The following is a 288,358-nucleotide window of genomic DNA, read 5'->3' as shown; positions in this document are numbered from 1 at the left end:
GTCGGCGACAGAATCGATGTGCACGACAAGCAGTCTTCCTCAAACGATTTTACGGAAACCGTCTGGTAAAAATATTTCGTTTTTGTGTTACTTATAGCTTTGTATTTCAACTTCATGATGACGTGCCCATCAATTCTTTGATGGTTAAAGTTACTGTGATATTTATATTTACGTAAGACACTGCCCACTATTCGAAAACGTTTGTTTGCGTTTGTTGCAAATTACATAATATTTAGTTGCGTACAAAATATAGCTAACATGTTGAATTTTTCTTTAGACTTGGCTGGAGGTCTCTATGTGTCACCAGTTTTGACAAAACTGATCTGATGTAGCACGCTCATTTGCGATCGCGTACTCCAGCAATAAAGCCAGGTGAAATATCCACAACATTCCTTATATTTCATAAATGGTTTGTGATATCGAAATGAGATTAAGGCAAATGATAGCACGCAAATAGGAGAGTATTTTGCCTTATGACTACTATGCGAAACTTTATCAGCTACCATGTTGTTCTACTAACTACAGATTTTATCAATGATGGAAACTGCCGACAGGCTCAAATATTGGGGTGTACGGAAATTTTCATCTACAGTTTTCGAAAACTATGTACTAAAAAAATGGGGCCGTTCAGCTCAATTTATTAATTAAAATTAAACTGAATATCATGAAATAAAAAATTAGAACCCTTATATATTCTAACCAAATATGAAAAAGATTAAAAAATTTTAGAAATTGCACAATTTTTTTGGGGGGGTCATCAGTCTTCTGACTGGTTGGATGCGGCCCACCAGGAATTCCTCTCCTGTGCCAACCTCTTTATCTCGGAGTAGCACTTGCAACCTCCGTCCTCAATTATTTGCTGGATGTATTCCAAACTCCGTCTTCCACTATAGTTTTTGCCCTCCACAGCCCCCTCATTTACCATGGAAGTCATTCCCCGATATCTTAACAGTTGTCCTATCATCCTGTCCCTTCTCCTTATCAGTGTTTTCCACATATACTTTTCCTCTCTGATTCCGCACAGAACCTCCTCATTTCTTACCTAATCAGTCCACCTAACTTTTGACATTCGTCTGTAGAACCACATCTCAAATGCTTCGATTCTCTTCTGTTCCGGTTTTCCCACAGTCCATGTTCCACTACCATATAATGCTGTACTCCAGACGTACATTCCCAGAAATTTTTTTCTCAAATTAGTGCCTATATTTGATATGAGTAAACCCCTCTTGGCCAGGAATGCCATTTTTGCCATTGATAGTCTGCGTTTGATGTCCTCTTTACTCCATCCATCATTGATTATGTTGCTTCCTAGGTAGCAGAATTCCGTGACGTCATCTACTTCGTGACCATCAATCCTGATGTTAAGTCTCAGTGTTCTCATTTCTGCTACTTCTCGTTACTTTAGTATTTCTTCGATTCTTAGATTGTTTATTCCAGTCAGCGGACCATGTAATTCTTCTTCACTTTCACTCAGGATACCAATGTCATCAGAGAACCGAATCATTGATATCCTGACATCCTGAATTTTAATGCCAGACCTAAACCTTTCTTTTATTTCCACCATTGCTTCTGCGATGTACAGACTGAACAGATTGAACTGATCTACATCCAACACATTGTCAACTTTCTTTTCAACTCTCCGGTATGTTATTCTTGTCAGCATTTAGGATGCATGAGCTGTTAAGCTGATTGTGCCATAGTTCTCGCACTTGTCATCTCTTGCAGTCTTCGGAATTGTGTGGATGATATTTTTCTGAAAGTCAGATGGTGTGTTGCCAGACTCATACATTCTACACACCAATGCGAATAGTCTTTTTGTTGCCACATGGCCCAATGATTTTAGAAATTCTAATGGAATGTTATCTATCCCTTCTGCCTTATTTGATCTTAAGTCCTCCAAAGCTCTTATACATTCCGATTCTATTACTGGATCCCCTATCTCTTCTAAATCGACTTCTGTTTCTTCTTCTATCACATCAGACAAATCTTCCCCCTCATAGAGGCTTTCAATGTACTCTTTCCACCTACCCGCTCTCCCCTCTGCATTTGACCGTGGAATTCCCGTTGTGTTCTTAATGTTGCCACTCTTGCTTTTAATGCCACCATAGGTTGTTTTGACTTTCCTGAATACTGTGTTTGTCCTTTTGGCAATAATTTCTTTTTCGATTTCTTCACATTTTTCATGCAGCCATTTAGTTTTAGCTACCCTGCACTTCCTATTTAGTCATTCCTCAGTGACCTGTATTTCTGTATTCCTGAGTTCACAGGAACATTTTTGTACTTCCTCTGAAGTATTTCTTCTGTTATCCACGGTTTCTTTGCAGTTACCTTCTATGTTCCTATGTTTTTGTTTCCAACTTCTGTGATGACCCTTTTTAGATATGTCAATTCCTCTTCAACTGTACTGCCTACTGAGCTATTCTCTGCTGCTGTGTCTATAGTCTTAGAGAACGTGAAGCTTTTCTAGTCATTCTTTAGTGCTTCCATATCCCATTTTTTTGCCTATTGATTCTTTCTGACTTAGTCTTCAACTTCAGACTACTCTTCATCACGTCTGTATTGTGATCTGAGTCTATACTGCTCCTGGGTATGCCTTACAATCCAGCATCCAATTTCAGAATCTCTGTCTGACCATGACGTAATCTAGCTGAAATCTTCCTGTATCATCTGGCTTTTTCCAAGCAACCTCCCCCCTCTTGTGATTCTTCAACAGAGTATTCGGTATTACTAGCTGAATTTTATTACAGTACTCAATTAGTCTTTCTCCTCTTTCATTCCTTGTCTCAAGCCCATATTCTCCTGTAACCTTCTCTCTTATTTCTTCTCAAATAACTGGATTCCAGTCCCCCATTACTATTAAATTTTCATCTCCCTTTGCGTACTGTATTACCCATTCAATATCCTCATACACTTTCTCTATCTCTTCATCTTCAGCTTGCGGCATCATCATTTATACCTGAACTGTCGTTGTCGATGCTGGTGTGCTGTTGATTCTAATATGAACAATCCTATCACTGAACTTTTCACCATAACACACTCCCTGGCCTACCTTCCTATTCATAATGAATCCTACTCCTGTTGTACCATTTTTACCTGCTGTTGATATTACCCTATACTCATCTTTCGATTGTCTGCCCCCAGTAGCTGAATGGTCAGTGTGACGGATAGTCAATCCTCTGGGCCCAGGTTCGATTCCCGGCTGGGTCGGGGAATTTTCTTCTCCCAGGTACTGGAAGTTGTGTTATCCCCATCATCATCCTATCATCCTCATCGACTGCAGGTCGCCGAAGTGGCGTCAAATTGAAAGACCGGCACCCGGCGAATGGTCTGCCCGATGGGGGCCCTAGCCATATGATTAAATAAAATAAAATCTTTTCATACACTTCACTGACCCCCTAATATAGCTAGACTGAGCCTTTACATTTCCCTTTTCAGATTCCCTAGGTCCCATACCACGTTTAAGCTTTTGACATTGCACACCCCGACTCGTAGAACGTTATCCATTATCCTTATGTTGATTGCTCTATCTTTTTCTCTGTGTCACCTTCCCTGTGGCAGTTCCCTCCTGAATATCCGAATGGGAGACTATTCCAGAATCTTTTGCCAATGACACTTTTTCAATTGCAGGCCACATGTCCAGTGAATACATGTTGTGTTTCTTTAATACAATGGTTTCTATTGCCATCTGCATCCTCATGCTATTGATCATTTCTGATTCTTCTACCTTTAGGGGAAGTTTTTCACCCATAGGACAAGAGAGTACTCTGAACCTCTGTCCATTCCTCTGCCTCTTTGACTAGGAAGTTGGCATAACGATGGTGACTTCTTATGCTTACAATCTGCAGCCACAAATGCTGATTATTAATCAAATTTTAAGCTGTGGCGGATTTCAAACACAGGACAAAAGACGTTTTCATTACTAATCAAAGGCGCTAGTGCAAGACAACCACTGCACATACAAAAAATTTATATTTCCTTTTTTAATTTTTTAAACATCTAATAACTTTTTAATTTTCATATTATAAATTTAAGAAGTTTTTAATTTTTCATTATACAAATCTAATAAATTTATTCTTATTCATTTTTAAAATCTAGTACGTATTTTATGTTTCATTTTAAAAAATCTAATGCATTTTTTGTTATGAAAAATCTAATACATTTTTTAGCTTTTATGTTAAAAAAATTAATAAACTTTTTCATTTTCAACTTCAAAAATGTAGTACAATTTCTTCCTTGTAAATTGCAACAAAAGGAACCTTAGAAATTAGCTCCCCCAAATCTAGAGAAACACAGGGTAGCCACAAAGTTTGAGGTGCAATATCATGGTCTTCACAGCTCCCCTCTTTGGCGGTTTGAGTCCTCCCTCGGCTATGGGTGGGTGTGTTGTCCTTAGTGTAAGTTAGTTTAAGTTAGATTAAGTAGTGTGTAAGCTTAGGGACCCATGACCTCAGTGTTTTGATCCCATAAGACCTTACCACAAATTTCCATATTTTCCAAATCTAGTACTCAGTTCATTTCTCGATTTTTAAAAATCTAATGAATTCAAACAAATAAAAATAATACTAAAGTATGGGATAAATTTAACAAAATTATTTTTATCTAAAGATATGTAATCCAAAAGAAGAAGTTAAATATCATTTTTGTAATTATTATTTTAAGCCTTGTTTAATTACAGAACATTTGAAAAGTATAGAAAAAATGATGCTATTGATTATATTAAAGAATATTGTGATGATAATACTTATGAATTTGAATTCTGTAGTTATAATAAAATTTTTTAGAAATATGGGATGAAACAGAAAGATCGAACTGTCTCTTCTTGATAATTTTAAAAAATTGTAAGTCATCAGATAAATTTAATATTGATCATATTTTTTTATTTCTGATTAAATAAAAAGTTAGTTTGATAATTGCAGGATTACTGTTTCATCCTATATTATTTTTAAAGATTTTTCATCAAATAACTAGCAGACATAAATATTTTAAAAATTCTCAATTAATATTCTGTTTTCAACATTTTTATCTGTAAAAAATTAAATAAGCTCAAGTACCATTAGGAATTTCATCTTTAAAAGTAGCACACAATTTAATAGTTTTCTTGATTTGCTACAATATTTTTGTTTTCATCCATATTTGTAACATAAATAGAATAATTTGTAAATAAATTATAATGATTTATATCAATGTCTCTGTTTAATTGTGTCACTTTTTTACTGTCATGAAATGAAACACAAGCTTTTAAAAGATTATTGGGAGGATTTCTTGGAAAACATTTCATTTCTTCGTTTTTCTATATATGTTTGTAATTTTACATTTCTAAATGATGAAGAATAATCAATTGATCATTTTTCCTGTTTGTTTGACCAAACAACAAAAATAAAATAAGACATATGGTCATATTTAATCAGAATTTTTATTACTGAATGCAACTATTCCTATAGCTTGCAATTCAAGGAAAGGTACTGTTATTTTAGGATTTTTAATCTTTCTTGTTCCAATTTCAGTTCATATACAGGGTCATATTTAACAATATATACTCGACTTTTAATAGTTCCAATAATAGTTTTTCCTTCATTTGCTAATGTATCTTTTATTTCTGTTCCACCTCTGTATTTATCAGACAAACTAAGAATAGCATCTCCAGCACTAGAATTTATAGTAAAAATAACAGTTATATATTCTTCCCATATAATTCCTTTATAATCTTAAAAAACTGCCAAACATTTCTAGTGGATAAAGTACTTCATGTTCTTAACTTCTATTTTAACGTTATTAAATACATGACCTTCCATGGAAAGTTCATTAGAAAGAGATGAAGAAATAATATGACGTTCTGTTCTTGCTAAAATACTATTTCCTATTTAATAGCTACAAAATTAAGTAAAATATCAACATAAATAGCAGTTAACTTTTTGTTATATTTTCCATTATATGTATGGCAATGTTATCTATCACTTTGAACTACTTTAAAATTTGTATACAATTGAGCATGATTTGGATGCACCCATCCATCTCTAATATTTACATTAATTTCTTTATTTCGAATATGACCATTTAAATTATCTTCACTTTTTTCATTAACAGGAAAAGAATGAAACTGACTGTGTTCAATTTTGATCATTTACAAAGATTAAAACACCTTACTGAATACAATTAAAGATACTGAATACAATTTAAAATATTGTAAATAGTTAATAATAGCAACTTACTGAATATAATTAAAAATTTATAATCCCCAACCACTATCATCAAGGTCCAATCCTAATACTCGTTTTCTGTACATTAGTCCTCTAACTGACATTGCATATGTGATTTATATTGCCATTAATTGCAGTTCTTTATATGCTTCAAGTCTTTCTTCTAGAACTTTTGTATCTCTGTATGCAAAATAATTTTTTACAAAATTTATATATTGAATTAATTCCTTTATCCCATCTTGCTAATCTGTCTTTTAATTTTATTCCTGGGTCAGAATCAGTATATGCATAAATCTGCATTTCATAAGGTAACTTACTAATTTAATTATTAACCAATATTCTCTATGAAACTTCCTGGCAGATTAAAACTGTGTGCCCGACCGAGACTCGAACTCGGGACCTTTGCCTTTCGCGGGCAAGTGCTCTACCAACTGAGCTACCGAAGCACGACTCACGCCCGGTACTCACAGCTTTATTTCTGCCAATACCTTGTCTCCTACCTTCCAAACTTTACAGAAGCTCTCGGTTGGGCACACAGTTTTAATCTGCCAGGAAGTTTCATATCAGCGCACACTCTGCTGCAGAGTGAAAATCTCATTCTGGAAATATTCTCTATATTTCTCTGATATCCTAAGTGTGTGAGTTCAATCACACAAAATCTAAATACAGTATTCATGTTGGGATTATTAATAATAAAATTACTAAATTTATTTGTTAATATTTCTGTTATTCCAACTTTTTATTATAATAATTGTTAGTTCCAGATAGTTATTCTTTATCAATAATTGTTGATTTATTAGTTTTCTGCTTCATAATTCTCATGAATTATGTAATATATATGCATAATTAGATAAGTCAACAATATCAAACTTTTTATTCATATCATGCATAGTTAATTGTTGTTTTCTTAAACAATTCATGAAACAATCTGTTCATTGATATGTAAAATTACCCCCTGTTACTTTATCATCATTATATTTTACTGGCAATATACCAAAAAATTTGAATGTGCCAAAGGTTTTAATGAAAAAACTGTCTTTTCATAATTGCTGTTACACTACAGCATTCTTTCATTTACAATTTTTTTTTCAATATGTGATGCTTGTTCATGAGTCTTTAAGTTTTTCTTTCTTCAGTCTTGTCTCCATATTTATTCAAATAAACCATGTATTTCAGATTTGCTTACAGGATAATCTCTATCATATTGTTTGATTGTTGGAATACCACTATATTCTTCGAAATACTATTGTTGATGATGATGATAAGGAAAAATTTGTTTTTCAACTTCTTTATTTTCTTCAACTGCTTTTAAAACTCTATGACCTATATCTACAGTTGTATCAATAGAAGGTTAATCTTTTTATTTATATTTTTCATATTTGGTTCTATGTTATTTATTCCATTTTAAAATTCTTCTTTTAATTTTTCCTTTATTATTCTAACTCATTTACCTTCCTTAACAACCACTGTGTCATATTTTGCAAACAATTATTAAGAATAAGAGACATAAATGATTTTTTTTTCAATTTTGTGTTTAACATCTTATGTATATGGTTATCATTTATTTTTTCGTTTTTAAACAAGTTTTTAATTTTATTTCACTAATTTCATTTGTTAGATTTTCATTTCATAACAATTGTAAAAATCCAAATTTATCAACATTCCAACATTTACTACACATTCCTTAAATTCATCAAATTTTAAATTACCACTGACAAATTCATAATATATATGATTTAAATTATCATTATATTCTCGAAAGGTATATAAGAAATTAATTTATCTCTTACTAATTGTTTTGGTAGTTTTGAAAATGTTTGAGCTAAATTAAAAAAGTCTCCCTCTAGTGAAATGTTTTTTTTACTGCATCTTGATTTTTGAGAACAAAAACTATAACTTACCTACCAAATTACCTTCAGATTCATCTAATGCTATAATTTCTTCTCTTTATTTTCAATAAAGTACCAGTTTTTGCATTATGTTTATTTTCAATTTTCTACACATTTTATAAATTCAAAGTATTTTCGCTGATATGAAAATTAAAATCAATATATAAATTATCTATTTCCATACCATTTAACCATATTTGAGCAAAAATATACTTGTCAATTGTTGATGTATTTCTATATCCACTTGGTTACATTATTGCAGATCAAATAGAATTTGGTACAAGTTGACCATACCAATTCTCAAAAAAGATTAATTGTACAACTTTTTTGACTTTAAATATTTGTCACAAAATTATAAATTATATTATGATGGAGAAACAATATAAATTCCTGCTATCAATATAATTCAAAAAATTCAGAGAAATTTCAGTAAAATCTGGAACTGATGTTAAATTATATATGGACATAAATAATAGTACTGGCGAATATTTGTTCTTTAATAATCGAACTGATAGAATGTTTATAAAATATAATAATTCATCTCATCAAGAAACAGGTAATATTGCTTCCATTTCTCCAGAACTAATGTTTGGTGCTTCAATAATTTTTAAGCTATTATTTTACATCATTTGTTCTTATGCATAATTACTTTCAAATTTTTCAAATAATAAAAACTGATACAAGCAACAAATTGATTTATTATAAACATACCACTGTAACAATTATTTTAAATATAATTTTTTTGACAAAGTCAGTTATTTATTTTTAATATAGTATTTTACACACTTTAAAAATAATATAACTTTATACCATTATAAGTAAATTAATATTTACATTTTTTAAAGAAAATCGTTTTATAATTTTCAAACAGTATTTTTTTATATCTGTATAATTTGTTAACTACATAAATGAACGATATTACACTTTATTATATTTTGCAGCTAAATTGTAAAATTTCGCATAATCTCCTTAAAATTAAAAGTAAGTAATGACCATTTAAATATCATGAAAAATTTAAAACAATATACAAAAAAAAGAAAGATAAGAATTGCTGTAAATTTAATAATAACGTTATATACCCCAATTGAGAAAAACATATTGAAAATCCTAGAAAACAGAAAAAATAGGTTTAGAATTAACAAAAGAAGAGGGTGGCTTTATATCATTGTTACTGGCTGCAATGCCATATTTAGCAGCTGCTGACTGACTTGCAGATACAGTAGCAAGCACAACAATATTTAAAAACAAATGGACCACAATTTAAAAATGAAAGAGTCATAATTTACCAATGGAAATTAGACAAATTGAAGTAATAACTAAAAAAATAATATTTAGGCTTCAAAAAATTTTTCTTCAAAAAATGTTGTTAAAAATAAAGATTAAAAATTGTGTAGTTGTTTTTGTTTATTCTTTAATAAATGAAAAAATCTGATTATGTTAAAGTAAGTTTACATATTTCGAATATTGCCGATACTCACTGCCTTTGTTATGATAAAACTTCTAATACTAAATATGGTTTTTGGTTCATTTGGCGGTAATATACCAAGAGACTTAATTAATTATTTCAGAAAAAACATTAAATCCTAATATATAAAGACTACAAATTTTTCATTAATTCATTGATAGACATTTATGTTTGTTCATGTTAAAATTTATATCAGATAATCATAAATTTCACGAAATTTTAAATCTAATAAAAGACTTTTTGCAAAAAGTGAAAATAATAAAACAAGACTCAGAAAAAAATTTAAACAAAAATTAATATATAAGTAAAGAATTAGATAAATCATACAATTAAGTTGTAATAAAAGATCAATTTACTGGAATTAGAAAAAAAATTTAGGCAAAAATTAATAAATGTGAATTAGAAATATAGAAAAGGTAATACAGTTAAAAATAGTAAGTCTAATGAACAAGCAATAGAAATAGCCTCAGTAATTAACAAAAAAATTTTTAAAGGTAAATTAGCTGAAAAAGAATCAACATACAGAAATTAATAAATAACAATGAGACTGAAAAATGTAACAGATAAAAAAACTGAAAAATTTCAGAATGAATTACATAAAATTTTCCATCATTTTATAACTAATTGAATTTAGAAATAGAACATTAGTACACTGTCCAATCCAATTAGAAAAAAGTGGAAGAAATTGAAGGGACTTATCACAAATGGGTATATAGAATTATTATTAACAATTCAATAATATTACTGTTAAAAAGAAATTTGGTAAATACTACTCAGAAAGAAGTAGAAAAACGTATGTAGACTATTTTTCAGAGACTTTTTAAACTCCATACATAACTCAGTTAAGTAGTCTTATAGATAAATAATTTATTGAATTTATTTTTATGAATGGAAATGAACAAAAAAATTCATATAAATTCGATGAATATAATTTTATTCTTAAGAACATTGTTGTTGTTTATAAAAGTATATAAAAGTGCTAATCTAGACTTTCTTAATGATCCAACAAAATCATTTTCAAATCTCATTAAGCGCTTTTATAGTATGGTATTTAATCAATGAAAACTAGGCCGAAATCTAACTTTCTATCTGTAACACAAAAACATTAAGTGAAAACAGTTCCAGCAGATGTTAAAGTAACATTATATGTTGGTCCGATATTAGATTAAAATCGAAGATGATAGATCCAAACAATAATTATTTAATTTTTTATTATATAACAATAGTTTCACTTCTTAAGAAATTCAAAGATGCTAATAATGTTAATTTGATTAAAAATTATGGAAAAATAGTTAAATTTTTATACACATTACCAGCTATGTATATTAAATAATACACGTGGCGAAAAAATTTGTCCAGAATTCAATAGCTAATTTTAAAAGTTTTCCAAATGAATTATAAATTCATTAATAGATTTCATTTTGAGTTTTTAGGAAGGAAATATTAAACTGAAATATAAAGTACTGAAAAAATCCATTTTTAAAAAACATACATTTTTTAACAAATTTGATGAGTTTTTTCTGTTTATTAATTTTTTGTGAAATCTAAAAATTATTTAGTCATAAATGGAAGAATAATTAAATGATTTCATGAAAGAGCATTAAAACAAGTTGAATGTGCTTAAGCTTCATAGGTATTGCAAAAGAAATAATTTAACAGAATAATATAAATTAAGGAAAGGTAAATAAAGTGATTTTAATTAAACATTGTTGGAGAATAATCTAAGAAAATATTGCATGTTACCTTACTCTAAAATTAAAATGATAAGAATTTTCATAAAAGTGTTACAATTCCATAAAAAATTATAACTGTGTAATCTTAGAACTGTAAAATATAGGAAATCAGTGAAATGTTATTAACTTGAAAAACTCCTTCAAATATTACAAACTACAACTATTGAAAGTAATAGAAACTCAACTGATGCCCATGATTTTGTAATTTTGTATATGGTTGTTAAAAATTTGAAATCATGTGCAGCTTTGAAAATAAATTTTAATTTGTTTCTAAGCACACAATGCAGACGGATACCAAATTTACAGATATGCACAACAAAATTAAATTGTAGGATTAGAAGAGGAAAGCGTATATCTAAAAAAAATTGGAAATTGTGAAGATGATCTATTGACATACATGGTTAACTTTTAAGGTTGGCATTCTGGTTTGGCATTAAATAATATTATTTGAATACTGTGTGCAATTAACATTCCTTTAAGAGTCTTTCTCTTGCATAGAATTACTATAAAAATACAAATATAGCATGTTCATACCAATTAAAGAAATGGTGATCAAAAATGTTTTGTGTGGTCTATAACTCCAGCATTAAATTGACAAGATATACAGGAGAGTAAAATTCAACATAGAACAAGTAATTATAAAGAAATTATTAAAGAGCTTGTAGCAAATTAGTTATTATTTCGTTTCCTGTTCAAACTGATGGTATTCTGAAAATTGAGACTAAAATCAATGAATCTATTAATGAGTACTCTTTTGATGAAAAACATTAAGTATGGCTATCAAAATTAAGGAATTCTTTGAAATAAAAAATTAATTTTTTATATTTTACAAACAAAACAATCCACACTACTGTTGATTAAAAGTGGTATCTGAATTTAAGTCAAATTAATATAAATGGCCGCAAAATGTTTATTTTTTACGTTTATTAAAGTTTAACAATAAAGAATAATTAAATGACCACCAAAATAAATCTTTATTAATAAAACAGTAAAAGTAGAGATATCAGGAAAATAACATATGTAATTAAAATTAAAAAAATTCCCAAAAAGTTACTTTAGTTATTTGTGCATATTGTTAAAGCTGATTCTTAAATTAGATAATTCAAACATTTTTTTGGTATGAAAAAACCATGAATATGAACTGAGTGCTATTTGTTTTTGTATTACATATATAACTGAACATGAAAAAAAAACCATTTGCTATGGAGAACCAATAAACCATAACAAATTTATGGCATATTTGAAAAAAGAAGCTGAACATACTGGTAAAATTTATTCTGAACTGAAGAAATGAAACAATAACTTCTGAAGAAGAGTCAGTACATAACAAACATAAAATTCGTCATCACGATTATCTGGTTGGAAAATATTTAAATCCATTATGTAGAGTTTTGTAGTTTACTGTTAAAACCTCCAAATTACTTATCAATTTATTTACTTAGTTTATCATGATATGATTCTCATTTACATTTACTACCAGATATTGAAGAAGAAAAAGAAAATGTGGGATTGAGATTAACTGATACATTTAGATTGATGGTTTCAAGCCTTGATAAACTTACTTCAAATGTAAGAAAGAACAAAATAAAATAATTAAAAATTTTTGCAGAAGAATTAATGAATTTATTAACTAATGTGGCGCTTTACACATGATTAAATGGACACTTTTAATTTTTTAAGAACCATAGTGTCCAGCAAAAAACGAAATATACAATAAAACGAATGACTATGAAATATGAAATGCAGAGTAATGTATTTATAATTGGTTTGGGAAAATGTTAATTTTGAAAAAATGTGGTGAATATCATTATCAATATATATATAAATTATTTTATAATCAGCTGCTATTTTTGAAAATTTTAGGATATGGTTTATATGATTTATATTCATCTTGGTATTTTACAGCTTCTAGTTTATCTGCTAATATGATCTTAAAAACGACTGTTCAACCAATTGAATTATTACATGATGATAACATTATTTTAGTGGTTTAAAATGGAAGAAGAGGTGGTACATCCCAATGATGTAAAGATGTGTTAAAGCAAATAATAAATACATGAAAAAGTTTGGTATAAATACAATAACAAATTTTTTAATTTATTTAGATGCAAATCGTTTATATGGTTATCCTACAAGCCAACATTTGCAATAAGGTGAATGTGAAAGTGATGAACCTAACAATTGCAATTCTATAAATATAGGTGAAATTTCATACACTTCAAGAATTGGTTCCATTTTTGAAGTAGATTTAGAACACCCAAAAAATTTGTGTGATTTCCATAAAATTTCCCATTAGCTCCCAAAAGTGAATCTATTCCAGGAACTAAGGAAAAATCATTAACTACTTTAGATAATAAATATAATTACATTCTTCATTATAAGAATCTTAGATTATAATTTGATACGTGGTACTGGAATTAAGGAAAACTTGGAAGGGAAGACCACCCAATATATCTTTCTTTTCACACCTCCTGTTTATTTAGCAATATATATACTATGTTTACAAATAATCGAAGCAATTTTCTTTAACAAAAAGAACAGATTTGCAAAATTCTGTTGACATTAAAGTTGAATGAGTTTTTTATCTTTGCAAAAGAAATCTGAACTGTTGTATTGCAAAACAGCAAACAGTGTGACAATGATTACAATATGGCCGCATCTGTAGTCCACTCATTATAGGGTGAAACAGCAGAGTTCACTATCGAGCTGGACACAGTCTGTCTTATTAAATGCCCTTCTGCAACACATGGAAAATATATAAGCACCATTGATGAGAAGAGTGATTCAGTTACATAGCTTGACTTAACTATTAATTTGAAAGCTGTATGTCAAAATGTTTCGAGTTAAGATGGGCACCTGTGCTTAAAGGTTAAACAGATTAGCAAGCAATAAGGCAAAGATAAGGCTTACTTCAAAGCAACCAATCACTTCATTTCAGTTGGCAACCAAGGTATGAATAGACCCCAACCCTTCCCTTACGACAATTCACTAAGGACCTGGTGATACTTGTGTGTTCATATATTCAAGGTTAAATCGATGTCAGTTTGAAACTTCCCTTTGAAAAATTTTACATGACTGTGCTTAACCTGACACACAATATTTTTAGCGCAACGCAATCTGACTTTCAAAATTCCCTACAAAAGAATGGCCCTGACTAACATTAAACTATACCTTTCACAAATCACTTACCTCACAAAAATCTTCGCTGCTCAAGCTACTGCAATACAGCGAGCGCCACTACTGCCAGCTAAATAAAAGATTCAAACTAAGGAAGGCACTAACTACTGATAGGGATAGTTAGCAAATGAAAGATATTAATAGAGAACAAACAATGTATTTACCTTGATATCATCATATATAAATAAAGCAGTTAATGACAAATTTCAAAACTCCGCCATCTCTCTCCCCACATCCACCACTGCTGGCGGCTCACCTCCAACTGAGCAACGCTATGCGCTGTTCACATCCAGCTGCCGCTGCCCAACACTACAATGGCAGACAACAATGCAAACTAGCCACAGACTGCACACAGCACAGCCAGTGATTTTCATATTGAGCGCTACGTAATGTTGCCAATAAGAAAACATAAACAGCCTACTTACATAGAGAAAACATAAACAGCCTACTTACATAGAGAAAACATAAACAGCCTACTTATATGAAACATCCCCTTTGAACAATTTATACAGGACTGTGCTTAAACTGACACACAATATTTTGTTAGCGCAACGCAATCTGACTTTCAAAATTCCCTACAAAAGGATGGCCCTGACTAACATTAAACTATACCTTTCACAAATCACTTACCTCACAAAAATCTTCGCTGCTCAAGCTACTGCAATAAAGCAAGCGCCACTACTGCCAGCTAAATAAAAGATTCAAACTAAGGAAGGCACTAACTACTGATAGGGATAGTTAGCAAATGAAAGATATTAATAGAGAACAAACAATGTATTTACCTTGATATCATCATATATAAATATAGCAGTTCATGACAAATTACAAAACTCCGCCATCTCTCTCCCCACATCCACCACTGCTGGCGGCTCACCTCCAACTGCGCAACGCTACGCGCTGTTCACAGCCAGCTGCCTTAACACTACAATGGCGAGTATTACAACAATGCAAAGCAGCCACAGACTGCACACAGCACAGCCAGTGATTTTCATACAGAGGTGGCGTTACCATAAAAAAAACCTAAACAGCCTACTTACATAGAGAAAACATAAACAGCCTACTTACATACAGAAAACATAAACAGCCTACTTACATAGAGAAAACATAAACAGCCTACTTACATAGAGAAAACATAAACAGCCTACTTACATAGCCCCCATGCTCCCCACAAAAAATTTTTACAAATGGTGTTGGGCACTGGCCAATACAGATTTGACAAAAATTTTTCATAATTACAATAACAAAGATATCAAATGCACACACTTATTGATACAACGTTGGTCAAAAGCTAAAATTTTGTCACAGTCCATAAAGACAGTCCTGATCATTCATTACGGTAAAAATATAGTGTTTTTCTCAAAGTCTGAGCAGTAGAAGAAAATGCACACGGAAGTAGTGGATTTCCATGCAGTCTTGAAGAAGTAGTGTTGTCCTTCCAACGGAAAGACAGTGCTGACTCTCGATATGCAGACAAGTATTGGGTCACAACAGAGCAAACCCACAGCAGAGTCATTCGAAGTTTGGAAGAATATTGGTAGGTAGGTCATCACAGAGCAGACCCACTGTAGTCCTGGTAGAGATTACTGTATTAGTGGGCCAACAGAGGCGCAGACCCACTGCAGTTCTTGCAGAAATAATGGTACTGGTGAGTCAGCAAAGGTGTAGACCCACTGTAGTCCTAGTAGAAATAATGGTATTGGTGGGCCATCAAAGATGCAGACCCACTGTAGTCCTTGTAGAGACAATGGTATTGGTGGGCCATCAAAGATGCAGACCCACTGTAGTCCTTGTAGAAATAATGGTATTGGTGGGCCATCAAAGATGCAGACCCACTGTAGTCCTTGTAGAGATGGCCAGCAGCCATCTGTTGCGATTGTGCAGGTGCACATTCACCATCGAAGAGTACTCACAAAGTTTTTGGAATTGTCCTTAGAACCAGCAATGCTGTTATCCAGTCCCTTGCTGAATTATTAACACACGTGCAAACACTAACAGTCCCAACTTCTCACATATTGTCCATATACTATGACCAACAGAAACGTGTGCAGTGAAATGTAACTTACAAGTTAATGAACTGGTGTCAATTACAATTTTATAAATTTACAACATGATAATACAATTACAAAGGTACAAAATACATCATTAAAGAACATAATAATACAGATAACATTTGTAGTACAGGCTTTACAAAAGAATAGAAATAGACATATACATCAGTGTTACAGGAATTATGACATAAGTGCATAGATAAAAGATCAGAATAACTTTCGAAACATCAACTTCACACATGAGCATTAACACAAAACAGAGTAAATAATGTCTAAACATCTTTACAAAGTAAATAACACATTATTAATGCCAATTGTATTTGAGGATAACAGTATTCCTCATCATAGTGAATGTAACTTAGTATTAGAAGAGAAAAAAATTCTATGAAACAGTACACAGAGACAGGAAGAAAACAAATACACAAGGGTACACAAACATATAGTGGGATAACACCAATAGGAAAGGACAGGGTTCGTTTTCAGTGTAACATGTGGTACTGCAGTCCAACCCAAAACTTCATATATCTTTCCTCTTATTTCATCCTTTGTTTCCACCAAAAAAATCCTATCCAAGCATGCTTTCTGTATTTATATGTTCACACATTTCTTACCTCATTATTTATTTTCCATTATCTTACCTCATCATTTATTTCCAAGAAAATCCTACCTAAACCTGTTGTCCCTAAACCCTACTTTTTTGGTTCATATCCTCTTTCAAAATACCTTTTTTTTGGCCAAACCATTTTCTTATAGCTTCTAAATGCATTTCTTCCAATTCATCGCAACTCATTCTCTTAGAGGCTACCCCCTCTTAAGCTAACTTAAATCTACTGAGCTCAGATGCTAAACTAAGGAACGAGGCAATGCAGCAGCACATAAAACAATTAATATAAACAGCAATAAAAAAAATGGAAAATCGCAAAGCAAGCTACAGTAAATCTAAATTACCAAGCAATTCAACATTACAACTAATATGAGCCAATGCACAGCAACAAAAAAATAAATCTGGCTTAGCAGAGTAACACAAATTAAAGTTCAGTAGCACTATGCCTGGCAAACAGCAGCTGAAAATGAAATACCTAAACATGACAAAGCTCAAGCAGAAAAAATATTACACTAAAAATAACAATGCAGATAAGGGAAATGTATAATCACATCTTAATGTCTAAGTAATTAAAGTGGTGCACCACAACAACTGATTGTAAAAAGAAATATTACCATGTACTTGAAAAGAAAATTATGTGTTAGTGTTACTATTTCCTTCTTATTGTTCTTTCCTTTCCAAGTGCTCCTTTTTTAAAGAATGTGGATCATAAAATGATTATTTAATAGATCTGTTGACAGAAAGTGTTCACATTAGCAAATGCATTTTATTTTATAAAAGCAATGCTGCAACACAGCTGGAAACCAGATATCAAGTGAAATAAGCAACTACGAAAAGCAAAGCATAAAAATATCATTCAATAGTCATGTGGCATTTCGTAAGTTAGTAGAAAAATCTCTCAACTAGAGAGACAGTAGTCATAATCAGGTGTATAGACATAAAAATATTTCTCGTCATTTCATTAGGCATCCAGTGTAATCATATGTTTTCAAGTTCGACCGTGTCGTTTTTACGATGCTTTCTACAAAGGAATGTCAGAAGCGAGGTTAATGGCGCCTTTTTTTAATTTTTTTTTCTACCTGTGCCGCTGAAAAGGGCTCGCAATAATGGCTTTTCCTCCAGGCAACTGGCACACCTGGCCGCTCGCAACGCATTACGTCACAGTCACCTACCTTTCTTACCGACATATTTACGACAGCAGTTTCCGCTACAGTGACAGTCTCATATAAACATTTCACAGGTCGAAAATTTGCGTAACAAATATGTAGAAAAAAAATCCTGTAAATATAACAGTGTCCAAAATATTTTCGCCAGCATTGTGATACATTGACGCATATACACACATTTCATAACACTTAAAGTACGATTCTTGGTTTCCAACATCCTTTTTCACAAGTCAAAGTCCCACTACTCATTACTCCTTACCTTCTTACACATATATATATTCGTCGACACGTCAATCTTGCGACGACACTTCAATATTTCATCATAATTGCATCAGCTTATTGGTCATAAACATACCTCAACAGCATAATACACATCGTCGTCGTAAAAATATCATAACACCTCAGTCAAATCTCAAAATCGTCGTAACTTCCTCCAATAATTAAAACAATTCTCTGCTCATGTCAAAAATGTCATCTGCCTCAAACGTACTTTAAAAATCATGATCTCATACCAAATACATCATATAAAGCTCTCATAGTATCACAATGATTCCGAAAAAATATGAACAGTTTACAAAGTACAGACAAAATACAATTTCATAAGTGTGAAGTTACCCAACTGTGTATTGCGTAAACATCTGTCACTGATGTAATAAAAAAAAAGTTTATCTCTCAGTTACATGATCAGATAGCTGTGTAATTTGTGTTGGAGAAATATGGTACCGATGTGTAAAGTTGTATAAGCAAATACCATATTAGCTAGGGTTCCTTGTGGTTGCCACACACATGGTACACAAAGTAAGCGTGTACCCCCCTGAGGATCAATGTAATTATACCCCCAGGTGTTACAGATTATTGCAATGGAATTAAATGTATCACGGAAAACTTTCTTTGTAATTCAAAAATCCTTAAAAATAAATGTTTTAAGTACAAAGTTAATCACTCAAATACGTGTACTGTAGCGCTAAATGTGCGTCTTGTTGCAAAATAATCTGTGTGGAAGTGTCGTAGTTATCGCCCTCCGAAAGATAAGTTCTGCAGAAGTCAATGTACTTACCTCATAATACACAAAAGTGAAATGCTTTGCGTATAAATGTCTTAGTTATTACGCTTATTGCCGTGATGAAGAAAGTACTGTACTGTAATGTATTGTTGTGCTACGGAAAAGGCAATCTCATTGTTGCTGTACCACAAAAGTTACTACTAAAACATGTTTTACTTTCCAGAAGAATTCAGAAAAACTGTGCAGATATAAAACAGAAACACTGCAAAAGCAACATTGTAAATTGTCACTCATTAGTAGCGTCGTGATAAAATCGTGTAGCTGTCACATAAACTAACCACTGTGCCATCTGGTATCTCACTGAAAGTACTTTAAGCCCAGAATGTATTTTCAAGTAAACCAAAATGTTGCATTAAAATCTCATTAGCAGTACTGGTAAATGTTCTAAGTATGTGAGCCTTATAGTCGTTACGTAATCGTGCAACTAACAAGCAAGAATGTACACACACAATAACACTGTGACGTCTGTTCACTATAACAATGCATTTGTAATTTCTGTTTAAATAAGTTCTCTTGGTTCTTGACTGGATATTTAACTTCAAACATTGTCGCATGTTGACAGTTTCTTAAGTCTGACAAAACATACTAGTAATGTAAAGTGAAAAGTTTTATGGCAAAGACAAAGTTAAAAAGCAGATTATCTTTCAATAAATGGTTTTACATGTGAAATGTGGTACAATCTTTTACTCTTCCTAGTACGCAGAGTTTCAGCTTCAACGGAATCATCGTTTGGTATATGTCAGTAAAGAATACTGGAATTTTTCTCAAGGTTAGCGTCTGTGTTATTTTTCTCTGAGCCAGCCGGCGCACGCGGCTGCCTGCTGTGCGAGTCATTGTCTGTCCCTTTGTTGGCGTGCGTCGTTATTGGGATTAGGAGACCTAGCTTTTACAAATTCACGTTGTCGAAAGTGCCCTGCTCTGTTTGAATCCCGCCAGTTCTGATGAAATTCAGGTCTGTCGTTATGATTATCTCGTCTGTCGTCATGTCGGTAGATTCCATAGTTTCTTTCTTGTCGATCACGTGGTGGAAAATTTCTCCCTGAATCGTAACTGCGCGCTGAACTGTTGCGTCTGAAGTTATTCTGTCTCCCTTGATAGTATTTATTTTGGTTCCCATATTGTCTGTTTCTGTTATTGTCTCTGTGATAGTCATTACCACGGAGAGGTGATCTTTCCCTGTAGTTATTACTACTCTGCCAACGGTTGTCATACGGGTGGTGTCTATTTTGGTCACGATTTGCGTTGTAAGAATATGCTTGTCGTGTCCATTTATTGCTTCTGTCGTCTCGGAATTGTGACGGAAGTGACCTGTAGTGATTGTTTTCCTGTTTTCGCATCCCGCGACTGTCTGTGTCAATTTCCAGTTCTTGTAACAGTCCCTGAAAAGCCTCAATGTCTTCTTTACAACGTCCTGCTAAAATAATATGTCGTAAATGTTCAGGCAATTTGAGTAAGCAAATGCGGATGAGTTCTGAGGGGCTGTATGGGTTTGAAAGATACTGATTCTTATGCAACATGTCTTCAAAATATTTCCCATATTGTCTGTTTCTGTTATTGTCTCTGTGATAGTCATTACCACGGAGAGGTGATCTTTCCCTGTAGTTATTACTACTCTGCCAACGGTTGTCATACGGGTGGTGTCTATTTTGGTCACGATTTGCGTTGTAAGAATATGCTTGTCGTGTCCATTTATTGCTTCTGTCGTCTCGGAATTGTGACGGAAGTGACCTGTAGTGATTGTTTTCCTGTTTTCGCATCCCGCGACTGTCTGTGTCAATTTCCAGTTCTTGTAACAGTCCCTGAAAAGCCTCAATGTCTTCTTTACAACGTCCTGCTAAAATAATATGTCGTAAATGTTCAGGCAATTTGAGTAAGCAAATGCGGATGAGTTCTGAGGGGCTGTATGGGTTTGAAAGATACTGATTCTTATGCAACATGTCTTCAAAATATTTGACAAGACTGGAAAATTCAGATTGTTCGAAATGTTTCATCATTATGATGCCATGTTTTACACGGTCTTGTGTGGCTTGAGACCAATATGCTGAGAGGAAGGCATGGTAAAACTCTCCTTCACTGTGGCAATCGTGAATTACCGATCGCATTCTTACAGCTGGTTCATTCTCCAAGTAGCCACACATAAATTCTAATCTGTGTTCTAACGACCAGTTGGGAGGAAAACAATGAGAGAATTGATGGAGTCATGCTTGTGGATGAATGTCGTTGCCAGAATTCTTAAATGTTTTGAATTTACGTGTAGTAATGAACAGCTTATAGTCAAAATCGTCATGTCGGCGAGTCGCATGTCGGTCATTGTTACTTCGTTTCGGCGGTTCCATCTCAAAATCCAATGCGCCTTGCCAATTTCTTTCATAATTTCCGAAGTGTCCTGTGTTATTATTTTGTGGTTGTTCCGTATTTCTATGTCCCTCTTCCCGTATTGGAGCGCGAGTGTCCTCTGAAATACGTAATTCTTGTATTACCTGCGTCAACTGATCTTGTACTTCCCGGATTTCTCTTTTGTACTGTGCATTGATTTGATTTTGATTTTGTTTGAATTTTCTTATTTGTTCATATTCTTCTGTGTCAGTGAAGGCTACGGGTCTTGTGTCATTCAGATCATCATCTACCTTTGTAGATAAGTTAGTGACCTGATCCGAAAGTTCGGCTACTTTCTCCGATAGTGTACTTATTTCCTCCATGTGTCTTTCTGAACCAATTTTCAGGGTATCTACTGTGTCCTTTAAGTTCTCCTGAGTTCTTGCAAGTTGCGTAACCGAATCGGTAGATGCAACTGAGTCAATTTTAGCTTGCAAGGTCTCATGATTTTCATGAACAATAGTTTGCAGTTCTTTTATGGCTGCTTCGTGATTCTGTAATACATTTTCATGACGCGAAAAAATAGGTTGGAAATGCTCACAAATTTGTGTTTCTACGTCATTACAGACCTTTTGACATTTCGATTCGATGTTATGTAACTCAGTGGTTAAATCTTCACGTGTTTGTTCAAGTGTAGTGTCTAACTTTTGAAGATTTTGTTCCATTGGGTCTAACTTTTTGAGATTTTGTTCCACTGTGTCTAACTTTTTGAGATTTTGTTCCACTGTATCTAACTTTTTGAGATTTTGTTCCACTGTATCTAACTTTTTAAGATTTTGTCCCATTTGTCTCTGATTTTGTTCCATTTGTTGCATTAATTGCAATAATAATGCATTAGTGTCTGGAATCTGTTTCTCTAAGCTTTTCGGCAGTGCATTTGCACCGGCAACATTCACATCTTGACAAGCAGAAAATGCGTCTTGACTTATTTGAGAAAACGGTGATAACCCAAAACCTGAATCTACAGTATTTGCCAAATTGTGTCCTGTCATTTCGGATTCCTGAGGCGAGCTGTTGCCAACCGATCGATCGATAATGCTTCCCTGTTCACTACCTGTTTCACTGTCTACACCATTGTTTGCAGCCCGCTCCATTTCCCTATGCACAATTACCAAATTACTACTTTGAACATCAGTTAATTCATTACTCGGTGGCGCTAACACACTGCTTTCATTTTCACTGTCATTTCTCAGTTTACTTTGGAGCCTAGTATTACGTTTTTCACACGCCATTATTGTCACAGTATTTCATACGACAACACAGAAAAGCACAATTTGAAGAGCAAAAATAAGAGAACACATTAACATAACACTGAAAATAATATCTAGTTAATTGCAGCTGCGAAATACTTGGTGCAAATCTACATGCATGCCACAACTGTTTTACTGTACAACAATGAAAGACTGCAATTACAAAGGAGATTTTCTCTACAATTACGCACTAGCAATAAACAAAATCTACACTAATTACACAAACTACAAAAAATCAGAAGATTCCAGTGAGGTATCCTAGGCTAAGGGTCGACATATGAAACGTCCCCTTTTTGATCAATTATACAGGACTGTGCTTAAACTGACACACAATATTTTGTTAGCGCAACGCAATCTGACTTTCAAAATTCCCTACAAAAGGATGGCACTGACTAACATTAAACTATACCTTTCACAAATCACTTACCTCACAAAAATCTTCGCTGCTCAAGCTACTGCAATACAGCGAGCGCCACTACTGCCAGCTAAATAAAAGATTCAAACTAAGGAAGGCACTAACTACTGATAGGGATAGTTAGCAAATGAAAGATATTAATAGAGAACAAACAATGTATTTACCTTGATATCATCATATATAAATAAAGCAGTTAATGACAAATTTCAAAACTCCGCCATCTCTCTCCCCACATCCACCACTGCTGGCGGCTCACCTCCAACTGAGCAACGCTATGCGCTGTTCACATCCAGCTGCCGCTGCCCAACACTACAATGGCAGACAACAATGCAAACTAGCCACAGACTGCACACAGCACAGCCAGTGATTTTCATATTGAGCGCTACGTAATGTTGCCAATAAGAAAACATAAACAGCCTACTTACATAGAGAAAACATAAACAGCCTACTTACATAGAGAAAACATAAACAGCCTACTTACAAGTTATTAAGACCACTCTAAAGGAATGTTTTAAAACATGACTTCTTATTACAAGAGAACTTCACGAAACCACAAAATCCAGCTACAATACACCAATAATGACCCGGGTTTTCAAACACAGAAACAAACAGCTTAGTAGAACAGGTTGTTCAGATTATGGCTGCAAAATGCAATTACAATCAGTTAACAGCTAAATCTAACCACGAGGTCCCTCTTTTGTTTAATGGCAACCTGTGCCTTACTACAGTTGTTCCGGCTGTATTTACGCCAAAGAGCTGATTAATTACAACCTTAATGATTGGGTACAAACTAGAAAGGAAAGACAATATTCAAATGACAACTAGTGTCTGTGTACTACACTACTGCCTATATTTACGACCAAAGAGCTGACCAAGTAAAACTCTGAAGTCAGGTACAAACCAGAAAATAATGATGGCAGGAAGACAATGAAACAAATCATTATGGGGATTAGAGAATGTTATACCCTTCTATCAGCGAGCGGTTTGATTGATCCATGATGCATCACAGCAGTTACTGAGTGGTCCCAATGAAAGCCCTGTACAAGGGGACAGCCAGGCCATGAGCAGTCATCTGACGCAAATGTTACTTACACACTGACGGACTGTCGTCCTGCTGCTTGTAACTGACGCTGATTCCAGTGATGTACTCCAGTATCTTCACTCTACACAGGCCCTCCTTGCACAGTTCATAGCTTCGGCCAATCGGACCTTGTGGCCAGCTCTTGTCATGACACTACCGCCCATCTTCAAACTTGGTGCCTCTCTCTCAGGCCAGCGAACTGCATACATAAATATCAGTGAGCAAAGACTTAAGGACACAACATACAGCAAATTCTTCCTCATAGGTTTTGGCTATGTGGCCACAAGAGGGATTGTCGAAAATACATCTGAACCAGTAGTGCACAGTCTACTAATTCAGTGCAACCATAGCTCATATTAATCAATTAGAATAAAATAGAAAAATTCAAATCTTTTAAAAATTAGACAATTTGATTGATTAAAAATCATATAGATTTAAATTCAGACATGAATACAAAATTAAAAATTCAATTTCAAAAAGATTTCTAGAAACTGGTGAATTATTCGGAATGAAATGGAAAATATAAGAATAGGTGTTGACGTAAAGTTACTCTCAGATCCAGAAAAATGCGATAAATTAGTAGCTAAATCAAATTTTAAAAATAGAACAGTATGTAAATTAAATTAATAGCTCTCGACATGTAAACAAACAAAATTTTTCTTTAATAACCCTATTTGTGTTAATATGATTACACTCAACTTATCGAAAGAATTAATGTATAATTTTCACTAATCCAACATACATAGAAAATATCTTAGTTAACAATAACCTGATAGTTACACAAACAATATAAATACTGAAGAATTTTATGGAGGTATGAAGAAAATGATGCATAAATTTAATACTAGTGATTATACAGAAAATAATGTTTATAATATGCCCTAATAAAATATTCAGAAAAATGAAAGATCGATGTAATAGAAAATAATGGAAGAATTTTGTGGTTTAAGAGCGAAAATCTATGTTTTTAAAAACATTGTTCAGGAAGGAAAAATCAAAATGGGTACAGAAATGTATTACTGAAACTAAAATAAGTTTACAGGATTACTAGGATTGTTTATTTAACTATAAAACTAGGAATTTAATACTAATTGAGAAACATTTAATTTAATCAATAGAAGTTAATAAAAAGTTATTGAGTCCATATGACAACAAAAGATTTTTTTAGGAGATAAAATACCTTCTTAATTAATACTAAATTAATTACAATATTATATATATAATTATATGATATAATAAATTATAATTATAATAATTATCATTTTATTTATTTATATATATCATATTATAATAATTATAATTACTGATAAGAATCATATTACTTAAAACATTCATAAAATATTATAATTTAAAAAAATGAAGAACATTAATCATCTATCAGACAGTTATTCTCTAAAATGAAATAATTACTGGTACAAACCATACAAATAGAATAACGATAGAAAAAGGAGAGAATTCGTTCAATTTATGAAACTAAAAAATAAATTTGTTACAAAAATTGGTGGTAGTGGGTTACAACAAAGTAATTTTCTAGAAGAAATTATTTATGAGTTACATAAACCAGTTAGGAAAAATTCTTAAAGAATAATATTTTTGTATAGATATTTATGGCAAGTGTATCTAGTAGAAATGTATTCTGTAAAATTAAAAGGAATTTCAAAAATAAATTATGGATGTAAATATTTATTAATTATAATTGATTTTCTTCTGTGTTTTCTTGGGCTATTCCTTTCAAATATGAAACTCGAAAAATATTTCAGAAAATTTTGAAAATATTTTAAAAGTATCCAAGATATTTACTAATAGATGGTAGAAAATAATTTTGTAACAAAGATTTTCAAGAAATTGTGGAAAAATACAAAATTAATCTTTATTCAACTTATACAGAAATGAAAGCATCTGTTGTTAAATGATTTAGTAGAAGAATAAAATAAAAATGTGGGAAAAATTTGCTCTACAAGGTCATTATGATGTAAAATGGGTGATAAATCAAGAATAAGTAAACTAAAAGAAATATTTGAAAAAGTTATGTTGCTAAGTGGTAAAAAAATTTCTAAATTAACAAAGGTATATATTCTTATCCAATCACATATAAATTAAGAGTTTTTAATGGAGAAGAACTAAATATTATGAACAAGAGCTTCAAAAAATAATTATCCAGATGTATATATTGTTGAGAATGTGTTAAGGAAGAGAAGGAGATAAGGCTTACATTAAATAGTTATGATTTAAAAAACCGATGTTATAATATAAAATATAAATATTATTTTTTCATCAGTAATTATTAGAGCTTTTTATGTTTTGTTTTTCTAATAACCTTTTTCTGTATACATGGAAGTCTTCGAGCAGTTTTTTGGACTGTGTCCAATCCAAATTGATAGTTTCAAAAATCAATGTATGAAACATATTTACAGAACATTGTGTAAACCTTGAATAATGAATATCATGGAAAATATATATTTAAAATCAAGTTCTTTGTACCTGTGGAGACTATATTTCTAAACATTTTTACAAAGAACAGTTAAGACGAATTCCAAGTAATGAAAATTGAAATATCTTATTATCAATTAGAAATGATGAAAACATAAAAAGTGATGAAGGATACAGAAATTCAATAAAACGTATATTTTGTCAAGACCTTACATATTTAAACTGTTCTTACAAAAATGGAAACAAAAGAGAATTATTGAAATAAATGTAAACAATATCCTCTAGGATATATCAAAAATAAGAAGTTTAATACTGTAAAATATGGGTCTTTAACGTTTTTGAAGGGTTAGAAAATTATAATATAAATTATATTTTATAAGAAACTTCAAAAGTGCTATTTGATAAATCTACAAAAATCCTAATAATCACTTACTCAATATATATTGACAATTATGATCATTTTGTTGAAGTTTAAAGGAAGATTATGATGGTTGTGTACAAAGGTTTCGAATTAAAACATGTAACTCATTTATTTTTAATGGAATACATTGATATATTAAATATCAATTTTTTAAAATAAAAAATAAAAAAAATTATTAGATTTTTTAATATGAAAATTTAATGTTGTTGTTTTTGTGGTCTTCAATCCTGAGACTGGTTTGATGCATGCTACTCTATCCTGTGCAAGTTTCTTCATCTCCCAGTACCTACTGCAGCCTACATCCTTCTGAATCTGCTTAGTGTATTCATCTCTTGGTCTCCCTCTACGATTTTTACCCTCCACGCTGCCCTCCAGTACCAAATTGGTGATCCCTTGATGCCTCAGAACATGTCCTACCAACCGATCCCATCTTCTAGTCAAGTTGTGCCACAAACTTCTCTTCTCCCCATTTCTATTCAATACCTCCTCATTAGTTATGTGATCTACCCATCTAATCTTCAGCATTCTTCTGTAGCACCACATTTCGAAAGCTTCTATTCTCTTCTTGTCCAAACTATTTATTGTCCATGTTTCACTTCCATACAGGGCTATACTCCATACAAATACTTTCAGAAACGACTTCGTGACACTTAAATCAATACTCGATGTTAACAAATTTCTCTTCTTCAGAAACGCTTCCGTTGCCATTGCCAGTCTACATTTTATATCCTCTCTACTTCGACTGTCATCAGTTATTTTGCTCCCCAAAAGCAAAACTCCTTTACTACTTTAAGTGTCTCATTTCCTAATCTAATTCCCTCAGCATCATCCGATTTAATTCGACTACATTCCATTATCCTTGTTTTGCTTTTGCTGATGTTCATCTTATAACCTCCTTTCAAGATACTGTCCATTCTGTTCAACTGCTCTTCCAAGTCCTTTGCTGTCTCTGACAGAATTACAATGTCATCGGCAAACCTCAAAGTTTTTATTTCTTCTCCATGGATTTTAATACCTACTCCGAACTTTTCTTTTGTTTCTTTTACTGCTTGCTCAACATACATATTGAATAGCGTCGGGGAGAGGCTACAACCTTGTCTCACTCCCTTCCTAACCACTGCTTCCCTTTCATGTCCCTCGACTCTTATAACTGCCACCTGGTTTCTGTACAAATTGTAAATAGCCTTTCGCTCCCTGTATCTTACCCCTGCCACCTTCAGAATTTGAAAGAGAGTATTCCAATCAACATTGTCAAAAGCTTTCTCTAAGTCTACAAATGCTAGAAACGTAGGTTTGCCTTTCCTTAATCTTTCTTCTAACAAGGGAACCTCCCCATCGCATCCCTCTCAGATTTAGTTATAAGTTGACACAGGGATAGGCCTTGAAAAACTGAACACAGATCAATTGAGAAAACAGGAAGAAGTTGTGTGGAACTATGAAAAAAATAAGCAAAATCTAAAAACTGTGTAGTCCATGCGCAATGTAGGCAACATCAAGGAGACTGTGGGCTTATGAGCGCCATGGTCCGGTGGTTAGCGTGAGCAGCTGCGGAACGAGAGTTCCTTGGTTCTAGTCTTCCCTCCAGTAAAAAGTTTAATTTTTTATTTTCAGACAATTATCAAAGTTCAGACACACACACATAATCAACTTCGGTCTCCCAAATTCCAGGACATGTTCAGATTTGCTTGGACATAAGCAGGATTTGACGGTCTACACACGGAAACATTTGAAAACGTAAAAAACATATGTTTTGACAGAGCACAGGGAAAAATGTGCGACTGTGAAACTCTTGCATTCATTTGTTGCAGTTTATGTGACAAACTCTTATGTTTTCATCACTTTTTTGGCACATCCACAAGAAAACCTAAATTGGGTAAGGTAGAAGGATTTTTTAACCCATTCGCCAGGTGTGCAAGTTAGGTGGGTCGACAACATATTCCTGTCATGTCACGCACATGCCGTCACCAGTGTCGTATAGAATATATCAGACGTGTTTTCCTGTGTTGACCTATGACCTTGCAATCAATTATTTTCGGTTCCTATTGGAGAGGCACGTACTTTCGTCTACTAATCGCTCGGTTTTGCGGTGCGGTCGTAAAACACAGACACTAAACTTATTACAGTGAACAGAGACGTCAATGAATGAATGGACAGATCGTAACTTTGCTAAAATAAAGAAAGTAAAATTTTCACTCGAGGGAAGATTTGAACCAAGAACCTCTCGTTCCGCAACTGCTCACTCTAACCACGGGACCACGGCGCTCCTCAGCTCTCATTGTCCTTGATGTTGCCTATCTTGCGCATGGACTACTCAGTTTGTGTATTTTGCTTATTTTTTCATAGTTCCACACAACTTCTTCCTGATTTCTCGATTTATCGGTGTTCAGTTTTTCAAGGCCTATCCACTGTGTCAATTTATAACCAAATCTGAGGGGGGTGCGATGGGGAGGTTCCCTTGTAAGATAAGTCATAGGGTCAATATTGCCTCACGTGTTCCAACATTTCTACGGAATCCAAACTGATCTTCCCCAAGGCCAGCTTCTACCAGTTTTTCCATTCGTCTGTAAAGAATTCGCGTTACAATTTTGCAGCTGTGACTTATGAAACTGATAGTTCTGTAATTTTCACATCTGTCGGCACCTACTTTCTTTGGGATTGGAATTACTACATTCTTCTTGAAGTCTGAGGGTATTTCGCCTATCTCATACATCTTACTCACCAGATGCTAGAGTTTTGTTAGGCCTGGCTCTCCCTCGGCTGTCAGTAATTCTAATGGAATGTTGTCTACTCCCGGGGCCTTGTTTCGACTTAGGTCTTTCAGTGCTCTGTCAAACTCTTCACACAGTATCATATCTCCCATTTCATCTTCACCTGCCTCCTCTTTCATTTCCATAATATTGTTCTCAAGAACATTGCCCCTGTATAGACCCTCTATATACTCCTTCCACCTTTCTGCTTTACCTTCTTTGCTTAGAAGTGGGTTTCATCTGAGCTCTTGATATTCATGCAAGTGGTTCTCTTTTCTCCAAAGGTCTCTTTAACTTTCCTGTAGGCAGTATCTATCTTACTCCTAGTGAGATAAGCCTCTACATCCTTACATTTGTCCTCTAACCATCCCTGCTTAGCCATTTTGCAATTCCTGTAGATCTCATTTTTGAGGCATTTGTATTCCTTTTTGCCTGTTTCACTTATTGCATTTTTGTATTTTCTCCTTTCATCAAGTAAATTCATTATCTCTTCTGTTACCCAAGAATTTCTACTAGCCCTCATCTTTTTACCTACTTGATCCTCTGCGGCCTTCACTATTTTATTCCTCAAAGCTGCCCATTCTTCTTCTACTGTATTTCTTTCCCCCATTCCTGTCAATTGTTCCCTTATGCTCTCCCTGAAACTCTGTACAACCTCTGGTTCTTTCAGTTTATCCAGGTCCCATCTCCTTAAATTCCCACCTTTTTGCAATTTCTTCAGTTTTAATCTACAGTTCATAACCAATAGATTGTGGTCAGAGTCCACATCTGCCCCTGGGAATGTCTTACAATTTAAAATCTGGTTCCTAAATCTCTGTCTTATCATTATATAATCTATCTGAAACCTTTTAGAATCTCCAGGCTTCTTCCATGTATACAACCTTCTTTCATGATTCTTGAACCAAGTATTAGCTATGATTAAGTTATGCTCTGTGCAAAATTCTACCAGGCGGCTTCCTCTTTCATTTCTTAGCCCCAATCCATATTCACCTACTACGTTTCCTTCTCTTCCTTTTCCTACTGTCGAATTCCAGTCACCCCTTCACTACCTGAATAATTTCTTTTATCTCATCATACATTTTCTCAATTTCGTCACCATTTGCAGAGCTAGTTGGCATATAAACTTGAACTACTGTAGTAGGCATGGGCTTGGTGTCTATCTTGGCCACAATAATGCGTTCACTATGCTGTTTGTAGTAGCTTACCCACACTCCTATTTTTTTATTCATTATTAAATCTACTCCTGCATTACCCCTATTTGATTTTGTATTTATAGCCCTGTATTCGCCTGACCAAAAGTCTTGTTCCTTCTGCCACCAAACTTCACTAATTCCCACTATATCTAACATTAACTTATCCATTTCCCTTTTTAAATTTTCTAACCTACCTGCCCGATTAAGGGGTCTGACATTCCACGCTCCGATCCGTAGAACGCCAGTTTTCTTTCTTGATATCGACGTCCTCTTGAGTAGTCCCCGCCCAGAAATCCGAATGGGGGACTATTTTACATCCGGAATATTTTACCCAAGAGGACGCCATCATCATTTAATCATACAGTAAAGCTGCATGCCCTCGGGAAAAATTACGGCTCTTGTTTCCCCTTGCTTTCAGCTGTTCTCAGTACCAAAACAGCAAGGCCGTTTTGGTTAGTGTTACAGGGCCACATCAGTCAATCGTCCAGACTGTTGCCCCTGCAACTACTGAAAAGGCTGCTGCCCCTCTTCAGGAACCACACGTTTGTCTGGCCTCTCAACAGATACCCCTCTGTTGTGGTTGCACCTACGGTATGGCTATCTGTATCGTTGAGGCACGTAAGCCTCCCCACCAACGGCAAGGTCCATGGTTCATGGGGGGGGGGGGGAATTTAATAAATTTAAAAAAATTGAGAACAAAGAATTTTAGTAGATTTTTAAAGGAAAAATGTATTACATTTTAAAAGCAAAAAATTAGTATATATTTTTAAAAAAGTTAAATAAAAAGTTTTATTAGATTTTTAGGAATAAAAATTATTAGATTGACAGAAATAAAAAAATCCGCAATTTCTGGCCATTCTGGTAAAATGAGAAATGCTGTTGGCTTTGGAAGAATGTAAGTGAAAACATTACACATTTATTTTCATATCAAGGATTTATTTTTTCATAAGCTATTGTCCTCAGTTTTCGTAACTCAATTAACCACTAGCAACAAGAGAAATGTAGGTTTATTCAACATTCACCTCTCATGACACTTCTCTGAAAGTTGAAAATGGTTAAGAAGTCAAGCAAAAACAAATCTCTGCCTCTGATAAATTTTCAGTGGATTTGTTTTTAGACACTAACGAAAAGAGAGGTGACAGTAATTCTTTTTGAATGATCGATGTGCAAGTGTGGTCATGGAGGGTTTCCGTTACTATTTGCAACAAATGTGAGCATAGGCATCAGTTTAGTATGGCACGTCCCCTCCAACACTCAGTATTTCCCCTACAGCACCTGGCTGCAACCCCCTCCACTACTGCTCTCTCCATACATACTCCGCTGACTGTGCACCTGCTGGCCATGTTATTCTGAATGCTCTATACACCTACATGTCTCCATGGTGGCATCTTTCAACAAAATAATGCATGACTGCATGTTGCATGTGCTGTTCTGCATCTTTTCAACACTGATTTACAGATTTTGTTTCAAACCTTCTGGGACTGTTGGTTGTCGAATTCTGATATGATTGATTCCTTCAAATGTCCCGCATCACTAGTCTTCACAGAATGAATTTCATATTTTACCATGTCCTGGACTGAAAAATCCATGGGTGTGATATCTGGGGATCGTGGATGCCATTGAGTAGTACTCCATCTGCCAGTCCATTCAGCAAAGTTTTCGTTTAGAAAGTTTCACACTGAAACTCCATAATGTAGGAATGCTCCATCTTGTTGTCGTGTCAACTTTTCCCTAGCCAGCTGTAAATGTTTAAAAAGTGGACAGTTCTAATTCGTTGCTGTTCACCTTGAAACTCACTTTGTCGCTCCAATGATAGCTTTTGTAAAATTTGGGATCATATTCATGGCGGATTGTGTGCAACTTGCAGAATTTCATACGATTTCTGGATCATCTTCGTTTGGGTCTCGAAGTAAACGTCTATATGGACTCAATTTCTACTTTTTCCAAATCCAATGTAACCTTGTTCTTGCCGTTCCATACTCCTGGATACTTCTCCTTGAGATTTAGTCGGTGGTTACAAGAAACATTGTACCAAATCTTTAACAATCTCTCCTGTATTAGATTTTAGCCCACCTGAGGTAGGAAGCTCCACTATCAGCCTGTTCTCTTCAAATCGTAAAATGCATTTGCGAATACCTTGTCGAGATGGAGGTCAGATATTTGGAAATGTTCCATAAACAAATCACAAACACCACTGCAATTATGGTCATGTTTCCACCGTGTTTGCAAAACAAATACAAGGTCTTCTGTAGTTAACTTTCTATCCACTGTTTCTAAGATAAAAACAAACAGCAAACCTCGAACTGCCAGAGTCAACTGACTTATGTGTACTACGCACTATAGTCTGATTAAAATTAATTGATAGTTGACACACATTGGAGCTGCCTTAATCCAATCCGAGTGCACAACATTCCACCTGAACTGTTCGCCATTGCCGAACTGCTACAATAAATGGTCAGTTCAGTTCTAATTCATTGTATGGTTTATATTCTTGATGTGTTTGTTTCATCTGGTATGATAACCACACCAAAAACAACACATGCAAAACGATGCTAACGAAATACACTTGTTTTGTACACAGTGGTAGCCAAACTGTACTAGATCTTTTAGAACAAGACACGATTCGGCTTCAAATATTCAATTATTACCACCACAGAGATCGACCTACAGCAGATAAGCTTTATACATCATTGCATGATGCCAAACTTTGCGAAAGCTACAAATAGTCATAGCAATTGGTTGTGGAGAGGAATAAAAGTAACACCAGAGGAGAAAGTGATGTTTCAGCATGTTGATCATAGTAGATTCTTGACATCTAGAGGATCATGCGTACGAATCTCATCAGGTGATAAACTTTTTTTATTTCTAACTCATTATCAAATTGACTGATTATTACGAACTTGTCCGCTCCGGTAGCTGAGTGGTCAGTCCGCCGCCGGCAGTGCTGCGAGGCGGTCACGCGCCAGAGCGCTGCGGGCGAGGCGGGCACGGTGTGTTTGTGTTTACTTCGGCCGCTGTAAGTGCCGTTTTCCTTGTAGACCACCATGGCGCACAACTATCGGAAGAAGACATTACGTTTCAACTTTTGTTCCGACTTCGCCCGACCCAAGGCCCTGGAGGTAGAACGATTTATACGCGATGAAGTTAAAATACCACCAACGGATCTAATTGGTATCCACTTGTCCATAGTTAGCAGTACCGTCTACGTCAAAATGATCAACGATGCGGCGTGCGACAAGGTGCTTCAAGAGGCAAAACGTGGACTGCGCTTCTGTCATGGACGGGACGGCAACGTCGGACCCGTTACCGTCGATCACGCAGGTCTCGGCACACGGACGATAAGGATCTTCGAACTGCCGTTAGAACTACCTGCAGACGTCGTCATCGAGGCGCTCCGTCCCTATGGCAACGTTCTGGAACATGTTGCCGAACGATGGGTCCAATTTCAGACCTATCCAGTTTTAACCGGTGTTAGACAGGTCCGCATCGAGTTGCAGAAACACGTGCCTTCCTATCTACGTATCGGAGGCTGCCGTGCCATTATAATGTACGACGGCCAACCTCGGACCTGTTCCGGTTGCGGGAAAGAAGGTCACCTACGGTCTGAATGCATTCAACGACGTGTCGCGCAGCTCCCGTTGTCGGAAGCGTCCGTCACACCCACGATGACCGCCCTACCGGTCACTTACGCAGCGGCTCTTGCCACGTCTACAGTTTCGTCCAGTCCGTCGCCCGGTCCTTCCGATCGGCACGTCCCACCGTCCCAGTCACCAACGGACGGTACAGACGTCCCACCTGACAACCTTGCCGCCGAACAGGCTCCCGCACCGGACGCTGAGGAGACCAGTACATCTTCACAACACCTGTTTGACAATTTCATTGTACCCACCGACGCCTTCGAACCAGGTCGACGCTCCTCCTTGCCGTCGTCCGACACTGAGGAACACGCGCGCAAACAACGCTCGCCACGTAGGCGCAAACGCCGTCGCCGTTCACCCACGGGCTCTCAGAGCGTTGCCACCCGCGACGACGAAGACGACACCCAAGCAGCCGACATTTCCACGCAGAGGTCGGCGGACAACTTTCACGATGAACAAGACGTTTCACGGGACGGGACCACTATGGAGGTCGCCACGCACAATGTAACGATCGGTGCGCCGGTTGAGACGCCTGTCTCCCCGCCGACAACTCCAGATCTCTCTCACCACGACGCAATTCCCATGGACATTGGACAGACCCACGGCACAGGAGCATGGGCCGACGACATTGTGGAAGGTACGCCCCCTCCTCCGGATGAGTTGCCTCCGCCGGAAGAGGCTGCCTGTTAACATCAAAAGCGAGGCATTGCAGCTGATGGGACGGGACTTCCTGTCGGTGCCCTCCTCTTACTTCCCTTGGTGATGGTAGATGCGCGTCCACCACCACTGAAACAAACATACCGGTTTGCCACACTGAACATCAACATGATCGGCACTGCACCCAAGCTGCAACTCCTATGTGACATGCTTCGGGCCTCTGACGTCGACGTCGCCCTTCTTCAGGAAGTACGCGTTGCCACACTACCACCAGTCTACGGCTACGACTCATACACGTCCACATGTGATCAATCAGGGCGTGGAGTGGCTTTCTACATACGCGAAGGAATCCCACTCACGGGCACGACAATCCTTCCCTGTGGAAGAGGCATGGCTGTTACCATCTTCGATACGCGCGTCATCAATATCTACGCTCCGTCTGGCTCCACGAACCGTCGGCAGCGGTCCACTTTCTTCGGACATGACGTGGCGCCCCTGTTTTCTGGACGCTATGATCGCCTTATCATGGGAGGCGATTTCAACTGTGTCCTCCATCCGCAGGACCAAGTACCTGGTTATTCGCCATGCCCGGCGCTGCTCACCTTAATCGAAGATTTTCATCTAGTGGACGTTTGGGAGAAAATTCATGGCAATACCCCCGGTTTTACCCATTATACAGCACATTCTGCGAGCAGACTGGACCGGTTTTTTGTCTCTGCTCACCTCGGCAATGAAGTCGCCCAAGCTGAACGATGGCCCCTTGCATTTTCGGACCATTGCGCCATCATTTGCTCCCTGGCTCTGCCACCTCAGTCAGTGTGGCGCAGCAGAGGTTACTGGAAGCTTAACACCTCCCTCCTTAATGATCCACACTGCCGACAATGTATTGCCACTACATGGGCGTCTTGCGAAAGACGCCTTCCGCAGTACACATCCACGTTCCATTGGTGGCTCAAATGTGCCAAACCTGCGATCAGAAAGGCCTTCATACAATGTGGCAAGGAAGCAGCAGCATGGCATCGAGACACCACAAATTTTCACTACGCCGTCCTCCGTGAGCTCGATGCGCTCCCTCCATCACCTGACACCCACAGGGAACGACAACGTACTAAAGCTCGTCTCCTCTCTCTTCAACGTGCACGACTGCATGGTGTCGTGGTGCGTTCCCGACGACAAGACCTCCTCCACGACGAAACCCCATCCACAATCCATGCCGCATCCGACCATAGTCGTCGACGTCGGCTTTTCGTCCCCAACATCACGACCTCCGATGGTGTTCACCACACAACACAGGCGGCAGTCGTGTCCTTCTTTGCTGAACATTATCGCCAATTTTATGATGATGAACCGATGGCGACGCCCATTCCTGATGATCTCCGTCCTTCCCCTGATCGGACCCTCACCGTAGCGGAGTCAACGTCCATGATGTCTGCAATCACCGCAGAAGAGGTGGTAGATGCGATCAACAAAGGGGCCAAGAACAAATCACCCGGACCAGATGGTCTCCCAGTGGAGTTTTAGTGGGCGTTCACCACGTTAATGCTTTCTCGCTGGACGGAAATGATTCAGGAACTCTTTACTCCGTCCTTCCCAATTCCACCTGAATTCGTCACTGGCATTCTTCTACCTGTGCCTAAACCGAAGGGAGGGTCTCATGTCTCTGCATATCGCCCCCTTACACTACTGAATGCAGACTATAAAATCTATGCACGCCTCTTAGCAGCGCGCATAGGCACCGTCTTACCTACGGTCCTTTCACCTGAGCAGACTGCACATGGTTGTGGGGCCACCTTACAAACAGCCCTAGGAGAATGCCGTGACCTCATTGCACTGGCGTCGGTTTGTCGCCTTCGTGCAGCACTGGTATCCGTCGATTTCACGAGTGCCTTTGATCGCGTTCGACACCCATTCCTCCTCATGGTGGCGACACGTATGGGGTTCCCATTGCTTTTTGTCGATGCCATTCGCCGGTTACTACTTCCCGCGGTCTCGATGGTACAAGTCAATGGGAGGCTTGTAGGACCGATTCCTATACGCCGCTCTGTGCGTCAAGGATGCCCTATGTCTACTTTACTATATGCCATTGCACTTGAGCCCCTCATCACTGGACTTACCTCTAGACTGCAGGGCCTCACTTTGCGTGACCACACCTTTCACTGTAGGGCTTATGCGGACGATCTCCTCTTTCTCACCTGCTCCTCCACGGAACTCAATGACGCCATCCAATGGATCCACCAGTATGGACGTCTTTCTGGTAGCATTCTTAATGTCCGTAAATCGACTATGATGCACATTGGGCGCGGCCTCCCGGCTATGGTGCCGACCCCACTCCCAGTCAGTGCCACCCTTCGTTACTTGGGTATCGAATTTACGAGCTCCACACACCGCACAGTGGCCCTGGCTTACCGGCGGCTTTTGCAGTCGATTCGGCACCATGTCCGCGGTCAAGTGCACCGTAACTTAAACCAACTCCAACGTGTGTCCTATGTCAACATCTATGTCGCCCCTAAACTGGTACACGTCGCCCAGATCCTCCCAATGCCGTTACTCCTTGGCCGCCGCATCCAATCAGTCTTTGGATATTTCGTGTCAGCAGGGACACTTTTCAAAGTCCGCTACAACACTCTAACACTGCCTCCTGCAAAAGGTGGCCTCGGACTCATCAACGTGCGGGCACGCTCTTCTGCACTCTTTGTCCACACTCTGTTGCGGCACTGGCAGGGGCCGATCCCGTCTTTAACACGCAGTCTCTTAGATATCCTCCAACCAGCTTCTCTCGATCCACCGATCAATGTGGCACCTATTTCTCCATTATTGTACTACGTCGCCAATTGCTTCATAGAACTCAGCTACGTTCGGGCCGATCTTCCAGTCACCCGTCCTCCCCGTACAAAAGATTATTATCGTTTGTTTATGCTGTCCAACCCTTGCGACCCCATGGTGCTACAGCATCCTGACATTAACTGGCGCACGGTTTGGGGGTGTGTGCATGCACCCTTTTTACCGTCGTCTGTGTCTGCACTCTGGTATGTTTTAGTCTATGGGAAATTCCCGACTAATAGTCGACTTTATCGCATAGGACTGGCCACCTCCCCACTCTGCCATGACTGTCAGCTCGAAGACACCGACGAGCACCGTCTTACGTGCCCCCTGAAACAAAACGTATGGCTCCTCATCCAACGAATCGTGAGCTTTTACCTCCGTGCCCCGCCAACGACGGTAACCCCGGATTTCCTGTTGTTGCCCCAGACATTTCACTACCCTCTTGCTAAGCACCATACCCTAATCTGGTTTCGAGGACAGGCTTTAGAATATCTCTTTCGGAGTGGTCCGCATACAGTCCTTGACTTCTGGTACAAAGTTGTGACCGCGCATAGCACCCTCACCCGAAAACCATCTTACCGACAAACTTTTGCCGGTTATCTCCGCAGCGTCTTCCTTGACCCCCCTCAAAGTTGGGGTGTACCATGCCTACCTGTCACATGATGCAACACCCTTATCCACGTTCTCATGCATCGACCAAAAACAAACACAATTTTTTTTTAAAAAAAAAGGAAGGAGACAGAATATGTTATATTTTGTTGTATTTAATGTTTTTCTTTTTTAATATTTTTTTTGTTTAACTGTCATTTGTATATTTTTTTTGAAGAACTCTTGCATAGTGAATATGTATGTACTTTAAGTTTGTTCAATACAAATTTTTAAACAAAAAAAAAAAAAAAGGAAAACAGGATATGTTCTATTTTGTTGTATTTCATGTTATTCTAATAATTTGTTTACCTAACACTCATTTGTATATGTTTAACTGGTACCGTGAAGAACTTTTGCTTTGTATATATATGTACTCTCCGTTTGTTCAATAATAAAGATTGAAAAAAAAAGTGGTCAGCGTGACGGAATGTCAATCCTAAAAAAAAAAAAAAAAAAAAAGTGGTCAGCGCGACAAAAAAAAAGTCGGACAGAGCGTCTGCCACCTAAGCAAGGAGAAAAAAAGAAAGTGGTCAGCGCGACAGACTGTCAATCCAAAGGGCCCGGGTTCGATTCCCGGCTGGGTCGGAGATTTTCTCCGGTTAGGGACTGGATGTTGTGTTGTCCTGATCATCATCATTTCATCCCCATCGACTCGCAAGTCGCCGAAGTGGCGTCAAATTGAAAGAATTGCACCAGGCGAACCGTCTACCCAACGGGAGGCCCTCGTCACACAACATTTCATTTCATTACGATCCTCAATTAATTGGTTGAAATGTAATTTCTTAAGTTAATCTTTTCTCACATAGTTTTCGTCAGCGTATTGACTTTTTCATTTGCTCTTATGTGTTTCTTTCTATCATACTTTTTCGTTTCGAATCTGCCAGCGTTGCCTAGAACCTAGAAACGAGTACCAAGCTCATCGGATAGTCTCGTGTCAACGCATGTAGCCGGTGTGAGGATAGTTTCAGGTAACTGATGAAAGTGAAAAGTTATAGTTTGTTTTTATTGCTGAAACCTAAATTTTTCTGCCGTTTTCTCGCATACATTCTACATCATGAGAGTAAATTTCAGGGCTACAAAACTTGTCGTCTGTCGCAGTTCAGTAACTGATCACTTAAAATCGGATGTGGACAGAGCATCTCCCATTTCCATCAGACCAGATGGGACCAGCTTCCAACATTGCTCTATTTCGTAAGAACAGCACTTCAGTACTGTCTTGTGGAGCGACCTGCAATGAATACCTGTCGCCTTAATTTGAGCAGTAGCAGATGTGGCAAACTGTAGCCCCCAGCGACAGACATCGAATGTCAAGTAATTTTAGTCGGACTCCAGTAGAAACTCGCTAAAGTACTGCTATACCAGTGTTTATAAGCATACACGGACCGCTGCTACATTCAGGTCTAGGCACTTTATGACTCATTGTCTGCGACATGGATCAGTAGACAGTTTGTAACCTCCTTCCTAATCGGCCTACTGGATTGCGATGTAATTGAGCGTGATCGTGCATGTCTTATGAAATTTTACAGTGAGTAAGTCTATCGTTACCGAAGGAAAATAATGCCGGTTGCTAGGAGGAAAGCGTACAACACAACCTTCTGAAGGAAGAATCTATTCCAAACCTAGTCTAAATACAGTAGATAATTCGAAATGGGTGGAAATTTAGTATTGTAAGTAGGCTGTTTAGGTTTTTATATTGGTAAAGCCACGTAGCGCTCTGTATGAAAATCACTGGCTGTGCTGTGTGCAGGCTGTGGCTGGTTTGCATTGTTGTTTGCTATTGCAGTGTTGGGCAGTTGGATGTGAACAGCACGTAGCGTTGCGCAGTTGGAGGTGAGCCGCCAGCAGTGCTGGATGTGGGGAGTGAGATGGCGGAGTTTTGAGAGCGGATGATCTGGACGTGTGTCCATCAGAGAGAGTAAATTTGTAAGACTGGATATCATGAACTGATATGACTTTTGAACGCTATTAAGGTAAATACATTGTTTATTCTCTATCAAAATCTTTCATTTGCTAACTGTGCCTATCAGTAGTTAGTGCCTTCAGTAGTTAGAATCCTTTATTTAGCTGGCAGTAGTGGCGCTCGCTGTATTGCAGTAGTTCGAGTAACGAAGATTTTTGTGAGGTAAGTGATTCATGAAAGGTATAGGTTATTGTTAGTCAGGGCCATTCTTTTGTAGGGATTTTTGAAAGTCAGATTGTGTTGCGCTAAAAATATTGTGTGTCAGTTTAGTGTTGATCAGAATAAGTAAAGAGAGAAACGTCTGAGTACGTTCAGTTCTGCTCAGCTGTTTGAAAATCAAATAACGTAAGAAGTTTATCATCACAGTAATTGATTAATTTTTCTAAGGGGTCGTTTCAGTGTAATCACTCATGAACCATATGGGAGGAGGGGTGGAGGGCGGAAGGGTACCACGTAATATTTAATACAAAGTGAATACTGATTAGCAAAAAATTAAAAATTAAACGGTTACTAGCATACTGGGGAAATGAATATCCAAAATCCTAAGAAAGATAACGAAAAAGAAAATCAAGCAAATAATCACTGGCGTGGCAACAGAAGTTTGTCACACTTCTCCACAACCAACTGTTCACGAGAAAATAAATGAATCAGAAAGCACCAAGTTTGCAGTTACTTAATTTGAAATACTAAATTTTGAAAGTGAAATGAAATGAGGTTGCTGGTTAAATAAATGACTGTGACTGAAACTTTGTTTCGTAAAAAACGACTTTCAGTAACCACAGCATAACTTAATGCAAAATTCGTAAATTTAATTATTATTGAAAGATTGAATTGAATTTGCTTTAAGCAAATGAGGAACTGTTTGGCCTCTAACATAACAATATGGTACGCACCAAGCCAGCAGGAGTCACTCGCTAAGCTAATTACAGAACAAATGAAATGACGCAGTCTTAATTTGTGCTGTATCTTTAGTTTTTAGTTTTTCGAGTGAAATTTTACGTTACTTTAAGTGGGTGAAGCTAATACTCAAAATTGCAAATTAGTTAAGCCCATTAACATTACATGACAACGTCACAAATAATGAAGTTCCCAGGCTATACGGTGTTGCACCAATAGTGGACAAAATGAGAGAAAGCCGCCTACGTTGGTACGGGCATTCCTTAGAGCAGACGAGACAACAGTGGCAAAGGCTAGTTTCCACCTAAATGTAAATGGGAAATGCCCAGCAGGATGGCTTGACACCCTGCATGAAGACCTCAAGATCTCACGCCTTTACTCTGATCAGCCACAAGATCACAAGTGGCGACAACGAGCCAAAACAGCGGACCCCGCCATCACGAGGAACAAACACTAAGGAAGAAGAAGAAGTTAAGCCCTTGTTATGCAGTACAAGAATGAACAATTACTGAGGCAGCAAAATTTAGACTGAAACTGGTCATTAGCAAATAAACAAAACTGGCGGTAACTACTAAATCAATTTTCATATTTTTATGACACTCAGTGACTGCATGGAACGGAAAGGGAACCTGCTTGGTAATAATGTCTCAGGACAATGAGAGCATAGGTGCCCTACAGTTTTAAATATTGCAGGTTATTATTGATGCAAATTATTAAAGTTAGTGAAAGAAATGTCACTGTATAGTGCCTGTACAAAATTAGTTAACAGTCGTTCGGACGACCGAGAATGTAGTTGACGACAATGCTGAACTGCTGCTGTTGCTGCTGTTTGCGAACCACGAGTCGTTTTCAGAGCCACAGACAATGAGACGGGCAACAGTTAGAACTGCAGTATCTTCCGCCTGTCCACTCTGACTGTGCTCTTAATACTCGCGGGTTAACGAAGTAGGTGCGCCTACACTGGCACGATCTTAGCACACCGCTTCTGCGGGAGCGCCCAACAAACTTCCGCACCCTTTCATGACTCAAGTTGCTTTCCGTCCTCTCTGTTCGCAGCGCGACAGAGACTATCCATTTGCAAAGATAAACAACGGCACAGCTGCTGCCATTTCGTCGTTGCTGTCGATACATTAAAATAAAGATCCTTTGGCTATTATCGAGCAATTTACAATATTTACGTTATAAATACAATCAATTATATACATTCACAAATAAATACGCTATTACATCGATTACATATTAAATATAGCTTCCGTAACAAAGCCTCTAGATTCAGAATTAAGAGTACAGTAGAAGTTATCAACGGATATTAAACGGCGAAAAACGTTTGATGGTAAAGGAGGTATTTTATCTGTATTTTCAGTGTTGCAAGTTGACCTTTGCTAGGTGCGCTAGTTCAGTAACCTTTAGTATGAAATAACTTTCTACCTCGATCAAAAATGTGCATGCACTTGTTTCATAAATCAGTAACTGCGTCCATCTTATTATATTATGGCACCAACTAAACCGGGCCCTGAGCACAGTGACGTAAATGAGTGGATAAGTACAGCTGATGCTGTCTGCACGACGGAATCAGCATTAACGGACGACTGAGTCTTGGACGTTGTAACTCGAACAACCGATGAGAACGAGAGAAAATTGATGACTACGAAGAAAATGAACCTACGGCTCGAGTATCACATATAGATACTAAAAATGCATTTGATATAGCCCTTAAATAACTCGAACAAAGCTCTATGACTACCCCAATAGATATTTTATGAATTAGAAAACGGGGGAAAGTCGTGGCAAAATCAAGGTTGTCCTCTGATAAGCAAATGAACGTTATAGACTATTTCCATCCTACTTAAGACAGGTGATTTCTCATGTTTCTAACAGTTAAGAGCAAATCAGTTGCGTGTCAGCGCAGTACTGTAATAAGGTACCATCAGATAGTAAACTTTCACTTACACTGACAGTCCTTGCCGTATTATACAGATGTATTTAACAGTATAACCAGTACCGTACAGTACACGTTCTCAGTGTGTCGACATTTTTTCTTTTCGTTTTGTTAGTATTGTAACATGGAACATTATCTTAGATAGTGTTTCTAGTTGAACGTTAAAGTTGTATCGCATTGTGTTGTGATGTTACGGGCCAATGAAAGTTCCTCCGATAATCCGACCTTTTTTGTGTTCCGACCATGCCCTCAGCCCCCTCGGGAACGGGTTAGTCACGTTCTGCTGTAAAGTCAAGTTCACCACTGACTACCACTAAGACGAAACAATGTCTCAGGACTGCTAGTGACAACTGATTTACGATACCAACCTGTAGAGGGTGTTGGCTGTACGTCTGGTCAAGTCGTGCTCCAGAGGTCTCGCCCACTCAAAACCTCCCATTAGGGACGTGCGTAGACACCGGTGTCACGTTTACTCCCAAATTACCTGCGGCTTTGATCATGCATACTCTCTACTGTATAGCATATGCACAATGCGTAAACTTGGCATTAGAGTGCTGCAACGTTCAGTGTTTGACCGGTCACGGCTCGCCTGTTGACGGGGGGACCGAGCCGCTCATGTCCGGCCCCATACAACTCGGATCGGTCACGTACTCACGTACTCGCCCCATGCCTGACGTCCGGATTCCGGACACGCAGATAACCGAGCATGACCGGTCACCGCTGACGTCTCACCTCGCTTCACCCCGGTTCGCTGCACTGTACTTTACTGTACAAATCCAACGCCTCTCTCTCTCTCTCTCTCTCTCTCTCTTTTAATACAAAAGTAACATTTCCAAGAACGGGTACGTGACACAGCTAAATTCATAAAGCACCTGGAAAGTAAAATGATATTTCAATACAATCGCGGATAAAAGACGAGTCTCATTTCCAAACAAAAAATGTATTTTTCCTTTCATTTATAGGAAACATTAAATAAGTGCTTTCCCTGTAATCTAGAAAACAACCATCTTCATAAAGAAAGCATACAAAGAACATTAAACATTTACAGACGTAACTTGTCATACGTTCAATCGTTTGCAACATAAACAAAATTATAGTTATTGTTGATCAGCAGGAAATCACTAACGCGTTCCGGATTTAATTGGCTGCGGCGATTTGCTAGTAACATGCCGGCTTTACTAAAGCACCTTTCACTAGGTGCGCGTGTCGCTGGGATACATAAAATACGTCTTGCAACTGCAGCCAAACCTGGCAGATCTGTTTCATGTCTGCTCCACCACTTTAAGATGTCATCATCTCCGGGGTGCATTAAAATGTACAGATCTACTTCATCTGCTGCAGATGATCTGTTGTTCCTCCATTCCTTGAAACGAGCTCTCTTTCTGGGTGGTGATGACACAGTACTTGAAGGATCTATGATAATAAACAAAAGAGACAAGTAATACAGAACTGATACGGAAATCATCGAAACATTCCCGTAAGAGACCGATGACCTCGCTGTTTGGTCTCTCCCCCCAAACAACCCGACCCCCGTTCCCATAAAAACGAGATGTTTTACGTTAATGAAATATTATACGAGTCACAACATTCCCGTTTCTCTATAACACACATTCCACTAACTATGCAAAAACGATTATGTTAATGATTGAATGTTGTACCTGCGTACGTAGCACACATTTGTCGCACATTGTTAAGAATTTCCTGCTTTTCACTTATTTCAAGCATATTAAGATAACGGAAGGACGGCCAAAGAAACGATCTTTGTGAGGTTTCTTGCAACTGTGTTTCTTTAAATGAGTGGTTCCCGACTGGAAAAACAAAAAAGTGGAGCAGTTTATGCACGATACGTACCCAGTAGACGCAATGTTTTCATCTACAACAAACAGAAATGTACTCCATAGCCGGCCGCAGTGGCCGTGCGGTTAAAGGCGCTGCAGTCTGGAACCGCAAGACCGCTACGGTCGCAGGTTCGAATCCTGTCTCGGGCATGGATGTTTGTGATGTCCTTAGGTTAGTTAGGTTTAACTAGTTCTAAGTTCTAGGGGACTAATGACCTCAGCAGTTGAGTCCCATAGTGCTCAGAGCCATTTGTACTCCATACTTGGCTTCTTAGACCTTCCCGTTTCTTTAATGTGTAAACATTGGTTTCAATCTTACTTCTTACTACACTGGCTTCCTCGCGCTGCATGATTACAGAGAGAGACACACCACAAATAAGAAGCCCGTACTGGCTGCAGTGTCAGACGGATAATAACACGTGTAATGTGTTTGAAGTTATGTGCCACGTATTCGGTCACGGCTTCTATGCTCGGTCACAAGAACTAGTGCGGGTAGCCTATCCAGTTAGGGTGTGCTCGCCCCACCTCGTATTTTGTGCTCGCTTACTCGGTCATGCAGGACTCTACTTGGCATTACTCCCTACACTTGCTGCTGTTGCATTTTTAGGGCGCAGCTTTGTAGCTTTGCGAAGGACGAAGCACGACGGGGCGAAGGGATCCGAGGCGCTATCTTTTGAGAACGCCTAATGTCGTGGCGGCGGCTATACAGGGTGTTACAAAAAGGTACGGCCAAACTTTCAGGAAACATTCCTCACACACAAATAATGAAAAGATGTTATGTGGACATGTGTCCGGAAACGCTTAATTTCAGTGTTAGAGCTCATTTTAGTTTCGTCAGTATGTACTGTACTTCCTCGATTCACAATCAACATGTGTGGGCTGACGAGATTCCGCACGCAATTGTGCAATCACGCCATCAACACAGATTTTTTGTGAACGTTTGGGCAGGCATTGTTGGTGATGTCTTGATTGGCTCCCATGTTCTTCCACCTACGCTCAATGGAGCACGATGGAGCTCCTGCACATTTCAGTCGAAGCGTTCGTATGCTTCTCAACAACAGATTCGGTGACCGATGGATTGGTAGAGGCGGACCAATTCCATGGCCTCCACGCTCTCCTGACCTCAACCCTCTTGACTTTCATTTATGGGGGCATTTGAAAGCTCTTGTCTGCGCAACCCCGGTACCAAATGTAGAGACTCTTCGTGCTCGTATTGTGGATGGCTGTGATACAATACGCCATTCTCCAGGGCTGCATCAGCGCATCTGGGATTCCATGCGACGCAGGGTGGATGCATGTATCCTCGCTAACGGAGGACATTTTGAACATTTCCTGTAACAAAGTGTTTGAAGTCACTCTGGTACGTTCTGTTGCTGTGTGTTTCCATTCCACGATTAATGTGATTTGAAGAGAAGTAATAAAATGAGCTCTAACATGGAAAGTAAGCGTTTCCGGACACATGTCCACATAACATATTTTCTTTCTTTGTGTGTGAGAAATGTTTCCTGAAAGTTTGGCCGTACCTTTTTGTAACACCCTGTATAGTACTCTCGTGTGTGTGCGTGTAGCGTACAGGAGCCTGAAGAAAAGAGGAGCACGGCAGTATGACGCTTGTAACTACCAGCTGCAACAGTTCCGGAAAAAAAAGAGCTAGCGAGACACCACAGAACAACTTTCTACCGTTTCGCCACCTTCACGTGGCATAAGCGATTTATGTGCACAGTACTGGCTCTGTAGCCCTGTTTTTATATTTAGTGCATCGTCCTCCTGTTCAAGCGAAAATCGTAGTTTAGTTTTTAACAAACTCCATACTATTACGTTTTGATATTCAAGAGTTTTCGAATGGCGCGAAGAGCACACAGTCGTATTAAAAAAAGTTTGATTCAGTATCTGAGCAGCTAAAAACATTTGCATCACTTTCGAATGTTGTAATCATATAGCGAAATCGTTGCTTGCCGCCATTAGCGATACCGAACTTCACAGCAGACGTTGACGTAGACGCGAACGAAAAATCCAACGCCACGAGACAGCCTTATTTCGCTCACACACCACACCGTTTGGTTACGAAAACGGACGCGCATAAAATTCCTGCGTTAGTCCTATGAAAATGTACAAATACCTTCCTTCTAAATGTAGTACGCATCATTAAAATCTCCAGTCCCCATCAACGTGTTATAGGACAAAGAGGGAAGGCACATGTTCATTCAGGAAGGACATCAGCTTACAGAAGTTCATATAATCGGACCAACTCACTCCTGATGGAGAGATTTATTACTATTAATTTAATAAGAAAGTCCCACAACCTTTTGGAAAACTTAACGATGAAAAAAATAAATAAATCTGGACACAGCAGGACGCAAAATGGCCACCAGCTGTTCTGTAACATCTTGCCTCTGCCAAATACGCTTCTCTGAAGTTATGAAATGAATGGCCTTGTATTTTATGTTACGGTCTTATCAGGGCCTTAAAGGCCGATGTGTTATTAACTCACATTTAATTTTAACAAATCCCGCCAAGGACGACACGTTTTTCATGAATCTTCAATGTGCCGTAGACTTACAGTGGGCCGGCCGTTGTGGACGAGCGGTTCTAGGCGCTTCAGTCTGCAACTGCGCTACCGCTACGGTCGCAGGTTCGAATCTTGCCTCGGGCATGGATGTATGTGATGTCCTTAGGTTAGTTAGGTTTAAGTAGTTCTAAGTTCTTGGGGACTGATGACCTCAGATGTTAAGTCCCACAGTGCTCAGAGTCATTTGAACCATTTGGACTTAAAGTGGCGTGTTTCATGATACGCAGTGTTACAATAAGAAAATAACTCAATTCGAAAATTCTTTAACCCCAATACAACGTTTCCCGTCATTTTATTACAACAGTTCGTACCAATAACGACGCGTTCTCAGGAGATTCGACGTGTTGAAGCTTAGGAACAGCATATATTCGTAGAGTGTAAGTTACAACACAAAACCCCCCAAATAGGGCCTTAAGCTAAATACCTCAAATGTGTGTGTGTGTGTGTTTGTGTGTGAGCATGTACGATTTGCGTTTGCGTGAGCAGGTATATGTTGACTAAATCCGATGAAGGTATCTTTGGGCGAAAGGTTACTTGTTTGACAGTCTTTTTGTTGTGCCTATCTGCTACTCAGCATCTCCGCTACACGGTGAGCAGTAATCTGTCCTTTTCCTAATACTGTCACCATTCCATCCTGGATGTTCCATTCTTCAAATACAATACGGCGTTTATGAAAGTTGTGCTTCTGACGTAGAGAACGTTCTTGCTTCTTATTGGTTCTACTTTACGTGGCACTTATTTAGTGTTTCACGTGAGGAAATGGCTCTTCAACGTGAAACAACAGAAAGTGATATCACAATACTCGTAGGGCGCCAGCTCAACGTTAGCTGACTCGTCCCGTGTGATGACGACTTTAGAAATTACCGTGTGTTGAGACGTGCTAGCAACTGGACGTGTTAACTGCCAGTACGTCATGAACAATAAAATCGCTCCCAAACTCTCGTACTCAAGATAAAGATCCTCGTACTGAGATATCGGATATATGTGCTCCGTCTGGAATAAGTGTGTCAACAGGCTCATAAATATTACTTACCCTCACATACTGTGTCACGTCTTTGAAATTAATAATTACTCATATTGATACGGTTTTCGAGATATGTGAGCACGCCTGGATTTGACGCATTAGTATGAAAGTTCAGAGCAGCAGGAAAAGTATACGTTAGATGACAATATTCCACGAATGGCTGAATATGCCCCCTTCGTTACCGTATTGTCGAGACTACATCCATCCCAGTCACGGTGGTTTTGGCTCTGAGCACTATGGGACTTAACATCCGAGGTCATCAGTCCCCCAGGACTTAGAACTACTTAAACCTAACTAACCTAAGGACATCACACACATCCATGCCCGCGGCAGGATTCGAACCTGCGAACGTAGCGGTCGCGCGGTTCCAGACTGAAGCGCCTAGAACCGCTCGGCCACACCGGCCGGCACGGCGGTTTTACGCGACCTTTGTGTTACGCAAATATTATGTACTGTGCGTATCAGGAAGAAAAATATTTATATACCGTTAGTGCAGAACTGCCCATCAGTGTGAATAGCTGTAGGCTGTGAACAGTGCAGCCCACATAATACGTGTGCTTTTATGGTATCGATATCCGACCACCAGTCTCGTGCTAGTTATCTCTAAGTCTGTCCTTTTCCCCTTCACTGTAGAGCTTAACTGATTACAGGAGGGCATCCTATGGTAAATGAAAATGAGCGTTTGGCGTCATTGGCCGGGAGGCCCCTGGCGGGGCAGGTCCGGCCGCCTTGGTGCAGGTCTTATTACATTCGACGCCACATTGGGTGACCTGCGCGCCGGATGGGGGAAGAAATGATGATGAAGACAGCACAACACCCAGTCCCTGACGGGAGAAAATCCCCGACACAACCGAGAATCGAACCCGGGCCCGTAGGACGGCAATCCGTCACGCTGACCTTTTTTTTTTTTAATCTCATTTTGTTCGTTTTCGTTCGTTGCATTGGCTCGGGGCGGACGCCGTAAGACATCCGTTTCAGTTCGTTGTTGATCGGTGAACTCAGTTTTTTTTATTACAGAGTGCAGCTAACCTTCTGACCGAACACTCTGAGCTACCGTGCCGGCATCGGGGCGGACATCCTATGGTACAACCATAACACATGGTTGAGCGTATCGCAGATATGACACTTCAGTAAGTGTTGACTCTGCCTAAAGGCCTAAGGTCTAAAGTACGTAACACTAAATGCCAGTGTAGACAGATGAGATGCATGTTGGTATGCATAGTAATGGGAAACAAGGATATCTGGTTTCCTTGAACTTGATAATGGGACTCTGCTGTCCAGAAAAGTGTTGTGTTGAATAAATCGCACGTTTTGGACAACTGATTCGTAACATTCCCTGCACAGACGATGTGTACATTGTAACCGGTTTTAGATACGAAGACAAGACATGTAAAACGCTGTTCCAGATATTTGCTTCTATTTTTTTTTAATTTTTTTTATAAATGCTTTCATTCCCAGCTTTTTCATTGTCACAATCAAAGACTTTACGTGACAGCATCAAGAAAAGTCTTTCTTAACTGAAGCACTTATCATGAAATACACGTTGTATGGTAATAGATGTGTTATTTAATTACTGTTGGAGGAACCTTCAATTTAGAGTAGAATCCGGAAGTAGATGTGCATGAATTTAAGTGTTGCTCGAAGTAAAAAAAAATACACTTTAGGTGCTAGATATAAAGACTAAGATAGAACTGCGAACGTTCACAACGGGCTTCCCCGACAACCTTCACAGATACCTTTCCAGATAGATCGCGGAGCTTACTTCTCAGAACTCTATTCCGTTTAACAAAATGACCCGAAGCTACCGTGCTACTCTCGTGTTTATTCCTTTTCGTGTAGTGTTTGTTTTCGGCTGCTCTAAACAAGTTTCTCATGGACTATTTCCATTACTTCAGTTTAATTTACATATTTTTTTAAAATTTTCGATATGTTGGTGACACATTATTTTTATCTCGTTATAATTCATTACGAGTCGTACTTTCAATCTTTTTATATTCCTTTCTTGCATTCGTTGTTGTGTGATATCTGCACTTGATGCAACAGTAGAATGTCCTCAGGAATAACAAGGTGAGCCGGCCACTGTGGCCGGGCGGTTCTAGGCGCTTCAGTCCGGAACCGCACGACCGCTGCGGTCGCAGGTTCGAATCCTGCCCCGGGCATGGATGTGTGTGATGTCCGTAGGTTAGTTAGGTTTAAGTTGTTCTAAGTCTAGGTGACTGATGACCTCAGATGTTAATTCTCATAGTGCTTAGAGCCATTTGAACCATTTGAATAACAAGGTGATTCTTATACACTCATGTTCAGAAAAATCACATCACCTAGAACGGCTAGGGATAGGACGTTCACATTCGCAGGATATGTACATTAATATTTTCTACAGGAACGGTTAGCATGTGAACCATGCCAGCCCGACCTTGAAATGTCACCACTGCTATAGCGGCGTAGCACCGCCTGCAGGTAAAAAGTGCCTGCGGCTCTCGTTGGAGCTGTAAATCGAATGTAATGGATCAGAGAGACCTGAGCAAATGTGCAGGATGCCTCGCAGACATATACGCGAACCATGCCGTCAAACCAGTGAGTTTGTAAGAGAGCGCATTACTGGCATGAGAGAATGTGATGCATCCATCAGGGAAATTGCTGCTCGTGCGGCCGAAGTGTTTCGGCAGTGCAACGGATGTGAGCAGAATGATTCACGGAAGGCCATAGAACACGACGAGACGGGTCAGGTTGTGCTGCCCAGACCAGCCCCTGAGAAGATCGATACCTCATGCGAATGGCACTGCAGGTCATATCTGCGTCCCCCTACGTTCTGGCGCAAAAGTGGAACAATGTAACACACCGTATACTATCAGAGGTGACAATCAACTGCCGTTTATTATGGCATGGGTTACGTGCGCGTCGTCCACTTCTCCGCCTACCTTTGACGAATATGCAGAAACATGCTAGACGGCAATGGTGTATTGATCAACGTCACAGGGGCCGTGAATGGCATTATTTAGTGTTCTCGGACGAATCTATGTTCTGTTTGAAAATGATGGCAGCATTTTGGTTCGCTGCAGATAGGGGGAGCGGCATTACAGTGACTGCATTCGCACAAAACATACAGCGCCAGCTTAAGGCCTTATAGTGTGAGGTGCTACTGGGTACAACCACATATCGCAGTTGGTGCATGTCTAGGACACTGTGGCCATTGTGACCTACCTGAATGATATCCTGCGGCCTGTAGCCATACCCTTTCTACACAACACTCCAGATGCCATTTTTCAGCGAGACAATGCACGTCGACAAATTGCACTAAAACGTGCCCTCTTGGTGTCACAGGATGTGACAGGACGTGGCCCGCCAGATCACCAGACTTGTCTCCAATAGAAAATGGGTGGGATATGGTGAAACGACAGGTGCAGGGCTGTGATCCAATGCCAACCACCACAGATGAACTTTGGAACCAGCATGGATGGCTATACCACAGGACGCCATTCGCGCCTTATACGCTTCGATGCCAACACGCATGGAACAAGCTATCAGGACCCATGGCGAACCCTTTGCCCACTGTCGACAGCATAGGGTCTTGATTGAATTATCATTTCATTCTAGAGCGCTGCATGGTCACCGATGCTATCTGTTCTTTCGGACATGTCCGAAAGAACAGATACCATCTTCATATAGTTAAGGCTAACCGGCCATTGACCTTCTTCTCCTGTGCGGATGCACACCTATTGCCCGAACGCTTACGGAACTCGGTAAGATTGTGATGAGTGTAATGGGCAGGGGCACTACGAATGTAGTGTGTGGACATCTGCGCCGGCATGGTAGCTCAGCATGTTCGGTCAGAGAGCTGCGTGCTCTCTGTGATAAAAAATCTGAGTCAAGAAATCAACGATAAACTTGAACGGATGTCTTGTGACGTCCACCCAGACCAAACGCAACTAACTATATCGAACAAAATGAAAAAAAAAAGATGGATAGAGCGTCTGCCATGTAAGCAGGAGATCCCAGGTTCGAGTCCCGGTCGGGGCACACATTTTCAGCTGCCCTCGTTGATGTATATCAACGCCTGTCCACAGCGTAGGGTCTTCATGTAATAATCATTTCATTCTAGAGCGCTGCATGGTCACCGACGGTATCTCTGTCCGAAAGAACAGATACCATCTTCATTTTTTTTTACTACACGTTGCCCCAACGTATAATTTCTTTTTCGAACTGTGACGGTTCCGTTGCTTAACAGCCACATTTAAAGCGAGGTCATTCCTTTGCCCGACTGAAATCCAATGTTTCGTTTTGTGACTGATGACAGTTTTAGTGAGTACCTTGTACATTACATAGAAAAAGCTGAAAGGTCTACAGTACTTTACAGTTTCTTCGTCTCCTTCATTAATTACGGCCTTGTTACGACTTGGAGGAATTGCTGTTCCGCACAGACATTCTGCAAATCAGTTTTCACATTCCTTTTCTAATCATTTGCCTTCATCGCCAATAATTTCTCCTTAAACACTCTCACCACCATCTGCTTTTCTATTTTTCATTCCTTAAGTGAAACTCAACTACCCCTTCTTCAAATGGTTCAAATGGCTCTGAGCACTATGGGACTTAACATCTGTGGTCATCAGTCCCCTAGAACTTAGAACTACTTAAACCTAACTAACCTAAGGACATCACACACATCCATGCCCGAGGCAGGATTCGAACCTGCGACAGTAGCGGTCACGCGGTCCCAGACTGAAGCGCCTAGAACCGCACGGCCACACCGGCCGGCTACCCCTTCTTCCGGGACGTCAGTATTTTCATCATCTAGTATCTGTATATCCAGTCCATCTGTTCACAACATAAGCATCGCCACCTAGTCCTGTTTTCCCGCCATCTTTCTGCGTTCACTGTCCTCCAGTCCCAGCCCCATTTTTCGGTACACTTCTCCACATCTTTCAGACATCTCTCGTTTGGTCTTCCTCTTGGTCGTTAGCTTCCCACCTTCATGTCACGTATCTTCTTGGGAAACCATATGTTTTCCACTCTCTTTAAGACCTCATACCATCTTAGCCTTGATGTTTGTATCCTGCTCTGCTATGGTTCTTCTTCCACTATTTCTCTTAGTCTTTCATTCCTCATCCTATTTCTCCCTGTTACTCCTATCCCAGTCTTTGAGAAACTTCACTTCACATGCCCTGATCTCGTTACATTTCTTTTCTTCATTACCCATGTTTCAGACGAATAGGTCAGTATTGGGATGTAGTAACTACTATATGTTACCTTTTGGTTTTTTTGTGCGACGTTTTTGTTTCTAACAGGCTCCTAATACTTCATATATATGCTTCTGCCTGTCTACCATGCTCACTTCCCAAGTACATTACACTTTCCACTTATTCCATCGTTCACCACCAATCTGTAATCCGCTGATTGGTCTATTTTTCTTTCTATTTGAAGCCAGTGTCTCATATTTGTTTACATTAAATTTCATTCCATACTGTCTCAGAGGTTCTTCCCAAGCGTCTAGCTGTTCCTGTATCTCCTCTTTCCTGTTTCCCCAGATCATCATGTCATCCGCTTTCGTCTTGTCTTCCGCAGTTTTGAACTATGCGTGGCACAAAATAAAAATATTCCAAGCGGGATATTAAGCAACTACAAGTGTGAAACCAGTAGTAAGTTGGTCGACCCACAGCCTCGCAAGTACGGCGATGATGGATTCCAGATGCCAGCTCCACAGGTGAGCGCCGAAGTCGACGCAGGAGGGGGGGGGGGGGGGGGGGACGGATGCGCTGTAGCTGGAGGGAAGCGGGGGGGAACACACGAAAACCTGCTACGGCCGGGTGAGGTGAGCTGAGGCGGGCCTATAACCGCATCCGCGCGATGGCGTCCGATCAGTCGGTACTTAGACCGTCACGTGTCGATTCTCGCACAAGCACTTTGCAAGCGGAAGAGTTTCCAAGAGATGCGGGGCCACGGAATTACACCATCTGTTCAACGAGTCCCTGAGAGGCCAGTGCAAAAGCGACTGTTGGCGAGCTGAATGGAACAGCGAAACTGCCCAGTTAGAAAGTATAACATCGTGAACATACACTGACAGAAAAAACAATGGGTTCGCAATTCATCGAGACTGATCACATGAAGAAAAGTATACATTAAAAACCTGGCCAATTGCGAGTACAATTTGCGCAAAGACGGTTCCATAAAAACTTAATTGTGTATATAGACAGATAATCCGTTCCTGGAATCTAGGATTTCGACGATTTTTTTCCCTGTTAACAGACGTTAATACTGGCAAGATATCGGTCCCAAGGATTCCAAGTTCGAAGTCGGATAACAAATGAGAAAAAAAAATTTTTCGTCTGATTTAGTTAATATTTTTCTGATTTTCTCCTTTACTTGTACTATGAATGCTTTTCTCTTGCCAAGTCTCAAACGGAAGTACCCTATAGGTTTTAATAAATGAGCTTGCGAATATTAAAATGGGACATAAATGGACATATCTGTTGATTACATTGACTTAGAAGCTAACGTATATTACGCCGCCAAGGCACCTACGGCTTCAGTATGTGAGATAAATATCCACTGGATACTCTACCCGTTACTCAGACAAAAAGGTAGTTTAATAGATGGACGGACACCTACAGTTAGACAACGAAAGACAAAAAAAATTTTCTCCGTGTGATATAATTACAGATTCACGATTTTCAGATATTTTTTCCCTTTACCCATACTGTCAAACCCGGTCTCTTGTGAATTTCGTGATTCGAGGTCAACGGAAAGTATCCTGTAGCTTTTGATGACAGTTTGTATCAAAACATGTGCCGTAATGTCCGTATCTTTTGTTTACATTGACTTAGAAACTTAAATTTATTACACTGCCAAGTGACTCTAGAGCTTAGTATGTGACATAAATTTCGATACGTCTGTCCGGTCCTGAGAAAAAGTGCTCTTAACATACGAACGGACAGACAACACTGTGATCAAACATGACAAATTTTCCTGTGACACGCTTACAAATTAACAGTTTTCGAATTTTGTTCCTTGGTTGTAGTGCGAAACTTCGGTTTCTGGTAAGTTTCATGATTCTAGGTCAACGGGAAGCATTCTGTGGATTTTGATGACTGAGTTTTCGAGTTTCGGAATGTATGACATAAATGTACGCATGTTTTGAATGCATTGTCTTGGAAAGTACCCCTTATCGCACTGCCAAGACGTCACTTGCCTTAGTATATGATACAAATGTCAACATCATACGTCTACCTTTTCCTTAAAAACAGAAGGTGTCTTAGATCGAGGGACAGACAAAGTGTCACATAACAAGAGACAACAAAGGAAAAAAAAATGTTCAAATGTGTGTGAAATCTTATGGGACTTAACTGCTAAGGTCATCAGTCCCTAAACTTACACACTACTTAACCGAAATTATCCTAAGGACAAACACACACACACCCATGCCCGAGAGAGGACTCGAACTTCCGCCAGGATAACAAAGAAATTGTTTGGTGTTATATAATTATAAATTAATTTCCGCACTTTTTTCATTGGGTGTAAAGTGAAACGTTGGTTCTTGCAAAATTTCAGGATCTAGGCCAGCAGAAAGTACCCGATACATTTTGACGACTGAGTTTGCAAATATCGAAAATTGCAACATAAACGTCAATATCTTTTGGTGGATTGACTACTACATCTACATCTACACAGATACTCTGAAACTGCACATAAGTGCCTGGCAGAAGGTTCATCGAACCACATTCACAATAATTCTCTATTATTCCACTGTAGAACAACGCGCGGAAAAAAACGAACACCTATATCTTCCGTGCGAGCCCTGTTTTGCCTTATTTTCTTATGATGATCGTTTCCCCCTAATTAGGTCGGCGTCAACAACATTTCGCATTCTGAGGTGAAAGTTGGTGATTGAAACTTTGTTAGAAGATTCCGCCGCGACGAAAAACGCCTTTGTTTTAATGATGTTCGTCCCAAATCCTGTATCATGTCCGCGGCATACCCTCCCCTGTTTCACGATAATGCAAAACGTTCTGCTCTTCTTTGAACTTTCTCGATGTGACTTGGAAGTTATCATTTATTACACCGCCAAGAGACCAGAGACCTTAGTGTGGGCCACAAATTTCAACTTGATACGTCTACGCGTTCCTTAGAGGAAGGGGTCTTGAAAGACCGGCACAGACAATCGAATGACACATGACTAAAAATTTTTTTCGTGTGATATAATTACTAATTAACAGTTTTCGGATTTTTTTGCTTCCGTTGTAAAGTGAAACATTGATTTTTACCTAGTTTCGTGATTCTATTTCCACGGGAAGCGCCCTGTGCATTTTGATGAGTGAGTTTGCAAGTATCAAAATATGTGCTTTAAATGTCCGTATCTATTAGTTGCACCGAATTAGAATTTCAGATTTTTGACACCGCCAAAGGGACCATAGACGTTGGTATGTGACGTAAGATTCATCTTGATACGTCTACCCGTTCTGAGAATTATGGGTTTTAAACGACCATCGGGCAGACAGTCAGATGACAAATTGCCAAAACTCGTATCATATCATTCATAAATTACAAAGTTTTGAACATTGCTGCTTGGTTCAGTGACCGTTTATAAATTAAAATTGAAACCATCCAGGTGGCTTATTGACGACTCCACTCTAGACGTTCCGTTATGTGAAGACACGTCAGAGGTACACATAAAGCAGGTCTCCGACAATAAAGGCCACTCTATCGAAGCCCTCTGTCTACCGTTTACCGAGCGAGGTGGCGCAGTGGTTAGCACACTGGACTCGCATTCGGGAGGACGACGGTTCAATCCCGTCTCCGGCCATCCTGATTTAGGTTTTCCGTGATTTCCCTAAATCGTTTCAGGCAAATGCCGGGATGGTTCCTATGAAAGGGCACGGCCGATTTCCTTCCCAATCCTTCCCTAACCCGAGCTTGCGCTCCGTCTCTAATGACCTCGTTGTCGACGGGACGTTAAACACTAACCACCACCACCACCACCATCTACCGTTTACTTCGATACAGCCCATGCAGTTGATGCTGGGAGGTCAGATGCCGGTACCTTCTCGCCCTTACTGCCATAAACGGTCCTCTCTCTCTCTCTGGTGTCGCAATTGGTCGGCCCTTTTGGTCTTTGAGATACAGTTTCGGTCTCTATAAACTGTCACCACATCCTAGAAACAACAAAGTGATTCACATTAAGCCACTGGGCCACATCAGTCTCAGAGTCTGATATACGTCTTCTCTGTGCCATACTGCACTGTCTGTGACTGTGTACACGGATATTGTGGATGTAGGACTACCCGGCACCGGCCGTGGTGGCCGAGCGGTTCTAGGCGCTACAGTCTGGAACCGCGCGACCGCTACGATTGCAGGTTCGAATCCTGCCTCGGGCATGGGTAACGAGCGAGGTGGCGGTTAGCACACTGGACTCGCATTCGGGAGGACGACGGTTCAATCCCACGTCCGGCCAACCTGATTTAGGTTTTCCGTGATTTCCCTACATCACTTCAGGCCAATGCCGAGATGGTTCCTTTGAAAGGGCACATCTGATTTCCTCCCCCATCCTTCCCTAATCCGAGCTTGTGCTCCGTGTCTAATGACCTCGTTGTCGACGGGACGTTAAAACACTAATTTCCTCCTCCTCTTCGGGCATGGGTGTGTGTGGTGTCCTTAGGTTAGTTAGGTTTAAGTAGTTCTAAGTTCTAGGGGACTGATGACCTCATAAGTTAAGTCCCATAGTGCTCAGAGCCATTTGAACACCCATCGTTGGTGTGGTTGTCCGTTGACAGGAAAGCCATCTTCAGTGCAGAACACAATCGTACGGACATCTGTTGACAGTTTGTAGGATTATATCGTGAATTAAACACAGGATGCGGAAATAGCTGTTTGTTGCTTTAATTTTGGACAGCAGTGTATATACTGCGCGGAGAAATTTTAACCAAACGTGATACACATACGACTTACCATTTCGATGGGAAAAATGCTTGCTAACCACATCGGAATAATACTGCGAGCTTTTAATATAGGTGAGTGTCGAAGTATAGATTCTAGCTGGGCGGGAAGAATGTAACGTGAAAATAGTACAGTTTTAAGTGTAATGGAAGGAAAAGTTTCCGTCAGATTTAGTGCACAAGGAATATTGGGCAAACGTGAGAGCTCTGGATCTCCTGAAGGAATTTCAGCGATACATGGTACATAGAACGATTTTTTTTTCGAGTTTCTCAGTTGGGCTAACCTCTTCGTCACAGAGTAGCGCTTTCGCCGAGTGTTCTAGGTTATTAGTGGATATTTCACAATTTCCGTCTTGTTAAGTGCTATTGACGAGGGATTTCAATTTGATTCCGTGTTTCTGAATTTCCGAAAAGCTTTTTGACACTGTAGCACACAAGCGGCTTGCAGTCAAATTGTGTGCTTATGGAATACCGTCTTAGTTATATGACTGGATTCGTGATTCCCTGTCAGAGAGGTCACAGTTCGTAATAACTGGCGGAAAGTCATCCAGTAAAACAGAAGTGATTTCTGGCTTTCCCCAAGGTAGTGTTATAGAGCCTTTGCTGTTCTTTTTCTATATAAACGATTTGGGAGACAATCTGAGCAGCCTTCTTAGGTTGTTTGCAGATGATGTTGTCGTCTGTCGACTAATAAAGTCAACAGAAAATCAAAACAAACTGCAAAACGATTTAGAAAAAATATATGAATAGTGCGAAAAGTGGCAGTTGACTCTACATAACGAAAAGTGTGAGGTCATCCACATGAGTGCTAAAAGGAATCCGTTAAAGTTCGGTTACACGATTAATCAGTCAAACCTAAAGGCAGTAAATTCAAGTAAATACCTAGGAATTATAATTACGAACACAGAAATGACACAGGATTTGGGGAGCACATCATTAAAACAAAGGCGTTTTTCGTTGGGGCGGAATCTTCTCACTAAATTCCAGTCATCAACATTCTCCTCCGAATGCGAAAACATTTTGTTGACACCGACGTACATAGGGAGAAACGATCACCATGATAAAATAAGGGAAATCAGAGCTCGTACGGAAATATGTAGGGGTTAGTTCTTTCCGCGCGCTATACGAGATTGTAATAATAGAGAATTGTGAAGGTGGTTCGGTGAACCCTCTGCCAGGCACTTAAATGTTATTTGCAGGGTATCCATGTATTTGTAGATGTAGATGCCGTACAGTTTCACCCTCTGCAGCTCCCTCTATCATCATCCAGCTCATTCATTGATGTCCTAACACATATGCTACCGTCCTGTTCCTTCTTGTTGTCAATGTTTTCAACATCCTTAAACAACAGCAAGTCTGAAATGCTTAGAGTCTCTTCTTTGCCGGTTTCCTCACAGTCCGTGATTAGTTACCATACAACGCAGTGCTTCGAACGTACATTATCAAAATTTCTTCCTGAAATTAATGCCTACGTATATTTGATACTAATGGAATTGTTTTGAGCGTGAATGCTCTTTTTGTCTCAGCTGGTCTGCTTTTTTGTCCTGCTTGCTTCGTGCCTAGTACGTTATTTTGCTTCCAAAGTAGCAGAATTTCATTTCTTCTTCTGCTTCTTGCTTCCTAATTTTGACGTTATTACTAATATAATTCCTACTGCTACTGCTCACTACTTTCGTGTTTCTTCGTCTTGCGCTCAGTCCATACTCTGTACTCGTTAGACCAGCCTATTCGGCTTCCAAAGAGTATAGTGACATCCTCAGCTAACTTTTCTTTGATATTCTTTTATTCTGTGTTTTAACAGCACTTCTGAAACTCTGTTTTATTTCCACCATTACTTCCTCGATGTACAAATTGAATGGTAGGGGCGACAGACTACATCCGTGTCTTAGACCTTTCCGATTCCGAACACTTCCTTCTTCGTCTTCCATTCCTACTGCCCCTTCTTCATTCTTACACATATTATACTGTGTAACCCAAAGATACTTTTGTGAACTCTTTGGACAGATTCCATACACCAAAATGAGAAAAAAATATCTGATAAAGATGGGCTCTAAAATCTATACCTTAAGAGATTCGTGCATTTCTACTACAGGCTCTTGCTTTCCATATTTTGCGAGGAGGTAGCATGGACCAAAGCAAGGAAAAAATCCAGTAAACATGAGCTCTAAAATGCATCCCTTATGCGCTGTGAGCACTTGTTCAACAGAAGAGATGAGTTACACAGTAGCGAAGATGATTAATAATAGCTCTTAAGGTACGCATTTTAGAGCCTTTGTATAATTTACATTTTTTCTCGTTTTGGTGTAAAGAACCTGTCCCCGAAGTCTGTAAAAGTATTTTTGAAATACTCGTATATTACTCTTCTTTCCTGTTTGCTTACTCCTATTTTTCTCAGGCTTTCAATCATCTTGCGTTGTCAACAAATGCTGTGAACGTGACTTGATTTTTCTTAAGTCTTGTTTCCATTAACAAGCGCAAGTTAGAACTGCCTCTATTATGCTCTTACCTTTCCTTAAGTCAAAGTGAAGGACACCAAAGAGATTTCAGTTCTCAAATGGAAAAAAAAGAATTTGTAGTTGGGAGGTTTACTATAAGACCCCGATAACTACCGTAGGAGTAGAGACGGGTACCACAAGTGGGTGACACGTTTAAACAGTCGAAAATGAATTCATAGTCTCCTTGTCCGCTAGATTGATTGCTAACAATGATGGTGCCTTTTATGCTCCAGTTCAGTCGAATACAACGAAGAATGCTGACCGAACTAAACTTGCAAACTATTTTCCTAAGTCGATATATTCTGAGAAATTATTCGCCTGACAGTGCACGGACGTACATTTATGGGCATCTTTAAATACAGGTCTTTAATGTATCTAGAAAAAGGTGAAGGACAGGAGACGGGGGAAATAGGTAACCGGGCAACACCAGTATTTAATTAAAGTGTTTGCCTTTTAACCAAACAATCACTCTCTTTTTGTTACACCTCGGTTTCGGTTTGACGATTCACATCCCGGCGAGAACAGTGACACCACATAGAAACGCAATCCGTGACAAAACTCGACTTACAGAATTAATTCTATAAAATTTGCACTAAATTAGTATAGGCTTCCTTTGAAATTCAAGTAAATATTGTTGGCAGTAAATTCCATTACATGTTTCGTATTAGTTGCGACACTTCACACGTATTTCTCAGTGACATAAATTAAATATGCCATTTTTCGATTTGTGTCGCATTTCTCGTTACTTTAAGCAGCCACCTGCAGCAAGTATCACGGTCTTGACGGCGTATATCAGTTCTGGGAAACTCTGCTTCTTGCCGTCGCTCACACCTCCATTTCGGACCACATTCGTTCGAAGAGAGGACTGTAGATAAGCGGAACGCGTTCCCTGTGGGCGGGACTGAAAACTGCGTATCAGTTCCGAGAACTCGACGCTCACGCTTCGACGCTCACGTCCGTGCTTCCGTCCAGGTAGGGCGAGGAGGGGAACGAGGTGTAGGAGGAAGAGGAGCGGGAGGGGGGGGGGGGAGGAGGAGGAGGGAGTTACAGGACCGAAATGCGTTGCGTCGCTCTGGGAGGAACGACTACAGCGCTTCTAGGAAGCGGAATTCTCGGTAAACAACAGAGGGGAAAAAGAGTGCTGGTTTTGTCTTAACACGAAGTCGAACATCACGTGCTTCTTGTCATAGCTAACCTCATTATATTGTTGGTTCAAAAAATGGTTCAAATGGCTCTGAGCACTGTGAGACTTAACATCTGTGGTCATCAGTCCCCTAGAACTTAGAACTGCTTAAACCTAACTAACCTAAGGACATCACACACATCCGTGCCCGAGGCAGGATTGGAACCTGCGACCGTAGTGGTCACGCGGTTCCAGACTGAAGCGCCTAGAACCGCATGGCCACACCGACCGGCTATATTGTTGGTACTTGACAGCCCCGGGTCTACGGTATTACCGCCCTTCCCCTTCCCCTCCCCCTCCCCTCCTCCCCCCATCCCACGCTAGGAGATAGGAAGTCAACATTTTTTTTTGAAAAAAGTCGATTTTTCACAAATATGTTCATTTATAGCGTACGTCTTTCGGTAGATTTTGATATATAAAACATATGTGTTCGAGAAACTGTAAGACATGTTATTTTCGTCTTCAGTGTGCCACGCAGTGCCACACTTCTTCACAGAGCATTCCTCTAGTGCACTTCACTGTATTTCGCTCTGTGAAGTTCAGACGTGTATTTTGTAATGGAGGCCATCAAACCCACTATCATGATATACAATCTTCTTTGAGGGAGGTCGTCATTTGTCACCATTCTTTCACGGTAGTTACTTCTTTTTATCATTTATTTTATAATTTTTAAGTAATTTTGTTCGCTGCTTTAATGTGATACGTAGTTGTATTATTATGTAAAGTTACCGCTATAGTTAGCAGCATCACATAACAGCACTCACCCACTTCTTACCTAAAAGTTTACAAAAACTTTCATTTCACTCCCTCGATGTACCTCATTTCAAAAATGGCTCTGAGCACTATGGGACAACTGCTGTGGTCATTAGTCCCCTAGAACTTAGAACTACTTAAACCTAACTAACCTAAGGACATCACACACATCCATGCCCGAGGCAGGATTCGAACCTGCGACCGTAGCAGTCGCACGGTTCCGGACTGCGCGCCTAGAACCGCGAGACCACCGCGGCCGGCGATGTACCTCATTTCATTACTATAACAACTTATAGCACATTTTACTTCCAGAACAGTTTTTGTATCTAATTGTACATTTTTACTTAATTTTACACATATTTGTTAAATATGTGTACTGTAGCAACAGCCTAAGAATTACGCCACAAACGTCTTCTTATGTCGCAACGGCAGCCCATTTTGCTGTTCACAGCAGAGTCGGTGATCCTCCCGGGACTGTGACCTGGTTTCCAGTGTACCTGTTGGACGACACTGAGCTACCTTTGTTTATGTCTTATGACGATACCACATTGGCTTAGTCACATTACGATAATATAAGGCTTTAATCGGATACGTTCCATCACATTCTCAGACTCTTGTTTTCTATATACAGGGTGTCCCAGCTATCTTGTCCACCCAAAATACCTCTGGAACAATAACAGATATTGGAAAACGACTTTCACCGGTATCAATGTAGGGCTGGGGCCCATGAATGTACATATTTGGAAACATTCTAAAACGAAAGCATATGTGTTTTTTAACACAAACTTATGTTTTTTTCAAATGGACCTCCTGTATTTTTTCTTCAGCAATTCATAGCATGACAAAGCACATACACAATGGCGTTGATTGCATCGCAATATTCCCATTACATCCCGAGATATTGAGACGCGAAGTTGACGCTTGAAACACCCGACATGGGCTGCTAGCTTACGTCCTTAGGCTCAGGCGTGAACCCCAAGCTGCCCGTAATCGCGATGTGATTGACAAGTAAGTGTCCCTCTTAATAAGTATGGAGGTGTGATTACGCATGTCAATCACATCGCGATTACGGGCAGCATGGGCTTCACGCCTAAGCCTCAGGACGTGCGTTAGCAGCGCATGTCGAGTGTTTCAAGCGACAACTTCGTGTCTCAATATCTCGGGATGTAATGGGAATATTGCGGTGCAATTAACGCCATTGTGTATGTGCTTTGTCATGCTATGGATTGCTGAAGAAAAAATATAGGAGGTCCATTGAAAAAAACATAAGTTTGTGTTAAAAAACACATATGCTTTCGTTTCAGAATTTTTCCAAATATGTACATTCATGGGCCCCAGCCCTACATTGATACCGGTGAAAGTCGTTTTCCAATAGCTGTTATTGTTCCAGAGATATTTTGGGTGGACAAGATAGCTGGGACACCCTGTATACTGCCCAGCGAGAAAAGCGAAGCACTCTGGAGTGGGAGCGGCAGTCGAAATGCAACTCCATGGTTTGAGAGGTACGCAATGTAATATCAGTTGTTACAATTTCGAGTCATATTTAGAAAGTACTCGGCAGTATGAGCCCGCTGATCAGTATGAGGTTGCGCTCCCTCTGGTCTGGATGCACGCACTGATTTAGTTGTGATATTTGGCCTTGTCATTATCAGTGGTCCACCCTGTATATTCCAAAGTGCCTCAAAAACGTAAGTTTATTTTTAGAAACTCTGAAAACTGGTTTCAGGAGATGATCTGTAGTCGGAAAGGGTGGGCAGCCATTGCAGCAGACGAATTAAAGTAGCAGCTGATTCATCTTACGTCCTACGGATGAACTGTGCTTCAAAACATCAGCGCACTGAGAATGTTTCAAAACTGCGTTTGTATTGGTAAATTTGGTTATAATAAAGTGACGAAAAACGTCTTATTGCTAGTTAAAGTATTTTGATTGAAAACTTTCTTGTTTGGAAAAGAAATGTGCTGAAAGAACTAGTTCGCAAATTTTATTTCATGCTTTATAGATGGCTGAGATTAAGTTAGCTATTAATTATTGTGCAAATGTGTCGGACTTTTCTACGCCTTTTATTCTGCCTTGTAGTTTGTTTTACCAGGTGGTGAACGAGTTTTGAATATTTATTCGCATTGGTGTGTTTCGTGGTCGATTTGTAAGTTATTGACGGAAACAGCTGACTCCTGAGAGAGAGAGAGGGGGGGGGGGAGGGAGGGAGGGAGAGAGAGAGGGAGAGAGAGAGAGAGAGAGAGAGAGAGAGAGAGCAGTCTTATATGTACATAACATTGAATATTACAGAACGTATGTCTTTTGTTTTAGTGAGGAAGCCCCAGAACATTTTAGAAATTCGAGGGGTTAGTCATCGTGATGGACAGACGTTGAAGAGGACGGTGACGAAAAACAAAAGGACGACTGCAGCAAAAGTCGCTGCTTAACTGAATGTCGTAGTCGCGTACTCCGTCAGCACCAAAATAACACGAAGTGGGCTCCTTAACATGGGAACTGCAGGCAGAGTTGGTATTCCAAATGCCTGTAACGGTGAAACGTGGTACCGAAGCCGTGAAACCCGCACTGTGGAGCATTGGAAGAAAGTCATTTGTTCGGTTGTATCTTGTTGCACACTCTTGTTAACTTGTGGCTCAGTTCACATCCCAAGAATGTAACATAGCCGGGGTTCGGTGGTGATTCGCGAAGCCATATAGTGGTACTCCACAGGTCGCCTGGTTACACTGCAAGGTCATATTACTGCCAAGGATTATGTGACCATTTTGGTTGATGAGATCCATCCTGTGGTACAGTGTTCGCTGCGTCTCGGGACGACAGGGCGCCCGTTCACACACGTCCAGCAGCGCTTGTGAGGGAGCGAGGATAAACTGTAGCGTCTCCCCTGGTCACCACAGTCACCAGACCTCATTATTATTGAGCCTTTGTGGTCTACTTTGGAGAAATGAGTTTACAATTGCTATCCACCTCCACATCGCTACCTGAACTTGACACTATTTTGCAGGAAGAACGGTATAAGATTCCCTTAAAAACATACAGGAACGTGTATTTATCAATTCCGATACGACTGGAAGCTCTTTTGAATACCAACTGTTTCCCTATGGCGTATTAGACACGTTAATATTGTCAGTATGTGGGTGTTATGTTGACGAATTGCACAACAGATTGATCTGACAATTACCCTTTGCCTCCTGCAAGAAGCAATTTCCACTCCACACTACTACAGAAGTCAGACAAACGCTCCTAACGCACCAAAAAGAAATGCCTGAAAAACTTTCAGCGATAAATATCTTCTGGAGTCGTCCGCTGTAAGGAAAAGACACAAAAGTATTCTATTTTCTTACGTAACTAGTGGGATACTTGGATATTGGAGTACTGCTAGTTGGTGTAAGAAAAACATTAAACGAACGGAAAGTATTATTTATTGCAAAATTTAAGAAAAATCAAATGAAACTTATTTATACACTGATACACAAATTTCCGGGTTCTTTTCGGAATAGGAAGTTACCTCTTATGGATAGGAATCATGAAATGACATTTATACACAAAGTGTGGGAAAGCTCTTTTGTCCCTTTTCTTTAAAAACGTTATTTACTCGGCAGAATGACTGAGAGCTGCGCCTACTCAACTTGAATAATTATCCGATTGAATTTTTCTAAGTACGGTCGAGGCTGTCGAGTGAGAAATGTAACGGAGTGACGTGAATGAAGTATGTTGTTTCTAATGGAGGAACGATGGGGCTCGCCTACGCTGTAGCACACAATACCGTGAGCTGCGACGACTGCTGCCTGCGTCGCACGCCGCTGAAAAATAACAAGACTATCTCTTTCTATCTGGATTGACCTTCGCCAATCGAACTCTCACTATGCCTTGATGAAGTCAAGGACTCCTATCTCCCCTTGTCTAACGATTGGCGTGGTACACCGGTCACATAACCAGTCCACCACGATGCCACTCAATGTTTGCTCACAGGTGCTAACTAATACTCTGTGTTCACACTGTACATTAAGTGTCGCGGCCAAACAGTGAACAAACACTTAATCGCAAGCGACTCAGTATAGAGTATCACTTCGATTCGCTAGCGACAGAGGTGCTCTCTCAGTGCAGTACTGAGTGGAGACTTTGTTCCTCGCTTTCTGCGTACACACACGAGCGCACTCGCTCCCACTACGTGTTCCCGCTACAAGAGCGTCACTGGAACGACTTCCCTCCACGCAAAAAGCGAAAGGGTATATCATCCACTGTCTTTCCCTCACTGCTCCAGCTCATTGCATCAGAAATAGTCCACCAATCAGCGTTACTCTTACAAACGGGAGAATGACTAAGCTGACCAATCTGGAAATATATAGCATCTGCGTTAGGCGTTTACTGTCCACTCGTGAGAACTCTGAAACTGCGCACTAGGTGTGTCAAAAAAATGCGTATGCTGGGGCTCTCCCAAACAATACAGCCAGTTTTGCTTTTAAGGTGAACACGCAGGCCATCATCCCTTTTCTCTGGCAAAAACTGTTTTGTCCGTGGGCGGTCGGCCGGCCGGCGCAACTGTGTCCTAATTCACCGTCCTATGGACTTTCCAGCGTGCTGGTTGCCTCCGATGAATAAAAACTCCTGTGGCCGTCGTGTCTTCAATGTTTGTGTACGCCAGCCTCGACTTTTTAATCTCAGTGCGCAATTGCGGTTTATTTATTCGATTTGCATATCGATTAAACGGAAATATGTAAAATTGACTCTACCCTATCGAGTTTAGGCTCTAATGAAACGTCTTGATACGTAAAATACGATGGTGAGGTCGGAAGATGTAAGAAATGAAGGTCAGGAGACCACGCCACCTTACAGTATGTTATGTTTTTGGTGTTTCCCCTTTTCCTCCACCCACTGTGTCTCTTTCGTGTTAAACGACTATTATTTGATTAGTGCTGTAGGCTCCGCCCCTGCTGTAAAGTTCTGAATATAGGTGTAGCAGTCTCAACTCTGGATGAGCCACAGCCATGATAGGAAGCTAGTGGCAGGTAGGTTCCTGTTGTGGGCAGAGCTTAGGTAAGCGGAGGGCAAAAGGTGGCGGCTGTTCCTCCAGACAGCAGACTGCCGGTCCACACCCTATGCTTTTTCCCGCAGTATGATCGCAGCACCGATCGATCTCGTGGGGCCAGCTGCTTGCAATGGAAATCCCAGAAATGATGCGTGGGACACACAGCCCTCTGCAGAAGAACACATTTCTCTCCTGCACGCCTCTTTCTTTTATGGCAGTCGGTACGAAACGGTTGTGCGAGCGGCACCTCCGAACGAATTTCCAAGAAGCGATACGGTCTCACGAACGGTGCGGGCGCAGGTTCGGAAAGCGAGGAGGCGGCGGCGGCAGCGGCCGTCACAGAGACAAAAGACGGGGGTGAGCAGGCCGGGCGACTGCACGCTACGCCTCACATCGCCTCGCCTTGCCTCCGCAGCGGCCCCCGTATCTGGAGTCCCACGTGCCTTCAGAGGACGGGCCGCCGCGCTGGAACTGCTGCGCGGGCAGAGCGGCGCGCGTTCGGCCGGAAGAGGCGGCTGCGTAACGCCTCGAAAATTCCGTCGCGCCGGCAGCAGCGCCTCCCAAGTCACGTACGCCCCTGCCAGTGCCCAGGGAGCAAGCGGAAAAAAATCACACGCAAAGATTCCGTACAGTGTTCCCTACTCTCTCTCTCAGTGTTGCCTACTGTCTCTCTCAGTGTTGAAATACTCTCTTTCAAATTCTAAAGGCGACAGGGGCAAAAGACAAGAAGCGAAAAGTTATTTACAATTTGTACAGAAACCAGATGGCAGTTACAAGAGTCGAGGGCACGATAGGGCAGCAGTGGTTGAGAAGGGAGTGAGACAGGGTTGTAGCCTATCCACGATGTTATTCAATCCACAGGGTGGCGCACGAAATGTGTTACCAATTGTTTCTTTCACAATTTACGACGCACATTAGATATCCCGCTGGGATCTCTACAGCAGTACCAGCAGAGCTTGGAAAAACAAATGAGTTACGAAATGACGTTTAATTCACTATACTGCCGCTAGGAGACTAGTAAGCAGCAATGGCTGACAATGGAAGACTGACGACACAGCAATAATCGGCAATTGTGTTACTTTTTCATGAAACGAAAGGCCTTGTTGTGACTCAGAGGCGTTTTCGACAACAACTTAACACACGATGGATCTCTTGCAAGAAGACCATCCACTGGCTGTACGATAAATTTTTGCAGGAAGAAACAGTATTGGAAGCGAAGCGACCTCGTCCTGAGCCTGTTTGTTCGCCGGAGAATACTGAAGCGGTACGAGTTGCTGTACAGAGAAGTCCCGGGAAATCGCGTAGAAAGGCAGCAGTGCAACTGGGAATATCCAGACGCTCCGTTCAATGCATTCTTAAAAGTGACCTCCATATGTACCCATACAAGATGACCTGTGCATAGAAGCTCACTGAAGAACACAAGCAGCAAAGACTACTGTTTGCTCAGTGGGCGAAGGATAGGGAAGAAACTTTCAATTACGTTTGGTTTTCAGACGAGGCGCATTTTCATTTAGACGGTGTGTAACCAACAAAATGTACGCTTTTGGGCCACTGAAAACCCACAAGTGCTTCATGAACGATAACATTATGCTCCGAGGATTACAGCGTGGACAGAAATTTCCAGTCACGGACTTACTGGGCCCTTTTTCTTTGAAGAAACTGTGAACAGCGATCGTTAGTTGAGCATGCTTCGCAATATCTTCATTCCACAGCTTCTTGCTACTGCCTTGCCCTTCAACACGCAGTGGTTCATGCAAGATGGAGCAAGGCCACATACTGCAAACACTGTATTGGAGTTTTTACACGAGCATTTCGACATGCGGATCATTTCACTCAGGTTTCCAGGTCGCTTCAATGACGGACAAAATTGGTCCCCTCCAATAGTCCAGACCTCAATGCATGTGACTTTTTTCTTTGGAGGTACCTAAAGGAAAAAATTTTCCCGAAATGTCCACGTGCTCAGAAGACTTAATCTTCAAGCTTGCAGTGACATTAGGGAAGACATGTGCCGTAGGGTAATCACTAACTTCAGTGTTCGTTTGAAGGAAGTTAGGAAACAAAATGGTGGACATATTGAACATGTGCTGAGTTTGAACAAATCTCCATGGACGGCTCTTCATTGTAGTATATGTTCCTTTCAGATTGTATTGACAATAAAGTTTATATTCAAAAACAAAATAGTAACACATTTCGTGCGCCACCCTGTATATATTGAGCAAGCAGTAAAGGAAACAAAAGAGAAAACTGGAGCAGAAATTAAAGTCCAGGGAGAAGAAATAAAAACCTTCAGGTTTTCTGATGACATTGTAATTCTGTCAAAGACACCAAAGGACTTGGAATAGCAGTTGAACGGAAAGGACAGTGTCTTGAAAGAGGGTATAAGATGAACATCAACAAAAGCAAAACGAGAATAATGAATGCAGTCGAATTAAATCAGGTTGCTATGTGTAATGGTAGTGACACGTCAAAATCACAATAGTAAGCCGTTGTAGTTGCTACATATTTTATTACAAACAAAAGCATTGTAAAATCATAATCACATTAATACAGGAGACTGCCTTACAAGGCCAGATCACTTGGACAAATAACTAATAAATTTCTTTAACCGGAACAAGACCCATAAAACTTAAAATTTGAATATGACTAGGTAAATATGCTCAGGTAAAGCTTTACTTAAATGGTACAAAAGCCCATACAATTCCCATCAGAACTCTCATTACTTCCAATCAGCTGAAGAACAGATTAAGGGTAAGAACACATATCTTTTAAGGTTTGGCTAGCCAACTTTCCTAATCAAAACTATATACAAATGACTAAAACAATTAAGGAGGTGCTTTAATTTTAACTAAACCAATCTTCAAATTTACTTACTCAGTTGATTAATCAACAATATTCTTAGAATGATTACAACTAGAACATGACCATATGACAATACCCCTAAAATGACGTTGCTTCAATATTGCGTGTGAATTAGCGATACACGGGAGCAGACCAAAGGTTCTAATCAACACGAGAGATCCACGAGACAGGAAATGACATAGAAATGTACTCAACTTTGCACTGCAGTTGAACTTCAGATGCCGGCCAGAGTGGAGGTGCGGTTCTAGGCGCTACAGTCTGGAACCGGGCTACCGCTACGGTCGCAGGTTCGAATCCTGCCTCGGGCATGGATGTGTGTGATGTCCTTAGGCTAGTTAGGTTTAATTAGTTTTCAGTTCTAGGCGACTGATGACCTCAGGAGTTAAGTCGCATAGTGCTCAGAGCCATTTTGAACCATTTGAACTTCAGATGCTATAATTCTCCACCGGAAAGACGGAATCACGCAACAGTGATAACATAACCCAAGATGTAAGGAAGAGGACCGGGTCTTAAATATCTATCTCTGTCCCCGTGGTGCTCTGCTCCCAGTATGCTCGCTTCGACCCCTGCCAGTTATCTGTAACACGACACACATGAACGGCAGGCAGTATTCTGAGACATAAACTACACAATTTTATCTAGAGTACAGGCGATCAATGCAACTGAATAGAAACAAATTAGCCTCCTTGAGTTACTTGGCCAGTGCCAGCCCTTAAACTTTGATTAATAAGTTCGCTAAAAATCATGCCCTAAAATTAAGATGACAAGAATTATCTCGGCGCACATTTACTCGCCAAACTACCAAATTAACTACAAGGTAGAATAGAGGACGTATCTCGGCGTGTCTTGAAACGCCAGAGCCGGACTTGCTACTCGTTGCAGTTCTAGCTACGTCTTTAACCAAGTTTCATGTCGGTTGGCTGGGCGCAGCCACGCTTCCTCAGCTGCCGTCAAGATAGTTAGTCACGACACCGAGGTAAGTGATAAACAACTAAAACAATTCCAAAGGATTTTTAGTACACTGGCATATTCAATTAAGCCACACGCAACCCACCGAAGCAACTCGGCGACTCCAATTCAATCGGCGGGCGTAGCTTGTAACAGACTCGAAGGAGCTTGTCCTTCCGACCTCTAGGAAAACCAAATCACCATGGGCGGCGGCTCTGCCCTCACGACTCAACACGCCGTAGCCGCTGGCCCCGCTCCTTCGGTGTCCGACTCGTCCTCTTGCCGTCCTGCCTACGTACACAGTCCCACGTGCCTCGAGCTCACCGCCGATCCCGACACACCTCGCCAGCAGAGCGCACGCGCTGCCGTTAAATCCACGCCGCCAAAGATGAACTGAAGACAAATAAGCACAGAAGTCGACTCCAAGATCAAAATGACGATCGATGGAAACTGGCGCTAGAAACGTACCAGCTCAAGGTGATGCTGAGAGAATTCCATTAGCAAATGAGACACTTAAAGTAGTAAATGAGCTTTGCTATTTGGGGAGCAAAATAACTGATTGATGGTCGAAGTAGAAAGGATACAAAATGTAGACTGGCGATGGCAAGAAAAGGGTTTCTGAAGAACAGAAATTTGTTAATATCGAGTATAGGTTTAAGTGTCAGGCACTCTTTTCTGAATGTATTTGTGTGGAAGTGAAACATCGGCGATAAACAGTGTAGGCAGCGTGGAGTGGCCGAGCGGTTTGAGGAACCGTGTCACGGATTGCGCGGCCGCTCCCGCCGGAGATTCGAGTCCTCCCTCGGACACGGGTGTGTGTGTTGTTCTTAGCGTAAGTTAGTTTAAGTAGTGTGTAAGTCTCGGGACCGATGACCTCAGCAGTTGGGTCCCTTAGGTATTCACAAACGTTTGAACATTTGAAACAGTGTAGACGAGAAGAAAGTAGAAGCTTTTGAAATGTGGTGCTACAGAAGAATGCTGAAGATTATGTAACTAATGAGGAGGTATTGAATAGGATTGGGGAGAAGTCTGTGGCACAACTTGACTAGAAGAAGGGATCGGTTGGTAGGACACATTCTGAGGCATCAAGGGGTCACCAATTTAGTACTGGAGGGCAGCGTGGAGGGTAAAAATCGTAGAGGGAGACCAAGAGATGAATACACTAAGCAGATTCAGAAGGATGTAGGTTGCAGTAGGTACTGGGAGATGAAGAAGCTTGCACAGGATAGAGTAGCATGGAGAGCTGCATCAAACCAGTCTTTGGGCTGAAGACCACAACAACGACAACAACGCTTCCGTTTAGTAAAATTATTATGATTTTCTCTGGTTGGCCAAGAAAGAACCACGAGGCAATTTCAACTCCTTATTCGTTGATCCCTTAACAATACTACAGTACTTTCACTATGTATTTTTGTCCCTGAATTCTGACCATTTAGTACAATTTTTTTCATTTTTCTATCTTGCAATCCATCCATGTTCAATAGTTTTTTGCTATACTTTTTTTGACGGAAGTTAGTATTTAACGTCCCGTCGACAGCGAGGTCATTAGAAATGAAGCAGGAACTCGAACTAGGGAAGGATCGGGAAGGAAATCGGAAGTGCCCTTTCTCAGGGCATTTACCTTAAGCGATTTGGAGAAATCACGGAAAACCTAAACCTGGATGGCCGGACGGAGGTTTGAACAGCCATCCTCCCGAATGCGAGTCCAGTGTTTTAACCATTGCGCTACCTCGCTCGATTCTTTTTCTACATCTACATCTACATGGATACTATGAAAACCACATTTAAGTTCCTGGCAGAGGGTTCATCGAACCACCTTCACGCCCGCATCTCGTGGTCGTGCGGTAGCGTTCTCGCTTCCCACGCCCGGGTTCCCGGGTTCGATTCCCGGCGGGGTCAGGGATTTGCTCTGCCTCGTGATGGCTGGGTGTTGTGTGCTGTCCTTAGGTTAGTTAGGTTTAAGTAGTTCTAAGTTCTAGGGGACTTATGACCACAGCAGTTGAGTCCCATAGTGCTCAGAGCCATTCGAACCACCTTCACAATTCCCTATTATTCCAACCTCGTATACCGCGCGGAAATAATGAACACCTATATCTTTCCGTACGAGCTCTGACTTCCCTTTTTTATCGTGGTGATCGTTCCTTCAAATGTAGGTCAGTGTCAAAAAAATATTTCCGCATTCGGAGGAGAAAGTTGGTGATTGGAATTTCGTGAGAAGATTCCGTCGCAACGAAAAACGCCTTTCTTTTAATGATTTACAGCCCAAATCCTGTATCATTTCTGTGTCACTCTCTCCAATATTTCGCGATAATACAAAACGTGCTGCCTTTCTTTGAACGTTTTCGATCTACTCTGGCAGTCCTATCTGGTAAGGATTCCACACCGCGCAGCAGTGTTCTAAAAGAGGACGGACAAGCGTGGTGTAGGCAGTCTGTTTAGTAGGTCTATTGCATTTTCTAAGTGTCCTGCCAAAAACGCAGTCTTTGGTTAGCCTTCCCCACAACATGCCTATAACGATTTGAGCAGCAGTGCTTTCTATTAGCGCTGGGAGCTTTGGTACTTTCCCAAAACAGCTACGACAATTTACAACTGTTGTACCAATGGTTCCTGTATGTACGTTCTTCCTGTGTTCAGTCTGCACCCTTTTTTATTTCATGGATCCAACTTGTTATTGTATTCTTTTCCTACAAATATCTGAAGATCTTTTTTGGTTAATTTACTGTCTTGCATTCGAAACAAATGTCCTAAAAGTACCAGTGTTGTTTTCCTCACTACTTTCGATACACAAGGTGGTTCAAAATGAATATACGAGTTTTAAGGCTTTTTAGAATTTGTTACATTCAGCTTACAATTATAAATAATAAGCCAATGGAAGAGCAGCTCAGACAGTGTGCATCTCAGTGTGCGCAAAGGGAAGAGTATGGAACGACCGAGGATGACTGAAGAACGGGAGGGACGAATGAGAGTCTTTGACGCGCAGCCCCAAGAAACCAGTTCCGAAGGTTAGTCGTGAATTGGCAGCTCCAGTGACTCCGTGCGGAGACTTTTGAGGAGGCACATACGACTCCGTCCTTATCACCTACAATTCTTACGAGCTCTATAGCCTACAAATTACGGTTTACATGACAGCTCTGCAAATGAAATGTTGCTGTATGACAATGAAGATTTTTCTGGATTGTGTCGTCTTCAGTGATGAATCGACATTTCACCAAATATGAACACACATAATGTACTCGTCCAGGAGTCAGAAAATCCCCACGAGATGGTACAATTGCAATGAGACTCTGCTAAACTGAATATTCTTTGTGTCATATCCCGGCGGAAAGTTTCCGCACCTTTCCTTATCGGTGTAGCAACTGTAATGGGTGTTTCTTACCTCAATGCGCTAGAGCTATGGCTCATTCTTCAATTAGCCGGCCGGAGTGGCCAAGCGGTTCTAGGCGCTTCAGACTGGAACCGCACGACCGCTACGGTCGCAGGTTCGAATCCTGCCTCGGGAATGGATGTGTGTGATCTTTGTTGGTTAGTTATGTTTAAGTAGTTCTAAGTTCTAGGGGACTGATGACGTCGGATGTTAAGTCCCATAGTGCTCAGAGCCATTTGAACCATTTCATTCTCCAATTGTAAAACGACGACCACAGAACTTTGTTTGGCAGCAAGATGGTCCACCGCCTCACTGGCATAACTTAGTACACAATTGGTTGTACCCAACCAATGGACTGGCCGCAAAGGTCAAGACGTCAAAGCATGCTTCGCATGATGTCCACATTCACCCGATCTGATGCCATCCTATTTTTAAATTTGGGGTTCTTAAAAAAACATGTATATGTACCTCCGCTACTAGCTCATCTACCCACCTTAAGAAATAGGATTTAAACAGTTGTTAAAAGAACTCATCAAGGTTTGGCAATAACTCACCTCGCAAGTTGGTGTGTGACGAGCAGTGCTCACACTGAAATTTGTGAGAACGACTGTTTCAGTTCATTCGCATTTGATATATACTCCCAGAAAAAAAGTGACACACCACGAAGGAATTATCCAAATGGGACCAAAATCCGTACATGTGATGTACAGTCGTGTTCATAAGTATCCGAACGACTTGAATTGCATTTCGCCTGATTCGCATTCAACCCACATAACGCAGCTGTCTAGCACGTGCTCTAATCGCTCCTTGGTACAGTCGTTTGACTATTGAAAATGGTCCCAACAAGTCACCACTAGAAAACACTGCTCTGTATAGCAATAACTCAAGATGTTAACTAATATTACGATACTACAAATACCAGGGAACACCTTATCACAGGTAAGACTGTCCTTCAGACTTGTAAACTCAGATTTATTACAATAAATGACATACGTGAAATGTTACCACTCTCATTATTACGTCAGATAGGTAACGCACGTAGTAAGTTCGTCGTATTCATGATTTCCTCTTCAAAGTAACATACCGTACTTGTTATTTAACACAAAATGACATTATAAATTTATGTTTTTCACGAGCTGCTAGTTGAGAATATGTATGCACTTCAAATGACACGACGAACCGTCTCGTTCTGCATATGGATTCAAAACCAGATCATGCAGACTAAACAAAGATTTCGAGACTGACGGAAACTAACAGTCATTCCTGATTAGGCATACAGAGAGTGATATACCTCGATTTTAGAAAGTATCAATTAGCAAATACCAACTTTAAATTACATGACGCAAACATTTTTAACGGACGCGAATTCTATCCAGCACCTATTGTCCCTGTTAACGAACTACGAGAGATGTTAAATATTGCTTCTTAACGAGTACCTTATTTGAAATGCCGTGAGGTAAAGCTTTGTATTGCACAGGGATACGAACCCAGAACCTAATAAGACAGATATCGAAGCACAATCAACTGTGACATATCGCATTTTCTCGGCAGTAGCTAGATGTTTTAACTGAAATGACGAGACGAAGCATTAATTATTTCCTTCCCAGGATTCCAACCGGGCACCTATCGCTGTTTTATTCTAGAGAAAACGAACGTTAAATATGGGTTTGTTGCACCAGCAGCGACATGTGAGCATGTTTGAACTAGAAATAATATGACGAAGAGTTCAGTGCTGACTGGGAATAGAGCTCCACACATATCGTTGTTGACTACACACAAAGAGGCGTCAGCTACCGAATTTTTCTCTACCAGAAGCTCGGAATAAAATCTTGAACTAACAGTGATCTCGCAAATAGTTCTGTGTCTCACTGGGAGTCAATAACGTCAAATATCGTTACTGTTGACAACGAATGAAAATACATTAATCGCATTCGGGAGGACGGCGATTCAATCCCGCGTCCGGCCATCCTGATTTAGGTTTTCCGTGATTTCCCTAAATCGCTCTAGGCAAATGCCGGGATGGTTCCTTTCAAACGGCGCGGCCGACTTCCTTCCCCGTCCTTCCCTAATCCGATGAGACCGATGACCTCGCTGTCTGGTCTCCTTCCCCCAACACCAACGAACCAACCAAAATACATTAAACATCGAAATTATTATCCACCAGCAGATAGGTGTTCTCATGGTACAGCCTGATAATACATAATGAAATCTTTGGTGCCTGGCCAGGATTCGAACCCATTCAAGCGCAATATGTGGAGATGTTGAGGAATCTGCAGTTTTGAACAAACATCAAATTGTAGATGAGCTGTGTTGTCACGAAGGGAACAAATTCAGCGTTAAGGGCGGTCTGAGTTGCATTCCCAGTTCTGAACCAATTTCATCGACATACAGAAGCTCAGATAAAAGATGGAATAAGTGTCCTGTGAGCCTACATAGCGTTTGTTTCGTCGCTAGAAATAAATAAGTAGTATAAGAAAGGTTACTGGTGATAGAGTTTCTACATGTCGCCACTTCAGACTTTACTGTGGCTCAACCTATCGTCTGTTTGGTAGAGAAGGACTATCATTTTTTATGTGAATTTCAGACCACAATGCCATTATATCTTCTTCACTTGGTGTAGCCAGAAGAGAATGGAATCTCTCTCTCCCTATCTAAAATCACTGACCGAATTGGAATCGAACCCAGACCATAGATATATGAACCCAACAAACCACCAAATCCTCTTCACAGTGGCTCATTTTTCTATCATAACGCCGTTGTGCCACACTGGCTGAGAATTCTGACACACAGGCTGCCTGTATCAATTTGCAGCATGTTCAGTAAATTCATTTACTTGGTTGACCGAATCCCCATGAACTAGCTGCCTCGGCTACCCAGTGCATACATTCATCTTTATTTTGTAATCACCAAAATAAAATTACCTAACTGCCACCAACACAGAACTGCCAACAGTGTAGGATGCAGAAATTTAAATAGGAAGTGTTCCTTTCCACTTGAGCTACTCTATTCCGCTATCTGCTTATTGAAAACGTCGTGCAGTGCAGAAGAAAAGGTATAACTGTTTGTCTGTCATAAGTATTGACCTGGCCATATGCATTATCCCACAGCGCTGTGGAATGCAGAAGTTCTGGGAGAATTGTTGTTCACATCTGGAGCTGTTATAGCTACGTGTCAGCTAGTAGCGTGATGGTAAGTATCGCGCACGGTGGATAAGGTGCCGCGAGTTCGCGTACATTCACTGTTAAGTTTTTTTAAACGCAATTCTGCTGTCTGCTTAAGTTATCGATCTAATGGAACTTGTAACATAATTCCCTTCACGTCTCAACCCAAAATAGTCGTATGTGCGACATTTTGATCGTTTCAGGTTTAACAGACAGCCAGACAGTAGATGCATCTCGAAACTTTTGTATTATGTATGGGTAGATCGTGCAAAAATACTTCGGAAAAGTATTTTCTGCATTAGCTGTCGTCTGGTAGTGGCATTTCATACTTCTTCAACCCTTGTTTGAGAGCTTTAACTCTGAACAAGTTTTCTACATGCATGTAATCAATAAACTGCATGTGCATTTTCAGACTGTTATAGATAACATCAGAGAATTCGCATATATCGTTGATGATTAATTTCTCTCGCATCTTTACTATTGTTTTAACAACATTAAAGGAAACCTTACGAAAATTGTGAACTGTATTATAAAAAATGAAATAAGACTACCCACGATAACCTTACGACGAAAGTCTGTTTTAATAAAACTGAGTACCTGTACACAAGCGTGCCTCTATCGTCACGAATTGGTAAAATACTACTCACTTAGATTTTGATTGGGTCTGTGTTTAATTGGTATGCTGTGTCATACTCAAGAGGTATGAAATTGTTGCATTTCATAAATAAAGTTATGTATTCCTAGAAGCCCAAAATTTGCTTGTCTGCAGCGGAAAGAGGCGTTACCTGTTGTAAGTTTTTCACCCTGAGCCGAAAGTATTTTCTCGAGATTTCCTTAGCGATGTTTGATCTGACTGCTTGTAGCTCTTTCACAGAAGGGATGAAAACGCTACACTCAGTGAGATTGGAACTGCGAACCATAACAGACGCTTTTCCACAGGTCAACATGTTACCACAGAGCTGGCAAAGAAGTATGTGTATCAGCTACCTTATACGAAACCATTAGTGGCTAGAACTCGTCAACCGCTATTTAAAAGACGAGAGTAGTTGCGATTTCCACGTGCAACGACTTTCCTGGGCTGAAAACCGTAAATTTACAACCTTTTGTTACACCTCAAGCGATAATAACTCGGATTAGTTGATGGAAATAACATGTAAAATCAAGTGAACTTTGAGACTTATTTCCGTGTACACCAGGAAGTAACTCGTCGATCACAGAGTTGCCAAACAGACGTTGTCTTGTTGCCAAACCTCAGTTACAATACCAGTAGGAAGAAGACGAAACGATGTGATCTCACAGCGGTCTGGGAAGTGACCGTAGCTGGTGTCCCCAAGTCGCGGCTGATACGGCCTGGAATACGTAATGCGTCTGATTCGCATTTCTTTAACTAGGTTTAGGGACGGGAGCGTAGTTACTAATAATACTCAGAACTGACTGCAAACTAAGCATCATAAATCAGTAACTCTCATAGTTGTTTTTATATTTCTTTCGTAAGTGTACTCAAAACTAAAAGACTCATTCACAGACGTGTTCGTGCCTCGCCGGTAGTCGAGCACAACTAACGAATAAAAATAAAAAAACAATGTGTGTGTGTGTGTGTGTGTGTGTGTGTGTGTGTGTGTGTGTGACAGAGAGAGAGAGAGAGAGAGAGAGAGAGAGAGAGAGAGAGAGAAATGAGAGAGTAAAATATTGTAAAGAAATTAAATCATGGTACGTAAAGAAATCTTTCATTAAAATGAAACGTTCCACGTCATTACGAAGTATCGTATTCATGATCTATGAAACAAGAATTAATCTAATGTAATCTAATCTAATCATATCATATTGATGACTAGCCAGGAAGAGTCACGAATTACAATAGTTTTTGCCAATACCAGTAACCAAATCTAAACTTGAAAATAAAAGACAACAATTTTTGTAATAAACCGGGACTCCTGTCAAGACCCTTTCGTCCCTGTTACTTAACGACGAAAGGTGTCTGATATACCTCTATTCTGAAGTAACAAAATGTGCATGCATTTAAAGATGAAGTGCATGGTGTGAAGTTCTGTGACAGAGATACGAACCCAACACGGTTCTTTCCCTGTGTACGGAATCCTTTTCATGTTAATATCAAACATCAGCAATTACTCATAGTTGACATTAAATCTAAAGTAATTGATGAAGACGTTACTTGATAACAAAATCGCGCTGCCTTTCTTCATTTACTTGCGCCTAGAAATGGCTTTCGAGTACTGCCAAACCAAAAGCCAAGAGAACTTACTGCCTTCCGATATACGTCGCTGTCTGTTCTTCCATATGATTCGGTCTACATGACCTGTTTCAATTTGTATATGACAGACAATGTTTTAGAAAATCAATTGTTTTCCTTTGCAATAAACAGAAAGATTTTCATTCTAAGCTATCCAAGTACAAAATTTTCGCAATATTAGTTCAAATTTAATACTAGCTTCTAGAATGTAGGAAAGTATTTCACAGTTGCAAAACTCGCATCCGACTCATTGACCTTACACTTAGTCGCTGACCATAAATTCTAGCTCAGAGTGACACCAGAGTAAGTAACCTAATGTAGGAACGACTGTTTGCCAGTGCTCTTTCTCACCGGAAAATACGCCATTCACTCATTGGGCTCCATAAGTACACTGTAACAGTAATTTCTGTGTGTATGCAATGCATTCGGATTAGAATTTAGTGGTCCTCTCTCTTCCACTTCTGTATACAATATGCCTGACCTAAATGGGCCCTTTATCATTACAGGCCCTGGGCAGTGCAACATCATACTGACAACAGTAACGTGCTTATGTTGACAACCTGACCGTTTTACCTGATTTTGTAATCATTTAAATAAAACAATATGACCTCCTAGTGGGAGACATTTCGTTCCCCTTTTCCTTCTGTGAAATTTGTCAGTAAGCTTTTTGCCTTCCAGCCAGTGAAATGCGGCAGAGTACGGCCGGTAAATGATTCACAAACCACCATTTAGTGCCGTTAAGGCAATTTCTTTAAACATTGTCGTAACTGAAACAATTTAGTTTCGTCTTAAATCGTCTCAAGCATCAATGTTCACAGATATCTCAAATAGGAAAAAGCTCATTATCCGGGTACGAAGGTTGTAAAACAGACTTCCCACAGTTTGTGTCTGGTTGATCTTTTCGTCTGTTAGCACTGCGTAAGTATTTTGTCTATGAGGTATCACAAGTAGTGTTCCTGTAGTTGTGGGAATAATTGGTAGAAAACGAGTTTAACACCAATGGGTACAGTACTGCAAAATATTCAAAATGATTATCAACCTAAGTCCGAGTTCATCCGCAACTGCAAACTGAGGCGAATTTATAATATTGTAGCTGGACTCTGTATCCTTGTCTTCCGTGAGTGGGCACTGGTAGGCGTTTACACACACGTATACAACACTATGAATACTTCGAACGCTGTAGTTAAAGTTCCTCTCATAAACCACTTTTGTTTTTTAATTCTTCTGGGTCTTCAGCAAGCAATATGTGTTGTCAATGCAGTCTTAGAGCAAAAAAATTGACCGCCGAGTCGTTCACGTAAGCTGGACAATACAGTCGTGCTCCTCTCAGAATCCTGTCCGGCAATATGTTCGATCTGGCAACATTGTAGACTGCGGCACTTCGCAGAGGAAGTCTTGACTTCAGTCTTAGTACTTTATTCTTGACTACGACAGCAGTCTTGAGGTAAAACGGGAGACTAGCCAATACGACGTCTGGTAACTAAAAGCACACGTCGACAAAGATTTTATCGCCCCTTCCCTCTCGGTGCTGAAGCTATGAGTGTAATTCAAGCGAATCTACAATAGATTTCACTTTCTGACACACTGGTAATAACAGTTCGGTCCAACAATGTTTTAGCGAAAGATTTCTTTGCCGACCATCTGCCTCTGAACACCGCATGCGTCTGAGTTCTCTGGGATCCGTTTACTGCCTACTGGCGGGAGCTGAGGCATTGCATTGTCTCGCCTTCTCCCGACAACGTCCGCTCCACTCCGCACTCTCGACCATGTAAAATGCGTTAATGTTGTTGAGTCTACTGACTGGTTTGATGCGACCCGCCACGAATTCCTTTCCTGTGCTAACCTCTTCATCTCACTGTAGCACTTGCAACCTACGTCCTCATTTATTTGCTTGACGTATTCCAATCTCTGTCTTCCTCTACAGTTTTTGCCCTCTACAGCTCCATCTAGTACCATGGAAGTCATTCTCTCATGTCTTAGCAGATGTCCTATCATCGTGTCCCTTCTCCTTATCAGTGTTTTCCACATATTCCTTTCCTCTCCGATTCTGCGTAGAACCTCCTCATTCGTTACCTTATCAGTCCACCTAATTTTCAACATTCGTCTATAGCAACACATCTCAAATGCTTCGATTCTCTTCTGTCCCGGTTTTCCCACAGTCCATGTTTCACTACCATACAATGCTGTACTCCAGACGTACATCCTCAGAAATTTCTTCCTCAAATTAAGGCCGGTATTTGATATTAGTAGGCTTCTTTTGGCCAGAAATGCCTTTTTTGCCATAGCGAGTCTGCTTTTGATGTCCTCCTTGCTCCGTCCGTCATTGGTTATTTTACTGCCTAGGTAGCAGAATTCCTTAACTTCATTGACTTCGTGACCAACAATCCTGATGTTAAGTTTCTAGCTGTTCTCATTTCTACTACTTCTCATTACCTTCGTCTTTCTCCGATTTACTCTCAAACCATACTGTGTACTCATTAGACTGTTCATTCCGTTCAGCAGATCATTTAATTCTTCTTCACTTTCACTGAGGATAGCAATGTCATCAGCGAATCGTATCATTGATATCCTTTCACCTTGTATTTTAATTCCACTCCTGAACCTTTCTTTTATTTCCGTCATTGCTTCCTCGATGTACAGATTGAAGAGTAGGGGCGAAAGGCTACAGCCTTGTCTTACACCCTTCTTAATACGAGCACTTCGTTCTTGATCGTCCACTCTTATTATTCCCTCTTGGTTGTTGTACATATTGTATATGACCCGTCTCTCCCTATAGCTTACCCCTACTTTTTTCAGAATCTCGATCAGCTTGCACCATTTTACAATGTCGAACGCTTCTTCCAGGTCGACAAATCCTATGAAAGTGTCTTAATTTTTCTTTAGCCTTGCTTCCATTATTAGCCGTAACGTTAGAATTGCCTCTCTCGTCCCTTTACTTTTCCTAAAGCCAAACTGATCGTCACCTAGCGCATTCTCAATTTTCTTTTCCATTCTTCTGTATATTATTCTTGTAAGCAGCTTCGATGCATGAGCTGTTAAGCTGATTGTGCGATAATTCTCGCACTTGTCAGCTCTTGCCGTCTTCGGAATTGTGTGGATGATGCTTTTCCGAAAGTCAGATGGTATATCGCCAGACTCATATATTCTACACACCAACGTGAATAGTCTTTTTGTTGCCACTTCGCCCAATGATTTTAGAAATTCTGATGGAATGTTATCTATCCCTTCTGCCTTATTTGACCGTAAGTTCTCCAAAGCTCTTTTAAATTCCGATTCTAATACTGGATCCCCTATCTCTTCTAAATCGACTCCTGTTTCTTCTTCTATCACATCAGACAAATCTTCACCCTCATAGAGGCTTTCAATGTATTCTTTCCACCTATCTGCTCTCTCCTCTGCATTTAACAGTGGAATTCCCGTTGCACACTTAATGTTACCACCGTTGCTTTTAATGTCACCAAAGGTTGTTTTGACTTTCCTGTATGCTGAGTCTGTGCTTCCGACAGTCATATCTTTTTGGATGTCTTCACATTTTTCCTGCAGCCATTTCGTCTTAGCTTCCCTGCACTTCCTATTTATTTCATTCCTCAGCGACTTGTATTTCTGTATTCCTGATTTCCCCGGAACATGTTTGTACTTCCTCCTTTCATCAATCAACTGAAGTATTTCTCCTCTTACCCATGGTTTCTTCGCAGCTACTTTCTTTGTACCTATGTTTTCCTTCCCAACTTCTGTGATGGCCCTTTTTAGAGATGTCCATTCCTCTTCAACTGTACTGCCTACTGCGCTATTCCTTATTGCTGTATCTACAGCGTTAGAGAACTTCAAACGTATCTCGTCATTCCTTAGTACTTCCGTATCCCACTTCTTTGCGTATTGATTCTTCCTGACTAATGTCTTGAACTTCAGCCTACTCTTCATCACTACTATATTGTGATCTGAGTCTATATCTGCACCTGGGTACGCCTTACAATCCAGTATCTGATTTCGGAATCTCTGTCTGACCACGATGTAATCTAATTGAAATCTTCCCGTATCTCCCGGCCTTTTCCAAGTATACCTCCTCCTCTTGTGATTCTTGAACAGGGTATTCGCTATTACTAGCTGAAACTTGTTACAGAACTCAATTAATCTTTCTCCTCTTTCATTCCTTGTCCCAAGCCCATATTCTCCTGTAACCTTTTCTTCTACTCCTTCCCCTACAACTGCATTCCGGTCGCCCATGACTATTAGATTTTCGTCCCCCTTTACATACTGCATTACCCTTTCAATATCCTCATACACTTTCTCTATCTGTTCATCTTCAGCTTGCGACGTCGGCATGTATACCTGAACTATCGTTGTCGGTGTTGGTCTGCTGCCGATTCTGATTAGAACAACCCGGACACTGAACTGTTCACAGTAACACACCTTCTGCCCTACCTTCCTATTCATAACGAATCCTACACATGTTATACCATTTTCTGCTGCTGTTGATATTACCCGATACTCATCTGACCAGAAATCCTTGTCTTCCTTCCACTTCACTTCACTGACCCCTACTATATCTAGATTGAGCCTTTGCATTTCCCTTTTCAGATTTTCTAGTTTCCCTGTCACGTTCAAGCTTCTGACATTCCACGCCCCGACTCGTAGAACGTTATCCTTTCGTTGATTATTCAATCTTTTTCTCATGGTAACCTCCCCCTTGGCAGTCCCTTCCCGGAGATCCGAATGGGGGACTATTCCGGAATCTTTTGCCAATCATCATGACACTTCTTCAATTACAGGCCACATGTCCTGTGGATACACGTTACGTGTCTTTAATGCAGTGGTTTCCATTGCCTTCTGCATCCTCATGTCGTTGATCATTGCTGATTCTTCCGCCTTTAGGGGCAATTTCCCACCCCTAGGACAAGAGAGTGCCCTAAACCTCTATCCGCTCCTCCGCCCTCTTTGACAAGGCCGTTGGCAGAATGAGGCTGATTTTTAATGCCGGAAGTCTTCGGCCGCCAATGCTGATTATTTATCAAAATTTAGGCAGTGGCGGGGATCGAACCCGGGACCGAAGACGTTTTGATTATGAATCAAAGATGCTACCCCTTTTTTTTTTCATTTTGTTCGTTATTGATCGTTGTTTGGTCGTTGCGGACGTCGCAAGACAGCCTGTTCAAGTTCGGTGGTTGATCGTTCCACTCAGTTTTTTTATTTCAGAGGCCAACCGGCTCTCTGACCGAACACGCTGAGCTACCGTGCCGGCTATCCCTAGACCACAGGTCAACCCATGTGCAGTCTTGTGACCCATAAAATCTGTCTACGATTTGTGTTTCACTCTTGATGGAAAAGGAGGCACAAAACCGTTTTTATTTGATGATTATTTTATTACACTAGAATGCAATACATCAATGTGGCACAGAATTAATTTCATTGTTTCTGATCCAGCACACTACAATTAAAGCGTCACATTCTGTTCTTTCTCCTTTCACAGGAGGTTCCTAAAATAATTTATTATTGTCATGGATTCATATGTGTTAGTCAAAGCACAGAGAGTAAATGCAATGTAATGTGTTTGACTTCTTTCTTTAAATCTCTATGACAAATGGATGCAAAAGATTGTGTCAATACCTATCAGAACCTTCTCTATAGCTACTCAGGCAAATTACTTGTTTTGAGGTCTATACCTTAATTAATGGAGAAGTGAACGCTGTTCACAAGTGATATTTAAAACATTCAATTGGATTTAAGGCGACAAAATTGCCCATAATTGAAGCTACCCAGAGAAAAAGTAAGTTGTTAGAGCCACTGTTAGCAAATGTCTGCAGGGAGTTCCTAACCGCTACTGTGGAAATTTAGCATAGAGGCCCTATAGGAATCAAGAGGTTCATTTCCTTCATACTTATCACCCTGGCATGTGAGTCTGAAGTGAAGAACAATATTGAAATTCGTATCGTTGATGGTCGATTCGAATTTCTTCAGAGACGCTGGTATTGCGAAGCAGCTTGGCAGTCAGAAAGCAAAGATCTATGACCATTAACACGACTTACTGAGTCGAGCTACCAAGAGGATTTGAAGTGTGAAGGTTTTCTTCCGATTTCGATACATAATTTTTTCTGGAAATTCGCAGCTCCATAAAATAATCAGAAAAAAAGCTCGCATATGCTGGCCCTACCACAGCTTTATTTTTTTTTAATCTCATTTTGTTCACTTTTGTTCGTTGCGTCTGCTCGGGGCAGACGTCGTAAGACATCCGTTTTAAGTTCGTTGTTGAACGATTAACTCAGTTTTTTGTTGCAGAGGACAGCTAACCCTCTGACCGAACACGCTGAGCTACCGTGCCGGCGGTTAGAACTGACGACTGATTGAGCCGTTCTGACCCGAGACACCGGCGCTACCACCGGGCTACGGACACACTGCTGCCTGTACGCCACTCTCATCATGGTAGTTGTCGCTCAGCCTCATAACGCATCGTGAAAGATAATAAAAGTTGTCACTTATGTGAAGAATAGCATTTCTTTAACCAAACAATTGAATTTTCTGTCTCAGTGTCTTAGTTTACATGAGGATTATATAGCACGAGTCATTCCAATGGAAAGGGAATATCAAGTGAATTTAGCGAGTCAATTCAGTACCATACGTGGAAGTGATTGCACTGTCACAGTGTTGCCTAATGTTTGTGAGGATGTTGCCAATTCTCAGCTGTGCTAGGAACAGCTCTGTAGCGGTATGCGAGGAGAATCCCTTGCTCGTGTCATAGGAGGATATGCAGAGGAGGCGCGGGGTTTGGTTAATATGATGCGTTTTCTCCTACCAGTTGTGTCAAACATTCAGGTGTATAGTCTTCCATCACGATTACAGTTTCCTACAAAATATATACGAATAAAACACTTACCTTGTTACTTTGTGACAAAAGATTATTTCAGTACAATAAAAAATCCTTTGGAAATTGTTATATCCTAGTCAGTAATGCCACCCGAGCCCGCTGCCAAAAGGTTGGCAGCATCAAAGTCCGGACGCCGTCCGCATAAGCAGCGCCAGCGAGACAGGAAATCGCCGCAAGTCTGCGCGCGCCACCGCTGGCTTCTGGCTTCTTAAGCGCTGGAGTCGCGAGCGCTAGGACAGTTCTGTATTCGCCGCTCAGTTGTATACTCGCCACCGAATTGTGTACTTGCTAGTCAGTTGTGTGTTCATCGCAGCAGAGTTGTTGTTTGTCGTCAGCCGACGCTGACCTAGCCGCTCCGACTCGAACTAGACAGATTTCTGTAGACACGGAGTTCACTACTGTATTTCTGTATCTTCGTTAATAAAGATAAGTACCGACTTTTATTTAATCAGAGTGTTTGGGTTTTCATCTTTCTGTTCACTGTTCCAGCGGACCGGTCGGCCCGCTATTGAAAGTGTGGCGGTGACTTCGTAAGCCGTTTCTACAGCGAATTGTTTGTCGCTACGAACGCCGCCACAAAAGAAATCACTTATGCCCATCTGTCACAAAAGTAAGATAACAAGCACTTTGCACCTCGAAATCGATTGCACCTATGTGCAGTCTTGTGACTTTTAAATAAATCGTCTTAGCGGCACTAAATCGTGGTTTGTGAATCATTTACCGGCCGTACTCTGCCGCATTTCACTGGCTGGAAGGCAAAAAGCTTACTGACAAATTTCATAGAAGGAAAAGGGGGACGAAATGTCTCCCACTGGAAGGTCATGTTGTTTTATTTAAATGATTACAAAATCAGGTAAAACGAACAGTCAGGTTGTCAGTATAAGCACGTTACTGTTGTCAGTATGATGTTGCACTGCCCAGGGCCTGTAATGATAAAGGGCCCATTTAGGTCGGGCATATTGTATACAGAAGTGGAAGAGAGAGCACCATTAAATTCTAATCCGTATGCATTGCATACACACAGAAATTACTGTTACAGTGTACTTATGGAGCCCAATGAGTGAATGGCGTATTTTCCGGTGAGAAAGAGCACTAGCAAACAGTCTTCGCTACATTAGGTTACTTACTCTGGTGTCACTCTGAGCTAGAATTTATGGTAAGCGACTAAGTGTAAGGTCAATGAATCGGATGCGAGTTTTGCAACTGTGAAATACTTTCCTACATTCTAGAAGCGAATATTAAATTTGAACTAATATTGCCGGCCGTGGTGGTCTCGCGGTTCTAGGCGCGCAGTCCGGAACCGCGCGACTGCTACGGTCGCAGGTTCCAATCCTGCCTCGGGCATGGATGTGTGTGATGTCCTTAGGTTAGTTAGGTTTAAGTAGTTCTAAGTTCTAGGGGACTGATGACCTCAGATGTCAAGTCCCATAGTGCTCAGAGCCATTTGAACCATTTTTTGAACTAATATTGCGAAAATTTTGTACTTGGATAGCTTAGAATGAAAATCTTTCTGTTTATTGCAAAGGAAAACAATTGATTTTCTAAAACATTGTCTGTCATACACAACTTGAAACAGGTCATGTCGACCGAATCATATGGAAGAACTGACAGCGACGTATATCGGAAGGCTTTTGGTTTGGCAGTACTCGATAGCCATTTCTAGGCGCAAGTAAATGAAGAAAGGCAGCGCGTTTTTGTTATCAAGTAACGTCTTCATCAATTACTTTAGATTTAATGTAATCTACGAGTAATTACTGATGTTTGACTTTAACATGAAAAGGATTCTGTAGACAGGGAAAGAACCTGTTCTTGGGAAACTACTTCTATACTGACCAAAAGGCATCAAATGATCTTCAAGTACAGTGTTCCAGCAGCGGTATGAAGAAAATGATAGTAATAATGACGGTAATAATCGAATTAGCCGGTAACTTCACACTTCCCAGTGGATTTTCTCGAACTAAGAAATTTGCTGAATTTGTAAAAATTTCAAAATGGCTTCACATCGACCCTATGATGCCTAGAAGAATCTTTACATCCTGCTGACATGAGAATAGCATAATCTCCGCGTCATGAGCTTGCTTCTCCTTAACCATTTAACAGACTCGCGTTTTTTCCACCGTGACTAATTTTGTAAGCTAAGCACATCATTTGTTACGGCACACTCCTGGGGCTGGGAAATGTGACCACAATGGCCTGGCGGAACGAACTATCACAGGTACAATGCGTGGGTCCATCCAATTACTTTTAAGAGGCACAAACAGATTTACTTTACCCCTGGTAACATCAAGAGAAAGACGTTATAATCCAGAATCCGCATTAAACATCACGTTCCTTCATTACCAACTGGGCAGAGCCGGTTTACGTTGGGAAATGACATAGCGGAAGTCATGGTAAACAGAAATACAGTCGCCAGTAAACCTACTTACATTAGAAAATTTTATTTTATTTGATGAACCGACAGCCATTTAAAGGAACAGGGCTCTTACTTTACTTGTACCTGATTGAACTAGAGACGTTGAAAAATTTCCTGCTGGACTGTGATTCGAATTCGTATCTTCTCTTTCGAGGATCTGAATCTCTCGGAACAGTGTAGTTCAATCATTTCGTTCCTTTTCTCAAGACTGCAATCTTCTCTAGGTCTCCTCCAAAGGTAAGTATGTGGGTCCGAAGCCTGATCCAGTACAAAAATATTCATAATTTCATTTCAAGACCTATCACGTGCACACCGACCTGTTAGTGAAAATTAACGTACGTTTTTAATGTCTGTTAATGTGTTGCCAACAATCGCAATAGGTGTCGTTATTTCTGGTCAAACACGCACACATCTTACTAGTGGTGAGTAAGTAACTGATACTTAAGCTGTATTCGTGGATGCATGGTAGGTGTGCAGTTCGATTGTCGCTTTGGCACAAAAGTTTGTGTCCATATTTTAGATTCAAACACCTAGCAGCTGCTAGGAAAAACCGATACGAAACATTTGATTTTACTTAGTTACCAATCCGTTCGTAGCCCGTCACAGAACTTCACATCATGCACTTCATCTTTAAATGCATGCACACATTGTTACTTCAGAATAGAGGTATATCAGACATCTTTCGTCGTTAAGTAACAGGGACGAAAGGGTCTTGACAGAAGTCCCGGTTTATTACAAAAATTGTCGTCTTTTATTTTCAAGTTTAGATTTGGTTACTGGTATTGGCAAAAACTACTGTAATTCATGACTCTTCCTGGCTAGTCATCAATATGATATGATTAGATTAGATTACATTAGATTAATTCTTGTTTCATAGATCATGAATACGATACTTCGTAATGATGTGGAACGTGTCATTTTAATGAAATATTTCTTTTTTACCATGATTTAATTTCTTTACAATTTTTTACTCTCTCTCATTCTTTTTGATTTCTCTCTCTCTCTCTGTCACACACACACACACACACACACACACACACACACACACACACAAACACACACGTTGTTTTTTTATTTTTATTTGTTAGTTGTGCTCGACTATCGGCGAGGCACGAACACGTCTGTGAATGAGTTTCTTAGTTTTGAGTACACTTACGAAAGAAATATAAAAACAACTATGAGAGTTACTGATTTATGACGCTTAGTTTGCAGTCAGTTCTGAGTATTATTAGTAACTACGCTCCCGTCCCTAAACCTAGTTACAGAAATGCGAATCAGACGCATTACGTATTCCAGGCCGTAGCAGCCGCGACTTGGAGACACCAGCTATGGTCACTTCACAGCCCGCTGTGAGATCACATCGGTTCGTCTTCTTTCTACTGGTATTGTAACTGAGATTTGGCAACAAGATAACGTATGTTTGGCAACTCTGTGATCGACGAGTTACTTCCTGGTGTACACGGAAATAAGCCTCAAAGTTCACTTGATTTTACCTGTCATTTCCATCGAATAACCTGAGTTATTATCGCTTGAGGTGTAACAAAAGATTGTAAATTTACGGTTTTCAGCCCAGGAAAGTCGTTGCACGTGGAAATCGCAACTAATCTCGTCTTTTAAGTAGTGGTTGACGAGTTCTAGCCACTATGGTTCGCCAGCTCTGTGGTAACATGTTGACCTGTGAAAAAGCGTCTGTTATGGTTCGCAGTTCCAGTCTCACTGAGTGTAGCGTTTTTATCCCTTCTGTGAAAGAGCTACAAGCAGTCAGATCAAACATCGCTGAGGAAATCTCAAGAAAATACTTTCGGCTCATGGTGAAAAACTTACAATGCTGCACAACAGGTAACGCCTCTTTCCGCTGCAGACAAGCAAATTTTGGGCTTCTAGGAATACATAACTTTATTTATGAAATGCCACCTTTTCATACCTCTTGAGTATGACACAGCATACCAATTAAACACAGACTCAATCAAAATCTAAGTGAGTAGTATTTTACCAATTCGTGACAGGTACTCAGTTTTATTAAAACAGACTTTCGTCGTAAGGTTATCGTGGGTAGTCTTGTTTCATTTTTCATAATACAGTTCACAATTTTCGTAAGGTTTCCTTTAATGTTGTTAAAACAATAGTAAACATGCGAGAGAAATTAATCATCAACGATATATGCGAATTCTCTGATATTATCTATGGGTTCAAATAGCTCTGAGCACTATGGGACTCAACTGCTGAGGTCATTAGTCCCCTAGAACTTAGAACTAGTTAAACCTAACTAACCTAAGGACATCACAAACCTCCATGCCCGAGGCAGGATTCGAACCTGCGACCGTAGCGGTCCTGCGGTTCCAGACTGCAGCGCCTTTAACCGCACGGCCACTCCGGCCGGCTGATATTATCTATAACAGTCTGAAAATGCACATGTAGTATATTGATTACATGCATGTAGAAAACTTGTTCTGAGTTAAAGCTCTCAAACAAGGGTTGAAGATGTATGAAATGCCACTACCAGACGACAGCTAATGCAGAAAATACTTTTCCGAAGTATATTGGCACGATGCGCTCTACCCATACATAATACAAAAGTTTCGAGTTGCATCTACTGTCTGGCTGTCTGTTAAACCTGAAACGATCAAAATGTCGCAGAAGTTAGCCCTTTTTCCACATACAACTATTTTGGGTTGAGACGTGAAGGGAATTATGTTACAACTTCCATTAGATTGATAACTTAAGCAGACAGCAGAATTGCATTTTAAAAAACATAACAGTGAATGTACGCAAACTCGCGGCACCTTATCCACCGGGCGCTATACTTACCATCACGCTACTAGCTGACACGTAGCTATAACAGCTCCAGATGTGAACAACAATTCCTCCAGAACTTCTGCATTCCACAGCGCTGTGGGATAATGTATATGGCCAGGTCAATACTTATGACAGACAAACAGTTATACCTTTTCTTCTGCACTGCACGACGTTTTCAATAAGCAGATAGCGGAACAGAGTAGCTCAAGTGGAAAGGAACACTTCCTGTTTAAATTTCTGCATCCTACACTGTTGGCAGTTCTGTGTTGGTGGCAGTTAGGTAATTTTATTTTGGTGATTACAAAATAAAGATGAATGTATGCACTGGGTAGCCGAGGCAGCTAGTTCATGGGGATTCGGTCAACCAAGTAAATGAATTTACTGAACATGCTGCAAATTGATACAGGGAGCCTGTGTGTCAGAATTCTCAGCCAGTGTGGCACACCGGCGTTATGATAGAAAAATGAGTCACTGTGAAGAGGATTTGGTGGTTTGTTGGGTTCATATATCTATGGTCTGGGTTCGATTCCAATTCGGTCAATGATTTTAGATAGGGAGAGAGAGATTCCATTCTCTTCTGGCTACACCAAGTGAAGAAGATATAATGGCATTGTGGTCTGAAATTCACATAAAAAATGATAGTCCTTCTCTACCAAACAGACGTTAGGTTGAGCCACAATAAAGTCTGGAGTGGCGACATGTAGAAACTCTATCACCAGTAACCTTTCTTATACTACTTATTTATTTCTAGTGACGAAACAAACGCTATGTAGGCTCACAGGACACTTATTCCATCTTTTATCTGAGCTTCTGTATGTCGATAAAATTGGTTCAGAACTGGGAATGCAACTCAGACCGCCCTTAACGCGGAATTTGTTCTCTTCGTGACAACACAGCTCGCCTACAATTTGATGTTTGTTCAAAACTGCAGATTCCTCAACATCTCCACATATTGCGCGTGAATGGGTTCGAATCCTGGCCAGGCACTAAAGATTTCATTATGTATTATCAGGCTCTACCATGAGAACACCTATCTGCTGGTGGATAATAATTTCGATGTTTAATGTATTTTCATTCGTTGTCAACAGTAACGATATTTGACGTTATTGACTCCCAGTGAGACACAGAACTATTTGCGAGATCACTCTAAGTTCAAGATTTTATTCCGAGCTGCTGGTAGAGAAAAATTCGGTAGCTGACGCCTCTTTGAGTGTTGTCAACAGCGATATGTGTGGAGCTCTATTCCCAGTCAGCACTGAACTCTTCGTCATATTATTTCTAGTTCAAACATGCTCACATGTCGCTGCTGGTGCAACAAACCCATATTTAACGTTCGTTTTCTCTAGAATAAAACAGCGATAGGTGCCCGGTTGTAGTCCTGGGAAGAAAAAAATTAATGCTTCGTCTCGTCATTTCAGTTAAAACATCTAGCTACTGCCGAGAAAATGCGATATGTCACAGTTGACTGTGCTTCGATATCTGTCTTATTAGGTTCTGGGTTCGTATCCGTTTGCAACAGAAAGCTTTACCTCACGACATTTCAAATAAGGTACTCGTTAAGAAGCAATATTTAACATATCTCGTAGTTCGTTAACAGGGACAATTGGTGCTGGGTAGAATACGCGTCCGTTAAAAATGTTTGCGTCATGTAATTTAAAGTTGGTATTTGCTAATTGATACTGTCCAAAATCGAGGTATATCACTCTCTGTATACCTAATCAGGAATGACTGTTGTTTTCCGTCAGTCTCGAAATCTTTGCTTAGTCTGCATGACCTGTGTTTGAATGCATATGCAGAACGAGACGGTTCGTCGTGTCATTTGAAGTTCATACATATTCTCAACTAGCTGCTCGTGAATAACTTAAATTTTTAATGTCATTTTGTGTTGAATAATTAGTACGGTACGTTACTTTGAAGAGGAAATCATGAATACGACGATCTTACTATGTGCATTACCTATCTGACGTAGTAATGAGAGTGGTAACATTTCACGTATGTCATGTATTGTGGTTAAATGTGAGTTTACAAGCCTGAAGGATAGTCTTACCTGTGATAAGGTGTTCCCTGGTATTTGTAGTATCGTAATATTACTTAACATCTTGAGTTATTGCGATACAGAGCAGTGTTTTCTGGTGGTGCCTTTTTGGGACCAATTTCAATAGTCAAACGACTGTACCAAGGAGCGATTAGAGTACGTGCTAGACAGCTGCGTTATGTGGGTTGAATGCGAATCAGGCGAAATGCAATTCTGGTCGTTCGGATACTTTTGAGCATGACTGTACATGTACAGTAAATCTAATTATTACAATTGTAAGGTGGCTATAATTTCGCACCTTACAAGCACTCATCCATATACTTTGCCGTGATCTACAACCAAATTAGGTATTATTTGATAGGTAGTACATCGTATATATCGATATTTAAAGGAGACTGACATTTACACATACGCCTTGTAAATAATTGTTAACGCTTATTGCATGAAAGGTGACGGAGTGTCTTTATTATCATACTAGTAGAGGTTGGAACGACAGTGGAAATAAAAGGGAAGGTGGAACTGAAGCCCTGGGTGGAAGGCCCACACAGGTGTGTTGGTCCTGTTTAAAGACAGGAAATAGCAAGATGGACGTCGTAGCACCTAAGCGCTGGAGCGCAATAGAGTCGCGACCCGCCGTATTTGTAGACGAACCGGAAGGATTATACTTCGGAAACTACGAAAACCTTGGACGCAGGTGAGAGGAACGAAGAAGCGGCACCTCGGAAACCCCGCAGGCTGGGTTCTTTCCTAGGATTTTTAGTCAGAAGCGTTCCATTCATTGTACGAGTATAGGTTTTTCCACGCAAACTTTCCACGCTGGACGACAAAAGACTAAAATATGGTTGGTCGGCGTTAGGAAGAATCTGCAGAGAGGGGGAATATTCCGTGGTTTCGGGAATATGACCCGTTTGCAGAATTACGATGGTGGGGAGCCGAGCCTTGCTGGGAGGCCAGCGGTGGAGAGAAGAGGTCTTCGGTTGTCAGCGACCATGTGTGACAGTCGCTCGTTATCATCTTTGTTGGTACAGACGGACTTGCTGTCGTTGCTCTCAGGAGAGTTTATAGTTAGAACAGTTAGGTACCGTACTGTTGCGAACCTATACAATTCTGGACTTTATCCCCCGGTTGGAAGTCGTCGAGTACGCAGCGCTCAGTAATTGAGAGCACTTCGTCTACATATTCTTACGTTGAGACGTTATCTGAACGCCCTTGTGGCTGGGAGTTCGTGTTTCTCGTCTGTAGAACACAGAGAGGAGGAGACTGTATTAGAGTATATTAGTCAGAGGACTGCCTTCTGCCGTCCTAGTATCTGATAGAGTTTATTTGTGGCTGGAGTTCTTCCATACTCGCAGACGAGGACGAGAACCATCACTTAGACGCACCGGACGCAGTACATATGGTGATATCGCAAATTACTTCGGCTTATTAGGTCTATAAAAGCTTAACATCTGTGATCACGTTAGTTTATTTCCACTGAGGTCCCACACAACCGTAGATCATCTTTGAAAGTAGCGTCTTCTAGCGTTTGGTACGTAGATGATGTCAGTCATTTCGCGTTATTGATATTAGACCGCGCAGTCATAATAAGGGGCAGAGTTGGGCAATTGATTGGTATTTTTACTTAGGAAATGTAAACTTTGTAATATAAAGATTTTTTTAAAAATCTATAATAAAAATATAAGCAGGAACAACGTTTACCATGTAGTAGGATCACTTGCCTCCATAATTCATTTATGTTTAGATTGTAATTTATAGAATTAAGAGATCCTAAGATTTTCTTCAGGAGGTAGTCAGACAAGGCCAAATCTTCATTTTAGCAGTTATTATTTTCCGTTGCGCATATTCATTTTACACCCGCCAGGAGTAGCATCTTGGTCAATTTCAGAAACATTGTATGATTTCTTCAAGAGAAATTCACAAATTGAGCAAGCCAGTAACGCGTTGTTCTATTTCTGCCCCTTATGCAAGCAGTTACTCGGCTTGCCACTGATCGATGGAGATGCTGGATGTTCTGCTGAGGGATCTCGTGCCAAATTATTTCCAGTTGGCGCGTTAGAATGTCAAAATCTCGAGCTGTGTGGAAGTCCTGCAAGTCCTGACCATAATACCCCAAATGTTCTCAGTTGGGGGATAGATCCAGCGACCTTGCTGCCCAAGATACGGTTTGGCAAGCACGAAAACTTGCTCGGTCCTCACGTGCTGTCGTCTCTCTAGATCGACCGCTTCCTTCTTGACACTGTGTTCAGCCATTGTTCACCCATTCTGCCTACATAGTCGAACAGTGGCTACGTTCCTATTTAGATGTCGAACGATTCGCCCAATGCTCCAGCTGGCTTCTTTGATCCTACCAGCACGTCCGCTCCCAAATGCTGAAATCTACGTCTATTATCCACGCGCCTGTCTGCGAGGCATAGTTACTGCCCATCTGAATACACTAAGACTTTATGCCCTGGTGTCGATATGAACTCTGTTTACTGTCCTTGCTTCCCATCTGTATCAGTATCAATCTGTGACCAATTCGCATAAGTCCTTCGTCTTGGGTCCATCAAAGAACATAGTTCCAAAAAAAAAACAGTCATTTTATAAAAAAACTTTATGTTCTGCCTTACGGCAGGTCTTGTCAAGGAGGAGCCTCGTCAGAGAGGTCCACCGCATAGGCGTTTAGGGAAGTGGTTCCAGCGGTGGTTTACCGTTGCCTTCCACTGATGATAGTGAAATGATAATGAGGACAACACCCAGTCCGGGAGCGGAGAAACTCTCCGACCCAGCCGGTAATCGAACGCGGGCCCCTTGGCGTGACATGCCGCCGCGGGGTGGGGCGGACTCAGTGTATAAAGCACCAGCTATAAACGTTAGACGTTACTTGTGGAGATCATAAAATACACGACTGCGCCGGTATCACTTAGGGAAAACGGCGCATAGTTATATGTATTTGTTCTGGATATAGCTGCCTCAGCTGGAACACGCAATATGCCTTCGAATGTCATCGAACGTACTACCGCCAGTGGTAGGCAGTCGATGTTTGTACATTGCAGTCTTTCCGAGGATGTCCGCCTTGGTCCGAAACGTTACAACTACTGCCCAGCGCGAAACTGGATAGCGACTGCTAGTGTTACTTAAGCATCGATGAACAACCGATTAAAATCGATAGTATCTCCACTATCGACACTATCGGTAGACTTATTTAACTATCGACAGTCCTATCGTTTATAATGTAAGACTTTTTGAAATGGTTCCTGAAAAATTGTCGGTTCCTATTACCTCCATGGCATTCGGAGTGCAGAAGGAAAGTAGGTTGTGTGGAGATATTTAATCAACAACAAATATGGTGGCGCCTTAGCCAGCCTAAGTTGTTTATAAACTATGTTGTTAAAAGATTAGTCTCTGTGGGGGAGGGGTCGTGAAAGAGAGAATTTTCTTGTTTGTCTTTCAGTGATGACAACTCACGGTTGTGTGCATCTCGTACCGATCAGATGTTTACGGTAAAAACTACACACGTAAATAACATGGCTTTGTGAATGCGCATTATACTGATTTTCATCTTCAAATGTGTGAGCTTACTTATGGTACTTGAAACAAGGAATATAAATGTAAATAAGGCTGTTTTTGGAAGTTGGTGGTAAGATCGTAAACGACCAAACCGCTGAGGTCATCGGTCCCCAAGCTTACACACTATTTAATCTAACTTATGCTAAGGACCACACACACACCCATGCCCGAGGGAGGACTCGAACCTCCGACGGAGGCAGCCGCGCGGACCATACAAAGCGCCTAAGACCGTGCGGCTACCCCGCGCGGCAATAAGGCAATAAGGCAGGTAGTAGAGGAAAAATGACACTTGTAAGATTTTTAAGTGTTTCTGATTGTACTGTATAATAAGTACAATTATTGTCGTTATTAATTATGTTTCTGAATCCTCATTGTACTGACAAGTGTTTTCAGTTGTACATGTTAATGTGTAAAGTGATTCGAAAACACAAAACGCTGATGCAATCCTATTGCCCCTTCGTCACTTCTGCTTTTGCAGAAGCACAAATATTACTCGTATGTTGGTTGCCCATGTTGTGGTCGATCAGCGGAGCTTGTTCAAATGGTCAAATGGCTCTGAGCACTATGGGACTTAACTTCTGAGATCATCAGTCCCCTAACTTGTTCCTTCAAGGACACACCAACTCCTGCAATACTGAATCTATCAAAAGTACAACCTGTCGAGTGTCAAGTTTTTTTATTTGTACTGTAACTGGACATTATCATTAAAATATACCGCTGTATTTACATGCTATCTGCTTTCACTGCATTGCAGTGCATATTCATTAGTAATTCGGACGAAGTGTGAATGTTTCCGTGGATGTGAGACAAAACTAATCTCTTCTTGCCAAGAGTTGACTGTGGATGTCCAGGAATATTTTCGCGAATCTCCAAATCTTGTAGGTATTTCTTACTCTTGACCGTTAATGCTGAAACCCCTCGTTTGAAACTTGTGCAACGGGCAAATAAGCTCAGCATTTATTTTATTTTATTTTATTCATTTTTTCAAGTTTACATCGTTCTGCAACGTGATTAATAATTTTTCGAGCATCACGAAGTGGAATTCTGCCTCAAAGTCTTCGTAGGAGGTGGCCTCAACGTGCCAACAATGGCTTCTTCGTCACTCATTTCTTGATTTAAACGTCACACAACAGCAGGATTGTCATTCATCACGCAACTGTTGAATATCTGTCGTTGGCAGCAGTGAGACAAAGAGCAAAGCAGCGACGTGTTCCGAATGGTGCCGACATGAAACGATCTGTGCTTTTAGCACGCCACCGATAGTCTGTTGGCTGAGGAAATTCCGCGCTTTCAACATTATTTTGTTTATGTAAGATGTGCGTAAATAGTTTTTTTGTTATTGTTTTGAAAATGAACCGTAAAAATCATTCATCTGAGTGGAATTTTTTTAAGAAAGTGGGGGATGTGGGGGATAATAGTCATATATATATATATATATATATATATATATATATATATATATATATATATATGTAGTTAAGGCTCACCGGCCATTTGACCATCTTCTTTTGTGCGGATGCACAAACAGCGCCCGAACTCTTACGGGAATCGGCGGTAAAGCCGCGAGTAATGAGTATGATGGGTAGGGGCACCATGAATATAGTGCGGGACAATAAGTTGCGAATGTGGTCTCATGGGAGGCATGGCAGAGGTCAGTCCCTGCAGTCGCACTATCCTCTGTGTCCTCGGTGGCTCAGATGCGTCGCCGGCACGGTGGCTCAGCGTGTTCAGTCAGAGAGCTGGTTGGCCTCTGTAATAAAAAACTGAGAGAAAGGATCAACAACGAACTTGAACGGATGATGTGGCGTCCGCAACGACCAAACAAAAAAAAAATTAGGAGATGGATAGAGTGTCTACCATGTAAGCAGGGGATACCGGGTTTGAGTCTCGGTTGGGGCACAGATTTTCAACTGTCCCCGTTGACTTATATCAACGCCTATTCATTTCATTATAATTTCAGGATAATAGTCAATTTGTAAAGTGTACCAATATGCATTAAAGATTATAAACATGATTAGGAAATAGGACTAATTTAAGAGACCACTGCAAAGAAAGCATGGAGAAAAACTAGGAACCAAGAATTCGTAATAGAAATGGAAGGTGAGGGATGAACTTGGGAGCTAGATCAAGTGCAAGAGGTGCAATGAAAAGAATCGAGGAGCTCTATTAGAAATTATTTTAACAGAAGTCGGTCGTACGATGCCAGTACAAAATTTAAAAAAAGAAGTTGATTCTCTTTATGCATAAATGATTGCTATCGATATGCTCCCGTACAGAACTTCCGACCATCGAAGTTTGAAAAACGTTGTTTAAGCCTTACACATCAGAAATGAGCTGCCAGATAAAACCACACTTAAATGTTTACCGATTTCAAAACTGTAGGAAGAGATAAAAAATAAATTATAGAGAGGCCCTAACAAATAGTAATTTTTTTAGTGTTACAACGGACTTGCGGAAAAGCAACGAGAATGAAGGCATACTTCCATTGACTTGCCACTTTATTACAGACGGAAAATTAGTTTCGCCCATATTAAAAGTGATAAAAACTGCAGGTCATCACAATGCAGAGTCTATGCACATGTGCCTAACATTTTTTAAAAATGTTTCGTTCTTTAACTCGTCAATGTCATGCTGAGTTTCGTTTCGTTCTTGTGATCGGTACATGTCAGTGTAAAGTCGGCGTAACTTGTGAGGTATATCTTGGCAGTTTAACCTCTCCCGTCCCCCGTCCCGTTCACCCTCACCCCTCTTGCCGTTGGAAACCTGAAACCGTCGTGTCATTTGTGTTCTGTTTGCGGACATTGCCAACCGTAACAAATCATTGAATAACTGCGCTACAACAGGATTAATATATTTTCTTATTGATTACTACAAATAAGTAACACATTTGAACATAGATGTCTCTATAATGCACTTTCTCAGAGCATTGTTACTTCCGCGCCCAACGTTTTCACTTGAGAGTTTGTGCAATAGCAAACTAACAAGTGAGAATCGAACGCGAACCCCAGCACCGTCTGAACCAAAATTAATACAGCATAGCAAAATGAGCTGGCAGTGGCGTTACAGTTATTGTGTTGCTGTCTTCCGAGTATATAAACAACTTGCTTTTGTGATGATTTATGCGGAAGTGCTTCCATTGTTATGGGGAATCGTAACAGAATTAAAACTTTTGGAGCTTATAAAACAGTGTCAATATTAATGCATGTATTTACCAGAAACGACTAACCATAGCAAGTTGTAAATAATGATACTGCGAAACTAGCTATTGCGTAATGGAAGCTGTCGCATCGTCACTACAGTGAAATGGACGAAACGTTATCTGTTAGGTTCTGTCAAGCGTAAACTTTGAGCGGCGCGGGTATATTATAGGAATACAGTGCCAGCACTGTTGTCTCCCACCGCACCTTTCCTTATCCTTCATTAATACTGTATTGTGCTCTTTATACCCCTCCGTGAGCGCCCCCGACGAAAGACGAAACACCCAACAACTTCTACAAGCAACACACTTTATATGTCGACTGCACTAAGATCACAATTGCTGCCGATCTCAGCGATGTAGCAGCTGTTTTGTACTGAGTGTCAACTCGACCGAGAAAAAACGTAATGAGTGAAGAAGCCACCCTTGATCTCTTCAACGCAGTTTCAATCTTGTTATTCGCGTGTGCAGTTTATACCGTATCTGCTGCAGTTCATCAGCGAGCATGCACACCTAAGGTAGCAGCATTGAATGGCAGACTCAGTAAACACTTCCCCTCTCGCGTCCCTACTCCTTATGATGACCTTTCTCTTCTTCTTCCTCTTCCTCTTCCTGCTTTCCCTAGCCGGCCGCTATGGTCGATCGGTTCTAGGCGCTTCAGTCTGGAACCGTGCTGCTGCTACGGTCGCAGGTTCGAATCCTGCCTCGGGCATGACTGTGTGTGATGTTCTTAGCTCACTTAGTTTTAAGTAGTTCTAAGTCTAGGGGACTGATGACCTCAGATGCTAACAAGGGAACCTCCCCATCGCACCCCCCTCCGATTTAGTTATAAGTTGGCACTGTGGATAGGCCTTGAAAAACTGAACACAGATCAATCGAGAAAACAGGAAGAAAATGTGTGGAACTATGAAAAAAATAAGCAAAATATACAAACTGAGTAGTCCATGCGCAAGATAGGCAACATCAAGGAGAGTGTGAGCTCAGGAGCGCCGTGGTCCCGTGGTTAGCGTGAGCAGCTGCGCAACGGCAGGTCCTTGGTTCAAGTCTTCCCTCGAGTGGAAAGTTTATTTTCGCGAAGTTATGATCTGTCCGTTCGTTCATTGACGTCTCTGTTCACTGTAATAAGTTTAGTGTCTGTGTTTGCGACCGCACCGCAAAACCGTGCGATTAGTAGACGAAAGGACGTGCCTCTCCAATGGGAACCGAAAATATTTGATCGCAAGGTCTTAGGTCAACCGATTCCTCCACAGGAAAACACGTCTGATATATTCTATACGACACTGGTGGCGGCATGTGCGTCACATGACAGGAATATGTGTGTTTCGATGTTTGTTCAGGTGTAGCGTCCCCATACTACGCAGTTTCCTCGCATCGGACGGACGGACGGTAGGACAGATGATAATTGTCTGAAAATAAAAAATTAAACTTTTCACTCGAGGGAAGACTTAAACCAAGGACCCCTCGATCCGCAGCTGCTCACGCTAACCACGAGACGACGGCGCTCCTGAGCTCACATTCTCCTTGATGTTGCCTATCTTACGCATTGACTACTCAGTTTGCATATTTTGCTTATTTTTTTCATATTTCCACACAACTTCTTCCTGTTTTCTCGACTGATCTGTGTTCAGTTTTTCAAGGCCTATCCACTGTGCCAACTTATAACTAAATCTGAGGGGGGTGCGATGGGAAGGTTCCCTTGTAAGATCCATAGTGCTTAGGACCATTTGAACCTGCTTTCTCCGTGCTTCTAAGACGCTGAATCTCAACGTAACATCTACAAAAATGCATTCGCCCAGTTTTTAAAAGGATTATTTTTTTATATACGATTTTCAGATAACAACAAGACGCTGAAAAAAAGAATTTTTTTTGGCAATATTATGCAAAATTTCGGATATACTGGCAGGTTACTTTGACATTAAATTTTTTTCAGGTCTCAATCAAATCTTATTAGAATACAATACCCGTGATAAGACAATAGTAGTGATTGCAGACAACACTGCAGTTACGAAAGAGTTGCCTAAAACTTAGGATTCGACTTTCACCCTGTTTTGCCCACTGCTTCAGTTTAACAGTACAATATTATTTCAAAGTACGAAGTGAGCTTCAGATTGCGATCAATGGAAGTTCAAAAGCACTGCCTATCCTCAGAGTAGAAAATTACTTAGCTATACAGGACATAATAGAACTTCTTGAACCTTTTGAAGTAGCAACAACCACAATCTTAAGGGAGTCATATATCATTGCTTCGTAAATTATACCTCTTATACGAGGTATTGCTGCAAAGCTTTCAGACTACACCTTAACAACTAATGAGGGACGAAGTGTTCTGGATTCCTTGATTAAATCAGTCAATGAAAGAGTGCAATCATTTAACACATTGTCTGTTAATATGCTTGTGACTTTATTAGGTCCTTACTTTACTTTACTTTACTTTACACGTGGCTAAGGCCTTATCGACCATACACCTGCTCTACGAGCCTCTTCCAATTATTTCTATCCAGGGATATTGTTGTCCAATCAGAGTTGATGCCCATCCTAGCTGCATCTTCCCGGATATTCTCCATCCACCTAATTCGAGGTCTTCCTCTTCTTCTCTTTCCTTCTAATTTCTTAGTGGATGCTATTTTGGGTAGTCTGTTCTCCGGCATCCTTGCTACATGACCAGCCCAGTTCAGTCTTCTCTTCTTTAACATTTCCACAATGGTACTATGTTTGTACAGCTCCCGTAGTTCTTCATTTTTCCTTATCCTCCACTCCATGACATATTCATCGAAGATTGGTCCAAATATTTTTCTTAGTATTTTTCTTTCAAATATCAACAGTTTTTCTTCATCTTTTTTCCTGAATGTAATAGCTTCACATCCATATAATGCTACTGATAAAAACGGATTTTGAATTCAGTACTAAGTGATCTCATCCTTAAAATTTTGATACAGCTGTAAAAAGTTCTATTAGCTGCTGCTATACGGGCGTCTATTTCTATTTCTGCTCTATTGTCTCTGCTAAAAAGACTCCCTAAGTACTTGAAGTGGTCAACTGCCTTGAAAGTGAGACCATTTACGGTCAGTGGTGTATTCTTTTGGAGTTTTTTACTTATGACTATATATTCTGTCTTTTCTTCATTCACATGAAGTCCAGCTTTCTCAGCTATTTTGTAATAATTTTGCATCATCCTGATTAATTCAGCTTTTGAAGTGCTTATTAAGGCTACATCATCTGCATAAGCAAGTCTAGTAATGTTCTGTCCCTGCAGTTGGATCCCTTGTGGATCTTCTCTAAGATAATATTAAATAGAATAGGTGAGATGGCATCCCCTTGTCTCAGTCCAGTGTACACCTTAAAATTTTCAGTTTCTCCTGCAGGTGTCTTAACTTTGCATATGGTTTCTTCCAAACACATTTTAACTAATTTGATTAATTTTAATGGTATTTCAAATTCTTTCATGGTGTTTAAGAGTGTCTGTCGGTGTATGCTATCATAGGCCTTCTTGAAGTCTATAAATAGAATATGGATATCTACATTAAATTCCCATGCCCTCTCATTTACTTGTCTCAATGTGAATAAGTGATCCAAAGTGGATCTGTTAGTGCGGAAACCACATTGGTAGTCCCCAATCAGTTCTTCAGTTATGGGAATCAGTCTGTGTAGTATACACATCGACAAAATTTTATACGTGACATCGAGTAGGGCAAGTCCTCTGTAGTTATCACAGACAAGGGGATCATTCTTCTTAAAGATGGGGCATATAATTGCAGTTTTCCAATCGGCCGGTATGTTTTCTGTCTCCCAAATTGTTTCAATTAAGGAATGTAGTTCTATTTCCAATTGTGGTCCTCCATTTTTTAAAAGCTCAGCATATACTTGGTCTTCCCCACAGGCCTTGTTGTTCTTTAATTTCTTTATTGTTTGTCTTATTTCATTTACTGATGGTGTGGTGACTTGCATATCAACTGTATCTGGTTCTTCAAATGTAAAGTAATATTGTGGATCATTGCAGTTGAGCAGCTGTGTAAAGTATGTCTTCCATGTTTCTTGTATGTCATTCTTGTTTGTAAGTATTTTCCCATTTTGGTCCTTTATAAACTGTTCCCTTTTAGTGAATTTTCCCAAGGACTTTTTTATATTCTGGTACATCTGCCTTGCTCTGTGATGCTTGAAATCATCCTCCGCTTCTCTTACCATGTTGTTGTAGTGTTTTCTCTTGTCTTGTCTTAGAGTTCGTTGTGTTTCCTTGCGGATTTTATAGTATCTCTCCTTTAGTGTAATATTGTCCATGTCTTGTAACCATGCCCTCCTCGCATTTTGCCTCTCCAGTACTCTTTCTTGGCACTTTATATTAAACCAGATTTTGTTAGTTCGTTTTCTTTTACCTATAGTTTTGGAAGCTACATCTTGAATACTGTTTCTGAGGTGTCTGCATCTACTTTCCACGTCTTGCTGGTCACTATGTGTCAGTCTAGATTCCGATAGGTTAATTTCCATTTCTTTCCTAAAGTTTTCTTTTATTTTTTCTTCTGCCAGATTTTCTACTTCGTACCTTTTAATTTCAACCCTATTTGTACTTTGTTTCTTTTTTAGCTTTATTTTCATTTGAGCTATGATTAACATATGATCTGTCTCACAATCTGCTCCCCTAAAAGTTCTAACGTCTTTAATACTGTTTTGAAATCGTCTTTGGATGGCGACATGGTCAATCTGGTTCACTACTTTTCCATCTGGTGATATCCATGTCCCTAAATGAATGCGTTTGTGTTGGAATTTTGTGCTGCTTAATGTGAGACCATTTGCCATTGCAAAGTTTATGAGTCGCACACCATTCTCTGAACTTTCATCATGTAAGCTGTAATTCCCAATGGTTGGTTTGTAGATTTCTTCTTTTCCTACTTTGGCATTAAAGTCTCCTAACACTATTGTTACATTATGTCTACTTATTGAATTATATGTCTGTTCCAGTTGACTATAAAATTCTTCTTTCACGTCATCTTCCTTATCTTCTGTGGGTGCATGAACATTTATAAATGTAATATCAAACCACTGAGCCTGAATTGTAATGTGTGATATTCGGTTATTAATTGATTTGAATTCCTTTATTGTGTCAATTGCTGTTTTATGAATGTAAAAGCCCGTTCCAAATTCATGGCGCTGACCGCAGTCTCCATACATTATTGTCCCGTCTCCTATTTTCATTGATCCCGTTCCCTGCCATCTTATTTCTTGGAGCGCTACCAGTTGTACCTTGTATTTTCCTAGTTCGTTTATTAGTATTTGTGCGCTTCCTGGGCGGTATAGACTTCTGACATTCCACGAACCAAAAGAGAAATCCTTGTGACTTTGCCAATTTCTGTTCCAGTAAATTCTGTCCTGTTTCCGAGGCATACCTTGAGTGTCCTGACCGGCCATTGTTTTACATGAGTGGGTTGGTAGCCCTCTGCACAACCCCCAACCTGGAGGACCAGGAGTCTTGATTTTGGGGTACTCTACCCCTAGGGATTTGCCTTCACCATGGCTTAACGAGTCTTCCCTCCCCGTGCTAGTTTTGGTCCACCCCGGGTATTTTATTTCCCTGGTACCCCCCATATCTGGAGAGCATTCCCCAATCCGCCACCCGGGGAGGCGCCCGATGGGGGACTAGCAACCCCACACGGGCTTTATTAGGTCGTAGGTTTCAAAAATTTGTTTCAGGAGATTCCAAGAAACAGAAAACGCTGCACAAATACTTCAGAAAGAGTATGCTGCTATCATCGCATCAACTACACGAATAATATGTGAAACAGGAGCATCCTCGAGCAGTGTTAAGGCGTCGATAGTGTAACAGTCTGAAATCGGATGATCTACTTTTTTGCCCAATTAGCAACGGCGTAGCGTCGATGTTCGTTACAGCAGTCAGCGATTCCATAACTGACCTATATCAATATTTTGAAAGACCTGTAATAGACAAGCTTGCTTGTGTATTAGAATGTTGCGCAAAATCTAATAGTATGTTGCGTGTAATGGAAATTAAATTTTTGTGGTGTCCAGCGTCTTCAGTTCCTGCGGAGAGGGTATTCTCCGAGGTAGGATAAATAATTACTTAAAAACGCAACAGACTAAAGGAGAAGAAATTAAACATCTAATGTGTATCTTTTAATTTTGTATTTTAAACAACAGACTAAAGGACAAGGATTTAAATACCTTACTCTATATAAAACAAAACTTGCATATCTTGTATTGTTGTTTTTTAAGAAATAAATATTCTTAGAAAGCTGTAAGAATGCTTGTAAAATTTTCTCGGGCTTCCAGTCGCGTCAGGTGGTTAAAATCCCACGAGCTTTCATCCGAGCTCTCCTCAGTCATTGTCTTACCACTTGACAATGAAAGAGGTAATGTCCGGCGTTCCTCAAGGAAGTGTTATAGGCCTTCTATTATCTTGATCTATATTAACGACATAGGAGATAGTCTGAGCAGCCATATTAGATTGTTTGCAGATGATGCTGTCATTTACCGTCTTGTAAAGTCATCAGATGATCAAAACGACTTGCAAAATGATTTAGATAAGCTATCAGTATGGTGCGAAAAGTGGCAATTGACGCTGAATAAAGAAAAGTGTGAAGTTATTCACATGAGTACTAAAAGAAATCAGCTAAATATCGATTACACGATAAGTCACACAAATCTGAAGGCTGTAAATTCAACTAAATACTTAGGGATTACAATTATAAATAACCTGAACTGGAACGCTCACATAGATAATATTGTGGCTAGAGCAAACCAAAGACTGCGATTCACTGGCAGAACACTTAGAAGGTGCAACATGTCTCCTAGAGAGACTGCTTACACCACGCTTGTGCGCCCTGCTCTGGAATATTGCTGTGCGGTGTGGGATCGGGTGGGACTGACGGATGACATCGAAAAAGTACAAAGAAGGGCAGCTCGTTTTGTATTATCGCGAAATAGGCGAGATAGTGTCACAAATATGATACGTGAATTGGAGTGGCAATCATTAAAACAAATGCGTTTTCCGTTGCGACGGGATCTTCTCATGAAATTTCAATCACCAGTTTTCTCCTCCGATTGTGAAAACATTCTGTCGGCACCCACCTACATAGGGAGAAATGATCGTCACGATAAAATAAGAGAAATCAGGGCTCGCACAGAAAAATTTAAGTGCTCGTTTTTCCCGTGTGCCGTTCGAGAGTGGAACGGTAGAGAGACAGCTTGAAGGTGGTTCATTGAACCCTCTGCCAGGCACTTTATTGTGAATAGCAGAGTAATCACGTAAATGTAGATGTAGATGAGGAGAGCTTGGTGGAAAGCTCGCGGGATTTTAACCGCCTGACGCGGCTGGAAGCTCGAGAAAATTTTATTAATTCTTAGAAAGCTATTTTTCATTTGAAATACCTGCCAAAGCGAATCGATATTTTATCGATGCGTCAATAGCTTTTGCAAATACTATCGATAACATCGGATGTGCACATGGCGCAGTAAGGAAAGCACACAGGGTGGTGCAGCTGCCGCTACCGACATCACTTTATGCAACCTGCATCATTTTTCTAGGCTTCAAAAACCATGCGTAAGATCGTCATATTCTCTCGTTCGCAGAAAAAATAAATGGGGCCTTCTTGTAGGAAATTTAATATAGTTAAATTTTGTGTTAGTATACGTTTTCGTTGGAGGCCACGTTTTTCGAGTTATTGAACAGAAACGTGCAAAATTGATCTTCAAAAGAAACTCCACCCCCCCCCCCCTCCCCCACACTCATCCCTCACCAATCAGTATTTCTAGTATGTTGTTTGTGGCACTTCATCCTACGACTGAAGAAAACTTCCGCCCACACGAACTATCCCCGATATTCGACCGTTTTTGGCCTCTATTGATTGCTCTATTATGCCTCCAGCACGATCGGCTGTTTCGTTAACATTATTAATTTTACGTGCCCATGAGGCTGAGAGGGCTTCGTCACATCCCCGTCATACTGCGACGTATCATAGCAGGCAGACACTGCGACCGGAGCTCACGTATCGCGCAGACGTGGAACACACAGCGGCTCTAAACGTTACGTTACTTGCGCAGTGCTTATTGCCTGCACATCTACCCATTTGGAGAACAGAGGTGCATCTGGACGATGAATGCTGCAACCACAGAAGAAAAAATTGAAATGATCCTGATTTACGGAGAATGTAGGAGCGATGTTGAGGCTGCTGTTGCCTTGTACGCCGAGCGTTTTCCAGAGAAAGCTCGCTCTCGTTCGTTCCTTTACAAGATTATGAAAACCTTTATGTCTGATGGCAGCGCACTGGGCTTCAGGAGAAGCTATTGATATTAGAAGTTATGAAATATACTGGCCTGCCTACCCACGCAGCGTGCAGGTGGGGTCCCACGCGCTGTTGGATATTCAAGGGCCATTGAGCAGCATGTCGTAAATTACGATTTTGTACCCATTTTTAATCCTCCAATTAAAGCGCCACTTGTGGTGAAACGAAGAAAATGCTTCAGACAAAACGTAAGTAAGGTGCCGTAGAATAGTAACCTGCAATGAAAAATACGAGGGACCCCATCGAAGATTTCATAGTTGCCACCGCCACCCACGCTTGGGATGGGGTAGCGGGTCGAGTGTGGTGTCTTTGGATGTCCCCTTCCGAGCCAAACAAATAGTAATTATAGCTTTTTTGATCTGATGTGCAGTTGTCGACATATCGACATATTTCAATGTCTTCAATTTTCTCTCTCTCTCTCTCTCTCTCTCTCTCTCTCTCTCTTTCTGTCTCAGAAGAAAGTGTGTCGTTTACATGGATATGTCTTTTCTTTTCTGTATTAAGTGGGCACATGAATCACCCCCATATCTTTGTTCTACCATTTAACCTCTGGTGCTTTACTGAAACAAGTGAATGTGAGTTTTCGTGAGAGTATCCGTTAACTAGCTGCTAATGTAGTTTCGTGTGCTTCTCCAGTTTTACAAACAGCTTTAGAGGAAGTAGAAAGGTAAAGAGGTCTAACTTGGTTACCAGAGCTTGTACAATAGCGCACAAACGACTTAGGTTGGCAGGTAAGACGCCTGCACCTTTCGTGCACCCCCTCCACAAGCGTAGCAGAAGCGGCAGACTGGGGGCTGAAAGGGTTGCTGTTCTGCTGGAGCCTGGAGTACGTACTGATATACGGCCAGCCCACGGATGGAGGTATGTGAACTATTTAATGTGTGAGTTTCAATGATGTTTATTTCAGTTCCTTTGGTAGTCAGGAGTTAATCGTGCTAGTGATCGTGAGAATTATTTCATGTAGAGATTTGATATTGTTTTTGAGTTTTTCAGTAACAATACTTTGTGTGTAAGTGAGCTATGGTCGATCAGTAGGACAAAATAAAAAGATTTTAGCTTTCCAGACCGGTAGTGTAGCGTATTCATTCTCACTGTGTATGGTAACTTCGTTAAACGAAATTACGAGAGGCGCGAGATTGAATCTTACTTGTTAGATCGTTAACGAGTTTTTGCCACTGGAAAGTCTGTGGCTTTGTGCAGCCAAACTGCCAAGTAGTCAATGGTCGAATCTAGGCCCATTATTTGTTAACTTACAGTAAATGTGTGCACTTTAAGAGCGTGAGTATTGTGTGAAATGCATTCCCAATTTCTACTGAATATTTCTGTTGTAAATCGATGCTTTCCAATGTGGGAATTTGGGTTTCTCAACCACGTGTGAGCGGAGTAAAGTGTATTGCATCTTTACAATCAAGTAGTTGTTTGATTTCAATTTGTAGTGTGGAGCATGTATTTTTTTAGCCAAGTTATTTTGTGGTTCAAGAACTGAGTACTTCAGAGTATTTTGGCTGTTTGTGGTTCGTAGTTCTATTATTTTTCCAACAAGTGCTCAAGCCTTTTGGCGTTCGTGGATTGTTTGTACGTTTTACTATATTTCTGTGCATTTTGTCGAAGCTATAACGGTCTTTTCATTGTGTATGTTGTGCCTTGTTGATCAGGCCACTTTCTGTCTAATGTCTCTAGCCAAGATACAGTCTGCTGTTGTGTTTTGTGGTGGTTTGGGTGGTAATAATGCGGTGTTTCCTTCTGTGTGTTGGTGCGTTGTGGTATAAGCGAGTGTACGAGCGCTAGATTCGTTTTCCTAATTCCTGTTCCCCTTGGCTTCCCAACCAACCCCCATTATTGTTCGGTTTGGTGTCCTGATGTATCTCATTGAATCTTCGTGTAAAGTAGGGGATCATACCAACCTAGTATCTTGTTAATGCCGCTCCTTTAGTCCACGTTCAATAAAATCGTTTAATAAATCATTCGGATTTTATATTGAAAAGTAATTCACTTTTTTAAAATTGCAACCCAGTCCCCTTTTCTCTAGTGTGTCTGTGAAAGAATAGATGGAACACTTCATAAATAAATTAGAAGTCTTTCTCTGTCTCCTTGGTTAATGTTGGATGGAACAAATAGTTATCCGCTGAGCCTTGCTCTTAAATGGTTATCAGAGGCAAACAGTGAGTTGGCCTACAGTTGAAATAATTTTTAATCAGTCCTCCACTTGCATATTTTAATAATAACAGGTACCTTTCTATGGTAATGAAAGCACAACGGCTTCTGTAAAAGTTACACTAACAAGGGAAGGCCGCCAATTGTGAAATTCAGATTCGATTCATACTGCGCATAATAAAAGCTCATGGCCAGAGGTGTAATGTGGCAAAGTACCAAGATGCACTTCTCAGCCGTCGTCGAGAAAATCGACAGTTAAAAGAAACCGTTGTGCTGAAATACTCTCTGCGATTCACAATTTTATACAGCGTCGTGGCGCAGCGGTAAGCGCTCGGGTTCGTATTCCGAAAGTCGCCGGATCGAACCTCGCCCTATGCATCTTTTTTTTTTTTTAGTATTTGTTTTTCATAATTCAAATATATATATATATATATATATATATATATATATATATATATATATATATATATAATTCCCGGCAATCAGTTGCACAATTATGCATATAATAAGTTGTTGAAAGTCTTTTGTCGTGGAAAAACTGGCGACTTCGAACATCATTATGTTTTCCGCAAACAAAGTTGTATTTCACAAATGTTATTAATTGTCTTCATAATGTTAACCACGTATAGTTAACGGAAGACGTAGAAACGATATTCCGAAACGAATACGTATAGCGTAAGTCAAACGTTCGAATTAGAATAGAGACCCCACGAACACAAATTTGCTGTGACAGGTATGAAATATAAACTCCGTTACTCGCTCGTTACACTTGAATGACAGATGTTGAATGGGCCGAAACGAGCCGCCGCATAACAGCGTAGTTGCCTGCTAACTTCGAAAGAAGGTAGATGCGGTCTCTAGCGCAACTTATAACATTGTCGAAAATCAATGCTGACGGGAGAGCTTTGGTACACCCTGTTAAAAAAAACGGAAAAATGGAGGCGGTACAATTGGAGACCGATCCGCCTTCACCAACATGCATAAGCAATTCATTAATACTACATATATATATATATATTACAAAAAACTAATAATAAAAAAAATTTCATGGGGCGAGATTCGATTCGGCGACCTTCGGATTACGAACAAGAGCGCTTACCGCTGCGCCACGACGCTGTATAAAATTATTAATCCTCGAGAGTATTTCACCCCAACGGTTTCTTTTAACTGTCAATTTTCTCGACAACGGCTGAGAAGTGCATCTTGGTGCTTTGCCACATTACACCTCTGGCCATGAGCTTTTATTATGCGCAGTATGAATCGAATCTGAATTTCACAATTGGCGGCCTCCCCTTGTAAGACTATTTACGTTGGCAATTCGACCCACACTTAATCCTTACAAGCACACTGGTTTCGTAGTCAGAAGGCCTGGCGAATACAACGATGTACTTGTTCACTTCATGTTGTTAAAATTCACACAGTTGTTAGGTAAAATTTTTAAAGACGTCAATAAATGTAAATGTCGTGTGACTAGGGCTTCCGTCGAGAACCGACATTTTAAGGTGACTGCCGAACGATTCTACCGTCGCCAACACACACTGCGCGTAAGGACCGCGAAGATAAGTGGTCATATGGAGGCACATAGACAATCGTTTTTCCCTCGCTCTATTTGCAAGTGGAACAGGAAAGGACATGACTAGTAGTGGTACAGGGCACCCTCCGCCACCCTCCGAACAATGGCTTGCGGAGTATCTACGTAGAAGTAGACGCAGATACAGTCGACGTGAGCGAAGCCACGGGTGCTAAGCTAGTGTGTGATAAATATTCTTGGTCGAAAGTGGAAATCACAAAAGCGCGTGACTGTGAACTTCACTGCCGACGCTCAGTTGCTAGGCATACCGTAATGGCGTGGCCAGGCTGTGAGCCGTGATGCGTGGCGGCGTCGAACACGCTGGGTGACTCTTGAACCTCTCTCGAATGGGAACAGTAATAAAGATAAGAGGGCTCACAGGAGCGCTGAACAAAGCAGAGGCTCTCTTTCCGGCTCCCGCGTTCTGGGAACGGCCGCCGACCGCCGCGTCAACCGCTGATAAAACGTATGGAGCACAAATTCTTTACTGCCGCTCGCATCCGGCGATTTACGAGCGCGCCTTCCCCGTGGAACAATGCTTCGGCCAACAGACGCCAGCCGTCCCGTGAAATACGTGCCGCGGCTCATAAATTAACGCGTCAGATGTGCACGGTCACCGCACAGGTTCGCTAACTGCAGAGGAGCATGAAATGAAACGTGTAGCTCCCGGCAGAATTTCATTTATCTGTGTACAACTAGGTTTCCTAAACTATATTCCGCGCAACACCAGTCTTCCGCGCGAAGTGAATAAATGCCCCACCAAAAACTATTAATGTTAACGTCATCTTCGATGCCTCTTGATCCTGCATCAGTCCAGAATGGGACATTTATGAACTTCTCCATTCTCCCACGTCTTTCCACCGTTCTTCTTCTATAACAGTTTTGTTCCAGGCCAGACTCCTTTGTAAATTGGTCTTTATCGAGCCAGTCAGTCTTGCTCTAGGTCCCCCTCTTACTTCCTTGCACTAAAAGTGGTCTCCGTCGTTCGTTTTGGTATTCATCCATCTTCCATTTTGTTTACACGTTCAGACAATTTTAACTTGTTCTTCTCAATTTCCTAATTCAGCTTTACCATTTAAATTTCGTTCCTAACACTTTCATTTTTCCCCTCTCTCTCTCTCTCTCTCCTCGTTTTCCCTAACACACTTCTTAGTAATTTCATTTCACTGTCTTGTATTCTGCTCTCCTCTCTTCTTGTCACTTTCCATCTCTCCGAAGCATATGTCAGCTTGGGTGTGAAGTACAATTTGTCCAGAACTTCCTCACACTTAATTGGCACCTCCCTTCCACAGACTAAGCCCTCACACACTGGTAAAATGCATTGCCGTCTTGTACACTTTTGCTAATGGCTGCCTCCTTCCTTGCACTCTCCATTATTACACTTCTCAGATATTTAAAGTTATCCACAAAATCAATACCCGCCCTTTATTATTAATTACTTTCATGCTTTCTTCGTCTCCTTTGGTTACCACCACGCTTTTGCTTTCCTCCATACTGCATTTTTTTTCCATATTTGTTGATTTTTTTCGTTTAAGATTTCTCTTCGTTCCTGTACATATTTACTTTTGGTTCCCCACACCACAATAGCACTGAAAAATAGCAATAACTTCATCTACCTTCTTGTGTGAGCTTCTTTTGTCTCTTTCACAAAATTGCATCAATTACCATTATAAATAATAATGGTGACACGACTCTTCCTTGTCTCAACCCATGGCGTTCATAAACCAACTGGTTCTTCCAACTTGGGCGAAGACTAAGCTGAAGCTTTTGTCATACATTGCTCGAAGAATTTCAGTTGTCTCTTTTCCACCATCTTTTCTTTCTAAGGTTTCCCATATCTTTTCTCTAGTGGCACTATTGTAAGCCTTCAGTATGTCAGGAAATGTCATCACCACATCTTTACTGTACTTCCAATGCTTTTCCATCAAATGTCTCATACTAAAGATAGAGCCCATTGCTGATCTACCATGTCAAAAGCCATAGACTCTACTGCTCCTCTTCTAAGAGACTTACCACATTTTTCATCAATGTTCTTTTCAGTGTCCCCTCCATTATTTTTTTATACTTGTGATACGAGTGTGATCCCTCGATAGTTATCACGTACTTTTCTGCCACTGGAATTATTATTCCGTTCCTCCATTCTTCAGCAATATTTCTGAATCCATAAGCATCGTAGCAATCTGTATAATCATTTTTGCCAAGTAGGTTCAGCTGTCTTAATCATCTCCACACTATTAATAACATGTCTTATTTTCGAATTTTGACCATATTAATTATTTAAAAAAAATGTAATAATTCTGTGCTATTAGTTACGATTTAAAATTGAAACAATCACTGAATAAAACAAGCTTTACTCATTTTTTCAAAATTTTTATTACAGGTAATCTTAAAAATGAACAAATTTTTGCATCAAATTAAGACACAAAAGAATTATACACATCGAATGTGAGAGGGCATTGATTTAAATCAATGGAGAAAGTTGAAAATTTGTGCAAGAAAGGAGTCGAACGAGGACCTTCTGCTTACTAGGTAGGTGCTCTAACCACGGAGCCATCCGGACACAGCTGTCATTACGACTGCCCAGGCAACCCTTCAGACCAAAATTCTTAGCCCGTCCACGAAGCTACTAATGTGGCGTCCCTTGGCCATTATCCTCATTACTTGCAGCATTTCGGCAATTGCCGTAGGAGAACAGACACCATATATTTCTATACAGATATAAGTGAGATGATCAGTTTGGCTTTAGGAAAAGTAAAGGGACGAGAGAGGCAATTCTGACGTTACGGCTAATAAAGGCTAAAGAAAAATCAAGACACTTTCATAGGATTTGTCGACCTGGAAAAAGCGTTCGACAATATAAAATGGTGCAAGCTGTTCGAGATTCTGAAAAAAGTAGGGGTAAGCTATAGGGAGAGACGGGCCATATACAATATGTACGACAACCAAGAGGGAATAATAAGAGTGGACGATGAAGAACGAAGTGCTCGTATTAAGAAGGGTGTAAGACAAGGCTGTAGCCTTTCGCCCCTACTCTTCAATCTGTACATCGAGGAAGCAATGATGGAAATAAAAGAAGGGTCAGGAGTGGAATTAAAATACAAGGTGAAAGGATATCAATGATACGATTCGCTGATGACATTGCTATCCTCAGTGAAAGTGAAGGAGAATTAAATGATCTGCTGAACGGAATGAACAGTCTAATGAGCACACAGTATGGTTTGAGAGTAAATCGGAGAAAGACGAAGGTAATGAGAAGTAGTAGAAATGAGAACAGCGAGAAACTTAACATCAGGATTGATGGTCACGAAGTCAGTGAAGTTAAGGAATTCTGCTACCTAGGCAGTAAAATAACCAATGACGGACGGAGCAATGAGGACATCAAAAGCAGACTCGCTATGGCAAAGAAGGCATTTCTGGCCAACAGAAGTCTACTAATATTAAATATCGGCCTTAATTTGAGGAAGAAAGTTCTGAGGATGTACGTCTGGAGTACAGCATTGTATGGTAGTGAAACATGAACTGTGGGAAAGCCGGAACAGGAGAGAATCGAAGCATTTGAGATGTGGTGCTATAGACGAATGTTGAAAATTAGGTGGACTGATAAGGTAAGGAATGAGGAGGTTCTACGCAGAATCGGAGAGGAAAGGAATATGTGGAAAACACTGATAAGGAGAAGGGACAGAATGATAGGACATCTGCTAAGACATGAGGGAATGACTTCCATGGTACTAGAGGGAGCTGTAGAGGGCAAAAACTGTAGAGGAAGACAGAGATTGGAATACGTCAAGCAAATAATTGAGGACGTAGGTTGCAATTGCTACTCTGAGATGAAGAGGTTAGCACAGGAAAGGATTTCTTGGCGGGCCGCATCAAACCAGTCAAAAGACTGATGACCCAAAAAAAAAAAAAAAAGTGAGACGAGAGCGGTCAATGATCTCTTCAGTGTGGATGGACACCGGGCTCGATCTCTTACCCATTGCGTCACTTAAGTTTTAAATTCGGGTCTAAGGTGCCTACAAACTTCCACTGTAATGGTACAAAACTATGGTGTCCTGCGGCATCACCCTCAGGCTCGACAACGCTTCACACAGCAAAGTGTGGACACATGAGACGAAAGGCTGGAGCTCAAAAGTTCTTGGGACGTGTAAGATGAGTTAATGATGTTACAGTGGCACCAAATTTCACCATAATCCTGTCCATCGCCACCGTGAGCGTGTCACGCGATGGGAAGGTCGCCACACCTGCTCTTACCCTCGTTTCACATCTCCTTTTGACGGCTCTGCGTTGGTCAGAATCGCGACGCCCAAAGCTGAAATCGTGTGGTTTTCTTATGAGTGGCCAAGGAAAACATTCCACACACACTGCCACTCAGAATCTGCTCGAAAATACCGGAGGGGGCGGCGTAAAGGGCGTCAATGTAACCACGCACTTCGCTGGAGCGTTGATTCCGACATATTTCGATGTCCTACACACCCTTTGAAACAGCTGACAGCCCCGAGCGTCTCAACCGTTCTCTGAGGATGTTGTGGGACTGTGTCGAACGTGTTCGCGTCCGTTTGGAGCACAGCGCGGCCACAATTTTCACGCTCGTATACAGTGGAACAACTAGGGACCATTCAAACCTATTCGACAAGGTATGAACGTGATCCAAAGCAGCTGTTTTACGCTTTTTTAGCAGTCCTATATGGTGCCTATATATATATATGGTCCTATACAAGAATTCAACAGTAATGAATGGGAAGAATATGAAAGAGTGAAAACATTTAAATATTAGGGTCTGTAATAACGGAGGACAATAAAGTAGCACTAGAACTTCAAGAACGGGTAGCGAGTCGAAATCGTTGCTATTTTGCCTTGCAGAACGTATTTAATTCCAGGAACGTTAGTAGGAATACAAAAATCAAAATATACACAACCATATTAAGACCTATAGTAATATATGGATCAGAAGGCTGGGTACTGACATTAAAGGAGAAGAACTGGTTATTGAGATGGGAAAGAAATATACTGAGAAGGATTTTTGGAGCAGTGAGAGAGGAAGATGGCTGGAGAGTAAGAACAAATGTAGAACTACAAACACTTTTTGGACAGATGGATATTGTTGTTAAAATTAAGCAGGGAAGAATAAGATGGGCAGGACATGTACAGAGAATGCCAGAAACTAGGAGTGTCAAGAAAGTTTTTATGGGAAAACCTGACGGGATAAGGAGAAGAGGAAGACCCAGGAAAAGGTGGCTCGATGATATGGAAGAAGTTCTAAAGGCGATGGGAATAAGAAACTGGAGAAGGAAGGGGATGGACAAAGAAGACTGGAGGCAGGTGACACAGGAGGCCAAGGTTGTTCAAGGACTGTAGAGCCAATCAAGAAGAAGAAGAATATGGTGCCCTTCTGTGGCGTGATCATGGAAGGATGTGACATTGACGCATGTGTACATAAAACGGCAAAGAGTCCCTCTAAAACGCTCCAGTTCGACTAAATCTTCGGCAGCAGCCACCCATCTTTGTTTAGCATTTTAAAAATGTACAAGTGCAGACAGAACCTATGACAAGAGTTCCAGGCGCCTGCAGGCAGGCTACACTGCTGCTCTTTCGACGCTACAATCTGCATGTGTGCCCGATAGTAGGCCATCCAAAATCGGAGATTGTGGAAGAGGTTGCAAATCAGCAAGTGCCTAGGCCTTCGTCACAGATTCTGTCTGAACAGGTAGATTTTTAAAATTCTCAGTACATGTGGATAGGTGCCACTGAGGGTTTTACTGACCTGGGATTCTTAGAGGGATGCTTTGCCGTTTTATTGACACATGTGCCAATATCACATCCTCCCATGATCACACCACAGGAGGGCACAAATAAGAGAGCTCAAAAAGCGTAAGTACCCTTTGGTGCTTTGGATCACGAATGGTTCTGAGTGGTCCCTCGTGGTTCTAACCTGTACACAAGAGCAAAATTGCGGCATCTCTGTGCTTCAAATGTCCGGAGCTGTTAGCAGTATCAAAGGTTGTGAAGAATCCCACTGCAAACAGTCGTTTTCGACAGCCAAATATGTGAGAAACGACGTTCCAGGGAAGCGGGTGCTTTCATTAATGGCTTTTAGGCGACCCCCTCAGCTACACTACTGGCCATTAAAATTGCTACAAAACGAAGATGACGTGCTACAGACGCGAAATTTAACCGACAGGAAGAATATGCTGTCATATGCAAACGATTACCTTTTCAGAGCATTCACACATGGTTGGCGCTAGTGGTGACACCTACAAAGTGCTGACATGAGGAAAGTTTCCAACCGATTTCTCATACACAAACAGCAGTTGACCGGCGTTGCCTGGTGAACCGTTATTGTGGTGCCTCGTGTAAGGAGGAGAAATGCGTACCATAACGTTCCCGACTTTGATAAAGGTCGGATTGTAGCCGATTACGATTGCGGTTTATCATATCACGACATTGCTGCTCGCGTTGGTCGAGATCCAATGACTGTTAGAAGAATATTGAATCGGTGGGTTCAGGAGGGTAATACGGAATGCATTGCCCAATGGTCGAGATGACAGGCATCTTATCCGTATGGCTGTAACAGATCGTGCAGCCACGTCTCGATCCCTGAGTCAACAGTTAGGGACGTTTGCAAGACAACAACCATCTGCACGAACAGTTCGACGACGTTTGAAGCAGCATGGACTATCAGCTCGGAGACCATGGCTGCGGTTACCCTTGACGCTGCATCACAGACAGGAGCGCCTGCGATGGTGTACTCAACGACGAACCTGGGTGCACGAAAGGCAAAACGTCATTTTTTCGGATGAATCCAGGTTCTGTTTACAGCATCATGAAGGTCGCATCCGTGTTTGGCGACATCCCGGTGAACGCACATTGGAAGCGTGTATTCGTCATCGCCATACTGGCGTATCACCCGGCGTGATGGTATGGGGTGCCACTGGTTACACGTCTCGGCCACCTCTTGTTCGCATTGATGGCACTCTGAACACTGGACGTTACATTTCAGACGTGTTACGACCCGTGACTCTACCCTTCATTCGATCCCTGCGAAACCCTACATTTCAGCAGGATAATGCACGACCGCATGTTGCAGGTCCTGTGCGGGCCTTTCTGGATACGGAAAATGTTCCACTGCTGCCCTGGCCAGCACATTCTCCAGATCTCTCACCAATTGAAATCGTCTGGGTAGCGGTGGCCGAGCAACTGGCTCGTCACAATACGCCAGTCACTACTCTTGATGAACTGTGGTATCGTGCTGAAGCTGCATGGGCAGCTGTACCTGTACACGCCATCCAAGCTCTGTTTTATTCAATGCCCAGGCGTATCAAGGCCGTTGTTACGGCCAGAGGTGGTTCTTCTGGGTACTGATTTCTCAGGATCTATGCACCCAAATTGCTTGAAAATGTAATCACATGTCAGTTCTAGTATAATATATTTGTCCAATGAATATCCGTTTATCATTTGCATTTCTTCTTGGTGTAGCAATTTTAATGGCCAGTAGTGTATTTTCGTGCCGATTCTGTGCGGCGGTGTGCGTGGAATATTTTCGTCGGACACTCTTACGAAAACCACATGATTTCAGCGCTGACCTCCATCGCAGAGGCGTCAAAAGAAGGGGTGAAATGAGAGTAACAGCGGGTGTGACGACCTTCCCATCGTCTGACAAGTGCACGGCGGCGATGGGCATAATTGTAGTAGAATTTGGTGCCAGTGTGGCATCAGTAACCCACCCTATACGTCACATAAACCTGTGTGCTCTGGGCCTTTTTCTCACAGTCGGTTTGCAGCGTCGTTGAGCCCAAAGGTGAGGCAGCAGTGCACCACGTTTTTGCACCATTACAGAAGACGGCTAAACGCACCTTTGCGCCGGATTTCAGACTTAAGCGTTGCAATGGGTATGAATTACGGGGCTTCAAAAACGTAATTCTGTCGCAATGTGTACTTCAGTAAAATGGTAACGCGTTTAATAAGAAATAAACACTTCCCAGGCATGTCCGTGTAGTACTTTGTCATTGATTTACACTGAAAATTAAAATAAAAGAGCAGTGAGGCACACAGAAGGGGTGGAGCAAATGAAATGAAACTTTACGTCGTAGGAGGGCACATGAGATTATTTCAGAGATTGCAATATCGAGTCAAATTTACAAACAAATCGGCAATATGTGTCCACTTGTCACTAAGATGTTGCATCCCCTTTGGCCTGGAAGTATGCACTCATTCAGCTGGGAAAGGCATCAGAAACCCATTGTGTCCTCTTCTGAAGCAAGCTGGCCCACAGCAACTGTGTAAGTGGTCCTCGGTAGCCAGGACGCTGATAATGGGACAGGTTTGACTTTCGAGCAGGTCCCACAGATCGGCGACAGATCTGAGTATCTTGGTGTCCACAGAGTGCCTCTGCATCACACAGACAGTTCATTGTTAAACGTGACCTTTGTGGACGACCATCGTTATGTTGAAAAATGGCACGCCCACACTGTCGCAAGAGATGGTAACACTTGAGGAAGCTCCCCACACCGTGATGTCACGAGTGACACAGCAGTGCGTCTCCAAAACATTCCACGAACGGGACCTGTGGTGTCACCGCCGGACACCACACTTGCTAGGTGGTAGCCTTTAAATCGGCCGCGGTCCGTTAATATACGTCGGACCCGCGTGTTGCCACTGTCAGTGATTGCCGACCAAGCGCCGCCACACGGCAGGTCTAGAGAGACTCTCTAGCACTCGCCTAGTTGTACAGCCGACTTTGCTAGCGATGCTTCACTGCCTACATACGCTCTCATTTGCAGAGACGATAGTTTAGCATAGCCTTCAGCTACGTCATTTGCTACGACCTAGCAAGGCGCCATATTGAATTATTAGAATGAATTCTGAGCAGACAATATTGTGAATCATGTACCGTCAAGAGCGACGTTCATCATTAATGGATTAAAGGTAGGTATGAAACTACTTACGTCCGCTTTCTGAATTCTCATTCCTTGTCGTATTCCAGACCTCACGTCAGTATAGTTCTTCCCTCCTCACGCCAGCCTGCGTGAGCTAAAACGCGTGCATTTCGGCCTGCTCTAGTAACACGGTGTTGGCTCTTCTGCCAACACTACAGGACCTCCCGGCAGGTCGCCGCCAACACGCTGACGATGGTGATCCAGGGTAGTGCAGAATCGCGATTGATTGCCGAACACAGTGAGATACAATTGAGGCGTTGAGTACCATAAGGGCCTAAAGCGCACCGTCGTCAAGTCCACGTACAAAAGAGTAAGAGGGAAACCAGTGAGACAGTTTTCGTGAATGTCCATATATAGAATATATATACTGTGGTGTCACCACCAGACACCACACTTGCTAGGTGGTAGCCTCCGTTACTATACGTCGGACCAGCGTGTCGCCACTATCAGTGATTGCAGACCGAGCGCCGCCACACGGCAGGTCTAGAGAGACTTCCTAGCACTCGCTCCAGTTGTACAGCCGACTTTGCTAGCGATGGTTCACTGACAAAATACGCTCTCATTAGCCGAGACGATAGTTTATCATAGCCTTCAGCTACGTCATTTGCTACGACCTAGCAAGGCGCCCTTATCAGTTGTTATTGATCTTGTTAATCATGTACCGTCAGACCGACGTTCACCTTTAACGGATTAAAGTTAAGTATTCCACCAGCTACGTCCGTTTTTCTAAAGTCTAATTTCCCTTTCCTGTTCCAGACCTCATGCCAGCCTGCGTGAGCTAAAACGCGTGCCTTTCGGCTTCCTCTATTCATACGGGTTGGCTCTCCTGCCAGCCCACAACATATACAATGTAGGCCTACACCACAGATAAATCTGACTGACCACAAGATTAGCAGATGTCAGAACGATGAAGAAATGGTACAATCTCACAATCGACAATGATGCGCTTTTGGCCCTTCTGCTTCTCAGCGCCTCAGTTCTATAGTAGTCCAAGGTACCCACTCACAGCACCAGTGCAAGCACAACCATTTGTGTTGTGGTGCTAGCAGCAGCCTATGCATGTGAGGGTAGTTCCCAAGTCCACCTGCTGTTGGTCTCTGACCAATGGTGTGCGGTGGCACATAAAGGTGAGGGGAGTCTGAAACGCTCGCTAAACCCGCTGGGCAGAACAGGTGGCTAGGATTGTGGAAAGTGCCAAATAAGGTGTCGGTCAGGTTCACTCAAAATTGTAATTTAATAATACCTTCAAACCAAAACGGCACATAGCCGACACTTTAGAACTACAAGTTTCAAAAAAGGCAATTATTTGACGGCTGAAGGTCTCCAATCAAGAGATCTCAAAGCAACAAGATAAATCTCAAGTGGTAAAAACATGCAGTTAAAATTGCAAATAAAATAATTAACACACACACACACACACACATATATATATATATAGTGAGGCTGAGAGTCTCAAGGCAAGGGTGAATAGACAAACATAAAAAAGATGCAATACAAAAGGCTGTAGGCCCACAATACAATTTTCAAGATTTTAATATAAATTACCATAACCTTTCAAAGGCAGACAGGAGGCTGCAATGTTTTTTTTTTTTTTGTTTTTTTTAAATTAGGATTTAAGTGGCCGAAGGTCCAAAATTGATTTTCCAAAATTCAAAAATACATAAAATCCAGTAAAAACAAGGTTTTTTTTAAAATCATTGGCTATGATAGATTATAAACAGACAATTGAACACCGGCGAGAAGGACAATAAAGAAAACGGCACTCAGAAGCCTCCAGGGAGGTCAGTCTGCTCTCGTTCACTTAGGCAAGACAGGTGGTGAGCCCAATTACACTTGATCCGTCGGAACCCAACCAGGGGACAGCCACGGACGGAAATTTAAAAAAATCAAATGTCTGTGAAATCTTATGGGACTTAACTGCTAAGGTCATCAGTCCCTAAGCTTACACACTACTTAACCTAAATTATCCTGAGGGAGGACTCGAACCTCCGCCGGGACCAGCAGCACAGTCTGTGACTGCAGCGTCTTACACCGCTCGGCTGACCGCGTGCGGCCCACGGACCGACTGACACAACGACTTGCTTGCTACCAATCGATACATGAGAACTCAAACACGAAAGTTACGAATGTGATTATCCGCAATGAAATATGTATTAGCTGTCAAAACTACACACCATGTTGGACAGCGACGACAGGTGAGTAAAGGACGCTGCCTGAAATTACGTTAGTGACCAGGGCAGGTAACCGGAACACTAATGGCCACAAGGCAGAAAATTCCGCTGGTGCATTTGAATCTTAGTAAACCAATATAGTTAATTGCACCGCATGGCAGCTAAATTTCAGCAATAGAAACACTCGGTGTTGCTCACAGGAAACCCTCCCCAACAGCGACCCACCGAAACGAACCACGCAACATGAATGGACATTGCTTGGGTAGTTGAAACCACTACTCATCTTTGACGTTCCGGGTCGGTGAACCACGAAGCTCGTAGCGATCGGACAGCTCCACACACGCTCCGACACTGTGCAGGGACTGCCAGCGGACCCAGCCGACTGCACTTCGCGGAGATAACGTCCCTGGTCCGCAGCAACTGACCGACTCACTGCAGATCCCCTAACCAGGAACTAAATGCACAAAACCAAAGATGGTACATGGTGCAAATATCGATGCACATCGCTGCTGCCGCATGTAGAGGGAAGAAGAACCACGATGTAACCGCAACAAGGGCCGGAAACCAAACACAGATACCGAGCGAGGTGGCGCAGTGATTAGCACACTGGACTCGCATTCGGGAGGACGACGGTTCAATCCCGCGTCCGGCCATCCTGATTTAGGTTTTCCGTGATTTCCCTAAATCGCTCCAGGCAAATGCTGGGATGGTTCCTCTGAAAGGGCACGGCCGACTTCCTTCCCTGTCCTTCCCCAATCCGATGAGACCGATGACCTCGCTGTTTGGTCTCTTCCCCCAAAAAACCATCCAACCAACCAAACACAGATAGACAGCGTAGTTCAAGAAAACGCCTAGTTGGAAGTGAGCACGGCTCAGAGTCCTGTAGCTGTTCTCGGACGGCAGGTGCAGATGTGAAGTGGTTGGGAGGTGCTTGGTGCTCATTATGGTGATCCTACGACGTGGTGGTCAGACGTGGTCGACCAGAACCTTGACGATGAGTGAGCCTCACGTTCCCACGCAGTCCAACATCGGGCCACTGTCTTATTTCAAAGCCCGACAAATCTGGATACTGCACGATTCGTCCAGCCGACCAAATGGGGACACACAGTGGGGGCCCTTACAAACGCTGCCAAGTGATGATAACGCTAGCTCACATGTGTGTGCAGCATCTTCATATCCTTCACAGCGATCACTCGGCATCTGACGCTGCTTACACCCGATATATACTGTACCAGGCCTGGTAGAGGAACGGAAGGATCCAAATGATTGGAAAAGAGCACAGGTAGTCCCAGTCTTCAAGAAGGGTCGTCGAGCAGATGCGCAAAACTATAGACCTATATCTCTGACGTCGATCTGTTGTAGAATTTTAGAACATGTTTTTTGCTCGAGTATCATGTCCTTTTTGGAAACCCAGAATCTACTATGTAGGAATCAACATGGATTCCGGAAACAGCGATCGTGTGAGACCCAACTCGTTTTATTTGTTCATGAGACCCAGAAAATATTAGATACGGGTTGGGAGCTGATGCTATTTTTCTTGACTTCCGGAAGGCGTTCGATACAGTTCCGCACTGTCGCCTGATAAACAAAGTAAGAGCCTACGGAATATCAGACCAGCTGTGTGGCTGGATTGAAGAGTTTTTAGCAAACAGAACACAGCGTGTTGTTCTCAATGGAGAGACGTCTACAGACGTTAAAGTAACCTCTGGCGTGCCACAGAGGAGTTTTATGGGACCATTGCTTTTCACAATATATATATAAATGACCTAGTAAATATTGTCGGAAGTTCCATGCGGCTTGTCGCGGATGATGCTGTAGTATACAGAGAAGTTGCAGCATTAGAAAATTGCAGCGAAATGTAGGAAGATCTGCAGCGGCTAGGCACTTGGTGCAGGGAGTGGCAACTGACCCTTAACATAGACAAATGTAATGTATTGTGAATACATAGAAAGAAGGATGCTTTATTGTATGATTATATGATAGCGGAACAAACACTGGTAGCAGTTACTTCTGTAAAACATCTGGGAGTATGCGTGCGGAACGATTTGAAGTGGAATGATCATATAAAATTAATTGTTGGTAAGGCGGGTACCAGGTTGAGATTCATTGGGAGAGTCCTTAGAAAATGTAGTCCATCAACAAAGGAGGTGGCTTACAAAACACTCGTTCGACCTATACTTGAGTATTGCTCATCAGTGTGGGATCCGTACCAGGTCGGGTTGACGGAGGAGATAGAGAAGATCCAAAGAAGAGCGGCGCGTTTCGTCACAGGGTTATTTGGTAAGCGTGACAGCGTTACGGAGATGTTTAGCAAACTCAAGTGGTAGACTGTGCAGAAGAGGCGCTCTGCATCGCGGTGTAGATTGCTCGCCAGGTTTGGAGAGGGTGCGTTTCTGGATGAGGTATCGAATATATTGCTTCCCCCTACTTATACCTCCAGAGGAGATCACGAATGTAAAATTAGAGAGATTAGAGCGCGCACGGAGGCTTTCAGACAGTCGTTTTTCCCGCGAACCATACGCGACTGGAACAGGAAAGGGAGGTAATGACAGTGGCATGTAAAGTGCCCTCCGCCACACACCGTTGGGTGGCTTGCGGAGTATAAATGTAGATGTAGATGTAACAACACTAAACACGAACGACACTAATGTTCTTTGATGACCGTTCTAGGTGTCACAATGAGTTACAGCTCTCCTCATTTAGACACTCGTTGATGGTACGCGCGTGAAGTTACATTGAGATCCGACGATATCTTCTGGGTCCTTCACTTTTTTTCAGGCAGTGTAAAATTGGTGCTGTGTCAGGGTTGTTACGGCCTTGTGAAAGAGTCTGTGATTGCTCCCCGTGAAGCAGTTGGATAGGGAGATTGTGGGGAGATTGTTATTCTCTTTCTGTTAGAACGTTTCATCGCGTAGGACGATATTTGTAGAGTCTTTAGCATCAGGTTTATTTCCATTTCGAGAAGATAACTTTAGTAACTACCTCGTAGGTATATCTAAGAAGTTCATCACTATTTACGTACAACTATCAGTGCGAGGAAAACAAACCCTAGACAGAAGAAGCAGTTGTTTCCTGAAGATGGCCTTATAACCCGAAAACTAATTCGAAATAAACAAAAAATCTGTAGGGCAAAAAGATTGTACTTGTTATTCAACCTTAAAACAGAAGAAGCGTTATTTGACGGAAGCTTGAAGATCTTGAAGGTGAATGATAAAGCGGACTTTGTTGTTGTCAACAACAGTACTGTGAGTGAATGGAGCAAGTTCGTTTCCAAACAAAGCACATAACGTATAACGTTGTCATTTGCACTGTTGTGCAGATAAAGTGGAATGCAGATACAAAGGAAACCGGGGTAAGAAATCGTACGAAACTCATTTTAATCTGTAACGAGCCACGAAGAGTCCGTTACACCGAAACAACAAGAAAATATCCGTGAACAACATGTGAAATTTTGCCGTTGGTGTCTGGGTAGAGTCTGTAGAAACGGACAAAAATGCTCGGAACAAAGCATTCCATTCCTAACGTTACTTCTGTCTTCTCGTTTACAACGAGTTACCCATTGACGTTGGAGTTCTGAGTCTTTTGCAAGGCGATAGTTAACTGTGCCCGTGACTCTCGAAGCAAAGTTGTCTCTTGGCAACATGACGTATGTTTGGTTATATCAGAGATCATTATAAAACTGATTTCTGTTACAACACAGCACGGGTCCCTAGCTGGCTACGGGAACGCCAACAAAGCAGGGAAACCATGCGTTTCGCTTACAGATGTGTGGGGACGACAGGCGACCTCGGTGCTGTGCGTCGGCAGTACTTCAGCGCGCGGTGTCACGTGCTGCAGCAAGTGGCAGAGGCCAATACGTGTTGGCTGCTGTGTTCTGCTGCCGGACCAGGCTGAGAACTATGAAAGCGAGGTCAACCGCTTCCGTCTCTCTCCCTCCTCAATTGGAGTGTGCGGAGAGAGAGAGAGAGGAGTGGGTGTCTGTCGAACCGTGTCGCAACATCACAGCCATTCGCTGAAGTAACCTAGCGGCTACAGCCAGTTTCACACGAACGGCTTTCTTCTCCAAATCGGCTACTTGTTGGACGTGCGTTCGTTCCATCGCTTAAATCTGAACTTCCATCTGCATCTACGTGATTGCTCTGCAGTTCACAATTAAGTTCCGGGCAGACGGTTCATCAAACCACCTTCAAGCTTTTAACAACCCTACCACAACAAAGGTCAAAAATTAATTATGATTGTAGTGTTGCTCACGCTGCTAAATATTGCATTTTCGGGCAGCAAAAAAGTTATATTACGTGGCAGGTGTCATTAGAGCACAATTAATAAAGTCATTTCTTGAAATAATGGATAAACTAGGCACTCATCTTTTCATGTTTCCCACGCTGGTCTCGTTGTGAACTCATGGCTCAATCGTCGAAAATCTAGATAGTGATGATTCCAAGCTCGGATACGAAGAGGCCTAGGTGCTATTCTGCGATATTCAAAAGTTTTATAGATGTGTTTCATAAACCATTCTTGAAGATTAAACTTTTGCAAGTTAGGACAATGGTGATGTAAAAAAGTAATCAGCACTTAGAATTTAAGTTACACTTCTTCTTTATTTCTTTTGTTGCAACATCACTTCACAATATAAAACGTACTTGAAAATATCTTCCTCACTGTTAAAGTTCACATTTCATAAACACTACAATTTGCTTCTTTTCAACATGACAACCAAGACTTGACTCTTTAATAACCGCTTACGCGCGCAAAATTCAGAGTTACAAGTACGTCAAAGATCATAGTGACAAAAGAAAGAATACACAAAAGAATAATATAATTGCAATATAAACATATCGATGTATCAAAGTACCTCTACATTAATGAAATCAAATCTGAATATTGTCACAGAAATATGTTAACTATTTTACAGAAACACAGTAGAATATTGCTGGTATCGAGAGGTTGAGGTGAGGTGCCGTAATGGTTACGTAATTCAAGTACCATTACAAGCTGTACTTTTCTACCGTTCCACTCTCGAACAGCGCGCGGGAAAAATAAATACCTAAGTCTTTCCGCGCGAGCTTTGATGATCATATATCCCTATGTAGGCGCGTTTATCATTCTGAGGAGAAAGTTGGTGATTGAAATTTAGCGAGAAGTGCCTGCCGCGACGAAAAACGCCATTATTTTAAATGATTGCCACACCAACTCGTGTAACATATCTGTGGCACTCTCTCCGCTATTTCGCGATAATACAACACGAGCTGCCTTCCTTGAAATTCCTCGGTGCCCTTCATCAGTCCTATCTGATTCAGATCCCACACCGCACAGCAGAACTCCAGAAGAGGCGGACAAGGTAGCCTCTTTAGTACCCCTATTGAGTTTTTCCAAGTCTTCTGCCAATAAATCGCAGTCTTCGATTTGCTCTCTCCACAACATTAATTCCATGAGCCCTCCGATTTAAATTATTCGTAATTGCAATCCCCATGCGTGTAGCTGGATCTATAGCCTTTACGTATGTGTGATGTATCGTGTAAGCGAAATTTAGCGGATTGTTCTTAGTACTCATGTGGATGACCTCACACATTTCATTATTTAGAGTGGATTGTCGCTTTTGGCACCATACATATGTCTAAATCATTTTACAATTGGTATTGACCATCTGATGACTTTACAAGACGGTAAATGACTGTATGATCCGCAAACAGTCTAAGCGGGCTGCTCAGATAGTCCCCTAAATAGTGTATGTACATCAGGAACAGCATACGTCCTATAAGACTTCCTTTGGGAACGCCAGGTGTTACTTCTGCCTTATTCGATGTGAGCTACTACGAACTGTGACCGTTCTGACAAGAATTGACGAATCCAGTCGCACAACTGAGACGACACTCCATAGGCTCGCAATCTGATTAGAAGTCGTGAGGAACGGTGTCAGAAACCCTCTGCAATTCTGAAAATATGGAATCAGTTTTGAGTTCTCCGTCGACAGCACTCATTACTCCTGTGAAAAAAAGAGCTTATTGCTTTTCACAAGAACGATACCTGAATCTTTGTTAGTTGATCGTCAAGAAATTGTTTTCTGCGAGATAATTCATAATGATCGAAAGCAATCGATCTTCCAATATCCTACCGCAAATCGACGTTAGCGATATGGGCCTGTAATTCAGCAGAATAATCCTTCTTGCATATTCGTGTGACCTGAGCAACTTTCCAGTCTTTTGGTACGGATCTTTCCAGGAGCGGTTATTTGTATAAAATTGTTATGTATCAGCATACTCTGATAGGAACCTGACTGATACGCAACCTGGACCGGCGGTCGTGCCTTCGTTGCGTGATTTAAGCTGCTTCGATACACTGAGCATATCTATTTCTGTGATTAATATTGGCAATTGTTCTTGATTGAAATTCTGGAATATTTACGTCGCTTCTTTGGTGAAGTATGCATGGGTCCTTAATTAAAAAGAAAAAGAATAAATGCAATAGTTTTAGTAACTGTGTGACCAGTTACGAAGTCGCGTAACCGGTTGGCCCTGACTAGTATTAGCACGCAATCCGAATGCATAAAATAAAAATAAAGAATGACAAGGAATTTCCATTAACAGAATTGATTAATTAAGTCCCCTGCAACCATAAAAGCTACGAAACAACAAAGCACAAGTGTAACTATTCTGTGTGTGGTAGTGTGACTCAACGTACATGTATCTTGCTCGGTTCTTTCTCACAACGACAAAATATTTTAAACACCATTTACAATGAACTAATTGAAAAACCAGAAATATTATAATTGCACATAGAAACCAGAATTACAAGTCTAATACACGAACACGAGCCAGATGCTTTGTTGACTGTACCTGTGACCAAGAGGCATTGTCATTAAAGAACTCTGTAATACCTTTTTACCTCATTATATACTGACGAAAGTTTTCCATTACACCAGCATCATAAATCAAAGCCCATCTCCTTTCTCAAATGCACTGTGATAATTACAACATCTTCCATCTATACATTACACCTACCGAATAGCATCTACTCTCTAGCTCAACAGAACAACAACTGCAATCGACATCCTCTGAACTACTACTGCACCAGTGGAGGCGGCGGAATAATAGTCTTTGGCGCAATCTCTGGCGCTGTGACTCAGTGTAGCCACCGTTCATATGACCCTCCTCCACGGGTTAGAATCTGGTAGTATTTTTGCCAGCATCGGTGGTGAAAATACCACCAAATTCGTCCAAAAAACACAGACAAAAATAAAAGATGATATTAATAAGTAAATATCACATAACTAAATAAATTTTGGATTTGCACTTACCCTTCAATAACCTAATATATAAAAATACAGTAAGGAATACAAATGCCTGTATACATGTGATTTTACATAATAGTTTACACAAGTATCATTTCTCAGAGTAGTTAAACAGTTCAATCAATGGCACCAGCAATGACGAATAGGTGCAGGTAAGAGTCTCACAACATTTCATAAACAGTATATAAACAATAAATCAGTTTACATAAATATTCACATAAAATCTTTTCAATAGTTCAATAAACAAGAAGCACTCCTCAGAGTAGTTGACAGTTCCAACAGTGGCACCCAGCAATGGTCAAAAGGTGCAAATAGCAACAAGTGATATCATTTCAGTAGCAGCAGTTCCAACAGTGGCACCCAGCAATGTTGAACAGGTGCAGACAGCAACAAGTGACATCATTTCAGCAGCAGCAGTTCCAACAGTGCCACCCAGAAATGGCGAGCAGGTGCAGACACCAACAAGCAACATCTTATCAGTGGTTGAGCAGTTCCAGCAGTGGCACCCAGCAGTGCTGAACAGGTGCAGAGAGCAGTCCCATAAAATTCACCAGTAGTAATTAAACAGTTCCAACAGTGGCACCCATCAATGTTGAACAAGTGCAGGTAACAGTCCATAATATTCACCAGCAATAATTAAACAGTTCATCAGAGTTCATCAGCAGAAATTAAACATTTCCAAGTGGCACCCATCAATGATAATAGGTGTAAGCACGAACAACAGTTTTAATGCACACACAATTGCTTTTACAAAATTATTATCAATGCTCTTACACTAAACATACAAATTATAATAAATACAGAAATGATATCAGATAATTGTCATATTATCTATTACAAATACACAAATATCAGTAAACCTATAATATTTATGGGTGTCAGTGCAAGCCACAACAAACAAGTAAGATAATATTTAGGAGGTAGGTCGGTACCAATTATTTGGGATTAGGAAAGGAAAACACACAAAACACATTCACTCATCTTTCATCCACATATTAACTACTATTGTGTAATTGAATAGTGTTAACTGTGTAAATGAATTCTGTCAAAATTTGATGTTCAACATGTGTATCAAATAGTAGTGGCAGCAGTGTATAATAGTCAATAATAGTTAGTCAACGTCATAGTCATCATGTCAAGACCATTGCTTGCCAAGCCAAATCAAAATAAATGGTTGCTGAACAACTGTCAGTGTGCCAAGATATGCAAATACTTCCTCTCTCCAAAAAAAAGTATATACTGCTTATTGATTTAACAAAGTGTGTGTGTAGACAATCTTCCTTCCACTGGAGTGTTCTAGTCTGCCATCTTCATCCTTCTTGTTCCATATAAACCAAAAAAAAAAAAAATGCTCCTCACTTACTTTACCTCTTATCCACCAAAACTCCAATAATCATCAGCCTCACATAATCTCAATACTTCAATAATACCTCTTCAGTACGTCGATACATATAAACTTTATCACCAATATCATTTCACTTCCATAACAACTCTTTCCTCTACTCAGTCTCCTCGACCAAGTACAGATAAAATTCTAGTGCAAACTCCAATTCATCATCCCATACAATCCGAAGACACAGTGTCCACACACAATCTCTGTGTAATCCACCTGAGCCAAATCTTCTACTCATTATGAATTATAAAATACATTGTGGTTACCTTGTCCATCACAAAATAAAAGAAATGCATACATGACCTCTAACGGCCTTCAGTTTGAATAACTTTCAGTAAGTAGGTGCTAGTACACAGTATTAATGATCACATAAGAATCTGAATGAATAAACCGTAATATTTCACAGTGTGTACACCACTTCAAGAATTATGGCAAAACAGAAGCAAACATGTGGAGTATTTTTTGTGTCAAGTGTCACTTCCTATTTCAATTGCTCACGAAGAATGTAATAAATGTCAATGGTCTAAAGCTAGTGTTAGTATTTCTTGTCGTTAGCTTCCTTTCTATTATAATGAATTAATACAGCTTCCATAGAACCTCCAGTTCATGTGACTTCAATGAAGTTTCTTGTACCAGTGTCGTTCGTAGAATTATAGCAGTTCATTTTCTTATCTTAAAATGTAAAGTACTGAGCGTAAGCAAAACATGCAATAACGAGTAAATATACCAGTAGAGAACAGAATGTCAACAAGTGGATTCAGCACAATCCCTACAACGAGGCTCTGCCAAGCGAACAATCTATAATTAATACCATAGTGTAACCTAAACTCTATGTTCGTACACAGTATAAAAGTATTTCTCTACACTAGATTAAAGAGTAGTTATGACAACAAAACAGAAATGTGTAAATATGCAATACATACGCAAAGCACCAAGTATATATCTTACATAATAAATAGGTCATTAGCATCGTATCAGCATAAGCAAATAAATGTTCATATGTAATCTCAATAAGTAAACATGAAGGCGCAAGCAGATAAATCACAAAGTATAACTAACATACATAACCATATCAGCACAAATAATCAGGTGACAATTATAATTTAAATAAACAGCCACAGCAGGCACATAATAAAAAATATGACATCAGTGAAAAAGCATAGCAGCCAAGCGATGCATAATATAAACAAGTAACAACCCTGTTCATTAATAAAACATTGTCAAAAAAAGCAAATGTACGCAAGCATGTCGCTTCACAAGTAAATTCATAGAGCATAAAATTGAACACAAAGTATAAATCACGTAATCGCGAGCAGCAAATTATGTATAAGGTACATACCTGAGTAGAAATATGTTACCTGAAAAATAAACTCAATTAATAGTTACCTTTTTAGTTTATTACTTTCTTCTTCGAAATTACATTCTTCCTGAAATTTTCTCGATAGCAAGTCTTCTTAACGTCGGACACGCAGAGAATTTACCTGAAGTTCTTCAATATTTTATACAACTGTATCCTGGAAAAACTGAACGTTAATAACATAAGTTATCAAGTCACTGTAGCTTTATATTGAATTTAATCGGAGAAATTAGACTGTGTATTTGTCTACGGCTGTCAGTGCATTCGCACTGAGCGCTCGATCAGCTGTAGGTACGCGTGACGTAGGAAGTAATTGTATGCGGTCAACAACTGCCTTATGCGGCGCGCAGACTGACTGTCGCTTTGTGTACGTGCTGCCGCTAGAACACGGCGCGGTATCCCTGTATTCTCTGCTTGTTTACGTGTAACTGTTAATTTCTCAAAAGTATGTCATTCCACAAAAATTTTAACGTTCGATATATGATGTATTCCCTTAGAGCGCCGTGATTTAAGAGTTTCTACTTCAACAGTGTTATCATGAATAATTTTGCGATCTCTATATGGACCGTTATAAAGCAGAAAAAATTTGCGACACAAGCCTTTTCCTTTGTGAGACAAACGATGAGGCTTAATTAACACCTTTCGACCAACTGACAAAGTTTTTAAACGACCAGGACGTTTAGTTGATTTCTCTCTTCTAGCTGCCGCAGATGCAATATTTTGTAGAGCCGGGTTGACAACTTCAGACTGCCGCAGTTTTCGTGTAGGCGGAAATGGAACGATTTCAGAAATGCGATTTGTCGGTGCTTTATTTTTTAATATCAATATAGGCGGTAAAGAAGATGAATCATTAGGGAGTTCATTCAGAATGTTTTGAAAAATATGAAGATACTGATGCCACGTTCTGTGATTATGACGACAACAAAGACGACACAATTTATTGATTTCCTTCATCCATCTCTCTGAAGCGTTAGATTGAGGGTGAAAAAGTGGAATGAAAATTGGTTTAATCTTACGACGCCGTAGAGTACGAAGCCAAATTTTAGAGCGAAACTGTGATCCATTATCTGATATAACTTTATCAACATGACCCACTTCTTTAAGAAAATGTTTGATGAAAGCATTAGATACTGATCGAGCTGTTGCTTTGCGTAAAGGTGTAAAACACACATATTTTGATGTCAATTCCACTACTACCAAAATGTACGCAAAACCATTAGTAGAACGAACCACTCGACCGAAAAAATCGACTGCAGCCATCTCCTTTAATTTCGCTGGAATGATAGGAAACAATGGTGCTCTGTGAGAAATAGTTGCCGGCTTAACCTTTTGACATAATTTGCATTTGGCAAGAACAAATCGAATACGTTCTTCCATATTACTGAAGTAGCAATTTTCTCGTAATTTATGAAAGCATTTTCTGGGGCCAAAGTGTGGATAACTGAAATGTGTATACCAAATCAATTTATTAACCCACTCGTCAGGAATGCCAACTAACCAAGTTGAGTTGTCAACCGATTTTCGTTTAAAAAGAATATCATTGCGAACTAAACGATACTGTCTAATCGCTACGCTTTCCTCTGTCATAAGGCTGGTATCTGTTGTCCTGTCTGTTTCGTCTGTCATTTTCAAAATTACCGCTATAACGTCCGTTCCGATCATTGTCCCTTTTCTCTGAAAATCTATTGTGATTACCGTTACTGAAAAAATTACAAGAAGTTCCGTCGTCGTTATCATACTCAAGTTCTTGTAGCAAAGTCTTAAAAGTTTCAATGTCGTCTTTACATCTTCCGACTAAAGCAATGTGTCTTATCGATTGTGGCAGCTTAGCTACACAAATGCGAATTAATTCAGTCAGGCTATAAGGGTTGGAAAGGAATTGATTCTTTCGAATCATATCTTCAAAGTATTCTGCCGTCGTGCGGAACTCAGCCTGTTTAAAATTACGCTGCATAATAAGACTATGTTTGACCCTGTCTTGCGTGTTTTCAGACCAATATGCCGATAGAAATACATGATAAAAATCATTTAAATTATTACAGTCTCTGATAAGTGCGCACATGCAAGTCGCCGGTTCGTTTTTCATCAATATCCTGAAAACCGTCACTTTTGGGTACAATAGTCATATCCGGTTGTTCTTTACTGACTCCTTTTCTAGATAGATTGATAGTTGAAGAGTTGTTTTGATAGATATAAAGAATAGGAAAAGAGTAGGCAGCAGTGCAGAAAACTAAAAGGGAAATAGCACCACTACAGCTCGGGGCCCTGTGCACGCTGCGGCACATATTCATTTAGTGTAGTGAATCCCCTGAGGACCTAAATATCCACACATAAATTCCAGTTTGTGACTTAGTGGCCAATTTGGCGGAAGTGCGTACATAAATTGATCTGACCATGAACATGGATGTATGTCATTATTAGTATTGCGAAAGATGTTAAATTTCCGAACAGTTAAAAAGTGTTTATAGTCAAAGTTTTCGCCTCGTGGCGACAAAGACCTACCGCGTCTGTCCCAGTCCGAATGTCGATTATTGTCAAGTTCGCGCGCCTGGCGCTCTTTTGTTGCATCTCGTAAATGAAATAAATTATTTTCTTCAAAACCCGCTGCTATCGGTGATTCTAAATTTCTTCTACTGTCTTTTACTACGATTTCGCTTTCAATTTGTTTAACTTGCTTTCGTAAAGCCTCAAATTCCCTTTTAACGCATTCATTAAATTTTCCCTGATTTTCAACATGTTTATTTATATTCTGGTACTCTTCTGTTTCTGCAAATGGCAATGGAGCTGTATCATCTGAATCTCTGTCCCCCTTTTAAACTAAGACTTGTCAATTTATCTGAAATCGCCTCAACTCTTTCCGATAAGTCACCTATTTGTTCTTTCTGTTTATTTACGTCTTCCGTAAGTGTCGCGACTCGGGTTTCAGTATTGACATATTTGGTAGTTAACTGTTCATATTGTTGTGTTAGGTTATTTATTCTGTCATTTGGTACAATTTCCTCGATTCTTTCAAATATTTCTTCCTTATCGTGTGCACATTGTAAATTTAACTCTCGTAAGACGTGTATATTTCTATTGTCTATTGTCAAATCACAATTTATGAAGCTTATATTTTATTAATAGGATTAAGTAGGAATAATTAATATTTGTCATGTTGGAAATAATTGTGGTAGCAGGGAATATCTGCACCAAAGTATTGTTGACAAGAGAGACCGCAAATTGATATAATTTATAAAAAGGGCGGGAAAGACCGCGAATTGATACATTTTGTAATGGTAGCAGGGATTGTCTGCACCAGAAAGCATTGTTGGCAGCAGAGACCGCACTTTAGCGTTCGTAGGAAGTCAGTAGTAAGCGAGAAGTGAAGCGAGTCGGTAGCAGGTCTGAAGCGAGAGGTTGAGAGGAGTAGTGTGCCTGCCAGTCACCAGCTATGATTTACAAGAGATTATAAACGGATGTAAGGAGAAATCAGCTAACTATTATCATAAGAGGAACTAATATTATTGAATTATTTTCTTTGCGAAACTCAAGACTACTGAAGGGATGTTTGCGCAATGCTAGTTGTAAGATTATTGTAAGAAGAAAGTCCCATTTGAACGTTTGTAAAAATCATTTCATTCAGAATATAATTAACTTTTGCCAGCAATATTGCATTTCTAATTATAATCCATCCCAAAAACCATCAACGAAAAACTTTGAAAAATTTTATTGTTGTCAAGAAAAAGTTCAACTATGAATTACGTAACTTCAGTCAAATTAATTAAAGAATAACGTCAGCTTTGCTGCCAAGGGCGTACGCAGGATCTGAACTAGGGAGGGGGGGGGGGAGGGGGGCAGGTCAAACTAGTCTCAGGAAACAAGGACTCGAGACAACATACAGCACTTCTTACTAAATAAAACAGTAAACCAGTGAAAAACTGATTTTAATAAACATTTTAAATACAAGAATGCACTTGTACAATCCGAGAAAACATGCAGCATTTATTATTAAATAAAACAGTAAACTAGTGAACAACTGCGAATATCTTCTGGCGGGGGGGGGGGGGGGGGGGGGGCAGCTGCCCCCCCCCCCCCCCTGCCCCTCGCTCGGTACGCCCATGTTTGTTGTTAAAGAATAATGACAGCTTTGGTAATAAATACAGCCACTTATTATGAAAGCCCACCAGCAGCTAATAGAGTATAGTAAAACAGAGTAAGTATATTCATGTCGCAGTTCGATGTAGCAGTTGGTTGGTTGTCTCGGGGAAGGAGACCAGACAGCGAGGTCATCGGTCTCATCGGATTAGGGAAGGACGGGGAAGGAAGTCGGCCGTGCCCTTCGAAAGGAACCATCCCGGCATTTGCCTGGAGCGATTTAGGGAAATCACGGAAAACCTAAATCAGGATGGCCGGACGCGGGATTGAACCGTCATCCTCCCGAATGCGAGTCCAGTGTCTAACCACTGCGCCACCTCGATCGGTGATGCAGCAGTCAGATGGCGATCCAGTAACAGTAAAAAAAGGTAAGGAACAGTTTTGGGTTGTTGCAGATAACGACTGAGGGCCACGACGACGACACATTCTATGTTTCGTCGAAATAATCAGAAAATCACCTTTAATAAGCAGCAATTAAATTTGTATATGAAGATTGAGAAAGAGAATAAATTTCAAAGGGAAGATTTCATTTGTTATTATTAAGCAAGAGATAGAAATCCTAAGGGAAGGCTACATAGGTTATTGTAAAAGGGAAGGTTATCATTAACAAAAGAGGTATAGAGGAGACGGGAAGGTTTTACTCTGAAAATTTTTGTATTATCACGCGATCTCTTTCTTCCTGTTCTCTATCCTGTTCCTTTTGTCTAATTTCTATTGAAGTTAATCTATTATTGTGAGCATTCAAAATCGGTTGTACCTCTTCTCTAATTTCTTTCTTTAATTCATCTTTCATGTTTTTGAAACATGTCCCTATTCGTGAGTCTAACCGTGTTTCCATTGTTCCCATATCAGTTTTAATTGTTCCTATTTGTGATCCCAAGTTTAATATTGCACTCATCAACTGCTCCATATATTTTTAACACCATTTACAATGAACTAATTGAAAAACCAGAAATACTATAATTGCATATAGAAACCAGAATTACAAGTCTAATACATGAACACGAGCCAGATGCTTTGTTGACTGTACCTGTGACCAAGAGGCACTGTCATTAAGGAAATCTGTAATACCTTTTTACCTCATTATATACTGACGAAAGTTTTCCATTACACCAGCATCATAAATCAAAGCCCATCTCCTTTCTCAAATACACTGTGATAATTACATCTTCCATCTATACATTACACCAACCGAACAGCATCTACTCTCTAGCTCAACAGAACAACAACTGCACTCGACATCCTCTGAACTACTACTGCACCAGTGGAGGCGGCGGAATAATGATCTTTGGCGCAATCTCTGGCGCTGTGACTCAGTGTAGCCACCTTTCAAGTAATTTCGAAAAGCTGCCTTCAGTAACTCTGCTTTAGTGGCACTGTCATGAGTCACCCCATGGCACGCGAGGTACCACTATCTTTTTTTCCTGTGTCATTCGCGAATGGTGTGTGGAAAGACTCATCGTCGGTAAGACTCTATACAAGCTTTAATTTCTCTTACTTTGTCGTCGGGGTCATTTCTCGAGACGTATTGGTGAGGAAGTAATATGCTGCCCAATGCTTGCTGGAAGATACGATCTCGGATATCAACAGCAGACCATTCGTTGACCCACAGTTCGGTACTGGAGTTTGTTCAATATCTCTCTAGTAAACGATAAGTGTCCTAGGCTGGTGAGCGACACTGAAAAACCTGATGGACGACCGTTTTACAAGCCACTTATTTCGTGGTTGAACAATATTTTCTTAAGAATCCTCCATAAAGCTCATTCTGCTATGTGCTTTCCCCGAACTTGTTTTGTGTCGCTATTGCACTTGCGGTAGCTCCCGACAGGCAGTTTCAGCCATCGGGTGCAACTATGGATGACGGTCAAGTGTGGGCTGCAAATTATCTTGTTGCCGGTATACCAAAGCGTTAATGGGAAACCGATGCACGCTGGAAAAAAATTAGTTCCAATTTTGGCCCGAAAGTGCAAATCTGGCGCAGTGAATGCAAGGAAGACGTATAGAAACATGTTTCCATATGTTATGGGTTATGAATGGGACGTGTGCACAGGTCAAACAACTGAGAGGCTTAATGTCGATTTTATTATTAACTGCATCATACAAAGTTTATTTAATGTGAGCACTGGAGACGTCTACGAGATACTGCACCCTTAAAACGATGTAATCAACAGTTGCTCACAGCAGTTCCGGTGGAATTTGAGCAATGTGCTCCTGTATACTGGCCTTCAGATCATCTAGAGACCGAACGTGTCCATGGTAAATGCATCCACAGAGCAAAAAGTCACAAGGATTCAGATGAGGTGATCTTGCAGGCCATGCATCTGATAAAACGTCTAGAGATAACACATTCGCGAAAGATTGCACTAAGCTGATCTTTCACTGGGCGAGCGACGTCAAGTGTTGCCCCATCTTTCACGAAAACATTGGTTTCCACACCTCTGCACTTTTCCAAAGCAGGAATCACGTGAAGTACAAGATCATGGAAACGTGCAGACTTCACGGTACACCTGACAGCCTCTTTGGCCGTATTTTCTTCAAGGAATAAAGGTGCTTGTAAACCAACACCACACAGTCACACACTATGAGTTCAATGATTCTTTGTGCATAATACGGGGTTTTACAGTAGTCCAAATTCGACATTTCTGTGTATTCACTGCGCCCAGTAGTGTAAAATGCGCCTCGTCACTCCATGGACTATTGTCCGGCCACATGTCATCAACTTTGATCCGTACCAGAAGCTGAAGAGCAAATTCAAAACGTCAGTGCAGATCAGAAGGTTTCAGTTTCTGCACCGTCTGGTTCTCGTACGGGTACCAGTGTAGTATAGACCGAAAAACTAGCCATACTGGACCTTCTTTATTAAATATTTTACTTAAACCGCTGATTGAATGGAAGAACTTACTTTCTCTTTACTTAGTCTTATCATGTCAACACTGACCCACAATATTCTAGCGCAACGCAATCTGATTGCTCAAAAAAAGGATAACCTGACTTCAAATAATTATTTCAAGAGAATGCCCTGACTAAAAAGAAATCTCAACAATTACCTATACATTTCATTAAGCACTCACCTCACAAAAATCTTCATTACGCGAACTACTGCAATACAGAGAGCGTCAATACTGCCAGCTAAATAAAAGATTCTAACTACTAAAGCCACTAACTACTAATAGGTATGTCGTTAGCAAAGGAACGATTTCGTTGAAAAACCAAATAATGTATCTTTTACCTTAATAATGTGACATCTAGTTCAGACACAAACATAAATCGTCATTGACATCCAGTATAAAGGTAAATAATCATTAATAATATTCAATCCCCAAGATGAAGATGTACAGATTGTTAGCCTATGCCAACACTTCAGACCTCTACCCTCCATCAATGCTAACTTCTCACATTTAACATGCATCACTGCTGGCTGTTCACCTCCAACTGCCCAACAGTACTACCGTCACTGCTGCCGACTAATTTCCATCTGACCACCACTACTGGCGATTAACTTCCAACAACGAGTCCAATTACCCACAGAGTCTCTTACAAAGAAAGCGCAGTCAGAGATCCAATGCAAAGCGCTACACAGGGCTGCCAACACAGAAGCAGCCCACTTACAATACTGTTGACCATAGGGTGGACAGTTCTCGTGACACTCCACGAGCACTGGTACTCCCCGGGGCACATGTGCTGCATGGTCACTTACAGCAACAGAAACCTCGTCAAGAACGTCCACCGGGGTAGGACGCCTTCCTCTTCCAGGCGCCACACCAAGCTCACTCGTGTTTTAGAATTTTCATTATCATATTCCTTAGACCACTAAATGACATCCGATTTCTCCTCAGACCTTTCAGTCGGCTGTACTCTCTCAATGCAGCATTGCAATTGCTGCCGTTCACTCAGAACACTTTCACCAACAGCGTATGCTCGCTCTTCTAGATAGCCATACTGTGCGCTCACGCTATGGCTTGTCAAATGACATTTAAACTGTGTACAGCGCCAGATTTACACCCGGTGGCCACAACTGGAACTAATTTTTCCAGCGTCAATCAGCTCTACACTAAGGCATTAGCGTATCCACCAAGTTTCGCTGCCATGCGATAGTTACAGCCAACAATGGCCTGGTATCATAGAAGCTATTCCCTGATTTTTTAACACAGGGCCTGTACTCCTGTTGCTTCTTCTTATCAGTGTTTTCCACATACTGCTCTCCTCGTCGATTCCGCTAAGAACCTCCTCATTTATTATCAGCCACCTAATTTTCAACATCGTATTGTAGCATCATGTATCAGACGCTTCTTTTCCCGGTTTTCATACAATCCCTGATTCTCTGTTTCTCTTCTATACAACGCTGTGTTCTAGACCTATATTCTCAGAAATATTTTCTTCAAATTAAGGTCAATATTTGCTACAAATCTGTACATGTGTTAGTGTGCTTTTTATGTGTCCCTTGCTTAGTCCGTCGTGTGTGTTCTGTCCATGGTAGAAGAATCCCATCAATTCACCTACTTCGCCATCCCCAGTTTTGATGATAGTGTTATCGCTGATATCATTTCTACTACTCCTCGTTACTTTCGTCTTTCCTCAGTTTACTGTTAACTGATAGTGTGTGTACAGCAGATCGTTCGTTTCTTTCATCAGGCGCTGCTCACTTTCACTGCTGAATCTTGCTTTTATTTACGTCATTTCTTTGATTTATAGATTGAACAGTATTACCTTTTTAATGAAAGTTGTACGTTCTCCATTCACATCTACATCTATAATCCGCACGCCACATTACGGTGTGTGGCGGAGGGTACTTGGTGCACCTCTGCCACTTTCCACCCATTCCTATTCCAGTCGCGAATGGTTTGCCAGAAAAATGATTGTCGGTAAGCCTCCCTGTTGGCTAGAATCTCCCTAATTTTATCTTCGTGGCGTTTTCGCAAGATATACCTAGGAGCAAGCAGTATACACTGTCCAGTCATATTAATGTGAGTGCCTATCGAAAGCCTGAGTAACCACCTTTTTCAGTGTGGACCGCTGCGAAACGTGCGGCAAAAGAATCAATAAGGTTCTAGGAGGTACCGACAGGGATGTGAAGTCATGTCGACTTCAGTGCCGTGGCCATTTCAGTAGGTTTCTCGGTTGAGGATTCGTGGTGTGCCCGATCGAGGCAGTATCATAGATTCTCCATTAGCTTTAAGTCCGGGTAATTAGGTGGACAGGGGAGTACAGTAAACTCATTCTAGTGGTCTTTGAACCACGCACGTACACTGACAGCTTTGCGACTCGTTGCATTGTCCTGCTGGAAGATGCTGAGCCGGTGGGTTTCTGACGCCAGGCGATATCGATTCTTACTTCCATCTTTGATCGTTGTCCCTGTGCCTTGTTCTCTTTGGTCTCTGAGGCAGGCTATTTATGGTAGCGCATGTCGAGGAGAGTGGGTCCGCGCACAAGCCGAGTCAGTCTGTGACGTGACGTGCTTTCGATGTTGTCGTTGTGGGGAGTTGGCGACACCATGTCACGTGGCACGGCCGTATGCCGTAGGTGGGCTGAGTTGCAGCAACGAAGAAGCTTGGGCCGCTGCCGGAAAGTATTAAAGTTGTATTGACGCGGCTGGCCAGTGGCGACCAGGATTTGCTAATACCTCGAGAGCTATGTGGATGGATGGCGTGTGAATTTCACATGAAGAAGAAAACATTAATCGGCAAGCTTTCGTGGTGGGTTCCTCCTTCTATATATAGTGAATATTATTGTGTACATAAGGACTGTTGACTGTTGCAGTTGCTCGTGCTAATGGCCAGAAAAACATTCACTGCAGTGGTGGCGAGGCGAGTTATGTTCTGGAACGGCCATGAAGTTATGTTACTCAAGTGGCTCGCATTTGTAAGTTTGGATTTGGTGCTTAGTGGCACGCCGAAGGTAGCTGCTTCACTTGAACGTCACTTCTTAATTTAGTTAAAAATTTAGAATTTTCTGGTTTTACGAATTCGTAGTAGTTGTTGTTTCTTAATAATTTCGTGTGTATATGGAAGGCAAGTGGCCATGATAAATATAGGTCACATTGTGTTTTATGGCTGGGTAGAGGCCGTGTGTAGTTTGGTCTGTGGCCATGGGGGCCGTGATTATTGCATTAGCGACCTACTGAAGCGACATTAGTTTTCTATTGCAATTTCAAATACCTATCTGAAGGTTGATTGTCACGTTAGGTACTACACGTTTCATTTATGTGGTGCCATCCATTCAGCAAAGACGATTATCTTGTAAGGTGGACCTTAAGTCATTGGGTGTGGACTGACACAACTTTCACGTAGTGTTTGGTTTTTTTTTTTTTTTTTTTTTTTTTTTGATCAAAGGAAACTAGGAAACTAAGCTTCTTAATTCTGTTCATTGATTAACTTGTAATATGTTTATATTAAGGTATTGCTTTTCTATATATATATATTTGTGTAACTTGTATATACTACAGTGTGTCTGCTGCTCATGTTTTCCTGTTTCCAGAAACGTGTATAGTGGTCGACGCGAGCAAACCTCGCCCCGCGAGCTTGCAGTGTGACGCAAATCTCAGGATTTGAACTCGGGGCCGTTCGGACCCCGTTAACGCGCGATTTCTCTATTGCATTCAACGAGAGGCCTGTTTTAGCCAGAAGATTTCCTACTGCCGAAAGTTGAGTATAAGTTCGCCCTTTGGATCGTGTGTTTGTGAAATCGTAATAGATTGATGTTTGCTCGCGTCCATCACATGTTCATCAAATTGACGTTTCGCCTCAAGCTTGCATAAAGTCTAGAATCTTCCGGACGTTGAGTGTAGTAGAATGCTAAGTGTAAACAGAACAATCAATAGTACCCTACAGGTCAGATAGCATCAAATTAATTTTACCTTTTCAGTAAGTGTAAAACTGTATGAGAAAGGCGATAGCCGACATTGTAAACATTTGGTTATCTATTTCATCTATTATTTTGATTGTTGTTACTGGGAAGTAAAGGGGCCGTTGCCACAAGTGTGGCTTGATAGGGCCTTGATATGCAAATGTTGTTACTTGATTATTACTGCTGATGAATTCATGTGTAATCAGTATAGAAGTGTTGCAATTACAAACTGGTTGTGTAACTGGTATACAAGGTTAGAGTGTGCAATCGCCACACCAGATGCCATCATGCCGAAGACAAGAAAACTGCATTTAGAGTGAAGATGGACCCCGGGATAGATGCATACTTGTGTTGATCCATTGTGCCTTCCAGAACGACGAGATCATTCAGAGGATGCCACTAAAACATTCGCCAGACCATAACGCTCCCTCAATTGTTGCAAGGTATTGGCTTTCAGACATCTCACGCCACACAGGGCAACTGCCATCTTTCCGACGGAGCATCTAGGTAAAACATGATTCATCTGAAGAGTTACGTGTGCCCAATCAGTGAACGTCCAGTTGCGATACTGGCGTGCAAATGCTAGCAGCCTTCGTCGCCGATGAACAGCAGTCAGCGTAGGCACATGAACCAGGCGCCTGCTGCACAGGCCCACATCTACATCTACATCTACATCTACATCCATACTCTGCAAGCCACCTGACGGCGTGTGGCGAAGGGTACCTTGAGTACCTCTATCGGTTCTCCCTTCTATTCCAGTCTCGTATTGTTCGTGGAACGAAGGATTGTCTGCATGCATCTGTGTGGGCTCTACTCTCTCTGATTTTATCCTCATGGTCTCTTCGCGAGATATACGCAGGAGGGAGCAATATACTGCTTGACTCCTCGGTGAAGGTATGTTCTCGAAACTTCAGCAAAAGCCCGTACCGAGCTACTGAGCGTCTCTCCTGCAGAGTCTTCCACTGGAGGTTATCATTCCCGTAACGCTTTCGCGATTACTAAATGACCCTGTAACGAAGCGCGCTGCTCTCCGTTGGATCTCCTCTATCTATTAGTCCAAATAAAATATAGTGGCAGTGCATTTTATTTGGACTAATGGAGCTATGCAGATGTTTGTAAAAACGACTATGACATATCACTCCATGTTAATGTAATACTGCCGCCTTCTGAAGAAGATAGATTTAAATCTATCGAAACCTAGGTAAAGATTACTTTATCCTTTGCAACTGGTCGGTTGTTTGTTAATCTTATTATGTCATTTTAATTTTAAAATATTAACCCACCCAATAACATCATCAAAAAATAGCCATCTTACATCACGCTGTATGTGAAATGGGTACACGTTTTCCCACATGTAATGTTCGCCATCCACGTCTTCGTCAGATATTGACACGTGCAGAAAGTAGTCGTGTGCTGGTACCAGGAGTACGCTGCACCGTTTTAACAACGTGTTCATGTTCCTGCACAGGTTGTTGAGCTACACGTTCAGAAGAAAAATGGGAACTTGGAAGAATAGGTGTTTCATGTAGTATGCTAAAAACACTGGTAAACACTCTACGATCAGGAACTGGACGTGTGGGAAAGCGCCGGAGGTATTGTGGAACAGCGGCGGGAGCAGTACCAGCTCGAAAGCCGTAAACATACATCGCACGGTCGATTTGTGGCATTTTATCCAGTGCTCTCAGTTAACTGATGCTGGTCTCCACACCTCGCACTTCTTCACTCACAACACATCATGCTCAAAGAGTTGGTTGAATCGCAGAAAGACATCCCAGAGCAAAGAGGTTGACAACAACGACGTTTCTTGAGCTAGAATGAAACAACAAACAGGACGGGTGGATAACACATACGTGCGTGCCAATAGCCAGAAAACAAATGTAAAATAAATGTGCTCTATCTGGGAATAAATTCGGAATAGGCCATATATCGACACGAAATTTTCTGCTTCAAATGATCGTTCCTGACCATTCCTCCTGAGACGCACTGTACAAACTACACACTGTTTTGTTTAAGTTACCGATTTTTATTTGTTTCTCTTGTTGCAGTAGCTCTCTTTGACGACTATAAACATGTGAATATGTAATTGCAAAATTCAGAAGTGAAAACTAATTGAAGCAAAAATGGGTTATTGTGGATGTGTGGTAAAGAGCTGAAGGTATTCTGGAACAGCGGCGGCAGCACTACCATCTCCAAAAACGTAAACATAACACCGCATGTGCACATTCGTTATTACCGTAGATTTGTGGCACTTTATCCAGCACTTTCAGTTAACTGATGCTGCTGAGAACACCTCGCACTACTTCACTCACAACACATCATACTCAAAGAGTTAGTTTAATTGCAGAAAGACATCCCAGAGCAAAGACGTTGATAACAACGAGGTTTCTTTAGCAAGAATGAAACATCAAACAGGACGGGTGGGTAAGGCACATACGTGCGTGCCACTAGCCAGGAAACAAATGTAAATGTGTTCCATCTGGGAATAAATTCGGAATAGGCCATATATCGACACGAAATTTTCTGCTTCAAATGATCGTTCCTGTCATATCCCCGAATACTGACCATTCCTCCTGAGACGCACTGTACAAACTACACACTGTTTTGTTTAAGTTACCGATTTTTATTTGTTTCTCTTGTTGCAGTAGCTCTCTTTGACGACTATAAACATGTGAATATGTAATTGCAAAATTCAGAAGTGAAAACTAATTGAAGCTAAAATGGTTTATTGTGGTATCCCAGTGATCGGCTTCTGCTGCCACTACCTGCATCTTCAGCCATTACCAAACCGACTAAACCGTTCCTACCCTCCCCACCACCCTCCCCACACGCAGTCGTCCACCGACCAACCGACGAATAGGGAGAAACGCTGCACGCTGGGGAGAAACGGTCGCACTACAATAGCGGGATGCCGCCCAACTCCCACTTTTACGGTTTGGGGGAGGGGCTGGGGTAGACCGTCCTATCTTACAGGGGGTCGTGATGCTGAAGACCGTACGCGAGAGAGGATATCGAAACCGCTTCGGTTTACAAACTGAGGCCGCGGACCTACCTGTTGTGTCTCTCGCTGCCTGCCCTGTTCACATCGTAAACAACATCCCCTTTGCAGACAACCTTTTAGTTAGGGTAACCACAGCAGTGACTAGTAATTTTTGGGAATTAATAACCGCTTCAGCTGTATTTAGTCCTTTATAATTCGATCACTACCGGTTTCGTGTCACTAAAAGCCACATCTTCAGGTGACCATATTGAGCGGGAGGGTTTCTGGCGCCAGGCGATATCGATTCTTACTTCCATCTTTGATCGTTGTCCCTGTGCCTTGTTCTCTTTGCGTCTTTGAGGAAGGCTATTTATGGTGGCGCACGTGCACATGTCGAGGAGAGTGGGTCCGCGCACGGGCCGAGTCAGTCTGTGACATGACGTGCTTTCGATGTTGTCGTTGTGGGGAGTTGGCGACACCATGTCACGTGGCACGGCCGTATGCCGTAGGTGGGCTGAGTTGCAGCAACGAAAAAGCATGGGCCGCTGCCGGAAAGTTTTAAAGTTGTATTGACACGGCTGGCCAGTGGCAACCAGGATTTGCTAATATCTCGAGAGCTATGTGGATGTATGGCGTGTGAATTTCATATGAAGAAGAAATAATTAATCGACAAGCTTTCGTGATGGGTTATAGTGAATATTATTGTGTACTTAAGGACTGTTGATTGTTGCAGTTGCTCGTGCTAGTGGCCAGCAAAACATTCACTGCAGTGGTGGCGAGGCGAGTTATGTTCTAGAACGGCCATGAAATTATGTTACTAAAGTGGCTAGAAAAAGCCCCTCGCATTTGTAAGTTCGGATTTAGTGCTTAGTGCCACGCTGAAGGTAGCTGGTTCACTTGAACGTCATTTCTTATTTAGTTATAGATTTAGAATTTTCTGGTTTTACGAATCAGTGGCAGTTGTTGTTTCTTAATAATTTCTTGTGTGTATTGAAGTGACATTAGTTGCTTATTGCTATTTCAAATACCTATCTGAAGGTTGATTGTCACGTTAGGTACTGCACGTTTGATTTATTTGGTGTCAGTCATTCAGCAAAGACACATTTCCTTAAGTCATTGGGTGTGGACTGGCACATCTTTTCACGTAGTATCTAGATTTTTTTTTATCAAAGGAAACTAAGCTCCTTAATTCTGTTCATTGGTTAACTTGTAATATGCTTATATTAAGGTATTGCTTATCTATATATATATATATATATATATATATATATATATATATATATATATATATATATATATATATATTTGTGTAGCTTTTATATACTACAGTGTGTCTGCCGCTCATGTTTTCCTGTTTTCAGAACCGTGTATAGTGGTCGACGCGAGCAAACCTCGCCCCGCGAGCTTGCAGGGTGACGGAAATCTCAGGATTTGAACTCATCAGGGCCGTCCGGACCCCGTTAACGCGTGATTTCTCTATTCTATTCATCGTCATCTACATCTACATCCATACTCCGCAAGCCACCTGACGGTGTGTGGCGGAGGGTACTTTGAGTACCTCTATCGGTTCTCCCTTCTATTCCAGTCTCGTATTGTTCGTGGAAAGAAAGATTGTTGGTATGCCTCTGTGTGGGCTCTAATCTCTCTAATTTTATCCTCATGGTCTCTTCGCGAGACATACGTAGGAGGGAGCAATATACTACTTGACTCCTCGGTGAAGGTATGTTCTCGAAACCGTACCGAGCTACTGAGCGTCTCTCCTGCAGAGTCTTCCACTGGAGTTTATCTGCCATCTCCGTAACGCTTTCGCGATTACTAAATGATCCTGTAACGTAGCGCGCTGCTCTCCGTTGGATCTTCTCTATCTCTTCTATCATCCCTGTCTGGTACGGATCCCACACTGGTGAGCAATATTCAAGGAGTGGGCGAACAACGAAAGGTTTGTTTTAGGCACAAGATTTCCTACTGCCCAAAGCTGAGTGTAAGTTCACCCTTTCGATCGTGTGTTTGTGAAATCGTAGTAGATTGCTCGATTCCATCACATGTTCATCAAATTGACGTTTTGCCTTAAGCTTGCATACAGTCTAGAATCTTTCGGACGTTGAGTGTAGTAGAATGCTTACTGTAAACAGAACAATTAATAGTACTCTTCAGGTCAGATAGCATCAAATTAATTCTACATTTTCAGTAAACTGAGTGAGAAAGGCGATAGCCGACATTGTAAACATTTGTTTATCTGTTGTTACCGGCACGTAAAGGGGCCATTGTCACAAGTGTGACGGTTAATATTGTAAATACTAATTGTGGATAGGGGCTTGATATGCAAATGTTGTTAATTGATAATTACTGCTGATGGATTCATGTGTATGTGTAATCAATAAAGAAGTGTTGGAACTACAGACTGGTTGTGTTACTGGTATACTCTATGTGCAATCGCCACACCACATATGACTAAAACATTAGAGCGGAAAAGCCCAAAAATTTTTCACCCAACATTCGTTGACCGTTAGTGGCGTTTTGTTCTGACGGACAACGAATGTTGGGTAAAAAGTTTCCGAGCTTTTCCACTCTAATGTTTGAGTCCTATGTTCACCTGAAGATGTGGGTTTTAGTGTCACGAAACCGGTAATGATGCAATAATAAAAGGAAGAAATGTAGCTGAGGCTGTTATTAATACCGAAGATGAACATCCCCTTTCCTTTTATATTCGACTCCCAGCTATTGCCATAACCTACTTGCCAGTTAGGCATGAATTCCGTATCGATTTCAGAAAGTATGTTACACTTGTCGTTCCACGCTAGTAAGACCACTTGAAGACAAGAGAATCGCACTGTCATTAGAGAGAGTACATGTCCCCGGTTTCCTGCAGACACAATTCTGGTCCGGTACGAGTAACAGGAGTATCACAGTAGCCGAGTGAAATTTCACGGCAACTGGGAACGTGCTCCAGAGTCCAAGTTCTTGGTGCAGTACGAGTCTTGTGGGTAAAACGTCTAAACTGGGAACAGATTCACCGTGAAATTCTGGTGGCATACGGTCCAAACGCAGTGCCACGTCCACAGGTAACAGGTGGCAACAGTTTGACCAAGGCCTCACAGACGATGGAGATGCTGATCGTAAAGGAAGACCATCGACATCCAAACCGCAGATGACCGTGTCCGGGAAGTCTCAGCGACCGGAGACCGATTATCGCAGACGGTGCTCAGTAGATGTGCAGCTCAGTAGCCAGTGCTCACTACATAGTATGAGACGGCCTGCAGTATGGAACTTGTCCGCAACTCGTGGTCTAGTGTCTAGCGTTGCTGCCTCTAGATCACGGGGTCCCGGGTTCGATTCCCGACCGAGTCGGAGGTTTTTGTTCGTCCGGGGACTGGGTGTTTGCGTTGTCCTCATCACCTCATCCTCATTCGGTTAGTGGCGAGACTGGAAATGGAAAGATTGGAACATGTACGGGCGCTGATGACCACGACGTTGAACGCCCCACAAACCAACGTCATTAACGTCATCATCATCGGAACTTGTGCTCAGGCTCGATTTCGCGATAAGTGTCGCCTGCGTACAATGGCGCAATGTTTAGAGCGTCTCTGGGCTTCTCTCAACTTTATTCCGTGAAAGGTAATGATATACTAAGAAGCAGCATTATGGGCAATGAAACGTAGGTTCATCCTTTCACAGCTACCTGCAACAAAGAGAGCACATATGCAATGGAGACACATCTCTTCGCCTCCGTTCCGTCTCTGTAACTCGGTGATCAGCGAGTCTCGCTGCCGTGCGAAGAACACGGGTTCGACTCCCGCTACTAGCACAGCGGCCGTCACCATCTCAAGGTCCTCTCACCAACTTCCAGCATTGCCCGTTAATCATAATTTCCTACCTTAGAAAAAATCCCGAAGAAAACACTGACGGAAAAAATCCCAAAACGTATTATGCAGAATGAAGGAAACCTGGCAGGCGTGTTTCTACATCTCAAAGATAGCTAACTTCTTCTTTCTTTTCAGCGATCACAGGCTCTGTAGACCACGCGCTGCATTTACGACCTGTTTCCATCTTGTTCTGTCTCTCTACACTCTGCGGGGATTCCTGATGCTGCGACGTCCTTCTCTATGCCATTCTCCTACAGAGGTCCCCCAGATTTTTCTCATCACTTTTCTTTCGAAAACATTCAGTTCTTCTCTTTCTTTCTTGGTAAGCGTCTAGCTTTCCGAACCATTTAGTACTCTTGGGAAGATGATGGTGTTATATACGAGGGCTATTCAGGAAGTGGGGAACGTGTCCGACTGACGCCGCTAAGCGCGCACCGATCGCGTATATTTTGGCATGTGCTTGCTCGGCAGCTCAGTCGGCTTCCATCCGTGACAGCGAGAACGCCTCCGCGCGTCTGGTTTTTTCGATATTCGAATTTGAAATGTGCGCTGCAATCGAAAATCCCGCCAGTTATGAGGTGCGGTCTATGATACGGTTTTTGTTGGCAAAAACCTAAAACCTATAGAAATTTATCGTGAACTGTGCGAAGTGTACGCAAATAACGTAATGAGTGAATGTTCCGTCCAGAAATGAAGCATTCGGTTTAAACATGGCCGAACCAACGTTCTTGATGAAGAGAATAGTGGACGCCCGGATATTGTGATCTTGTCGCTAAACTTGATGAAACGATTCGTGAAAACCGTCGCTTCACAATAACGGAGCTTTCGCTTTCTTTTCCACAAGTTTCACGGACTTTCTTGTTTGAAATTGTCACTCAGAAGCTAGGGTACCACAAATTTTGTGTACGATGGGTACCCAACATGCTTACAGAGCACCATAAAGAACAGCGAATGGGGGCAACGTTGACATTTCTGGCGGCCTACCACAAACATGGTGATTCATTACTGGATAGAATCGTAACGGTGACGAGACTTGGGTGAAACACGTCAATTTTGAGAGAAAATTACAGTCCATGAAGTGGGGGCACACAAGGTCCCCCCAGAAACCAAGAAAATGTTTGCAAACCTTATCGGCAAGGAAGTTCATGGCGACAGTGTTTTGGGATAGGCAAGGTGTGCCTCTTATTGATTTTCTCGAACGTGGACAACCATAAATTCTGCCCGGTACTGTCAAACTTTGTACGGCCTTAGAAGAGCAGTTCAAAACAAACGCCGAGGAAAGATGACGTCCAAAATTTTGGTTTTGCACGACAATATCCGACTTCACACGGCAAACCGCACTAAAGAACTCCTTAATTCGTTCAAATGGTAAATTTCCCTGATCCGCCCTACAGCCCCGATCTTGATGCAAGCGACTGCCACTTGTTTCCCAAGATGAAGAACTGGCTTGCAACGCAGCGCTTTGATGACGACGCGGAACTCCAGGCTGGCGTGACTCACTGGCTGAAGTCTCAGGCGGCAGAATTTTACGACGAAGGTCCACTGCTATGATAAGTGCCTCATTGTGTTCGGTGACTATTTGGAAAAGTAGTATGTCAGTCGCTATTTCAGATGTATATAATAAAATGTATTTCTTGCACTTAGGTTTTTTTTTTTTTTTAATGCCAAAACGTTCCCTACTTTCTGAATAGCCCTCGTATCTTCGTCTTAGTGGTGACTGACAAAGCTTTACTTTTGAGTGGGCTGCTTAGAGAGTACAGACATCATGATCCTGCAGTTATTCTCTCATTTACGTCCAGAGCTCTGATATTTTTACTGCTGCGGAGCGATCCAAGGTATTTAAATGCATGAAAATTTCCGAATCTAGAATAGTGGTCAATTTCAAACTGTGGAGTTTGATTTCTGACTCGACCTATTTCCATATATTCTGTTTTTTCATGGTTTATCAAAAGTCCCATTTTTCTGGCACTGTGCCTGAGAAATCTGTACGTGTCCTTCAGCTCTCCTTCTGTATCACTGAGTAACACTATACCATCTGCGTATGCGAGGAGTTTTACTTCACTGTGTTGGAATCGGAGACCACTGAATAGCTGTAAATGACTCTCTCAAACCACTTTCTCTGATGCAAGGTTGAAGAGAACACATGAAAGAGCATCTCCCTGTCGTAAGCCTGTTTCGATTGGAAAGTTGGGGTACATGGATCCTCTGAACTTCACTACTACCTGTGAGCCATCCATGCACAGCCGTATCATCCTAATGATTTTGCAGGTGTCGTGTACATAGTTCCGCGTAGTCAGCGCGTACACAACTTTCCCACTAGAGTGCGCCCCGCTAAGCACAACAGCGCAGGTGCAGCGCTTGTCTGTCTCCGCACTACGAGATGGCGCTGCCTTAGAGACGGACCAAATTTTGCTTCCGCCGATCTGCGTATTAATACGTAACGCAGCCAGTGAGATTGCTGCTAACGTAGAACCTTTTCTCCTCGCGGATCACACTCGCGCAGTGCTACATGAACGCGCGAGGTATTAAAATGAGTGTACAGACCTCCGATCAGTCAGTCTGCATTTGTCTGCACCAGTCTATAGTCAAGTTTCAGTCTGCACCTAAGAAGATTATCGTATTCCTGTACATAGCCATGAAGATAAACGTATAGAAACTTTGTCAAGTATCAGAGATATGTGAGAATAAGATTAACGTAGCAAGACCAAAGGAACTTTAGATTGTCAGTTGTAAACAGCATCCAGAATCAAGTTACGTAATGTCTATGCTTGTTATTATTTTAATAAACGTGTGTGAAAATTAATCAAGTTCTGTTCAAAGTTGGTCACCGTCAATCTGCTACTCTAAGCGTGCAAGTGGCATTTCTATCGTCTGACCTAACGGCAGAAGATAAACACGCCACAATAAGACCACGAGACATATTGCTGACACTCGCCTACTTCGTTAGAGCGACAAGTCAAATAATCTGATGGTGTGTGTACCGAAGGTCTTACAGTACGCACACCACGGCAGGGTATCTTAAATTCTCTCGGTGTGTTGCAGAGGATACCTCTGTCGATGCTGTCATAGGATCGCTCGAAATCAGTGAACAGACAGTGGGTCTTTTTGTTAATTTCCCAGTATTTCTCAAAGATCTGCCATAGAATAAACAGATTATCATTTGTGGAACGGTTTTGGTCGAAATCCGGACTGGTACTATTGAATCATATTTTCTGTATAAGGCTTAAATTAGTCGTGAATGATAATTGACAGAACTTTGTATGTTACGTTCAGCAAACTGATTTCTCTGTAATTTCAAAGTTTCATTTTGTCTCATTTCTTGTGTATGGGGCAAAAGACATAAATAACATCTACTCAAAGTAGCTAGTTGCGCCACTGTGAAGATACAAATCAAGTTTGCTTCAAATACACGCTGTAACGTTCGTGAGCGTTAGTTACCTTTGAGACGGCGTAGTGAGATGATGTTAGTCAAGAATGCTTGTAAGGCCACGAAGACGCCATTATCAGTAGCTCACTGAGTTTGAAGGAGGTCATGTAAAGGCGTACGAAAAGCTGGATGCTCCTGCTGAGGTATTACAGAACGACTTCGTAGTAATGTAGCCACTGTACCGTGATTACTGGCAGCGGTGGTCACGAGAAGATACGAATGGCTCTGAGCACAATGGGACTTAACTTCTAAGGTCATCAGTCCCCTAGAACTTAGAACTACTTAAACCTAACTAACCTAAGGACATCACACACATCCATGTGCGAGGCAGGATTCGAACCTGCGACCGTAGCAGCAGCGCGGCTCCAGACTGTAGCGCCTAGAACCTTTCGGCCACCCCGGCCGGCCGAGAAGATACGTTTGCAAGAAAACCGGACTCCGGACGGCCACGTGACACTACCGAGAAGGAAGACCATAGTGTTCAACGTATAGCTCTGGCGCTCGTACTGCGTCTGCAGCAACAATTAGAGCAGGAGTTGGAAGCACGGCGACACAACGAAGTGTTACTTCAGTTACAGCTCCGACCCAGACGCCGTTTTTAGCGAGCATTCCACTGACCCCAAGCCAACGCCGTTTGAGATTCCAGTGGTGTCAAGCGAGAGCTCATTGGAGGGCGGAGTGAGGTCTTTGAGCGAGTTTTCTGACGAATGCTCGTTCAGCCTCTGTGCTAGTGATGGATTTGTGTAGGTTAGAAGGAAGCCAGGTGAGCATCTGCAACCAACTTTTCTACATTCAAGGCATACTGGAGCAACACGTATAGCTATGGTCTAGGGTGCCGGTCCGTATGACAGCAGGAGAACTCTCGTGGTTATCCCACGCGCCCTGACTGCGAATTTGTACGTCAGTCTGCCGATCCGACCTGTCGTGCTCCCATTCCTGAGCAGTTTCCAGGGGGTGTTTTCCAACAGGATAACGCTCGCCCACATAGTACACATTCTACAGAGTGTCGATATGTTGCCTTGGCTTGCTCTATCGCGAGATCTGTCTCCAGTCAAGCCCATATGGCACATCATCGGACGACAACTCCAGCGTCATCCACAAACAGCATTAACTGTCACTGTATTGGCCGACCAAGTGCAACAGGCATGGAACTCTGTCCCACAAACTGGCATCTGGCACCGGAACAACACAAGCACGTTTGGATGCTTTCATTCAACATTCTGGTGGTTACAAACTTATTAATATTTCAGCATCCCAAGAAGTACTTCTTAGAGCAGTTGAGAAGGCAGCAGTGGCAAGATGATGTAATGCTGTGAGAGGTACCGATGACAGGTTGTTTGTTCGATATGGGTACTTGACTGTTTTCTGTAAATCGCATTAAATGGTTAATTATGTCATTTTATGCTCATAACATGCTTTTTCCCCTCTTGAATTTTAGTATTCATTTTTGAAAACGGAAATGAAATTCAAATATTTGAAAGCGCACTAAGACGCTCCATTCCAGTCATGTGATGCGCATTCTAAATTAATTATTTCTTAGTGTTGCGATTTTTTCCGTCAGTGTCTTAGGCATCTCCAGTTTCAGTCTAAAATATGATGAATTTCTTCCCAAAAGAAAATTCCTCCCAGAGGCTAAGGGAAAAAAAATACAAAAACTATCGTTACAAAAAATTTTGAAGAAAAATAATTTTTTACTCCAACCTGCCGAAACAACAGAGCCACTGACATATTTGGACTGAAGAAAAATATGAACGTTCTCAAAGATGATAAATCCATGTGACAGATATTTTACTGTATAAACATAATACTATTCTGCGATAAGAAATAAAATATCGTAAGAGGTGTGAAACTTTTCCTTTTGTGTAAAGAAAAAGGTCGTCGCTGATGATTTCGTTCTGTGAGAATTCGTAGAAACGTCCAGTGAGACAGTTCTTAAGAAAACTATAAAATTAATTTTGGTAACATGTGAGACGTCATTGGCCGGCCGGTGTGGCCATGCGGTTCTAGGCGCTTCAGTCTGGAACCGCGTGACCGCTACAGTCGCAGGTTCCAATCCTGCCTCGGGCATTGATGTGTGTGATGTCCTTAGGTTAGTTAGGTTTAAGTAGTTCTAAGTTCTAAGGGACTGATGACAACAGATGTTAGGTCCCATAGTGCTCAGAGCCATTTGATTTTGTTCTCCCACACGACAATACAACACCGCACACGGCGCGCGCAACACAAAATTTGCTTCACCGCTTCCGATGGGACATATGGAACCATCCGGCATACAGTCCAGTCCATTCGACTTGCCTCTTTCGGCAAGCTAAAAGAACTAGAGATGGGCAAAGTCGTTCATCCTTGGGACCTAGTTCACTGGTGATCGCTCTTTTTTTGGGAACTGTTCATTTTTCCTTGTTCACTGTTCACTTGTACTTGGTATATGGTTCTTATTAAAAACTGAAAATTAGTAGCATAGGTGACTGAAGATGGAAGGCGCCAAGAGGGGCACTTCCCTCCCCCCTGGAGTACAGAGTTTTTATTCATAACAGAATTCTCACACACTCGTAATTTTCGTGGTTTTGCAATACCTCTCGTTTCGCCACCTGTAGAGTTATGTAGCTCACTGCACTGAAATAATATAAGGTGAGCCGGCCGAAGTGGCCGTGTGGTTAACGGCGCTACAGTCTGGAACCGCAAGACCGCTACGGTCGCAGGTTCGAATCCTGCCTCGGGCATGGATGTTTGTGATGTCCTTAGGTTAGTTAGGTTTAACTAGTTCTAAGTTCTAGGGGACTAATGACCTCAGCAGTTGAGTCCCATAGTGCTCAGAGCCATTTTGAATATAAGGTGACACACGAATAACAGGCCCCGAGTACAGATTGCTCGCCAATTAACGCACGATTTGTTGACCGCTACGAGCAGAATAGATAAACATGTAATAATTAGGCAGTGAAGAAATAACAAATAAGCTAATGCAAACAACTACTTCGAAACAATAGATGACGATTGGTGTGGGCGACAATCAGCAGTCTAGTACTCGGAGCAAATTTTTCGTGCGCCACCCAGTACCACTGAAACAATATAGTAAAAGTTATCATATTCTCGTTACAAAATTTGACACCAGAAAATCGATTATGGAGCACGGGCTTCATTTGGTTGTAAGTCGGTCTGCCTTCCATAACAATGAACATGCTCTTTTACCTTGGATCAAAAAAATACGGAAAATGGCCACTCGTGTGTTCCGTACCGACTTCCTTTGCATGTGTTATAACAAAAAAATCTTGCCTTTTTACAAGTATTTCTTCTGATGTTTATCGAAACAGTGAAGTTCAAAATGGTTCAAATGGCTCTGACCACTATGGGACTCAACATCTGAGGTCATGAGTCCCCTAGAACTTAGAACTACTTTAAACCTAACTAACCTGTGGACATCACACACATCCATACCCAAGGCAAGATTCGAACGTGCGACCGTTGTGGTCGCGCGGTTCCAGACTGAAGCGCCTAGAACCGCACGGCCACACGGGCCGGCAATAGTCAAGTAAGGTGATATGCCGTTTTGTTACCTGAAAAGATGTATGTATTACATAAAACGTAATTTTTATGTAATTTACGCAATTATAAAATACATTTTAAAGACCGGTATTGGACGCTGAATAGATACGATAAGAACCAGAATTTCAAATTTCAAAAAAAGGTTTGGAACAGATCTAGAGTGGGCGTGCGCAGTGAACGACACTAACAACAACAACAACAACAAAGTAGGAGCAGTCGGCAGTGGAACTGCGACGAGTGGCCATGCGAAGAAGGACGAGTCCGGCCGAGGGAAACCGAGACCGAGACGGACGGGAACGGGACCGAGGCGGGAACGAGACCGACCGTTTCCCGTTCCCGGGAACTGTAAGTAGGAAGCCGCGACCGAAGTGAACTACGAAAGTCCGTTCCTTAGAATTCGTTCCTCGCTTGTTCGGTTCATCTTGATGAACCGTTCCTCTGCACCCGTTTGTTCGCGACCCATCTCTATAAAGAACATCTTCGGGTAAAGAGATTTTCCGGAGATGAGGACACAGCGGTTCTCGAATAACTCCGTAATCATGAGGTCCGTTCAAAACGTTCCGGAACTTTGTTCACAGATTTTTTTCTACGGTTACCTTTTACTTTCTGTCCATGGTCTCCTTCGGAATACTGTCATCCACAATCGATCCACTGCTCCCAACACCGTTTCCACTTCCGGAAGCAGTCTTGGTACGCCTCTTGTTGGATCGCGCGAAGCACTGCCTGAGAATTTTCTTTTATCTTGTCCATCGTTGCAAATCTTCGTCCGTTCAACGGTGTTTTCAACTTCTGAAGTAAATGAAGTCCACTGGGGCAGGTCTGACGAGTACGGAGGCAGCACAGTGATTTCGTGATTTGAGCAGTAGCTACCCACCAACAGGGATGAATCTGCGGGTGCGTTATCGTGATGCAAGAGCCATGAATTGCCTCGCCACATTTCAGACCATTTGCTTCTCACATTTTCTCCCAGGCGTCGCAACACGTCCCGGTAATGCCATCAGTTAACAGTTTGTCCCTCTGGCACTAATTCATGATGAACTAATCCTTCAAAGTCAAAGCACTGCTTTGACATTTGACCTGATCTGACATTACTTTGGTCTTGGAGAACCTTTCCCGACCCATTGCGAAGATTGAACCTTAGTGTCATAATCATAACCGTAGACCAGTTACGATTTTCTTAAGGAACATCTCGTTCTCATTTTCGCAATCCAAAAGCTTTCCACGGATTGCGAGGCGAAGGTCTTTCTCGTTTCGACTCATGAGCCGTGAGACGAAAGTATGTGGTATGCAGATAGAATAGCTAAGTCTCAGGATAAAATTAAAACCATATGGTCAGTCGTAAAGGAAGTGGCTGGTCTGCAGAGACAGGTCGAGAATATAGAATCAGTGCGTAGTGGGGATGTCCGTGTTACTGATAAGTCGCATATATGTACAGTACTTAATAATCACTTTCTGAATATAGCAGGTGAACTAAATAGAAACCTAGTCCCAACAGGGAATCATATAGCGCTCTTAGAAAAAAGTGTTCCGAGACTGTTACCTGAAATGCTCCTCCATGATACTGACAAGAGGGAGATTGAGTTAATAATTAAATCACTAAATACCAAGAACTCTCATGGATATGACGGGGTATCTAGCAGAATACTGAAGTATTGTTCCACGTATGTTAGCTCAGTACTTAGCCATATCTGTAACTTTTCCTTTAGGAGTGGTCGGTTTCCTGACCGATTAAAGTACTCGGTAGTGAAGCCACTTTATAAAAAGGGAGACAGGGATAATGTTGACAATTATAGACCTATTTCTATGCCATCGGTGTTTGCTAAAGTTATCGAGAGGGTTGTATATACAAGGTTACTGCAGCATTTAAATTCACATAATTTGCTGTCAAATGTACAGTTTGGTTTTAGAAATGGCTTAACAACTGAAAATGCTATAGTCTCTTTTCTCTGTGAGGTTTTGGACGGATTAAATAAAAGGTTGCGAACGTTAGGTGTTTTCTTTGATTTAACGAAGGCTTTTGACTGTGTTGACCACAAAATATTACTGCAGAAGTTGGAACATTATGGAGTAAGGGGAGTAGCTTACAATTGGTTCGCCTCCTACTTTAAGAACAGAAAGCAGAAGGTAATCCTCCGCAATATTGAGAGTGGTAATGATGTTCAGTCCCAATGGGGCACTGTTAAATGGGGCGTTCCCCAAGGGTCGGTGCTGGGGCCACTGCTGTTTCTTATTTATGTAAATGATATGCCGTCTAGTATTACAGGTGATTCAAAAATATTTCTGTTTGCTGATGACACCACCTTGGTAGTGAAGGATCTTGTGTGTAATATTGAAACATTATCAAATAATGTAGTTCATGATATAAGTTCGTGGCTTGTGGAAAATAATTTGATGCTAAATCACAGTAAGACTCAGTTTTTACAGTTTCTAACCCACAATTCAACAAGAACTGACATTTTAATCAGACAGAATGGGCATGTTATAAGCGAGACGGAACAGTTCAAGTTCCTAGGCGTACGGATAGATAGTAAGCTGTTGTGGAAAGCCCATGTTCAGGATCTTGTTCAGAAACTAAATGCCGCTTTATTTACCATTAGAACAGTATCTGAAATAAGTGACATTTCAACACGAAAAGTAGTATACTTCGCATATTTTCATACGCTTAAGTCATATGGTATTATTTTTTGGGGTAATTCTTCTGATTCAAAAAGGGTATTTTTGACTCAAAAACGGGCTGTTCGAGCTATGTATGGTGTAAGTTCGAAAACCTCTTGTCGACCCCTATTCAATAGTCTGGGAATTTTGACATTGCCCTCACAGTATGTATTTTCTTTAATGTCGTTTGTTGTTAGCAATATTAGCTTATTCCCAAGAGTTAGCAGCTTTCACTCAGTTAATACTAGGCAGAAATCAAATCTGCATGTGGAATGCACTTCCTTGACTCTTGTGCAGAAAGGAGTGCAGTATTCTGCTGCATCCATTTTCAATAAGCTACCACAAGAACTCAAAAATGTTAGCAGTAGCCCAAACACTTTTAAGTCTAAACTGAAGAGTTTCCTCATGGCTCACTCCTTCTATTCTGTCGAGGAGCTCCTGGAAGAGCTGAAAAATTAAGCAAATTCCAGTGTTACATTCTTGATTTTCTTTATTTAAACTAACGACTTGTCGCCTGAATATGTTTCTTATATTTCATTTTATCTGTTTCTACAATCGTGTTATAGTTTCATGTATTGACTCGTTCCATGACCATGGAGACTTCTCCTAAATGTGGTCCCACGGAACAATAAATAAATAAATAAAAATAAAAAATAAACTTGGGGACAACACGGTGCATTTCAAGATGCTGTGTCGCTTGTGGTCTAGTGACTAGCGGTGCTGCCTCTGGATCATGGGCTCCCGGTTTCGATTCCTGGCCGGATTGGGGATTCTCCGCCCGGGGACTGGGTGTTTGTGTTGTCGTCATCATTTCATAACCATCATCATCATTCGTGTCAGTGGCTCGATTACACTGTGTAAAAAAAATGGACTGTGTAAAAATTGGGACTTTGTATAGGCGCTGATGACCGAGCAGTTTGGCGCCCCACAAACCAGACATCATCATCATCATCATCATCATCATCATCATCATCACCATCACCATCATCAACAACATTCTGTGTCAGTATTTAATGACATGATCCAACTGAAATGTTACATTCTTCTGTAATCTCACGGATAGTCAGTCTTTGATTGGCACGCGCAATTTCATTGACTTTCCTGACGAGCGTTGTGGGCATACGTCGAAGGGCGTCCTGAACGAGGGTCATCTTTAACTTCCGTCAGGCCATTTTTAAACCTTGCAAATCATTCGTAACATCGAGTACAGCTTAAACACTCATCACCGTAGGCTTCCTGCAGCGTTTGTTGTGTCTTTGAGATGGTTTTCTGGGTTTCACGCAAAATTTAATGCAGACGCGTTGCTCCCCTGACGCTGCCATCTCGAAATTCGCAAACTGTGCGACACAACGATCTATTCAAATGACACCGAACAGTAACTAACAGACATACAACAATGAAACTTCCGGCAATTACACAGGCGTGTGCAGGGATGCCAACCGCATTTTACTCCAACACGTCATTGTCGCGAAATCACAAATGTTCCGGAATGCCGGTCGCGGTGGTCTCGCGGTTCTAGGCGCGCAGTCCGGAACCGCGCGACTGCTGCGGTCGCAGGTTCGAATCCTGCCTCGGGCATGGATGTGTGTGATGTCCTTAGGTTAGTTAGGTTTAAGTAGTTCTAATTTCTAGGGGACTGATGACCACAGCTGTTAAGTCCCGTAGTGCTCAGAGCCATTTGTTCCGGAATTTTTTTCGACAGACCTCGTATCTCTCGTCATAGAACGTTCAGACCGTTGTTTGGATAGACTTGGTGACTTTGTTGACAAATATTGCCATGTGTCTGTGGCACTTTGATGTGCAGTGCCACATTCAATAAAGGTAACGTGACCTGCCACAAAAATGTGTAGCCTAGTTTTTGAAATTTCGTTGCAGAATGTTTTATGGATGCTAGTTTAGTTCAAATGAAGTATGAAACTAATCGGCATTTCACGAAATCGAACTCGTGTCAAATTGCGAGAATTTCTCTAACCACTGTTTTAAAACTAAACTGTAACGCATTTTACCAGGCGCCACTGGAAATTTAACACAAGGCCGCTTGCAGTGCGAGAGGTGAATACTTATTTGACTCAATAGCATTAAATGACAAGCTGTAGAAGCATGAAGTTGCTAAGGCTTTTCAATCGTGTGGCAAGCTCAGTTCCCAAACATGAATACGTGGAGTTTAATAGCCACCTGATACATGTATTCTAAGTTTCATGCGTCGTGTGGGGAGAAAGAAAGCTCTTACACCGACTACAGGACCAATGATGCGACAGCAGCTGCTAAGACACCGCTGCGATGCGCAGTGACCAGTTAACGTCCAAGGCGCTGGGCGAGTTCATTCGTTTGTTCAGAAGGGGAGGCCGACAAGCGCTTATCACCTATTGGCCGATCGGCGATGACAGAATCGAAGCACACGCCCTGCAATCTTTCTCAAAAGATTTTGCAGTAACTATTCGGCAAAAAATTTTCATTTTTGCTTTACTTGTAGTTTTATATGTCAGGTTCATTATTATGTGCCCATCATTTCGTTGTTGGTCATGGTTATCGTGATATTTACGTGGAAATGAGCGAAATTCGAAAAAGTTTGCAATGAAAAATAGAGGCGTTATGATTTTGCGTCTGGTGCGTATTACCGAATATGTTGATGGGAATAATATTCAGCTAACAAAATCAAGTTTTCTTCAGAGACTGTTGGAGGTCTCTATCTGTCACCAATATCGAGAAAATTGAACTCATTTGCGATCGCAGCGCGCCAGCGATAAATCCAGAGTGAAATATCCACAACATTCCTCATATTTCATAAACTGTTGTTGTTGTTGTTGTTGTTGTTGTTGTTGTGGTCTTCAGTCCTGAGACCGGTTTGATGCAGCTCTTCATGCTACTCTATCCTGTGCAAGCTTCTTCATCTCCCAGTACCTACTGCAGCCTACATCTTTCTGAATCTGCTTAGTGTATTCATCTCTTGGTCTCCCTCTACGATTTTTACCCTCCACGCTGCCCTCCAGTACTAAATTGGTGCTCCCTTGATGCCTCAGAACATGTCCTACCAACCGATCCCTTCTTCTAGTCAAGTTGTGCCACAAACTCCTCTTCTCCCCAATTCTATCCAATACCTCTTCATTAGTTATGTGATCTACCCATCTAATCATCAGCATTCTTCTGTAGCACCACATTTCGAAAGCTTCTATTCTCTTCTTGTCTAAATTATTTATCGTCCATGTTTCACTTCCATACATGGCTACACTCCATACAAATACTTTCAGAAACGACTTCCTGACACTTAAATCAATACTCGATGTTAACAAATTTCTCTTCTTCAGAAATGCTTTCCTTGCCATTGCCAGTCTACATTTTATATCGTCTCTACTTCAACCATCATCAGTTATTTTGTTCCCCAAATAGCAAAACTCCTTTACTACTTGAAGTGTCTCATTTTCTAATCTAATTCCCGCAGCATCACCCGACTTAATTCGACTACATTCCATTATCCTCGTTTTGTTTTTCTGATGAAAGGATGTAATTTTCAAGGATCATCGATAGCTGATGAAACCAGAAATGCTATGGGTTTTGGAACAACACAAGTCAAGTCATTACATGTTTATTTTGTACTGAGGATGAGCTTTCTCATAAGATACTGGCCTTACTCTTCCTCAATTCCTCACAAGATACTTAATAAATCACTATTTCAGAATTATGTTGCAACTGCGTCTGCACAGCATGTTGGTGTAAACTTTGCTGTGTTTTGGGAAAAGAAGCAAATTTTAACATGGCAACGAGAGAAATCTGCAGGTTTTATTCAAAATACCCCACTTGTGACACTTCAGTGAAAGTTACAAATAGTTAACGAACCAGGCGAAAACAAATTGCTGCATTTTCGGTGGAATTCTTCTTAAATACTAACCAAAGAAGAGGTGACAGATCTTTTTGAATGGTCACCATGTTAAGAGTGGGCATGGAGGGTCCCCGCTTAATATTTACAAAATATACGAGTGTAGGCTTCAGTTAAGAACGGCACTTCCCCTCCGGCGCTCGGCATTTTTCCCTACAGTGCTCTGAGCGAACCCCCCACCACTGCCGCTCTCCCCATGGCATACTGTGTGCGCTATACCACCCGCATGAGATTACAGGCAAAAATACACGCTCGTTTCCCAGAACATTTAGATATTTAATATAGTAGTTGCTTTTTGCAGTGTATAAGACCTCTTTATTTTTGAAGAATGAACAACCAGTCACTGTGGCCAAGCGCTTCTAGGCCCTTCAGTCTGGAACCACGCGGCTGCTACGGTCGCAGGTCCGAATCCTGCCTCGGGCATGGATGTGTGTGCTGTCCTTAGGTTAGTTAGGTTTAAGCAGTTCTATGTCTAGGGGACTGATGACCTCAGATGTTAAGTCTCATAGTCTTTACAGCCATTTGGACCATTTTTGAAGAATGAACAGTCGGTTTCTCTATTTCAGCTCACATAAACCTGGGAAGACACACGAATGTTAAATAGTTTTCCTAAGCTCTTTTTGATACGCTACATTCTAGCCTATGTCGTATCTCCATATACAACATTCGTAGCCTCGGGCATGGATGTGTGTGATGTCCTTAGGTTGGTTAGGTTTAAGTAGTTCTAAGTTCTAGGGGACTGATGACCACAGATGTTAAGTCCCATAGTGCTCAGAGCCATTTGAACCAACATTCGTAGGTGTGAACCTGCATCTAGATCGTAAGCTGTTTCGAGGGGAAATAAAGCTTTATTCTCGTAGTGCCGGCCTAACTTACGCTATACGACTATGCTGCCTGCTTAGAGACGCCTGTTTGGTGGTGTTTGCACTGCAAATGCTGTTTTCAGCCACCGTGCTCCCACATTCTAGGACATTTCTCGAATTTTTATGACGGGTTTCAATGTCAACATTAACAAACGCTGTATCACGGTAACTATCTTCTTATGAGCTATCAAATGCAGTTATGAGAAGTCTACGGTTCCATTTAAAAAAAGAAACGCACTTAATTCAATATCTCAGTTGATACTAGAGCTACAAACATTAACATTAACCAAATAAAAACATACGTACCTCTCGACGCTCTAACATGTGCCGAACGCCGCGTTTCGATATGTATAATCATTCACGAAATAAAATGCGTGTTACGTCTTACGTGACTGACCAAGTATTGCACTTATTCACATTTTTATAAAATTCGTGAAAAGGGAATGCGATGTAAATTTTGGGGTTGCAAATAGATTTTGAGGAAAGTCTTGTAAGCTGTACCGACAACTTTGCACATAAAATTAGATACTTTTATTATCTTACAGTTGATGATTCATTCGTGCTGGGTGATACTTATCGTATAGAAAGGGGAAGGGGTCATTTTCTCGGCATTGCAAACTTTATGAACACCGCATTTTTTTAATTACGCGATTGTTTTAAAGTCTCTATAGAAAAACAAAATCGTGCTGCATCGATAAAAGGTTCGTTCTCATCGCATAGATTGGCAGCAAATGACGCAACTCGAGATATTCGCGAGGGCAGCTGGTGGTATAAAGATGCAGTCTTCTAGGGAGGTGATTTCTTTTTCTCTCTGCATGAGATAAGAGCAGTTTTCAAGTTTCCTGACGAGATTCTTTACCTGGCAATAAAAATAGACATCGCAGGGTCGCACTAACGGAGCGTATTTTGGGAAATCACTTGATACTGTGCGATGGCGGTGCTTCTTAATTTTGAAGAATCTCGTCGTGAAATCGTGGATTTGTTTAATCTCCGCAAGAGTAATTTAGGAGAAGAAATTCTTCTCTTGCACGTAGGGCTTCATCGCATCAGCCAAAAGTTTTATGTACAGGGTGACAATTATTGAACTATATGAAATAAAATCATCATAACTTCTGAACTGTTTGCATTAGGACGTTCAAACTGCATGGTTGGGCGCGGGAAATGATGGGAAATAGAATGCGCATGTTGGTTTGGTTTAGCGACGAAACCCACTTCCATTTGGATGGGTTCGTCAATAAGCAAAATTGGCGGACTTGGGAGACTGAGAATCCGCATCGAGAAGTCTCTTCACCCTCAACAGGTGACTGTGTGGTGTGCAGTGTCCAGTCACGGAATAATCGGTACGATATTCCTTGATGGCACGATGACTGCCGAACGGTGCGTGAAGGTTTTGGAAGATGTTTTCATCCTGGTTATCCAAAGTGACCCTGATTTCGACAAGATGTGGTTCATGCAAGACGGAGCTCGACCCCATCGAAGCAGGAGACTGTCTCATGGCCTGGAGGAGCAATTCGGGGACCGCATTCTGGCTCTGGAGTACCCAGAGGCCACTGGCATGGGCCTCGATTGGCCGCCATATTCTCCGGATCCAAACACACGCGACACCTTTTTGTTGAGCTATATTAAAGACAAGCTGTACAGCAAAAGCCCCAAACCCACTGCTGAGCCGAAAACAGCCATTCAGGAGTCCATCGACAGCATCGATGTTCCGACGCTTTAGCGGTTGATGCATATTTTCGCTATTCGCCTGCGTCACATCATCGCCAATGATGGCAGGCATATCGAACATGTCATGACCTAAATCCGAATATCTGTAGTGACATCTACGTGTTGAATAAAGTGTGTGCGCGCTGTAGTTCATAACTAATTCACGTTTTTTTCATATAGTTCAGTAATTGTTACCTTGTATAAGGCTGTTGTAATTTTCCCCGATGACAACATTCCTGTTGTTGTTGTTGTTGTTGTGGTCTTCAGTCCAGAGACTAGTTTGATGCAGCTCTCCATGCTACTCTATTCTCTGCAAGCTTCTTTATCTCCCAGTACCTACTGCAACCTACATCCTTCTGAATCTGTTTCGTGTATTCATCCCTTGGTCTCCCTCTACGATTTTTACTCTGCACGCTGCCCTCGAAATTGGCGATCCCTTGATGCCTCTGAATATGCCCTACCAACTTATCCCTTCTTCTAGCCAAATTGTGCCACAAATTTCTCTTCTCTCCAAATCTGTTCAATACCTCCTCGTTAGTTATGTGATCTACCCATCGAATCTTCAGCATTCTTCTGTAACACCACATTTCGAAAGATTCTATTCTCTTCTTGTCTTCCTTTTGCCTTTTTCTCACGCGTTTTATGAAAACATGATTAATTGCGATGCGTAGAACATTAGATCGGTTTATTTGTAGTGTAACTAACATAAAAGTTGAAAATAAAATACAAAAAGCCGTTTCCACATACCGACCCGACCTCGTGAGCCTCTGACCTTCGGATTACCGCCCAGTACTTCTTCTGCTGCGCCATGCGTTGCGTGGCAACAGCGTTAACATGGAAGACTTGGGTCGGCCGCTGTGACCGAGCGGTTAAAGGTGCTTCAACCCGGAACCACGCGGCTGCTACGGTCGCAGGTTCGAATCCTGCCTCGGGAATGGATGTGTGTGATGTCGTTAAGTTAGTTAGGTTTACGTAGTTCTAAGTCTAGGGGACTGATGACCTCAGATGTTAAGTCCCTTAGTGCTTAGAGCCATTTGAATCATTTTTGAAAGGCTCGTCCGACCCGCGCCCGAAGTACTGTTTTTTTCTCTCTCTCTCTCTCTCTCTCTCTCTAAACGCTCTGCCGTCTGCAGCTTCTATTTCTGTCACTTTCATTTCTAGCCAAGTTGTGCATATACGATGGATTTGGACGAAATCTATTATGTCGAACAGGCGCGGTCGCGTTGTGAGAAGGAAACATTTCACAAAAACGTGTGTCGTGTGCGACTCAAGACACAAGATAAGTGAAAGGGCTAGGCAGCATAAAAAGTGTGTTGTTACTCTGCATTAAAGTAACTGTTCTGAGATCTACTATACCCAATAATCACTCTAGCTGATGTGTAGCTGATGCGTATTAAATCTAAATCTACATCTACATATATACTCCGCTACTCACCAAGCGGTATGTGACGGAGGGCACAATTCGCGACAACGTCATATTCCCCCAACGACTGTCTGAGCGCCTCCGTACGAGCTCTAATTTCCCTTATCTTTCAATGGTGATCATTGCGCGATTTGAAAGTTGGTGGTAATAATATATGCTCTACATCCTCTACATTAATGGGGATTTTCGCCTTGTTATACACAATAGGTTACACTTACTAATATTGAGAGATGACTGCCAGTCATTACATCAAGCATTTGTTGTTGTTGTCGTTGTTATGGTCTTCAGTCCTGAGACTGGTTTGATGCAGCTCTCCATGCTACTCTATCCTGTGCAAGCTTCTTCATCTCTCAGTACCTACGGCAGCCTACATCCTTCTGAATCTGCTTAGTGTATTCATCTCTTGGTCTCCTTCTACGATTTTTACCCTCCACACTGCCCTTCAGTACTAAATTGGTGATCCCTTGATGCCTCAGAACATGTCCTACCAACCTATCTTCTCTACTTCGACCATCATCAGTTATTTTGCTCCCCAAATAGCAAGACTCCTATACTACTTTAAGTGTCTCATTTCCTAATCTAATTCCTTCAGCATCACCCGACTTAATTCGACTACATTCCATTATCCTCGTTTTGCTTTTGTTGATGTTCATCTTATATCCTCCTTTCAAGACACTGTCCATTCCGTTCAACTGCTCTTCCAAGTCCTTTGCTGTCTCTGACAGAATTACAGTCATCGGCGAACCTCAGAGTTTATTTTCTGCAAATCCTCATTGATTTGTTCACAACTTTCGTGTCATACTACTTGCCTGTAGACTACAGCATCATCGGCAAACAGTCTAATGCCGCTGTCAATGCCATCAACCAGATCGTTTATGTCAATCGTAAAAAGCAGCGGACCTATTACACTGACCTGGGGCACACGTGAAGTTACGCTTGTTTCTGTTTAAGTCACCCCCTTCAGGACGACATACTGCTCCCTGTCTGTTAGAAAACTAGCTATCTAACCGCATATGTCATCGCATAGGCCGTAAGTGCGCATTTTTTGGAGCAAGCGACAGTGCGGAACTGAGTCGAACACCTTTCGAAAGTCGAGAAATATGGTATCAACCCGGGAGCCGGTATCTAGAGCTTGTTTGTATATCATGCACAAAGAGGGCCAGCTGTGTCTTGCATGTTTCCTAAAACCGTGCTGGTTTCTGCAGATGTGCTTCTCAGAGTCTAGAAAGGTCATTACGTCTGAATACAAAATATGTTCAATGATTCTACAACAAATCGATGTCAGAGAAACTGGGCGATAATTATGTGCATCCGATTTTCTACCATTTTTATAGATTGCTATGACCTGGGCCTTCTTCCAATCCCGTGGAACTTTCGCTGTTCCAATGATCTCTGATAGATGATGGATAAGAATAGTGCCATATTTGTAGCATAGTCAACATAAAATGTTACGGGGATACCGTCTGGGCCAGATGCCTTCCTGGCGTCTAAGGATCTTAACTGTTTTACAATCCCAGATACACTAAACACTGATGTGTCGACGGAAGTGCCGACACAGTGTGGTTTGAGGAGACCGAAATGCACGCTATAAGCTCACGCAGGATGGCGTGAGGTCTGAAACAAGATACGTAATGAATGCTATAAAGAAAAGCACGTAGCTGCTGGAATACTTAACTTTAATCCATCATTTGTATACAGCGTTCTTGATGATTCAAGTGAGACTCTCTCTAGATAAATGCAATATAATGCTAATGGCGCCTTGCTAGGTCGTAGCCATGGACTTAGCTGAAGGCTATTCTAACTATCTCTCGGCAAATGAGAGAAAGGCTTCGTCAGTGTAGTCGCTAGCAAAGTCGTCCGTACAACTGGGGCGAGTGCTAGTCCGTCTCTCGAGACCTGCCGTGTGGTGGCGCTCGGTCTGCGATCACTGACAGTGGCGACACGCGGGTCCGACATGTACTAATGGACCGCGGCCGATTTAAAGCTACCACCTAGCAAGTGTGGTGGCTGGCGGTGACACCACAAACACTATGTTAGCCATCCTTGCGTTTGTTTGATAATTGAAAGGGGGAATGGTGCTGCAGTCCTCTACCGTAAAAGAGTTTTTGAAAGCTAGGTTTAGAATTTCGGCCTTCTGTTTATCATCAACAGTTACATTACACGTGCTGTCAGCAAGAGAAGGTATTGAATTATTTGTGGCGTTCATAGATTTTACGTAAGACCAAAATTTTTTGGGGTTATTTTTAGAATCTGCAGATAAAATATTGCTTTCAAATTCGTTAAAAGAATCTCTCATTGACCTCTATGTTTGTCTATCTATATCACAGCAACCGACAGGGTATTCAAATACGAGGTCACTGGGTTGATTTACATCAGCTGTCGATTGAAAGAGTCCAGTAGGGTCATACAGAGTAATTACGTCTACGATTGTAAGAGAGCACGTACCACTGTGTTAAACCAAAGCCTTTTGTTTATTTTAATGTAGCTGTTCCCGACCAGGCATTGCTGTGGCTGTCTGTTTGAGCCGGCCGGAGTGGCCGTGAGGTTCTGGGCGCTACAGTGCGGAACCGAGCGACCGCTACGGTCGCAGGTTCGAATCCTGCCTCGGGCATGGATGTGTGTGATGTCCTTAGGTTAGTCAGGTTTAATTAGTTCTAAGTTCTAGGGGACTGATAACCTCAGAAGTTAAGTCCCATAGTGCTCAGAGCCATTTTGTCTGTTTCAATGGAAAAGAAAGAAAAGAGAAAGTGTGTGTGGGAATTGGATATACGTTCTAGTAGCCTTCTCTCTGTTCATCTCCGCCTCCCTCTCTCATTGTTAATCTCCTCCCCCTTTCCCCTCTCTCTGTTCATCAGCCCTGCCCTCGTCTCTCTGTCCACCTTCCCCTCCTCCATCTCTCTCCATCTCCTCCTGCACCCTCTCTCTATCGCTCGTCCTTCCATCGCATCCTCCCACCTTTCTATGTTCATCTTCTGCCCCTCCATCTCTCCATCTCCTCTGGCGCGCTCCCTCTCTGTCCATCTCGTCCTTTCGCTTTTCATGTCTGTTTCCTCCCACTCATCTTTCCATCTGCTCTTTCCCTTTCTGTGCGATCTTCAGCATTGCTTATTGTTGTTGCATATTCAGATTCTGTAACACAATTCTAATGAAAGATAGGTTGATAAGCCATAAATACAACCTTCCTGTTTGGTGATGACGTTTCACTGCTGTAAGTGTCCAAACGTTTATTGCACTAACATGTTAAAAAAATTTCACGTAAATCGGTCGAGTACTCCCCGACATTTTTGATAACAACGTTTCCCCGTTTAGGTATTACATATTTAGTTATATACAATATATATTTAAAAACTGGTATATGAAAACATGCACGTTCGAAGGCGTGGCGTCAAAATTTCGATGCAGTCGATGAAGAACGTCCGGAGACACAAGATATTGAACAGACAAAGGATAAAATTTTTATTTTCACAGATTTTAGTGGCGCGTGCCCAGCGTAGATAGCAAGCCAGCCGAACTGCGGTCCGTGGCCGCGCCAATCTCTGAATAGCTGACGAGGTGACTCACGCAGGAGAGACTCGCGCGGCGCGTAACAGTCCGCGTAATCGTTATCAGTCGGCTGGCCACTCCCCGCGTGCCGCCAGCTCAGCCGATGAGAGATAAGCGGTGGGCGGGGAACTGATAGCAGGCAGTTGTGGCCGCAGCTTCCGCGAGTTCCGCCGGCTGACACCCAAATTTCCTGGTGTCAGACTCCAAACGTTGTATGGCGATAGAGTATTAACCAAAAAAGTCCGTCTCCGTATCGTAGCGGTAGCGTTACTGCCTTCCACGCAGGGGGCCCGGGTTCGATTCCCGGCAGGGGACTGGGTGTTGTGCGTCCATCATCATTTTCCTCAACATTGTAAGTCGCCGATGTGGCGTCAACTAAAAAGGACTTGCAATACGGCGGCCGAACTCCCCGAATGGGGTCTCCCGGCCAACAATGCCATGCGATCATTTCAGTTTTTCATCAACCAAAACTGCAGCCTGGTTCGTACAACATACTGTCGTCCATCAGAATTAAATTAAATTAATTTAAACTGCCACCAGAACTACAGAGCACAGGAATAATGTGAGTAACGAATACGTATAGCTTCCGTGAGGAAGTTGGTAGAGCGTTAGATCGTAGTTCAAAAAAATGGCCATGACCTCTATGGGACTTAACATCTGAGGTCATCAGTCCCCTAGAACTTAGAACTACTTAAACCTAACTAACCTAAGGACAACGCACACATCCATGCCCGAGGCAGGATTCGGACCTGCGACCGTAGCGGTCACGCAGTTCCACGCTGAAGCGCCTAGAACCGCTTGGCCACTGTGGCCGGCGTTAGATCGTAGTATCAAGGGTCATGCCTTCATACACTGATGATGACATTTTTTAAATTATGTATTATGCATGAATGTATCATATAGGACTATTTACAGGGTGTTTCAAAAATGACCGGTATATTTGAAACGGCAATAAAAACTAAACGAGCAGCGATAGAAATACACCGTTTGTTGCAATATGCTTGGGACAACAGTACATTTTCAGGCAGACAAACTTTCGAAATTACAGTCTGGGAAACTCTATAGTACGATATTTTCCACATATCCACCATGCGTAGCAATAATATGGCGTAGTCTCTGAATGAAATTACCCGAAACCTTTGACAACGTGTCTGGCGGAATGGCTTCACATGCAGATGAGATGTACTGCTTCAGCTGTTCAATTGTTTCTGGATTCTGGCGGTACACCTGGTCTTTCAAGTGTCCCCACAGAAAGAAGTCACAGGGGTTCATGTCTGGCGAATAGGGAGGCCAATCCACGCCGCCTCCTGTATGTTTCGGATAGCCCAAAGCAATCACACGATCATCGAAATATTCATTCAGGAAATTAAAGACGTCGGCCGTGCGATGCGGCCGGGCAGCATCTTGCATAAACCACGTGGTGTTCGCAGTGTCGTCTAAGGCACTTTGTACCGCCACAAATTCACGAAGAATGTCCAGATAGCGTGATGCAGTAATCGTTTCGGATCTGAAAAATGGGCCAATGATTCCTTTGGAAGAAATGGCGGCCCAGACCAGTACTTTTTGAGGATGCAGGGACGATGGGACTGCAACATGGGGCTTTTCGGTTCCCCATATGCGCCAGTTCTGTTTATTGACGAAGCCGTCCAGGTAAAAATAAGCTTCGTCAGTAAACCAAATGCTGCCCACATGCATATCGCCGTCATCAATCCTGTGCACTATATCGTTAGCGAATGTCTCTCGTGCAGCAATGGTAGCGGCGCTGAGGGGTTGCCGCGTTTGAATTTTGTTTGGATAGAGGTGTAAACTCTGGCGCATGAGACGATACGTTGACGTTGGCGTCATTTGGACCGCAACTGCAACACGGCGAACGGAAACCCGAGGCCGCTGTCGGATCACCTGCTGCACTAGCTGCGCGTTGCCCTCTGTGGTTGCCGTACGCGGTCGCCCTACCTTTCCAGCACGTTCATCCGTCACGTTCCCAGTCCGTTGAAATTTTTCAAACAGATCCTTTATTGTATCGCTTTTCGGTCCTTTGGTTACATTAAACCTCCGTTGAAAACTTCGTCTTGTTGCAACAACACTGTGTTCTAGGCGGTGGAATTCCAACACCAGAAAAATCCTCTGTTCTAAGGAATAAACCATGTTGTCTACAGCACACTTGCACGTTGTGAACAGCACACACTTACAGCAGAAAGACGACGTACAGAATGGCGCACCTACAGACTGCGTTGTCTTCTATATCTTTCACATCACGTGCAGCGCCATCTGTTGTTGAAAATTGTAACTACTGTAATTTCGAAAGTTTGTCCGCCCGAAAATGTACTGTTGTCCCAAGCATATTGCAACAAACGGTGTATTTCTATCGCTGCTCGTTTAGTTTTTATTGCCGTTTCAAATATACCGGTCATTTTTGAAGCACCCTGTACATCGGCACGTGTGATGCATTTGTTTCTTTGTTCTACCGTTCCGATTGTTTATGTTTATTCTGTGAAACTACAGATGCACTATCTGCTTCATCACGAATGGTGTCTGACGGAACACCACACCTATCTATACAGATGTACTCTATAGGTTTGGCACTTTCAACCAAAGAAACGAAAGCACACTCCCAGAAGAACATTACAACAAACTCTGAAAAGTGCATTTACATGTCAGGAAAACGTTCTCCCACATATCAGTTTCACGCGTAAACTGTCAAAACAAATTGTCATCAGTGTGGTTTGAACGTGGGACAGCCGGCCGAAGTGGCCGTGCGGTTCTAGGCGCTACAGTCTGGAACCGCGCGACCGCTGCGGTCGCAGGTTCGAATCCTGCCTCGGGCATGGGTGTTTGCGATGTCCTTAGGTTAGTTAGGTTTAAGTAGTTCAAAGTTCTAGGGGACTGATGACCACAGCAGTTAAGTCCCATAGTGCTCAGAGCCATTTTTGAGCGCGGGACAACTTACCAAGGACGAATCTACAAAGCTATTATTCACAGATACGCCTTTCAAGTGCTCCGTAGTCTGGTGTTACTTATAATTACGATTCCCGCGTCTTCCACTCAACGACAGCACACAGCACGAATTAAATCAGTGTTTTAGTTGAAATTCTATCCATATGCAACGTTTGATAACGAACTGAGTGTCTGACATCTCGCGGTTTGGGTATAAAACTGCTGACCGTAGCGGATGACGTCACTAGCCGGTTATCTGCTGCTGAACGGCCGTGGCGAAGCGGGAATGCAGAGAGAGAGAGGTGGGGAGGGGGGGGGGGGGGAGAGAGACTGGCAGCCGATTACGTCACCATTAAGAATTCCGCATCAGACACGGGCCGTGATGCAATACCACCTCACTTACGTCACTTGTGCAATTACGACACTGCGTTGTCAGCAGAACTTGCAAAAACACTTTATGGTGTCACCGCCAGACACCACACTTGCTAGGTGGTAGCCTTTAAATCGGCCGCGGTCCGGTAGTATACGTCGGACCCGCGTGTCGCCACTATCAGTGATTGCAGACCGAGCGCCGCCACACGGCGGGTCTAGAGAGACTTCCTGGCACTCGCCCAGTTGCAGAACCGACTTTGCTAGCGATGGTTCACTGACAAAATACGCTCTCAATTGCCGAGACGATAGTTTAACAAAGCCTTCAGCTACGTCATTTGCTACGACCTATTAAGGCGCCATTATCAGTTACCTTTGATATTGTGAATCATGTACCGGCAAGACCGACGTTCTTCATTAACGGATTAAAGTTAAGTATTCCACCAGCTACGTCCGTTTTTCTAAATTCTAATTTCCTTGTCCTGTTCCAGACCTCATGCCAGCCTGCGTGAGCTAAAACGCGTGCCTTTCGGCCTCCTCCTAGTAACACGGTGTTGGCTCTCCCGCCAACCAAAACACACTTAATCCTACTGTTCCTCTCTTGCCGGAGTGGTAACAGCAGCTCCCATCAGATCACCGAAGTTAAGCTTTCCCATGATCAAACAAACCAGTGACCATTCGTGTTGCCCTTCTCTGCATACGTTCAATCTTCCCTGTTAGTCTCATTTGGTACGGGTCCCACACACGGGACCAATATTATAGAACCGGCCGCACAGATGATTTGTAAGCAATCTTCTTTGAAGACTAATTGCAGCTCCCCAGTATTCTACGAACAAGGCGAACTCTACCACCTGCTTTGCCCACTTCTGAGCCTATGTGATAATTATATTTCATATCCCTACAGAGCGTCACACCGATATTTGTGTGAGTCAGCTGAATCCAACAGCGACTCATTCGTATTATAGTCGTAGGATACTGCTTTTTTTTCGTTTAGTGAAGTGCACAATTTTACGTTACTGAATATTTGAAGTAAGTTGCCAATCTTTGCACTACTTTAAAACCTTTATCACGATCTGATTGATTATTTATGCATCTTCTTTCAGACAGTACATCGTCATAGATAACTGCGTCATCTGCAAAAAGTCTGAGGTTACTGCTAATATTGTGTGCAACGTCATTGATAGGCGAGGGCTATCCACAAAGTACATTACATTTTGGAATTAAAAATAAATAAATTATTGGAAATTTTTTTTATTATATACAGATGAAAGCCACACTTAAATGCTACTTTTCTACATAGTTGCCATTTAAATTAAGGCACTTATCGTAGCGATGGACGAGCTTGGAAATTCCTTCGTCGTAAAATTCGGCCGCCTGCGCCTTCAACCACGTGGTTAACTCTTCCTTTGGGACAGAAAAGGTGTGATTTTTGTGGATTTCCTGGAAAGAGGCACTACAATAAACTCTCAAAGGTATTGCCAAACTCTGCACAACCTCAGAAGAGCAATACAAAACAAGCGCAGGGGAAAGTTGGGCTCAAAGATCTTGCTGATTCACGACAACGCCCGGGCCTACACGGCAAATGCCACTCGTGAAGTTCTCGAACCTTTTAAGTGGGAGTTGTTTCCTCATCCGCCGTACAGTCCCGACCTGGCACCGAGCGACTTCCACTTATTCCCAGCAATGAAGAAGTGGATGGCTATGCAGCGTTTTGATGACGACGCACAGCTTCAAGAAGAGGTAACCACGTGGTTGAAGGCGCAGGTGGCCGAATTTTACGACGAAGGAATTTCCAAGCTCGTTCATCGCTACGATAAGTGCCTTAATTTAAATGGCAACTATGTAGAAAAGTAGTATTTAAGTGTGGCTTTCATCTGTATATAATTTAAAAAATTTCTAATACTTTATTTATTTTTAATTCCAAAACGTAATGTACTTTGTGGATAGCCCTCGTACAATATGAACAACAAGCGTCCCAACACGCCTCCCTGTGGCACACTCGAAGTTACTTCTATATCTGACGATGACTCTCCATCCAGGATAACATGCTGTGTCCTCCCTCCCTACCAAAAACTCCTCAACCCAGTCACAAATTTCACTTGGTGTCCCATATGATCGTACTTTACAAAAACGTCTAGGTGTGGTACTGAGTCAAATGCTTCTGTGTTCCACAGCTCTGGTCTTCTAAGTACGTGTCATATTTATGAAACTCACGATTGTCTTGATCTCCAACTTCTGTATTCATGTTTATCTCAAAAAATCGAGGGCACAGCATCTTTCAAACTGAAGTGAAATGGTACTGTCTCACTGCACACGAGGGCACCGCTCCTACACGTCATCACCGATTTCAAATGTTTTTTATTCTAGTCTTTGATCACAATGTCAATTCTTTAGACGATGACCGGTTTCAGTCCTTAATGACCATCCTCAGATCTAAAATATGCAAATACACCTAGTGAGCACTGTGGCTCTAAACATTGTGCAGCAATACGTACCACAATATACTTTAATACAACCAGGAAAATGTACAGATAAAATACGGTAAAACGCACCTTTTTTAAACCATGTCCTAAAGTGATAAGGCCATAAAGGCATCGTCAAAACATGTAAATATAATCAGCACCGCATCGTCACAAAGATCTAAAATAAGGTGTAGAATAGGCCACATCGTCCACACAGTCATTATTGCAACTGGCTACTGAAGTACAGTAGCAACCAGAAATCTGTTTGCCTATACCCTCCCTAGATGTTGCTAGTGTGGGCTTAGATGTAGTCACCATTTATGCAAAAAACATAATCTGATAAAAACACATTAGGTAAAGTACATGTAGCAGACTTTTAAAATCGATAACTATCATAGAAACCAATTGTGATACATTAAAAGACGAATACAACTACCCATATAAAATTATTAAAAGGAAATATATGAAGAGAATACGACCAATCCCTTTTATGGTGAATTTACGGTCAACAATTGATATACGTACTACATTGCCTGTAGCAACCTATAAATTGCCTATGAAATATAAAATGTCTATACGACCGCTGAAAAAAGACAGTTCAACGATCAGCGCCCTCTGTTGGGTCGGTCGCCAGGATGTTATGTAGGCACGCACCGATCTTAAGAACTTAACCACTAGAGGGCTTTACATACAACGTGATATGTCTCCCACAGAAAACGTTTAAACAACATATTAACAGTCAATAAATAAAACTATATAGTCTGGCTACACATTCCGTGAATAGGTGGGACATAATCAGTTACTTTACCTAATGTGTTTTTATCAGATTATGTTTTTTGCGTAAACGATGACTACATCTAAGCCCACAGTAGCGACAACTAGGGAGGATGTAGGTAAACAGATTTCTGGTTGCTACTGTACTTCAGTAGCCAGTTGCAATAATGACTGTGTGGCCGACGTGGCCTATTCTACACCTTATTTTAGATGGTTCAAATGGCTCTGAGCACTATGGGACTTAACATCTGTGGTCATCAGTCCCCTAGAACTTAGAACTACTTAAACCTAACTAACCTAAGGACATCACACACATCCATGCCCGAGGCAGGATTCGAACCTGCGACCGTAGCAGTCGCGCGGCTCCGGACTGAGCGCCTAGAACCGCCTTATTTTAGATCTATGTGACGATGCCGTGCTGATTATATTTACATGTTTTCACGACGCCATTATGGACTTATCACTTTAGGACGTGGCGTAAAAAAGGTGCGTTTTACCGTATTTTATCTGTACATTTCCCTGGTTGTATGATAGTATATTGTGGTACGTATTGCTGTATCATGTTTAGAAACACACTGCTCACTAGCTATATATATTTGAGTATTGTAGATCAGAGGATGGTCATTACGGACTGAAACCGATCATCGTCTAAAGAATTGACATTGTGATCAAAGACTGGAATAAAAAATATTTGACAGTATTGGATCATTGTTTATATACGCGACCATGTCGCAGTTGGTGGTATCATCGATTTCATTCAAATTTAGGGTAAGTTACGTGCTTGGCCAGAAATGAAAGTAACACATGTGGGCACCCAGATGTCCTTGCATTAAAAAAATAACGTTTTTGGCATGGTTCGCTCCAGGGAATGAGCCATTTATGTTAGCGCAGTTTTCAGGCAGCGCACAGTAGGCCCAAATTACGAAAACCTGGCCAAACTTCCAGGTTCATTGATGGCGGACCCAATACGGCGAAAAGAATGTAGAAAAAATTAAGTAAGTGCTTAAAAAATGTTTTCGGTGAACATTTATAATTTTAGTGTTGAACTTCCCCTTTTTCCGTCTTTAGTACAGAAAATATACAATAATGACGAAAATTTAAAGTTTTATAAATTTTCCTTGAATGAACGTGAAAAAGAACTGCAGATGTGTTGAGTGGAATGAACAGTCTAATGAGTATAGAATATAAATTGAGAGTAAACCGAAGAAAGACGAAAGTAATGAGAAGTAGCTGAAATGAGAACAGCATGAAACCTAACATCAGACTTGAACATCACGAAGCAGACGAAGTTCAGGAATTCTGCTACCTGGGCAAAAAATTACCCATGATGGACGCAGCAAAGACATAAAATGGAGACTAGAACTGCACAAGGGTATTTCTGGCCAAGAGAATTCTACTAGTACCAAATATAGCCTTAGTTTGAAGAAGAAATTTTTGAGAATGTACATATGTGTGGTAGTGAAACTTGGACTGGGGGAAAATCGGAACAGAAGAGAACGAAGCAACTGAGATGTTGTGCTACAAAAGAATGTTGAGAATTAGGTGGACTGATGAAGTAAGGAATGAGGAGGTTCTCTGTAGAATCAGCGAGGAAAGAAACATATAGAGAGAACACTGGCTAAATGGTTCAAATGGCTCTGAGCACTATGGGACTCAACTGCTGAGGTCATTAGTCCCCTAGAACTTAGAACTAGTTGAACCTAACTAACCTAAGGACATCACAAACATCCATGCCCGAGGCAGGATTCGAACCTGCGACCGTAGCGGTCTTGCGGTTCCAGACTGCAGCGCCTTTAACCGCACGGCCACTTCGGCCGGCAGAGAGAACACTGATAGGCCGTGGTACTAGAGCGAGCTGTGGAGGGTAACAACTGTAGAGGAAGACAGAGATTGGACTAAATCCAGCAGATAATTGAGGACGTAGGTTGCAAGTGCTGCTCTGAGATGAAGTTAGCACAGGAGAGGAATTCGTGGTGGGCCATGTCAGACCAGTCAGATGACTGATGACTTTAAAAAAAAATCTTGCTCTTGTGCTTCTTGTTCTGTATCTTCATGTTCTTCCTCACCGACATTTGTATCCCCTTCAGTATCCTCCGCAGCTGGTACCAAGAGGGCAACAGCTTCCGACGATAAAGTTTTCACTTTTCTCGGAGATGGTTTCGGCAAAGAAGGAATCGGTTGTTGCCAGAAGTCTTTGGAACGCATCGTCTATATTTTTCACGCGAGGAGACTTTCGGGCAAAACTCAGGCGATATTGCCTTATTAACATGTTTGTCCATTCCTGCGCATCTTCCGATAGCCGATCGATTGGTAAAATTATAGTAGTTATGTTTTTATTTTGTAATAGTGTACTAGCCATGTTGCGGAAATATCAATATGTGTCCATATGTTCTTTATTCGTATTTTAGTAAAATTTTCGACTCTATTTTCTCAGTGTAAATAACGGCATTTTGCAACTGTCGCTTAAGAAATGGTTCAAAGCCGCTGTTGCCCCTTGTAGCTGGGTTTTAAGAGTGATTTGCGGAGAAGATAATAGTACATGCTTAAGGACGGAATGATATAGAAGGCGGAATGTCGAGGAATTTAAAACTTAATCTTTCTCTCGTTCGCGCATTACACTTTCTTTAGTTGCATTCCGGTAATAATTTAATTAACAAAGCTTATTGTAAATTAATGCTTAAATAATGAAATAAACGTTAGTAATTAAGCGCGTATCTTCTCGATTAGCCTTCATTCAAAAAAAATATTGTCCTGATTTCGTTGAACAGAAATATTTCACCCGAACGACGCAGAACTTTTCAAGCCCAACTAGATCGGCGCGCGACTCACAAGTGAATGCCGCGTTCGACCTGAAATTCAACCTTCCGAATAAAGAACTGGCCGCTCCTAAGACCGGCATTCAATAGTCTCAACATTACTCTAGCCAACGTATTAAACGAAACTACTTAACTCGGAATTTTTTTATTTGTGGCCACTTTTTCAGGATTCTGGCCCACTGTGCAGCGGAAGGTTCACTCTCATCACGATTTGGCAGCAGTCACGGGCAACGCATCGTTGCGCAAACATTGGTGATGATAGCTGGCGATATGCAGTGGAATGTATTTTGATGCAGTCTTCTCGGGATATGATGTCTTTTTCCACCTTGATGAGAAACAGCAGTTCTGAAGCTGTGTGATCAAATTCCTTACCTGACGATAAAAATAGACAACTCCGTGTTGCACTAGCGTAGTGCATTTTCGTGGAATCAGTTTACTACGGCACGATGGCATTTGCCTCCCCCACGACTCAGTTAACAGAAGAAATTTGTTCTCCTGCACGTAGTGATTCAACATATCAACAATTTTTTATTTATTTATTTATTTTTTGTATAAGCATGTTGTATAAGTTTCCCAGATTTTGACGAAGTAAAGACGACATTTTTATATTTTGCCGCGTGCTCATCCGCCTTTTCTTGAATCCTCGGCCCAAAAGAGCCAGTACACTCGTGTAGGCATACGTAGACCGTTGGCAAAAATTTTCCGGGTAGAGTTATAGCACATTGTGGTGTGTACGAATGCATTATTTTGTTCATATTTCGGCTCATTTTCAGTGTAAGTAACGTAAAAATTGAAAATAAAAAGTTTCTATATAGGGACTCGACGCCACAATCCTCGGATTAGCGAGCTGTATTCTTACCACATAGCCCTTCGTTGCCTAGGAAGCAGACTTCCATTAATGGCTCATCACTTGCCCGACCCGCGTCAAAAATACTATTTTCTCTAAATCCTGGGTGATCTGGAGCTCCCATCACAGTCATTTTCATTTCTGGCCAAGCCCTGACCATAAATCTGAACGATATTCGTGATGACGAATAAATGAGGACACCTTGTCGGATTACGTAACTTGGCACTGCAGCGATGTGGGATGAGAAAGAACGTGAAACTGCATTTGCAAAAGGAAACAGTCTTACAAGCGAATTATTTTATTTTAAAATTTATTTCATATTTGTATTGCTTTTTATCACAAGGCTTTCGTATTACTCTCGCAGTAGTCGTTAGACTCGCATTCGATAATGCAAATGGAGTATTACAGAATATCGTTGAGTGAAGTGTTGTTGTTGCATATCGCTGCCATCTTTTGGCTGCGATGTGCAACTGCCCCGCCAGAACAAAGAACGTCGGCTTGCTACGGGCTTGTACCCTGCCATCTGTGGGGCGAATGTAGAACTACTTCCACGAAGCCCCGCCTATATTGACTCCGCCTACCACGCTCTTGTAGGTCTTCCAATATCGTGCACCTCATTTTCCAAAATTACTGGCACACACTGCCAGAGGCTGAATATTGTTTGAAACGGTTCTGTGTTAGCAAATGCCAGAATGATGTTTATCTTTTGTAATGCAATTGGGAAATTTTGAAAGGAATGTACAAACCATATTGCATTCAGCGTGTTTTCCTCTGTGTCCGTCGCCATGTTTCTCAAAGTGGATAAGATGACGCCGAGTAGAGAAAGGATGAGGCAGCATTCAGGATGCTAGAAGTCGACATTTCACGGAAGAACCTCCACAAGCAAAATATTTCCAAAAATCTAGCTAATGTACGTAAAGTGTAAATCATAGTTATTAAGACCGCAGTTTGTTAAAAGTCCGAATCGTTCGAATCGAGACATCGAGGATTCCGATAGCAATTTAGTTCGACAGCGAAATGATCGACTTTCGTACAGCAGGTGCAAGTAACACGAACTTATGCGAAGTCTGAAACATTAATAACGTTACGTTAATTTCTCACAGCGTCATGATCTGAAGAAAAGTTCGAACAACAACGCAAATGACTGGATTAGCATCATTTATTAAGAAGAAAAATACAATCTCACACGAAATGAAGCACATATTTACGTGAAGGGTGGAAACAACTAGCAGCTACTTCAGATGGACCAGTTGGGCTATTAAAAACAGAAAATAATAGTTGGTCCTAATTGTAAAAAAGCACTCAACAACAACCACGATCGCATAAAATATTTCTTTGTTTAAGACAACTGGTTTTAACATACTTTACTGTCATCTTCAGGTCTTAAAATCTTTTGTTGTAAAACATGTTCATTTTGCGCTGAACCTCACGCACAAGATGTCAAGTGGATAAAAATCAGCCCATTACAAAAGGTTATAATGGGCTGCTATTTATCCACTTGAAATCCTGTGGGTGAGCCCGCTCTCTCTTTGACACAACAGTACTACCCACGTAATCACGTAACATTCGAGATCCTGCGTGTGGAGTGTTGTTCAATTCTGCATCCACTCATGGTTACGTTGCCATCATACACAACACAACATTTCACATGGTTCTCTACTTATAATTAAGATACGTAAGTCGAATACTAACTGGTCTTAGTAACGTTGGTTCTGTTGTATTTGATATAATCAAAATACAGTGGACTCTCGCCTATCCGGCTCGTGACTATCTGCCATCCAGTCTATCCGAACCTACTTAATTAATATCACAATAATATTTCTCCGCGATAAAGTGAGGTTTAATTTATTGTACGTACTGTACTTTCCCAAAACTTTAGCATGCAGGCGCCGGTTACAACGCTGCGTGGCCTTTAAAAAGTCTTATAAACCTTTTGTGCTTCTAACACATCTAGAGTCACAATTATAATATAAATAAATTACGGGAACCATTCTTCAAAAAACGATACTTAGAAGCGCTAGCAAACAACAATGAACACATGTAAAGAGCAACTGTCTTGGCAACCCAGTGTTCTATGATTCTTCAGCTGCATATCAGACGGCCAAAGTGCTTGCGTTGTTAAATTGTTGTTTTGTGCGGTCTTTTGCGTTTGAATTCAAGAGTCCGAAATGGATGACAAACGAAAAAAAAACTTGTAGTGATTATGGAAGTCAGAAAATGTTAATAAATTGGGTTTCGGTATGAAGAAGGGTGTTTTTAGTAGTGGGGTAAATGTTCCTAGGAGTGCGTAGTTCTGACAGTGGACTACACTGATCAGCTCGCCAGTGACGTATTTGTGTTCAGAGTGGTATCAGAAATACCTCCTAGACGTTGTGTGAAGAAATCCTGTGTTTCTGAAGTGAAACATTTAAGAATCATTTTTCAGCTTTCCTCACGCACAAGATGTCAAGTGGATAAAAATCAGCCCATTACAGAAGGTTATAATGGTCTGTTGCATAATTTATACACGGAATACACGAGCAATAGCGGTTAATTCTTGACTGCATTTTGAAAGGCTTGCTTGCAATCTACCATAGTGCATCCACATGTTTTGCAAACGTGTGTTGCCATCTGTTGACTTCGCTTAGAATCATTGTATCAGTACGAAAGAGCGCTCATATAACGTCCCCAGAGTGTGCATACGTTCCCTTTAGGGTTGGTTAGTTGCTTGGTTGATTTGGCGGAGGTTCAAATGGTTCAAATGGCTCTGAGCACTATGGGACTTAACATCTGTGGTCATCAGTCCCCTAGAACTTAGAACTACTTAAACCTAACTAACCTAAAGACATCACATACATCCATGCCCGAGGCAGGATTCGAACCTGCGGCCGTAGCAGTCGCGCGGTTCCGGACTGAGCGCCTAGAACCGCTAGACCACCGCGGCCGGCATTTGGCGGAGGGGTCCAGATAGAGAGGTCATTGGTCCCATCGGATTAGTGAAGGATAGGGAAGGAAGTCGGCCGTGCCCTTTCAAACGAACCATTCCGGCATTTGCCTGAAGTGATTTAGGGGAATCATGGAATATCTAAATCAGGATGACCGGACTCGGCTTTGAACCGTCGTCCTCCCGAATGCGAGTCCAGTGTGCTAACCGCTGAGCCACCTCGCTCCGTCTCTCTTTAGGGCACAACTGCAAATTTGCGATGCGGAGTCCGAAGGATAGGTTTTGCTTCTGAATGAGTTCAAATTAAGTACGAAAATCGGACAGGAAGCTCATCTAAACTGAAGAGCTGTTCAATGAGGTCAGACAACGAAGTGAAAATGGAGAAAGCGAACAAAGATTGCCGCTGCCCTTGGTACGAAGGAGTCTGCTTTAAGGAAAAGACTGAAAGCTGTGAGTAGAGAGCATAGATTTTAGCGTTTCTAGGACACTGGATCCATCGCATTAACTGTGGGAAATGGCGGCACAAACAGTGCTCTTCATCTGACGGTGAAATTACGTTCATTAGTGACGTTTGCCAAATGCGTACTCTTTTGGCATGTTTTACGTACTCTTAAGCGCAGGTGAACGAAAGAGTGCGCATTTCCCGTTTTTTCTATTTTTGAAAAGTTCGATAAAAATATTACCTCTCTGCTGTTGCAGTTTTCTGAACATGTAGATTTTGTATTAATAGATATAAACCAAAAATGACTTTGGTTTCGTATTGATAATAGCCCAGATAAGTACGGCTCTTCCCCTACTGCTGTGGTCGGAAGAAAGCATTTGTAAAACTCCGGCCTTCCTGGTTTTGGTGTTGTCAAACTCGCCCCTTCGCCACATTAGGTCGGATAGTCGGAACCATATTCTATGTTCAGTTTCCAATTACATTGCAGACTTTTTTTTCTTAGTAAACGGTAGCGGTATGGATGGACGACGTAGGTTAAGTGGTGCTGCATATGGAAAAAAGCTGAAGAAAAAAGACAGAGGGATTGTAAACTTTAACAGAAAATTGTGCGACTGGACTGATACTTTAAAATGAAAGTGAACCGTGTGACTCTGAACATTCAGATGAAGTTGTGGTTCAGGCGGTAAAAATGAACAGTGTAGCTCTGTAAGTGCAGACAAAATTAAGAGTTGCAAACGGTAAACAGAATGCAGAAGTTCTAACTTTCGGAGTTCCGGGAGGATGTCAAGAATCTACAGACTCTAAAGCAGAGGATGTTCCTGTTCCCAGCAATGACCAATTTTGTTGGAAAAACAATGACCAGAACTGGATTATTTAGTTAAAATGGTATTAATCAAAACAAAAATGCTGAGTTTTCTATGTCTTCAAGGTGGTACGCGACAGATTTCAACGATTTTGGGTCACAAAATTATTGCAGGGGGTTTTGGGGAATGGGGAAATTATTAATCGTGAATACCTTGTATATTCTCCTAACCACGGGTCAGTTTTCTGCACATGTTGTAGATTATCTGATGCTGCATCACATTTTCCAACATCTGGTTCCAGTGATTGGAGCCATGCTGGAGTAGAATGAATAGAACTGACAAACGGCTGCTCATGCAGCCCCACATATTGAAGCAATGTGCTAAAAAGAGCTGTGTCAGTAGCCACGAATCTAGCTTTTTAGGCGTCTAGCGTTTCGTGGGGACAAAGAGGTGTTTGGTTCTGTGAAAATGGAAATTTAATGATGCGTCTGGAATTAAATGCGGAGTACGATTTCTTTCTGGTTCACCATATAGCATCTTTGGTAACCCTGGAACAGAATTTACTTCATACGTCTCACCAGCAACTTATAAAGATTTAGTACGTCTTATCTTTCAAATTCTGAAGGTGTCTGGGGTAAAATACAGGGAGCGAAAGGCTACTTACAATTTGTACAGAAACAAGATGACAGTTATAAGAGTCGAGGGACATGAAAGGGAAGCAGTGGTTCGGAAGGGAGTGAGACAAGGTTGTAGCGTATCCCTGATGTTATTCAATCTGTATATAGAGCAATCAGTAAAGGAAACAAAAGAAAAATTCGGAGTAGGTATTAAAATCCATGGAGAAGAAATAAAAACTTTGAGGTTCGTCGATGACATTGTAATTCTGTCAGAGACAGCAAAGGACCTGGAAGAGCAGCTGAACGGAATGGACAGTGTCTTGAAAGGAGGATATAAGATGAACATCAACAACAGCAAAAAGAGGGCAATGGAATGTAGTCGAATTAAGTCGGGTGATGCTGCGGGAATTAGATTAGGGAATGAGACACTTAAAGTAGTAAAGGAGTTTTGCTATTTGTGGAGCAAAACAACTGATGATGGTTGAAGTAGAGAGGATATAAAATGTAGACTGGCAATGGCAAGGAAAGCGTTTCTGAAGAAGAGAAATTTGTTAACATCGAGTATAGATTTAAGTGTCAGGAAGTCGTTTCTGAAAGTATTTGTATGGAGTGTGGCCATGTATGGTAGTGAAACGTGGACAATAAATAGTTTGAACAAGAAGAGAATAGAAGCATTCTAAATGTGGTGCTACAGAAGAATTCTGAAGATTAGATGGGTAGATCATATAACTAATGAGGAGGTATTGAATAGGATTGGGGAGAAGAGGAATTTGTGCCACAACTTGACTAGAAGAAGGGATCGGTTGGTAGGACATGTCCTGAGGCATCAAGGGATCACCAATTTAGTATTGGGGGGCAGCGTGGAGGGTAAAAATCGTAGAGGGAGACCAAGAGGTGAATACACTAAACAGATTCAGAAGGATGTAGGTTGCAGTAGGTACTGGGAGATGAAGAAGCTTACACAGGATAGAGTAGCATGGAAAGCTGCATCAAACCAGTCTCGGGACTGAAAGCCACAACAACAACAACAATGGGGAGATCAGTAGCCCAAAAAATATGTACTGAAGTTATTTCTTCTAAATATTTTTCAGTCGTAGTAGATTCTCCACCTGATATATCCCATAATGATCAGTTCAGTATAATATTTAGATACGTAACTAAAGATAGGCTCTCCGTTGAAAGATTCCTGTGTATTATAAAAATGGTGGTCACACTAGACAGTAAATCTGTGAAGCAGCTTTAGAGGTGAATCATAAGATAATGCAGCATATTCAAGCTTGCAAGCGCAAGACTCAAGGCTCGAAATTCTCTAATTTTCTTCATTCCACTTTCGGCTCACTCGGTGAATCTAGCTGCCTCGCAAACTGCATAGCGCTGTACAGCTGCGTGTTTTGAGTTGATTCAGGGATTATACAACTTCTTTGCAGATTTTACAGAAAGATGGAACGTCATGGAAACATTCTATGATTCTGCGCATATGACACTGAGGTCACTGTCTACAATGAGATGGTGTGCATGCTTCTAAAGAGTTGTAGTGTCTCGAGAACTTCGGGGTGAATTCTAGAGACATTCGTATTCCCACCGTCTCGAAAAGCGTTATTTTAAAGATGAGTGTGTGAAAGTAGAACTGTGTCTACTGCGCCACGATTATGTGTGTGCAGGATTGGCGAGTATCGGGCGGTTGATCGGCGCGGGCAGCTATCCGCAGCGATCGCCTCAGAAGTTCCACGCCCAGCGCAGGGAGTAAGTGCGCTGTAGTCTGTGATGGTGCAACGTCAGTCATTATTGAGAACAGTTAAATGTTGTTGGAATAAAAAGAAAAGACACTTATCTTAATTATTCACTTACTTTCGTGAGGTCCGGATGGTAGACTAACTAGAACTTTGAAAGATTTTTAGTACTGTATTTATGGTAAAGAATATGTAAGAGTATCTGACGGACCGGAAATTGTTGAACTACGAAAAATGATTCCTGTAAGTGAAAACTGTTATATGTTGTGAAAATATAGTGGGATTGAGTTCAAAGTATCTCGAGTGTGCAGAGTTATTTTAAGAGTAGAGGAAGTTCCTCCAAACCAAAACAGCGTCTTATCTTCGGAGAAGTGGGGAAGACCATCGCAGCCGGCTATCCTGAAAAGAAGATCGGCAAAGCAACTTCGCGTAAGTTCAGTAATCAAGGGGGAGTGTGAGTCTAGCACACCAACACCACACTGTTCCCTCCAGTCACCGGAAGCCGCCAGAGAATGTGACTGCAGATTGAAAAGCTGTGTTTTCTGTAGTAAGAACAGACAGTGAGAATGGTAGAGTTAGATGTGAAGCTGAAGGTTTTGTTAGAATGTTAATTAGTACTGAGGTAGCTTTCTTGACATCGGTGTGGGGTCACATTCTTCAACGATTCGGCAAAGCAATGAAAAAACTAGTAGTTGAGGATGTAGACATTTCTACTTCTGTTGATGACTCTCTTGTAGTGTTTATAACTGAGCTTCAGATGTCTTATCCAATTCACGAGGATTTAGCTGAAAAGAAACTTATGAAGATCAGGAATTCGAAATCAGTTCCACCTCCTCCAGCTGCTGAGTATCAAAAAAGGAAAAGTCAAATGAAACATAAGAGATTCTTGTATGAATCATCTGACTCAGAAGACGAACACAAATATCCTGAAAAGAAACAATCAGATTGGGTTGAGATATGAAGCAGAATGAAAATGTCATATTCTAAGATTATATTCTCTGTAGATATTAACTATCTTCTGTAACTCATCCTAAAGAGTTTATGTAACTTAAGATTTTCATGTCTCTCAAATGTCACCGAACTAGAAGCTGTTCAAATTTATGATGCTGCAGAAACTTAGAGCCATCTATAATTCTAACACAGAGAACAACTTTGGTGAAGAACATAAACACTTTAAAAGCAACCTGTTGTCTATGAAGAAAGAAGACGGTGACAAGTTGTCCTATCTCCCACATCTCTGTACAATGCTACTTTTTTTAAAAATAAAAAATAAAATAAAACAAATTGGTGATGTGTCTCCAAATGTGTTCACAGCACTCACAATTTACGAGTATACTCCAGCAACAAACTGTTCAGCAGAAAAATCCTTTTCTGTTTTAAAATGGTTTAAGAACTGCCTACGGACATTAGGAAGTCAAAAATGGCTAGTCAGTCTTGGAGTACGAGCCACAGAATCAGGCATGACTTTCAGTCTGGATTTTCAGGAAGTGATACATGAAATCACAAATACAAAATAGAGAAGGAAGTCATTTCTCTAAGAAGCTCACTATATTTTGGAAAACGTTAGTTAAATGGTGTTATGTCATGTATTTGAGAGTGACTACTTTTCACATTTAAGTGAAGTAATTTTGGTTTAAGGTATTTAACTGTAATGATTTTCTTTGTATTTGTACCATATATTGTATCCAAGTTTGATGTTTCTCTGGTGATTTTTCAGTAAATGGGGCTATTGATCTGTAGTACTTATTTTATTATATTTGAATATTTAACTTTCATATGTTGTTTAAATACTTCAGTAAAGTTTAGAACTGAAGTTAATGATTACGCAGGTTTATTGTTGGTAGTGTGTAAACCAATTGCAATTCTAGAGTTTAGATATGGGGAGCGTTAAAAATGGTTCAAATGGCTCTGAGCACTATGGGACTTAACTGCCTAGGTCATCAGTCCCCTAGAACTTAGAACTACTTGAACCTAACTAACCTATGGACATCACACAAATCCATCGGGAGCGTAAAATAAATTATTGCACAGGGACGCCACACACCCTAAATACGGCCCTAGATATACGACATTAAAGCAAATCGTCGACGCTTTTGTGTGATAAAACGTTTACCTACAATCCTCAGAACTCAGCAAACAGTGTGTGTTCCTCCCTGTGCAAAGACAATCTTCATATGCAAGACTCAAATAGAACGTTCTTTTGTATATTTTGCAACATAAATCCTAACACTTGTAATGTTGATTACAGTTGTAACTTATTGTACTCACTTCTTTGTAACATTTTTTTTAATTCATTCTCCTTGCCTTACCAGAGCTAAGACAATCTGTGTGAATTTTTTTTTTTTCTGGGGAGAGGGGCAGGGGATAATGTAAGGTTCTCATATGATTTCTGCTATCGTAAGTAATTCTCTTTTACTGTACTGTGACAGAGACGAATGAGCGCACTATAGTTAGACTTGGCCACTGTTTCTATGTTTCTATACAGTGTATCGATTCGTGGAACTGTTTCAGTGTTTCGAAAATGCTATGGGTTCACTGTTTCGAAACAGTGGTGTTTCATTCCGCACTGTCTCGGATAACGGGACCAGATTCGATCTCGAGCCAGACACAGCAACTGTATCGTTGTTTCAAAATAACGCTGTTTCAGTCCACTTGTGCTTGGAACGGACTAATTATATCGAAGCCATAGGTACTGAAACACATTTAACGTACCACTTCATGAAACGCTTTCAAAAGTGTTGAAATCTTTTTGACAAAGAATAGCATGAAGCTTTAGATTTCCGAAAACAAACCTTCGCTTCTAGTTGACTGCCCTATTCCGAAATGGCGTAATATCTGCTTTATAACCACTAACCAAACAATAAAATAACGCACACCATTCACATTCAAAATGATGAATGTGTGAAAATCATTCAGTTAAGTTACACATCTTTTATAACATAGGCTTCTCTGTTCATCTACAGTAATCATATTAGAAATCGCAAGTGAGCCTATGACATTTTGAATAAAAAAGGCTTAGAGTGGTGTAATGATGAATGGGAAGGGCTGGGAAGCGTGGTGAATTTATAGTAATGGTTCGAAACACCTTGAGGGATAAAAACTTTTTTCTGTTATATTTTGTTATTTCTTCGAATTACGTGGCATTATTTGTGAGGCTATGGTCAATGTGCCTATTCTCTACAATGATTTCTTTTGTATGCATGGAAATTAGCAGGATGGGTATATTACATGTACTAAGGGAATGTGTGAATCCCAGGAGCGTATCCGTTGTTTCTGCAGTTTCCTCCCGCCACCAGTTCCGTTCGTGGTGGTTCTTCTGTCTGCAGCTATGGCGTTACGAAGCACGGCGTGGGATTATTTTATGAAGATGAATCCCGAGAAAATTAAGTGTAATTTGTGCTCCAGAGTGCTGTCGTTTAAAAGTAGTTCAACCTCTTGCTTAAACAGACATTTGCGACGTAAGCATCCAACAGTTAATTTAAGTGAAACTCGTTCGAAACCAGTTTTTATGAATCTGGGCAGTGACGAAACCAGTTCAACTTCCACAGTAACTGTTCAGGAATCTGTCGGTTCAATTCTGGGTAGGTGCGGTAGACAAAGATTACTGGATTTGCATCAAGACCAGCGCCTTCATCCTAACGAGCCAAAATAGACGAACAGATTTTAAGGGTTTTTGTTAAAGAATATCTTCAGTTTAATGTAGTTCAGAGTTTAGAGTTTAGAAAAATGACTTGTACAGAGGGGCTCAAAAAATGTATCGACTGTTTAAAAGTCCACAACTGACAAACTAATCGACGGAGTTGTCTCACCTTTGGTAGTGTAGTAGTTTGTATTTCCGGCAATCGTCACATAAGCGTTGTACTGCGTTGTTTTGTTTTGTCAGATGACAGTCGCCAGATAATGTTTTGTTCTCACTTGCACCTAGTTACTCGAGTAAACATGGCTGGCGCAAGGCTTACATTCGATGAAAGGAAGTCAGTTTTGAAGTGGTATTTTAATACGAAAACATTAATGAGGTTCAACGGCAATGGCGAAGTGAGTATCAAACAGAGCCACTGACACGTTTAACGATTCGTCGCATTTGAGACAAATTTGAAGCCAAAGGCTGTGTTAAAGATGTACACAAACAACGATCTGGACGACCTGTAACAGTAACAAGTCCAGCTAACTCCCGTCGTGTGATAAACAATTCACTCGCTCACCACAGAAGTCTGTGAGACAGTGTGCCCGTGAAACAGGAGTGACTCGCTCATGTGTTCGGCGAATTTTGAAGACAGCAAAGTGGAAGTGCTACATCCCACGATTGCTACACGCAATGAACGAGGACGACCCAGATCGTAGAATGTAGTACTGCGAGTGGTTTACTAACATGGTGCGCAACGATGAAGAGTTTGCAGAGATGATTGTGTAGTCTGATGAGACACAGTTCAAACTCAATGGTACAGTAAATCGCCACAATTGCATCTACTGGGCCGCCGAAAATCCGAAAGTCCATGTAGTCAAAACCGTGAATTTGCCAGGAGTAAATGTGTGGTGTGGGTTGTCTTACCGGGACTTGATTGGGCCATTCTTCTTTGACAGCACAGTTACCGGCGAGGTATACATTCAGAAGCTTCAGGCATCCATTTTACCTGCCATCCGAGACTTGTATGGAGAAGGAAGAGTTTACTTTCAACAAGATGATGGACCAGCCAACAAAATCGTGTTAGGGCGTATATCGACGAAAATCTAGCAGGAAGATGGATAGGCCGTAGAGGTGCTGTGGAGTATCCACCACGTTCCCCGGACCTAACTCCTCTGGGCTTTTACCTGTGGGGAACACTAAAGGACATCGTTTATCGACAAAAGCCACGCACATTGGATGAACTTCGAGAATCCATCGTACATTCATGTGCAAATATCCAACTGAACACGTTGCAGTCAGTAGTTCGTGCTGCAGTTCGGCGGCATCGTTTGTGTGTGGATGTTAATGGTGACCATTTCGAACACCTACATTGATATCTTTAAGTTGGACTTTAAGGTACACAGTCACCAAAAATGAGACGACTCCGTCTATTAGTTTGAAAGTTATGGACCTTTAAACAATGGATACATTTTTTGGACCCCTCTGTATATTAAATGAAAACTATGCACCCCCCCCCCCCCCCTCCCCAGTAGAAAAAACCATCTCCAACAGTTTCCTCTCTCAGGTGTTCGACAATTCGACAACATGATCTGCAGTGCAAAACTGCATCCTACATCTGCATTACGACTGACATCTGTGAAAAATGAGAATTATATTGAAGTAACTGCTCACTTTATTGATGAAAACTGCAATCTGAAGTAATATTTGCTATCTGATTTTAATTTCACTGACAAACATACAGCTGAAAACATTTCCAGTGAATTACAAAATCTGACTTCAACTTGGGGTATCACCAATAAAATTGTAACTCGCATTACAGATAATGCACCTAATATGGTGAAGGCAGTGATGATGTGCAAATGGTGGCATGCACCTTGTTTTGCACATACACTGAATTTAATTGTGCAAGCAAGCCTTGAACCAATTTCAGAGACAAGGGCAAAAGTGAAGTCAACAGTGGAATTTTTCAAAAGAAGTCCTCAAGCATTGGAGAAATTACACAATATTCAGAAGCAAATGGCTTCCCCGTTTTAACGTCGAAAGAAGATTGCCCTACGAGATGGAATTCCATGTATGAAATGTTTGACAGGCTTTTGGAATTCAAAGAGCCTTTGCACCCTCGCCACCCTCAGTGTGGATTCACAAACAAAACTGTCCAGTGAAGACTGGTCAGTATTGAAAAATCTTGTGAAATACTATCTTCTTTTGAGCACGTCACAACAGAAATAGTAGTGAAAGAAATGTAATCTTGTCAAAAGTTGTCTTATTAAACAGAGGTTTACAAAGTCATTGTCTGATAATGAAAAACTCAGATTACAGCAATGAAGCCATTAATACAGTGATTGCTAAACTTGAGGATGGAATCTGTACCCGCCTCGTTCAAAAGTTTGCAGATAAAGCAACTGCTTGTGGAGCAACATTACTGGATCCTCGTTTCAGGAAGCATGGATTTCCAAAAACTGGGCATCGATTAAAAGAAACGTAAGATGCCATAATTAACAAGTGCTGTTTAATACGACAGAATCCCTCTCGGTGTTCTACAGACAATCCACCACCAGCCAAACCAGCTGTGGTGAGGGCATTCAACTCTAGCAGTGGCAACATTTGGCAAGATTTTGACCAGGCTGTAGGAGGGTGGATCCAAAGTGTAGACAGTCCATGTGCTGCAAGTATAGCCGAGCTTGGTAAGTGCCAGATAACAAGATCCATTGCTGTGTTGTTTCCTTTGCTGTTTGAAATAATGAAACGACGTCTTTGTATTATGGCCACCTCTGTTCTACGTGAGTGCATATTTTCAAAGCAGGAACAAACAATAACAGACAGACGATCCCGTCTTTTGAGAGGAAAAGTATCAGAAATGATATTTTTAAACTAAAACTTAGAATAGGCACAGTAGATCTCAGAAATGAAACAGTAAAATTTCAATTGACTTTGTTCTTCTCTGGACAATGTGCACTGAATTTGTGTTTGACTGTATTTTGTTTAGCCCACTAAATTTTACATGTAGCTACCTTACGAGAACATTTTTCTCAAATTAGTTGCACACAGGAGACACGCTTTTGTTCACCATTAAGTGAATTTAATTTTTTGAGTACGTTTATTTATGTGTTTGAGAATAATTATCTGATTTATGCATGTGTATGTTTGTGTGTTTATTTTTGTAAATGTGCTGTTTGGTTATAACACGATATAGGCGTGTTGATACTTGGTCATAAATAATTCTCAGGCAAATCAACAATGGTACTTTCATACTTCTGTTTTTGGCGTTCAGGTGTTGTGATAAAAATAGCATTCCAACAGCAACTTAACTTCATCTCTCATTCTCAGGGGAAGTTTATAATAAAATAATAATACATATGCTTGCTCTGAATACTTGAGGGAACTCCGTATGCCAGTACATCAAACAAACTTCTTGAGCAAGAACTGTAAGTGGTGTAGTGCAGATCTGCCATGATTTAGGTGTCACAAAGGCATGAATTGTTTTAAATTGTAGTCTGGATTTTATACTTCAAGGAAACATACCGATCTCTGCATTTCAGCTACCTTGAAATGTTCTAACATGTTTTCCAGTTCTATCAAGTGTTCATATTATGAGCTGTATCCAGCTGATTTGTGAATGTTGGATGAAAAACTGCCATACTTGACCATTGCGTCATATGCTCCAGTCTGTTATGGTAATTTTTTGATCTGTGTGCGTCAGTCACTTTGCAGGCCTGCTCTATGTGACAAACAATGGAAAATGTAACTGTAAGAAAGGTGTGTGCCACTCATAAATGTTAATTCAGTGCCTCGCTTCCCAGAATGCTATCTCAATAAATTACATTTTTTTGATATGTCTTTTCAAGAGCACACAGAGATTTTCACTCATGAAACCTATCAAAATTAGGAGCTAGAATACAGGGAAACGAGTTTGACAAAGTCTGTTATGTCAAACATACAAACTCTGTCCTCAGCCAATTGAAAAGTATGAAAGTCACATGACACGAAAGCAACGCATTTGCTGCAGGGAATACGAAACTGCCATGACACCTAAGTGAAAGTTTCATGCTTTCTGGGATACGCTTGGCGCTCTCGCGTATCGAAACATTGTTGCATCATTTGTTTTGAAACAGTTAGGTGTTTCAGTTTGTCGGTCTCTAGTTGTAGTGAATAAGATGTGTTAAGTTGTATCAGTGGTTGACTTGCTAGTCAGTCAGTGGGTTGAGTATACTGTACACTACTCATTGCAGTCGTGAAATCACTAGTGGACTTTCGACTAAAGATTTTTGCGAGCGCGTGTGAACGATCCCAAAGTGAACTCTGTGCATTTTGATTATTCATTTCCTTTTTAGTGTCTGTTTGAGTGTGTGATTGTGTGTGTGTGTGTGTGTGTGTGTGTGTGTGTGTGTGTGTGTGTGTGTGTGCGTCAGAGCAGCGGCGCAATGAAAATGTATCACAGACACGTCACCCTTATCGTTAGAAGTCAGTTAATGGCGCAGCAACGATACAGGGCTTCAAGAAATTTTATGATAACGAAGACACGAGACAAAATTTATACGACTGATCTGTAGCGTACTGAATACGTCGTAATAAACTGAGATAGAGGTGATACAGGTTCGCCTCCTGCCACATGCTCTTATTTTTTTCCATCTTAGCGTTGTTAACACATTCTGGGACTTCGTTATGAATGTAATACAAGTTTGGTGTACAATATTCGATGTTATTTAACATTTCCACTTGATTAGAGAACAAAGAATGAAATAAATATTTGACTCTCTACTTCCTGATATGTGGTGATTTTCGAGTGTGTGGTTAGGCAGGAACTTACAGATTACAGATTACAGCTTATTCGTATTCTTTCTTCTCACATATATCTGGCTCTTTGTTTCTGAATATGTGACGATTTACGCGTATATGAGTTGGCAGGAATCTAACAGGGCAGATTAAATTGCTTCAAATGAAATGATGAGCAATAACATTCATATTCTTCCTTGTCACAGATATTTCGCACGTTACGCAACCACAAACACATTCCAATAAAGAGTTCTCGCTACAAATGAGATTCTTTTGTCACTAACTCACTAAGTTTACATGTGACACATCTTCCAGAAGACGAAAATCGAATTTCGGAAACCATTTTCCAGTGTCATGTTTTTATGTTGTGCATTTATATGCTCCCAAAACCGTATTTAGTAAACTGATTTCCGAATACCGCTTTTGGTTGGTCATGGGAACACTCCAAAATCGATACTGGGAATACGGTTCTTCCTGCCGATTTTCCTCTTCCACAATCGATTTTCTCTGCTACGTAAACACGCAACCGTTTTTGAAACATGCTTTGGCTATCAGGTTACGATACGTTTTAAAAAATATCGACTAATATGTACGGAATGAATTTAGCACATTGTAGGAGAAGTGTAAATATTGCACTGTGAATAAAGCTGTCTGCTTATAATGTTTAACTGAAGAGAAATACCAATTGTGCTGACTGAATCAGAAAGTGGAACAGCTGATTTCCAGACGCCATATGTGCCTGGCATAGCGCTCTTCAGACCTTAACGTGTATAATTCGCGCATTAAGTTGACACAAGGCGCGGTGGCCGATGGGAGCGACTGTAAATGGGAAATATGTTTACGGTCGCTTCCATCAGCCAGCGTGCCGAGTGTCAACTTCGTTTGCGCGATTAGTAAACACTCTAGGGAAAACGGTTTCCGAAATTCGGCTTTCGTCTTCCGGAAGATGTGTCACATGTAAACGTAGTGTTGTTGTTGTGATCTGCAGTCCAGAGACTGGTTTGATGCAGTTGTCCATGCTACTCTATCCTGTGCAAGCTTCTTCGTCTCCCAGTACCTACTGCAACCTACATCCTTCTGAATCTGCTTAGTGTATTCATCTCTTGGTCTCCCTCTACGTTTTTTACCCTCCACGCTGCCCTCCAATACTAAATTTGTGAGCCCTTGATGCCTCTGAACATGCACCACCAACCGATCCCTTCTTCTAGTCAAGCTGTGCCACAAATTTCTCTTCTCCTCAATTCTATTCAGTACCTCCTCATTATCTCCCTTCTTCAGAAACGCTTTCCTTGCCATTGCCAGTCTACATTTTATATCGTTTCTACTTCGACCATCATCAGTTATTTTGCTCCCCAAACAGCAAAACTCCTTTACTACTTCAAATGTCTCATTTCCTAATCTAATTCCCTCAGCATCACCCGAGTTAACTCGACTACATTCCATTATCCTCGTTTTGCTTTGGTTGATGTTCATCTTACTTCTTCCTTTCAAGACACTGTCCATTCCGTTCAACTGCTGTTCCAAGTCCTTTGCTGTCTCTAACAGAATTACAATGTCATCGGCAAACCTCAGAGTTTTTATTTCTTCTCCATGGATTTTAATACCTACTCTGAATTTTTCTTTTGTTTCCTTTACTGCTTGCTCTATATACAGATTGAATAACATCGGGGATAGGCTACAACCCTTCCTCACTCCTTGCCAACCACTGCTTCCCTTTCATGCCCCTCTTATAACCGCCATCTGGTTTCTGTACAAATTGTAAACAGCCTTTCGCTCCCTGTATTTTACCCCTGCCACCTTTAGAATTTGAAAGAGAGTATTCCAGTCAACATTGTCAAAAGCTTTCTCTAAGTCTACAAATGCTAGAAACGTAGGTTCGCCTTTCCTTAATCTATCTTCTAAGATAAGTTGTAGGGTCAGTATTGCCTCACGTGTTCCATCATTTCTACGGAATCCAAACTGATCTTCCCCATGGATAGCTTCTACTAGTTTTTCCATTCGTCTCTAAAGAATATGTGGCAGTGTTTTTCAGCTGTGACTCATTAAGCTGATAGTTCGGTAATTTTCACATCTTTCAACACCTGCTTTCTTTGGGATTGGAATTATTATATTCTTCTTGAAGTCTGAGGGTATTTCGCCTGTCTCATACGTCTTGCTCACCAGATGGTAGAATTTTGTCAGGGCTGTCTCTCCCAAGGCTTTCAATAGTTCTAATGGAATGTTGTCTACTCCCTGGGCCTAGTTTCGATTTAGGTCTTTCAGTGATCTGTCAAACTCTTCACGCAGTATCATATCTCCCATTTAATCTTCATCGACATCCTCTTTCATTTCCATAATACTGTTCTCAGGTACATCACCCTTGTATAGACTCTCTATATACTCCTTCCACCTTTCTGCTTTCCCTTCTTTGCTTAGAACTGGTTTTCCATCTGAGCTCTTGATGACAGCGAAAATCGATTGTAGAAGAGGAAAACCGGCAGCATGAGGCGTATTTCCAGAGTCGATTTTGGAGAGTATACACGACCAACAAAAAGTGGTATTGGGAAATCGGTTTACGAAATCCGGTTTTGTTAGCCGGTGTAAACATACTGATTAACATAATCATAAACATCAGCTTGGCGCAATGGCGATCAACAAATCGATATCCTCGTTTCTGGTCGCCTTCACAGTGCCACAACGTCTTGATTATGTCAGTTCCTGTAAAACGTAGTGCGACACGTACTCGACCCTCAGTCATCTGGGCAGTGCTGAGACATTCCTACTTGAGACATAGTAGTGTGCAGTTGAGTTTTCCAGAGAATGAGATCTGTTACTGTGAATTTGGGAGATGGAAATTCATTTAATATTTTGTTACTTATACGAGGGGCGTTTGAAAAGTCTGTGCAAAAATAAAAACTATTTACGTATTTAAATTAAACCTTTTTTATTTTTCGACATAGTCTCCTTTTAGACTTATACACTTCGTCCAACGCTGCTCTAATTTGTTGATGCCTTCCGAATAATAGGAATTGTCCAAGTCTGCAAAAAAGCTATTAGATGCTACAATCACCTCCTCGTTTGAATACAATCTTTGTCCTGCCAGCCATTTCTTCAAATTGGGGAACAAATAGTAGTCCACAGGAGCAAGTCTGGAAAATAGGGGGAATGTCAAACGAGTTGGCGTTCTATTTCCGATCATTTTGCGACCACATCTGCTGAGGTGTGAGCTGATCCATTGTCGTGATGGAAAAAGACTTTTTTGCGATCCAATTGCCGGCGTTTTTCTTGCAGCTCGGTTTTCAAACGGGCCAATAACGATGAATAACATGCACCTGTAATAGTTTTAACCTTTTCCAGATAGTGGATGAGGATTATCCCTTGCGAATGCCAAAAGACAGTCGCCATCACCTTTCCGGCCAAAGGAATGGTCTTCCCCTTTTTTGAAGCAGATTCCCCCTTGGTGACCCATTGTTTAGACTGTTGTTTGGTCTCAGGAGCATAGTAATGTATCTATGTTTCGTCCACAGTGACGAAACGACGCTTAAACTCCTGCGGATTTTTCCTCAACAGCTGCAAACCATCCTTGCAACATTTCACACGATTCCGCTTTTGGTCAAGCGTGAGCAATCGCGGAAACCATCTTGTGGATAGCTTTCTCATGTCCAAATGTTTATGCCAAATATTATGTACCCATTCATTCGAGATGCCCACATCACTAGCAATCTCACACACCTTAACTGTTCTGTCGTCCATCACCATATCATGGATTTTATCAATGATTTCTGGGTCGTAACCTCCACAGCGCGTCCAGAACATTCAGCATCACTTATGCCCATATGGCCACTCCGAAAATTTTGAAACCACTTATAAACTGTTTTCATCGAAGGTACAGAGTCACCATAATGTTTATCAAGCTTCTCTTTAGTCTAGTTTATGTTTTGTCTTTCATAAAGTAATGTTTAATCACCACACGAAATTCTTTTGCGTCCATTTCTTGACAATCACTGGACTTCCTTGATTCACACTAATGCCAAGCACAAAGAAATAGACCAATATGGCTGAAACTTGGTGTGCGTTCTTTTCAAAGATGCTACTAACTGAACATGACCTCGATACGCGCCGGTGGTGCCATCTTTCGGACTTTGCACGGACTTTTCAAACGCCCCTCATATTAATGGAGAAGATTTGTGGAGGAATTCTAAAGGTGTGTCTGTGTGTCTGTGCTGCAGTCTGCTTTTACACGGGACATGGTAATGGCCGCTTCCCAACTGTGATCTTTAGTATGAGGTTTGTGATGTTATATACCACTGGATGATGGGTTCGTTCATTTGTCTTAGTAACTCAGGAGCTGATCTGGACCAGGAGAAGACGGCGAACCGATGGTCCACCCACTTCTCGGTCTGTGGAAGCGCTTGCTGTAGAACCATAAACTCAGTTGGCACTAGTATTACTTCCTCAGGTAGCAATTCCTTGTCAGCATTGTCAGATTGACGAAATAAAGTACACGGTCTCAGATTGGCAAATTGCTGTTTTGGTGGATTCACTCTGAGAAGGAGCAGGAGAGAAAATTATCAGACACGTCTTCCTCAGGACTCGTAGTAGACATTTCCTCGCTGAGTGCCATAGTAAGCACTTCTTCACCGGGAGCCGTAGTAGGCGGATATGATCGTCGAGTGAACAGTCTCCTTCACCGCGGTAGCAGAAGGCAGTTCAAAAAAATGGCTCTGAGCACTATGGGACTTAACATCTGAGGTCATCGGTCCCCTAGAACTTAGAACTACTCAAACCTAACTAACCTGAGGACGTCACACACATCCATGCCCAAGGCAGGATTCAAACCTGCGGCCGTAGCGGACGCGCGGTTCCAGACTGAAGCACCTAGAACCGCTCGGACACACCGGCCGGCCCTCGCGTGCACTGCAGTCTTAGTACAGGTGAGATCAGTGACACGTCATGTGTGATAACACATACGCGCGTAAATATCACCCCCTCTCTAACACAGCCTCTTTTTCAACTTACCGTACCCTATGGCACATCGCCATTCACCAAGATTCCGAGTCCCGGCCTATCAAACTGCATCGCGCCGAAAACTTTTCGTAACTTTGTGCTCTCGTTTTTTACGCTCAAGGCATCATTGGCCCCCCGGCACTAGACAAAACACTCTCCTTTTGGTTCCCATACAGTACTGCGATGTCATTGCACGGTACGCGCCACTTGCGTGGGTGGTCGGAGAAACCTCTGTGTTCATATCCGCCAATTGGCGAGGACAGGGCGAGTTCGCTGAGCTAAGCACGCTAGTGCATTCTTTCTCGAGCGTGACGCTACTTCTGTGATGCCGCCCTCTGCCGCGGCGAGCTGGCCGGTGTGGCCGTGCGGTTAAAGGCGCTTCAGTCTGGAACCGCGTGACCGCTACGGTCCCAGGTTCGAATCCTGCCTCGGGCATGGATGTGTGTGATGTCCTTAGGTTAGTTAGGTTTAACTAGTTCTAAGTTCTAGGCGACTGATGACCTCAGAAGTTAAGTCGCATAGTGCTCAGAGCCATTTTGCCGCGGCGAGGGGGCGACCACGCAGTGAGTCCGTAACCCTGTACCGCGCGAGCGGTCAGCCGCCTCGTCTGCTGAAGGCAGGTCAGCGCTGGCGGAAACTGTAAAAGAGCCACGCTTCCACTCCCCGCTAACTACCAGAGTGAATTAGACTTGCGGTTTAGAATTTGGAGAAACTGAAGGAAATTCTCTGCAATCATCACCCACTGTCACGGATAATACCGCTCTTTTGCATGTACACGAACCGTGATTTATTTTCCAAGAATATTCTTAAGAATTTATTTCGTATACTAACGATTCATCAAGAACATTAACACATTGAATCGCACTATGTAAGCATGGAAGTAGTTGCCAGGGAGTAACTGATGAAATCATAACCAAATTCCTTTTAACAAATGGGAATTTCATTCCCCTTAATAGTGCCTAAAATCATTTTTTTTAAAAAAAAGAAACAGATTAAAAATTATAATCAGAAAGCACCCTCTAAATATCAAAGTTACAATTTATTCAGAGACAGAAAGAAACAAGTTTTGACTGTATGAGCTTTCGGGCAGAGAACCTTGCCGCTCCCTTTTGACACGGCCGTAGTTACGACCGCTCACAACAGCCTCTGAAAGACTACACTGGTGCAAATCTGCAACACACCAGAAAATCTTAAACTAAGAGTTTCAACAATTTACACAAGCACACAAACTATGCACCCCTCGTAGGTGGAATGGAAATGGTACAAAACACTAACAATTAAAATATTAACCTTGCCACCGAAGGTGCAACTTGACTTTAACTTCTAAGAAAAGTCTTACTGTCAAAGGGTGGCAACTTTATATACTAAAATGATCATTTAAATAAAAGCCCATGAAATGCAATCTTATATAAAATTCTACAAGGTTGGCCAAACAATTGTTAAGATGCTCTACAGTACACAGATACCGCCTCTCAAGATCATAGGCAATAATATCAAAGTTTCCGAAGATCAAAACATTTTTCAGGTATTAAGCCGTTACACTCCAAGCAATAAATTCGTAAACACACCAAATCCGACAAAAATGACAGAGGCAGCCACTAACGTACGTTAGATTGATAGGGAGATTACCGAACAACCCGAACTGCAGGTTGCTCTAACCCGCCCCTACTCCACAAGGGAAAACGGACCACCCAATTTATAAACAACCACCTTCCCACAGGTGGGCAAATGGAGAAGAATTGGGGGGCGACCCCAAAGCAAAACGGCTGGTGACCTCACCAAGAAAACAAGTAGAATTTAACAAGGGTAAATCAAACAACACATCGCCAATCACTTAACTTCTAATAAACTGCGATTTCTCGAGAAGACCTGGCGCAGCACCCCCCAAATCGCTCTCCCGAACCGTCCGCTGCCAGCCGCTTCAACGGACGCAGGAAGGCGCGCCGATCTCCCGTCTCACGGCGTCGCAGCTCGCACCGTCCAGACTGATGTCGTGGGTTGACTCCTGTTGCTCTCGTGTCGACCGCGAAGTCACTACCCCTCGCCATACGCCGCGGCCCACTGGACTCACGTGGCGACCTCACATGCGCCGACGCTCAAGACGGACAAGTCATGTTGTGTCTCAGTGCGCGACCGACCAACCTATCCATGCAACCGCCAATGACCATAGCCTGAGCAAACGCGAGGAGACTGGCGGCCTCAGATGCGGGAACTAAGCCCTGACCGGGCGACCATTCGCTGAGTTCTCTTACTGGCGGAGTGGAAAGACTCTCATTTTGCCGGCTTTAAAGGTTGATCCGAACGACAGACATACTAGCACTCCGAACGACAGACAGACACTAACTAACTGCCGAACAAATGCGGACGAGAGACAGACTAGCAAGCTGGGGACGAGAGACTGACCCAGACTGACTGACTGGCGAGTTTCTTTTTTTTTTTTTTTTTTTTCTTTATTGTAATTTTAGCACCTCATACAGGCGGGCTGTCAGCAGCATAGTATGCCGCTCTTCAGCCTTAAGTGGTACAATCATATGACAAAGAGGCGACATAGACAATACAATGAAAATGGCGGGCAAAAATAGTAGAGACAAAAAACAATAAACATGAAGCCGTCCACGCTGGACGATAAAAACACTAACACTTGTTGACACGGCGCACAGAACACGGAGGACGGCGACGGCACACGTGAACAGTGGAGGTGTAACTGCGAAAGAACGCGAAACACAAAACGAAGCACACACACGAGACACTGATGGCGATGATCTCCGGCGCGCGAATGTTCACTGTGCGTGTGCGAGTCCGGGGACCTGCCAAGAGAGGAGGAGGAGGAAGGGGAGTGGGAGAGCGAGAGGGGAGAGCAGAGATGCCACGGGCAGGGGAGATAGGGAGGAGGGTGGAAGGGGGAGGGGAAGCCCGGGGGAAGAGGGGTGGAGGGAGGGGACGGGGGAAAAGGAAAGAGAAGGGAAGGGAAGAGAAGGGAGGGAGGGTGCCTAAAGGAAAGGACACCGGAGGTGGGGGGTGGGGCAGGGTCAAAGTTGATAGGAGGGGTAGATGGAGGGGAGGAGGACATCATCAGGGAGGGGAAGCTGGCGGAAGCCACCTTGGGAGAGGGTAAGGAGGGTGGAGAGATTGAGACCGGGTGGGACGTGGGAATACAGGCGCGGCAGCAGGCGGGGTTGGGAGAGGATCGGGGAGACGAGTGGGTGAGGAGGATCGAGTTTATGGGAGGTGTACAGGGTCTGTATCCTTTCAAGGAAAAGGAGGAGGTGGGGGAAGGGGATGAGATCGTACAGGATCCGCGTAGGGGAGGGGAGACGGATGCGATAGGCGAGCCGGAGAGCATGGCGTTCAAGGATTTGGAGGGATTTGTAAAAAGTAGGGGGGCGGAGATCCAAGCCGGATGGGCATAACAAGGGATAGGGCGGATGAGGGATTTATAGGTGTGGAGAATGGTGGAGGGGTCCAGACCCCATGTACGGCCGGAGAGGAGCTTGAGGAGACTGAGTCGGGAGTGTGCCTTGGCTTGGATTGTCCGGAGGTGGGGAGTCTAGGAGAGGCGACGGTCGAGGGTGACGCCAAGGTACTTAAGGGTGGGAGTGAGGGCGATAGGACGGCCATAGATGGTGATGTAGAAATCAAGGAGGTGGAAGGAAGGGGTGGTTTTGCCTACAATGATCGCCTGGGTTTTGGAGGGATTGACCTTGAGCAACCACTGGTTGCACCAAGCGGTGAACCGGTCAAGATGGGATTGGAGAAGGTGTTGGGAGCGCTGTAGGGTAGGGGCAAGGGCAAGGAAGGCGGTGTCATCGGCAAACTGGAGAAGGTGGACGGGGTCTGACGGCGTCGGCATGTCCGCTGTGTACAAAAGGTACAGAAGGGGGGAGAGGACGGAGCCTTGGGGTACACCGGCAGAGGGGAAAAAGGTGTAGGAATCTGTGTTATGGACGGTGACATAGGAAGGACGGCGGGAGAGAAAGGAGCCGATCAGACGGACGTAGTTAATGGGAAGGGCGAAGGTTTGGAGCTTGAAGAGGACACCGGAATGCCATACGTGGTCATAAGCACGTTCGAGGTCCAGGGAGAGGAAGATTGCGGAGCGACGGGAATTAAGCTGTTCGGAAAGGAGATGAGTGAGGTGAAGGAGAAGATCGTCGGAAGAGAAGGACGGCCGAAAGCCACACTGGGTAACGGGAAGGAGGCGGTGCTGGCGGAGATGCAGTTGGATGCGTCGGGTGAGGATAGATTCCAGGACCTTGCTGAAGACCGAGGTAAGGCTGATGGGACGGTAGGAGGAGACGGCGGACGGCGGTTTGCCAGGTATAAGGAACATGAGGATACGGGAGGTTTTCCACAGGTCGGGGTAGTAACCGGTGGACAGGACTACATTGTAGAGCCTGGCCAGGGTGGAGAGGAAAGAGACAGGAGCTTCACGAAGGTGACGGTAGGTGACACGATCGTGAACAGGAGCGGTGGTGCGTTTTGTGCGAAGTGTAGCAATGAGATCCTGTGTAGTGATAGGGGCATTGAGTTCCGCATGTGCAATGTTGTCCAAGTACTGGAAACCAGGAGCAAGGGGAGGGACAGAGGTGTCAGTTCGATCGCGGATATCCGGGAAGAGGGAGTAATCGAACTGGGGATCATCGGGGATGGAAAATACATCGGAGAGGTAGGAGGCAAAGTGATTGGCCTTACTAAGGGTGACAGGGAAAGGGTAATCATCATGGAGAAGAGGATAATAGGGGGAGGGTTTAGTTCCGGTAAGGCAACGGAAGGCCGACCAGAACTTGGACGAGTTGATTGGTAGGGTAGCATTTAAACGGGTGCATGTCTGTCGCCAGCCCTGGCGTTTCTTAGCTGCGAGCAAATTACCAATGTGTCGCTGGAGTTGCCGGTGGCGTCGTAGTGTGTCCGGGTCACACATGCGGAGGAAGGCACGGTAGAGACGACAGGATTCACAGAGGAGGAGGACGGCCTGTGGGGGTAAGGTAGGACGGTGGGGGTGAATGGCGACAGTAGGGACGTGGGCCTCCACGGCCTCAGACAAGGTCTGCTGGAGAAAGGAGGCGGCATGGGTGACATCGTCAGGTTGGTGGTAGGTGATGGGGTGGCTATCGACCTGGGTGGAAAGGGTATCCCGGTAGGCATTCCAGTCGGCACGGGAATAGTCATGGACGTACTTAGGGGGAGGGTCATTACGAGGGTCGGGGCGGGGGCGACGACCGTCTGAAATGGTGAGGAGGACAGGGAGATGGTCGCTACCAATAGGCTCCAGGACATCCACCGTTATGAGGCCAAGGAGGCTGGGGGGAGGAGAGGATAACATCAGGAGTGGAGTAGGATTTGGGACGGGTGTGATGGTGGATGGGGATGAGGTCGCTTTGAAGGGAGGAGAGGAACCGATGCCACCGCCGTAACTGGGCGGCAGAACGACTATGGATGTTGAGGTCGGTGGCGATCATGTAGGAGGAGAAGGTACGGTCGATGTGGGAGAGGAAGTCGAAGGGAATAGGGGCGTTAGGGCGGACATAGATGGTGGCACAGGTAACGGTAAGACCGGGGAAGAAGAGACTAAGGATCAGGTGTTCGGTGGGGTCGGGAAGGAGAGGTTGGAGCCGAACGGGGATCTGGCGGTGGTGACCAATGGTAACTCCGCCACGCGCAATTGGGAGGGGATTATCGGAGCGGTGGAGGAGATAGGGTGAGGTGTGGATGGAGTGGTGAGGTTGGAGGAAGGTTTCATTGAGGAGGAAGGCATCCACGCGGTGGGTGGCAAGGGTGTACAGGAAGAGGTTCTTGTTGGCAGGAAGGGAGCGGATATTGTTGAAAAGGATACGTTGCTGTCGCGCCATGACAGGGATTTAGACGAGGGTGTCAAGACGGGAGAAGGTGAAATGGGCCTGGTTGTTGGAGTAGGTGGCGTACATCTTGAGTTGGAATATGGAACGGGCGGCGAGGGAGATCTGCTGGAGGTTGTGGGGGCGCTGAAAGGGATGAACATTTTGAAGGACGATGGTGAGGAGCCTGATGATGTCCTCAGTGGTGGGGGGGGGGACGAAGGGAATTGCCAGGAGGGTTGGGGGCGGCGTCCAGGGGACGGACAGGGACGGTGAGTTCAGGAGTGGTCGGAGGGGGTCGGGCTTTACACTTTGGGAGTAGGTGGGATGGGGGAGATTGCAGGTATTGCAGGACGGAGGGGATTGAAGGTTAGGGCACTGCCAGAGGAAGTGCGCTTGCCTACAATGCGGGCAGGTGGGGGCCTCGCAGCACTCAGCTGTTGGGTGTGCATTATAGCGCAGACACCTCTGGCAGCGCAGGGATTGAGGAGGGGAATGGGAGGGGTCGACCTTGTAGTGGTGGTTGAAGAGGAGGGCACCCTCCTTCAGGAGATGGTCAACGGAGGGGGCGTCCTCAGAGAAAACCGGCATAAGGCGAGTGGGGCCAGCTGAGTTGAAAATGCGGCGGACCGCCCGCACCTCCAGCGTGGGATGCGCCTTGAGCTCCGCCAATACCTCCTCCTCCGTGATCGGCGGACTGAGCCGAGTGATCACGGCGGTGAGGGTTGGCAGGTGACGCGGGGGTTGGTGTTGGCGGGTAGGAGATGGAGAAGGAGCAGGGGTGAGGGAGGCGTTGGGGGCAAAACGGGTGATGGGGAGGCGGGAGAGGATGTCAGTATGGAGGGTTGGGCTGGGGGAGGAGATGAGAACAGAATCCCGTCTGGGAGTGAGGAGAGAGATGGGGGCACCAGGGAAGTGTTGGCGGAGGAGGAGGGAGAGATTCCGGGCTTCGAGAGGGGAAGGATCGGGACGGGAGAGGAGGTATTTGTATAAAGAGGGGGGGGGAGGAGGAGGAGGAGGAGGTGGAGGGAGCAGGGCCAGGTGGGGAGACATCCATGGCACCCTGGGGGGGGGGGGGAAGGAGGACGGGGCGGGGCCTTTTTGGGAGCGGAGAAAGTGGTGGTGCCACTAGGGCGTTTTATGGCGGCAGAAGGGCGGGTGGTGATATGAGGGACGGGAGCTATAGGGAGGTGGTGGGAAGGGACAGGTCCCGGCGTGGACGCAGCAGTCGGCGCTGGAGATGGTGACGGTGAAGGTGACGGCGATGGCGACGGCGACGGTGGTGGTGGCGGTGGCGGTAGTGATGGTGAAGGCGAAGGCGAAGGGGAGAGCTGGGCATGGACAGTGGCCCGACGGGCCACCACCCTAGCTGGAGCTGCAGTGACAGGCTGGGGGAGTGGGGGGAAAGGATCAGATCGAGAGGAGTGGGAGGAAGAAGCTGGAGAGGGGGCGAAAAAGAGCGAGGGCGAAGGGAGAGTGAGAAGAGGTGGGATGGAAGGAGGGGAGTGTGATGGGGCACACCATGTTATAGTGGTGGAGGCGGCGGAAGGGGAAGTATAAACTATGGCGGTGGTGGTAGTGGTGGCGGTGGTGGTGGGGGCGGACATACTGGCGAGCTGATAGCGCCCCTTAAATGCACATGAACAGGCAACCTTTCCCCTTTCCCACCAGAGGGAGACACCAAAGCTGCGATTGCCACAGCGGCGCCACCGCCAGAAACGGAGGGCGACTGCTTCACACTACACGCTGCGGCGCGCTCTTCAAAACAGCAATTTTTACTACGGCTCAGTACATAGTAATTTATTAATCAGACCTAACTTATCGATGGAGTAAGTGTGCAGAGTAAAAAGAAGAGTGAAGCACGAGACTGGCCACAGTCCGTCGCATTTCACCACCCGCCAACACGGATGAAAAAGTTGCGCCGAGGTTGCCGTATTGTGCAACTACGTCCCTAACTTGTTGTAGGAGGTTCGTGGGATGAGAAGTGCTGAACAGCGCCTTACCGCTTTATTTTGTTTGTTACTGTTTTTGCCTTACGCGCTGGCCAAACCTTCTCCCTTTGTCATTCGATGTTGCTACAGTTTTAATTTTACGTACAGTCTGAGCAAGGTACCAACACAACGACACACATGCCTTGCCCTTGCAGCTGGTTTCACAATAGACTCAACTGTGACACACACACGCACACACACACACACACACACACACACACACACACACACACACATACATATTTACTCCATCTCACACTCGCTCATTCACACTGTAGACAGTTTTCTCAAATAAGGACTCAATTCTTCATAAGATCAAAAAACATACAACAACAAGGAAGTACCATCCACACTTGAATACGTACAAAGTGCTCATTCTTTGACACATTCACATCAGCGATGCAAGTGGGCGTCCACATTAACAAGAAGTGTACAAACAGCGGTAAAATACAACAAATATAGAAAAGTACGCAGCGTCAATCGTTGAAGGCGACGACCGAAATTACTGATTTACTTCAGGTGAGACATCGATAAATCATCATAATATAATACGCTAAACTATCCCACGTTAATCGCAGAAGGCGATGAGCAAAATCATTGACTTTAAAGAAGAACAATGGCAAGACTCATAAAAAAAGACAATCTTTAAGTTTCTTATTGTATATGGCGTAGAATGACACTTAATCAGCGGCCATAACCGGAAGACAAACTCTTAACGAAGATAGAACAGATACTATCTTCATATAGATAAGACTTACCGGCCAATGATCTTCTTCAGTGCGGATGCACTCACATTGCTCAAACTCCTACGGGAATCGGTAGATTGACTGGCGCGAGTAATGAGTATAGTGAGCAGGGACACTACAAATGTAGCGTGTGGACTGTAAGTTGGAAGTGTGGATCTCACGGGGAGCGTACCTACAGTCGCACTATCCGCCGTGTCCTCGGTGGCTGTTTGCATTCGCGCGTCGGGCGACTAGATTGTGCTATTAGTACCGCCTCTGCCGTGGCGCTGCGTGTTTTCCTCGCGTCCGTGTAGTGTCGTGTTGATCTCCGTGCGCGTCGCATCGCTGGTTGTCGGCTGGTGTTTGGGGCTCGTGCAACGCTTCCTGTCGCGGCATCGTCTCGCGCCGTCATGTCCACCATGGTTCCCACGACAATTCCGCGTACAGTTACTGTCTTCTTCACCTTCAACAAATCCACACGTCACGTCCAGCCCGGTTCTTTGGAGATACATGACTGGTTAGTCGATACAATTAAAGTCACTAATGATCTACATCTACAACTACATCTGCACCCATACTCCGTAAGCCACCTGACGGTGTGTGGCGGAGCGTAGCTTGAGTACCTCTATCGGTTCTCCCTTCCAGTCTCGTATTGTTCGTGGAAAGAAGGATTGTCGGTATGCTTCTGTGTGGGCTCTAATCTCTCTGATTTTATCCTCATGGTCTCTTCGCGAGATTTACGTAGGAGGGAGCAATATACTGCTTGACTCCTCGGTGAAGGTATGTTCTCGAAACTTTAACAAAAGCCCGTACCGAGCTACTGAGCGTCTCTCTTGCAGGGTCTTCCACTGGAGTTTATTTATCATCTCCGTAACGCTTTCGCGATTACTAAATGATCCTGTAACGAAGCGCGCTGCTCTCCGTTGGACCTTCTCTATCTCTTCTGTCAACGCTATCTGGTACAGATCCCACAACGGTGAGCAGTATTCAAGCAGTGGGCGAACAAGTGTACTGTAACCTACTTCCTTTGTTTTCGTACTGAAATTCCTTAGGACTCTTCCAATGAATCTCAGTCTGGCATCTGCTTTACCGATGATTAATTTTATGTGGTCATTCCATTCTAAATCTCTCCTAATGCCTACTCCCAGATAATTTATGGAATTAACTGCTTCCACTTGCTGACCTGCTATATTATAGCTAAATGATATAGGATCTTTCTTTCTATGTATTCGCAGCACATTACACTTGTGTACATTGAGATTCAATTGCTATTCCTTGCACAATGCGTCAATTCGTTGCAAATCCTCCTGCATCTCAGTACAATTTTCCATTGTTACAACCTCTCGATATACTACTACACAATTGCTCTGATAGTCCATATGCTCTTACTTTATTCATTAAACGTCTGCGGGGAACTGTATCGAACGCCTTGCGGTAGACAAGAAACACAGCATCTATCTGGGAACAAGTGTCTATGGCCCTCTGAGTCTGGTGGATGAATAGCGCGAGCTGGGTTTCACCCGATCTTTTTCGAAACCCATGCTGATTCCTACAGAGTAGTTTTCTAGTCTCCAGAAAAGTAATTACACTCGAACATAATACATGTTCCAAAATTCTACAACTGATCGACGTTAGAGATATAGGTCTATAGTTCTGCACATCTGTTCGACGTCCCTTGTTGAAAACGGGTATGACCTGTGCCCTTTTCTAATCCTTTGGTACGCTACGCTCTTCTAGAGACCTACGGTACACCGCTGCAAGAAGTGGGGTAAGTTCCTTCGCCTACTCTGTGTAAAATGGAACTGGTATTCCTTCAGGTCCAACGGATGTTCCTCATCTGAGCGATTTTAATTCTTTTTCTATCCCTCTGTCATCTATTTCGATTTTGTCGTCTGTGCGACAATCTAGAGAGGAACTACAGTGCAGTCTTCCTCTGTGAAACAGCTTTGGAAAAAGACATTTAGTATTTCGGCCTTTAGTGTGTCATCCTCTGTTTCAGTACCATTTTGGTCACAGAGTGTCTAGACATTTTGTTTTGATCCACCTACCGCTTTGACATTAGACGAAAATTTCTTAGGATTTTCTGCCAACTCACTACATAGAAGTTTACTTTCGAATTCGTTGATCGCCTCTCGCTTAGCCCTTCTCACACTACATTTCGCTTCGTGTAATTTTTTTTTTTTTTTTTCTGCAAGCTTTGGCTATGTTTATGTTTGCTGTGAAGTTCCCTTTGCTTCCATAGCAGTTTTCTAACTCGGTTGTTGTACCACGGTGGCTCTTTTCCGTCTCTTATGATCTTGCTTGGCACAGTGATCAGCTGCACACTGCTTATTTTGACAGCGAATTATATGTGTTTTCTGTTAAGTTTCTTGACCCGCTCCGGGTTGATAGGATACTTCCTCGTCACGGTTCTCAGGTACCCTTTACGCACCGTGATGGTTCTACTAGTATGGTTCTCTTGCCATATGCAGAAGTGATATATAGAATGTCCGGGTGTTTAACCTTCCGCTCGTGGTAGACGACTATTTTCTGAGGCCCGTTTGGTTCCTTATGGGAAAATACGTCATATTCGAAAGGAACGCTGGTCTGCTCAGCACAGCTTACAGGTCTGTAGTGGTGTTCGGTCAGTGGAAATGGTGGTCAAAAAACATATTCCTTCTCATCTACAGATACGTGGTTATAGGGTCCATATTACGTACAGTGGCCAAGAAGGAACATGTTATTATTGTAATCAAACCTGTCATTTCCGTACTAACTGCCCTCGGCGTGTGGTGGTATTAGAACCTACATACGAACAGCGTAAAAAATTGACTTTAGCTGACCTTCTCCCGCAGGGATCTCAGACTGAATCGCTCCCTGTTACTGAGGGACGCATTGATCCGTTGACCGACACCGCCCGTGATTTTCCCCCGCTGTCCTTGCGTAGGAATGTTGATGCCGTTAATTCCGATGTGCCCGCCATGATTTTTCTCACAACAAGCGTCGCCGAACACAGGATGATGCGGCTGATGAACCTTCCCCATTGGCTCGCCCTTCCGATGGGCCTCTAGGAAAAGACCCTCCTTCTCAATCTGAAATCGTGGATGACGACGCCATAGGAGCTTTCACGCCTGTGCAGAAGCTCCCTGACACCTTATCTGGCGTTGTTCCTGTTGTAGAGGCCGCCCCTTCGGAGACGCCCATGAAGGAACCTGTTTCCGGCTCCCATGTGTCTTCTCCTGTTCTCTCGGACACTTCTCCTGTAGTCTCTGTTTCCCATCCCCCTTCTGCAACTTGTCGCCCCCTCTGGGTCACAGCCTTTTCCCATAAAACAACTGATTGATTCTCAAGAGCCAGTGGATCCCGTTGTTATTCACCAACCGTCCCTCCCTCCATGAACCCATGTCTGCGGACGAGTGGGATGTAGAGGCCTGTCCCTCGCAATGTGAAACGGAATACCTACATGATGCTCCCAGGCGACCGAACGCGACAGCGTCGGCGACGCGGAACCGCAGTAGACTCCGTAAACAGCCACAGAGAGCCGCGTCACGGCCGAAGAAAAAGCAGTGGGAAGATGAGGGTTCTGTTTCGTAGTTCTTCTCTCTCTGGTTCAGCGATTGCTTCTGGTATGGTTACTTGTATGTTGCTCCGTCAACTGACGGATCTCTACCGTTCTTTGTTCTTTTTTCTGGGTTGACGTTCCATGCAAGCATACACATTTCTTACTCTGAATGTTAACAGAATATTTTCTGAGCTTTGCGACAGTTTTTATATCAATCTGGGGCAGATGTTTTTTTTTACAGGAAGTTTTCCATTCCTGGGTTCTCTACCTTTTTTAATGTATCTTCCGATCTTTCTACGGGCACTGCCTTGTTTCATAGGGGAGGCATTCCGTTGATGGATTTCGAAGTACTCGACAGTGGAAAAGGGATCGGGTGCACGTTTCGTGATCTCAGTTCACTCCTTCTTTATGCCCCTTCTGGCACAGGTCGTACTACAGCACGTTCGAGTTTCTATAAAGAAGAAATCATTTACCTGCTTCGTAAATCCCCGACGAAAGTTGTTTTAAGGGGGGACTTCAATTGTGTTTTACGGCCGGTGGATCAGTCTCCCAATTTTAATTTCAGTCAAGAACTCAACGACCTGGTGCGCTATCCCACACTTGTGCGACATACATACTTTACTCCCACGTCTAGCAGTCACCTCGATCGCTTTTACCTTTTAGATTCCTTGTGTGGGCAACTTCTGGATGTTGATGTGATATCAGTCTGTTTTACTGGTCACTGCGTCGTAGCCGTCACGTTTAATTACGAGCAGCAACTGGTGAAATTGTTTCGTCCTCCCTGGATGCTCAGTATAGCCTATTTGCAAGATACCTCTCTTTGTGTCGTCCTGGAGGACGTGTGGGTTCGTTGTTGTCGTAATTTGTGACCGGCACTCGTTTATTGTGGCATGGTGGACACTGCATGCTAAGCCACAAATCCGTAGGGTTCCCATGCGTTCTGGAGCTGCGAAGATAGCACACGATCGACGAGCGCAAGAATTTTACTACTCAATCTCGCGTCAACTATACGATAGTGCTACACATGCTCCCCTACGGGTTACTGATATACAACGCATCAAAGCCAAATTGCTGCAGCTCAATCGCATTCAAATGAAGGGACTGCAGACGAGGTCTCAATCACGTTCCCATTTTCAATACGATTTGACGTCCCTATACCATCTGGTCCGTTTACGGGCGTACCGGAAACATGTGTGCCTTGCCTCCCTCACAACCGCTGACGGCCGCATGTTCACCTCTCACCGTGAGATTTCCAACTTTATTTACACCTAGTTTACTGATCTGTTCGATAGTCATGTCCCGGCTGAAAACTCTCTTGCTGCATCGCGTCGTCACTCCTCAGTTAAATGACGCCTTTATGAGTCCCTTTCACAAGTGTGATATGTAGGATATTCTTACAGGATCTCAGTCCCGCAAGTCGCATGGATTGGACGGTATTCCTAAGGAGTTTTATGTTCAATTTCGGCCACTCATTGGTGACACCTTAACGTCATTGATAAATGAAGTGACGTAGGGAGTCTCACTTCCTGCTGCTTTTCAGGAAGGTAAACTGGTCCTCCTCCCGAAATCAACAGGTGAACCTGCAATTTATTCTCTCCATCCTATTACTCTCCTTAACTTCGATTATAAAACTGTCGCTCGAGCAATTAATATCCGTCTCTCTAAGCTGCTCGATACCATTATTGCCACCCTTCAAAGCTGTGTGCCTGGACGCACGATACTGACTTCTGTTCTCGAATGTCGCGATGCAATTTCAGTGTGGCGGCTGCCACTAATATCCCAGAGGCTTTGTGAAACGCCCTGCATAAGTCCGCAGGACAAAACAGGTAGTTGGAATTGTGGAAAGGGGCCAGAAGGGGGCTGTCAGTTACACTCAAACACATATACTTTGTTTAGTTGTCCAAACAATACAGCAAAAATTTTTGAACTTAGTTATCGGCTGAATAAGCCACACTAGCTTATCCCTTAAGGGCACAACCACTTAAATTTAAAAACGGCTGAAAGCTATAACTTAAAATTGAGACTCAAAAGAGAATATTTAGAAGGTAGAAGGCCTCACGTAAGTAAATTCTATAACTTGGGTGAATGCCCAACACATCTAACACTTGAAAAGCAAACAAGTTTAATTTAAAGACGGCTGAAGACTCATGATTTAAAACTGCAGGCAAAATTATTAAAAAAAAACACAAGGCAGAAGGTCTTATCTTCAATTTGGCTAAAGGCCCCACACAGTCTGATATTTGAAAGACAAGAACTTTAATTTAAAAACGGCTAAAGGCTGATTCCTTAAAACAATTAAAATAACTTTTAGTAGGCATAAGGCCCAAAGCTTTATCTTTAAACAATATTTTACACAGGCTGAAAGCCCAAACAATCTAAGATTTAACAAGTAAGGAATTTAAATTTTAAAGCGGATGAAGGCCTATTATTTAAAATCGAACTAAAAGCATACAAATCCAAACCATCGACTGTAAGCCGTTAAAATACACAATCAAACACCAATAAGAAAAGGCAGTATAGCCAGCGGCGCTCAGAAGTTCCCGGGGGTCTGTCTGCACTTGAAATATTAACGTTCGCTTACGGGGGACAGGTAGTCGGCCCAACTATATCCGATCCGCCGACAACCCAACCAAGAGACAGTCAACGGACCCACCGACAAGACGACTTGCTTTCCACCCGACCAGTGCCCAAGGAACTCCAAAGCCGAAACGTATAGGCGTAGCCGCCCACAACCAAGTATGCATAAGCCGTCAAAACTACACACGTGAGGAAAGGACACTGCCTGAATTTTACGTCAGCAGCCAGGGCAGGTAACCGGAACGCTAACGGCCACAAGGCAGAAAATTCCGCTGGTGCACTTGGACTTCAAATAACCAAAATACAGTTAAACTCCACCAGATGCTGGCCAAACTTTCGCCCACTCGAACACTCGCTGTTGCTCACGGGAATACCACCAACAGTCAACCATGAAAACCAACGGCACAATGTGAACAGTCTGGCTTCGGTAATTAAATCACCACTCAACTTTGATGTCCTGGGTCGGTGAGCCACGAACCTCGTAGCAATCGGAACACCTCCCACACACTCCGACACTGCGTAGAGACCGCCAGCGAGCCCGGCCCACTGCGCTAAGCGGAGATTTCCTGGCTGATCCACACCAACCGACCGACTGCTCAGAGCCAGTACGCCGACAACATTTAAAGTAATTTGTCTTTCAAAATCACACAAACTCCACACAGTTTCACGAACACTTGCACGAAGAACTAGACAAAGCTAACGGCAGTGACTGTACAATAACAGGGATGAATCAAGCGTTGGCACACACAGCCAACCCATAAGCGATCGCCGGCCAAATACACGTCGAACGGCAAGACGACCGACTGACGACCAGCCAAAGTCGTCGCCACTGCAATCATGTGCGTCGGCAACCGTCGGGTGAGTCACGGCGGTCCGGACCTCACTGCTGCCGCGCCCCGACTGAACTTGTGCCGCGTGCCAGCACCAACACTGCCAGGTCCGAACTAACTGCTGGCACGTTCCAGCTTACTGGGCGACACACGACCACCAGGAAGTAATAGCAGTCCAGCAAAGATAATACGGCAGGGCCTATATCGATAAACGCTACTGCTGCCGCTCACGGGCAGGCAAGGCAGCAACTCAGTAACACCAGTAGTTGAAAATTAAGATAACGAGGCGGCAGTACGGTAAAAACAGGGTGTTAAATAGGAGATGGCACCAACACGAGCCATGCATGGCTCACTTTGCTTTTTCTTGATTTCCAAAAAGCGTTTGATCGTGTCAGCCATTACTTTTTAACGAGACTGCTCACCCCTGTCATCTTTAATAATGATGCTCGACAGATCTTAACTCGCCTTTCTATCAGTATCAGTATCTCGGTGATTGTGAATGGTCACCATACCTCCCGGATATCGATCCGTGGTGGTTTACCCCAGGGAAGCCCCTTATCTATGTCACTCTTTGTCTTGTTCTTAGAGCCGTTACTTCGCCGCCTCGCCATGCAATTACGTGGCTGGGCTATATTGGGCGAACTTCTTTCGGTCCGTGCATACGCCGATGACGTCATGGTTTTAGTACGACATGTCGAGGACATACTGAGGCTTAAGGATACCTTGGATTCATTTTTTCGTCTTGCTGGTGCTCGCTTTAATGATCGTAAATGCACGTTTCTACCGTTGCGAGGCTTCGATCATGTCGTCATTCCTTGGGCGACGGTCGTCAACCACCATAGGACCTTAGGGATCTTAGTGGATCGCAATCCGATCAAAATGGCGACACTAAATTGGCGTGAGGTTACGAGTCATGTTTACGGGGCGATCCTTGAACATGAACGCCGTTCCCTTAGCCTTCTTCACTAAGTACGGGGTTTAGAGACCTATGTCTTCAGTAAAGTATATTACGTTGCGCAGGTCTTCCCGCGATGATGGCCCACAGACTGAAACAGCTGTCTGGTCGATTCCTGTATCGCCGCCATATCTTTCGTGTCCGGTGTGAAGTCGTGGCCAGGCCTCTAAAGCTTGGAGGATTAGGTCTTTCCGATAGCAAAGTGAAGACATCCATTATATTTGCCCGCCGCACGCGGGCACCTCATTCAATTACCTCTCGTTTATTTTCCCGCCCCGGCCGGTCGGTCTGACCCATCTACACCTACATCTTCATCCACACTCCGCAAGCCACCTGACGGTGTGTGGCGGAGGGTACCTTGAGTTTGCCGCAAGGGATTAGCCGAGCGGTCTAAGGCGCTGCAGTCATGGACTGTGCGGCTGGTCCCGGCGGAGGTTCGAGTCCTCCCTCGGGCATGGGTGTGTGTGTTTGTCCTTAGGATAATTTAGGTCTAGTAGTGTGTAAGCTTAGGGACTGATGACCTTAGCAGTTAAGTCCCATAAGATTTCACACACATTTGAACATTTTTGGTACCTTGAGTACCTCTATCGGTTCTCCCTCGTATTCCAGTCTCGTATTGTTCGTGGAAAGAAAGATTGGCGGTATGCCTCTGTGTGAGCTCTAATCTCTCTGATTTTATCCTCATGGTCTCTTCGCGAGATATACGCAGGAGGGAGTAATATACTACTTGACTCCTTGGTGAAGGTATGTTCTCGAAACTTCAGCAAAAGCCCGTACCGAGCTACTGAGCGTCTCTCTTGCAGAGTCTTCCACTGGAGTTTATCTATCATTTCCGTAACGCTTTCGCGATTACTAATTGATCCTGTAACGAAGCGCGCTGCTCTCCGATGGATCTTCTCTATCTCTTCTATCAACCCTATCTGGTACGGATCCCACACCGGTTAGCAGTATTCAAGCAGTGGGCGAACAAGTGTACTGTAACCTACTTCCTTTGTTTTCGGGCTGCATTTACTTAGGATTCTTCCAATGAATCTCAGTCTGGCATCTGCTCTACCGACGATTAATTTTTATTTGATCATTCCATTTTAAATCACTCCTAATGCCTACTCCCAGATAATTTATGGAATTAACTGCTTCCAGTTGCTGACCTGCCATATTGTAGCTAAATGATAAAGGATCTTTCTTTCTGTGTATTCGCAGCACATTACCCTTGTGTATACTGAGATTCAATTGCCATTCCCTGCACCATGCGTCAATTCGTTGCAGATCCTCCTGCATTTCAGTACAATTTTCCATTGTTACAACCTCTCGATATACTACAGCATCATGCACAAAAAGCCTCAGTGAACTTCCGATGTTATTCACAAGGTCATTTATATATATATTGTGAACAGCAACGGTCCTACGACACTCCCCTGCGGCACACCTGAAATCACTCTTACTTCGGAAGACTTCTCTCCTTCAATCCAATCACACAATTGCTCTGTTAGTCCGTATGCTCTTACTTTGTTCATTAAACGATTGTGTGGAACTGTATCTAACGCCTTGCGGAAGTCGAGAAACACGGCATCTACCTGGGAACCCGTGTCTATGGCCCTCTGAGTCTGGTGGATGAATAGCGCGAGCTGGGTTTCACACGATAGTCTTTTTCGAAACCCATGCTGATTACTACAGGGTAGATTTCAGTCTCCAGAAAAGTCATTATACTCTAACATAATACGCGTTCCAAGATCCTACAACTGATCGACGTTAGAGATATAGGTATATAGTTCTGCACATCTGTTCGGCGTCCCTTCTTGATAACGGGGATGACCTGTGCCCTTTTCCGATCCTTTGGAACGCTACGCTCTTCTAGAGACTTACCGCTGCAAGAATGGGGGCAAGTTCCTTCGCGTACTCTGTGTAAAATCGAACTTGTATCCCATCAGGTCCAGCGGCCTTTACTCTTTTGATCGATTTTAATTGTTTTTCTATCCCTCTGTCATCTATTTCGATATCTATCAGTTTGTTATCTGTGCGACAATCTATAGAAGGAAGTACAGAGCAGTCTTCCTCTGTGAAACAGCTTTGGAAAAAGACATTAGTATTTCGACCTTTAGTCTGTCATCCTCTGTTTCAGTACCATTTTGGTCACAGAGTGTCTGGACATTTTGTTTTGATCCACCTTCCGCTTTGACATAAGACCAAAATTTCTTAGGATTTTCTGCCAAGTCAGTATATAGAACTTTACTTTCGAATTCATTGAACGCCTCTCGCATAGGCCTCCTCACACCACATTTCGCTTCGTGTAATTTTTGTTTGTCTGCAAGGCTTTGGCTATGTTTGTGTTTTCTGTGAAGTTCCCTTTGCTTCCGTAGCAGTTTTCTAACTCGGTTGTTGTACCACGGTGGCTCTTTTCCATCTCTTACGATCTTGCTTGGCACATACTCATCTAATGCATATTGTACGATGGTTTTGAACTTTGTCCACTGATCCTCAACACTATCTGTACTTGTGATAAAACTTCTGTGTTGAGCCGTCAAGTACTCTGTAATCTGCTTTTTGTCACTTTTGCTAAACAGAAAAATCTTCCTACCTTATTTAATATTTCTATTTACGGCTGAAAACACCGATGCTGTAACCGCTCTATGATCGCTGATTCCGTGTTCTGTGTTAACTGTTTCTAATAGTTCGGGTCTGTTTGTCACCAGAAGGTGTAATATGTTATCGCCACGAGTCGGTTCACTGTTTAACTGCTCAAGGTAGTTTTCAGATAATGCACTTAAAAAAATTTCACTGTACTCTTTGTCCTTGCCACACATTATAAACGTTTGAGTCTCCCAGTCTATATCTGGTAAACTAAAATCTCCACCCAAAACTATAACATGGTCGGGAAATCTATTCGAAATATTTTCCAAATTTTCCTTCAGGTGTTGTGCCACAACAGCTGCTGAGCCAGGGGGCCTATAGAGACAACCAATTACCATGTTTGAGCCTGCTTCAACCGTGACCGCCACCCAAATTATTTCACATTTCGGATATCTGTCAATTTCCTTCGATACTATTGCGCTTTTTATCGCTATAAACACGCCTCCCCCTTCACTGTCCAGGCTGTCTCTGCGGTATACGTTCCAATCTGAGTTTAGAATTTCATCGCTGTTTACATCTGGTTTCAGCCATCTTTCCGTCCCTAGTACTATGTGGGCATTGTGACCGTTTATTAAGGAGAGCAGTTCTGGGACCTTCTTATAGAGGCTCCTGCAGTTTACTGTTACCACATTAATATTGTCATTCCCTGTTGCGTTTTGCCTACTGCTACCTTGTCGCGTCTCAGGAGGCGTCTTGTCAGGCCCACATGTGCACTCCACATGTACTCCGTTATCCTTGTAGCCTCCTGTTGATGTTGGATGGATTAACCCTAAATTGCTGCACATTCGTGAATACTTTCTAATTATTGGTATCCTGTGTGCTGATACACTTTCTATGACGCATATTACTACCAACATGTTATCACCCCCTTTGTGGAGCACCATGTCCCCTTTCTTCTGTTGAACTTGCTTCCCCGTCAACGTCTTGGAAGATGGTCTGGTCTCATCTTAGTCTTCCTGTATTGCTGATGGAGATTGTTTCAACGTGGTATAAGATCATTCACCGTCTGATACCTACTGGTGATCGTCTTTTTCGTATCGGCCTTCGTCCGACTGATCAGTGTGCGGAATGTTATCAAACTGACACCTTACTTCACAGACTTGTTGCTTGCGGACGGGATCATTGGCTCTGGGTCCGCCGTCAATTAGCTTTTCTTACTCGAGGGTCTGGAACCACTTTCCCAGACGACATTTTCCTATATCCGGACATATCCTTTTTTCCCCAGACGAAAACGAACACAATTGTCTGGCTCTTGGGTTACTATGTTCACTATGTCGTTGAAAGCGGGAATGACTCAGATCCCCGCGTTTTTCACCATTGTCTGACTACTGCGCATTGGAAATGGCAGCGGTTGCTATGATACCGAACGCTTTTTGCGAATATGCTTTTTCTTGTGTTTAACCGTCAGAGTGTTGGTTAAGTTCCCCTGTGATCCCTGTTTCTTCCGTGAGCTTGAGTCCCCTCCCTTGTAGCTTTGTTTTGCCACTTTTTCTCTTCCACATGTATCTAAAAAAAATGACAAGAAGGGGGGGATAATGGGTTGGTCTTCTCTTTCAGAATTTAATAATTGTTTGTGCTTGAACTAATTTGTTGATTTTCTTTTTGCTGGTGATATTAAATGATGATTTGACTTTGGTTGTTTGATTTTCATGAAAATACCAAGTCAGTCTGATGATAAAAAAAGTCGGATAGAGCATCTGCCACGTAAGCAGGAGATCCTCGGTTGGAGTCCCAGATGGGGCACACATTTTCAAGTGTCCAACGCCTAGAAGGAGCTAATGGTCTGAATTTCATTTAACTCTTACTATTGCTACAACTACCAAATGAAATATAGAACTTCTATAATTTATAGGAAATATCATTAACATGATTAGAGGCAAAATACAATGTTATATCACGTGATAAGCGTGTTCACAAATTGAGAAATTAATTATTGTTTAAGAAAAGTGTAGCTGAATATGAAGCTCAGTTAAATTACAAAGGACAATAAGACATTATGTAATAGTTGTTGCATGTTGTGTATTAACCGGGGACCTAGAAACGACGGAGAGGCTCTGTGCCCATCGCAGCCGCAGTGGTCCACAACCCCACGACAACTACCGCAGTCCACTTCACCCCTCCGCCGCCCCACACCGAACCCAGGGTTATGATGTGCAAGCTAGGCAGAGCAGAACAAGAGGTCGAAATGGGAAAGGCTGTGAGTGGAATTCAAAAAGAATGTAGGTGCTCCAGTGTTAAGGCAGTGAGGTTGAGTTGATAGAGGTCAGACAAGAGGGAACCTCTCAGACAGGTTCTCGAAGGGCCCTAAGTAACCAAGCAGCAAAAGGGGGTGAGGTAGCTGACCAGTAAGCTGGAGTAAGTCTGCCCTGGTGACAATGAATGACAAAGGGATGTAGACTTTACATAGAGAAAAGGACAATGCGACTGCAGTGGCTTGCAGCAGCTGAGATGGTCTGGCTTTGGATGTCATCCTGAATGAGCAGCATGACTCCCCAATGAATGCTGTCTCCAAGGAGGAAACTCAAAGCTCACTGGAAGGAAACCTGAGAGTCAAAGCAGTCCAAAGGATGCAATTTCATTTCATGCAGGCAGAAAACAACTAGATGCTGTAATTCCAAAAGCAGCAGTAATTCCTCCTTGTTGGATCTCATGCCACAAATGTTCTACTGGAGAAGATTCCCAATGGGGAATAGGGAGGAGGGTACAAATGGAGGGCAGTCATCTCAGTAACTGCTGAGTGCCAGTCTTCAAAGAGTCACTGCTACAAAGGATCCTCTTCCACTAAATGTACAGAGGCATCAACATTCTCCCTGGATCATTCTGCAGATTCCAGGGCACAAAAATGTTAGACAGTGCAGACCAGCAAAATGAATGTCAGCCGGGCGAGGGTATTATGGGCGACACTATTAAAGAGGATGTCCAAGTTGAGAAAGGTGAAGACCATTTGTCTTTGTTCGATTTCTTAGAGCCTTTACACTTGGCAGACAAAAACCCAGACATTTGTTGGCTGGAGGGAAGCCTTCACAGCCATGTTACTTTTGTCTTTTCCTGCCTGCAGATGATGTAGTGGGCAGGGCCATCTTTAACCTGTTGGAGGCCCTGGGCACATTAGGATTATGGGGACCCTAAGACCATGACAGAGCACTATTTTGTTAGAGACAAAGAAAAGAGATAAGCAAGGTTCTAGATATATTTTTATTTCTTTACTGTCACATTAAATGAATAGATAATATAATATAATCCAAAAAAAAGTAATTCTTTTAGCATCCACAGGTTAGTGCTTAAAAATCTATGTTGATTGAAGAAGTACCGTTCTAGATTTGAGATGGGCAAAATAGTGAATCACTTCTTCAAAATCTATGTTTCTAATCATCACACAGTCAATGGACATCAGTGACAAACTGGTTAATCTCTCTTGAAGCATTGTACTTCTTAATTCATTTTTTATTCTTTTCAATTTGGAGAAGGAGCATTCCGCACTGCAGTTGATTACTATCATACTTAAAAAGATTCTCAATGTGATTTCTACATTTGGAAATGTATCTTCAGTTTTGTTTTGTTTCAGAAGGTGATACATTTCCAATATAGTATTAGTTCCCCCATTTTTACTATGAACAATTTTTAAGTATTCTGTTAAATGTAGACATACTGGCTCCAACACCTGCTCATTAACATATTCATAATAAATTTCATCAAATTCTTTGTGTCTTTATGTCAACTCTTTGGAATTCAGAATTTAGCGAAAAAATAAACCAAAACATTGACTAATGTTCTCATACGAACTTAATCACTGTTTTAGATGAACGCACATGGTATCAGTTATGGAAAGAAAGGTTTCTACTTTGAATTTCTCTTTTCCATTCGGTTGGACTGGCAGTGCAGAGCCATCAAAAAAAATTCTACATTTTGTTTTTTAGATAGGTCCTTGTAATCAGATTCCAGGTTTCATTCTTTGGCAGATGATTCGAAGTCATCAAATGTATCCCTGAGGTTAATGACAAAATCATCAAGTGAAGTGAACAAATTAGTTGCAACATGGAGTGTTACTCCAGAATGAGATTTTCACTCTGCAGCGGAGTGTGCGCTGAAATGAAACTTCCTGGCAGATTAAAACTGTGTGCCCAACCGAGACTCGAACTCGGGACCTTTGCCTTTCGCGGGCAAGTGCTCTACCATCTGAGCTACCGAAGCACGACTCACGCCCGGTACTCACAGCTTTACTTCTGCCAGTATCTCGTCTCCTACCTTCCAAACTTTACAGAAGCTCTCCTGTGAGATACTGGCAGAAGTAAAGCTGTGAGTACCGGGCGTGAGTCGTGCTTCGGTAGCTCAGATGGTAGAGCACTTGCCCGCGAAAGGCAAAGGTCCCGAGTTCGAGTCTCGGTCGGGCACATAGTTTTAATCTGCCGGGAAGTTTCATGGAGTGTTATTGTTTATTTTTGAAGCTAATTACTTGTTTTGTCTATTATTTCCAATATAAGGCTCCAAATTTCCATTAGCATAATAAAGTCTAGCTTTCTTTTTTCTGGACAGACTAAGGGCTTTGTCTCTTGTTTCTCTTGCCTGTTCTGTGTCTTCCACGATGGACGTCTAAGTTTCTGTAATTTGTTTATGACCTTCATGCAAGGCACTTACTGCATCAGCTGGGCTGACCATCTGGTTTGTTAAAGACTTTTAACAATTTATTTTGAACCTAAATTTTCCTGTCAATGTATTCCATCAGTGGATAGAGCTAGACAAAAAGTTATACACTTTCTGAATCATTTCGAAAAACTTTGTTGCCTCTGATATGCACCCAGCAGCTTCAACACCTGCTACATTTAGTGAATGTCCCACACATGGGACAAAGGTGGCAAATTTAAATTTCTCCTTGATTCTTGCTTGTAGACCAGTATACTTCCCTGACACATTTGAAGCATTCTCATAGCTTTTTCCTCTGCAATCTTTTATGGGAATGTCATAAGTCTCTAAAAATTTCAAGGTGTTTTCTGCTAAAAACTCAGATCTATGGTCATCAATAGGTATAAATTTCGGAAACCTTTCAACAGGAACATGGTCTTTTATGGATTGAATTATGAAAGTTAGCTGGTCAACATGAAACAGATCAGGCATATTGTCAACGCTAATGGAAAAATATTTTGTTACTCTAACTTCATTTACAATTTTTTAGGACCTGTTTTCCCATTACGTTAATTAACTCATTACAGATATTCACTGATAAATAAGAAGTGTTACCTTCTCAAGGATTCGCAAATTTTTGTAACTGATCTGCAAGAAATGGATCAAATTCACTCAATAATTCCACACATCCCAAATAAATTCCACTGTTGGGAGATCCTAGGATTTCATTGTCACTGCAAAATGGAAGCCCTCTTAATGCCAAAAAATTTACAACAGCTACACTCTATTTAAGTACATTTCTGCAGTAATGCACTTCTTTTTGATGTTGAGATAATAAGTCTATATCTATTCTGCCAACTGCTTTACTTCGTGTCAGATAAGTCATCATAAATTGCCTATGTGCCCTGCTATTTCTGTGTGTTAAAATAACGTGATTAATGTGCTTCCAATCATTACATCCACTTGGAGAGCATAGATTTACATCAGAAGAGTTAAACAGGCAGCATGAAAAACAAAATACAGAGTTTTTGGAAGGTGCATACAACAACCATTTTCTTTCCACACTTTCATTGTTCTTTAATTTGTGAATAAATATTGCTTTTTTGAAATACCTAGTTACTGATTTATTATCATCTTTGTAGGATCTCAACGCTTCAGAAAAGTCAGAAACTTTATTTTGAAAATATACATGTCCCTAATGAAACAAAATTTCATTATTTCTTTCTGTAAAATTTTCTTGAAAATAATGAGTGGGGTCATGTAATATTTCTTCTGGGTTGGAAAACTGTTGTTCAGCTGACACAGTTGTTGGTGTTCGTGAAGTCACCAAAGTTGTTGCACTTTCATCATAGGGATGGTGACTTTCTGATTCAACCTCTTTTCCTAAATTGGTAGAAATCTGAAATTGGTGTAGAACATGACATTCAGAAATTCCTGCAATTTGTGTTCAACACAACTCATCATGTGGAAGATTTACTATTTGATTGCTCCTTACAGAGTTGCTCCAGTAGTAGTAGTAGTAGTAGTAGTAGTAAATTATACTGTTAATGTTAGTAACTTTGCAATTATTTCCTTCTGCTCTACAGCTTTTTTACTTTTTGCAGATCAACTTGGGTATGACCATTTAGACATTTTATATTACAATTCGGTACTTATTTTTACACCAAAAATAGTCACTATCACAAAACAAAACAGGCAAATGATGATTTAATCAAAGAATGTCTCAGAGCACACTCAGTAACAGCTACAAACAAAACAAATGCCACAACATCACATAAAATACAGGGGAATTTCTGATCATTAAGTCGGCTTATTTAAGTTGGTTGGACATGTTTAATTTTACTTCACTATTCACTCCATGCAGAACTGTCGACTGCGCAAAGCCAATAAGCAAGAGGGTATTGTAGTCAGTCATTATCATTTTTTTTAAATAAATTTGGTTTTTTAGTAGGGTGCCCCTATCGATCATGGGGCCCTGGGCATATGTCCAGGGTGCACAGTGGGAAAGAGGGGCCTGGTAGTGGACGATTTCGCTGCCAGGGACAAAGATTTGGTGACTTGTTGTTCAGTTGTATGAGAAGGAGATGGGGCTGCTACCATGATACTGGCCGATTTCAAAACTACAGTACTGAATTGGAGATCACAAGTCTGCATGGCCATGTCCTTCCTGGACTGACGCTTGCTGGATGGTAAAATGCATATTTTCGACTAGACAACAATTTGCCATCACAGGATGAGGTACTTTTCCTTCACCCACATCTCATGGATGGTCCACACTGAGATACATGGGACATTCATGGAATGAGATAGCACTGTCTCCATTACAGTTGATACAGTAGAGAGAAGGAGCCGGGCAACGCCGTCATGAGCATCTCTACCAGAAGTAATGCATTTGTCCATGTTTTGACAGGGCACCCAAGTGTGGTTATAATGTAGTCACTGGCAGCAACACATCATGCTTGTAACATTTGATAGAAGCACTACTCAATCAAATGTGAGGAAGGAAAGTGTGTATAGGCACTAAGTTAGCATTAACCTCTCTCGTTACCTGATGGTCTGCAGTGACACCCTGATCAGAGAGATAATGCTGGATTTCCTCCTTGGTTGGAACACCAAGCAGCCGAGTGTAAATAACACCACGTGAAGAATTCAGCATACAATTGGCCTCAACATGAACAGTATAGTTGTGGAGGATTGAAGCAGTAAGCAGTTGTTGGGCTTGAAAGTAACAACTTGTCTCCAGAAGCAAAGTCCCAATACGTAAGCGAGAGCAGTATTTCTTGCATCTCCAATGGCACACTCCTTCTGATTGGGGACTCACCCACCTTAGGTGATTGTTCACATTGCTGGTCAAACCTCCAAAACTGCAGACAGAGAGACTAATTGGCAGTTGGAAAGGTAACAGCTTAATCAATCACTCCTCCCTGGATGTAGCCTGTATTAGAGGGTATGTGCAAACCCTACCTGTCGATCTGGGGCTGGGAATTACACGTTACCCAGTCACCTGTTACGTGCCAGTTGCATGGGCCAACCTTCAGAAGCACACAAGGAGGAAAAAGAAATGAAGAGAGATCCCAAACACCTGAAGTGGATGAAGGGAGGAGATGAAGAATGAAGAAAGATGGAAAAAAACAGAGGAGGCACTCTTCCAACACCAGGCTACTGAAACTTCATAACACATTCCCAAAAATATCCAAGACATGTTCCCCAAGTGAGCGGAAAAAGAATAGCATGAGCATAGACATGCAGCACAGAATGGAGAGAGGTGCTGCAAAGGCTGAAGCCACATGGTAGCCAAGCACAAACTCACTGAAGAGTAGTGAGCACATTGGGAGAGCATGTGCTTTTGTTTTCTTGTTTTGAACCATTGGAGTGTGTGTTACATACCATCCCCTATTTTCCATAGTTTAAAAAATGACTACATGTTCTTGTTTGTGTATTAGACACCATGTACATTTATTTGTCATTATTGTTTGGCAGTGTTACCCCAAATGTTGCTGATGTAAGGATTCCCCCCTGCATTATACTGATAACTTAGGAAATACTATCAATCAATGCATCATCAGATGCCAGGTAAGACACATTTTTTTCAACAGGACAATACATAAAATTGAAGGTGCAAATGCAGATTTTGGAGCTGCTCCAGATTGAAAGGAAAAATTCCGATTCCTTTGACACAGCAGTCAGATCAGCTGGTGTCATTGCTCTCAATTAGACACTTTTGAATGGTTCACCAATTGTCCATTCTCACTACTTTAGTTGTCCAATAATTTTGATCAGCCTAATGCCAAAAATTAAATTTTTTTTTGTTTTTTTGTTTTTTTGTTTTTTTTCCCCCCAGCAGCATCAACAATATTAGCATCCAAATGTAATTTAGCTCTGTCAAGAATGAGGAGGGCCATGCCAGGACTATTATCTTCGAAAAAATGCATAGCACAATCTACAAACTTACTGGCTGTCATTGAATCATTTTGCATTGTTTTTAAATATGTGCTGTCAGCTGCAATGTTACCCTTTTCATCCTTATGCCTCTTTCATTTGAACAGAATCATAGGAGGGATACTCTGACTTATAGCAGTTCCACATTCAACTATTGTTACACACTCAGCATGTTCACAAACAATAATATGAAATCTTTTTGCTCACCTCTGGGCTAACACTTGCTTTTGTCCATTGGAAAGAGCCATGTGGCAACCCCCTCCTCCTCACTGTCTATATTTTGAGGTTTACCCAATGAAGTCACTTTCAATCATTTGCTTCCTGAACTTTCCAATTAATCAGATATAAAAAATTCGTTTAATTTGGAAGTTTTGCCTTGTTTTTGCAACCATCTGGATAAGAAGCCATCTCAGTCATGTCCTGCCAGGTAACTTATTTATCTTTTTAAAGGACATTTAAATATTGTTCTTTTAACAAAAACTAAACAATATTCTTCAAAAAAGTTTGCTTGTCCAGCTGTGAGCAAGCATAAATATTCTGAAAAAAGTGCTGTTTTCTTGTTCTAAAGTTAATATGGTGGGTCGACCTGTTTTGTGTTCACAGCTACAGCTTTGGCTGTGCTTGCATCTTACTCATTCCATCTGTGATTCCATCTAACACTGTCCCTAGAACATTTTGTACCCACTGTCCATGCTTTTTTGACTTTTGTTATCATCGTCCATGAGTTTTTTCTGACAGAACAACTGTTCTTTAGTTTATGCTTAACATAAATTGAAATCATTAACTTTACTTTTTGTAATAACCTGCCCAACAGAAGGGTGCTCACAGGTGCCAAGTCTCATGTAAACCACAATTATTTATAGTGGCGTTGTCTAGAGATGAGGTCTCGTGGCAAGGTTGGTACTTCACAACAAAATCACAAGTAATCACAACTGCTGCCAGATGCAAGGACAAATGAAAGACATCTGCATAGATGCACCCTCAAGATTTCAGTATGCAACTGCAGCAGAATGCTCACTTATGTCAGAGCAGAGTGCAACTCACTCCATTCTGCAATCATTGCCAAAGACAACAGTATTGTCTCACTACAGAGCCAGCAGCACAAGAGTTTTTTTAGAAGTAACAATGTAGAAAAAGTTATGGTTCTAAAAGCTTGTAATGCTTGAACATTTTTGTGTGTGTCTCCTCCTGCTGCCACTTGGTGAGTGGATTTTTTTACCTATCCACTTACATTATATTGTCAATAATTGATTATTTTCATTGTTATATTATGTAACGGATGGATAAAAATCCTACTCACCAAGCAGCAGTAGAACACACATAAGGAAAGATTTTATGTATGGAAGGTTTCAGAGCCAATGGATCTTTCTTCCAGCAGAAAAATTAAAGGGGAAGGGAGAGGGATTAAGGAAAAGGAACAGAGAGGTTTAGGAAAATGGGTAGAGTTGAGAAAAGTCACCCAGTACCTCAGGTCAGGGGAGACCTACTGGATGAGATGAGAGTGAAAGACTGATTGATGGGGACTGCATCAGATGAGATTTGAAAACCTGAGAACTAAAAGGAGGAAGACACAGTAACATGCAAGACAGATATTACTGTTACAATATCATGCATGAATTAATAAGAGTGAAATGCTAAGGGCATTGTATGTAATAGAGATGGAGGGGCACAGCAAAAAATAGACGGGTCAGAAAATGATAGTTACTGTGAAGAAATGCTGAGACAGAAGCTGTTAATGTAAATTATGGCCAGGTGGGTGGCATGATCTGAGGACATGTTCTAGTGCTAGTTCCCACCTGTGAAGTTCTGAGAAACTGATGTCTCGGGGAGGAATCCAGATGGTGCATGTTTTGCCAATTACAGGGCTAGTATAGGATGTGGTAGGAGGGTGCATTGGGCAAGTCTTGCAGCGAGGATGTTCACAGGGATAGGAGCCATAGGCTCTGACAAAGATGCTGTGGAGATTGGGAGGGCAACAAAAGCTATTCCAGATGTAGTGGGATAAATCTCAGACAGAATGGATTTATTTCAGGGTATGATTTTAGGAAGTCATGGCCTTGTAGAAGTAGCTTATTAATACATTCAAGACCAGGATAATACTGAGTGACAAGTGGTGTGCTCTGAAGTTGTTTTTTCAAGGGATCAGCAGTGCCAGGATTGGATGTGATGGCCCAAGAAATTTGCTTTACAATTAGGCTGGTGGGGTAATTACGTCCAGTGAAGGCTGAGATGAGAATGGTAGTGTATTGCTGTAAAGAGTCTGCAGCTGAACAAATACATTCACACTGAATGCCAAGGCTGTGTGGGAGGGAACACTTGATATGAAACGGATGGCAACTATCAAAATGTAAGTAGTGTTGTTTGTTAGTAGGTTCAGTGTTGTCAGAAGTGTGTAGCTGACCAATGTTGATGATATGATCAACATCATGGAAAGTGGTATGGGATTTGGAATAGGACCATGTGAAATTTAATTGGAAAAAGGTATTTATAGAGATTCCAGAAATTTCAACAGGTCAGCTTCACCATGAGTCCACAGGGCAAAGATGTCATCAAAGTATCTCAACCAAATCAGGGGCTGAAGGCTTATGGATCCAAGGAAAGCCTCTTCCAAGCTACCCATGAAAATGTTGCATTCCTTCCTGGTTCCCAAGGCCATACCTATGATCTGTTTGTGTGTCTGATGCTCAAAGGTGTAGAAGTTGTTAGTTAGTATAAAGTTGATTAAGGTGAGCTGGAAGGATGTCTTCATTCTGTCAGATTTTGCACACCACATGTAGAATAGCTTTTCGTCACCCTCTGCACGATATCATTGTCAGACGATATGGTCCTTCTTGCACCCATCTCCCTACCCTATGGCTCTTACCCTTTTGACAGTCCCAGCTGCAAGATTTGCCCTATGCACCCTCCTACCACTACATATACCGGCCCTGTAATTGGCAAAACATATACTATCAAAGGGAGAGCCACATGTGAAATGACACGTCATATACCAGCTGTTGTGTAAACAGTGTTTGATCTTTCACATCAGCATGAATACCACAAAGTTTCTCAGAACTCTGCAGGTGGGAACAAGTGCTACAACATGCCCTTGGTTCTCACCACCCACTTGGCCTTAATTTATGAAAATTTCTTCTGTCTCAGTGTTTCTTCACAGTAACTGCTACTTTCTTCACTTCATTTTAGTTTTCTACACCTTTCTTTTTCTAACCCGTATTTTTTGCTGTTTCCCTCCCACCTCTATTACATACAAACCACTTGACATTTCCCTCTTACTAATTCATGAATGAGGTTTTAACGGTAATCTCTGTCTTGTATATTATATATTACCCTGTCGTCCAACTTTAAGCTCTCAGGTTTTCAAGTCTCGTGTGCTGCAGCCCCCAACAATCAGCCTGTCCTTCTCATCTTGGCCAGTAAGTCTCCCCTGAGCTGCTGTTCTGGGTAGCTATTCTGAACTCTACCTCTTTTCCTATACTGCTCCAATCCTTTTCTTTAGCCCTCTTCCTTCCATTTAAATTCTTCTGCTGGAAGAAGGAACCACTGGCTCTGGAAGCTTGCATACGTAAAATTTTTCTTTAAATGTGTGTTCTCTTGTCGCCACTTAGTAAGTAGATATTTTATCTATCCAATTACATTATATTGTTAAAAGTTATAGTCAGTTGTACTTCATACTGTATCAGCTGATACATTAGTGCTCAGTTATAGTAACAAACACACTACATAACTGTGGACAAAGGTATGAGCATATGGAGTAAATTCACAGATTTGTGAGTGGCTCGAGGACTTCTTAATTAATAGAACCCAGCATGTTGTCACAGATGGTGAGTGTTGTTCAGAGGTAAAGCTCTCATCAGGAGTGTACCAGGGAAGTGTGATAGATAGAACTGCTGTTGTTCTGTATATACAAAAATGATTTGGTGGACAGGGTGGGCAGCAATCTGCAATTGTTTACTGATGATAGTGTGGTGTATGGAAGAGTGTCAAACTTGAGTGACTGTAAGAAGATGCACAATGACTTAATGTGGTGTGCATACTGTAAGACCTCTAGTGAAGTAGGCGAGTGTCAGCAATATGTCTCGTGGTCTTATTGTGGCGTGTTCATCTTCTGCCGTTAGGTCAGACGATAGAAGTGCCACTTGCACGCTTAGAGTAGCAGATTGACGGTGGCCAACTTTAAACAGAACTTGATTAATTTTCACACTCATTTATTAAAATAATAACAATCATAAACCTTACTTAACTTGATTCTGGATGCTATTTACAATTGACAATCTGAAGTGCCTTTGGTCTTGGTATGTTAATCTTATTCTCACATATCTCCGATACTTGACAAAGTGTCCATACATTTATCTTCATGACTATGTACAGGAATATGATAATCTTATTAGGTGCAGACTGAAACTTGACTATAGACTAATGCAGACTAATGCAGACTGACTAATCGTTATAATGCCTCGCACGTTCAGGTATCACTGCGAAACTGTGATCTGCAAGGAGAAAAGGTTCTACGTTAGCAGCAATCTCATTACCTGCGTTACATATTAATATGCGGATCGGCGGAAGCAGACTTCGGTCCGTCTCTAAGACAGCACCTTCTCGTAGGGCAGAGATGGATGAGCGCTGCACCTGCGCTATTGTGCTTAGCGGGACACACTCTAGTGGGAAAGTTGTGTACGCGCTGACTACACGGAACTATGTAAACAACACTTAGACAAAATTTCTAGTTGGTGTGATGAATGGCAGCTAACTCTAATTGTGGAAAAAGTAAGTCAATGCACATGGGTAGGAAGAACAAACCTGTAACGTACAGATACAATGTTAATAGTGTCCTGCCTGACACAGTGAAGTCATTTATATATCTGGGTGCAGCATTGTGAAGTAATATGAAATGGAATGAACACGTGAGAACTTTGATAGGGAAGGTGAATGGTCAACGTCAGTTTATTGGGACAATTTTAGGGAAGTGTTGTTCACACTTCAAGAAGGTAACTTGCAGGACACTGATGAAAAAGTAGAGTTAAAGGGTTATAAGTCACTTGGTATCATCTGACTCAATGATGCAAAGGTAACTTCTATGGCCATTACATTTTGTCACTACAATTTGTGTCCCTTTGCCCCTTAACTGTGCCATATTTTCTCTAAACTTTTAAAAATATGGCACTTCTCAATAAAAACTGATATCAACAGACATTGAAACGTCCATGCAGTTGCCTAGCTTCCATACTAAAAAATTTCATAACAGATGCTGGATTTGAGTATGTGAAGCAGTTTGTAATATATCACCACACTGGCAACATTTATATTGAGAAAGTGTTGAGAGGCGATTGGAAAGCATTCATCTTTCTACACCAACAGCAATTATTGTAGCAATACCTCACCCAGCAATACATTTGTAATGAATAGTTCACCTGTATTGCTGTCTGTGACCAAGGGAGACTTACAAGAACTACAAACATAATAAAATACTGTAGCCAAAGAAATGCTGGAGAAATGTTCTAAGAAGTTTCAAATGATGTCATTTAAAAGTTAAGAGAAAATATGGCACAGTTAAGGGGAAAAGTTATTCTGAATCTGTTGTGGGAACTGAAACTAACATGGAATCACAACAAAGTTATTTGCCAAAAACTACAGCAGAATTGTTGACATTTCAATTTTTGCTGAAGAATACCAAGATTCACAAGTCTTATATCAACATCCTGAAATAAAAGACTATTTCAGGAAATTTAACATGCTGATATCCTCTTTACATATGTAGACCGCATTTTCTTTATTGTGTCACAATGGCCAATCTTCGAAAATTATATATTCTTTCTCATAATGCATGTTTTCAGAAAAACATTTCTTTTTCAAATCTAAAAGTAACAAAAGTGCATTTCTTTAAAACATGATGATGAATTGGAGCAATAAATGTCACTCCATTTCTAATTCATTGATTATTTGTAAAGTGTCTTTTCTTTTTATGTCTCTCACTGAAAACACGTAAATATGTGTGTGTAAATGAATAATCCTTTGAATAAATAATATTCAGGAATAGCACACAATTTTTTTATCCAATTTCTTTATCCACCAACCAAATAAATTCTGCCCAGCTCTGATGGTAAGAGCAGCTCATTTTGCACACACACACCTGCAAATTTGCAGCCTATGGGCAGCAATGGGGGCAGCTCTAATTTGAAATACCATGGTTAAAAAGTGGTCAGTCAGAAGTATCATGGTACCTGCACCACACATAGAAGAGCCAGAACACCACAGTTGCAAAGGCCAAGGAGCTACCTACACGGCTGGGACGGCTCATTCTTAAGGTTGAGCAGGGGCCCTGCCCCACCAGAAATTTTCTGATATAACGATTTTATTCAGTTTATTTTTTCAGCATTATATCAAACAGTTTGAATATGATACATAGTATGGGTAACAGAGACCAAAGGTAATCAGGCAGAGTTTTGACTGCTCCGCTGCAGACATGCAGTATCAGGACTGGGACACATGTGAGAGTTCTTTGTTCTCTTATCAGTTTGGTGCACTCTCATAGTACATGCGGGATTGTTTACATTAGAGGTGAATTTTCACTCATTGTTACTGTCTGATAATTCCTTGAGAAGACGTTCTGGAAGTGTCATAGGTCTTGCAAGAGCAGATGTCAGAAGCGTTTACACGCAACAGAGTGAGGCTGTCTGTGAGAGATGAGAGATCACTCTCGGTGAGATTTTTCTGTCCTAGTGCTGTGCATGAAGGAAGAAGTCGCCATGGAACAGTGTTGGGCTGCAGCTGCAGTTTTAATACCTTTAGTGGCAAAGAAAAATCGTGAATGACCTTCTTCCTGATGGATAAGAGGGCAGATTAGGCAGCAATATTGTTTTGAAGTGTGCAGGAATCGCATTTAAATCTTGTGACAAAGTCCACAACATTATCATAATCTTACAATAATGACAGTGATGCAGATGGAAGAAGTCTGTATATATAGAAGGCAATGTCCCAACAGACTGACTCACTGATTCGTCATCACTCAGCCCAAACCACTAAAGACAGGAACTTGAAACTTGCAGTGGGTGTTGACTGTAGGCATAATTTGTGAAGTGATTTTTTGAAATTCCACCAATACAATGATGAAACATGGAATGAAAGATTTTATGAAAATATATTGCTATTAATGTGAAACTAGAACTACAAAAAGTATATTTGGTTTCTCAGTCAGATATAAAGAAATATATGTTTCAGCATTTTTCGAAATTTTACACCCATGGGAGTGAAATAGCAGTGAATGTTTTTTTTTTTTTTTTTTTTTTTTTTTTTTTTTTTTTTTTTTTTTTTTTTTTTTTTTTTTTTTTTTTTAAAGAAAAACCTTTTTGAAGTCCCGTTTCTGAAAACTGGTATTTGACTTCTCAGTTCTAAATTTAGAAAAAATACATTTTTTGAAATCCAACCCCTAAGGTGGTGAAATGCATGGTTAAATATTTTGTGAAAATATTGCATTATGTAATCATTTTTAAACTATATCTTTGAAAATTGGTATTTTGCTTATCAGTTAGAAATGAAAAAAATAAATGTTAAAATTTTTGGGAAATTCCCTCTCTATGTGAGTAAAATAGAGTGAGATTTATTCAGACACTCATCATCACCCAGACAAAACTGCCAGACCTTGGTGATGATGTGGATGTTATACTGTAGACATTGTTTAAGAAAGGATTGTTCGAAATTCCACTCCTAAGAGGGTGAAATAAGGGATGAATGGCATTTTGAAGCTAGAACTACAGAAATTGATATTCAGTTTCTCATTAAGACATTGAAAAGTATGCTTTCTGGCATTTTTTAAAATTCAACTTCTAAGGATGTGAAACAGGGAAAGAAAATTTTCAAGAAAATATTTCATTAAATTAAAAATATTTTAAAGCTATATCTTTTAAACACGGTATTTCACATTGGTATTAGATATAAAGAAATATATGTTCAGGGATGAAAGTGCCTGTGGAAGTATCACCAAGAGAAAGAAAAAGGCATGATTAGAAACCTAGGATTTCAAATACCAGAACTGCTTTTTGGTAAGAAGTACATTCAGAAAAGATCTTACTTGCACAGTCTTAATCAGCATGAGAAGTTTAGGCACTGGAATTTGTGAACAACATAAAACTTTGATTAAAGAAAATTTTAAAAAATCTGTGCAGACCATATAGTCTACATTAGTGAAGCAACATGTGCTAAGCTAGGACTCTATAATTGGATCGAAAATTGTCACCCTAAATACTGTTGTTGTTCGTGTGATCTCCAGTCAAAAGACTGGTCTGATATAGCTCTCCATACTACTCATCCTGTGCAAGCCTCTTCACCTCCTAACAATGCATCCTTCTGAATCTGCTTACTGCATAAATCTCTTGGTCTCAATCTACAATTTTTACCTACCCACATCACTTCCCTCTAATACTAAATCGCTGATTCCTTGATGTCTCAGAATGTCTCAGAACATGTCCTAATAACTGATCCCGTCTTCTAGTCAGGATGTGCCACAAATTTCTTTTCTCCCCGTTGTATTCAGCGCCTCCTCATTACTTACTTGATCTACTTTTCTAACCTTCAGCATTCTTCTGTAGTGTCATATTTCAAAAGTTTATAGCCTCTTCTTGTTGAAACTGCTTATTGTCCATGTTTCACTTCCATACATGGTTACACTCCACACAAATACTTTCAGGAAAGAGTTCTTAATACTTAAAATCTATTTCCTATGTTAAAAAAATTCTCTTCATTAGAAAAGCTTTTCTTGCCATTGCTTGTCTGTATTTTATATCCTCTCTACTTTGGCCATCATCAGTTATTTTGCTGCCTCAACAGCAAAACCTATCTACTGCATTGTCTCCCCTAATGTAATTCCCTCAGGATTACGCTTGTCTTGCTTTTGTTGATGTTCATCTTTCATCATCCTTTCAAGGCATTGTCCATTCAATTCAGCTGTTCTTCTAAATCCTTTCCTATTGCTATCTATGACAGAATTATGTCATTAGCAAACATCAAGGTTTTTATTTCTTTTCCCTGAGACTTAATTCCTATTCCAAATTTTTCGTAGTTTCCTTTATTGCTTGCACAATGTACAGACTGAATAACATTGGAGATAGCATTGTAGCCTATCTAAATCCCTTCTCGATCACTGCATACCTTTCACACATCTCAACTCTTAGAACTCCGGTCTGGTTACTGTACGAGTTGTTAAATAGCCTTTCGCTCCCTTTATTTTACCCCCGCTACCTTCAGAATTTCAAAGAGAATATTTTACCCCTACTACCTCCAGAATTTCAAATAGAATAATGCAGTCAAAATTGTGAAAAAGCTTTCTCTAAATCTACAAATGCTATGAACATACATAACAGTATTTCATATGTACATGTATAAATTCTATAAACATAGGTTGTCTTTCCTTAGTGTTTGTTTGTTTTGTTTTGGGGTGCAAAAACAACTAGGGTCATGTGTGTCCATCTCAGAACTTGTAGAACATGCCCATGTCAAAACTGTAGAACACGAAGACAAAGGGAGGAGTTAAAAACGAGAACACACAAATCCCAAACTACGCAAGACAAGACAGCTAGAAACAGGGACATGGAGAAAGGTCTTTAAAATATACCATAGACAAACAGAGGTCCAGAACTAAAAATTATATGCCCTTCACCATATTGCTACAATGGATGAAAAGTAAAATGTGGTGAACAGCCAGCACATCATTCGCTAAAATGTCCGGGAACTCAGACGGCAAATGCAAATGGGAACGTAAGCAGTTATAAAAGGGGCATTCTGTCAGGAAATAGTGAACAGTCAAAATTTGGGTGCAATGGGGATGAAGTGGTGGGGGAGCACAACTTAATAAATGGTGGCGGCTAAAGAGACTGAGTCCAATACGCAACCTAGTTAAAATGATCTCCTCATGGTGAGAGGGCCGAGAGGTGGTCATCCAAGCCACCGGGAGAGGCTTAATAGCCTGGAGCTTTTTCCCATGAAGGGAGGACCAGTGTTGATGCCAAAGTGACACCACCTGCTGACAGACGGCCACACAGAGATCATTGGAAGGAATATAAGAACCAGTGGGTTGAGGTACAAGGACTGCAGCCTTGGCAGCAGCGTCAGCAGCCTCATTTCTTGTCAGACCAATGTGACGAGGAACCCAAATAAACATGACAATGGTACCATAAAGAGTGAGTATGTCTTCTATGATAAATTTTAGGAGGAATCCAAACTGATCTACACCGAGATTGGCCTCTGCGAGTTTTTCCATCTACATACTATTATGCATAAATCCAATAGTGTTAAAGACAGGCTACTTGTGATACTATTATTATTTTATTCTCTTTACTGTTTGATTAACATAGCAATTACAATGAAATAATATTACACCAATTTCATCTTTATACGCATACACACTCAAAAGCCAAAATGGGCAGATACCCGATAAATGACATTGCAGCGTTCTGCGTGCTATCTTCCAAGCATGTTACTTAAGAGGTAAACCTAACACTTTATTTTACTAATCACATATGTAATAATCAGGGACAGAACATTCTGAGCATGTGCCCACACTATGTACACTATGTTTATCGAGCTGTTTGCACTACAATGCCCTTGTATGTGGGACAATAATTCTTTTCAGGCAACAATGACAGGGAAATACCTCAAATTTTATAGGCACTGATGCTCCAATGACCAACAGCATAATTATGTTTGCTCTTATTTATTCCATCTGTTCAATACAGAGCAGGAACATTATAAACACAACACAAATTACAGCACTGTCCACACATAAAGCCATTAAAACTTAGAGAATCTAGCATTAATCCATGTTGTTGGTTTCTTTTTGTCTCCCCACTGATAGTTGGTGGTCCTTGTGCTGCTCCCACCTCCAATTCATGAGAAGAATCTTGGTCTCTCAGACCTTCTGTCTCCACACTGACAGCCTGTGGTCCTTGTGATGCTCCTGATTGAGAGAAAACAAAGAATTTTGAGTTATTATAAAAAAGTAGAAGTAACCAACAAAGAGATTGATTGATTGATTAATTGAGAGAGTATGGGATCAAATGGTGAGCTCATCAGTCCTGCAGTTCCAGAGGGGGTTACATAAGAAAGAAAGTCTGCTAAAAGTGAACAGATTTAGTCAGAGGAGTCAAATTATAGAAGAATGAACATTAAACACACACAGTATACGCATAAAAGGTGAGATCACATCTAAAAACTGGAAAAGGGGGGGGGGAGATGGTCATGGGGTTACAGACTGTGAAGACTGCAAAAGGAGTCTCAATCACAACCAACCCGCTCCTGTTCCAAGGCAAAAGCAGAACCTTATATCTGGAAATAAAAACCACTTTCACGGAGGAAACTGAGGACCATGTTTACCATCCATGGATCGTCCACTAACATTAAATTTGAGGAAACAGGAAGACTATACTTGGCACGAACAGTTGAAAGAAGGGGACATGCCACCAATATGTGAGATATCATCAGTCTGGCACCACAACCACATTGTGGGGGTGGGTTGTTACATAGGAGAAAACAATGGGTGAGCCGGGTATGGCCAATGAGTAAACGACATAAAACAGTGGAGTCCTTCCGAGAGAGGTGGAAAGAAGTGCCCCAAGCTGGAGTAGACTTCTTCATTGTGTGGAGTTTACTACTATGAGCAGTAGTGCTCCAGATGGCATTCCACTGTTGGGCAAAGAGAGATTTGACATAGATCCGCATATCCGCAGCTGGAATCGTCAAAGGAAAAGGGGGTAAGTATTCACTTCTGTAGCCAAATGGTCAGCCAATTCATTCCCTGGGTTTCCCACATGACTCGGGACCCAGAGAAAGATGACTGAAAAGGAGGCAGGCTCAAGGGCAGAGAGAAGGTCATGGATGGCAGAGACCAAGGGGTGACGAAAGTAGCATCAATCGACAGCCTGAAGGCTGCTGATGGAGTCAGAACAAATTAAAACACTATGGAGGGAGGCCTGAGAAACAAAACGGAGGGCCCTGTAAATGGGTAGAAGCTCTGCTGTAAATATACTACATGATCCTGGCAACAAATGGTGCTCGAAGCCGGTAGGAGATGTGAAAACGTATCCTACATTCTCAGTAGTCTTAGAACCATCAGTGTAAAAGATGGTGGCTCCCTGGAACTCTGCAAAGATGGCACATACAAGACGCCAGTAAACCAAGGAGCAACAGAGACCTTAGGACTCTGGAAGAGATCTGTTCTAATCCGTGGTCTAGGCACTATCCAAGGGGGGAGGGGGGGGGGGGTTACAGGAGGAAAGACACGGGGCAAACTCCAGTGAGTGCAGATGGAGATCCCGGCAGAGGGTAGGGAGATGCATGCCAACTGGCAATCCCATCCATGGGTGGGTGTTAGGAGGGCGACTTCCCTCATTGGTGGAGAGCACAGGGTATACAGGATGGTCGGGGAATTGGCGAATGGTGACTGCGTAAGAAACAAGGAGTCATCTCCATCAGATGTGTAGAGGGGGAATCCCTGCTTCTGTGAGGAGACTATCAACAGGACTAGTGCGAAAGGCACCAAGAGCCAGACGCACCCTACAGTGATGGACAGGGTCAAGGAGTTTCAAAGTGGAAGGAGCTGCTAAGCCATAAACCTGGCTACCATAATTGATTCTAGACAAAACCAGACCACAGTAAAGATGGAAAAGAGTGGAATGGTCTGCACCCCAAGATTTATAGGCCAGGAGGCGAAGAGCATTAAGCTTCTGCATGTATGTAGTCTTTAGGTGATGAATGTGGAACAGCCATGTCAGCTTGTTATCAAAAATAAGGCCCAAGAAACGTGACTGTGTTACAACATCAAGGAGCTGGTTGCCTAAATAATGTTCTGGATCAGGGTGTACTGTGGGCCAATGACAAAAATGCATAACGCACATTTTGCAGGAGGTAAACTGGAAGCCATGGGTGGTGGCCCACGTAGAGACCCACTGGATGGTCAGCAGACGCCATTGAGTGGAATCTGCACCAGATGTAAAAAATGTCAACGTACAACTCCGGGGTAACCAGAGGCCCAAGAGACGTCACAAGTCCATTTATGCCAATGAGGAAGAGCATGACACTTAGCACAGAACCTTATGGGATACCATTCTCCTGAATGTGAGAGGTGCTGAGTGAAGTGCCAACTCGAACTTGGAAGGGCCGGTAAGATAAAAGCTCGTGGATAAAGATCGGAAGGGGACCACGGAAGCCCCAGTCATGGAGGATAACTGAAATATGATGGTGCCAAGCCATGTCATACACCTTATGTAGGTCAAAGAACACTGCGACAAGGTGCTGGCAGTGAGTATAAGCTTGTCCGATGGCTGATTCCAGTCAGAGTAAATGGTCAGTTGGAGATCGCCCAGCCCAAAAGCCACGCTGATTTGGTGACAAAAGGGCCTGAGATTCGAGTATCCAACATAATCTTGAGTTGACCGTTCTTTCAATCAGTTTACAAAGCACATTCATAGGGCTAATTGGGTGGTAACTGTCAAGAGACATTGAGATTTTCCCGGGCTTAAGGATGGGGATAACTATACTGTCTCACCATTGTGACAGAAAAGCACCCATGAGAGAGATGTGATTGAATACCTGAAGGAGCTGTTGCCTCTGGGGAATGTCCAAGTGTTGAATCATCTGATTGTGAATGGAGTATGGCCCTGTGGCTGTGTCTCATGAAGAGCTAAGAGCCTGCACCAATTCCCATTCAGTGAAAGGAGCATTGTGGGGCTCAAGATGGTGTGGGATGAAATGGAGGGGGTCTGTGCAACACTGCATTTGTGCTAGAGAAAGGCAGGAGGATAGGAAGCGGACAATGATGCCATCACAAAGTGTGTTCTGCAAGGACCTATGAATCAGTGTACAGAGCTCCTGGGATGTTCAGATCCTGAACAGTTGACTGTTGCTGGCATCCCAGAACACTACGGACCTTTGACCAGACCTGTGGTAAAGAGGAATATGTCTCCAGGAAGGAAACATAATGCTCCCAGCATTCCTTTTTGTTCCAATTAATAATGTAATGAGCTTTAGCTAAAAGATGCTTAAAAGTGAGGAGGCTGGTCTGGGAGCAGTCTCGCTTAAATCACTGCAGCACCCGTCAGCAGTCCTGAACAGCAACTGCGACGTCCTTAGTCCACCACGGTACCGGCTGATGACGGGACCCTGTGGGTAGGGGGACAGCAGTGCCAGCACCATGAAGAAGAGCGGCAGAGATGCCTTGCATGACTACATCAATGGAATTCAAGAGGGGGTGTCAAAGCGAACAGCAGACAGCTATAAAGGCCAATTGGCCCTGCGGAATGCCCAACATGGGGGCCTGTCTGCCTGGAGGCAGCAGGGGAATGATAGTGTCACTGGGAAGTGGTCACTGTCACAAAGGTCATCATGGGATGACCAATGCAGGGAAGCCACGAAGGCAGGGGAGGAGATCACAAGATTGATAGCAGAGAAGGTGCCATGAGCAGCACTAAAGTGGGCAGGGCAATCATCGTTGAGGAGACACAAATCAAAGTCCATGATAAGTTGGTCGATTAGGATACCCTGAGCCGTTGGTGTAACACTCCCCCACAATGGATGGTAGGCATTGACATCCCCAAGGAAGAGAAATGGGGGTGGGAGTTGCTGAGGTAAGGTAAATAGTGCAACATAAGAAAGTGGCCTACCTGGAGGGAGGTAGACATTGCAAATGGTGATTGTCAGAGTCGTTTGCCCTCTAACTGGTAGCACCTCCAAAGTGGTACATAGGGGGATCCAGTCACTAAGGATATCGGAGTAAACCAAAGTGCAGACCCCACCAGATGCTATCCCAGGGCCAGCATGGTTCTGACAGAAAGCACGATAACCACTTAAAGTGGGAGAGTGGTCGTCATGGAAATACGTTTCTTGGAGAACAAGACAGAATGCAGAACAAGAGGAGACAAGATGTTGCATTTCCAGTAGGTGATGATAGCAGCCGTTGCAGTTCCACTGGATGATTGTGTGGTATGAGTCCAAGGTAGGCATGAAGGAGCCGAGGAGGAGGTCAGGTCACTTGGTCAGTAGTTGTCACCAGCAACGATGGGGTGACATCCATAAATAAGATGTCAGACTCAGGTTGTGAGAGGGGAGTTGGCACCTCCGGGGGCACCGGAGACACCTTCTCTTGGGATTCATGCTTCTTCTTCTTCTCTTTCTGAGGTGGAGGAGGACATGACACAGGGTGAGTACAGATGTCTGTAAGATCAGGAACCGAAAGAGAGCGGGTAGCCTTGAGGCCCACAGATGGTGCACCTCATGGCTGAGTGGTGGTCTTCTGGCCTGAGAGACACTGGGGAGAGGGTTCCAAAGAGGGAGCCCAGTCACCGGCAGATGCCGAAGAAGGGGAGCACTTCTTCAGCCAGGGTGGGGAGCGTGACTCCCTGACAGGAGGTCATGGGAATGGCAGGGGAGTTGGAGGGGAGAATGGGGTGGGGCTGGGGTAAGGATGAGGCTGTAGGAGGAGGAGGAGGAAAGAAAGTAACAGAGGGAAAAGTTGAAGATAGTGACACCAAATGGAGTCTCTCATGTTTTGGGTGAGCCTCAGTTAAGACAGGCGATCCAGGGACTTATATCCTTGTTCTCCTTTTCTCTCTTGTATGCCGGGCAATCCAGTGAGTGAGGGGAGTGGCAGTCAACACAATTCACACACACAGGTGGCAGAACACAAGGGGTTCCCTCATGGATGGGGTGGCCACAGTCACCACACAAAGGGTCCGCCGTACAGTGGGAAGACATACGCCCAAAATGCAAGCACTGAAAGCACTGCATAGGTGGAGGGATGTACGGCTTCATGTCACATCTGTAGCACATAACTTTGACCTTCTCTGGGAGTGGATACCCCTCAAAAGCCAGGATGAAAGCGCCAGTATTGGTGCGGTTGTCTTTGCAACCCTTCTGCACACGTCGAACAAAATGAACGCCACACCACTCCAGATTAGCCCGGAGTTCCTCATCAGTTTGCAGGGTGAGATCCCTATGAAAAATGACTCCCTGGACCATATTCAGATATTGATGAGGAGTGATAGATACTGGGATGTTGCCAAGACGATCACAGGCATGAAGAGCTGCTGATTGGGTGGCAGAGGAAGCTTTGGTCAATAGGGAGCCCGATTGCATCTTACTAATAGACTCCACTTCCCCAAACTTTTCCTCGATATTTTCCATGAAAAACAATGACTTTGTGGCAGTGAATGTGTCTCCATCTATCATAGTACAAATGAGGTAATGGGTAAAAGGTTTCAGCCCAAGACGGTGGGCCTGTCCCTCCTCCCATGGAGTAGCCAGGGAAGGGAAGGCTGCCGGGTCATATGAGACAGCATTTAAGGATCCTCCACCATTTGAAGAGATGGCCATGTGAGAACAGCCGGATTTTTGCGCCTTGATATGCTTCGTGTGCCAAGCATTTGCCCTGATACCACCCATTCTGACCAGGGGTCTCCGCAAGGGCACAACCCAGCCACAGGAAGGGCCGTCTGGCACAGCGGCCATTGCCAGGAGTTCTGATGCTCCAAGAAGACAAGCAACCACTCCTTGGCATACATGGCGAGGGAGGTGGGGGAGGGGGGAGGGGGGGGGGGGGGACAGCTCAGGTATCAGTAGTGTGACCCCTTTGTTGTCAGGTGGCTCAGCCATATGGGTATGTAACAGCCCCAGCACACAGACTGGCTACATGTGTTGGTGATCTAGCAGGGTGGAAGGGGGCTACAGTGGGTAAGGGAGAGGGGAAGGAAGAGGGGAGACGAATCCATACTGTAGATGCTAGGGAGGGAGTTCTTCCCCATATGGCTCACACTAAAAACAGGAAATTTTGAAGTGGAGGTCAAACCTCAAGCGAGGAGCAAATCGCCAAAAGGGTGAAAGAACTGGCAAAAGGAACAAAATTGCAACCTTATACAGGAAACCAGGGGAATAGCCAGGTCAACATAAAGCAGAAAACCAAGAGAAGGGAAGGAGGTGGCAACAGAGAAGGAGTGGGGATAGGGAAGGAGGGGGCAGGGAGAAGTAAAAGCAACTAAGGAATGAAGAATGAGCTGCAATAGCTTGAGGTCCTATGTGTGCCACGCACAAACTCACGGAAGAACTGTGAGCCCCCTGGGGCGCAACAAAGAGAATAACCAACAAGAAAGAATAGCCAAAAATGAAACAGTGTTGGATGGGCCCTTTCAAGACTTCCTCTGTGTGGTGAGTAGCAATCCATCCTTTTCATACTGTCACTCCTTCCTGCACTTTCTGTTGCTTGAAAAGGGTAACTAAAGATGTTTCAACACTGAATGAAAAATAGTAATTATTAATTATTTCAGTCTTTAACAGTCTATGCAGATCAGTGTATAATGTCTCAACAGTTGTGTATAAGAATCAAATGATAAACAAGGAACTCTCTGAATATACAACAGACAATTGGTAACAATAAATCAAGCAAGGGAGATTAAAGCTAACTGCAATAAAATCTCAAAGTGAGAACAGAAGTTTCTGCAAAAAAGCTTACGGTCCAGTATGTGCCACAAGAGCAGCAACTAATTTGCAAAACATAAGGTATCTTTAACTTGTACTTAATCTATGGAAGGAAGCAAATAGCTTACCTGTATCATTCCTTTTTCTAAAAAAAATGGTTCAAATGGCTCTGAGCACTATGGGACTTAACATCTATGGTCATCAGTCCCCTAGAACTTAGAACTACTTAAACCTAACTAACCTAAGGACAGCACACAACACCCAGTCATCACAATTCCTTTTTCTTTTCCTATTGTCAGGTGCACCAGTCATCCTCTTTTCATCATAATAACTGGAGAGAATGATTGAGAAAATTAGTGTAAAAAGTAAAAATAAACTCTAAATAAATGTTAACCAACTGAAATGAATCAATAACTATAAAAAGTTATGCATTTTTAAAAAGAAAAATACAGGCAGGAAAAGCTTTTACTTAAAGTTAGTTTTTTTCACTTGGTATGAGGGAAGACAAACTTTTCATACAAATGAGGAGTTGAACAGTGGACAGATGTGTAAGAGCTACAGTCACTGGAGCTAACGCAGTGTTTGACCAGCACACACAGACTACATCCCTGTTATTTCTACCTTTCACCTGCCTCAGCCTTCTTGTTACATTTACCATTTGCATTTTGAGAACACAACTGGTACTCTACTTCAAAGACACAGTAAGACTTTTTTACATGTTTGTAAATATCAAGTGTGTTTTCCCACATTCCACAGTTCAGTACTGTGGGTTGAATCTCATCTAGCCACCTAGAATTGAAAAAAAAGTATTATCTACCCTTTTCATGGTAGGAACTTTCAAGAGAATGTTCACAGAGCTACACTGATACACTAGGTAAATGCAGTATTGAATTTTCGTTAGTAGCTGATCAACTAAAGTGAAAGTATTTCAGGTTTGCATCAGAAGAGTTATGTTGGCACCCCTGTTGTTTATGTTATCTTAATGAGCTAACTAATATAATAGCAACCTCAGACTTTTCGCAGATGAGACTTATCAATAACAAAGTATTGCCAGGAAAAAGCTACAGAGATGATCAGTCAGACTGAGAAAAGATTTCAATGGCTTGCAAAGGCTGCAAACCTGCTTTGATGTACATAAATATAATAATTAGCACTTCTCACAATGAAAAATCTTAGTACCCTAATGCTACAGTATCAACATTCACAATCACAATTCATTCAATTAAGACAAAAATTTGTAGAGAGATGAAATGGAATGGTTGTGTAAGCTCAGTCACATGGGAGTGACATAGTATCACTTGGAGGATACTAACAGGTCTGTCTGACTGATGGGAGTGATACAATATTCACATGAAAGCTGGCTTACAAAATTACATGAACCAGTATTATGGGAAGGAAATAGAAATAATATTCTTCAGCTTCCTACGTACTGCCGCCATAAGGACTGTGAAGACGGAATTAGACTAATTACAACATGCATCGAGGTATTTGCACATTCATCCTTCCATACAGGATTGCAATGAAAACCCTAACCTGCAGTACCATGCCAATAACTCTCTTCCAAGCACTTGTCAGTATTCTGAACACTATGTATGTATACTTAGATGTGGAAGTCTTCCATCCTCAGTACTCTACTGCATTTTGTTCAGAACAATAATTATACAGCAGGGGACACAGGTGGGCAATCACCCACATGAGCATTTCTAACACAAGTTATACATTTGGCCATGTTTTGACAGGACACTCAAGTGCAGTTATAAAGTTGACACTGGCAGTAGTGCATCATGTTTGGAATGTTTGATCAGTCTGTGATGACGTCATAGCTTGCCTTAAACTTTGATCAAATGTGGGAAAAAGAGTGTGTGTAGGAACTAAGTTTGCATCAACCTTTTTCATTGCCTAATGGCTCGCAGTGATGCCCTGATGAGAGACATAACACTGGATTTCCCACTCAGGCAGACCATCAAACAGGTGAGTGGAAATAACAACACACAAAGAATTCAGCTTATGATGGGCCTTTATACCATTAGGATAGCCATGGAGGAGCAAAGTAGTAAGCCATTGTTGTGCTTGAAAATCACAACTGGTCTACAGAAGCAAAGTCCCATTACATATCTGAGAGCAAGATTTATGCAGAGCCTGCAATTCCATCAAAACCTTTCTGAGTAATGAACCAATTAACTGTAGCACAATACTGACCTTTTTTGGTGCCCAACATTATGAGGAACCAAGGTGTAGCTGGGAGAGTCATTGAATCTTTAGTCTCATTCTGTTTGCATTTAGTAGGTGTAGACTGAGAGGAAATTGACTAGCCCATTGCAAAAAAAATCACCTATGATTGCCAGGGTCTCCAATGGCATGCTCCTTCTAACTGGGGGTCCACTCAGAGGAGGCTCACCTGCCTTAGGTGATTGTTCACACCTTAAGTCATACCTGCCAAACTCCAGACAGACGGACCAACTCACAATTGGGAAGGTAAGAGCTCAGGCAATCACCCCTCCCTAGGCCTAGCCTGTACTAGAGGGCACGTATGAACCCTATCTGTTGACACTCAGCTGACAATTACATGTTACCCTGTCATCTACAACATGTCAAATGTGTGGGCACCCTTCAGGACCACACAGGGAGAAACTAAGAGAAACCTCAAACACCAAAGCAGAGGAAGGGTAGGAGAAAGAAAATGAAAAAGGAAGGAAAAATCAGATGAGGGACTGTTCCAGTGGTGGGCTATCGAAACTTCAAAACACTTTCCCGAGAATACCCAAGACATGTTCCTCAAGGGAGGGGAAAAAGAATAGTGGGAGGATAGACATGCAGCACAGAAAGGGAAGAGGTGCTTCTAAGGCTGAGGTCCCATGGTACCCAAGAATGATCTCACCAAAGTGTAGTGAGCCCACTGGGAGAGCATGTGCTTTTGTTTTCTTGTTTTGAACCACTAGAGTGTGTGTATTCCTTTATCTGCAAACAAAGACCTTAAAATAATATTTTCCTCGGTATTTAGAGCCTGGTGGTGTGATGGTATTTTTTGTCACAGTTTCAGAGTAGATAAAAAATTATTACCGCACTCCCCCCCCCCCTAACCTGTTACCCCACCCCCTCCCCACCCTAGCCTCCTCTTTACCCCCACCACCCAGTGGCCTCTGCTGGCAGAAACTGTGTTTGAGGGAGAGAGAGAGAGAGAGAGAGAGAGAGTGTGTGTGTGTGTGTGTGTGTGTGTGTGTGTGTGTGTGTGTGTGTGTGTGTGAGTGCACGCGCGCGCGCACACATGCGTGTGATGGCCTTGTTGGCCAAAAGCTCACTTTCTGTCAGTCTTTTTGCTGTGCCTATCTACGACTCAGAATCTCTGCTATACGTTGAACAGCAACTATTCTTTTCATAATATTGTTACATACCATCCCCTATTTTCCATAGTTTAAAAAATGACTACATGTTCTAGTTTGTGTATTAGATACCATGGACATTTATCTGGTATTATTCTTTGGCAGTATTACCCCCAAATGTTGCTGATGTAAGGATTCCCCTCTACATTAGGCTGATGACTTAGGGAATATTATCAATCAATGCATCATCAGATGCTAGATAAGACACATTTGTTTCAACAGGACAATACATAAAATTGAAGTTGCAAATGCAGATTTCGGAGCTGCTCCAGATTGAAAGGAATAATTCCTATTCCTTTGACACAGCAATCAGATCAGCTGGTGTCATTGCTCTCAGTTAGACACTTCTGAATGGTTCACCAATTGTCTATTCTCACTTCTACAATTGTCCGGTAATTTTGGTCAGCATAATACCAAAAATTCAGATGATTTGAAAATGCTTGTCAATGAGCTGAGGCTAATGTGTACAAATGGTTGGTAGCTAAGAGAGGATTGTGTTTCTTTTTTTTCTTTTTCTTTTTTTTTTCCAGCATCAACAGTATTAGCATCCAAATGTAATTTAGCTCTGTCATTAATGAGGAAGGGCCTTGCCAGGACTATTATCTTCAAAAAATGCATAACCCAATTTACTAACTTACTGGCTATCGTTGAACCATTTTCCATCAGTTCCAAATGTGTGTTGTCAGGTGAAATGATACCCTTTTCATCCTTATGCCTCGTTTGTTTGAACAGAATCATGGGAGGGATATTCTGACCAACAGCAATTCCACATTCAACTATTGTTACATACTCAGCATGTAACCAAACAATAATATGAAATCTTTTTGCTCACTTCTGGGCTAACACTTGCTTTTGTCCATTGGAAAGAGCCATGTGGCAACCCTCCTCCTCCACACTGTATATATTTTGAAGTTTGCCTAATGAAGTCATTTTCAATTATTTGCTTCCTGAACTTTCCAATTAATCTGAAACAAAAAATTCATTTAATTTGGAAGTTTTGCCTTGTTTTTAGAACCATCTGCGTAAGAAGCCATCTCAGTCATGTCCTGCCAGGTAATTTATTTATCTTTTTAAAGGACATTTAAATATTGTTCTTTTAACAAAAATTAAACAATATTCTTCAAAAAAGTTTGCTTGTCAGCTGTGAGCAAGTATAAGTATTCTGAAAAAACTGCTGTTTTCTTGTTCAAAAGTTAATATGGTGGGTCGATCTGTTTTGTGTTCACAGCTACAACTTTGACTGTACTTGCAGTGGTTGTCACACTCATTTCATTGGAGATCCCATTTAATTCTGTCCCTAGAACATCTTGTGTCCACTGTCCATTCTTTTTTGGCTTTGTTATTATCACCCATAAGTTTTTTCTGACTGAAGGGACAACTGTTCCTTAGTTTATGCTTAACATAAATTGAAATCATTAACTTTACTTTTTGTAATAACCTGCCCAACAGAAGGGTGTTCACAGGTGTCAAGTCTCATATAAACCACAATTACTTAGAGTGGTGTCATCTGGAGAATGTCTCATGGCAAGGTTGGTACTTCGCAACAAAACCAGAAGTAGTCACAACTGCTGCCAGATGCAAGGACAAATGAAAGACATCTGCATAGATGCACCCTCAAGAGTTCAGTATGTCTCTGGAGCAGAATGCTTACTTATGTCAGAGCAGAGTGTGACTCACTCCATTCTGCAATCATTGCCAAAGACAACCGTATTGTCTCACTACAGAGTCAGCAGTGCAAGAATTATATTAGAAGATATGTGACATTTGTGTTGACATGGGTATTTTTTAACATTAGATATTCATCTTATTTAAGTTATAGTAAAGTGATACAATGTTTCACGTGTGTTGTTGTATCCACTCGGCCTTCTGCAAAAAAAAGTACCATCATAATAAGAAACCAAAATAGTACTGTCAAGTGTGTTTTGTCCAGCACAATAATTATGACAGATGACAGTATGATAAGTTTCTCTGGGAAGAAAACAAGTGCTGTATCTACACTGTTTATTGACAAGCACTACATACACAAAAATTATGTTGGCTAATAACTGCATGCCGTATTATGACAAGATCAGAAGAACATTAACACAACTATTAATGGACCTTGTAGAGTCCTGTCACTAACAACTGAATGCACACTGACACGGCCAGACTCAAGAATATTTGTATACAGCAGAGAAGATGGAACTGGATGAGGCCCCACTGGGAGTGGCCTGAAGTGCTCATATTTGCCAGCTGGGGCACCAGTTACGGGCAGCAGTGGAGCACTTGCTTTGCCCGAGCACTGCTGGACCAAATACAAACACTATGGGGGCAATTTTCATGGGCACACCACTGCAACAAGGACCATCACAGCCTTATTAGAGACCTTTTACTTTTCCTATTTTAATTATTGGCTACTTCCACACCACCAATAATTTCACAAATTTAATTGTAGAGTTTTATAGATAAACAGTCAAACTTTTAAGACATATGTAATACATAAATGACTTCTCACAAATTACTTCGAATAGCTGAACAAGTCATGTTCTCTGAAGCTCATCAAAATAGCACTCTAAAACAATAATACAGGAAGGACAGAAGCAAATGGTAGCCAAAACACATTACTAGTGCCTTGAAGTTCATACTAGAAGATAGTTCAAAGCTGAAACCTTACAAACATTGTTCATATTTTCAAAATTACAAGCAGTGGCCCTTATTTAAAACTGGAACTATGATACATTGTCCTTACTTCTCTATACCAAACATCTTATGTGTGGACATCTGCAACTGAAAAACATGTTTGTAATTTAAGAACCTGCTTCAGTTGTAATGAGAATTTATTTATTTAATGCTCAACTCGTTTCAGAGCATTCCTCAGGTGCTAACAGTTGTTTGCACCTGAGGATGGAGCTGTAATACCCTGAAAGAGGTCATGCACCTAATAAATTCTCATTACAACTAAAGTGAATTCTTACATTACAAATTATGTATACCACATTTATTCATTATAAACAATATGTATGATTTTCTTCATAGAATACCTATTATACTCCCTGGAATCTAACACGCACCATCCCAAAGCATATGAAACACTGATTTTCAACTACTTTAAATAAAGTATCTTCAAACATACTAACTAACCCTTATAAATATCTTACGACCTGTGCAGGAGAGACAGCCCTCAGCAGTGTACCAGCAGTAACTCTAGAATTATTGTTTCACATCAGTAACAATAATGGAAGATGTTTAAAGAATCAGATAAAATATGAAAGATCAGAGGTGAATAAGAAGCTGGTAGAAGAAACTGAAACAAACAAATGAGGTTGCATTTCATTTCAATTGACTAGATGCAGGCTCAAATATTTAAGAGTGACGAAGTTACACATTTAATTGAATACAGTATTCACACAGCATATCGCAGAATTGTATTTTTATATGATTTCAATCTACAACAGTATCACTTGCAACCCAAATAGATCAACACTCTATATACACAACAAGACATGACAGCAGATTCATAGGTGAATATCTGCTATATTAACAGTGCCTGCTGCTACTGCTCATGCGTGGTGATCATCATTGTGGATTTATGTGGCCTTGACTACACAGTCACCAGCTCCTCCCATTTAGTATAAACAATTGTTGCAGCAATAGCTTACCCATGATTTAAAAATAAATAGTTCACCTGTATTGCTGTCCATGACCAAGAGAGACTTACAAAAAATACAGATGTCAAAGAAATATTGCAAGAAGTTTCAAATGGTGTTATGAGGTAAAAACAAAATATATTCTCAATGTATTCTCGAAACTGAAACTAACGTGGAATCATAACAAATATATTTGCCAAAATCAACAACAGTACTGATGACTTCTCAACATTTGATGAAGAAGACTGAAATTTGAAAGTCTTATATTGTTACTGTGAAATAAAGACTATTTCAGGAGATTTAACACATTGATGTCTTCTTAGCACATGTAGGTTACATTTTCTTTAGTGTGTCACAATGGCCAGTCTTTGAGAAGTAAATAATCTTTCTCATAATGTTTGTTTTCAGAAAAACATTTCTTTTTCAAATTTAAAAGTAACAATAGTTCATTTCTTTAATACATGACAAAGAATTGGAGCAATAAATGTCACTGCATTTCTAATTCGTTTATTATTAGTGAAGTTTTCTTTTTTTTGTCTCTCACTGATAACAGATAAATGATGGTGAATAAATGAATAATACTTTGAATAAATAATATTCAGGAATAGCACACAAATTTTTATCCATTTTCTTTATCCACCAATCAAATAAATTCTACCTAACTCTGGTGGTAAGAGAAGCTCATCTTGAATGCACACACCTGCAAATTTGCAGCAAATGGGCAACAATGGGGGCAACTCTCATTGGAAATACCATGGTTGGTTGGAAGTGCTATGGTACTTACACCACCTATGGAAGAGCCAGAACAGCATAGTTGCAAAGGCCAAAGAGCTGCCTACACAGCAAGGATGGCTCATTCTTAAGAGCAAGAGGGGGCACTGCCCCAACAGAAATTTTCTAATGTAAATTTTATTGTTTATTTTTTCAGCATTATATCAAACAGTTTGAATATGACATGACCGATGTAGTAAGGGTAACAGAGACCAAAGGTAATCAGGCAGAGTTTTGACTGTTCTGTTGCAGACATGTGGTATCAGGACTGGGATACATGTGAGAGCTCTTTGCTCTCTATCAGTTTCGTGCGCTCTGAGAGTACTAGCGGGATTGTTTACACTAGGGATGAATTTTCGCCTATAGTTACTGTCTGATAATTCCAGAAGATGTTCTGGAAGTGTCATAGGTCTTGTGAGCGCAGATGTCAGAAGCATTTACACACAACAGGCTGATACCGTCTGCGAGAGCTGAGTGATCACTCTTGGAGAGATTTTTCTGTCCTAGTGCTATGCATGAAAGTAGAAGTTCTGATGGAACAGTGTTGTGCTGCAGCTGCACTTTTAATACCTTTAATGGCAAAGAAAAAACACAAATGACCTTCTTACAGATGGATAAAAGAGTGGATTAGGCTGTGGGATTGTTTTGAAGCGTGCAGGAATCTCACTGTAGAGCTTGTGACAAAATCCACAACCATATCAAAATCTTACGAAAATGACATTGAGGGAAGAAATAGATATATGACTGACTGACTGACTCACTCACTCACTCATGACTGACTCACTCACTCACTCACTCATGACTGACTCACTCACTCACTCATGACTAACTCACTCATGACTGACTCACTCACTCGTGACTGACTGACTCACTCACTCATGACTGACTGACTCACTCACTCATGACTGACTCACTCATGACTGATTCACTCACTCATGACTGACTGACTCACTCATGACTCACTCACTCACTCACTCATGACTCACTCACTCGCTCACTCACTCACTCATGACTCACTCACTCGCTCGCTCATCATTGCCTGGCCCAAACCACTGAGTGTAGAAGCTTGAAATTTGCAGAGGGTGCTGATCTTATACTGTAGGCATCATTTGACAAGGGATTTTTCGAAATTCTGCAACTAAAACAATGGAACAGGGAATGAAAGATTTTTGAAACATCTTGCTATTAAGGGAAAGCAAGAGCTACAAAAACTGGTATTTGGTTTCTTATTCAGAAATTAAAAAGTACATGTTCTGGCATTTTGAAAATTCAACCCCTAAGAAGATGAAATAGGGGAAGAAAATTTTTAAGGAAATGTTTCATTGCATTAAAAATATTTTAAGGCTAAATCTTTGAAAACTCATAAAGAGATATGCTTATGTGTTAGGGGATGGAAGTGTATGTGGAAATACCGCCACAAGAAAGAAAAATCCATTATTAACAAAAACCTTGAATTTCAAATACCAGAAGCACTTTTTGGTCAGAAGTACATTCAAAAAAGATCATGCTTGTGTGGCCATAATCAGTGTGAAAAGTTAAGGTGTTGAAATTTGTGAACATAAAAATTCGATTAAGGAAAATAATAAAAAATTTGTGCAGACTACATAGTCTACATCAGTGAAGCAGCAGGCACTACGCTAGTACTCTTTATAACTGGATCCAAAATTGTCACTAAATACTACTGTTGTTCTTGTTGTCTCCAGTCATAAGACTGGTCTGATGCAGCTCATCCTGTGCAAGCCTTTTCCCCTAGTATCACATCCTTCTGAATCTGCTTACTGCATACATCTCTTCATCCACAAGTTTTATCTATCCAACCCAACTTTCCCCTGATACTAAACTGATGATCTCTTGACATCTCAGAATATATCCTACCAACCTATCATTACTTCTAGTCAGGTTGCACCACAAATTTCTTTTATCCCCAATTATATTTAGTACTTCCTCATTACTCACATGATCTACCCTTCTAACCTTCAACATTCTTATGTAGTACCACATTTCAAAAGCATAAGGTCTCTTCTTGTCGAAACTATTTATCGTCCATTTTTCACATCCATACATGGTTGCACTCCACACTTTCAAAAAGAGCTTCCTAACACTTAAAATCTATTTTCTATATTAACAAATTTCTCTTCTTTAGAAACGCTTTTCTTGCCATTTTATTTCCTTTCTACTTCGGCCATCATCAGTTATTTTGCTGCCCAAACAGCAAAACTTGTCTACTGCATTGTCTCCTCTAATGTAATTCCCTCAGCATCATCCGACTTATTTCATCTACATTGTGTTATGCTTGTCTTCCTTTTGTTGATGTTCATCATACCATCCTTTCAAGGCATTGTCCATTCGGTTCAGCTGCTCTTTTAGGTCCTTTGTTGCCTGTGACAGAATTACAAGCTCATCAGCAAACATCAAGGTTTTTATCTCTTTTCCCTGAACCTTAATTCCTATTCCAAATTTTTCTTTGATTTCCTTTACTGCTTGCACAATGTGCAGATTGAATATAATCAGAGATAGGGCTGTAGCCTATCTCACTCCCTTCTCAACCACTGCATCCCTTTCATGCCCCTCAACTCCTATAACTGACATCTGGTTACTGTACAAGTTGTAAATAGCCTTTTGCTACCTATATTTAACCCCTCCTACCTTCAGGATTTCAAAGAGAATAATACAGTTAAAACTGTGAAAAAGCTTTCTCTAAATCTACAAATGCTATGAACATACACAACAGTATTTCATCTGCAAGTCTACAAATGCTATAAACGTAGGTTTGTCTTTCATTAGCATCTCCTCTAAGGTAAGTTGTAGGACCAGTACCACCTCAGGTTTTCCTACATTTCTCTGGAATTCAAACTGATCTTCTTGTATGTTGAGTGCTGGCAGTTTTTCCATCTAGATATTGTTAAGCATTAATCCAATAGTGTTAAAGACAGGCTGCTTGTGACAATATTTTATTCTCTTTAATACGTGGTTAATGTAACAATAACATTGCACCAATTTCATCTTGATACCCATAGACTCTCAAAAGCCAAACAGGGCAAATATCTGATAAATGAAACATTTCTGGACACACATTTGAACTTTTTTCCTTTTATTGACATAAGCAACCACCAGTAAATTCCTGAACATCTGTTCTATCAACAATCAATATAGTAATATAGTCAAGAAACACCACGCCATAGGTACAGCTACAATACCTTACATTAAATGGCAATTTTCCGGGTTCCAAAACAATCAGTTTCAAACATAACTTCACTTGTTTTCCTATGTTAATTAATTTATGATATAAAACTACATTGTCTGATTCCCTGAATTGTTGATATTCTGGTAATTTTTTTCTGTGGAGGTGTTAAAAACTTTAGGCATTTTAGCCAACAAACTTCGCTTCTTATCCATTTCCTGTAGCCCAGTAACTGCACATTCCATTAAGCTGGACCTTCCTCATACAAACTAATTAACTGCACAACTTCCTCCTGAGTCCACTTCCTGGCAGCTTTCTTCATTACTTTTCTGTTGACACACTGCTGACATTTAGGCACAGTGCGTACCCAATTTGACAGTAGTTGCGATGATCTCAACAGTGCCACTATGTTTATATTGGGCAATTTCATCATTCAGAAACATGAAAAGACCACATATCATGGCTCAAAACATACAGTTTTGCAGGTACTTATATTTAATGTGTGCACAAGTGCAGCTAAATGTAGTACCAAGATTAAAATTGTGTGCCAGACCGAAACGAACTCAGGACCTTTGCCTTTCGCGGGCAAGTGCTCTACCAACTGCACTACCTGAGCACAACTCATGACACATCCTCACAGCTTCTCTTCCACCAGTATCTCATCTCCCGCCTTCCAAAATTCACAGATGTTCTGCTGCAAATGATCCCCAAGGCTGTGGCTAAGCCAATTCTCTGCAGTGTCCTTTCTTTCAGGAGTGCTAGTTCCAAAAATTTTACATGAGAATTCTTATGAAGTTTGGATGATAGGAGATGAGGTAAAGGCAGAAGTAAAACTGTGAGGATATGTCATGATTCATGCTTGGGTAGCTTAGTTGGTAGAGCATTTGCCACGAAAGGCAGAAAAGGTCCCGAGTTCGAGTGTCAGTCCAGGGCACAGTTTTAATCTGCCAGGAATTTCATATCATTGCGCACATTGCTGTGGAGATGAAAAATTCATTCTCGTATTATCAAAATGTGAAATGTGGCACAATTCTGGGACACAATATATTCTCCAAGTACCCATGGCTCTCCCAGCAATTTTCAGTATGACTTTTCTGGCCTGAGAGCTACAGCGAGCACCTCTCGAAAGATGACATTTCTGTCTACATGTAGAATCGCCAGGTTCAAAAATAGAACAGTTAGACTTGATGTTATACTTTGCTGCAGATTCTGCCCTAGAAGCCTGACTAGTTTAAGTAAATATGTAATCCATTGAGTATTATCACTCATTTATTAACAGTGAAGTATTGTAAGTTTTTTGTTTGTTGTGAGATGAGTCTTAAACAAAAAAACATTTAGTAAACAGCATTATAATTTGGCTACTATGGTGGGGACAAAGTCCTCTTTCTTCTGAATTGCTGTCTTCTTCCTTAGATAATCTTATATCAAAGTAATGTAAAACTTCTTCAATAAAAATAAATCTATTCTTCTGCTATGCGAAATGAGAAGTAACTGAATAAATTAGGTCATTTCAATTACACATATAAAGAAATAACAGAGATCTGTTGCTATATGTGAGTATTTCTCATCTGAACCTACTTCATCAAAAATGTTCTCTCTTGGCCATAATTCCATGGAACTCTTGACAAAAATTTTAAATTACACAACAACAACATCTTTGTGATTGTCTCGGTCTCTGTCCATCGGGTATCTGTGAAAGAGAACACCATTTTGACACTGGCACTATAGCCTGGCATTGTGAAGTAATATTCCACCAATTTCAATTTAATGCACAACACACTTTTTGGACGAAGGTACAGCACAGATTGACTCTCATTTGCACTTGAGTGACAGGCAAGAGCAGTGGGATGGGAGGGGTCGGCATCAGCCAATCGGCATATTCTACTTAGTCTCGCTCACTCTGCAAGTAGCATGATTTTCACACTGTGTTTTAGGCTCATTTGGATTACAAAGAAAAATGTACACACGTCAAAAAAGTTTTGGATCACCCCAGTTCTCAGAACTCCTGAAGTTAGACATTGACTGAGGATATTGTATCACAAACACAGTTCCTTTGACTGTTCAGAGACTCACTAAACCCGTCCAAAGATGTAAACAACCATTCATGAGCAGTGCCTATTAGATGGAGGGGGTCTGACAGCTGATCAGTTCCATTCCTTCCTCTAGGAAAGATGTACATGGCTCGTGTTGTCTGTAGTTCAACCATGTCTAGACGGTCAGTACTACGGTTTGATCATGTCTGCATTGTTACTTTGTGCCAGGAAGGGCTATCAACAAGGGAAGTGTCCAGGCATCTCTGAGTGAATCAGTTGTTCAGACATGAAGGAGATACAGAGAGACAGGAACTGCCAATGAAATGCCTCGTTCAGGCTCCCCAAGGGCAGTGGATGACCGCTACCTATGGATTATGACTCAGAGGAACCCTGTCACAAATGCCACCATTTTCAATAATGTTTTTAGTGCAGCCATAGGACATCATGTTACGACTCTAACTGTGTGCAATAGGCTGCATGATGTGCAGCTTCACTCCAGATGTTCATGGTGAGGTCCATCTATGCAACCACGACACCAAGCAGTGTGGTACAGATGGGCCCAACAACATGCCAAATGGACCGCTCAGAATCGGCATCATGTTCTCTTCACTGATGAGTGTCGCATATGCCTTCAACCAGACAATCGTCAGAGATGTGTTTGGAGGCAACCCGGTCAGGCTGAAAGCCTTAGACACATTGTCCAGCAACTGCAGCAATGTGGAGGTTCCCTGTTGTTTTGGGGTGCATTACATGGGGCTGACGTACACCACTGGTGGTCATGGAAGGTGCCGTAATGGCTGTACAATACGTGAATGCCATCCTCCGACCAATAGTGCAACTAATTTGGCAACATATTGACGAGGCATTTGTCCTCATGGATGACAATTTGCGCCTCCATCATGCATATCTTGTGAATGACTTCTTTGAGAATAACAACATCACTCAACTGTAGGTGGTTAGCATGTTCACCAGACATGAACCCTATTGAACTTGCCTGGGATGGATTGAAAAGGGCTGTTTATCGACGATGTGACCCATCAACCACTCTGAGGGATCTACGCCAAATTGCCATTGAGGAGTGGGGCAATCTGGTCCAACAGTGTCTTGATGAACTTGTGGATAGTATGCTGCAACGAATACAGCCATGCATCAATGCAAGAGGATGTACTACTGGGTATTAGAGGTACCGGTGTGTGGCCAGTCTACCCCGTTCAGGGGATTTATTCTCATGACCCTTCACCAGAGCCGTATCACCTTCTCTTTCGTTATATATGATTGTATCTCATGAGTAGTCTCGTGGAGCAGTATGCATGTCAGTGCAATGAGCATTTCGTCGAGCGTCGCCACATCTGGCATCTTCTGCATACTGATTCACAAACACCTTTATCTCTGCCTGACTTGTCACAGCTGTCGGGACAAGTTTCCTTTTGTGTCACCTTTTTTCACCTATTACTTGGCGCATGGAGCGTGGTTCATGTGCGCTTCTATATCTCTACTTTTCGTTTCAGGCAGGGTGAAAGATGCATCTCATTGTGGAAATAATGGTTGAAGCAAGAAGTCACATGTTTCTGGAACACCAATACAGTTATATATGCAGATATATTGGCTTGGGTGAATTCTTGGGAATCAATTAACAGTTTGAGAAAGATTAATAAGCCTATGGTGTGTTTAAAAATTGAATGAGTAAGCATATCGAGACAACAGATGGAACAGAATCTGTAAACAAACTTATTTAGAATTGTTTTGTTTGGTTTCTCATCAAGTATTTTGATTTTGGAAAATAAGAATGTAAACACACTTCAAAATTTAAATTGTAAATCTGAATGTGACACAATGATTTAGTCTTTGATATATAACCACATTATATGTATAGTGTAATGTACCTAGTATATAGGAATTTCTGTTTATATTATTTTTTTACTCACCGCTGCTTGCATAGCTGAAACATTCGCAGTACGTTACCTCTGCAACTTCTGCGTTGACAGTATCTTTGTGCAGTCCTTCCATCCACCTGCAGTGGTCACGGGCGCCCCCTAAATTGTTTCAGCACCTCGCAGATACCATTTCATGCTTCTCCTTAGTGTAGGTCTCCTACAAAAGAAAAAGACAGTCAGATTAATTCAGAATTACTTTCCCCGTCAGTAAAACATATACCTATCCTAACAAAGGTGTTTCATCATATCTATGCAAAAGAAAACCGATTTCCCATTCTTCTGTTATTTATCTCGTCTACACTTCCACACTGAAACAAATGAAGACATTGCAATCAGTATAGTGTTAACGATATGATAGATCCATTTATATTGTAGTTTTTCTCTGTGCTGAGTATTAGATCATTGTTGTAAATGGTGGCATGAATGAAGAACGCACAGAGAATGTGAGCCATTCAGGGTTGGTCCGTGATGATGTTGCAAAGTTCCAGGGGTGATGGAGCAGAATAAATATATCAGTCTGACGCATGGGACTCTCGTCCAGCAATGACAGAGTCTAAATTTGCAAGCGAAAATAGATTTGATACCTCTGACACCGGATCACTTCTACTGCAAATTCTTTGCTTTTCGTACTTTGAGACTAGTTGTTCAGTAGAAGAGATGTATTCCGCAGTAGCAAAAGTTAACAACTGCCCATAGCTCTTCAGGTATACACTTTAGAGTCCATATTTACTGAACCATTTTGCTTTCTTCGATGCATTCTAATTTCTCCCCAAGTGCGGACAACGAAGGGCCTGCACCAGAAAGACCACTGTCAGAGTAACCGGAGAAATTTTCGCTTATAACTTTCGACTAGCTCGTTTCCTGGCCATGGCCCCTTACCTCACATTGATACATTTAGCCTTTGCTATCAAACCTGAGATTTTGTAGCATCATTATGGAATCACCTTATAGACTGTTTATTATCCTACGATTAAAATATTACCGATAAGTGCAATTTGTGTACTGCTTGGCGACAGTGTTATGGACTTAGTTTGTAATTCAGCACTTATAGTAGCATCTATGCTTCTGATTGCTAATATACGAAGTGTTGAATGACAAACAATGTACATTTATTTTAACGCATCTTCTTGCATCTGTAACTAATTGAGATGGACGGTACTCACACACTATTTATTATCATATGTTCATCTACAATGTGTGTATCAACGTGTCAGGTAAAGTGATAAAGGCATGACACTTGCGAGATTTTATGTTGACTACGCATCTCTCATTATCATTTGATGACTGTTATGTATGTGTCAATGTGCGATATAGAGGAATAAAGACAGGAATTTTTCAGATTGTATCCTGGTATGTAACATCCCAGTCCGTCATGTGCAAGAAATAGTAACATCTAACTGAAGTCCTTCTGTTCTAAAAGTGTAGCATTTCTGGTTGACGTATGAGAATACATCAGTTTGAACGTTACCAGCCAACATCTAACGCGTGTACAATTTGACCTATGTGATACCCCGTGGGTTTAATGTGTCCAGGGAGCTCCCCATTTTGGAATAACGGAGAGGTGATTGCAATAGCTTACAACGAAGGTAAACCTCCGAAAACAGTGGACAGAACCGGAAAATTGTAGCATTTTAATTTTCATTGGATATGGACATGCCCCAGCAAGAAATATGAAGGGCATACTCCTAAGCATGTCTAATAGGACATAGTGCTGATTTTATTGACGACTGTTAGAGGTAATCTGCACCTGGTGAGAAGATCATGAAGTTTACAGAGTCACAAAAATAAGGGTACAAAATTTTTTCTACGAAAATGTCATATTCGGTAAAAATAATTTAAAAATTATTTCTATTCCCCAGTTGAAAACAAGTATTTCGAAAAGCTGACCTTAATTTAAAAGCATATCCCAATTTGGAATCTGATTGAAATGGCTCAAATGGCTCTGAGCACTATGGGACTTAACTTCTGAGGTCATCAGTCCCCTAGAACTTAGAACTACTTAAACCTAACTAACCTAAGGACATCACACACATCCATGCCCAAGGCAGGATTCGAACCTGCGACCGGAGAGGTCTCGCGGCTCCAGACTGTAGCGTCTAGAACCGCACGGCCACCACGGCCGGCAAAATCTGATTCACTACCAAGTTAGCTGCCATTTGACTGAAAAATTCTGGGTTGTGGATCCTACCTCAGACTATCCACACTGCTCCCTGTGGCAGTGAATGAAAAGTATAAAACGATAATAATTTCAAATTTTCAAAAATGGTTCAAATGACTGTAAGCACTATGGGACATAACATCTGAGGTCACCAGTCCCCTAGAACTTAGAACTACTTAAACCTAACTAACCTAAGGACATCATAGACATCCATGCCCGAGGCAAGATTCGAACCTGCGACCGTAGCAGCAGCACGGTTCCGGATCGAAGTGCCTAGAACTGCTCGGCTACATCAGTCGGCTTCAAATTTTCTCTTTGTACCATTTCCTTAATCACAGAGTATCATTTCTTACACACGTGGAGCCAAGGTTACATTGTGACTCATAGATTATACAGCATAGACCGATTTAGTTATTTTTTACTTCTAGTCTTATTTAAATTAAGCTTTGCTAGGCTGTTGTGATGAGTACAATTAACCGTATATTACAATTTTCCTGCAGGTCAGAAATGATGCCGAATACTCTCTATCATTACTCAGTTAACTACTAATCAAACTGATGAAATGGCTAATGGGACAAGTAGTAGCATCTTACATGTCTTTACAAAGATTTCGTAAGTTTTGTACAAATTTCTTTCAATACATACCGGGATTTTGGATACAGGGCTCACTTCCTTAGCCTGACTGCCAGGTATCAGTATTTCTTCAGGATGAACTCTGTAATAAATTAAGTATTTTTAGTTTTATTTATTCATAAATTTAAAATCATTTTTACACGAATCACTCATACAGAAAATTATGCATGTAGCCGCCATGCAAAACTGTTATATAGCTATGATTTCTTTAATTTTTTTAAAACACATACGTGATTATCTCATATAAGTAATACAAACTCTTTGGAACATGAGTTACTGTTACGATTTGGATTTTCCACATTGTCCCATAGAAAAAATTCGTTGATACATTCTTCGTACTTGATTGAGCTATTTCCCTACAGTCAGACTACTGAAGAATGATAACGAATACTCAAGTCCTATCACACTGCTTCAGAACATATATCTGAATAAGCTCAAACGCCCCTCCCCTTTTCCCTCCTACATTAGAGATCAATTATGGAACGGTAATGACAGCATACCCACGAATTCAGCTGCGCTACATGTTAAGTTCCAGGCTGAAGAATTCTGTGCACACGGCACAACAGGCCGGACTTACCTGCTGGTCCTCCTGGACCGGCGGCCTCGTGGCAGCCTAATGTAGAGGCGGGCCAGCAGCCGTCGCAGCAGGCCGCGCCTGGTCTTGGCCTCCCTCACCTCCTCCTCCTCATCCTCCTCCTCTTCTTCTCCCCTCTGCCTCAATACCCTCGCGGAGCTGCTGCTGGGCCTCTCTTGCACCTTACCTGCTGTCACGTTTGGTACTACGTACGTGAGCGCAGGTCTCGGGGACGGCTTAGACTGCACGTCGTGGCGGTAGAAGTGGCCTGTAAAATAAAAGGTCACCACCAGTCCAAACAACATCTATCCGCAAATGCTCACTGCTACAGACTAATAATGTGTCATCATTGCAGTATGTACATAGACAGCTATAATACTTAATATTACCGCTCTTGCGTGTCAGAAAAGGTGAATACATCATATAGTACTTACTGCTACCCAACGTTGTTGACACAGTTAGCGGACAAATAATAATGAAGTTAGAACCCTCTGCAAACAGAAATTTATTTGATATGATAAATAATTATGAACTTATCTTGTTTTAAAAAGTATGAAACACTAGTGATGACCGCCACAGAGTTCTGCCCATTACCAGTACAGTATTTATTGGAAATATGACACATACTACTGTGGTTCTAAAACGGAGAGTTATTACGCTTTCCTCAGCGTTTTCCCTAACTCTGTTTCCGGCCGGTGTGGCCGAGCGGTTCTAGGCGCTTCAGTCTGGAACTGCGCGACCGCTACGGTCGCAGGTTCGCATCCTGCCTCAGGCATGGATGTGTGTGATGTCCTTAGGTTAGTCAGGTTTAAGTAGTTCTAAGTTCTAGGGGACTGATGACCTCAGATGTTAAGTCCCGTAGTGCTCAGAGCCATTTGAACCATTTGAACCTAATTCTGTTGCTACCACATGGATCTAGTTGAAAATTAAATTGGGAAGGATGCACTCACTGACAGACGCAGTTCACGCGCTTTGTCCTAGCTACTCAGCTATCAGGTTAATGAAGAGAACATGACCTATAAAAAATTTATACCCTAAACGTGACCTGACATCACACCTATACAAATGATCGGTACAGTGCTTTTTGCTGTAAGAATAGCAGAACTGAATATCCTTCCCATATCAAAAGTTACAGAATTCCCAGATCTACATCTACATCCATACTCCGCAAGCCACCTGACGGTGTGTGGCGGAGGGTACCTTGAGTACCTCCATCGGTTCTCCCTTCTATTCCAGTCTCGTATTGTTCGTGGAAAGAAAGATTGTCGGTATGCCTCTGTGTGGGCTCTAATCTCTCTGATTTTATCCTCATGGTCTCTTCGCGAGATACACCTGGGTGGGAGCAATATACTGCTTGACTCCTCCGTGAAGGTATGTTCCCGAAACTTCAACAAAAGCCCATACCGAGCTACTGAGCGTCTCTCTTGCAGAGTCTTTCACTCGAGTTTATCTATCACTTCCGTAACGCTTTCGCGATTACTAAATGATCCTGTAACGAAGCGCACTGCTCTTCGTTGGATCTTCTCTATCTCTTCTATCAACCCTATCTGGTACGGATCCCACACCAGTGAGCAGTGTTCAAACAGTTGCCGAACAGGTGTACTATAACCTACTTCCTTTGTTTTCGGACTGCATTTCCTTAGGATTCTTCCAATGAATCTCAGTCTGGCATCTGCTTTACCGACGATTAATTTTTATATGGTCATTCCATTTTAAATCACTCCTAATGCCTACTCCCAGATAATTTATGGAATTAACTGCTTCCAGTTGCTGACCTGCTATATTGTAGCTAAATGATAATTGATCTTTCTTTCTCTGTATTCGCAGCACATTACACTTGCCTACATTGAGATTCAATTCCCATTCCCTGCACCATGCGTCAATTCGTTGCAGGTCCTCCTGCATTTCAGTACAATTTTCCATTGTTACAGCCTCTCGATATACTACAGCATCATCCGCAAATAGCCTCAGTGAACTTCCTATGTTATCCACAAGATCATTTACATATATTGTGAATAGCAACGGTCCTACGACACTCCCCTGCGGCACACCTGAAATCACCCTCACTTCGGAAGACTTCTCTCCACTGAGAATGACATGTTGCGTTCTGTTCTCTAGGAACTCTTCAATCCAATCACACAATTGGTCTGATAGTCCATACGCTCTTACTTTGTTCGTTAAACGACTGTGGAGAACTGTATCAAAAGCCTTGCGGAAGTCTAGAAACACGGCATGTACCTGGGACGTTACACGTAAAGCAAACTACAACTAACTAACAAAAACGTTGCAACACTACATTCATTTCATTTTTGTTACACCAGACGCAGATGATATGCGGAAACAACTTACTGATATCAAACGTAAGCTCTATAAGAAAGTCACTTCATCGAAACCACTACACTACTTGAATCCTTACAACTTGTGTCCTCAGTACGTCAAAAGGTACTCACGGTATTGGAACAAGACCTCCACGTCTTGCTCCCGTACAGGCCATAGAGGTGGAACGGCATCACTGCTCATCACCTGTAACAGAGTTACGGAATGCAGTGCGTAGTGGGTGTTACTCTAAATCAGAAGACACGGAATTTTACGAATAACAGTAAATGTTTGTAAAACCCCCCAGCAAAAACTTATGATCGATATTCAATCTAGTAATCACTCCAATACAGTGATATTAGGTATTATTAATGTAAAAAAAAAGAAAAAACGCCTGCTTGCATCGATCTACAAAGGAATTCTTTTAGCCATATGTAAATCATGACGTTAGTTTCCGTGTAGGGCATGTCGTTGGAATGGACCTACATTCGGCATGGCCTGGAACAGAGACTCAGAATTCAATGAGTGTGGGGTATTACGCTGTATCAAAAGCGACAGTATTTTCTCAAAAGCAGGTAACGTATTGCAAAACTCAAATCAAAATTTTTATTCACTTTCAGTTCAATAATTATTATAACAAAAGTCTTATTTCAACGTGCACCATCATTAATAAGGACAAGATAAAGCTTTCTTCCACTGATTTGCTAAGAAATACTTTTAAGATTATTCTGTAAATTACGTAGAAAACCGTCGGGAAAAATCTGTGGAATCACATACGTAGAAAGCACTTCTATCGAATGATTATTAGTCATATACCAAGTCATTTCCCTACCTCCTTTTGGTTTACTAATTAATATCGGGGAGACGATTTCCTGAAGTAACATCATATATTTTTATTTATATGCCAGCAGAGCTGCAAATTATGTATCAGTGTCCAAGGTGCATAAAGTAACAGGACCGCAAAACTATTCGAAGAATCATGTGTTAATTGCGGTCGAGTATTAAAATGCGGTTTGCAAAACCAAACATCTACTACGAGACTACTCTTCATTTGAATTACTGTACGAATCAAATTTCGAAAAATCGTATCTCACAATCACCCACACTCAGTAATATGAATTAAATTCTTCTGCTTTTCTAAGTGTATCAACACAATTAAAGACAGATAATTGTTTTATTGAAAGTGACCAGCAGAAGAGGAGGCCGGTCCAAACGGGGAACCTCAGTCGTCGTGCTGGTCTTTCACTGTGTTACAGATTAAATGGCGAGAAGACAAATAATATCAAGTTACGTGTCATACCCTGCCATTACCATTAATCGAGATTTATTGTCACCTTCGGTGAATTTTCTTACGTTTTGAGCTACAAAAGTATTTTAACACTCAAACGAAGTAAACGTTTCTAATCGAGATTTGTTTACCTACACCATTTTGTGTGGTGCGTCACAAAATTTGTGAGTTTCTAACCTGTGCTACCTGAAAAGGAATATTCTTTTCGATAAACAAAAATGGAATCGACAGTGTCTTGAAAGAAGGATACAAAATGAACATCAACAAAAGCAAAACGAGGGTAATGGAATATAGTCGAATTAAATCAGGTGACGCCGAGGGAATTAAATTAGAAAATGAGACATTTGAAGTAGTAGATGAGTTTTGCTATTTGGGCAGCAAAATACCTGATGATGGTCGAAATAGAGAGGATATAAAATGTAGACTGCAATTCCAAGGAAAGCGTTTCTGAAGAAGAGAAATTTGTTACCATGGAGTATAGATTTAAGCGTCAGGAAGTCTTTTCTGAAAGTATTTGTATGGAGTGTAGCCATGTATGGAAGTGAAACATGGACGATAAAAAGTTTAGACAGGAAGAGAATAGAACCCTTTGAAATGTGGTGCTACAGAAGAATGCTGAAGATTAGATGGGTAGATCACATAACTAATGAGGAGGTATTGAATAGAATTGGGGAGAAGAGGAGTTTGTGGCACAACTTGACTAGAAGAAGGGATCGTTTGGTAGGATATATTCTGAGGCATCAAGGGATCCCCAATTTAATACTGGAGGGAAGCATGAGGGGTAAAAATCGTAAAGGAGACCGAGAGATGAATTCCCTTAGCAGATTCAGAAGAATGTAGGTTGCAGTAGTTACTCAGAGATGAAGAGACTTGCACAGGATAGAGTAGCATGGTGAGCTGCATCAAAGCAGTCTTTGGACGGAAGACCACAACAACAACAAACAAAAATGTTCACTACTTGGCTTAGCATTCCGACAAACAATTTAATATTTAACATATATTATACAGACACTTACCATGTGCTTCTAACAATTTATTGTTCGCTGTCTAACTGAACGCAGAAACTACAGGGTAATAATTCATACTGATAGAAATAAAATCATACTGATTGCACCTTCTACAAAAATCTGTAGAAACTTTGTCGCAAAACTGTGACTGTTTCCTGTATCACTTAAACGTAAGAAAAAAAAAGTGTTATGTTGAGATTCATACTGAGAAAACGAGACACTTAAATTGAATGTAACGACGCACATACACACATCAAAAAAGTTTTTGTCACCCCGGTTTCCAGAACTCCTGAAAGTGGACGTTGACTGTGGATATTGTATCACAGACACACTCCCTTTGACTGTTCAGTGATGTTACTAAACCCGCAAAAGATGTAAACAACCATTTATGAGCAGCGTCTATTAGACGGAGGGTGTCCGGCAGCCTATCGGGTTCCAGTCATTCCACCAGGAAGGAGGTACACGGCTCGTGTTGTCTGTAGTTCAACCATGCCTAGACGGCCAATACTGCGGTTCGATCGCGTTCGCTTTGTTACTTTGTCCCAGGAAGGGCTCTCAGCAAGGGAAGTGTCCAGGCGTCTCGGAGTGAACCGAAGTGATGTTGTTCGGACATGGAGGAGATACAGACAGGAACTGTCGATGAGATGCCTCGCTCAGGCAGTCCAAGGTCTACTGCTGCAATGTATGACCGCTACCTACGGATTATGGCTCGGAGGAACCCTGACAGCAACGCCACCATGTTGAATAATGCTTTTCGTGCAGCCACAGGACGTCGTGTTACGACTCAATCTGTGCGCAATAGGCTGCATGACGCGCAAATTCACTCCCAACGTCCATGGCGACATCCATCTTTGCAACCGCGACATCATGCAGCGCGGTACAGATCAGCCCAACAACATGCCGAATGTACCGCTCAGGATTGGCATCACGTTCTCTTCATCGATGAGTGTCGCATATGCCTTCAACCAATCGTCGGAGACGTGTTTGGAGGCAACCCGGTCCGGCTGAACGCCTTAGATACACTGTCCAATGAGGGCAGCAAGGTGGAGGCTCCCTGCTGTTTTGGGTGGGATTATGTAGGGACGACGTACGCCGCTGGTGGTCATGGAAGGCGCCGTAATGACTGTACGATACGTAAATGCTATCCTCCGACCGATAGTGCAACCATATCGACAGGATATTGGCGAGGCATTCGTCTTCATGGACGACAATTCGCGCCCCCATCGTGCATATCTTGTGAATGACTTTCTCCAGGATGACGACATCGCTCGACTAAAGTGGTCAGCATGTTCTCCAGACATTAACTCTATCGAACATGCCTGGGATGGATTGAAAAGGGCTTTTTATGGACGACGTGACCCATCAACTACTCTGAGGGATCTACGGCGAATCGCCGTTGAGGAGTGGCACAATCTGGGCCAACAGCGCCTTGATGAACTTGTGGATAGTATGCCACGACGAATACAGGCATGTATCAATGCAAGAGGATGTGCTACTGGGTATTAGAGGTAACGGCGTGTACAGCAGTCTGGACCACCACTTCTGAAGGTGGAAAAACATGCAATGTGTGGTTTTCATGAGCAATAAAAAGGGCGTAAATAATGTTTATGTCGATCTCTATTTCATATTTCTATACAGGTTCCGCAACTCTCGGAACCGAGGTGAAACAAAACTTTTTTTTATGTGTGTAAATATGAATCATAATTCGCGTAACGATAATAAACGCAAACCCATCATCTGCTGACAAGAAAAGCAGATACAGATTCCGGTAAGGTGGCGGGACTTTAATACGATTAATCGAGTCACAATAAAGTATTAATGTTAGCTGGGAAGACCTTTAGAGCTACTGTATTTTTAGGTCGGTTACCTGAACAGTAAGTACGAAATTGTTGGATGCCGGTCAGGAAGAACACGAACTCGCACTACCTGCTACACGCATTTTCACTCTAGACACACAAACGCACGTAATGCATCGATTTTCACCACAAGCAGAGAGGCTTACTATAGCAAGCGCAATTCTGCATCTTTGCATAGGTCTTGCAATAAATAACATCACTGCTTACGACGCTGAATGTCACTTACAGCGTTACGCCCATAGCAACTCGAATTGAGTTTCATTGTGTGCGAAACGACACGAACTTTTATAGTTCTATAACTTCTGATACAAGTGATCACTGCAGCTACGAACTTTATGTATAACTGCATGAGGCGTGTTCGTTACCTTTACATACTGACTCCTGCTTCTTCACATCTGGAAAAGCAGTTGGAACACTGCTACTTCGCTCAGACATTGTGAACCAACTGAATAGAGGTGTTTCTGCAGCTACGAACTTGGCGGTCGTCAAAGGTAATCAATTTTGTTGCACGTGATATGGCTTCTGGACGACTGTTCCCACTGTCTTGTTGAAAAGATGTAAAACCTTGGTACTACACTCGTCTTGCAAATATGAAAGTGGCTAATCACTCCCACCTTTAAGCCATCGTTACATGACGCTCATGTTGTTTTGTTCAGCTGCTCGTATGTAGACTGTCGTCTCTGTCATCGACGTATGAGAAAAATCTTTTAACTGGGACGAGCTTTAGCTTCAATAATATTTCTACGATATTGCAGTGCCTGTGATCTTATGAAGAACGATGCAATGTTCCTTCGATGCATGTCCGAAGGAATATTGCATCGTTCTCCGATACTAGGAAGCGACTTTCAATTAAAATGTTCGCCTTGTACCGGAATTATATGCTGTGCGTACGGGTGGAGGATGTGAGGCAAGAGTTCCGGTCCGGCACAAATTTTCGCTCTCAAAAAATGGTTCAAATGGCTCTGAGCATTATGGGACTTAACATCTGAGGTCATCAGTCCCCTAGAACTTAGAACTACTTAAACCTAACTAACCTAAGGACATCACACACATCCATGCCCGAGGCAGGATTCGAACCTGCGACCGTAGCGGTCGCGCGGCTCCTGACTGAAGCGCCTAGAACCGCTCGGACTAGTGGCCGGCTTTTCGCTCTCGTCAGTCCCCTATATAACTGATTTATGTTCGTATTCGCAGCTCCGAATAGATTCTGTGTGATAAAATTTCTGTTTTCAATAGAAATTCATGTTGTAATATATCGAGATGAGGAAACGAAGTGCGTCTTTATAGGAACGCAAGCATTCTGGCTTCGTGATGGCTCTTTTCATAGCTGTTGGATAACAGTTGCAAGAGCTGTATTATAGCTTTTGCAATAGTGTTAGATGTAACTTCATAGTGATACACAGCAGTGTATACAAGTGCACTGACGAACAGGCCGACTTTCCTCTCGTGTTTATACTGGCTGAGTGCGATGGCAGACTGCTACAACGACTCTGTGCCGAGTGTTCCCGCAGCCACAGGAGACGTCACTGTACTCTAGCGCCGTCTGAGGGTTTTGCGTAACACTGTTGTGTTTCAAATCTTTTGTTGATTGCCTGTCACACGATTTTTTACTGTTGTGAAGGTACTTTCAAAGAAACGTAGGTAAATGTGGCAAAAAGTTGAATAAATCATCATTACATTATTATTCTATAGCGAAAGGCTAATGATCACGAAACCCTTATTGTGGAATACTCATAAACTGCACACGGAGAACGTCACGAGTTCGGATTCAGGAGCTCGTCTTTTGGGTCTCCTTTCTTAACTACTTCACCTTCTACGGAGATAATTCAAATTGCTGCTGACAGGAAACTAAAATGTATTCGTATTGTCACCTTAGTCCATATCATCTATAAAAAGCTTGCTTTGTAACTTTGTAACTTATCTTAGTTGATGTTGAGTACAAGTGTTCGCTTCCACACGTTGACTCAAAACAGTCACTATTATACAACAGATAAAAGATCCTAAAATTGATATTATGTGGTACGAAACTAATAGTCGATAATTCGACAAACGCGTTGACGTCACTTTAAACTCAGTTAATGATTTGTGGATCTGCCTTAATGCAAACGTATTCGCTTAATACTCCCAAATTTGTTTCAGCGGTAACTCATAAACAATTGCGGTATTTCTATTTCTGTACGTTTTCTAATCCTTCCATGTTAATAGTTTGTTAAATTGTTGAGCTCTCCTTAGCAACATAGCTTGTCTTGGGACTACGTACAAGTTTGGGGCGCTGAAGCAAAGATGCCAGCAACATTGAGGAGTGTTTCAGCACTATATATGTTTAAGATCGGTTATCCCATAGCATTATCCTCCGTATTGTGCAAAATAATTGTCACAAAAACGAGCAATAAGTGTAACATTAGACACTCGAAATGCACAGAAAAGTTGTTATTAATTACGTTAACAACGCTAATGACGATGTAATTACAGTGAATAAGATAGTTTCCTAGCCAAATCCACGCCGTAACTGCATAAATGTAAGAGAGATAAGAATAATGAGAAAACTTCTGGACAAGAGCCGAAATCAGGGGATTATGTACACCACCTGTTTGTATGTAACTAATTCCTCGAAGTGCAGAAAAAGAATATTAGCCTTGTCTTTGTTAAAAGAAGATAGGGTTAAAAAGGAAATAAATTTCAATTGATCATATATGCTATCCTCTCGCTTGCATGTAATTACTCATTTCTCTTCATGTATACGAAATTTCCCACAAGGTACCCAAAATATAACATTCCATAAACATCACAAGTGATATACAACTGCTATAAACACCTAACGAAATGCTTCTTTTGTCAAGATTGGTTCCTTCTAAACAAAACAACCATTTTATAAAATATTTAGACTTATTTTCAGGGTTTACATCATACGCAGCATAATTGCTAAGAAAGGTAATTTACACAAATCAGACAACGCCCGATTCGTGTAGAGAAAATACTGACAGGAGAGCCAAAAACAAAAGAGGCTGAACACTCTTTTCTGTTACTTCTAGAAAGTGAACGTGTTCCGCCTCCTGACTTTAGATTTATACCTCAGCTTATGTATGACTTACATGTGTATTCTGTATCAGAGCTGAAACTTCCTGGCAGGTTAAAACTGTGTGCCCGACCGAGACTCGAACTCGGGACCTTTGCCTTTCGCGGGCAAGTGCTCTACCATCTGAGCTTCCGAAGCACGACTTACGCCCGCTCCTCACAACTTTACTTCTGCCAATATCTCGTCTCCTACCTTCCAAACTTTACAGAAGCTCTCCTGCGAACCAGAAGAGCTTTCTGTTAGGTTTGGAAGGTAGGAGACGAGATACTGGCAGAAGTAAAGCTGTGAGGACCGGGCGTGAGTCGTGCTTCGGAAGCTCAGATGGTAGAGCACTTGCCCGCGAAAGGCAAAGGTCCGAGTTCGAGTCTCGGTCGGGCACACAGTTTTAATCTGCCAGGAAGTTTCATATCAGCGCACACTACGCTGCAGAGTGAAAATCTCATTCTGTATCAGAGCTGTTTGTGAGGTTGCAGTTTAAAAGTTTCTAGCTACACACCGAAAATAATGGCATTTAGAGGAAAATATCTAGTCAGACAAAAAATTGTTTTAGATAATTGACTTTTAAACAAGTCTTTCAGATCTGGTACTTAGGCGGCGATACTGAAAATGATATTGAAAATAAAATAAATATTCGAACCGTCTGTAACAGAACATTAGCCCCTAACGTGCAAATCGATACCACTACGAAATTTTACACAATGATGATGGTTACTTTGTTACTTTATGAAAGTGAAATTCGGTTACCACGAAACGAAACAACTGACGCGTGATTGGAAATGAAGATCCTCGAACAGAATTAAATATTTTCAACATGTAAATCAGGTAACGTGAAAAATCGACGAAAAACCTCATCAAAATGCAAGATCGTAGAATTCCATAGAAAACCGTAAACTACAATCCGAATGGGAAAAGAGTTATTGGAAGACTTCGGAAAAGATTGAAATGATTCTGTCTGTAAGTTTGGAACGGGTAGTTTCCCAGTTCTCGAAAGGAAGATGATGATGACGATGATGTGTATCCATTAGTGTAACACATTTTTGTTTAGTTTTTATTGGGTAGAGGGGATGGGAACCCTGACTGTGGTTACCAATTTAATATTAAGTGTGTGGTCATGGATACCCATTACGTTCAGATCTGATCGTATTACGAATTTGGGAAGTATCACGTTCTTGACTTTAACTATAAAACTGAAGTTGAGAAATATTTTTTAGGGTTTCGCTTGTTTCTAGCTCATATTTGCTGCGAACATTGATACTACTGATGTTAGGCAAATGATATTACATACAACCAACGTTTGCTGATATAAACATAAACAAAGATTACAAGTCAACCATATATACAACGGTAGTGTGACGTGTGAGATGCACAACAAAAGATAAAGGTGCACTTACCCCGTCCACGGCCTTTTTATTGGTAAGGGTTTCCGTGATGAATGATAGAAAGTGGACACGACGAATAATTAATCGGATGTGGATAAAGAACCACATTGGTTCTTCGTGAATTCCTGTGCTTCACAAATGAAGTTCGCGGCTATTTTCTTTCACTCGCAGTAGTTTTTTATGCAGAATCTCGGAAATTAAAATATTGTCGGAAAAAACCTACATCAGATTAATTTTCAATTGATACCGCATACTATCACCACGCTTGCTACGACGCACGGCAACGAATTACCAACAGGAACATCCAACGAGTAAGTCGCACACCTGGAAGGTCACGTCAGCTCAACAAATTCTTAATGAAACGCAAAATAGATACAAAATGGTAGGTAAAGTGATTAAACCGTTGCACTTCGAAATGTGTATCAGTCATAAAGGAATTTTGATAATGACAAGTCACGTCTAATTCATTTCGTCTATTTGCGAACTGCGTAGCATACAAAACCACACAATATCGACCCTCATTTCAAGCAAAGAAATAATAACTAACTTGTGTGTGTCAGCATCTTTGCATGCCTCTCATAATAAGTAATATTTGTGATGGCTAAAAAGTTTGTATGCTAGAAGCCAATAAAAAGGAAAAAAATAATAAGTATTGTCGCTGAATGTAAGTTTCAAACTCGCTGAGTCCATATTAAAGGCGTTTTATGACAGCGGAGCGGCGCACACTGCATCCGAATTCTGTAGCTTCTAAACTTTGAGCTTTCCACTGCTATGTAACTTAACTAAAACCGTATGCAACATATCACTTACCTTTCGTACTCGTGCCACGGCGCGTAGTACGGCTTCCTATTCAGCTCGGGCACAGCGACAGGATCACTTCCGACACGCTCGTCATCGTGAATCAACTGAAGGGATGCGTTTCCGAACTTAGCGATCGTCAACTGTCTTTCATTGTTGCGTGTGCCGTGCCTTCTGCAATATAAATAAATGACTTTCTATTCGATCTTTACATGTAATCAAGAAGGCTTTAGATGTCAGAAGCTGGTCATTCAAAAACTTATTTTTTGTGTGGTAACCACGTGTTTCATCTCACTTACTTGATGTGCTTCCTTTGAGAATGCTATACGCCTACATCAAACATAGGAGCAGACGTCACGGCTTAGAAATAGTGTGAGGCAAAGTCATCAAACCTAAAATTTTTGTTCAGAAGTTTATGTGATTCGAAATCAGTCAGAAATACATTTTAAATATATTGCAATTTCTGATTAAAAAGCAACAATAATTCCAATTTTCCTTTCATGTAAAAAACGTACCGTAGTCCAAAATTTGTACTAATCATTCCACAAACGACGACCTAGGAGTGAAGATAGCCTTAATTAGAGCTATTTCCATTAGAATTTGCATTTCAGAAATATTAAGCTGAATGCTTGTAACAAACGCATAAGAGAGTCGGCACAAGGGACTGTATTGTCTTTTGACTATATAACGGCAAAATACTTTACTGCGGTTTCCAGGGAAAACATCAAGTGCAAAATTTTCATAACAATTTCTGCTGTCGCCCTGCAGGAGAACAAGTGGAAGGTATACAAATGAAACGGTAATCTTTTATCATTGGTGTTTCATGTCGCACCAAGAAACGTAGAAGTTCCTAAAGAGCACTGCGTGTGTCGAGTTATGAAAAATGATGTAGTAAAATTTATGTAGTAATCTTGCCACAAGTTTCGTAGCAGATTAGAATACAGAAAAGTGTTGGTAACTGTACAGCGCCACTTCTTGTTGATATGATTCACTTAAATTGCAGCTGAACTATAACGGTGATAGTATTGTTGGCCACCCACTTTTTGTTACTGAATGCGCATCCTGTGAATTTGTCCACGTGATTAGTAGCTTTCATACACTACCGAGACGTCGCTTACATTCTACCAATTAATGGCTTTCAGTTATTTATGATTAGATCTATAGTGATTATGCAATACTTGGGTAATAAAAATAAACTGGTTTCACTCAGTTTCTTTTTCATTCTGATGCCGATTTTTTACTATACGCTGAAGCCGTCAGGGTAACTTTTTATATGAATTCTCTAGGAACGCCATCATTTACATTGAACGTATCGCTACGTGTTTTCTGTTGTTATTGTCGCCAGTTGCGTAATTAACTGAATCACCATGCTCTGTAAGAGCAGTTCTACTAAAAAAAATTGAAAAAAGGAAAACAAGAATGACCATTAGACTTAGTGCTTTATAACGCACCCATGTTAAGTAAGAGACGGTAGCGGGCAGACAGCTTCAGACCATGAGTCACGACCGCATGACAGATACACTCTGATGCAGTAGCTAGATGTAAGTGGTTACGACTGTCGCCGAAAAGTGTCAGTTTCTTATGGACTACGAAATTAGCAAATAGTTTAAACATATTTTGGAAACAAAACTGTAGTTATTGTGCTTATTACGACTGTCATTAATTATTGTTAATTTGTTTATTAATTTGAATGATTGTGTGAATGGGAAGTAAGACATTAAATTATAAGTACACGTTAGTGTGAGAACTGTGATTTACAGAAAAGGTGAATTATACTCTCAAGGGAATTTAGTAGTGTACAACTAGCTAGGTTATGGGACTGTGAAAACAAGAAACACAGTCCGATAATTCTGTTATTTTGCCCTCCGTTAGAAAGGTGAATCCTACAACACAAACAGAAAAGGAGGACGCAGTACATCTCGATGCCTGCAACCGTCCTGCCTCACTGATTTTCCGTGCAAGAACTCTACTACCCTTTTGTTTTACGTTTCGTTTCTTGTTCACACCTTATTACAGCTTTAGAACATTTTACAATTAAAATACACTACTGGCCATTAAAATTGCTACACCAAGAAGAAATGCAGATGATAAACGGGTATTCAATGGACAAATATATTATACTAGAACTGACATGTGATTACATTTTCACGCCATTTGGGTGCATAGAACATGAGAAATCAGTACCCAGAACAACCACCTCCCCGGCCTTGATACCCCTGGACATTGAGTCAAACAGAGCTTGGATGGCGTGTACAGGTACAGCTGCCCATACAGCTTCAACACGATAACACAGTTCATCAAGAGTAGTGACTGACGTATTGTGACGAGCCAGTTATTTGGCCACCATTGACCAGACGTTTCAATTGCTGAGAGATCTGGAGAATGTGCTGGCCAGGGCAGCAGTCGAACAATTTCTGTATCCAGAAAGGCCCGTACACGACTTGCAACATGCGGTCGTGCATTATCCTGCTGAAATGTAGGGTTTCGCAGGAATCGAATGAAGGGTAGAGCTACGGGTCGTAACACATCTGAAATGTAACGTCCACTCTCCAAACTGCCGTCAATGCGAACAAGAGAGGTGACCGAGATGTGTAACCAATGGCACCCCATACCATCACGCCGGGTGATACGCCAGTGTCGCGATGACGAATACACGCTTCGAATGTGCGTTCATCGCAATGTCGCCAAACACGGATGCGACCATCATGATGCTGTAAACAGAACCTGGATTCATCTGAAAATATGTTTTGCCATTCGTGCACCCAGGGTCGTCGTGGAGTACACCATCGCAGGCGCTCATGAATGTGATGCAGCGTCAAGGGTAACCATAGCCATGGTCTCCGAGCTGATAGTCCATGCTGCTGCAAACGTCGTCGAACTAGTCGTGCAGATGGTTGTCGTCTTGCAAACGTCCCCATCTGTTGACTCAGGGATCGAGACGTGGCTGCACGATCCGTTACAGCCATGCCGATAAGATGCATGTCATCTCGACTGCTAGTTATGCGAGGCCGTTGGGATCCAGCACGGCGTTCCGTATTGCCCTCCTGAACCCACCGATTCCATATTCTCCTAACAGCATTGGATCTCGACCAACGCGAGCAGCAGTGTCGCGATACGATAAACCGCAATCGCGATAGGCTACAATCCGACCTTTATCAAAGTCGGAAACGTGATGATACGCATTTCTCCTCCTTACACGAGGCATCACAACAACGTTTCACCAGGCAACGCCGGTCAACTGCTGTTTGTATATGAGAAATCGATTGGAAACTTTCGTCATGTCAGCACGTTGTAGGTGTTACCACCGGTGCCAACCTTGTGTGAATGCTCTGCAAAGCTAATCATTTGCATATCACAGCAATTTCTTCCTGTCGGTTAAATTTCGCGTCTGTAGCACGTCATCTTCGTGGTGTAGCAATTTTAATGGCCAGTAGTGTATTTCGTATCTTGGTAACATTTTACAATGAACAAGGGCGAGGGCGATGATTTTGAGGAACTGTCTCCATGTAAGGATTGCCTGATGCTAGTTGCAGAAGTGGATCACTTGCTACGTTGAGTAGCGATGAGAAGATCGTAAGTGGCCATCTTCTTTCTGCACGTTCAGCTCACGTCGAAAGTTCCGCACAACTGAATCACTGTGTCGTCACCGCCTGGCCTTATTGTAGCTGGTAATCACTTCTTTTTGTCCACAGTCATTCGTCTATATGATAATAGCGGTGAAAGGTGGAGAGAAGAATCACAACCCTCTTCTTTTTTGGAGCGTAGGACGCCAAGGTGGTCTGGTCACTGAATCCGATCATACAGCTGGAGACTGGGCGGCCAGTGGTCTCAGTGAATGCCTAAGGATTACTTTTTTGTTTTTCCTAACCGTTCCAACCAGTGTCATCTCGTGATTGTGTAGGAGCGTAGCGGCCAGTGGAACGCTAATGTACCAGTTGTCCGTCGTTAGGTTTCTTCCCGATCCACATATCTTTGCTAAGAGCAGTTCAGTCACATCAGATGGAGAGTTGCTCTCGTAGGAAGCTCAGTCAGGATGCTTTCCAGCGTACAACTCCATGCAGGAGGGTGGAGCACCTCGGAGTAGTACATGGCGAAGATCTTTATACAGTTATTGGCCGGCTTTGTCGGAATGTATTGAATGAAAGAGCATCGCCCACGGAAACTCTACAGTTTCTCGTCGATCGTACCGTTGCTGCCGAGGATGTAACTGTCCTGGCAGTTCTTCACTGAGACCTAACTGACCCCCAATTCAGGTAGGGAGAGGGTAGCAATGTTGCTCCCCATCACGGCAAATCATCCCGGTGAGGCACCAAACAAAGAGGTGGTTTCATTGACGCCTTTATGCAACCCACTGGGGCCTTTTTGTGTGGATTCTGAGTGTCGGTGTGTCTGAAATATTTTGCCGGCTACGCGTTAGGAAACCACTGGATTTCAGCTCCGGGTGTCGCGGTTCTGACTCCGTGGCAGACTCGCCAATAGGAGAACATTTGTCAGTGGACAGTTGTGGATAAGAGAGGGTGTGTCACTCTGCTCACGGTGGCATTGGGCAGAATTGTGATGAAATTTGGTGCCAACGCGACATCATTAATCCGACTGACAACTCTCTGGAACTTCTGAGCTGTGGCCTTCTTCCTGCATGTGTCAACACTTTACTCTTTGAAGCACCGCCGAACCCGAGGATGACGTCATAGGGCAACGCGCTTTTGCACCATTACAGAGCAAGTTTGTATCCACATCATCATCATCATCATCATCATCATTCTGGAGCATAGCCCCCTTATAAAATTCCTCCATGATCCCCTATTCAGTGCTAACATTGGTGCCTCTTCTGATGTTAAACCTATTACTTCAAAATCATTCTTAACCGAATCCAGGTACCTTCTCCTTGGTCTGCCCCGACTCCTCCTACCCTCTACTGCTGAACCCATGAGTCTCTTGGGTAACCTTGCTTCTCCCATGCGTGTAACATGACCCCACCATCTAAGCCTGTTCGCCCTGACTGCTACATCTATAGTATTCATTCCCAGTTTTTCTTTGATTTCCTCATTGTGGACACCCTCCTGCCATTGTTCCCATCTACTAGTACCTGCAATAATCCTAGCTACTTTCATATCCGTAACCTCAACCTTGTTGATAAGGTAACCCGAATCCATCCAGCTTTCGCTCCCATACAACAAAGTTGGTCGAAAGATTGAACGGTGCACAGATAACTTAGTCTTGGTACTGACTTCCTTCTTGCAGAAGAGAGTAGATCGTAGCTGAGCGCTCACTGCATTGGCTTTGCTACATCTCGCTTCCAGTTCTTTCACTATGTTGCCATCCTGTGAGAATATGCATCCTAAGTACTTGAAACCGTCCACCGGTTCTAACTTTGTTCCTCGCATTTGGCACTCAATCCGTTTATATTTCTTTCCCACTGACATTACTTTCGTTTTGGAGATGCTAATCTTCATACCATAGTCCTTACATTTCTGATCTGGCTCTGAAATATTACTTTGCAAACTTTCAATCGAATCTGCCATCACAACTAAGTTATCTGCATGTGCAAGACTGCTTATTTTGTGTTCACATATCTTAATCTCACCCAGCCAGTCTATTGTTTTCAACATAAGATCCATAAATAATATGAACAACAGTGGACACAGGTTGCAGCCTTGTCTTACCCCTGAAACTACTCTGAACCATGAGCTCAATTTACCGTCAACTCTAACTGCTGCCTGACTATCTATGTAAAGACCTTTAATTGCTTGCAAAAGTTTGCCTCCTATTCCATAATCTCGTAAAACAGACAATAACCTCCTCCTAGGACCCCGGTCATATGCCTTTTCTAGATCTATAAAGCATAGATACAATTCTCTGTCCCACTCATAACACTTCTCCATTATTTGCCGTAAGCTAAAGATCTGGTCCTGACAACCTCTAACAGGCCTAAACCCACACTGATTTTCATCCAATTGGTCCTCAACTAATACTCGCACTTTCCTTTCAACAATGCCTGAGAAGATTTTACCCACAACGCTGATTAAAGAGATACCTTTGTAGTTGTTACAATCTTTTCTGTCTCCACGTTTAAAGATTGGTGTGATTACTGCTTTTGTCCAGTCTGATGGAACCTGTCCCGACTCCCAGGCCATTTCAATTATCCTGTGTAGCCATTTAAGACCTGACATTCCACTGTATTTGATGAGTTCCGACTTAATTTCATCCACCCCAGCTGCTTTATTGCACTGCAATTTATTGACCATTTTCTCCACTTCCTCAAATGTGATCCTATTCCCATCATCATTCCTATCCCATTGTACCTCGAAATCTGAAACATTACTGATCGTATTTTCACCTACATTGAGCAACTCTTCAAAATATTCCCTCTATCTGCCCAAAGCATCCACAGGATTCACCAGCAGTTTTCCTGACCTGTCCAAAATACTTGTCATTTCCTTCTTACCTCCCTTTCGAAGATTGCTAATTACACTCCAGAATGGTTTTCCAGCAGCTTGACCCATAGTCTCCAACCTGTTTCCAAAGTCTTCCCAATATTTCTTCTTGGATGCTGCAGTTATCTGTTTGGCTTTGTTTCTTTCTTCAACATATCTTTCTCTGTCTACCTGAGTCCTAGTATGTAGCCATTTTTGATACGCCTTCTTTTTCCTTTTACAGGCTGCCTTGACTGTGTCATTCCACTAAGCTGTTTGCTTCATCCTACTTTTACACACTACTTTTCCAAGACATTCTTTAGCCACTTCTAATACTGTGTCCCTGTACCTTGTCCATTCCTTTTGCAATGACTGTAATTGACTACATTCAACTAACTGGTATCTTTCTGAGATCGCTGTTATGTACTTGTGCCTGATTTCCTTATCCTGAGGTTTCTCCGCTCTTATACTCCTACATACGGACCTGACCTCCTGCACTTTCGGCCTCACAATCCCAATTTCACTGCAGATTAAATAACGATCAGTGTCATCAAAGAATCCCCTGAATACACGTGTGTCCCTAACAGCTTTCCTGAATTCCTGATCTGTTATTATATAGTCAATGACAGATCTGGTTCCCCTGCCTTCCCAAGTATACCGGTGAATGTTCTTATGTTTAAAAAAGGAGTTTGTAATTACTAAGCCCATACTGGCACAGAAGTCGAAGAGTTGTTTCCCGTTCCTGTTGGCCTCCACATCCTCTCCAAATTTACCCATAACCTTTTCATACCCTTCTGTTCGATTTCCAATCCTGGCGTTAAAATCACCCATGAGCAGAACACTGTCCTTGTCCTTCACTCTAACAACTACGTCACTGAGTGCCTCACAAAAACTATCCATCTTATCTTGATCTGTCCCTTCACAATGCGAATATAATGACACAACCCTAATTTTATTGCTAGACACTGTCAAATCTATCCACATCAGTCGTTCGTTTACATACCTTATTGCAACTACCTTTCCTGATATAAAGCCCTACACCCCAATGTGCTATTCCTGCTTGTATCCTATTCCTGCTATTCCTGCCATTCCTGTTTGTATCCACATTTGCGCCTAATTTCAAAATGGTTCAAATGGCTCTGAGCACTATGGGACTTAATTTCTGAGGTCATCAGTCCCCTAGAATTTAGAACTACTTAAACCTAACTAACCTAAGGACTCCACACACATCCATGCTCGAGGCAGGATTCGAGCCTGTAACCGTAGCGGTCACACGGTTCCAGACTGAAGCGCCTAGAACCACGAGGCCACACCGGCCGGCGCCTAATTTCAAACTCAGACGTTGCAATGGGAGACATTTACGCGGTTTCGAAATAGTGATGCTGCAAACTTATTGTGCAGTGTAGTCGCTGGGGAAGTAGGAGATAATTTCGTGTGCGTGAACTGCTTAATGTGATGTAATAGTAACGTTGTCTGAGATATGGCTTGTAGTGTCATCAAGCCGAAAACGTGCTGATCCTAATGATCCTGCTATCGGGGTGAGTGGGTAGAATATTATGTGACTGCATTGACATGTTGTGCAGTGGGACGATCATCTTTGTGGCATTAATAATTAGTGACTTACTCAGCAACGAGCTCAACAGTTTCAAGATTTTGAGGCCTGTCAGTTTATCTATAGCGTCGAAGTTCTTGCCATGAGCCCAGATTTGCGCAAGGTATGTTCCTAATACCTAATCTCCGGCTGTAAAAAACTGAAACACTACCCGGTCACAATCTATGAAAAGTGACCAAGGAGACTGAATACTGTGCTTCTACTGCAGGATACCGCCAGACCGCACACTGCACAGTTGACAGTATAACCTATCTAGATATTTTATTTTATGGCCAAATCTCTCCTCGGTTATTCTCCTGATCTTGCGAAAAGAAATATTTGGTTTTTTGTCTAAAGTTTCGCAACAGTGTTTCACGACAAGAGTCCTTTTTTTACCCTCCAGTCGTTCCCATTTCTATTCACTCACCTCTTGATAGAACGTACCAGTGACCAATCTACAGTATCTCTAAGGCATGGTTGGTATCTTAGACACTTGAGTAGAGCTCAAGAATGGATCACAAAAGTGTTATGTTTGCGGTGTCATATATAAATAATTTAAACAGTCCTACATTTCTCTGAATAAACAGAAGTGGACCATTCGCCTTTCTGCTGCCGACCTCACGTACAAGTTCCATTTCATGTTAGCTCGCAGTATTACGCCTAGGTATTTAATCGACGTGATTGTGACTAGCAACTCAACAGTAATACTGTATTCGAAGAGTACAGGATTTTTATTCCTGCTCATCTGCGTTAACTTACACTTTTCCGCGTGTAGAGCAAGCTGTCAGTCATGACATCAAATAGTATATATGAAGGTAGTATCTGTTAGCGAAAGAACAGATACCATTGATGACCGTGCAGCTTCTTTAGAATAAAATAATAATTAAATCGACACCCTAGCTGCAAACACGCGTTGATATACATCATTGGGGACACGTTGAAAATGTGTGCCACGACATCTATTAGGCACACTACCAATGTAGTCGTGTGGACACGTTGGGAATGTGGGTCTCACGGGGAGCGTGCAAGGGATAAGTCCCTGCAGGCGCGCTATCGTAAGTGCCATCGGTGGCTGAGATGGATAGAGCGTCTGCC

At 41.8% G+C, this 288,358-nt stretch overlaps 1 non-coding gene across 1 annotated transcript; it reads left to right on the top strand.

The window, feature by feature from the left end:
* The first annotated feature begins 174,301 nt into the window (after positions 1-174,301).
* Trnag-ucc lies at positions 174,302-174,373 on the top strand. The gene has a single exon. It is a non-coding gene; the product is annotated as a tRNA-Gly (tRNA).
* Positions 174,374-288,358: the final 113,985 nt, after the last annotated feature.

The sequence above is a fragment of the Schistocerca piceifrons genome, chromosome 5, assembly GCF_021461385.2.
Source record: "Schistocerca piceifrons isolate TAMUIC-IGC-003096 chromosome 5, iqSchPice1.1, whole genome shotgun sequence".
Taxonomy (NCBI): Eukaryota; Metazoa; Arthropoda; class Insecta; order Orthoptera; family Acrididae; genus Schistocerca; species Schistocerca piceifrons.
Note: the sequence above shows the minus strand (reverse complement) of the source record. Positions and strands in the feature narration are given on the sequence as shown.